At 39.5% G+C, this 288,358-nt stretch overlaps 14 protein-coding genes across 20 annotated transcripts in view; 8 read left to right on the top strand and 6 right to left on the bottom strand.

Annotated features, from left to right (window-relative positions):
* Window positions 1–7,180: 7,180 nt before the first annotated feature.
* Window positions 7,181–20,253, top strand: wnt3a (wingless-type MMTV integration site family, member 3A; the record flags this gene model as incomplete). Its single annotated transcript, XM_083927732.1, is given in 5 exon segments — window positions 7,181–7,213; window positions 7,215–7,303; window positions 12,154–12,395; window positions 19,229–19,494; window positions 19,589–20,253. Coding segments are annotated over 5 exon segments (1,110 nt in total). The 3' UTR covers window positions 20,069–20,253.
* A 15,857-nt stretch (window positions 20,254–36,110) lies between these two features.
* arf1 (ADP-ribosylation factor 1) lies at window positions 36,111–39,804 on the top strand. Its single transcript, XM_083928228.1, has 5 exons — window positions 36,111–36,188; window positions 37,442–37,629; window positions 37,739–37,849; window positions 38,003–38,127; window positions 38,247–39,804. The coding sequence occupies exons 2-5, from the start codon at window positions 37,485–37,487 to the stop codon at window positions 38,403–38,405; spliced, it is 540 nt and encodes a 179-aa protein (XP_083784354.1). The 5' UTR covers window positions 36,111–36,188; window positions 37,442–37,484; the 3' UTR covers window positions 38,406–39,804.
* A 1,315-nt stretch (window positions 39,805–41,119) lies between these two features.
* cUnh1orf35 (chromosome Un C1orf35 homolog) lies at window positions 41,120–46,480 on the bottom strand. Of its 2 annotated transcripts, none has more exons than XM_083928097.1 (8): window positions 46,012–46,480; window positions 44,441–44,591; window positions 44,302–44,347; window positions 44,097–44,179; window positions 43,557–43,629; window positions 43,278–43,357; window positions 43,029–43,151; window positions 41,120–41,952 (listed from the first exon to the last, which is right to left on the bottom strand). In XM_083928097.1, the coding sequence occupies exons 1-8, from the start codon at window positions 46,106–46,108 to the stop codon at window positions 41,670–41,672; spliced, it is 936 nt and encodes a 311-aa protein (XP_083784223.1). In that variant the 5' UTR covers window positions 46,109–46,480; the 3' UTR covers window positions 41,120–41,669. The 2 variants fall into 2 exon arrangements, with proteins under 2 accessions (XP_083784223.1, XP_083784224.1); XM_083928098.1 differs by having other exon boundaries at window positions 41,120–41,956; window positions 46,012–46,475.
* guk1a (guanylate kinase 1a) lies at window positions 45,779–53,990 on the top strand. 3 transcript variants are annotated; one of them, XM_083928100.1, is made up of 8 exons: window positions 45,879–45,918; window positions 46,514–46,622; window positions 50,247–50,360; window positions 50,695–50,736; window positions 51,177–51,412; window positions 51,521–51,605; window positions 51,688–51,773; window positions 52,568–53,990. In XM_083928100.1, the coding sequence occupies exons 2-8, from the start codon at window positions 46,589–46,591 to the stop codon at window positions 52,604–52,606; spliced, it is 636 nt and encodes a 211-aa protein (XP_083784226.1). In that variant the 5' UTR covers window positions 45,879–45,918; window positions 46,514–46,588; the 3' UTR covers window positions 52,607–53,990. The 3 variants fall into 3 exon arrangements, with proteins under 3 accessions (XP_083784227.1, XP_083784226.1, XP_083784228.1); XM_083928101.1 differs by lacking the exon at window positions 46,514–46,622 and having other exon boundaries at window positions 45,779–45,918; XM_083928102.1 differs by lacking the exons at window positions 45,879–45,918; window positions 46,514–46,622 and adding an exon at window positions 49,308–49,345.
* Window positions 53,991–54,057: 67 nt separating this feature from the next.
* On the bottom strand, window positions 54,058–112,100 carry obscnb (obscurin, cytoskeletal calmodulin and titin-interacting RhoGEF b). 2 transcript variants are annotated; one of them, XM_083928095.1, is made up of 83 exons: window positions 111,897–112,100; window positions 109,734–110,811; window positions 107,270–107,539; window positions 106,826–107,086; window positions 105,504–105,809; window positions 105,130–105,396; window positions 104,841–104,947; window positions 104,185–104,353; window positions 103,437–103,712; window positions 103,076–103,357; window positions 102,581–102,856; window positions 102,016–102,297; window positions 101,649–101,924; window positions 101,242–101,523; window positions 100,128–100,421; window positions 99,431–99,712; window positions 98,987–99,262; window positions 98,625–98,897; window positions 98,254–98,520; window positions 97,900–98,169; window positions 97,540–97,806; window positions 97,109–97,375; window positions 96,855–96,967; window positions 96,599–96,752; window positions 96,326–96,487; window positions 96,130–96,234; window positions 94,868–95,134; window positions 93,089–93,358; window positions 92,695–92,961; window positions 92,277–92,543; window positions 91,804–92,070; window positions 91,424–91,693; window positions 91,070–91,339; window positions 90,553–90,819; window positions 89,233–89,499; window positions 88,824–89,090; window positions 88,351–88,617; window positions 87,896–88,162; window positions 87,423–87,689; window positions 86,019–86,090; window positions 85,419–85,514; window positions 84,375–84,470; window positions 83,850–83,921; window positions 82,969–83,037; window positions 82,245–82,322; window positions 78,469–78,735; window positions 77,384–77,662; window positions 76,713–76,970; window positions 76,202–76,468; window positions 75,709–75,981; window positions 72,096–72,362; window positions 71,600–71,875; window positions 71,219–71,491; window positions 70,606–70,896; window positions 70,272–70,301; window positions 68,680–70,020; window positions 68,295–68,576; window positions 67,470–67,551; window positions 67,246–67,367; window positions 66,958–67,155; window positions 66,794–66,826; window positions 66,605–66,703; window positions 66,279–66,497; window positions 66,076–66,109; window positions 65,844–65,896; window positions 65,609–65,707; window positions 63,641–63,697; window positions 62,392–62,531; window positions 61,832–62,032; window positions 61,643–61,719; window positions 61,389–61,559; window positions 61,082–61,241; window positions 59,655–59,771; window positions 59,356–59,520; window positions 59,111–59,269; window positions 58,819–58,996; window positions 58,610–58,723; window positions 58,295–58,462; window positions 57,999–58,101; window positions 57,761–57,890; window positions 57,476–57,569; window positions 57,237–57,279; window positions 54,058–56,560 (listed from the first exon to the last, which is right to left on the bottom strand). In XM_083928095.1, exons 2-83 carry the CDS (start codon window positions 110,800–110,802, stop codon window positions 55,450–55,452), a joined length of 19,047 nt encoding a protein of 6,348 aa, XP_083784221.1. In that variant the 5' UTR covers window positions 110,803–110,811; window positions 111,897–112,100; the 3' UTR covers window positions 54,058–55,449. The 2 variants fall into 2 exon arrangements, with proteins under 2 accessions (XP_083784221.1, XP_083784222.1); XM_083928096.1 differs by lacking the exon at window positions 63,641–63,697 and having other exon boundaries at window positions 54,059–56,560.
* On the bottom strand, window positions 79,402–80,838 carry LOC310957513 (obscurin-like protein 1). Its single transcript, XM_083928099.1, has 2 exons — window positions 80,303–80,838; window positions 79,402–79,827 (listed from the first exon to the last, which is right to left on the bottom strand). Exons 1-2 carry the CDS (start codon window positions 80,649–80,651, stop codon window positions 79,514–79,516), a joined length of 663 nt encoding a protein of 220 aa, XP_083784225.1. The 5' UTR covers window positions 80,652–80,838; the 3' UTR covers window positions 79,402–79,513.
* Window positions 112,101–116,561: 4,461 nt separating the features above from the next.
* On the bottom strand, window positions 116,562–127,950 carry atg9b (autophagy related 9B). The gene is made up of 13 exons (XM_083928813.1): window positions 127,273–127,950; window positions 127,103–127,148; window positions 126,724–126,786; window positions 125,672–125,836; window positions 123,707–123,848; window positions 122,810–123,558; window positions 122,365–122,518; window positions 121,962–122,141; window positions 121,567–121,812; window positions 120,988–121,226; window positions 120,771–120,864; window positions 120,407–120,491; window positions 116,562–119,884 (listed from the first exon to the last, which is right to left on the bottom strand). The coding sequence occupies exons 1-13, from the start codon at window positions 127,379–127,381 to the stop codon at window positions 119,733–119,735; spliced, it is 2,424 nt and encodes an 807-aa protein (XP_083784939.1). The 5' UTR covers window positions 127,382–127,950; the 3' UTR covers window positions 116,562–119,732.
* A 533-nt stretch (window positions 127,951–128,483) lies between these two features.
* abcb8 (ATP-binding cassette, sub-family B (MDR/TAP), member 8) lies at window positions 128,484–134,729 on the top strand. The gene is made up of 16 exons (XM_083928463.1): window positions 128,484–128,636; window positions 129,203–129,533; window positions 129,744–129,899; window positions 130,419–130,513; window positions 130,683–130,788; window positions 130,901–131,062; window positions 131,508–131,593; window positions 131,687–131,784; window positions 131,889–131,994; window positions 132,126–132,159; window positions 132,403–132,539; window positions 132,649–132,743; window positions 132,830–132,963; window positions 133,082–133,229; window positions 133,313–133,563; window positions 134,383–134,729. The coding sequence occupies exons 1-16, from the start codon at window positions 128,530–128,532 to the stop codon at window positions 134,464–134,466; spliced, it is 2,130 nt and encodes a 709-aa protein (XP_083784589.1). The 5' UTR covers window positions 128,484–128,529; the 3' UTR covers window positions 134,467–134,729.
* Window positions 134,730–136,145: 1,416 nt separating this feature from the next.
* cdk5 (cyclin dependent kinase 5) lies at window positions 136,146–144,168 on the top strand. The gene is made up of 12 exons (XM_083927789.1): window positions 136,146–136,309; window positions 136,637–136,725; window positions 136,814–136,881; window positions 137,021–137,081; window positions 137,167–137,223; window positions 137,686–137,781; window positions 137,959–138,033; window positions 140,540–140,636; window positions 141,191–141,260; window positions 141,458–141,518; window positions 141,616–141,696; window positions 141,924–144,168. The coding sequence occupies exons 1-12, from the start codon at window positions 136,273–136,275 to the stop codon at window positions 142,008–142,010; spliced, it is 879 nt and encodes a 292-aa protein (XP_083783915.1). The 5' UTR covers window positions 136,146–136,272; the 3' UTR covers window positions 142,011–144,168.
* Window positions 144,169–148,016: 3,848 nt separating this feature from the next.
* On the bottom strand, window positions 148,017–164,289 carry asic1c (acid-sensing (proton-gated) ion channel 1c; the record flags this gene model as incomplete). The annotated part of the gene is made up of 11 exons (XM_083928756.1): window positions 148,017–148,095; window positions 149,177–149,229; window positions 151,974–152,045; window positions 153,027–153,106; window positions 153,472–153,563; window positions 153,801–153,954; window positions 154,395–154,451; window positions 154,540–154,690; window positions 159,008–159,135; window positions 159,683–159,833; window positions 163,648–164,289. 11 exons carry the CDS (start codon window positions 164,287–164,289, stop codon window positions 148,017–148,019), a joined length of 1,659 nt encoding a protein of 552 aa, XP_083784882.1.
* Window positions 164,290–252,073: 87,784 nt separating this feature from the next.
* Window positions 252,074–252,505, top strand: h2bk1 (H2B.K variant histone 1; the record flags this gene model as incomplete). The annotated part of the gene is made up of 2 exons (XM_083928370.1): window positions 252,074–252,187; window positions 252,269–252,505. 2 exons carry the CDS (start codon window positions 252,074–252,076, stop codon window positions 252,503–252,505), a joined length of 351 nt encoding a protein of 116 aa, XP_083784496.1.
* Window positions 252,506–258,744: 6,239 nt separating this feature from the next.
* Window positions 258,745–264,252, top strand: asb10 (ankyrin repeat and SOCS box containing 10). 2 transcript variants are annotated; one of them, XM_083928801.1, is made up of 5 exons: window positions 258,745–259,184; window positions 260,389–260,656; window positions 261,830–262,334; window positions 262,871–262,984; window positions 263,513–264,252. In XM_083928801.1, exons 1-5 carry the CDS (start codon window positions 258,860–258,862, stop codon window positions 263,696–263,698), a joined length of 1,398 nt encoding a protein of 465 aa, XP_083784927.1. In that variant the 5' UTR covers window positions 258,745–258,859; the 3' UTR covers window positions 263,699–264,252. The 2 variants fall into 2 exon arrangements, with proteins under 2 accessions (XP_083784927.1, XP_083784928.1); XM_083928802.1 differs by lacking the exon at window positions 258,745–259,184 and adding an exon at window positions 259,897–260,182.
* A 2,059-nt stretch (window positions 264,253–266,311) lies between these two features.
* gbx1 (gastrulation brain homeobox 1) lies at window positions 266,312–268,246 on the top strand (the record flags this gene model as incomplete). The annotated part of the gene is made up of 2 exons (XM_083928062.1): window positions 266,312–266,762; window positions 267,477–268,246. 2 exons carry the CDS (start codon window positions 266,312–266,314, stop codon window positions 267,989–267,991), a joined length of 966 nt encoding a protein of 321 aa, XP_083784188.1. The 3' UTR covers window positions 267,992–268,246.
* A 4,702-nt stretch (window positions 268,247–272,948) lies between these two features.
* The window catches only part of agap3 (ArfGAP with GTPase domain, ankyrin repeat and PH domain 3), a gene marked incomplete at its 3' end in the record, with an annotated part of 126,518 nt that continues 111,108 nt past the window's right edge, over window positions 272,949–288,358 (bottom strand). For both annotated transcript variants that reach the window (XM_083928302.1, XM_083928301.1), the window contains exons 17-18: window positions 276,786–277,041; window positions 272,949–276,170 (exon numbers count right to left, since the gene is read on the bottom strand). In XM_083928302.1, the coding sequence (XP_083784428.1) occupies window positions 275,940–276,170; window positions 276,786–277,041 (487 nt within the window). The remainder of the gene's footprint in view (window positions 276,171–276,785; window positions 277,042–288,358) is intronic.

Genomic DNA, 288,358 nt, shown 5'->3' on the forward strand with positions numbered 1-288,358 from the left:
ACTTTACCCTCCTCTACTTCTCTCTCAGAAGCTAACATGCATATATAAATAACTAAAATGCATTTCAGATATGATATTATGGATCCTTCTGAAAATAGTCGTATTAGATATCCATGAGAAAGTCACCCTTACGCCTAGAAGAAGTCAACTTTGTTTCAGCTCCAAGTGTGACTAGAATACTCAGTTCAGATTAGAGTGTTAGCTTGCAGTGTTACATTTCTTTTGCAATTACAATGAGGTTCCTCTGGGCATTGAGGTTAGTCTGTGCACCAGCTATTCAAATGAGATGGAATGTGCTGTGGGACGTTGATGGAGTTTGAGGTATTTCCTCGAAAGAAACTCCCTCAAAAAATGCATTAAACAAGTATAAGTATACATTAAGTATACATGTTTGAAAACACTGTGTTCAAGGCAGCTGCCGCATGTCCATATAAATTAGGCAAATAAGAGATCTAGAAAGATGCAGGTAATTAATATAATGCAGGACAGATATGACAGTAGAAAGGTATGCAATATGCACAGTTAACATATAAATATGGTATTGTATCCTACATTAAAAGAAAACTGAGTATAGAGCAAAGATTAAATTCCCTCTCTCTCTCATTAGAGTCTTATGTATTAGCCTTGGTCTGACCTTGTCTTGATATCACATCCCTGGAGAGGAATGTAAATCGTATCCGTCCAATCCCAACCTAGTTACCACCAAACTCCTCGTTCTCACCACCCCTACTCCACTGCAGGGCCACATGATCTTTTCCATGTACCAGACATAATTTGTGGCTTAGGTTTGGAGGCTGACGGTGCGTCTGCGCCACTCTGCTGTTTCAGGCGTCGGGTGCACCATGTGTGCAGTAGTTCTCAGAATTCAGGAAAAGTCCGTCCTCAGGGGCTGGAGAGGTAGCTGTTGTTTTTTGAAACCTCAATGAAAGCGCTGTCAACCCCCCTGTGTCGGTTTGACTGCATCCCTTAGAGAAACCAAATCAGATATTGCTAATGAATTCAAAATTGGCCGTGAATTCCAAACAGAATAAGTAACTTAAAGACAAGATACCACTGAAAGGTGTTCTAGGGGATTTACCATCTGTTGAGGAACCCAAACAGTAGCTGCAGTTTAAAGAAGGAGCACATTGCTATCAAAAAACAGCATAGTGGAACTTAATCCAAGTGCTTCATTTGCGACATGTAACCTATGGTCCATGCACATTTTCTAGTGATGTGTTATGACACACTTGAGCCAAATTGTATATGTGCATGTGGCGGCTTGTCCATTCTTGAAAGTGTTTAAGCGGGCACATCTAAGCTGCTGCTGTTGCTGTGTAACTGTAGGACGAAACGTGAAATACCTTTAATGCAAAGTGAAATGTTTGGTTGTATTAAACATGATCTTAAGATAAAGTATCTTTCCAAAGATATCTTTTGAATTATTTTGTTACCGTTTTCATGATGTTGACACCCAAAAGCTTTGCCCATTCAAGCGTCAATTACATTTTCTGTCTTGCAAACAATGACATTAATATATGACGTTAATATCAAACCGCAGTCTAATAGCTTTTTCATTGCAAAAGCCGCATGATACAATCCACTCTTTGGTTTCCCAGCAACCTGTGAAACACCCTGCTTGAATGGTGTTTACAGAATCGCACTTTTCTATTTGCCTTTGAACAAACCAAGCCATTCATCCAGGTTCACTTCGTCTCACTGGAGAAAGCATCTACAATGACACAACAGAGTCTCAAGAGTAAAGGTAGTGGCATGTGGAGAGCTCAAGCCAGGAAAGTACAGGTTGCTGTATGAAGACAGACGACATGGTAGACGTATAGTGAATGGGTCATGCTCTTGACCAGCAGGTGGTGTTGATGGAATGGTAGGATCTGCTTTATTTAGCGTTAATGAAACAAGACTGAGTCCAGCTGAGCAGCTGCAGTCTGTGCAGCCTCCCCTCTCGGCTGATTGAGACCTCAGATGACCTAGAGGAAAGTTTCATTGGGTGGAAAAGACCAGAGAAGAAGAATAGACAAGAAAGAAGGTGGAGTTGATATCAGCAGTTGATAGAAAACACTGCACCCTGATGTGACACACAGGGCTGTTCCAGTAATTGAAGCTACACTGTCTCTTCTCGTTCTCTGGTCTCTGGAGCTTCAGCCCACTTGCTTAATATGTGACTTCAGCGCTAACACAACTATCTGAGTCCCTCTGAGGAAAAACCTTGTGAACAAAGGCTCCCACAACAGTTTAAGACTTCAGTTCTAGACTAAATACGACTTAACAGGTTCAACATGCTGATGACCAGCATGATTTTAGGCCTTCATGTACACCTATTTGCTTCTCAAGTATTATTTATGACTCCATCTTTAAATTAAAGGATTAAAACTGAACTAGAAATCAGTTTTATTGCTTTTAGATCTCACGTTAATGTCAACTGAAGGTCCTAAGTACTGGGTAGGTACAGTATATTGGATACTGTTTTATGTTGGTTTTATTCCTATCTCTGTGAGAAAAAAACATGTGTGTAGCTATAAAGGGGACTACTAATCATCAATTACATTCATGGAGTACCACAGGGATCCGTCCTTGGCCCTGTATTGTTCTCTTTCTACCTTATACCTCTATTTTGATATTAATTATTTTAGAACTTATATCAGTTCAACTCTGATAAATCCAGTTATTATCAAAATTTGCAGAAATTGCAGGGTCATGTTTCATAACAGGTGTAATTTTGATCATCCTTCCCGTTTTTCCTAAATTAAATATTTTTTTACCTGCAAAGCACTTTAATTTATACTTTTCATATAACCCAACATAAATGACTGCAATTCTCTATGGCAGCCAAACCTATCAAAGCTTTACTCTTAAGATTAAGATTGTGAGCATGAGTGTTGTCTCAACCACTCATTTAATTTAATTTGCCAACCATCTGTAGTTGAATTGAATATCTATCTATCTTTATGCTCTGCTAACATGCAGTACAATGAAGGACATGTGTAGGTGTGTTCTCAGCTCAAAAGCAACTAATATGACCTCAAAGGTTATGAAGACTGTTTACATTAAGATTTGAAAGTTGTCCCCCTGATTTGTCTTATCAGAAGCCTTTTTACACCCTGTAATACCAAGAGGCAAGCAGTCGAGATAGGGATGTCAACGCCTGGGGTAATGCCCATCCTGAAGATAAAGTCAAAGCAGGGACAGACCCTTTGCTTTGTTTCCCATGTCTGGAGACCAACGGACGAGCACAAGGGGAAAGTGATGAGTTGTTTCCAGGTGTGAGCTCGTGGGGTGTGTCACAATTTATTGAGGCCCAGCTCTTCTAACTTTCCTTTTGGAAGGGTGGTAGCTCAAACAGAATTGAGAGTTGTTGTTTACATGTCCTATTGGTCTGCTATAATTAATCTTTTATGTCTCTTACTGAACATCTGAGTTTGTTTTTGATGATCATCTACAGAAAAAAAAGAGCATTTAGAAACATATTAGATCAGATTAGATTTGTAAGTTTTGAGACTTTAGTTGTCACAATGCTTAGCCTTTATGTTTATTTCATGTTGGCTTGAAAAAAACAGCATTAAAAACTAAAACATTAACTCAACACAGCCCTTTTTTGGATAATCTAACACAGAACCAGTCTGTCAGAGTCAGTGAGACTTAATACTCTAACAGATACTGTATTCATTTTAAAATATTGGATCGATATCAAACACAAACACATTTCCCCAGGGAATATAAAACTAAATTGTGTCTATTACTTTTTGCATTTGGTATGTTATTTTGAGATTGTGCTTTTTTTTTTTTTTTTTATTCTTCTGTAGTGACAATGCTGACATCTAGTGGAGGTGTCACATTTGTACACAACAAAGATCATAAATTGTTATGTGCATAAGCTGTGGTTAAATCCAATTATTCTTCGTATGTTGTATCTTATAGACACTTGAATGCACAAATGAGACTACTTCATGGCACTTAAATTAAAATATTCATGGAAAAGTCAGTGAAGTAATGAAAATGCCATTAGTTCAATATTTGTTTATTGCATGATGTCGGTGTAGCTGTGTTCTGTCAAGCTGAGGGAGTCTGACTGAGGCCGGTGATGCAGAGCTATGACAAGACTCACTTGTCGGACATGACCCGCTGCTAATGGCACTTTGCTAAATGACATCATCACTGCAGTGAGGTCACCATGGCCACACAGAGGTACCATGATGTCCTTCAGTTTGCTCTGGGGGAAAACCTGAACGGATGGACTCAGAGACAGCGTGGTGAGAAATGTGTTGATGGAGATGAAATAAACGTAAACCAGGCTACAGTTTGATGAATAGTGTATTCGCTGTGTGACTTCTTTATATAAAACTATAACTTGATTAATTTTTATGGTAGAAGTTAAACATGTTTTATACACATTTTAGCACTTGTTAAATATCTTGTTGACCTAACTGATCCACAGTCAGTAGCCATACGCTGAACAAGCATTACATTTTTCACATGCATTTAACACCCCTACCTTGCCTCTGTGCCAGCGCTGACAGCTTCTGGGGAGAGAAAAAAGGCCCAGTACATAGCTGCACTATAACTTCCAGATTTCCTACTTTGCAGCTGCTCCAAACCCTCCAGCTCCTCTGTGCAGCTCTCCAGTTATTCTCTATGTTTGGACGTTTGGTGGCAATGTCTGAATTAGTCAACATAATAACACAAATGTTTGCTTGATCATGATAATTAATTGCTATAGCTGTTCAAGGATTTTGGTGAAATAAATCATTATCAAAGTAATATTAATCAAAACGTCCTGCACGACGACATCCTAGTGGATGTAAGCAGTGGTGAAGTGTTTAGGCCTTATGCCTGAATAAAAGGAGGCACATCACAGTGTAAAAAAAGAACTCCATTACAAAAGTACCAGTCCATTACAAAATTACTCATTATTTCCTGGGAGAGTTATGTCATTATATATTGGATTTGTGTTGTTATTATTATTGCATAAACCTGTAAGCATTTTAATATTGTAGCTGATGTGAAAGGCCTAATTTGAGGTGCTTTATATAATCTGCATCATATTTTATAAGCGGTAATAGGTTTTCAATGTAAAATCTGCAAAGTGGCATGAGCTGTCAAATGAATGTAGACAAGCACAAAATGTCCCAATGAAAGGAAGTTGAAGTATTACCTATACAATAGAATTACTCGAGCAACTCAAGTAAATGTACCCAGTAAGGTCCACCACTGGATGTGAAAAGCAGACATATGATATGCCTCGGTCCCATGAATCACTGCAATGAGTCTTTTAATTCAAAGTCTTTTTCACGTCTAAGAAAGTTGCAGTGCACAATAAGCTCCACAAGATGACGCTGACATCTTTAAGCTGCAGGACGTGCGTATCATGTGTTGCCTGCTGCATGCGACTCATTAAAGTTTAGAATGTGAACACTCTTTTGGAAATAAGAGAACAAGGGCAGGGTTTTTTTCAATGCATGTTGTATAAACATCTAGATGACGGTATAGTATTAGCTTTAACAGGTAACCCAAAACCTCACCGAAAAGTTGAAACCGATCAAATAAAACAAACTATTAGATTTGTTTTTCTTTTTCTTTTAAGGGCGTCCAATTCGTTTCGTTTTTGATATTACAGAAAATTGGTTACAGTTGCCACAGCTATAAATACACAGTCCACCACTGGGCTGATTGAGACAGCTGTTATGAACTACTAAACGAATCCGTGTCTTGCTGCAAAATGCTTCTGCTGAATGCCTTTAACAGCTTCATTAATATGCACATTTAATTTCACTGCACATTAACTGTTTATGCATCTGTGTGTAAAATGCATCCCTTGGGATAACATGTTTTATTTTTTGAATCCCTCCAAGCCACACACTTGCACTCAAGTCTTACCGAACATATGTTTGATATAATTTTATAAAGTAAAATAAACTATATTAGTAATAGTGTTATTATTATTCGATATTCAATTAAACAACAACACTTGTGAAAATGTTCCGCTCCCAAAAAAGGGAGAGAACTGGTTAAATTCCTTGCGTTAAATTTAGAAAGTATCTTTTTGTTCCCTATATACAGCCCATTAGTCACTGATGTTGCACAACTTTTCTTTTTTTTTTATCGCATCAGTGCCTGTTATTGGAGACACCTCCTATTAAATCAGCTATCAACAGCCACTTGACATTGAGAAAGGGAAACAGACAGTCTATTTAAACTCAGTGATGCGGCCAATTTTATCGATTTTTTTTCCTTTTCGTTGGAATAAACAGCCTAGCAGCTCATCATGCGAGCAGCTTTAAAGTTAGGCTCTTCAAGCGGCGCACAGCACAGTTATAACAATGTAGGAAATGCTATTGTGCTTAATTAATGCTCAAAGTACGCACCTCAGCGCGCGTCTATGATGACATGAACGTTAACGTCACTTTTATTTGTGCCATTTTGCAAAATCAGAGCCTAACTTAAAGGAACATCCCGAGTAATGACAGCAAGACAAATGTTTTATTTCACATATTAAAGAATACATACATGTAATAGATAGCCAAGTCGTTCGTGTTATCTTTGGAAAAACAATCACGTAGCAATTTATCCAATTTAGTTTTATTCAGTTCACTGTGAATCTGTCAGTCCGGAGGGGAAAACAACTTCCCAACTTCTAATTTTACATTCAGGCACAGATAAAGGACTGGAGACCTTAATAATGGTCTCAAGCAATTCACACATATTTATTTCTGCATTTTAGAAGCTTCAAGCCAGGGAGTGAAATCCGGACAGGTTGTTATAGCTACGCAATCCACAGGGGTTCCGATGTCTATTTAAAACCCCTCAGACCCTCCCTCTCTCCTTTAAACAACATTATATATCACACACACACTGCATGCTAATGCGACCAATTCTCAATGAGCACTAAAACACATCTTAAAATTAGCTCATTCTGTTGTCTGAGTTCAAACTGCCTGACTAGGCAACAGAGGGAACATATCATCAGAATTCCCCCTTTGGCAATACCTGCTGATTGGGTCCTAAAAAAAAAAGCAAGCAGCTTTTAACTTTTAATATTTTGCTCCCGAGTTCTGCCACGAGTAGTCGCGAAAGATAGATTCTCCCTCAGTGTTTTTTTTTTTTTTTTTTTTTGGAGGATAGAAATCAAAGTCAATCAGTGCAGGTTGGTTTTTATTTAACCGTCAGTTTAAATCTCAGTGCGCGTATGAGCGCGCATGTAGGCTTTCTGCTGGAGAAGTTTTAGCGAAACTTTGAGGATGATATACCTAGGATGTTTCCTGTTGCTCTGTGGGCTTACGCATGTCATGGCAAGTTATCCCATCTGGTGGTAAGTTTTATTTTCATTATATCCCCTAACGAATGGCGACATTTCTTTTTTCTTCTTCTGATGTATCTGATGATCCGCCTGTGTGTCAGTTTGAGTTGGTTATAGTCGTGATTTCGTTTGTGACAGCAGCGGAACATTGAGGTGCACTGATGGTCATGTTGTTCTGAGACGTTTGAGCGTTAACTCTAAACTAATCTGTGGTGCAAAGCATGTCAAAAAAAGGCGCTTTTAATTTGAAATCTCTAGCAGAGAAAAGTGCGATAGAAATTAAAAACAAAACATGAAAAAGCCTTTTTCTATCTAAATGGTGTGTTTATTTTTTTTTATCCTATAGACATCGATATTTGACTGAAAGCAATCTTGATTTCCAGAGTGCAGCAGGTGCAAAGTTTGTGTGCTTGCAAGTGTGTGTGTATATGCGTGTGTGTGTCTGTGTGCGCGTGCGTGCGCGCATGCATGCGTGTGCGCGCGCTCGCGTGTATGGGGTCAAAGTGGATCTCGCCCCGCTTTAACCTTAATGATTGGGACAATCTGAGGCTAAAACATATTGTATAGCCATATTCTTTTTGTAATTAATAATTTTCATAGTAATGTTATGAAGACCATCTTTAGGCCTACAACTTTTGCATTGGAATCATCATCATCAACTTGGGACAATTTTTCCACTTTTAATTGAAGTTAACTGAAGGCTTAATAAATGAATTCACCACAGTGTGATATTTGCTGTGATGGATTTCATGGGTGTGGATGTCTATGTCTGTGATGATGAATCCAAAACCGATGTATTTTTTGCATTTTCTTTCTTTTCCCAATCACACAAGAGGCACAGAGTCATTGTAGATCATGCACTAATACGATTGTAAAGGAATGGTGCAGCAGTCTAATTATTCCTCATTTTTAAGAAACAGAAAAATGTAACTGTCACCATCTTTTGAACATATATATATATATTTATAAATGTGTTGTCTAATTTTCTGTAGAAGCTCTTCTGTGGTTCCACAGTATTCATACTGAATGCATTACCTACATCAATCGCAAATGTCTTGTTAGCACTAAACTAACAAACAAAATAGATTTTTTTGGGGGGTACCCTATACTCATTCCCTTAATGGGGCTCCTGGTGGCACTTCTGATGAGAAACTAATTACAACACACAGCTGGAAGGAAATCCTGATATAACAGTGGGTGAGGAAAAAAAATGACCCAAATCAGTAAAGTCCTGGTTCTAAAAGTGAGTGAGCTAGATAGAACTTATTTCATGTTGAGTATATTTGTCTGTTTTATCACCTGATATATTTTACACTCTTTTGTCGATGCCAGTGTGTGCTGTGCCATGTTTTAGCTCTGCTGATTGACACTTGTGCACACAGGCAAACAGAAAGAAAGCCCTTGAATATCAATCTTCATTAGAGCTTTTTCTTCTTTCATTTCTTTTCCAGTTATGAAGGGCACAATGGAAAGGCGGTTTTCAACTTTGTCATAACAAAACTGCAGCAAGTCGAGAACTAACTTCTGTTTTGATGATTTGATTTTGGCGGGGGGGATCAGAGCTTTGATTGAATAGTGTAACTACACAGAAGCAAAAGAGTGGCAGGTAAACATAACAGGAGCAGGTTTGCTGTCTTGCTCCTACCAGTGCAAATAATCTGCAGAGATAGCACATGGAGTCACCTTGAGTTGAACATTCTTGACGTAACACTTAAGTCCTGAAAGACTACTGATGTGTTTTTTTGTTTCGTAGCAACTCATCCCAAATTAAATAACGTGGTTCCTTTTGGATTGTGCTTACTATACAGCTGCATTGTCAGCGATTGAAGAGCTTTTGCTTCTGTGAAAAGCAACCTGTGAGGTTTTTGCTGACAGACTGCTGAACTTTTCCTTCGAGTGGGCCATCACAGTCTGTGCCACAGTAGTCTCTGGGGATAGAGATATGCACTAAGACAGGTTCATGTCTGTCTCTACTCGACCTGCCATGACATAGCCTGGCTGCACCCGCCGCCCCGCCACCTCCTTCTCTAGTCCACCCCACCTTAGAAGATAAATACCTGGAGGTGAAAGCTTGCCGCACATTCCTTTTCCCAAACATATTCTCTTGATGTCAAAGTCGGCTCCAAGGCCCCAGGGCCCACGAGTAAAGTGGTGATTCTAAGGTACCCTGCTTGGGCTTGCTGAAATATGCATTAAACCTGCGCTGGATACACTTAAATAAGAGGGGGAAAGTCTGTACTGAGACAAAAATTGAATATGATACTGTATATGCTTTACTTAAGTATCTATTTGTCAACAGTTTCCACTAAAGTATTAATTTTGACAACATAAACCATAACAGCATAAGTGATTCTTTTTTTTTTCTTTTGACCACTTACACTGTTTTTGTGGAGGGCAGCTGGGGCAAGAAGGATGAATGAATTTGTCAGTAATTAGACAAAAGAATAAATCAAAGGCACTCAATATATGCCCACAATCAACACAAAACTACCATTCCATTCTTTGTGAAATGGCTAGAACATGACTTGCCTCCTCTCTTAGGCCATTTCCTAACACAGGAAGAGGTGGCATGGATTAGTCAGCCCCACTGAGACAGACACAGAGACGTGGAGCAACCGAAGCACATTGACTCATGATGGTTTCGTGTGGCACGGTTCAGGAAGATGACCTGCATGAAATGCATGCAAAAAGACCCTTGCAGGAGTAATCCTGATGAGTAATAAAGCTAATCACAGACTCTGGTCAAGAGGAAAATCCTATTTGACCTTTATTCTGCACTTCTTTCTGCAGTTGAGATACATTTAGTACTCATTCACTAATGCAAAAATCTTTGTCAGTGATGGAGTTGATGGAAACACCAGGGAAACCTAAGAGACACCACATTTCTTCCCTGAATAGGAAAAGGAAGCAGAGGAGGTTCAAGACCAGACTGACTTCTTGTAATAAAAAAATGCAAGCCTGCAGCGCTTGTTTTCACCTCCCTTCAGACCCTTTAATAAACCTCTCACAATGATGAACCTAATGAATTGTTGTACACGGTTTTCTCAGAGTTTCAGCTCTGTTTGTTGTGCATGTAAGAGGCAAACCAAAAAGCCTGCACCAGTCTGGGATGTGGACTCGGAGGATGTGGAGGTTTCTGCCGGGAAAGATGTGCCTCAGGGTGCATGGACTGACAAGGGCCAAAGAGAGGTCAGCGTGTAATAGGAGGGTCCTTGTTTACTGATGGATGTTGCAGACAAACTGCGGATAAATGCGATTTCTTCTGCAGTCATTTTCAACTTGCCATTGCTCACTCACTGGATGTCTCATTTAGGATTAAGTAAAGCGGTCTAGTCTGGAGAAATTAGGCAAGAAATTCTGTTAAAACAAGTTTGACACACAACTCTGACATTTGCTCGGGAGGGGAAATAGCAGTGGCTTACACACACACCTTGACACCTGACAGATAACATTAGGGTAATGTTGAAAATTTAATTAAATCAGCCTTTAAATGTCTACTTATGACTGAGCTATTCAAGGTCAGCATGTTTTGCTGCAATCAGAAGTGGTCAGCCAGAGGTCACTTGGCTGAAGCGGTCTTTTCTCGGGCTGTGAGCTTTTAAACAAAGCAGCCTGAGGCCAGTTCCAGGAGTTTGGGTTATCTTGTTGTGATCAGCAATTAGTCCTTGAACAACAGTGAACGGGTCAACAGATAGTGAGATAACTGAGCAGCAAAAGACTGCACACCTGCTCCGGCTCTGCCTTTGTGCAACAGCTACAGTAACTGTTATCAAGCCGATCTCACTCAGGAATATCAGCAGATTACTGCTGCCAGTGTTCGGTCTTTAATAGACAGTTGAGGTGAAATGTAGACTTGTCTGGGTTGCCAACGAGCTACTTTGTTGCTACTCTGCAGTGCACTTGCCAAAGATAATAGGAACTCTGCTATTAAATAATCAAGTAGTCAAAATGTTGATTTTAATGACATTTCAATAAAAACTTAACAGCTTAATAGTGGGTCATTCATTTATAGAAAAAAAGTGTATTATTACAATAATAATTACACAACATTTATTTATCCTTTAATAAAGATCTAAACATAAAAATTAAACCAATTATCCACCTTTAGTATGAGTCAATAAGGCTTTCTGTGGTGTGGAACACATGGTCATGTAAAAGCACAACTTTTTTTTTTCTTAAAATTGGTTAAATTACATACTGTGCAATGATACAATGGCTATCCCAGCATAAACCATATCTATGATTACTAGTTTCTAAAAGTCCTAATTGAGAAGACACAGAAAATAAGACAGAAAGACGGAGAGAAAGCAATAAAGTGAACAAGACGGAGAGATGTAATCAGTGAACCAAGTTTGCACTTGTTGTATCCCAGAATACCTTCCTCAAAGGAAAGGGGGGGGGGGGGGGGGTCTGTGTTACACTTAATACACTCTCTGAAGTTTCAATGTAGGGTTAGACTCTCATTACCCTAAGCCGAAGGCCTGTTAAGTGTGCGGACAGTTAATAACAAGGTGTAGTTTTCCAAGTTGTCAGCTTAAGGTCTATGAAGACCTCTAGATGCATCATGGACTTTCATCTTAGACAGAAACACTGCCTGCTTCTGTGGCAGCAGGGCTGCAATTTCAATACAAACAAAGGCCAGGTGTCTGCAGAGAGGGTAGTTGAAGGGATAAAGGATGGACGCCTAATGGTAGCATCTGATACAACAAATAAACACACACAAACCTACTCAGACAAGAAAATTACACTGCACCTGGGGAGGGAAATTAGTCTTCCACTTGATTTCCACTTTAACCAATACATAAAGATGAACAGATAATCATGAAAACACACTGACGATGTGACCTCCCCTCTCCTTGCAGGTCACTAGCAGTGGGCCACCAGTACTCATCACTGGGCACTCAACCCATTCTCTGTGGCAGCATCCCGGGTCTGGTGCCCAAGCAGCTGCGTTTCTGCCGAAACTACGTGGAAATCATGCCCAGTGTGGCCGAGGGGGTGAAGATCGGCATCCAGGAGTGCCAGCACCAGTTCAGAGGCCGACGCTGGAACTGCACCACGGTCAATGACAATCTGGCCATTTTCGGGCCAGTGTTAGATAAAGGTAACATATGGATTTTAATAAGATGTGCAGTGTGCTCTCTTTAACATCATCATAGTTGCACATATGCTGCTATTTTGTTTCATGGAAACAACCAAGTCAGTGTACCTCAAGCACAGGTCGCCAGCATTCTTGTTTCTACTCCCCTGAAAGATTCCTGCCGTTTTGATTTGGCGCCATCCTTGTGGCTTATTGCTCACTTGTAATTGATACACATTAAAGCTCTCAACCTAATTCACCTTTCCCAAATCAGCTTATTCAAGGCCAGACAAGACCTTCAAGTCTTGGTAGCATTTGTGATGGTTCTATGGGCCAGAGTTCACTCATCAAAGACAGAGGCGGTCAAGGATCTACATAACCAGGAAAATATGACAAACATAACAGCAACATATATTCTAAAAAAAACAAAAAACTAATAGGCCTTGTCTCAGACCTTAGTGTATGTTAAGATTGTCTTGGGAGGAAAGTATAATGCCTTTAGTGACTGTATGTAACATAACACCTACAATATGGGATGCTGTCTGACACTATGCCCCCGAATTATGTTTCTATGTTTCTGGTAAGTTCTTAGAAGTTCTTAATTATTTAAACTACCAGCAAAAAGACTAAAACTGAAAAAAAGAAAGTGACCTATTTTATCTCTGTGCTGATTAACTCTTCTATTAACAATTCCATATTCTCTCCTCCTTATATTTGCATTAGAAAAGCTGCACTCCCTACATGCATCATTCATTACGCTCATTCAAATCCTTGTTTAAATAGACTTTAGACTGAATAAGCTCTGAGCAGCCTGTGAGCTTGAAATAATGTACACAATTAAGACGATTGAGTTCTGTCTTGTTCGAGTTTTCTTAAGGAGGGAATCCCCTGTGATTGTTCTGCTACACAGTCCTCTGAAGTGTCTTACACAAGATTGTAAAGTGAGTTATGGAGTTTTTCAAATGCATTTTTCTCATTAGGTTCTGTGACGATGTATTATGACTTTTGGGTGTATGTCAATTCTGGTCTACTTATGGGCTCAGGCTGCAGAAATCCCCAGTGTGCAGGCAGAGTTTGTTACTTTCAGAAGGAGCCAGCCTAGCAGTTTCCTCTTTTTTTTCCAGTCTGTGTGCTTAGCTACATTAACCAACTGCTGGAAGCATTCACAACCTTTTTTTCTTCTGAATATTTACTATTCCTCTGTACACTTTTCGTCATTTAACGGCTCCCAATCTTCAATTCAAGCATCAGAACATTCAACTCAATTAGAACATTATTGCTTTTACTTTTATCATTCATAACTTTCAAACGTTCTGAAATATTCAACATTTTCCGGGAATGTTTGGTCATTCAAATGAGCGGATGATTTTTCATACATGTTCGACCATATAGTCATTCATACATTCATGTAGGAACTCCATTCGAACTTAAAAATGTTCCACACTGTTCATACATACAAATGTAGCTAAAAATGCCCTAATCAGATATATACATGAGTCTAAACAATGTTTGGCAGTGGGTCGCAAGGTTAGGTTAGGTTTAAGCACCAAATGACTTGGGTAGGGTTTTCTTTGAGTTTGGCTCAGTACTTCTGGGACACGAACATCGCCAGGACACAAACTCCAGTCCCTCAAGTGAAAGTGCTGTGTTTTGGGCACCATCCACCACTCCAACCTGCTTCCCTAAATGGGGATTAGCAGTTTTATACTAAACTATACTATACTATATTATCTTCTATACGTGAAATACACAAAATGAATACGTGGAATATACACAAATTACTTTGAACAGCCTGCTGGGCAAAAGTGGGGTACTCAAAACTTAGAATGGAGAGGAGCTTTCAAATCTTCTGAAAAAAATATCTTAAACCTGCTCTCATTCCCACACTTTACACTCTTCATAGATCATTTTAGGTCAAAATTAAGGAAAATGTTTTGCTTTTTCATTCAGAGTCACTGTGGAAGTAAACAGACTTATTTTTAACCCGCTCCCACTCCCATATTTTTGACACTACATGCACAGATTTCACACATTGTGTTCATCCGGGTGTCCTTTCTCTCACAATATAGAATAAAACTGATAGGAGTTGTGGTTTATGACTGGGATGCAGTAGGTGCAGGAGTTTGAAACATGTGCCCCAGCTAAAACTCTATGAAATTAGCTGTCTGACCCAGGAGTCACTCAGCAGTTACCATCCCCATGGTAACCTCTAATTGCAGCTGGGGAGACACAGCTGATTGAGATGAACTCATTAGTGTAATTTCACACACACACATACACACACACAAACACACACACACACACACAGACACACACACACACACACACACACACACACACACACACACACACACACACACTTATTTCAGGCTTTTCTGAAGTATTTTTCAAGTCTTACTTATTCATACTTTCAGCTAGAAACTCTGTTCAAGCCTTACTATATTCCACATTTTACATACATTATTGGCACATTACTCAACTTTTCAATGGCATTCCCACTTTTTCACCTACTCCTGCTTCTTCACCTTCCTCTTACGACAGCAATTCAGTGTAGTGTCAGCTTTTCAACGCTCATCATTCCCTCTCAATTTGGGTTTTCCAGGACACCTTTTTGTGCGTGTTTTTTTCAGTTGGTGTTCCTTCTAACTAACGCTTAAATGAGTTACAGGCTCCAAAATTGAGAATGAGCACTAAACATAGGGGTGTGGGTCAGGGATCTGAACCTGTCATGTAGTTTACGGAAGATTGATGCAAACACAGAGGGTTGGAGGTTACTTAGGGTAATTTCTTTTAATAAACTCCTGAGCCAGTTGCTAGAAGAGGCTTGAGCTCTAGTAGGTGGCTAACGATAGGGGTTCTCAATCCGAACCCTATTGTGGTGCAAAATGCCACCACATCTCTCCCATTGCCTCCACTCCCAGGCCTAAATTGCAGGGTTACTGGGTGGAAAGAGAGGCAGCTACTGGGCTTTAGTAAATCATTTTGATTGGATTAAGGTCACTGAGGCCCTTAATAATGTGAGAGGTCAAAGTGGCTGGATTAAGTGCCTTTGTCAGAGGCCAATGAGAGTGACTCAGGGGCTCACATGCCTTTGATAGGGCTTAGTAGGAGAGGGCTTCCATTTCATTGGATTTGATTGATGCTGGTGTTTGTCTGTGCAACAGGGTCATTGTACTCACTGGTGTCTGTTTGTCTGCGATTCAGACTGTTGTGTGTCGGTTTCCTCCTTCCTTTTTGGGGGGCAAAGCTGAAAGGAAGAGTAGGCGCCTTTATAGGCTTCAGGGGCTTAGTTCCTATCAGTTAGCCCATCACTGCCCATGTCCTCCTCACCTTCACTAAAGGACATTAGAAGTTTGTTTTACAGAGGTGGATTAAGCACTGGATAAGTACTAGAAGAATGAAATACATGGGCCATGAAGTCCTGTAAATTGAGTTGAGACTACAGTTAAAAAAAATGGGAAATATTTTTTGGTTTCTCCCTGTGGAAAATTGCTTGATCATTTATTCGACCTCCTTTCAAAGCCAAATGCATAAACATGGTCATGCCAAATGTGATCATACATGGGCTTGACCACACATAACTCATACATCTAAATGCACACTGTCATGCATGCTCATACTACATACACCAAAACCTAAAAGGGTTAAATTGCTTGTGCCTTTAAAATGGACACATACTTCTTTTGTGTGGATGTTCTCTCTTCCTTCCACATGGCCCGATTCTTGCTGTTTCTCGCTCACTCCACACTCCACATCACAAGCCCTACCTTTAGGCTATGACTGCGTCAGCACTCATTAATTTACATTAACTAAAGTGTCAAAACATGCACTGCTGGAATCTGCCTGTGATGAAAGGTAATAGAAAGCTGTGCAGGTGTTCTTAGTCCATGCAGACGATCCCAGAGCTGTTTCTGCATTCTTTGTATTTTCAGAACACCTACAAACTATATGGGTATAATCAGTCCTCGGTTTATGAGTCATATGATAGAATAAGTGATGGCAACTTTGCTACAAAAAGTGGACAGTGACAATTTTGCAGGTGTTACCACCCACACAGGTATAGACATGCACTGTTACTCTTTTACTTGAAACTATTAAATTCAAATGAGGTTTACCAGAAACTCCTATGACATAATATCTAAAGCATGTGAAATTGATTGCAAAGTTTCAAACTGTTGTAACTTGGACTTATCTACCCTTCATTCCCTGTCAGTACCTCTGCCTTGCCTGCACTCTGTATACCAGGAAATTCACCTAATAAATTAACTTAAATCATTAAGTCCCAAATAAACTAACTGGGAAAGGGTCAGGGGATGTGGGTTACGACCTATGACCTGAGGATGAGAAAGTGTAACTATTTAGGATGAGCTAAGAGGTCTCTGCTTCTCGTGAGACGTATGTCTCTCCATGCTGGGGGAGGGAAACTAGCACACCAGTATATCATTAACTCTGGGCAAGAAAGAAAGAAGGGGTGTGGTAAATGGAGTTGATGGGGGGACCTTAGCTCCACTCCCTGCTGGGCACTGCTCAGAGCACAATATCTTCGCAACCATGAGATTAAGCAGGAGAAAAAGTGCTTTTCCCCATTCACACGCCCTTTAGATTGTTTTATTAAACCATTTGAATAGGGATTTCCCCGTCTGCCGACAAGCGGGGTCCAGCCAATGCATAGTTCTCTGTTGCTATGACTTAACTTGGTCCCCACTAATCACTGGCCAGGGCAAATTTCATATAAAATATCAGGGGCCATTGTGGGACTAACACAGCGTGACAGTGGCAGCACAATAGGGGATTCAACCCCCCAGCAGGTTGCAGGGACCACTTGGCCTGCCAGGGTATGGCAAAGTTTGGTGGAAGAGCATTGTCGGAGTAAAAGTGTCCTGAAGTACCATAAATTGGTCGTAAAATCAAGAAAAGCAGAGTGACGTATGTAAGAGCTGGTGTTTCCAGGTGACATAAATGCAAATACAGGTGTTTAGCTCCTGTATATGTTATGAAACACTAAGCAGGATACAAAAGTGGTACTAAATCATTTCAAAATTTGAACATTTGTATCACTTTTGTTACACAAAAAGTGTAAACCAGGAGTAACACCAGGTTAAGAATATGCTTGCAACCAGCACCAGGTTCACTATGTAGTGTAATGCTGTAAATAAAAACACTCTACTCATTAACCATCTGTGTTCTGTATTTGCATGTGTTAAACATTTTCAGTGAGAGGTTAGAATAAAAACAACATATTTCATAAATATAAAAAATAGGTTTGCAGTTTATAGATGAATGTTTCTGCACAGCCAATAAGAGTTTACAAGCTTTATGGACAGTAGCACCATTGCTTGGCATAAATATTTATAGGTCTTAATGTTATAAATATACACCACCAGTCTTTGTATTATACTGTAATGATTATGTACAGAACTACATCTTGTTGGGGTCAATTCATATTTCCTGCATTTGTTTGTAAGGCAAGGCACTTTAAAGAGTGTATCGCTATCACAGAAAATAACCATAACGTAGGTCTCTCAGGTCGCCCTTAGAGATGTTTTTCTCCAGATTAATTCATCCACTCACAATGAGAGAGATTGGGACATCTTTAATTAGCACCCATATTTCTCCTTTGCTCATTTTATCCAAAGATAATCCTCTTTTCCTCTCCTATTTGATGTCCTCCACCCACTATGCTCCAGAAGAAAACAATACAATATCCAGGTGAAATGATTTGCGGCGGATGCAGTGTGCAGTACTCGACAAGAGAGCAGAGGTTCCAATGTATTGTGAACATTAGTAAAACCTTGTGCGTATACAATAGCAGTATGAAGTGGGTGGTGGAGGATGCCAGTAGACCTTTTCTCTTGCATCATTGTTCCTAATGCCCTTTAGTCCTCAAACTGGTTGGAACCTGCTGTAAAGGAGGAGCTCCTACTCCCTTTAGCTTTATACTCCTTCCTTCTTTCTTTTCTTTCTTTCCCTCTGTCATTCTTTAGACAGAAGCATGCACTGCCTCTTTATCTATCTATCACGCACACACATGTAAACATACAAACCCAAATGTCACTACTGATCTTTAAACCTCTCTGTCCATTCCTTTACGCTCTGTTTGTTCATTTTATATTTACATCTGGTGTTTCCACTTTCTTTATGCTGTTCTCTGTCTCTTTTCTTGTAACTGTGCAAGACCATACAAGTTCATATATTCAAGGCAAAATCCCTGTCAATGCTGAAGGAAAAGAAAAAGTCTCCCCTTCTATAACTGTGAAATGTTTTTTGGGGATTGCATATCTGGACACTACAGTCCCATCTCCATGTTGTGTCTATATGATTTGTCTCCACAGAGTGAGGCAGTTTCCTAAACTTTCAAAAGCTTAATTGAGTCTCTTAATTATAGGCCTGTCAGGCTCGTCTCTTCCTCTCATCTCTCTGGAAGATCCTGATCCCTCTGAGTCATCAGTTAGCTATGTCAAACAGAGGCATAGAGGCCTTGCTGGCCTTATTCAGAGACAGGACGAATGATATCTGCGCTGAATGAACACGCACTCTGGTACACCTTGGTAGATACAACCTTAACAACAATGGATTGTACAGTACGTATAGTTTGTATGATGTTGGCTGGTTGGCTTGGGTTGAGAAATATTTTATTATGCAATCATACAAGACTGAACACAAACGGATATCCATATAAACAGGTGATGACCTACATTTTCTAGAAATTATAGGAAAGCTTTTCTATAAATTGAATCCTGAAAATAATCACCAGCATTAGGAACTCATTACTCATGTGACGTCACTCTGCAGGATTATTCCTCCGAGTATTTTTCCACTGCTCTGTGTCTTACAGATATCTGAACTTTTCTTTCCAGCTACTCGAGAGTCAGCGTTTGTGCATGCTATTGCCTCTGCGGGAGTGGCATTTGCAGTGACCCGTGCTTGTGCTGAGGGTTCAGCCACCATCTGCGGATGTGACACACGCCACAAGGGCCCCCCTGGTGAGGGATGGAAGTGGGGTGGCTGCAGCGAGGATGTGGAGTTTGGGAGCATGGTGTCCCGGGAGTTTGCTGATGCGAGGGAAAATCGTCCTGATGCACGCTCAGCCATGAACCGCCATAACAATGAGGCAGGAAGAATTGTAAGTTTTCTAAAAGCTTTTTTTGCTGATTGTGTTGTTTCAGTTTTTCTACTTTCAGATATTTTATCAACACCACTTTTTTTTTTATCCTTAGTCCCTCAATGACAGCATGTTTCTGAAGTGTAAGTGCCATGGGCTGTCGGGCAGCTGCGAGGTCAAGACGTGCTGGTGGTCTCAGCCCGATTTCCGGGTTATAGGCGACTACATGAAGGATAAGTATGACAGCGCATCAGAGATGGTGGTGGAGAAACACAAGGAGTCCCGAGGATGGGTGGAGACCCTGAGACCCAAGTACAACTACTTCAAACCCCCCACAGAGTACGACCTGGTTTACTATGAAATCTCACCCAATTTCTGCGACCCCAACCCCGAGACTGGCTCCTTTGGCACCCGCGATCGCATCTGCAACCTGACGTCCCACGGTATAGATGGGTGTGACCTCCTCTGCTGCGGCAGAGGTCACAACACCAGGACTGAGAAGAGAAAGGAGAAGTGTCATTGTATTTTCCACTGGTGCTGCTACGTCAGTTGTCAGGAGTGTGTGAGAGTCTATGATGTGCACACCTGCAAATAAGGACATCTGGTTCTTGCCTTTTCTCACCAAAACTTAAAGACTTTAGTAGGCAAAGAACAAATAAAGCTACTTATCTACAAGACATGAGAGACTGTGAGGCTGTCTAACCTGTCCGTGGACTCAAGCGGCAGACAAAACAGCCTTGTGTTTTGTGCTAAAATGAGCCAGTCTTGCCTTTTTTTAACTGAAAGGGTTAAGTAGATGTTGACATCACAAAGCATCATCCATACGATGACGGTGATGATGACAACAATGTTGATATCTCTAGCAATGGCGAAAAGTTTTCATGTACTGACGTAGGAAAGAAGAACTGTTGGCTAAATGACAAACACCATATTGGTGATTTTTTTTTTTTTTTTTTTCTGTTTTCCAAGTAGTAACTTTTGTTGAGAATAGTACAGCACTGTCAATGCTTTCAAGTCTACTGGGAAACAATGAAAGTGTCACATGTTCTTCAATGTTTAATCATAACTATTTTTTTCCACAAAAAGGTGACATTTACGAGCAATTTACACTCAACAGCATGCATTCTCCTCAACATTATGCCGTAAGTATGTATGTGTATATCTGAAAATTAACATTATCATTGTGTGAATGACTTTTTTTTTATAGTGTTAATATGTTACTGATGTTTGGGTAAGAATGCACTTGCACCTGAGTGAATGTAGTTAATATGCTGCAATGTGTTTACATATTCTCACATTCTTAAGCTAACGACTTAATATTCGCTTTAAATTACTAATTTTATCTCGAGAGTAGACATGAGCCACATAAACATAAACAGCAAAACAAGAACATACACAACCTGCACATTTCCGGAAACACCTGAAAACACTGGAAGCTTTTTTCTTAAGAGTAACAATGCTTTGAACAACATCGATAGTTATGACCAAAGACAAGAAAAGAATCCCCCACTGTAAGTCTGAGGTGGTTAGATAGCTGTAAATGAATCTGAAAGGTCAGCACTTGTGTCCTGTTGAGAAACATGAAGCATTTTCTCCTTGTTTTTATCAGTATTAGCAATGTCTCATGTGAGTGGGTATGGGGAAACTGTTATTTATAAAAAGGGATATACCCACTATATTTTTGTTTCATATACACACATATAATATTCTTTTATTTTGATATTTGAGAAGTAAATTCTTTTCTCCCTGATGAAATAGAAATAGAACATAAATGGAAAACAAGCCGCAAACTAAGCTGTGTCATACAAGTTCTGTATAATGCAGCATAATTTGCAGTTGTGGTAAAATGATGACCAAAACCTGTGCATGAGACGATTCTCATCTGTGGCTCCTTGTTCCCCCAAACTAAACAACAAGCAGCATCACTGAAACTATCAATACTTATCTTATTTTAATGCTGCTAAGTAAGGATAATATTTTTTGTGTGTGTTTGTATACGTATGTGTTTAGGTCACTACATACAGCATGTCTATGTCTATTTGTGTTATATGTATATTCTTGAGTGTGTTAATTCTTTCTGTGAAAGAAATCTATTATATTTAGAAATATGTCGTTTGGAAAAAAAATGTGAAGTTTTGACTAATTCTTGCATACAGTAATTCCCTTTTTTAATAGACCAAAATAGAGTTTAGATTTAGTTGCCTATGGTTTTGTAGTCATGCTAAACATCAGGGCAAAATACTCATGTTGCTCTCCCTTAATTTGAGAAGAAATACAACAAAGTATTTATTTATTTGGAAAGTGAAAAACTACTGAAAGCTGAGACAAGTAACATAATGTTTATGTGCGATGGCCGCAAATATAAAAACATGTGTAAAGTCACTGATGAATTATTGTTTACAGCTAATGTAACGCTACGTCTCAGGCATGTATAGTTCTCAGATTTTAAAGGGGAAATATCATGAAAACTAACATTTTTAGTGTTTGTACACATACATTTGGGTATTTGAAGTTCCTACAAACCCACAAATCGTGATATAAGAAAACACCGTCAGTTTTTTGTGGGCTGCCTATCAGAAAACATGGAACTTCACAAGCTATTCAGATTTGGCTCCACTTTCTATGTCTCATGAAGGCTCATTAAAATGTATCGCTCCCCATCTGAGTATCTCCACCCAGAGCTTTGAGAACTACCTTTGCAAAGGAGCGCCATTTCTTCCTCAAAAATCGGAGCAGGCTTGGCTTTTTCCGGACGGGGGCATAAAGAGATAGATCCTGAAACAGAGCGTTTCAGACAGAGGGTGAATACAAGTATATTTAAACAGACAGTATGAGAATAATAATGCTTTTTCAACATTAAAGCATGTTAACATATTCTAGTAGAAACCCAAAATACAAGTATGAACCTAAAAAAGAGCATGACGTCTTTTTTAATCAAAATGGTCCACCCATGAATACTTTTCATCCTGACTGAAAATATTAATGAGCTGCCATAACCAGTCTCACATCACAAGTTATCTTTAATAGACTACACAGCATCCATTATCAACACAAGGTCTGTTATCTTGCATTTATTACTGTACACTTTATATGTGATTGATTGCTTATGTGGACAATTTGCTTATGATCTAATTTTTTGTCAAGTCTTTAAATCCAAAGTTTTGTACAAACTAGTGTTTGCGTTTTTATGGATTTCTAAAATTGGATGTGTTTTTTATAATTATTTATTTCATGCTATGTACATATTAGTAAGTAAAAGTATATATTTGCAGAAATATGTTTTTTGAAACAGTGTTGTGACTTGTAATGCTGTAGCCTTTTTTACCTCATCTCTGTTTTTTCACTGACTGCACACAGGTACCGTTTGTCTTACTGCCTGTAGTAGATTTCTAAAGTTAACTCTGTAACACCAAAATAAAGCAACATAAACAACCAAACGTGTTGTATTTTCTATTGCTGAACTTTACATATAAGCCCAATAATAATAATAATAATAACAATAATAAGCCCAACATTGACCTCTGACTTCCGGGGGCTGAGGGAAGGCTCCTGGACACAGGCACCTACATCATATATATATGTGTATAAATGTAGAAAATGAATCTGAAGACAGTAGCTCAATGTGAAATAAGTAGTATAAAAAGGAAATGAAAACACGTCAAATCATGAGTTTTGTACAATACCTTAGGTGATAGGTTGTGGGACATGATGCCTGTGTTCAATCATGTGTTTTCGAAGCATTGGCTGGGCGTTGCTGAGCACGTATGGAGGTACATTTAGTGCAAAACATATTTGTAATTGAGTCACACGTTCATCAGTAAATTTGTAGTTGTAGAGAAAAATGCTTTAGGAGTTGCAAACTTGTAGAATATTTCTCCTCTCCCACAAACACAAAACTACAGTTACACCTTCTCAAATACTTCTCGTGTGTCTTTTGGTTTAATTAAAGGGATGGATGATAGAAAAAAATATATACATGGGTTTTTTTTAACTGGAAAGAGACACTAATCTATGTTTTTCAGAGGAAGATACAACTATTCATTCATTCATTCATTCATCTTCAACCGCTTATCCCGGGGTCGGGGTCGCGGGGGTGCTGGAGCCGATCCCAGCTGACATCGGGCGTGAGGCGGGGTACACCCTGGAGAGGACGCCAGTCTATCACAGGGCACATATCATAATAATTTATTTTTCTTTCTAATTTCTTTCTTTCTGTACATTTTATTGAGTCAAATGATTTAGCTTATTTAGCTGACTCAAACAGGTGGCAATCCTCAACAAAAATACATCTAATTGAAATCAATTATCTGTGCCACAACAAACAGAAGCATAAAGACGAACTCTAAACCCTTTTCAGTGACAATCCCGCAGGTATAGCTGGCACAGAAGACACAACTGTGTAGTTATGTTGAATACCAAAGAGCCACAATAGCTGCAAGACTGTCTGTCTCCAGAAGGTGCCTCATTATAAAGATGCTATTGCAACCTACCACGGATAATACAGATGCCTGAATGAATGAAAAAATCTAATCACAGTCACACACTCAGAATATGGACGAGCTGTCATGAAGACTAATAGATTTGGGCCTTAATGCCAAAATATCGGCCACGGATGCATCGTAGGACGAAAGTAGAAGAAACTAAGGCTGGACTAATAATTTGATTCCTTTCAGAGACTGCAGAGGCAAGCTGTGCTTTTTGAAGAAACAATAATACCAGAGAAAAAAATCGCAGTGATGAGAGTTTGGAAATAGATGGAGCTTTGTTGAAGAGAAAGACCTGATCTCAAGATAGATTAGGGGCTGGATATGAATAGAGCCCACCGGTGCTCTGGCTCAGCCGCTGGACCCCTGATAGTCTTTGAGCCCTGCAACAATGTCACCACCAGAGGCCAGGTCTCACTGCTATCTAACCCCATTATCTCACAGAAAGATTGATACACACCCCCTCCAGAGTGGAAGCACCACAAAAAGTGATACCCCTTCCGTTCTCATTCATGTGGATTCATTAGTCCGCCCACATCCACATCAAACTATATTTTAAGCTGTCTTTCACAGTTTGTCATACGACTGGAACTCATTATTTGGGTATACTTACTTTCCCGGACATTCATAAAAATTCTATGGCAGTTAAATCCTGCCTCATGATGGGAAATAAATAAAAACTTGTTGAAGACTCTGTTGTGTATAAACTCCTGGGAGCCAGCCAGGTTCAGGTTTGGTTTAGTGACTGGGAGGCTGTCAGCAGCTCATTCCACACCCCGACCTTTGACACTTTTCACACCATCTGAATGGGAGAAAACAAGTACAAAACATGAAACAGATCACAGGATGGACAGAAACTCCGGCCCTGCAGCAATGCTGTCTTTTTGCTGAAGGAAATGGGCCCTTCCCTTCAGACCAGACCCACCTAGCAGCTTTGTCACCCAAGTGAGATCAACATAGTTAGCAGATAGTTGCCAGAGGAGGCTATGGGGGCTCCAGTGAGAGAGACGGCATCCTGACTGTGAGAACTTTGACGCGACAAGACTGCTAGAGACACCACCCAATAACCATATAAATGGGAGACAATGGACCTAATTGAAATCAGTGTCCTCTTTTTTATTTTATGTCCTGAGTTTCACCCTGATATTCACAAAAGACCACTGCATGCATTTCAATAAAGCCATGTTGTCGTGGGGCACACCGTAGCGGCATATATACATACAAATATACAGTGGAGCAGTGCAAAGGCCCACACTCAAATGACACGATGCAAATACTCCCACAGAAGTCACACTTTGGTGACAGCCAGTTTTCTGTTTATATCTTCCTTTTGATGATATGAACATAAATATCCCTGATAACAAACATGCAATCTGAGATGATTACTGATACCTACTTATGTTTAATGTTGTGTTTTATCTGCCTGCAAAAGTTTTAAAAGCAGAGTTTTAAAATGTTAAAAGACAATAAGTCAGATAAACTCTGCTCTCATGCTCAACACTACAGCACAGACTGTAGCTTTGAAAAATGTGATTCTCAAAGCTCTTCTTGTTTATAGGTCATACACACCAAAGGTGATGGGCCAACACTGAACTACAGAGGAGAGGTTCAGTGTGTGGGCATTTCATTATGTAACTGACTTTGAAGCCACGTCTTTTGATGTCTGTGTGTTCTGTCTGAAATTAGATCACCCCCTTGGATTCAACACATTTAACACAACAGACCAACCAGAACACAGATTATTAAACGTGAAATTATTTTTGTCACGTGAATATTCCACAAAAAGAGTCTTGGTACACGGCCAAAGTCTAATTTGAGAGTGTGATTACTATATTTGACTCCTATTTGAAAGTATTGCACACTAATCCCCCTAATAAAATACTTTATTTCGCCTTGGAGTCCTGTGTTATATAGCTTGTAAGTGATGATATTTCTCACTTCTATTTTCTAAATATATAGATCCTGACAGCACTCACACCTTTATCCAACACTTAAGCCATTCAATTCTAACTTAAGATCCACCAATGTGTTGTTTATCACACAATACTAATCACATTTTTGCCACTTTTGAATATACACTGGACACAGTAGAGAGACAAAATAATCTTCTACAGATAACTCCGTGGACTGATACAAAACAAACCTTTCTCTAATGGCTGTGTTGAAACATCTGCGTTGATCGTGGCATTACATTTTCTCTTTTACAGCCAGGGAGGGGAACGTGTGAAGTATGTCACCTGCCTTGAATGAGGATGATGGGTTATCTGAAAGATTTCTAAAGAGGACAGCCATCTTCAGAAGAGATGTGGCACCTGTAAAGCGGCCTGATCCCCTTTTGAAGTGCCTGTTTGTATTGTTAAAGCCAACAAAGGAATTTTGCCACCTCTGTACTTACAAGAGAACATTAGTCAAACTGGGGGAGATAACAAGTGTGTGTGTGTGTGTGTGTGTGTGTGTGTGTGTGGGGGGGGGGGGGGTATGGGAGACATACTAATGCACACAGTCTACAGGTGTGTGTTTGCACATGTACTGTATGTGTGGGCATTTGATTGCCACACTGGCTGCTCTATCTCTTTAGTTTGAGGGAGAATTTTTCAGGGGAGCCCTCTGTGCTGCTGAAAGATGTGGTCTGGAAGTGGTGGTGGTGGTGAAGGGGGGGGGGGCTGTTGGAGGTTGACAAGGGGTCATCCTCCAGATTAATGTGGGCTGGGGTTGTAGTGGGGAGGAGGAGGCATACATGATCACTCATTAGTCACCTTTTTACCTCTCTATAGCTCAAAGCGGTTCAGCAGGTAGGATGAGCATATATGCATTTCCAGAAGCAGCTTCAGTAATATTAATTTGTCTCCCATCCCCCTGGCGGGGATTTCATTTTTCTATATAATATCCATGTAAAGACGAGGAGTATTTATTCCTGTGTGGAAAAGTGAATCCCAATGTTGTTTGTGGTTTTTGGGGATCATATGGCTACACAACTACAAAAGAACACAGTGGCAATGTAGGAGGAAACACCAGAACAGTATTTTTCTGTATTATATTTGTGAATTAATGTTTTACAACTTTAATAACAAATACTGCTGATATAAAATGCATTTTGTAAATTCATGGATCTCCGTCATAACTATAAAAATATAAAAAATAATCAAGCATCTGTAGCTGTATTTTCACTTACTGGAAATACTGCTTTCGGTTTGGGTGAAGGGTGGCGCTAGATAGAACATGCAGGAGGGAGAACATGACACTGATTTAACCGCATTGACAGAACCAGTTCATAATTTTGGTCAAAGACAACCGAGTCTCTTGCTGTTAACAACAGCAGATCCCCAATCTCATCGTCCGGTCAGACTTTTTCGTTGCGGTTATTGTGTAAATCACCCTTCCTCTTCACCCTCGGAGATTTGTTTTCTTCTTGTATCGGCAAGCCTCATGATAGAAACGGCGTCAATTTGCTTTCCGTGAATTGTCCTCACAATGTGCTGCTACAGCAATCGTGTTACAACCAACACGGCAAGGAACAGAATCTGTATGGAAATGTATTAACACAAAAACAAAACAAACGGCTCTATTCTATTCCTTTTTGGTTTCTAATCATCTTTGCAAACATTAGCTCGACTAGCAAACAACTTTTGTGAAATTTGGTAGAATTTGATGTAATCCAAATCATATTTGTCTATATTAATTTAAAATATTACCATAAACTATGCATTCACTGACTTGATTTTATTCTCAAGTGCATCCAACTTTTTTTTTGCATTCTTGGTGATCGAAAAACATCAGCTTTGTGTGGATGGAAAGCCAAAATGAACGGGGGGGGGGGGTCGATATCCAAATTCATCTGCATTATTGTGGACATGTCCTGAGTGAGTGAGATTGGGTGTATCAATTACAAGGTGACTAGCAGGGGAGAGGAGCGGGGTTATCATTAGCAGGGACTGGCGCTGGTCTCTGGTAGTTCCAGTAATTACCTCACAAAGGGTGGTGCTTGCCTTCCCACTGCTTTTCCCACACTGCACTCCAGGCTCAGAATTCCAATCGGCCCCAGACCTGCAATCTCCTCGGTTTTAGACAGCAAATTACTGACAAGTCCCATTCTTCACAGCACTGTAATTGCTTTTTAGTGCTGTTTTTATTGAGGCAACCCCAACCCCCTTGCCCTTCCCTCAATAAAGCTAAGTCAGGGAAGGGGCGAAGGGTTAATATAGATAACATTAGTACCTAATTGGAAGGTCTCAGACTGCAAGAAAGTTTCAAACAAGTCCTGTCATTTAAATCTTTTTTAGTCCCAGAGTGGATATAACTTTCTGTATTGGATCTATTTTGTAGTGATCAAGTGATTTCTTTTAAATTTATAGTTCATTTGTTCCACATTGGTTATGAAGGTACATGCAATGCTCTGCTTCTGCGTGTGTCTGCTCCAGAGAAGTGATGTCATTAAGGCTCTTCACATCCTATACAAAGAGAGGCACTGAGCATCTTGGCTACCTACGACTTAAATCACTTCGTGTTGTCTTTCCCACCCCTGCGCATTACTCTTTCAATCTATTACTTTGTGGAAATCATTAGTCTCCATGTCAATACAAGCTCCGAGAAGAGAAAACATCTCATTATGGGACTTAAAGAGATCCGTAGCATTCTTGGCTCTGTCAAGCTGTTCATCCTTTCTTCAATATAGTTACTTTCCTTTCACTCAAAGGACGAATTCTCAACGTTCCAATGCTGGACAACCAAACAGTTGCCATTTGAAATGAGAAAAAGAGAAAGAATGGAAAATGGCTGAGGGATTAGAGGATCTAAACAGGATAAAGGGATAGGAGATTCTTGGTGTGATCCAGTTTAGTTTGAAAGATGGAGGGTCTTAACAAGGATTTGAGACTTTAGAATTCATTGTGCCATTATTTCCATCCTGTGCAGTTTCAGCTAAACTGTTTGCCGTTCTGTGGCCCTTACAAGCCAATAGTTCTAAACATCTTTACAAGCAAGTGTACATTCAATATTTAAAATGATTGTGACATAACATGCTAATTGTCCCTTATGCAGATTTATAACCATTTACAGCTTGTTTCCCACATATATGTTTCCATATATGATGTGGACATGCACACAAGGCATTTTAGAGGTGTGTGTATGCTCTACAGAGGGTTTTTTTCTGCTGTCAGTATTAGCCAAACACAAATGAGGAAAAGGAAAATGCCATAACAAGAAAACATACAGAATACAAAGAAGAGTAAATAGTTTAAATGCTGAAAAGTGATCTACATTATCTCCAGTTTTCTGTTCAGTTTTCTGTTTTCTGTTTCTGCATCAAACGTGACTACATCCAGGGTTTATTGGTGGAGCAGCAAGGTGCCCTTGGGCTACACCCTGCAATTGACTTGGGTAGCAACCTAATTCGCTTGAGCCCTTATGTGTCCATCTCCCTGTCAGTCTGAGCAGGTTGACACCTCTGACCTCGTCAGGGGTGTCAAATAGCTTGTCAGAGGCCTTCAATAAAGTACAATGACAAGCCCTCTAATGCATTAACACACGAGTTCCAGCCAGAAATGAAAGGCTGTAGCTTCTCCAGCCTCAAGGCAGACAGGTGCGCCGTTGAGCAACCAACTCACACACACACACACACACACACACACACACACACACACACACACACACACACACACACACACACACACACACACACACACACACACACCCCTTCCTATTGAAAAAATGACCAATAAAAGATTGCTTATGTGTATATGTGTACGTAATATCTATATCAACATCTTTGGAGTAAAACAAATATTAAGTATGAATTATCAATGGTTGGAATCATCATTAGGGTTTTTTTAGCCTGTGGCACACACACACACATGTAAGCAATGTTCAAAATGCCTCCAAATTTATTATTCAATCACTTACGGATTATCTTTGAGTGGCTCACATAACCGAAAGAGATCAGCTGTCAGTAGCAATAAAAAACACCGTACCTGGACCACCTTGGGAGCATGTTAAGCCTGTCACTATGAGGCCTCTCTAAAGGGCCCAAAGGGCCACTTACAGTCAACCTGTCAATGTCACGGATGCCTGAATGTTGGAGAAACAACATAAGACTGCATTACAAATCATTTGGCATCAACATGACATGTGAAAAATCCCATATGCTAAATCTGGACACCAACTTGATTTTGATGCCACAGTTGGTACTGGTTGGTCCTCAAGGCCCTGCTTCGACATGCTGTGCATTCCAACCAATTACCTACCCTAAGGTGCAACAGGTTCACACTTTATTCTTTGATGCCTCTTCCAATGGGATATAGCTGGATTAAAACAGAGAACAGGGGTGGGACAACCCTTAAAAACCTGTATACATAGCAAACATGAATCAACTTCAAACCAACACACTGAGGAAAACAAAAAAGAAAGAAAGAACTACCTTTATCCTCACTGTTGTTTCATCTTGCAATGGCTCGCCATAGCCCATGTGGATGATTGAAGCAAGTTTCAAAGAGGAGACGTAGACTCACCAGTCAAAATGTCCTCTGAGTTCATAGAAGGTGGTGAGATGTCCTGTTAGTGTAGGTCATTTAAAGGGTGCTGAGAATTTGAAGAAATAGACCATGGTAACCTCACGTCTAACCAAGTCATCCTTTACCAGGAAATCCAGTTCCCTGGCATGAATGTTGCGTTCTACGTGTACCCTTACACCTTGCCAGTATACCCACTCCCTGCAAGCCAGCAATTCCCATTCTTAATATACCCCCCCAACCCTCTTCCCACGCCGGAGGCCCCATGTCCTTTCTGAGGAAGTGCGTCCTTGAAGAGCTTGTCTCAACCATCTGTCACGGATGTCCCAGGACATCTCCCATCGACACCAGTGGCTCCCACATGTAGACCAGTTGTCATTGGAGGATTGAAAGGGTCACAAGGGGGAACTGAAAACCAATATTACCAACGAACCAACACAGTTAAAGATCGTTTGTGGTCTCAATGATGAAGAAATGTCTAATGCACAAGTAGGTTTTTAGGAAAAAAAATATTAATTGATTTATGAATGTGTGGCTTTACCATCTTAACTTGTTGCCCAAACATGTGGTTTGATGTGATTATTATACTCTGTATATATTTTACTCTGTATAGCCATTCAGTTAGATCACCTCATTGCCTTTGTTTCCATTAACTGCACTGTCAAAATACATGAGAATAATCTTCATGCGGTAATGACTCAATATGGAATCGAATATTTCCGCATGTACCCGGGGCGGAGTGCAAAATGTTATGTAAATCCCCTTAACGACCTTTTCAGACTGCCGACAATCACCATACAATGGTGATTGGCAGCCAACACTGGTGCACATTTATCCTTTTGCCCCAGTCTGTCTCTCTGTAGCGCCCCCTACTGTGAGAGGCGTGGGGTAGGGTGCCCAGTGGCCCTTGTTGCCAATGGATGAAGCCAGAATGGATCCTCTCATGGCAACGATGCTGGTCGTTTTAATAATGTTTGGTTTGTTTCCTGCTTCACACCTCATTTGGGATTTTGTCCGACCTATAATCCAGTACTACATGAGACGCAGAGGGAGGCATCCCATGCCTGTCCATCCGAGTTCCAGCAGTGCTTAGCCCAAACCAGCTCCTTTGTACAATTCACACAGCAGTCTATTGGGCGCCAGTAGGCCATTTCATAAAATGCTTCTATTATCATGATTATTATGATTACTGCAACCCCAAACCATATGCACAAACTCCAAATCCAGAATAACTTATTTGGATAATTTTAGATTTAGGAATGTGACGGCACAGAAAACTGTAGATAACACTTCTCTCTTATTAATACACTCTTATGCATACACACACATTCTATCCTTGTCATTGTCACAATTGTCACATTGGCACAGACACTCACACTCACACACACACACACGCACGCACGCACACACACACACACACACACACACACACACTCACACACACACACACACACACACACACACACACACACACACACACACACACACACACACACACACACACACACACACACACACACACACACACAAACCAGATCAGCGTTCCCAAGCCCCTTACTGAGCGTTTTTATCCTTGCAAGGCCTCGTCTCAAAGGGGAGTAAGGCCCCTACTGAGATCCTTCCTACTGGGAAGCCTGTTTGGCGACTTGGCAGCCCTTTTCCATTCACAAACTGCAGACAAGCATCACTCTCTGCCCCAACAGCCATAAATGTACTTTGATTTCGGCATGACTGACTCAACAACTTGGCTATCACCTCTCAGGTGACGATGTAGTCTACGTTGTCCAGAAATTAACCAAAAGCATATTTTTCCTGTGGAAAAAAAGGCTACTTTAAGATCTCCAGAGTCCTACTGTAGCTGTCCCTTCTGCAGCCGTGGCCCCCAGGTGGGGATAGGTGTTCTGGGCACACATTTGACACAAATAAAGAAGGGATTTAAAAAAGAGAGAGGGGGCGCACACATGCATGTGTGGAAGAAAGTTGTCAAAGCGTTTACACAAGCAGGCACATCAGAATTTGTTTGTGTGTTTGTGTGTGTGCTTTGAGGGGGGTGATATATATACCCCCTACTGTCCTATTTCTAGTCCTCTGTCCACACATCACAACTGTCAGTGACTAGTGAGATATGAAGCCGAAAAGGAGAAACGAGGAAGTAGGAGATATCTTCAAATGGATATTACTGCTGTGTTTGCCTGTGGAGTACCGAAAGCTGGATTTAGCACTACCCCCTAGGATCTTGACTGTACCTTCGGCTCACTACATGGTACGTTATAAATGCATATTATGGTAATGTCAACCCAACAAAGTCTTTTTTTTTTTAATCTTTGTTTAAATAATCCTCAAATAAAGAGAGAGGTCGGCTAGGCAATGGAGATATGCTAAAATCGTCAGAGTATCCTGTTGATCGTTGGGTATTATTTCTGCCTGATATATCTCTTTGACCTCAAAATGTAGTGTTTTAGATGTTAGAAGACAATAATGGCAATTCATCGCAAGTATAATGTTTTAGCAACAGGATTATCTGAGAGTTCAGACATGGTAATTGGCCACAGCAGAAGACACAAGAGTTATGAAATAATATTTTAAAAGCTTTCCTTGCAAGTTTATGCCATGATTTCATTGTTTTTTTTACCAAACTCCTGGTTTTCTAATGACCTATCTGACTGGTAAATGTAAAAAACAAAGCTTGGTCCTTTGCTGGACACTGGAAAACATTCCCATTGGACTACTTTCAGACAACTCAGAAGCATTATTTCTGATTCTGAAGCAGATGCACATGTAAATCTGAGATGCTGTAAAATCAACCATTTTTTCTTGTGGCTCTTGGCCCAAATTATCTCAGAGCAAATAAACTCATATTTTTAATCTCACTATTTTTTCAGAGTTTGTCAAATGGCTTATATAATACCCCGAGGAAGGGGTCAAACTTCTTCAATCGGCAAAGGTCCTGGAATTTCTAGTAAAATATCAGTTAATGGTATTTCTGTCCAGAGCTTCCATTTTGTGCCAATTTCAGTCTGATTTTAGAGCGGTGCACAGTACTGCTGCTGTGACTTCTGTTGTAAATGACATTGTATTGTATTGTTTTTAAAGTTGCATTGTGGAATGCTACCATTTTCCAATTCTATGTATGTAGTTAAGATTGAGTCTCAGAATATAAATAATTCAGCATCTGGATTCATGAAAAACTCACATTCAGATTTCACATAAATAATCTTGGCTCAGGCAAAAGGTTGGTTATGAAACAACCTTTCTCACGTTTGGTAGGAAAGCAGTTGTTGAGGCAATTTTCACGTCAGTCTTGGTATGTTGATGTGATTTATAGGCCTGCATCCTCTTCGACGCTTAAAACTCTTGACTCAAGAGTTTTCTCTCCAAGAGAGACGTGGTACTCAATGGTGTTTGTTTTTTTAATCCATAAAGCCCTTACTGGAATATCACAATATTACTTTTCAGAACTGCTTCATGTTCCACAAGCTAGGTCTGAAAAATACAGTACCAACCTAAAATCGATTCACGTACAGCCTACCTTTCACACATTTTAGAAGTTTGATCTTAAACCTTCTCAAAACATTGTTTAGAATGATATTGGCTCTTCCCTTTTTTCTCTTTGCTTTTGTAGTTGACTCATTGTGATTTTAAATGAGCGTCGCCCCTCAGTCTCTTGAGTATAAATAAAGGTTGAATGATTGAATGAACCTCTGTTGTCACACCTCAACACCTGCACCTGTGCTCTGACTCTGAGAAGAATGGGGGGGTTGACTTATGCTTAAAACTTAACAGTTTATAACTATAGTTTACTTCTTGACCTGTTAAACTATATATTTTAAACCCAATTGTTGTAGTTTTTGTTGTATTTGCATTGAGGAATGGCAGACAATGCAGTGCTGAAGCCTGGGTCTTCTGGTGTTTATGTTTTTGCTGTAATTTTAACAGTATTGTGGGTCCAATTGAAACTGCTACTACCCAAAGGGAAAGTCGCTCATCCGGAAGTAAATATGCAAAACCATTCCAATGTTATGCAACATGGGAACGACAGGTTTGGCTCTCAAAACCATGTTTTTAAGCTGATAAATTGGAGCAGTTTGACATGGCCTGTGATATATTTGCATTTGACAATCTGAATTATAGTACAATGGGCAGTAAAATGCTTTGTTATGCAAGAATAGCTTTCCAAACTTGTCGATACTGCACAACGTTTGGCAAAGTCAGATTAACTAAATAGGATGTTATACAAAAAAATAGCATATTTGCATGTTTTCTAAAAGCAATATGCTTTAAGAACCACCTCCTGTATTGTTTGAAAAACAATGTTTTTTGGGGTACAAACAATATCTGCAAAAGAAAATGGAGATGAAGAGAGAAAGGAAGTCTTATACTTGCTGAGGGTTGTGTTATAATGAATAAGTTTTGAAACATTTTTGTATTTCGATTTTGCTGAAAACTGAAATAAATGTGAGAATCTACAAGAATATAAACAATTGCTACTCAAAAAACACCTTACACACACACACACACACACACACACACACACACACACACACACACACACACACACACATTTAAAAAAAGACAGAAAATATGCTAAGTGCGATCTCTCAGGCATTTGGCAGAGCAAAACCACAAATTATGGTTGCAGAGTGAGACAGCATTATGAGCCTTCACTGTGTGGTCTATCACAAGCTATAGACCCTTCTCTCCTCCTTTGTTGAGCTCTCTTGCCCTTCTACCCTCCTGCTGCCCCCTCTGCTGGGGGTAGCAGGCATAGTTGACCCTGGTTAAAATTCAACTGGCCCAACAATGGCATGGGTAGACTTTTCCTTAATGACCTGGTCGTGGATCAAAAGGAAGTGGAAGTAGCATAGTTTAAAACAAATACCTCTATAGATTTAAAGTGATTCAAACCGTGAACAACCAAAGGTCATCACCAGGATGCCCCTTTGGCAATAAAATATTTCCTCTCTAAGCATCAGTCTAGACAATTAATCCACAGCACAATATTCATTATTTCATTGTAGGAGCCGTTTCCTTGCAGTTTAATATCAGGAACCTCTTAAATTACAGACCTCAGATGCATGCAAACAGATTGTATTGTGCATAAACTCCATTTTTGAAGTTTCTCTGTTTAATTTGTATTGAAATTTGAATTCATTGGCTTGAATGCTGTGTAAAAATAAACATAAAATGTTCCTGAATTACAAAACGATGTTGTAAGGCAGGAGATGTTGTGATCAAGATGGCAGGAGCATTATAATAACTATGCATTTATTTTTTACGACATATATATATATATATATATATTAATTATGATTATTCATTAAGTGTTCATCAGCTTGTTTTTTTTTTATGAATGGCCTACTTCTTCACTCTGTATGACGAGTCATGAGAGCCATAACATGCAGCTGAAAGCTCTGGGATAAATGGCTACTTATTGGAACTGGAGTTAAAGGACATTTTCTTAGAAGAAAGTATAGCTTATTTAATTATTACATAAAAAATAGCATCATAATAACCGAAAACAATTAATTAAACAATATCAGCGAAACTTGAAATTACCCCCCGGCCACAGGGGACGACATTTTTATATTGTCCTTGTCTTTTTTTAATTTCTTTTTTGTGATGATCGCGGAAGTGTTGCTGAACGGAACCTCTGACGTGTCAAACTGTCGCCATTTTCCCGAGGAAGGAAACGCCTTGAAGGCAACCAAGTAGGAAACATATCAACCGCGTAAGTGTCTAAGAGAGACTTTATACTTATTTATTTTTGCCAAATTATTATGTTGCTTATTAAAATGTAATTGTACATAAATGCCCTGCGTTTTCATGCAAAATCGGGGTTTTTTTTGGACGCGGGGACGATATGACGTTGCACCGAGAGAAAAACAATGTTTGGCTGCTTAGAGCTAACGTGAACTTTGCCGAGTATTCTTACGTTATTTCTAACTAACCTACCCGAATACACTAATCAGACTGTCTCGTCTTATTTCACATTCGTGTCCGCATATATAAAGGCGTGCTTGAATGTAATGCTGATTTTTCAGTGAGTTGTCAAAAATCCGAACTGGTCGGACGACTATTAGCCTCGCACCGTACCAAGCTAACGTTGTTGTTTTTGTTTACGTAGGTTTGAGGGACAACTTTAAGTACTACACCGTGGCAAGCTCAATGCCAAACTACTCTACGGCGATTCCTTGGTTCATCATTTATTAAAATTCCGGGGTCCTAACATATAAATTCCGTCATACTTTCAAAGAAAACACATTTACTGGCGCAGGTTGACGGCTAGCTAGTTGCTACTTGCGTCACCGGCTACATGTGTGGCTTTGGCTGCGTAACGCTGCGTTATATCCTGATTCGGTCACAATCAAATGTATTTACGTTAATCATTTGCGACTACGTTTCTTATTTCATGTGGCCAGGACGCTTTTTTTTTTTTTAAGTTGTATTAAAATTAGATGTCAACAAACACCAAATTGAGCAAGAAGACGTTTCATTTCCGGTGTCTCGGATTGTCTGGTGGTGAACAAGTAAATGTGTTGGTGGTTCCTCAATGAAACGGCGGATGTTACATTTATTATACAGCCCCTAATGTACATAAGTGAAATGGTGTCGCCAACATGATTCATTAACTATGAGTTCACACTCTCATAGTTATTACTCATAGATCACACAAGACAAATATAAGCAGTGACCCTGCCCTCACATTTGTGAAGCTGGAGCTCCTTTTTAACAATTGGTCAAACAATTAATCAGTTATCATAATTGTTGTAGATTTATTTTCGACCCATCTGCTTATTAATCCATGAATTGACAAACTGTTTCAGTTCTACTCCAAGTCATGTTTGGTTACTAGTCGTAAATGCTGCTCTATATGTTGTCTGTATATAATATTTGTTGTTTGTATATCTGGAGTTTTGTTACAAAAGCATTTTAACCCTGGGATTATTAAAGTATTTCTGATTCTGGTGTCGTTTCCCCCAGCTTTTTTTAATTTTGTCAAAGCAGCTTCCCGTCACCAGCCACTATGGGAAATATCTTTGCCAGCCTCTTCAGTTTTCTCGGGAGGAAGGAGATGAGGATCCTCATGGTGGGTCTTGATGCTGCTGGAAAGACAACTATTTTGTACAAGCTGAAACTTGGTGAGATTGTGACTACCATTCCCACAATAGGTAAGTGAGGCATTGTAAAATAGTGTTAGCATGTTGTGTGCCCTTATTTTTGTTAAATGACAACTTCAAGTGTGTTTTTAATGTGATGATGTGTTTTTTTCCCCTTCAGGTTTTAATGTAGAGACAGTAGAATACAAGAACATCAGTTTCACAGTATGGGATGTCGGTGGTCAAGACAAAATTCGACCGCTGTGGCGTCATTACTTCCAGAACACGCAGGGTAAGTTTAGTATGTCAAACCCTAAGTGTCTGACATTTGTCAGTCACTTTGTAATGAGCTTATTTAAAAAATAATTCACTAAATTTTTTGTTGATTTGTATTGGAAACATCATACAGAATCACACACTAATTTGTCATTTGCTCTTGTTCCAGGTCTCATCTTTGTTGTGGACAGTAATGACAGAGAGCGATGTCAGGAGGCTCGTGAAGAGCTCTCAAGAATGTTGGTGGAGGATGAGTTGCGTGATGCAGTATTACTAGTGTTTGCCAACAAACAAGTAAGTACTTATGAATATTCTTTATAAAAGCAGGTGTATTTCATAACCATTTTCCTGCAAGTCTGCTGTTGAATTCACAGGGCCGGCTTCTAACATTTATCACCGTTTGTTATTTTTAGGACCTTCCAAATGCTATGAATGCAGCAGAACTCACAGACAAGTTGAATCTGCACCACCTACATAACAGAAACTGGTACATGCAGGCGACCTGTGCCACCAACGGAGAGGGCCTCTACGAAGGACTGGATTGGTTGTCTAGTCAGCTCAAGAACCACTAATAATCACCTGCTATCCACAACTAATCTACTGCACACAATCTCTGACCTTGCTCTTTACTTCTAGGGTGTAAAAGTGCTGGAAGCTGCCCTCACCCCAGCTGTTATTGTCACAAACATACAGGCTAGTGGTGGGGGATCACTATTCTGTCAGGTTTTATTATTTTATTTTATGTAATTGTAAATATATTTGGTAATGGGTCAGCTTATTGCACTTTTACAAATCCTACCGTGGTTCTTTCTCTTTCTGGCTGTTGGGCAGCCACGTGTGTGCGTTAAATAAATAAATAAATAAATAAGAGATGTGGGGAATAGGAATATACCAGCACGTTTGCCCTGGACCTCAATGCAATCTTATGACTTATTATCTGGTCACATGTACTGTAAGAAGTGATCCATTAGGGGCTTTTACTTTATCAAAAACTGAATTAAACACTGATGCACTACTTGCTGCGACTGTGTTCACTTTAACCTGTGACTACATGTACCAGTCGCACAAGTTAACATTTAATGAACACTGGCATCGACTAATTTTAAACTGTACTGACATTGCTTTGTCCAAGTTGAGAATTCCCGTCTGTAAACACTTACCAGCCTTTGTTATAAAGTATGTTGGTTTGAATGGATTAATGCTGCAACAATCTCACTCTACCTGCTTCGTGGTTGTTTGAAAGGCAGGCGGTTGAGTCAGCGTTGATTTTTTTGTATTTCTGAGTCTCAGGTTTATCATGTGCTGCCTTTGCAATATACTTGTTAGAAAAACTGCATAATGTGGTTTGTTGGTTTTTAGGAACATGCATATTTACTGGGTGTTTACATCATTAGGCTGCACAGGAACTATTATCCCACTGAGTACTTTTTTCAACAGCCCTATACTGAACTTGTGTACTGTGCAAGGTAATTGTAACTAAAGGAGGTACACATTACAATGACCTTTGTGTCTTCACTAAAGGCTGTAGCAAGTCATGCCTTTTTGTATTCAGAGTGATCAATTCTGAGAAAGGTCGTTTTTTTTTATGGCAATACAAAATCAGTTTTGGCTACATATTTAATGTACCAGTATTTCCTCCTTTGCAGCACGTTGTGCTTGGGCTAATCTGGAAGCCATACATATGCCTTCTTACCAAGATGCATGTTGCCTTTATTTTCAGACTTCTTTTCTAAAAGGTTTGGGTGTTAACTTTACTACTCTGAATATGTTTTGAGGGTGCATCAAACATTGATTTATAACTGCCTAAATATTTGTAAGTGTGTTAAAAATGTTAATCACTTAAGTTTGTAGGTTTTTTTTAATGTAACGCTTGTTTTGTGAGGAAAAAGCACTGTAAAGTGACAGGATAAAAAAATGTTTCTGCAACCGATTTTTTCATTCTCACTATGCAATAAAACTGCTGAATGTTAAGGTGTGTAACGTAGCTTTTCTCCATATTGTCATTTTACATTGCAAATTTGAATCTTTACTACTAAAAGATATGCACACTGTAACTTACTACCTTTTATAAATACAGTAGGGTTAAAATGAGTCAAATCAACTGAATATAACAACACATTTGTCAAATATTCTGTTTCCAGCTTCTTCAGTAGGCTTTTCTCACAGCAGACATTTTGACTCATAGCAGGAAAAGCACCGGTGTTACAAATCACACTAATGACAGGTGTTATTTCATTTAAGTGATCCAGTAAACAGCCTGCACGATAACGTGACCTGAAATTGAAGCCGCTAAATGGAATTCAGCCATCATTAATTTAACAATTTACACATGCTTTTCCTACTGCGATGAGTCAAAATGTCTATAGAGTATTTGCTACTTTTCTTTTAAATTAATTCAATATTCTATTTTGGTCTGTTGGTTGAACAAAACAAAGTTTTCACAATCATCTAACATTCTATTGACAAGTGATAAATTAAAAAAAAAAACGCATTAGTCGCAGCCCTAATATACAGAATTGTAATACATTTTGGGAAACTATACTAAAATTTAACAACCCAGCTACCTGGAGTCATAGCAACCTGTAAGGGCCATCACCCTTTGACCCTAAAGAAAAAAATGTGATGCCCCAAGGTGATGTAAACCACCCAATGTTTGGTTTAAAGCAGTAATGCGGAGAGCACTCCCTGTTTCTGTGTAGGGGTGGCAATCCAGAACAGCATTCTTGCAGGTTGATTAGGCTGCTATGGTTAATGCAGCCAAGCCTATAAAACATGCCAGGAAAGTATGGTGGTGGTGGTGTAAGGGGAGGGGAGTTGGAGTCTTGGGTCCCTCGTAGGGCTGCTTTGTGTGGCCTCCTCTCCTGCTGCTCCGTCAGCTTGGTTTGTGTGTGGCAGTCTAACGGTACTCGGCCATATAAAAGGACCAGCCTGGTTTTTTGCACTCTTCTTTATGAATGCCTTGCTCTTTTTTAGTGAACCCCCCAGGTGCCAGCCAGCAGAATACCCTCTTTCAGACCAATTCAAGGCAAATGCAAACACTACACTCTATTATGACCAGTGGAGAGCATTCCAATGGTATCGCACCAGTCAGGGAGCTGAACCTAGAACGGTGAGGGATTAAGGAGCGCTGGCATGATTAAGTAAAAGAAAAGGACCGGAGCTGCCGAGTAGTGCAAGAGGCACAGTAGGACAGAGGACATGGTAAAGAACGAAAATGATGCATCTTATAAATTTTAATGAAAAACAAAAGACAATTGCTTGTCTCTTTTCAAACGTAGGCTTAATTTAGCAAGAGACATCTGCAATGTTATATATTTTCTCTGCAATGCTGATGTTAATGATACAAACATTACTGTGCTGATGACACAGAATGATAACTCATCTGTATGCGTTTTTTGAGATCTTTCACTTAAGTTGTCGTAAACATAGGTTCAGGAAGTTTCCAGGAAAAACCTTATGGCGCACAGGAAGAGATGAGATACACAATTCTCTAAAATTTCTCAAACAGAAACAGCAACCAGGGCCAGACATAGAAATAAAAGCTCATTTGTGTGCATAGCAAAATATTTTTTCTTGCATTGCATTTCATAGTAATGAGATAAATACAAGAAAATGCAATAGTACGACAATATAGAAAATGTGACATCTGGTGGTTTAATCACAAAAAAAAACCAAAATACACCATTGTCCCATGACCATCGTATTGGGAAAAGAAGTTAAATCATAAAGCCTGTGAGTCAGAATTCGACCTGTCCCCATCCACAGTCGGTTTGGCTGTTCGGGGTAAATGAGGTCTTCAGGGCCAGTCAAGCTGCTTTTAGAGCGTTCTGTCCATGTTATAGGGGGGATGGTGGGGGGTGGGGGGCATTAGTTGTCAGAGTCTGTGTCGTGGCGTCGCTTGTGGCTTTGTCTGGCACCAGCAGGGGCCGTCTTGTGGCTGACAGCGTTACGGGGGACAGGAGACCGCCCATCAGAGGAGTCTGTGTCATGCCGCTGCTGTCGATGATGGGGGTAGGAGGGCTGTCGCTCGGCCTTTGCTCCCCCCCTTGAATGGCTGTCATGGGGTCTGGCTCCACTCTGACTGTGGTATGATGGATTATGATGATGGTGGTCCTTTCTCTGCCTGAAGAGTAAAAAGGAAACAAACAATCGATGATTGGGTAAGATTTTTTTTGGGGGGGGGGGGGGGTCTGCCAGTTTAGCTTAGCTTTGTGACATCCACAGAAAATGTCCAATGAATGCTCTAAGCATATTATGGGTCCTCTGTCACCAGCAAATCAATTACATTATTCAATATGCCCCCGCCCCTCTTCTTACACACTCGATTTACAGGATAGAATATCCACGGCCTTATGATACATTCACCCCAAATTTAAAAGGTCATGCCTCAAGGTGCTGTGTGTAGGACAGTGCCTTAGTGCCCTCTAGTGCTGGCAGGCGTTTCATAGCCTGTAAGTTTGCAGCTTTGGTCACTATACAGGAAGTGGAGACAGTAACTTGAACACGTGCAATATAATCTAACAAAATAAAATACACCACTCATTGCTGTCACAACTCCATTTGGTTTGGAAACAGAGGTGATCTCCAAATTCATGATATGGGAACATGGGTGCTTTAATGGTGTTCCCGTTATTTTGTACAGCCCCAGGCAACAGTTGACAGCTAATAACTAAAAGATCTGTATGGAGAAATGAACCAACCAGGGGCATGCTAGGTTTCTGTAAGATCCAAACCTTGGAACAGATGAAAATGGAAAATGCAATTTTTTCATGCTTTACCTAAATAAACAAAATTTGCAGTTTATTATAGCTGTAAATAACTACCTGACAGATGTGCTGCTTATCCCCAGACATCTAAAGTTCCATTCAAGTTATTTCAGAGTAAAGTGAATACAAATGAGATAGACCTTACATTACCTATATGGATATGACTGGGGATAGGCTCATTCTCTTGGTGGTAAACAGACTGGTTATGTTTTTAAACTGTTTATTGTCTATCTAAGGAAGGGCTATCTAGAAGGACTAGGCGACTTTATTCTGAGATGCCCCTGGAATCCCCATGTTTCTTTCTAGCGTAAAGCACACAGGACATCCAACAAATAAGCATACTGACTGCAGACACCGTTCATGATATACATTTACATTCAATTATATACATTTACATTAAAACAGTCCATTGACGCCACCGGAACCAACCTCTTTCTGTTGTCATCCGACCCCGAGGAGGATGAGTCTCTTCTGTGCCTTTTCTTCTTTTTGTCCTTCTTCTTTTTCTCCTTTTTGCTCTTTTTCTCTTTCTTTTTCTTTTTGCTCTCATGCCTACACAGTTAAAAGAAAGAAATAAAGTTTGACTATTAAAGTAAACATTATTTATTTTGTGCCTGAAATATCATTCCGGTGTTCAGTAAGTTATCTTAGGTGGTGACTAATACAATGCATACTCACCGTTGTTCCATATCCCCTTTTTCTACACTCGGAGATATCTTTGTGGTTGAAGTTTCTGGACAACTGTCTGTTTTGTGGTGCTATAAAGAAAGCATTTATTTAATCTTGGCATCAGAAACTCTCCTTAAACTTTAATAAAATCTCTCTAAACACTCTTAAAATGTATTTACTACCCGCAAGATATTCAAAAGGCCTGTTTTTCCACCCATCAAACTGGCTTGCACTTACATTATAAACATTGGCCAGACAAAATGTTCAGAGAGGGAAAAAAATACTTACTGTAAAAACAGGCAAGCCTATTTTAGCTGCCTCCTTTTCCTTTTGCGAGAGCACCATTTTCCTTGAGCCTGCACTGTAGATGGAAACAAACACTTTACAATCACAGTGGATTAAGATAAAGAGCTCTCTTGCCGGCACTTGAATGTCAAGAGGAACATTTTCATTTTAAAGTGTTAACAGAACAAAAGAGAACAGAGTGAAAGTCAGAGACAGCTGATGTTTGCCAAAATGTTTGCTCTAAAAAACAAAACAACAACAGATGGGTACAAAGTAATAATAATGAACCGAAACCATCAAGTGGTGGATGTTTGTTGGATTGAAATGCAGTGTTTACTTCAAAATATGAAGATGCTCAGAAAATCTTTCTTATAACATTAAATTGGTGAAAACAAAACACTTTCCATGTTGATGCGTAAACTATGTGTACATACACCAGTACAGGGTTATATCATTGCACTTTTTCTTTACACATAATGTCCTTTCAATTGACAGGTTGTTATATCCCATATTTTAAGATGTTTTTAACAAAAGAAAAATCACCTGGAGCTTCCTAAGCCTGAGACACGGTCCACATTTCTCTCCTCCCCATCAGCATCTTCCCTCCTGCAAACATCTGCAAGATCCTAGTATCAAAATTGGGAAAATTCAAATCATTCCACCAGTTTTTATTTTAAAAAAAAAAGCTTGTCATTTCAAAATGTTCACAACCTTTTGAGTGAAAGCAGTAACAAATAAAGTGAAATACCTCTTTGGTCAGGCCAGTTGGTTGCCTCTTCATATTCTTGTGCCCTCTAGATAAGAGAACAGAAAAGATTAATCTCTGTTTATTTGCTGACAGACTATGGCGTTTGTCAACCATTTATTATATAGGAAGTTCTACGTACAAGGCAGCCATCAGTGCCTCGTGCTCTGCGGCTTTGACAGCGGCAAGTTCATCCTCTTTGGACAAAGGTTTGCCGTCTTTTTTGTCTCTTGCGTACCATGATAGATCTTTGCCTTTTTGCCATCTTCCTACCGGTGCCATCAAAGAGTTCCCTGGAAACAAAGATGGAAGAATTGAGGGGAAATTCTGTTTTTGAAACATGAGTTATTAAATTTTAACAAGCCCTCTTTATGCTGAACACCAGGCATATTTTTTAATTGTTTAAAAAAACATATTAAACGATTATCAAAACAGTCACCAATCCCTTTTTTGCAGGATAACTGATCATCAACTCTGTAATGATGTTGGGGTTTGTAGGTGCTGGCTTGAATATCAAAGCATGCTGCCACAGCACAAATTTGTTTTGGGGTTGAATTTTTTTCCGTAGCATGTAAAAAAAAAAACTTTGGCGAAGATATTTCCCTTTAGAATACACACATTTTGGGTTGCATCCTCTTCCCAGCAGCACAATCTCACCATACTTGAAAAAAGACCACACTTTCATTATACCTGTTTTTTATAAATGTACTTATCCTTGTTATCCTATTGATTTTGTTTTGTATGCAGACTACTATGCTTTTATGGGTATTAGTCTCCTTGACGTGTGGGCATACTTGTATCCCTCCTCCTGTGTGTGTGTGTGTGTGTGTGTGTGTGTGTGTGTGTGTGTGTGTGTATGTGTGTGTGTGTGTGTGTGTGTGTGTATGCATGCATGTTTGGTTACTGGTATTCATATTTTGTTCATATGCTATGAAAAAATGTCAATAAAATAATTATTACTTAATTAAAAAGCTCTGTCCTTGATGACACAGTTTCATCTGTGGTCACAGTAAGCAGTTTTATCAGAATCATAATAAACTCTATTGCCAAGTATCTAAACAGATTGCATAACAAGAATTTGAATAAAAAAATATAAAAGATATACACATAGAAAACACGGAAAGAACACATGAAATAAAACAAATACACAGAGAATTTAGGAATTACAACTATACAGGAAGAAGAACGCAAAACCAAATCTGCATATGTGCAGCTGACTGCGTTAATGTAACGCAGCACGATCAGGATTTCCAGAGCAGTATGTGTGTATGGCGTTATGTTAATATACCGTGTAATGTCCGTGGGGTGACTGAGCCACTGTCTTATTGATATGCGTTTACGCGAATTCATGTCCCAAAAATAATGTAATTTGATAAAAGAGTAGTGCATTCTGTGTCATCCTTTATGTCACAGCTGTGGCTGGTGCTACGTAGCTCTTCTTTGGCATGCTGACATGTTGCCAGCGGTGTGAGCTCAGGCAGCGGCAGCGGCGTGGCTACGTGAGTGTGTTGTTCGCTCAGAGGAGTGGAAGCTAATGAAAACCTGGACCTGCTGGTTGTAGAGTGGAAAACAGGACTAATATACCGAGCAGCTGTGTAATGAGGGAATCCACAACAAAAGGTATGAACATAGCAACCTGTTTGAGTACGGAGAAAGACTTGCAAACAGCTATTAGCAAAAGCGTGGTTAGCGCCGTTAGCGGACTTGACTTACCGAGGTAGTTTTCTCGGTGTTTATCCACTTTCACATCGTCCCAGTTGAACTGGTCCTGGCCTCCTCGGACCCCGCCGGATCTCGAAGCACCAAACATTTTAAGTGGGTTTCTCTGGAGACTTTAGCGAAGAAGACGCGGTGTTCCCCGTTAGCTCAAACAACTGACTTTAGCGTCATTAGCTCGCAAGTAGCGCTACTAAAAAGGCCCTCAGCGTTGTTCACTCATCCGGGTACTTTTGCGGTAACTTTTCACTTCCCTCCCCGTCAAAACAAAACTACAGTACTTACGAGTGCGCACGCGTGTCTCCCCCGGTAAAACTGTATCAACTAGTGAGTTACACGCATGTATTTAATGTAGGACCGTCTGTTCTCTAATGATTAAAACAAACTCCGCGTCTCTGTGTGTTTTGTCGCGCGCATCTCGACGCTCACGTTGTTGATGTTTGGCCCGCAGTGATGACGTATTAGGCAGCACATTTCTTCCCCTTAATGGCTCTCACAGCAAAGACGCAGAGCAGAGGAGGGAGAAAACCACCCGGAGACGGACCCACACTCTCGGACTAACCGTTACTCCCCGATGTACATGAGATATTTTTCCAGGCTATTGTCAGGTAGGAAGGAGGATACCTGTCTCTTATTCTATCACTACTGCCATTCATCCCCTTCCGTGTGAGATGAGTGAGAATGTTTCTGTTGCAGGGGGAGAAGAAGATGGTTGTTGTGTGTTCACTGAGCAGGGTTATCTGTTGTTTAACCTTCGTTTCGTTGGTCCTTGTAGATGGGAGCCATCAGTAATACCTGGTATAATGGTAAAAACAAGTCCATAGACAGGTGTTGTATCAATGCATCAAAGCCCAATGATGAGCTGTCACCCCTCCCCCCCTTGTTTACTTTTACGTTTACTTAGTTTTAATTGTGCTTCCTTAAAAACATTAAATCAGCATTTCCTTCCTAATCATAACATTTTATTGCTTCTGTGACAGTAAGTCAAAGTGCACTTTGCATTGCCTGAGTGGGTTATTTTATCTGTTAGATAATTCAAGCACAAGATGGTAACCAGTACATGCTATAATAGAACATGGCAAGTGCTTCTTTACACTTTATGCTATAGTTAGATTGACACAATTTATACATTAGGTGGAATTGAGAGATCAGGGCATTAGACTGCTTGAAAATGTGCCAACATAATCTCCTCACAACCCAAAAACCACTGTTAACAGTGTTTGGACATTACATACCGTATGTTGTACTTTCTAGGGCTGCAACAAATCATTATTGTGTTGAGTTCATCAACTGTTTTTTTATGAATAGATTTTTTATGTTTTTGTCAGAAAATTGCAAAAAAAAATCTGTTCCCAATTTCCCAGGACCCAGCGTGACTTATTCCAATTGCTTATTTTGTCCAACCAAACGTCCACACCAAATATATTCAATTTATTATCATATAAATCAAATTCTATAACGTTTGAGAAGCTAGACCCATGATGCCGAAACATTTGTTGATCATCTTATCGTTTCAGGTGTCATACTGAACACCTAGCAGACTACTGAGCCCTGATAGATTTCACATGGTTTCAATTTTGCTTTAGGGCAAATTTCAATCACATGGGGTTTAGTGCACATGGTTAAATTCAAGCACAGTGCAGCTTCCAATAAATGTCCGCTCATGCTAATTGTAAACTTGTATGTCTCTCATTTCCTGTCACAACGCTCTCTATCAGGTACAAATGGTTAATTCTTGTGTCATGTGGGTGTTGGCTTATATGTAGTCGCAAGTTTAAGAAGCTTTGTTCAAATGCTGATTTTTTTTTGTCTGTAAAATGTCAAATTATGATATATGGTCATCTGTTTCTCAAAGTGATTAATTAAAACAGTATATTTGGTCAGACTGGCATCAATAAAACGAAAATTAATAATTCATTATTAATATTATAACTCTTTACATTTGCAAAGTTGTAACCAATAATTTATCAAAATTGATTGATTAGTTACTGAATCAATTGGCCATCTTCTAATCATGGAAACAAATCTATTCACAAGCAAACCTCCAAATAATTGTTTTGTTTGCTAATGATTACAGTAGTTCTAGTAAAGAATTAGGACTCTATAAGATGGTCATAGACATTAAAATGTTCTATATTGTTTGTAAAGCTAAAACGATTAGTTAATGACCTAAACAATGCATGGCTTATCTGTTGTTTAAGTCATTTCTCAAGCAAAAATACTCAACTTTCTCTAGTTGCAGCTTCTCAAACGCAAATATTAGCTGCTGTTTGTCACATTATATATGCATAAATTGAATACCTTTTGAATTTTGGATCAGGTTTTATTTGGACAAAAAAAAACATTAAATGAAAGCCTTTGCTCAGTTGGCTAAACCATTAATCGAACAGATAATCAATAATAACAGTAATAATTAGTTGCAGGCCTAATTATTTCCATCTGGTGAGAGGGAGCCGATGCAGAGGATCCAAATAGATTAACGGATAACTTTTGAAAACCTTGTGATGAGGGTTAGGAGCTTCTTCCCTGGCTCCTGGTAAAATGAACTCCTGCACCTTTAATTAGCCATGTTCTGTTTTACGGGAAGCATTCAAGAGGTGATGGAGAATGACTCTTGTCATCTGCACCTGCACAGGAAAGCTCGCCTCGTCTGGTTTGCCTGGAAACAAGAAGGCGAACGCTGCGATTTTATTCTTGGCGAGAAAAAAGATCTTGGTGGCTTGCCAAAGGCCAGCATAATTTGCTTTTGTTTTTTGAAGATTGACATATTTAATGTGTAGTTTAATGCATTTCATCATGTCAAATGGAATACTTCATCTTTGGACTAATTGCCAATCTGTCTGATTCCTGACATCAATGTAAGTCACAGACCTATAACCAATAATAATGACTGTCGCTTTTCAGTGTACTTCTTTTAGTTACACAATAGAACGGCGATAGCTGGTTTCCTGTTGCATATATCTTATTGGATGTTCACAGTTGGTACTGAGAACAAGCTGGGATCCTGTTATACTGCATTGTTTTCTGCACATTAAAAAAAAAAAAAAAAACTAAAATTAAAACTACAATTGCTTAGAAAAATTGCCGGTTTTCTCAGCTTTTGGACCAGAAAATAAACATCTTTACTATAATATCACGTCATTCTGGATAAATCTACTCAACATTTTACATTTATCTCAATACATAACACTATCTGCTCGTGTGTAAACATGGCCCTGCCCTCTCTTTTTCTCTCCACCCTCTGCCCCCCCTAATCTTCTTGCACACAATTACACTCTCCCTGTTCACTTGAGTTTGCCGTGTGCTAGAGCTTTGTGTGTATTGACAAAAGGTAAGGAGGAACACTACAGGCTTTGCTATTTTCTTATACTTTAGATGCTTACCCAAGAAATGTTGGTAATGAAAGATACCTTGTGTAGATTAAATCACTGTATAGAGAAGGTAATATGTTGACAGTGCTATTTTGCAAAGATGTATAGCAGTTCTACGTAGGGCTGCAACTTACGTTTTTCTATTGTCGATTGATCTGTTGATTATTTTCTCAATTAGTCATTTGGTCTATAAAATTTCAGATAATGGTGAAAATTGATCATCAGTGGTTCCCAACGCCTAACATGCCAAATGTCATGTCTAATACTTAAAGATATTGAATTATCTGTCATAGAGAAAGCTGAAATCATAGAATTTTATCCCTTTTTTTCTTCTTACAAAACTACTCAAACGATTGATCGATTATTAAAACAGTTGGTGGTTCATTTGATTGTTGACAGCGACTGGATTATTTGGTCCATCTTTGCAGCTCTAGTACTATACTTAGAGGTTTAACAGTGATTGGATTGCTGCATAATTCAAAGAGAGTCTTAAGTCGTCCTTCACTTGATTATGAACCCATGTCTTTTAAAAAGCAGTATTTCCCAATAGCCTCTTGTATGTGTTAGATCAAGCGGTGTAGTGCTCTCTCTAATTAGTGATTAATTGTCCCTGCACCATGGTAACCACATGGCTTCCAACCTGTTGACTGTCTTTGCTCTTGTGGCTGGCCTATCATTTTATCATGTTCATCCCAGCGGGCATGTCTAAGCATGTTCACCCACTCTAGTGTTGTCAAATCTTCTTTTTTTTTGTTCCAAATTTGGTCCTATAATGACTCATGCCATAAGATTCCAGTGGTTATGTGTAATCCCTCAAGCCTTACCCACTTGTTTCCTATTCTGTCTCCACCTCCCTTTTAGCTATGGCTGGACCCAGGCCTGTGGTGTTGAGCGGCCCGTCCGGGGCAGGGAAGAGCACTCTGCTGAAGAAGCTCATGAAGGAATATGACAGTGTCTTTGGCTTCAGCGTCTCGCGTAAGTATGTCACTTAGCATTAATGTTGGTGGTGTTCTCACCCATTGTGAGGCTTGTGGTTGATCTGTATAGTCAATTTACAGGTGTACTTAATATTACGCACACAAGCAACTACAGTTGTTTAATTTAAATAGCTGCAATTAATGATTTTCATTATCAATTCATCTCCCTATTACCTTTCACATTTTATGGACCAAATGACCAATTAATTAAATTAATCCCCTCCAAAAAAGGCATTTAAATCATTAGTTGCAGCCTAGACTGATTCATTGCTGAATTGTTTCGACTCAAAATTCAAATAAAGTACAGACATAAATGTCTTCTCAACCCTCAGATACAACAAGAAATCCTCGACCTGGAGAGGAGAATGGCAAAGGTACAACATGTTCCTCCTCTTTTTATATCCACTGTAACTGTCAGGGTTCTTATGGGTGCTGGAAATCCTTAAAAATGCTTGAATGTAAATGATATGGTACTGAAATTTAGATTGTATAGGATACCAAGTCTACTTACAAACACCCTTCTGTAAAATGCTGTCATCCTTCTATTGCACAATAACATCTGATCTAATGTGATGAAGCGCAATGATCTGTATACTTTATATACCTCATGTACTGTATATACATATGTCATTTACCACAGCTGTAAGGTGCTGGAAAAGCTTGAAAATGCAGTTTGAAATCCTTATAAAGTGCTTGAATTTGACTTTGGGAAAGGTGTAGAAACCCCTGATCAGCACATCACATTTTTATGAGTCAGCAGTATTATAGCCTTCTGTATCTGTGTATTAAGGATGTCTCCTTTTTGGATTTTCAGATTACCATTACGTCACACGGGAGGTGATGCAAGCGGGGATCGACAACGGCGATTTCATCGAGAATGCTGTGTTTTCGGGGAACATGTATGGCACGAGTAAAGCTGCCGTGCAAGACGTCCAGGCCAAGAACCTCATCTGTATACTTGACATTGACATGCAGGGTGTGAGGAACATCAAAATAACAGACCTCAACCCCATCTACATCTCTATCCAGCCGCCATCGATGGCAGTCCTGGTAAGCACAGATGGAAATGAACTGCATCGAATCGATAGAGGTTCCTATTTTTTAGGTCAGAGAGGAGTTCCTGGGCGTGACCTCCGAATGTCTTCTGTGCTGTTGTAGGAAAAACGTTTAAGGGACAGAAAAACGGAGTCAGAAGAGAGCCTCCAGAAGCGTTTACATGCAGCCCATGTGGACATGGAGTTTAGTAAGTATTGATTGTTTGTTTGCAAAAATGTAACCACATAAACATTAAAAACATGACTGGATATAATTATATCTCCTTCTAGGTAAAGAACCTGGTATGTTTGATGTCCTTATCCTCAATGATAATTTGGAGGACGCCTACGGGCAGTTAAAACAAGCACTTCTTGAGGTGAGATACAATGATAATGTTTTTACGCGAACAAGATTCAATTGAAGCGAGACTATGTGACTTTTTACAGAAGAAAAACACCAATTTAAAAGTAGAAATTGATCCCACCGCTGGTCAGCGATTGTCCAATTCATAGCTTAGCAACTGTAACCAGGCACAGCAGGCCTGGCAACGCTACTTAGGCTACATTCACGCTAATATACTTTAATTTAAAAAACGCAGAACTTTTTGCTACATTTACACCCGGTGTCCATGTTACTTCGACCACGTTTTAGTCTGGACAGTCAGAAACGGAGACCTTTTGGAAATTATTATTTGCCACGCCCCTATCACGTAATCCCTTTAAATTCTGCATTTTCTAATGCTTCTACTGCCTACAGGCTCAGGAGGCAAACTATTATTTGTGTGATTTGCGACAATTCCTGTGTCCAGCGTTGACACCCGTACACGCATTCCCAGCGCACGTGAATAGTCTGTGATATGCGTTTTCAGGAGTGCTAATACGGATGAAGATTTGGTCTGAAACTGTGCTAAAAACACTCGTGTGGACAGAGATTGTTTTCGTTATAAAACTGTTATCAAAATGGAAGCGTAGTAGCGTGGATGTAGCCGCGGAGGCATACTTGGCTCCTAAAGAGTTTGGAGGGTTGTGTCTTTTAAAATTCTTTTATTTAGCCTTTCCAAAAAATAAAAGGGCAAAAGTGTAAGAAAGGGAATGTACATTTTGTTAGCCAGCTCTTTGCAGTCTCACGTTCACCACGGGGCACGTTCTAAAAATGTTTTTTCTCCTCTAGGAAATCAATATGGTCAAGAAAGTCAACATGTCTTCGTAGGATACAGCCAGCATCCCGACACCTTTTTAGTCCTGTCCAGCCACTCCTCACCAAACCACAGAACTCGATTCCAGTTTTGAACATTCCCTCAGATGGTGGTTTGTGAAGCTCATACTAACATCCCTTAGTGGATACACAAATATGTTTGTTTCAGATGGCGTTTAGAGGTAGTTATCACCAAATAATATCATACTGTAAAGTGGAACTTTTGTTTTTTTCTACTGATAGGAAGCGCTTTCCATTTTTTATTTTCACGTGTATGAAGAAAATATACTCCAATAATGCTTACTTGAAATGGGACAGGCACAGAATGCCGGATGCTCTGTTGGACAGGGTTTACTGATCACAGATATACTCCTCGCAGCTTCGTCCTCTCACCTACCTGGACTAACACAAATAGGGAGTAACATAACTCATTCCATCATGCGGATAAACCGGTCTTTCAAGGGTGTGGAATAGTTTCTAGGTATAATGATTAGTAGCTGGATAAGTTTTGGTACTCTTTTTTTTTTTTGTCTTTTTAGTTCAGGAGGGGAACTCATCTGAAATGTTACGCATAATTTGCCACAGAACTCTTTTTATAGTTTGGTTTGCTGGATAGCCATAGATACTGTCGTTTTCTGGTAGTTTTAAATTCTATGACGGAGAGCGTCTATGGAGAGTGTCACTTGGAGCAACTCGTTTTCGCTCCCAACTCTTCATTGGCATCTGATAACGCTTAGAAGAAAGCAACAATTGTATCTAATGTAATTTAGACAGATGTTCTATAACGGAGCAATTGAATGTTTGTTTTCCAAAATTTGTAAAACTTTTATATTGTGTAACTATCATTTCGGAGCTTCTACTGTACAGTAAAATCACTTCCATTGGACTGTTTTGATTTCTAACTAAATTAGAGGTTTTCAAATTTGAAGGAAAATTAAATGGCATGTTTCTCCTTTTTTACTTGTTTACTGAGAGAATATTTATGACCAAGGTATATGCAGGCATCCTGAAGTTCAATGTAATACCTTCAAGACCCCTTAAGAAACATTTTAAGAACTTATTGCCACTTCCAGTTCTAACAGGTTACATCAGCGACAATGATTGTAAGATAGCATAACCAAACATAGGTCGTAGGTTGTGAACACTCCATCACTGCAACATCTTTCAGATTAACAGGGTGGGAACAAAGCACGAGAATGAACTGAGTGACTAACCATTGCAAAGTTTATTATAGAGAACTAGTAACACAAAGAACTAGTAACATAATCTTGTTCCCTATAACACACCCACACTCTTGAACTCTTTATTAGGCTACTATATATCAATTATTTGTTATTGTTTTTTGTATCTATGTATGTTATGGTGCAATTAAAGTTTTTTGAGGTTCGTTAAACACCCATGATGTTATCCGTTGTGTGTGCTTTAAATTAGAATTGTGGAGAAAAAAACTGGCCATAATTGTTATTTGCAGTACATCCGTTTATTAACACTGAGTACTCAAACGTGTTTCAAAAAACTACACATGTACAATACAAGCAAGTACGGTTAGTGCTTTGATATTCATACATGACATGATCCTTGTAACTGACTAAAATACCTTTGAAAACCAAAACACCACAAATCTTCAAGGGGACAGTTACTGTATTCTAGTCACTTTTTAAACTGAAAAGGTAGTAAATTCTGTGAGCTCAAGTACTTTGCACAAACTTGCTCACAATCAAATTCAACATCATAGTTCTGGTTACTCTGAATACACACCATCTGCTTTGAAAAAAGCAAATACATGCAGCCACTCGTCTAAATATCTATCAATTACATACGACTGTCCTTGTGACATTCTGTGAATTCACAGGTGATTGCACTGCATCAACAGACACAAAAATGGTTAAAAAGCTCCATCTAACATTCACTTGACGGCAGAAACATCTGTTTCACAGTAATAAATGATATAAATGCAGTCAAACACAGAGATCAACAGAAACAGGTTCACCTTCCAAATGATTTGCCTGTAGAAATCCTATATTTGTATAAGCTGCTCACCAACAACTCATTCACAAACAAAGTAGTATAGACCTTATGTGTGATTTTACCAAATTGACTACAATTTGATCGCACGTCTTTGATTAAACTTAAAACAACAAGCCCATGGACTACAACGGTCACCAAAGTCCTGTTGTTAATTATACACCATCAGTGTTGCATATTGAAATAAACGTATGGCAATACTGAATAGGAAACATGTAGACATGACCTCACAAATAGTCATTAACTCCAATATTTGCTGCTCCAGGAATCTAAAGCACTGCAAAAGTGCAAAAGGCAACATTTCTGCAAAGGTACAAAAGGAAAACCCCCCAAAAATAAAATGTATTTACCTAAATATACTGTTTAACTATTTGTTTGTGTATATAGGAGTACACAGGTGTCATCTCTAAGGATAAAGCCTGGATCAGCTGATATTAGTGGGTCAAGGTTCATGATGTCGTGAAGTGTGTTTAAGTGAAATTGTTCATCAGTAATATGTCAAACAATCATTTCCTTTTTTTTGTCTGTCCACCGTGTATGTTGTACAAAACATACTGCATATGTCACAAAGCGTGCTGTAACATGCTTACAGTGACAGTAATAGCTACGTTTTCCAACTCACCTAGTCTAAATAGACCATCTGACTCTAACCATCTGTCAAGAAAAAAGACTCAGGATGAGCCTATTTTCTGATGGGCAGCTTCAAAATGGAATGGTTTGTCAAATGCAGTAAATAAACTTCTGGTTAGGATATGTCTTATTCATCATGTAAGTAGAAATGTCCTCATTTAAGACTAAGAGGGTTTGTGGTACCAAATTAAAATGGTTCACTATTACTGGTTCTGATAAAGTTTATCGCTAATTTGAAGAGTGACTGGGTTGCCCACTGATGTGTAGCCGTAGGTTTGAGTTGACACTTTGGTTTTAAAGCTCTGCTGCCCACCTTCGACTCTCTGCACCTCTGAGCAGTACGAAGGCTTCACTTCCAGCTTGGCGTGGCTCACTTGGATTGGGACGTGCCTTTCCGTTCTGGACTGGGCTCTGCTGGGCTGGGGGGCCGTGGATGAGAAAAGGCTGCCGGAGAGATGTTCCCTGAAGCGGCCGAAGAAGCCGCTCCTTTGTCTTGGGACCATTACGGGCCGCCCTACGTTGAAGAGCACCGGCTGTCCCACCGTGGACCCGCCAATCTCCCTCTGGAGCACGGAGATCTCACAGGGCTTTTCTGCCGCAGGGTTATGGGTGCTGGAGCAGCCGTAGGTCTCTCCTTCTTCTGGGACGTAATCCTCCAAGTCTTCGAGGGTCAGAACGCGGCCTTCTTGTGTCAGGATCTGAGACTCCTGCTCTCTCAGTGAGTTCTGATCATCGTCTTCATCATCGGGTTCAAAGATGACGGTTTGTTCATCGTCCAGGTCCTCGCTGTCCTCTCCAGCTAGAGTGAGGACAGATGAGAGCTCATGTGGCTCTCCGCTGACTCCAGAAACAGAGGCAACGTTACCCTCCTCCTCTTCCCAGGACAGCGGCTGGCTGCTGACGTCTCCCTGCAGCTGGGCCTGCTCCACCAGCTTGTTGTTGGAATTGTTAGCGTTTGGGTTTTCTGGTGGAGACCTTTTAGGTCTGGAGGGAGTAGCTGCGCGATCCGACCCCGCCGGAGAAATGCCTCTCCTCCTGGCCAGCCTGGGAGATTTATTCACCTTATACTCGATGACCTCCTCGACCTCAACCCACCTGGGCTTGGTCTCCATGGCCCTTGCTTCAGCACGCTCGGGTTCGGTCACATAGAGGGTCGGGATGGTGGTCTTTCTCGGAGTCGGCATCCTTCTCAGCCTGGCGGTGGGCGGCTCTGGGGTGGATGTCTCTGAGCGGTGGGCTCCAGCAACAGTCAAGCCGGGCGACTTGTGCCTCCTCATACGTGGGTTCTTCACCACAGTGGTTATAGTCTCCTCGCTGGGGTAAAAAGAAATAGACACAGACATTATTTGAGCTATAGTGAAAGAGGCTGCATGCATTTTTCACACAGATGATTGAAGCTGGTGGGCTTACACTGCCACTCATGAGTCATCAGTACAAGTGACACTGAGCTATGTAAGTGATTAGAAAAAGATAACTCCCCAAAAACTAGAAAAAAAATATCTGATGTGAAATAAGCTCTTGCCACCTTAGGCTTTGCTGCACTGCAAACTGTGTCTCTACAAATATAAATGCTGTGTGGGGAGCTGCAATAATAAAGTTGCTGGTTAAAGAAGACAGCACTCTGGTGTTGACAGCCCATCCCTTCCCACTCAGGCTTTAAATACAACACAGTAATGCATACACAGGGCCATGGAGAGAAGAACACACATCCGAAAGAACTCCACATTGTCCATTTTATACTTTTGGCAAACAATATCTTACACAGCCAAGCCCAAAAATAAAAACATTCAGTGCGTCTGTATCATAAAGTAAGGTAACTACAGAGGAAATATATCCTGAAATAAATATCTTTAAATATTTTTGATGTTGATATATGATCTCACAGTCAGATATTAAGTTAAGTAACATTTCTCACTCAATTAACCAGGAAATGTAATGCACAGACAAACCAGTGTCCAACAAGGTAGCAGACATGCTTGTTCATACTTACATGATGATGGTTTTCCTTGGTATTCTAGTCTCCTGCTCAGTAACTATGGAGAGGAGGCAGACAGAGAGATTAGCCTTATAGCTATGGTTGAAACAAAATCACATCTAGAGTGCATCAACTGCTTGTGCACCTTAACATCTACATTCAAATATTATTATTCAGAACCTAAAAAATGTTCATTGTTATACAAAGAGTCTAGAGAGTGTCTCATTTTGTGAGGATTAAGTCAGTGTTCGTACCTTCAATAGTGATGGCCTGATCACCAGTGCGAGCCACTGCAGAGGGTGGAACTAAATCAGCAGCACACTTGTTACTGCCCAGACGGTTGGACAACTGGCAAAAGCAGGGAATAGATGTTTAGAGTCTAAAAGGCCTGTTGCTTGTTGCTGCTATCAACTGACTGAGTCAACACCTGGGTTCTACACAAAATTTCTGCCCACAGGTATTGTTCCTTCGTCATCACTACATATAATTATCACAAAGTTTGTGATTCAAGTACGATTTTTTTTTATATGTTGACTAACCTCACACTCATAGTGTCCCAGGTCTCTCTCTGTCAGGTTTTTTATTATCAAGACCAGAACCCCACTGCGGAGCTCGCTGTATGTCTGATACTTTTGCTGATCAGTCAGCAGCCGGCCGTCCTTGAACCACCTTGACCATAAACACAGCGAGGGGAGAGAAAACGAGGTTAACACGCCGGGCAACAGAAGTTTCATAGGACCACCTTAATGTACTTAAAATGTTCTGCAAATTTCATACCTGATCTTGGGGTTGGGGGCGCTCTGTATGACGCAGGTGAACTGAGCGTCCTCGCCAGCAACAAATGTAGCGTTCCTCATTTTATTCACAAAACGAGGAGGCACTACGAGAAACATGTCAGCATACAGTACATCTTTGAAGACTAATATCTCATTAAAATAAATTGGCTTCACAAAAATCAAACTTAATTCCAAAAGGTCTATAATATTGGCAGAAGTATAGTGTGACTAATTACTGATCTTTTCTGTGTTGCATTATAACTATGAATTAAAGCATGCACGCTGAATGTCACATACCCTGAACAGTTATCTTGCCAAGAGTGCTGGCATTGCCGGCCGTGCTTGTTGCAAAGCACATGTACTGGCCAGAATCATCTGCCGTCATGTTATCCAAGATCAGTGTGCAGGCACCATCCGGGTCCTCAATGATGATGTGATGAGGATCTGCCTCCACAGTACGTCCATCTACATCCCACAAGTGAACCATGCATTGATGAAACACATTTGGTCTTGGGTATTGTTTGCTTATGGAAGTTAGTCTGTCACTCCCATTTGTGTATATATTGTCCAATAGAGCAAATGAATAAAATAAGAATGGTGAAAATGACGTACCTTTGTACCAATTGATTGCAGGTTTGGGTACTCCAGTGACTTTGCAGGCCAGCTTAACAGTCTGTCCCAGCTCTGCTGTGCAGTTTGCCAGAATTTCATCAAAGTCAGGACGACCTGTAAACGCAGATTAATAACCAAAGGCAGTGTCTTAAAGTGAGATAATATCAAAATACATTCTGAGTGATAAAAGAGAGAAATAATAAACTCACTCCACGCAGGCATGCTATATCGCTGCTGCAGTTCTCTGAAGTCTCGCAGCCATGAGTTCTTGATGGTAACGGTTCGAGCCTGCAAGGTGTATTTCCTTACAGAGTCCTCACGTTCATGCCAGATTTCAAAGGCACGGTCATCACCCTCCACTGTCTCATTCACGTCAATGTTATTCAACTGCAACGGGATGAAGAATACAGAAATCCTAATTTAGGCTGCTGATCAGGAAAGATGACAACAAAGAAAAATAATCTTAAACAGAAAACACTCTGGTTATGTTAAAAGTCTTACCTTCATCATGTTCTTAAAGACATATGCTTGTGTGTCAGTGTTGCTGTCTCTCTTGGGCTTGCAGATTATACAGTAGTTCTTAAACAGGAAGACGTGGCGGTGGTGACCTCTAGAGGACGACCTAATTCCTGGAGCCCCTTCCCACACTTGGAAGGGTCCCTGGTTTCAAAAGGAAGAAAAATCAACATAAACGGTCAAACGAACGCAATCACACCTATAATCAGTGTATTAATGACTCCACCTACCTGTCTCATTGGCTCTCCCAACACTTCCAGTGTGGCAGGATAGTTCTCGATCATGGAGACATGGTGGGTATTCTCGGAGCGCTGAGGGAGGGCAGACACCATGGCGTAGGCTTCCTCTAGTAAGCAGCAGTTCTGGCCATTTTTTGCCTTGTTTCGAATGAGCTCCTGAAGATATTGGAGAAGAGAATTCAATAAAACTGAGGTGACAGTGATACAGGTCTACAACCAAAGGCCTCTCTGTTATTGCAGAGACGTCAACATCGTAAGAGTTCATGCATATTGTGTGTCAGAGCCTTTACCTTGAGGATGGCTTTGTACTTCTGAATCCTGTCCAGTGGTTGTTGGAGGCTGGCGTTGATGCTGCGCACAGGGGGATCAGCAGGGTCTGCACTGGCTTGCACTTTCTCAATGTACTCCTACAATGAGATGGAAGGAATAATTATACTAATCCAGAGTCCTTTCACAGTCACCCTAATGACGAGGTATTATTCAAGGATGCAAATACAAGTATATAGTAGCAAGTTACTATAGAAATTACAACTTGAATTAGGCTAGGAAAACAAAAATATGCTCATAGTGTGGTAACATGTTATTAAAGGGACACTGTGTAGCATTCTAAGTAATTTGTTACCTTAAATCAATGTCTTCATTCATAAATAAGACCTCTGCCAACAGTCTGATTTACCCTCCTAAGTGAATAATTTCTTTTCTGTATTTACATAGGAAGGATAACCTCTATGGAGGCTTCCATGTCCTTCCGGTCTATAAAAAAATATGAACAGCCGAGAGGGACATAAAGCGCAACGTGGTACCGGTAAGGCTAAACGTGTATTCGCTCAGAGCCAGCGTGACTGTGGAAAACTGGAGAAGGAGCTCAGCGAGACACCCTTATTTATTTTATTTTATCTAACCTTTATTTAACCAGGAAAAAGACTCATTGAGATTAGAAATCTCTTTTACATGAGTGTCCTGACCAAGACAGGCAGCAGCATAGTCTTACATACACACAAACACAAGGTGGACACAAACAGTAAAACAGCAACATTTCAAGGTCAGCTACAATAATACAAGCATCGGGCAAAACATCTACAGCCAGATGTTTCTGCATCCAGGTCATTCAATTTCCCCTTAAAAGTGTTCAATGAGACCCACTCATTTTGTTTCAAAGTTTTCTGTAAACTGTTCCAGGCTGAGGGAGCAGCAAGCCTAAATGCTTTCTTTTCCAGTTCAGTTCTGACTTTTGGGACAGACAGCAAGAACAGATCCTGAGACCGAAGATTGTGAGTCCAAGCATTGGTTTCAGTTAATGTAGAACAAAAGGTAAGAAGGAAGTAAACCTAACATAGCCTTGTAAACGAGAATATGCAGGTGTCTCAGTCTACGTGTTGATAAGCAGGACCATCCAACCAAAACCACCCTCGTCACTGCCTCAGCAAATTTTAAAGTCTGCACTGTGCTTTTGTTCAAAATGCAAGATCATACTTATGCCACGCCACAGGAAAGGGAATCCTCGTCGCTTTAAAAGCAAAAAGAGGCAACATGACCATACCTAAAGGCCACCATAGCTTCTACTACATGCTTGGAAAGTGAAGGGTGACGGGAGGGGCATTTAGTTGGTTGTAATTTGTAACTCACCACTAGGTAAAGCTATTTACTACACACTGCTCCTTTAAGGGTTAGAAAGTGTGAAGGCTTTGGTTCTAATGCACTGCAGTTGTGGTGTTACCTTGAAGAAGCGGTGGACAGCCTTGTCACTGACAGCAGATTCAGCCTGACTCTGACCGACAAGATACTGAAGGTACTTCTCAAAGCCCTCCTTGTTCTTCAGGAAGCACATGGCTACATCATCATCTGTGTCGCAGTCGTTCAACTTTGGTAGGAATGCCCTAAAAACAAAATTGTGGGTAAATGAGTGCACTGAAAATCTACTTTTACTACACAGGAGATCTTCTCCGGGTACAAATGTTATTTTACTTTCTTTTTTAAAAACTATCATCAGACTAAAATGACAAGTCATCAAGAGGTGAACTCACTTGCTATGGAAGGACTTGATGTCATCAATGTTCCTGAATATGACTTCCTTCTGGCTGCTGACATCAGGCGGTGCATCAGGACTCTCTGCGTGCTTCAGGTGATGGGAGGAAAAGAACTCGACCTCTTTTACAAACTCTGATTCACCATTTATCAGGTCTTGGATGAGTTGGCTAGGGACATGAAATAACAGCTGGTTATGACACTTCCTTGAGTTCCAGTATTTGGTAAGTAAGTGTGGACGTGCTTTACTTACAATAATTTCCTCTTGTATTCGCCCTCAGACACCTCCTCTCCACTCGTCTCCGGAAGGTCACTAGTTTCAGCAGAGAGCTGGAAGAATACACATTGTTACTATTAATGGCAATGACAATAAATTAATAATGGTGAAAAAAAAGTTTAGATGTTATGTTTGTCGATCAATGGCTGTAGTTTTAACACGTACTTTGAGTTTCTTGTCCAGGTAGGCAGGTGAGACCCAGCCCTGGCGGGATGGTGTAGTTTTGGTGGGTTTGGTCCGAACTAACCATTTGAGTGGATGAGCTGAGTCCAAAACCTCAACATACTGCCCCTCCTTTAGAGAGATGGATTCTTTGCTTGCTATAGTGGGGTTGTAGTCAGCCGTTGCCACATAGATGTCAAACATCTGTATAAAAAAAATAAAAAAAATCTTATTGGCCAGCATGAACAGGAGGAATACACCAAGTAAAAACTGTTTCAATGAATATAATGAATAATGAATTTTATATATATATATATATATATATATATATATATATATATATATATATATATATATATATATATATATATATATTGAACCTGCTTATTCATTACTTGGATCCCAAGTAGCTGCCACTAAGGTAGTAGCTACTCTTCCTGAGGTCAAAGGGTGATTGGTCATAGATAATTTCCCCATATCTATGACCAGTACAAACATTGAGGTTTATAGTAACACAATTCTGGACAAACAAACAAAACACACTGAGAATTTCTATATCTCACCTCTCCCCTGGCATCACCCTCATCGGACTCAGAGGAGGAGTCTGCAATGAGGGAGGGAGGACGAGACCGTCCGTGATGAGGTGATGGAGACGGGGTCTTGGTCTCATCGTCACTGTCAACACCTGGTACACGCAATGAAGCTGGGGCAGCAAAGACGGAAGGAGCCAGTCAGAGTCAAAGTCAATTGTGCAAACAAGTAGAGAATCTAAAAAAATCTTTTAAACTTAATTTGTCACTGTTAGGGAACACGTTAATGTACTTTGCTTTAGATGAATATCAATCCTTTATATATGTGTGTACATATATAATTTCAGAATAAGTCAAGTATTAATCATTTGTTCTCTACGTTTAATCTCCAGTGTGTTAGACACACACACACACACACACACACACACACACACACACACACACACACACACACACACACACACACACACACACACACACACACACACACACACACACACACACACACACACACACACACACACACACACACACACACACACACACACACATTTATTTTGGCTTTTTATGCCTTTATTTGACAGGACAGCTGAAGGTTGATAGGAAATGGGGGAGAGAGCGAGTGGGCAACATGCAGCAAAGGACAGCAGGCCGCTCCATATGGGGCACCTACTCTACCAGGTGCGCTCCTAAATGATCTTTTTTTTTGGTCTTAAATTTGGTAGCAGTTATTAGTGCCCAATTTGTCAGAGCTAGGCTGAGGCAGGACCAGTCATCTCAAAGTCACATCTGAAGCAATAACTGGCTCTCTGCTGGCATCTACTGGTGTTTATATTTTGATATACTTGTTCATCCAAATATTTAAATCATTACCCCTATATATCATTTTAGATTTTTGTTCAAAACAACTACATTTTTGGGGGAATGTAAACAAATAAAACAACAATCATTTCATTCTAAATGCTTTGCTATGTGTTAGTATTGTAACAACATGCAAGAAAAAGCTACAGTACAGATAACAGTTATTATCTGAGCTCTCCACATACATGTCGGTGATCATATATTCCAGCTTTAAGTTGTTGAGACTTCACAGTCATTTTAAAATCATTTTGAAATCCATTTCGATTAGAAGTTTTAACAGTTATAATGCTGATCTTCCTGAATGTAAAAGGAAATGTAACTCAGAATTGTTTCCACAAGTCATCTGTATATCCATAACGCAATGGGAAAAATGTATTAATTAATTAATTAATTGTGAAGCTGATGCACTTAGGATACATACTGGTAGTTTTGGGCCAAGATTTCATCCACTGGAGCACTTCATGATTCTGTAAGCTGTCTGAATAACAAATTAATGAATGGATGAGCATTGAATTGGTTGGATTGCTAAACCGATGGATGTATGTATGCATGAAGCAATGAAAAGTCATATACTCATGGATAAAACAAAACAAGCATCAGAAGAGCCGTAAAGGAACACTCATTTGTCATGTTTGGTTTCAACCATAACTCTATTGGAAAGTGAATTCTAATTCAAGAAACAGAGTGCGATTCACGATTCTTGAATGATCTGAATGAATTCACTGAACCAAACCTGACTGGCACGGAACAAAAGACTAAACAGAAGCACTGTATCCAACATAATGTGTGGATTACTTGTATATTTTCAGCATCTTTAGCATTAGCACCTAGTAAAGCCATTCATTGCAGCCTGTTTCATGTGCAGAATCACAAAAATGACTACTTAGTCTGATTAAGCAAAGGGATAGGCAACCTGCAGATTTCTATTCCCACCACAGATAGCACCAGGTGATTTAAGAGATAGTGTCTCTGTCTGGGTTAAGGCGTCCTCAGCTTGTTGTAGTGTGGAATGAAAACCTACTGTAGTTAGTTCTGGGAGCCTATGGCCTTGGTTGCCTTTCTCTGACCTAGAGTATGTTATCTGGTCACAGTTAGCTTGCTGTATTTACGATGATGACAGAATGATCATTGCACACGGAAAAAAACAAGCTGGGATTCCATTGCAACCCACCTCAACAGCAAGGACAACAGTCAGTGCTGGATATTAGTTGAACATGCAGGTTAAGTGTTTACCTTTACAGAAACATCAGCTTAAACATCGATGGGCTATCTACTATTCCACTGGACACTAAATTTGATGCTATCCCATTACTTAAAGTCACTGACATGCTGTCAAAGCTTCATGAGGGCTGCGGTCAAACTCAAACAAAATCATGGCTTTATGTGTGTTTAACCTAGACCTGAATAAACCTGGTTATGTTATGACAGATTTGGTTTGTAGAAACACTTATATAAACCATTTAGGTTAAAGCTGCCATTGGTAATATATATTGTTTTTGTCATATTTGCTGAAACTGTCACTATATTTTGACAGTATTACATGTGTTCGGAGTTAGAGGTTAGAGTTCCTCTGTTAAGTTCTTTCTTTACTTTCCTTTCTGGGCTGGTAATCATTTGAGAGATGGTTGAGGGAGTGATTACGCTGTGGGATAAAACATGTGAGAGTGCAGCAGCTGCGGAGAGCAGTACTGAGTGCACGCTGCACAGAGACGCTAGCTTTTAAAGGCTGCTCAAACCAGCCACACAGCTCATGAAGACCTGCACTGTCATTTTTTCGGGGATCCATCCACCAACAATAACCTAAACTGAACTGAAGTAACATAACCGAGCTCACTGCTCACAAGAGAAGAGACCAATGCTGACGGGGTGTTTTCAGCTCACTCCAGGAAAACAACTAATATTTTAGTGTTTTGTTTAGCTTAAAATTAGAAACTTGACCGGGCCGCCATGTTGAAAACAGTCAAACCAAAACCAATTACTGGCTACTGACCGGCCAGGAATCATTATTTTCTAAAACTAAAAGTGCCTTTAAGACACAATCCTGTTTGAGCTGTGTGTAACATGGTTGAAAAAACGCTGTGGTGCGGCGCAAGCTATTAGAAATAAGAGTGCAGTGGAGCTGTTGCCACATTTGGTCTGAAAGGCCATTTAAAGCAGAAACATGGCGTCGGCCCACCACCTACAGGTAACGTTTTCTGCATGAAAAAATACAATAAAGAACTTTTTTTGACAGTACCAAGTACAGCTTTAACGCAAGACAGGCTTTTACTGTCACTTTCTGGAATTGCTCAGTATTTCTAATAGAAAGTACTTTAAAGTGTCACACACCAAATTAAAATCAAATAATTGAATGTTGAATTGCATAAACAGAATGGTCCATGACACTTACCTTGGGTTATCTTCGCTGATACCATTTCAGTGATCTGTGAGGTGAGTTTCATGAGGAATTCCTCTGTACCTACTTCACCTAGGTAGGGTATTTTACCCTCTTATGCCACACACAAAGAGGAAAGAACAACATAAATATTGCAGTATTAATTACTACAAATAATTTATGTTCCTTTAAATAACAGATGATATTGTTATGAATAATATATGCCCATGTATAAGGTAATGTGCCTCACCTTTTCCTCTGCCAGCCTCTTCTTCTGGAGGACTAACTGTTATTCCAAGAACCCTGAGGAGAAATAAATTTTACATTTATGCATTTATTTATGCATACACATATGCATTGGAATGAAAGGTATATATATATATATATATATATATATATATATATATATATTTATTATTATTATTATTTTTTTTTATGTGTAATGCCATTCTGAATCTGAAATCTCAAAGAAAAAAACTTACTCTGAGGTTTTGGTCTCTTTCTTTGGTTGTGGTGCTAGAGAAAAGAGGTAGAAACACATACAGTATATACGTACAAATACAATTACGCCCACAAGACAAACTAAGGCAGTAAGAGATGTGTACTGTGGAAGTGTCTTGTAGTTTATATACTCAAAGGTCAATATCATTTCTCTATAGAGTGCCTAGATGTCTGCTTTCCTTACTGTCATCAACCTCGAGGTGGGCAGTGCAGATGGACTGTCCTGCTCTATTTGTGGCAATGCAAGTGTAGGCGCCAGTGTATTCTGTGCCCACGTCCATCAAGATGAGGCTGTGCTGGCGCCCTGAGCTGGCTATTTTGTATCCCTTGGTGTCAGGCTTGATCCACAGGACATCTTCAATTGATTCCTCCTTTAGCCAGGAGACCATAGGAGTGGGAGAACCTGAAAAAATAATGGGTGGTATTGACTCTTTTTTTTAAACACAAGATTCATTTTAGGATCTTCCCAGATAACTGTAGGTGTTATAGGATAGGAGAAATCAAACAAACCTTCTACTTTGACAGACAGAGTGATGCTGGCTCCTTGTTTCACCTTCCTGTTGCTGAACCTTTCAAGGAAGCGAGGTGGCACCAGTGGCTCCTTCGGGTCTGTGAAAATAAGGTGTAAAACAAAAGCACAGTCACTTATAACATGTTATAATATCTACTAAAGTACCTTTGCCAAGTTTGTCAAGTTACCTCTTTTATCTTGTGGCATAATCTCCCCTGGCCCTGTTGCAAAAATGCAGTTATTATTTTATCTGTAAACATCTTAACTTTAATCTTTAAGCTCAAAGTAATTTAAAATACAGTATCTCATTTTCTTTTTGCATAGGCAACAATTCAGGTGTTTGCATACATACTCAGAACTATCAGGCGGGCAGAGGAGTAAGCAGACCCAGCTGCATTGCTGATGTAAGCAGAGTATTCCCCCATATCTTCCTTCTTCACCTCCAGGATCTCCACTCCATGAACATCTCTCTCTGCTAGTAACAGAATCCTTTGTGAAGGTCGCAGAGGGTGGCCATCTTTGAACCAGTATACTCTGGGTTTGGGGAAGCCTGGAAGGCAAAATGTATTTCAGAAACAGACAGTTACTGCTATTTGGATGCCTCAGATGAGCTGACTTTTAATATTGGTTAAAAACATACCCTTTACTTTGAGCTGCATCTTAGCAATAGGTGAACCTGGACTGACGTGAACATCACGAAGCTCGTCCACAACTTGTGGCAGCTGATCATCTTCAGTGACAGACTCAAATGTCTCAGTTTCCCTGGACGTGGAGAGGAGAACAGTACACCAGAATTCAGAATTCATTCATATTGTAAAATGTATTTATCATTATCTTTTTAAACACCATATGTAGTAAATTCACCTGGACATGTAGCCCTTGGCACTGACATAGGAAGATGTCTCAGTGGCATCAGCAGCAGTGTCATAATCTGAGCTGCAAGACACTGGTGGAAAGATTGATGTACAGCATCACAAAGTGATTAGTGAAATCTGGGACAATGTGTGTATCAATATATGTGATATGTATTTTACTAGACTTGTGAGAACCAGTTTGAGCTTCAGACTATGTCTACACTAAGCCGCTAATTTGAACATGGGTCGCTTTTGTAACATCGTCTCATGTGAGGATACTTTTCAGTAACATTTTCAAGTAGGGTTATTTTGACCACTCTGCTTTTTTAAGATGTTAGTTTAGGACCAGGACTTTTGTTTCAAGTTAAGAGGTTGACAGGTATAAGGTTTAATGCAGGAAATAAAGATGTCAGATACTTTTTAAACTGTTATATGAACTATTGAGACTACTGCTGCAGTTTATGGAAAAAAAATCTGAATTTTCTTTAATAATTTTTTTTTGTTATTAGGATTTTTCTGGTATCAAGCTAAAGGACTGGGTATCATGATATTTCTACCGTATATACTATATATCTGCTTGAAAAATCGCAATTTTAACTCAAGATGTCATATTGTATACTTTGGGCCTGTTTTCCACAACAAAAGAAAACTGCACCACCTAACACATCCCTATAACAAATACAGACAGATGAGACATTAGCAACAGCTGTTTTAAACAATGATATTAGCTTTTGCCTTCAGTCAAATGAAATGTAGTTGATTAATTATTACTCAAGCCAAGGTACTCAGAAGTATTTGTGAATCAGGCATGTGTGTGTGCATGTAATGTACTCACTGTCAACTCTGAGTTCAGCCTTTGTGGCTGCGATGCCACTGCTGTTTTCAGCTGTGCAACGATAGACACCCATGTCAGTGGGCAGCACAGTGGTAATGATGAGCTGGTGGCAGCCCTCCTGGTCTTCATTGATCATGTAATGGTCATTCTCCTCCAGCAATTTGCCATCCTTATACCAGCGAACTGTGGGAGGGGGCTTTCCAATCACAACACAGTCAAAGCTGACTGGATAACCGTCTGGAACATCCTGACTTTGTAGCTCTGTCAAAAAGACCGGTGCAGCTGGGTGACAAGAGAAAATAGTCAGAGAATTGAAAAAGATCAGAACAAGCACAATAGCAAACACAACACAGGACAGAAAACTGAATATGCACATGTTTCTTACCTGGGGCTCCAGTCATAAATGCAGGAGGCTGTCTTTCTTGTGTGGGGGTCTGTGTACCATCTTGCATGTAGCCCATCTTTCTAATTCGCAGCTCGACTTTTAGAGGCCCTGCCTCCTGGATGGTGGTCTCCACAGGAACCCCATGGATTGTAAACATCTCCTGGAACCTCTTTGAGGCAACTTCAGCCTCTGTCCGTGAGTCAAAGCGAATGTAGATGTAACTGTCGTCCTCCCGGTAAGAATGGGGATCTGGAGGACACAGATCTCCTTCATCTGCGCTGATAAATGGTTCTTCTTCAACATCTGGTGGGAGACGTGTACGCAACAGGCGCCGGAGACGTCTGCTTGCCTGTCTCAGTGACTCGTCCATCTCACTTCCTGAGGAGCTCTCAGGCTCGCTGTCGGCGCTGTAGCCCACGGTCAGAGGCCGTCGTCCGGATGATTCTCTCGCCGTTCCTACTGTGACCTTACCACTGTGAGAAGTGACTCCAAACTTGTTGGTGACCTCACAAGTGTAAACTCCAGTATCCTTCGTGGTGATGGCAGTAATGACCAATGAGCAAGTACCGTCATTGTAGATATCAATATGGTGGTGCTTGCCATCCATCAGTGGTTCTCCATCCTTCAGCCACCGCACCTTATCAGGTTTACCTTCTGAAACACATTCTAGATGTATGGTGCCATTAGGTTCTTTGGTCTGGTCTTTGAAGCCTTCTTTAAAGACAGGGCGCATGTCTCTGCGGGCTTTGTAGCCCTTGAAGGCAGCTTGAATCTTAATGGCAGCATCTCTGAGCTCCGGCTCATCTTCTTTACTGATCTCCATGATGTTAGTGTCTGTAGACACCTGCTTTTCATCTGTCTGCTGAATTGAGGTTGTTTCCACTTTAGTCTGCTGCACTGTTCTCTCCTCTGCCATCTGGAAATGTGCAAAGAATCTGTCAGTAGTCATAGTCTCTGGCTCTTTGGTCACTGTGACAGTAGACTTGCTGCTTTTCTTGAGGTAGGAGACGAGTGTTGGACCCCCAGAAACAGACTCATCCTCAGAGCTGGTGAACAATTTGGACTCTGTCTGCTTCACAGACACAATGGCCTGTTCCTTCTCTCCTGATTTTATTTCCACTTTCTCTGAGGCCTTCAGCTCTTTCTGTTCTGATTTGTTTTGACCGCCTTTACCGTCCTCCTCAGGTTGTTCAGTGATGGAGTCCAGTGTGGGTTCTCGACTCATGCGCCTTTTCTTGGCCGATTCCTCCCATAGCTCATGGACATCACCTTCTTCAGCAGCTTCTGGAGGCAGACTGGGTTGCCCAATCATCTCAGCCTCTACCCGTTTTTCCTCTATACCTATAACCACAGTGATGTTTTAAATGTTACTACATTATTATCAAAGTTACTGTCAGTACCCACACAGCACAAAACCTACTTGTGATTTAAACCCTGTCCATTAAAACTCTACTTATTCTATCTTAGCATGACTGACATTCCTGAAGGATTCAAATTTAGATTGAGAACAATAAACATGCAGATGTTTATAATTACAGTGGTACTCACAGGATAAATACATAAAACTTCACACCAAAGACACACTGTCTTACCTGGGCAAACTAGTGGCTGCATGGGTGCCTCTGTGGAACAATGAGAAAACAAACACACACATCATATAGCAGTTTATGCAAGTACAAAATATCTCTGCAATGCTATTATCAAATAATTTGGTAGAACACTGCTAACTTGTAGAGGTGTTTATATATGACAATGAGAGGTAAATAAAAGCTCAATAATGAACTACAAAGCCAAATAGTAGAAAGTCATTTATGACAAGGGTTTTGATCTTATATCTCCATATAGAGAAAAAGACTGTAGTGAAATAAGCAATAATAAACTAAATGTAGACTATTTAATAAACTTAATTAACAAATCCACACTCACCAAGCTGCACAGTCTGAGGCAACTCAACCGGCTCTCCAACGCCAGCTCTGTTGATGGCTGCCACTCTAAACCTATAGCCACTCCCCGGGATAAGATTTTCAACCACAAACTCTGTGTTGCACACAGGTTCAGAATGACATGGAAGCCAGAGAGCACTATCTACCAGGCGCATCTCCACCCTGTAGCCCAGAATGGGACTTCCTCCATTGTGGAGAGGAGTAAACCAAGAGAGGGTGACAGACTTTTGAGTCTTACTGAGGACTTCAGGGTCCTCTGGAGGATCAGGTACACCTGTTGGAAAGGAAAGAAGCAGGCGTTAGATGCCTTGATGAACAATAGTCAAAAACTACAGATTGCAGTGTTTATCTTTCATACTCCATCCAATTACATGTGGAGTTGCCACGCAGAGTACATAACTGGAATACGCAAGTAGGTGAAATGATAGTCTATTAATCAAATAAATCATGGTTATGTTTGCATCCTTTTGATTTTCTCTAAACATAACTTAAAATTTGAAACCTAAAACCAAAATTCTTTAAAATACAGAAACAAAAAAGTGAAAGATTAAAAACCCATAATTAGAAAAGGCTACGAAACTGCTTCAAACACTTACTGATGATGGTGAGTTTGGCCAAAGAGAGAGCATCTCTAGCAGCAAATGTAATTTCCTGCTGAGGCAAAAGAGGTGCCTGTCTCAGGACAAGGCGATAAGAACAGCCGTCAGCTCTCGTAGCCCAGAGGTCACTGGACTTGAGCTCAACTCCATTAGCATACCAGGCTACTTCTGCTGCAGGGACAGGCTCAGTGAGTTCAACACAAAACTCAACCTTCTCTCCCACTGCAGCCACCTTGTCCTCCAGACCCTTCACAACGTCCAGCTGCCAGCCTTATGAGAAAAAAATACACAGAATGAAATGCAAAACTTTGTCAGTTAAAGTTGGTTATATTTGAATGCATAATTCAGGAAAGATAATGCTATTAATACACGACTCACGCTTGACAGAGAGTTGTGAAGATGTGGATGCTGTGCCGGCTTTGAAGGTCACTGTGCAACTGTCTTTTACTCGCAATTCCTTGAGCAGGAGCAGATGACGACGACCACTTTCAAATGTCACAATCTCAGCATTGGGAGATTCTTTCACCGGTTTCCCATCAAGGAGCCAGTGGCAATCTTTGTTCTCAGGACGAGAGAGGGCACATTCAAACAGCGCTTCACCTCCATCAAAGGTTTCTACATTCTCCAGGCCCTGGACAATGTCAATGGGTTTGCCTGTAGGAAATACATAAAAAAAAAATGAAGAAAGAAAGAAATCAGGATTAAATAAAAAAGATTTTAAGAAGACTGCAGAGCTCAGGGCACCAAATCATTTGGGATTTGCCAACAAAGGGCATATGATGACCAGTAACTGAGCAGTTTATTTGGCCACATATGAGGGAACAGAGGAGACTCCCTAGAGGTTGTTGTTCTTTCCATTTGGAGGGAAGCTCACCTTCCACATAAAGTGAAGCGACCGCGCAGGTCCCCTCTGCCTCACAGGAGTATGTGCCCCTGTCTTCAGCGGACACATGGCTAATGTACAAGCGAGCCACATTCCAGTCCTGCTCCACTACCACCCTTCGGCCGTCAGCCTGCAATGGCTGCCCGTCTTTCGTCCACTGTGCCTTGACTGGCCTTGAATACTGGCAGATGAACTCAGCCGGTTGGTTTTCGAGCACCCTCAGGTCCTCCATGTCGCTCACCACTTCAACCGTGGGATCTGAGGTTGGGGTCAGGGGTCATATGGTCATGGCTTGGCCATTAGATATTGAGATAAGTGAAGGACATGATGAATGACGCGTGGGCTTTATAACCCCCAAGAGCATGTTGAATTGATGTTAATATGCGAGGGATATAAATATGTTTTGGTGGATTGTCCAGTACAAATTGCATGTCCTATGGTATCTCAAAGTTGATTTTAATGTCAACTGTGACCACTGTATTGTGTGCTCTGAAGATAAATAGGAGGTCAAAAAGCCCAACCGTCAAGATTCAGAGTAATGGTCGCAATCAAGGGCCAAGAAGTGCTGGCAGCCGATGACAGAGGATGGGGTGATAAGTGGATATAAATGCCAAACTATGTAAGTACAGGGAGGTTAGAGGTTTTAGTGCTTGAAGGTTAGGGCCAAGGCTAGGTGGGATGGAATAGTAGAGGTAAATAAAACATTGAGTATTCAACAGCAGGCGACCTGCATGGATGGGTGGAGCAGCACTTTCCTAACACAACATTTCAGTTGACACTTTTCTGTGGTTCACTAACTCTGTACAATAAAACTTGGATCAAACGTTGACGTCACCTAAACCAAACCTATTATATGTAATCCACTGAATCCAATCACTAAATTTGTACTATTCATCATTTATATGCCAAGGGACATGTACACTTAGGGCTGCACATTTAACCGTATAATAATCACGATCATGCTTTTTTACTCCTATTGTTAATTAAAAGACAGATGTATGGACTCGAGGGATCTAATATTACTGTTGTATTTTTCCAGCATGCTGTGATTAACTAAAATCTTCCCCAAACAGTCGAGGATACTTTTATTCCGTAGTTAAAGGGGATTCATAACACTTAGCAGTGTTCAGTGCATCTCGGACATCTCAAAATGCAGCTGACAATGTGCAAATGAGCACAGTCATTCACTGACACGGATATTCACAACCCATGAATGTACATCCAATAGGCACTGTTCATTCTTTAAAATGACTGTACCTTGATTATGTGAGACTTGTAAGCAAAGACTTGCTTCAAATGGAGCCGATGATGCTAACGAATGGAATCAATTCAGTTTTGGTGCAGTGAGTCAATTTTTGGTTAAGGATTTTGGATTCTGCTTTGGATGGAAAGGCAGAGAGGAGACTGGGCTTGGATCTGGGATTGAAATGTAAGGGGTCACATGTATATGAACCAAAGGACAATGGTTCATATACACTGACAAGGAAATTGTGAAACAGCAGGGATAAGAGACGAGAGTGAACAAGCAGCAGCTCCCAGTTAGCCACCAGCAATGATAGTGTCATCAATAAACATTGACACAGTGAGTCATCAGGAAAACCTCTGATGGGGATGACTGAGACTTGATGAACGATGTCAACTTAAAACCAGTGGAGCCAAGGGTGTATGAGCTCAAAGTTTGAATGTGGACCCATCATTTTTGTCACATTAGTTCTGTCTGGTTGCAATAACAGCCTTGAACGTGTTTACAGAAACAAATGCGCTATAGAGGAAACAAAAAAGCCAAAAGACACGAGACAACACTTGACAACTGAGTGAGTGTTTACGTAGCTAAAAGTTTTTTATGCTGGAATGTAATGTTTCATGTCAAGTCAAGGGTGTTTGGTAGGTAGCAAATGCAGTGACTGAATTGCCCATAGCAATAATTTTAATTAAAAATGCATGTGTTTCAGCCAAATATCTGCTTAACAGAGACTTTTATTACTCCCTAATGTTCCCACTGGACGAGGAATAGTTTTGATTGATGTTATTAATTTAGTTCCTGCCTTTTTTACTTGAAACAATTGCTGAAACCCAGACTGTCACAACACTGGTGCTTTGCTTTCTGTGAACTCTGTATGGACACTAAGACACACAGTGGCTCATCAGAAGTGTTTTCACTTAGTTTTTCAGTTTTCCACATCAGAGCAGCATACAGATGTCTTTCTAAACTTTTTCTCACCCAAAGCGTCCCGAATGGGGGCTGTGTGTCTGTCAGACAGTTTGAAAAACAGAATGCACAGCCGACTAGAGGGCATGTAGATTTTTTTCTTGAAATATTGACTTTATTCTCGGTCAATTACAACTTTATTCTTGTAATATTACAACTTTAGTCTCAAAATCTCAGAAAACTGATATGTGGGATGTGTTTTAAATGAGCAGAAATCTTGCTGAAACACATATGAGCTATTAAAGTCCGAGGGTTTAGAAAATAATTAAAATGAATTTGATTTTCATTAACATGAACAGGTGCCACATACAATTTAAAGAGGGAAGAGTAAATCATGTGTTGACTCAGCAGGAATAACATTACAAAGTTGATCTACAGGAGAACAAATATTTCAAAGCAATACAGAATGCCTTACCTCGTTATATTCCAACATGTTTTTATATTTTGAATTGTCACCTGAATTTTGTCTTTTACATAACATAAATAAAGACATTTCCACAATAAATTGGTCCATAAAAATGCATTGTTTAATGCCCAAAATCACAGGGCCGGGACACATACACGCAATTTATAGTTGTCATTTGACTTAATAAGACGTCTTTGGGCTGTGACACCTGCATGTATGTCACACCTTGTTCTGAAGATCAGATCGGTCCTTCACTATGCAACAGTAGAAGCAGCTTTAAAAAACGTTAGAGCTATACAACTACTTTGTTTCCAAAGCTGGATGAATAGTTGTGATGAATGATAGTGAACATAATCGTGATTATCATGGATTTATCATTTCCGCAGCCCAGCACGTAGTAAGAAATCAAAGAGTCCAAAAGAGGAGCGGGAGTGTAAATAATATAGTTTCTATTAAAATTAACGGCTGACATTTGTTTCACTGACACATCTGACTAGTTTTAGGTCTGCCCTATAAAACTTTGCTAAGGTGCTGCACCCAGTTGTATATTTCTGTTGTATCAAAGCATACAGCAGGAGCTCTCTACTGCCATTATTATTATTATTATTATTATTAATGAAATGACAAACAATGCTGCTCATGCATGATGAAGCACTGGAATGTCAAAATATCCATTAATCTATTCATGAACTTCAAACTTTTTATGGAACCCTGCAGAAAACATAATAATCTTTTATATATTAATATTTACTCATATTCTTCCAGAAGAATTGCACTAAATTGTATTTGGTTAATGCCAGTCATTAAGTATGAAACAGACAAATATACCTATGGCAAATGTTGCCATTAGATAGTTATACATTGTTGTGACAAAAAACACAACTTTTGCTGTGCTGTTAAGCTACAGATACCGTTTATGTCAGTTTTGAAACTCAGAATTAACATTCTGCAGGGTCTAAAAAGATTCTCTACTGATTATAATGTGATACCTTTGACTAAGAGCTTGGCTGTTGATGTTAAACTGCCAGCTACGAATGTGACAGTGCCAGAGTCATCCGTGGCCAGGTTCTTTAAGGTGAGTGTGTGGATGTGACCCTGGCTCAGCCGTATCTCACTAAAAGGGCTGTTCTCTAGCAAGGTGCCATCCAGCCACCACTGCACCTTGCTAGGTGCCCTACCAGACAGCTGGCAGGAGAAGGATGCCCATTCCCCAACAAAGACGTCAGTGGTCTTAAGACCACACACAATGAAGACTTCTTTCACTGTTGAGTGAAAAAATATGCATACACTGAGGTTCTAACTTACTCGACAGAAAAACATATCATAAAAGATAGACGGAAAATGACACCATACAACATTTTACAAAGACATGGGCCAGTCCTAAAAACTGACCTATGAATAAACCTAAGTATGAATTGTAGAAGGCAGTCAGAATTAAACTTGTCAGCATTAAGTAAACTAAATAGTATTGAAACAGGCTACCTTGCACTGCCAAAGAAGCTGTGGTGAGCTGGTCTCCTGCATCACAGGTGTAGTAGCCACTGTCCTCAGGCTCCAGGTTCCGTATACAGAGCTCTTGAATGCACCCTTCCTGCCTCATCTCACACTTGTTATCGGGCTGGAGGACAATGCCTCCCTTCCTCCACTCAACACGAACACCTGGCTTAGACAGCTCGCACCGCAGGGTAACATCGTCACCCTCTATGGCATCCTCGTTCTTGAGCTCTTTGTGGAAGAACACTGGGGAACCTGAGCAGAATTTAAAATTGGAAAGTTTTGCATCAGATTGTTGAGATGGAAAGTTTGGTATCATAGTTGAGATGACAAACATCTCTTTAGACAAAAGTTTAGCTGATGGACAGTGATGCCAAACTAGTTGTGTTGGAAGCGGAAGTTCAAGAGCATTTCAGCTGTTCATTTCAATCCTATCTTGGTCCACATTCTTGAATCAACAGGAATATTTTAAGGATACTTTATTTTCATCATTCTTTACCTTCCACAGTCAACGTGACATCACACTGTGCATCTCCAGTGTCACAGGTGTATGCTCCTGAGTCCTCAGGCACCAGGTTGTGGATACGAAGCTGGTGGAAAGCTCCGTTGCTCCTCAGGTCATACTTAAGACCTGCTTGAATGGCGACATTGTTTCTGATCCAGGTGACAGTGGCCTTGGCGTCAGAGATGGTGCAGGCCAAAGTGACAGTTTCACCCTCTACTGCCACAGTGTTGTGTGGCTTCTCTAGTATTAGCACTGCAAATATGGGAAAACCCGAAACTAGATTCAATAATGTTAGCATTTATATGCTGTCACAAATTTTACAGCATATGTAATAAAGATGTGACAGTTTCATTGGAAATATATCTATTGCCTTTTGAAGTTTGAAAAAAAAAGTATCTAACCTATAAAACTGTAACATTTGATAGATGACATATTGAAAACAATGCATCCTCGAGAAATACTTACAATTTTTAAGGATAAGGAGTTTATCTCCTTGATTTATAATATTTATGTTAGCATTTCTTTTTTAAAGCATGTCTAAAAGTTAGGATTTTGAAGATGATGGTGCCAGCATTTTTTCCATTTGCCATGACAAAGCTGTCTGGTGGTTGATGGAGGCGGATGTGAGGAGTAAAACTCTCTAGTGAGCGTGTTATCTCCTTTACCTTTGGGTTTCTCCTCCACCAGAAGACAGGCCACACTCTTTTCTTCTCCCACCACGAAGGCAACGTCCCCTGATTCATCTGTAGTCACCATCTTCAGGGTCAAACGGTGCACTCTGCCATGGCTGCTCATTTGATTCAGATCATTATTTTGGAGGAGGTTGTCACCAAGCCACCATTCCCCGTTTGTCACCCCTGAGTGTGACAACTCAACCTCAAAGACAGCATCCTGCCCAGTGATCACCGTGATATCGCAGAGTTCTCGGGTGAGGCGCACATGCTCTGAGGGTAAATGTGATGATGGGAGGTCAGTGATCAGATCTCTTGAGCTTCCAGAGGGCATCAGTAAGAAGGTGTATCCATGACCAATGATCTCATATTAATACTTCCTTCTACCTCATGCCACAAGTTTGGGAACATGGACGTAGTGCTATGACATGAACCTTTCTAATAACGACTAATAACCAAACAAATTGTTGAAATCCATGGTAACACTACATAATACAGCCTGTGACTTAGAGCGTACCTATCGCTCACTTTCCGCGTAGGTTGCCCCTTATTTCACACAAGTACTGACTAACTGCCGCTCACTTCCCCTGTGCATTTACAGTGTAAATAGGCTGTGTCTTGTTACATAACTCTGGTTAACTTACACCCTGCTTTAAATCAACTTCCACAGAAGTACAGAGTAACTCTCACTCACTTCCCCCACTGATTTCCCTGCGTTTAACAGTATAACTAGGCTGTGTCTTAGAGCATAACTCCTGTACAATTATGTGCTACTTTGCCCGGACTTACAGTGTATGTGTTACACTCTAAGACACAGGCTCTAAGTCTTGGGCCCTATTATGTAATGTTACCAAATCCATTAAACATATCTGTAATTTGATGACTCACAAATAGTAGTAATATAGTTTAAAAAAGTAGTAAAACTAAGACATCACACTTATAACTCAAGGACTATGAAATCCAAGTTAAAAAAGAAGAAGAATTGAAGATTTGATCCACTTGTTAATGGGATGGATGGATGTAAAAGATGAAGACAAGAGGTGACAAGAGACATAGATGAGACGAAGCTGTGCTGTTACCTTTCACAGTCAGTGTAGCTGTAGTTTTCTTGTCTCCTGTATCACAGGTATATTCTCCACTGTCCTTCACATTCAGCTTGTGTATGACCAGGCTGTGAGTGGTAGCTCTCTGCTCCATGCTGTATTTCTCCCCGTTGGAGATCACAGTCGAGCCCTTCAGCCAGGTCACCTTGCAGTCAGGGATGGATGTCTCACAGGACAGGGTGGCTTTGTCTCCTTCAGTGACCTCTTGACTTTCCAACTCCTTCTTGAATAGTACAGGTGCAGCTGCCAGAAAGACAATTAATTAGAAAGAATCATTTCAAAGTTTCTCGGGTTAACAGTAGCCCCCACAAAACACACTGTGCTGATAAGCAGCATTAATTATACTCACAATTCTACCAATCCATACCTACAAGAATCTTAAAACAGAGCATGAAAAGAAGTTAATTTAATGTTGCTAAGATAAAATGCATATGCACTATTGACACTATTGATCAGAATAATAATCGGGTGGGGAGGGTGACATGCAACAAAGGTTTCCCAACAGGGCTTGAATCTTGAGACGTGACTACATCTGTCAGCATCTTAAACACCAAGACTTCAAAACTACAGAATGTCCGTTATTGAATAATATAACACAGAATCAATCAGTGAATCTTTATGTTGTGCGTCAAGGTATTTAAATAAAGTGTACTGTAAACAAAAGGAAGTGCAGAAAACATGACATACTGTAAACAAGAATTACAAGGAAACCGATCAGTGTGACCAATATGGACCTCAATACTACATTAAAAAAAGTAAATGGGTAGTGTTAGTTCAATTTCAATGGAAAGAGGAGTGAACATGCATACTGTAGAAATATGATGGAATATGCAGTAAAGTGCAGATTTAATGCAATTATCATAGTGGGATAGATGAATGGATAATAAGTGAAAAGAAAGAGATTCAGGAAATCACAAGCATCCATGTTTTGGAATGCTTTTTGAAAAGAAAGAGGGAAGGTGTCCCACAAGGAAGATGATATAGACAAATGAACGGTCCAAATGATACTTGAGAAGAAAAATCATTCTTGTCCCATGACGTAAAATGTCCTTATATTCCCCTTACCTCTCACTGTCAGTGAAGCAGAGGAAGTGTGGTTACCCACAGTGAAAGTGACTGTTCCTGAATCAGCTGTGGTGACGCCTCTGAGCATGAGGCTGTGTACCCGGCCCTCAGACTTGATCAGGTTCATTTCATTATTCTGTAGTGGGACGTCCTGAAGTTTCCACAGGGCCAAAGGTGCCTCCTCTTGAGAAACCCGACATTCAAAGTGGACATCTTCACCCTCGTATACAACGCAGCTCTCCAAGAATTTCAGTATGTTAACCTCGACCTCTGGTTGACAAATACATTTCAGCAGAATAATTACGTATTTGTTTTCTGAAGTTCTAGGCAATGATATAGTTCAAGCTGTGCAGATTGTGATCAGAGTGTGATTTAATATATAAAGATTTATTCTGAGCTGTTATTGTGAGTAGCAAGTGAAGAAAAAATCAGTAATGGTGTTTTAATGTTTGTAAAGAGAGACCAAAGGCAGGCACAAATGATGAGAAGAGATGAGTGATCAGGCTCAACAGAAAAGTGTTTTTGTGAATAACTACAAGTGCTTTGAAAAAGGTAAAGAACACGAACACACGTGGGGTGAGAAGTAATAATAATCACTTAAATGCAGTCCAGAAAAAGGCAAACATTATCTCCTGGTAAGAGGTTGATGCACTTCATGCTCAAGTGTTGGAATGAGTAGAACACGTGGAAAGAAGTGACTCCAGAGGGTACGTGAAAAGGACAGTCTTAAATAGGCAACTCCTACCCTGCACTGTGAGGACAGCTGTAGTCCTCTGGTTTCCTGTATCGCAGGAGTATTCTCCCGAGTCGGCTCCTTGCAGTTTATAGATGAAGAGCTCGACTGTGCTTCCTTCCTGTTTCAGGTGATACTTGCTGCTGGATGTCAGCACCCTGTCACCACACCTCCAGACAACACTGGCTCCCGGCTTTGTGGTCTCACAGCAAAGGCTAGCGCTCTCCCCTTCTTGTTTTTCAAGGTTCTGCAGCTGAGTTTTAAAAAGGACAGGCTGGGCTGCAGGGAAGGAGTCGGAGGAAATGAGGAAAATAATTTTTAGGACAACCGAGAGGACGCTAGCACAACTTGCCACACACATAAAATGACTGTGTTACATCAAAAAGTACGTAGCAGAGGTTGAAGTGTCTCATGTATTAATCCTTAAATCGTGTAAAACCCCAAATTTGTTCTTCATACCAAAATGCCAGAAAATAGAAGACTCTCCTGTATTTATAGTTTTCATCACATACTACATAATAGTGTATGATCAACCAACATTTGGTTAAATAAAAGGTGAATTTTATATAACTCATGTTCAATATTTACAGTAGTATGTCTTACACAAGGAAGTCTTTAGTCAATTAATTAGCAATTCAAGTATCTCCAATACAAATAACAGGTTTTATCAAGCATACCCTTTACAGCTAGTTGTGCAGTGCTTTGATGGACACCAGTGTCACATGTGTAACTCCCAGCATCCTCTGCGTCTAAGTCATGGATTACTAGCGAAGCCAGGTTTCCTGTTTGTCTAATGTCATACTTGGCACAAGGACAAAGACCAAGTTCTCCTTTCCTCCACTCCAAAGTAACACCAGGTTTAGAAAGCTCACAGTGCAGGGTAACACTGTCTGTCTCGTCAGCCATTTGGCTTTCCAGCTCTTTTGTGAAAATAACTGTGGCAGCTGATGAACAAAAGGAAATAACCAGATTTTTTATCAACAGTACAATGTCAAGAGTGAGTGAGATAAAGAAGGATGGATTTAAAACAAAAATTAAATAAAAGATTTGATGGCAGAGGAAGACAGCATGAGACAATGATGTGGTCTCCATCCTACCATTTACTACAAGAGAGGCTGAGCTTATCGTGTCTTCTGAAAAGCATGAGTAGCTTCCGGTGTCTCCAGGTCTCAAATCGAAGATCTGTAGCTCATAACTGAATCCCCCTTGTTTCATTTGGTACTTTTCGCCACAACACAGGACTTTAGTTTCCTTCCTCCACTGGACGGGGAGTGCAGCTTTAGAAAGCTCACAGCGCAGAGTGACATTGGCTCCCTCCTCAGCCTCTTGGCTCTCCAGGTCTCGAATGACTATAACTGGAATAACTGGGGATTGAATCAATTAGATAAGATGCCGATGCGTATTGTTGTAACTCAGGATCTCAAATTCCAAGATGAAGATTAAAGTATTTTTAACTTACCTGAATGAGCATTTTATTTGAAACAAAAAATTACACACACACACACACACACACACACACACACACACACACACACACACACACACACACACACACACACACACACACACACACACACACACACACACACACACACACACACACACACACACACACACACACACACACACACACACACACACACACACACACACACACACACACACACACACACACACACACACACACACACACACACAGCACAGCCAATGATCTCTACTCTCGTTCAAAACAGGAGGCTAACTCAGCATTCAACAGTTCTGTCAACCATAAGTTCTTAATTATTCCTATTTAGAGACAACAACAATCCGGAGACATCAGCAAATCTGGCACTCACAAGTGAATACCAAGTGAGCAACAAGAAGCCAGACTGATTACACAGAATACAAAACCTACATGGAAAACATAACATAACTGAGGGGAATATACAATGTGTGGGTGCCATAGAACTTCTACCTTGTTCTTTCACTTTGGTATCCTGCTTTGTAGGCTCTGGCTTGGGGATAACTTCAGAAACAGCAGGCTTTTTCATCTCTGCAGGTGTGATTCATTTAATTAGATCTTAAATAACTATTGTAGTCAACACAGAGCAGCAAAAATGCAACGATCGTGACATCTCATGAATCAACAAACACTGTTGCGGAACTGATAAATGACAAAAAACAACAATGACCAACAACAACTAAAGCAACTGTGAGGACTGATTGACTCCAACTAAATGCAATTTCTAACTTGTTAGCCAACAAATACAAATGTGCAAGACTATTGACAAAACCCTCAAGACCTGGATGTGCAGTTATTCTATCACAGATTTTGCTTATGCAACAAGCACAGCATGCAAACACCTTGTGAATACAAAAAAAGCCCATTTACACTCAAACTGTAAACATTAACCGGAAATCTTCACCAACAGACTGAACAGGACAAACTTATCCAAAGCAATGTGCCACAATGAGCCACAATGTCCAATACAACACAATACCATCTTCACTTGCTTCTTGTTTATCTGAACTGACAGAGGTGAAAGCTCGTCATTTTTTATATAATCGTATATTCATGCAATGTGCAACAAGAAAAGCAGAATCTTCGAAACGTACACACAAAGCCATGACCAAGAACTTGTTCAACAAAGACAATAGTGTTATAAATGATTAAATGATGTAAGGCTATGAAATCATACCTTCCACCACTTTTTGGGAATCCTTAGAGTGCAATGTCACAGCTGCGGGAGAATCTGGTGGCCTCACTGCTGTGTCAAAACATTTAAGCCTTTACAAATTATACCTGAAACATGGCGCCTACAGAGCCAGCAGCCGCAAATCCTATTTCTGTTCATCTATATTCATGAATCGTCTATAAATCCAGTGAGCATTTGTTGAGTACACATGCAATATTTCTGCAACATCTTATGCATCATCTCTTGCATTGTTGAAGTTCACATCGCATGATAAATAACTCCAATCACTGATCTATAAATGGAGCTTTGAAAAAAATTACACAGTACACCAATATACTGTACAGTAAAGCCTAAGCACATCAAAAGACACAATAAACAGTACATTCCCAAACCAAAACGTTTTGAGTATCATTGACAATAATCTATTTTATAATGATAATAGCTGCTTATTTGCCACTGTCTGTCACTTATTTCACTTTCACCAAAAACACAAAAAGCACAAACACTTAACATAAGGAAACACAAGGAACTGCTGTGTGAGGAAAGTTGAAAAAAACTTCACAAAAGTAATTGCCAGCTATTTATACAACATCCAATATAATCCCATATCATACCATCTCTCCCTATATTCATATGTGAGATTCTGTTAACCTAACCTTAAAAACTAATTTTACTTGAAACATTTTTTTGTCCAATGCTGACCTCTTACAACAGCTCCAACAAGCAGCAGTCAAACATAAAACATTCTTGATACGACAACACCATAGAAAGCAGTAAAAAGTTGAGATAGAACACTTGCATTTGGCAACGCAAAGACAAAGTCGCATGTGTTAGGACACAATAAAGAAGTACAAGGCCGAGAAAGAGCTGAAATCTTTTCATACCTTCTATTGGTTCAGTGGTCCCCTGCCTCTGTGTATCTTGTTTTGCAGCTATTCCAGCAGCAGTCTTTTCAACTGGGATGAAACACAACATTGACCTCACAATCTTACAGTAATGAGTACTATAACCTGAAGACAATAGCCAACCAGGGCCAGTAAAGGACACATAAGCACAAATGACCCAGTGCACTTTAAAACAAAGCACTAAAACAACTGGACAAAGGTATTTGCCACAAAATGGACTTGACAGAAAAGCACCACACACAAGGGCTAACAAGAAAACAAAAGCCAGCTTCTTTTTTTTTAACACATTCACCAGGGTAGGGATTTCCAGCACTTCATCTACTTCCAAAGTGCATGGAGAAGGGTAAAAGTCTGAAAAGGTAACTCCAAAGAACAACTTTATTGTTAAGCCACCACATTTTGGCTGGGCTGTGGTCCTTTTCAACAATAAAGTTCTTCTGTATACTTACTACAAGTGTTACTACAAGTGGTTCGGACAAAAGCCATGCAAACGTGTCTCTTTACCTTCACCTCCTACTTTGAGCTCTTGAAAACCTCTCTGAATCTCCTGCTTGAGGAGCTGCTGTTTAGGAGTCTGTCCAGTAGTTGGCACTGTCACAGCTATGAAATTGAACACAATATTGATGGGAACAAAGACATGTCTCCATACCAATAAGTCAGCCTGAGCCTCCATGCAACAAAGTAACCTGGAGACCACAGACATCCACAGATGTTGAGATAGAAACCATATTTCTTTTCACAATAAAATTACCCAGACCATGACATCTAGCAGATAAAGATACCACATTTACCAGCAAGCAGATTAAATTGCGCAGATTCCGTCAAAAATATCACAAGTGTAAAACTACATACAGCCTGAAAGCAGTTCCCTCTTGAAGCAATAAGACACAAGTCAGCAGCCAAGAACTATAAACTAAAGACATCAGCCAACCAGAAACAGCAAAGCACACATAAACGCATGATCCAGTACACCCAGTCTACTGCCACATGTTTACAACTTGGCATTCTATCAAATGTCTTTATGTTAAGATTAAACAAGTTGTTGTCTGAACAGTAAGTGTCAAAACGAGGGTAAGCGATAACCATGAGAATCGTGAGCAATCAAAATCAATAAAGCTGCAAGCAAAAGCAATTAAGGCCTCTCTCTCCTTAATCTCTCAATAATCCCATACACAGCAGCTATCTAACAGATTACTGCCAACATGCCATAAACATATAGCATCAAAAAGTTCAACATTCAATGCATAACTGTGGTAAACAAAGCATTAAAACTGGACAAATACTGTATATGCCACAAAATGGGATTGACAGAACAGCAACACACACGAGGGAAAACATCTTCTTTATATATTTAACACCGACTGCAAAGACACTAAATCCAAGATGAGCTGCCTAATCCCTCTATATTTTCAGTTCTTCTTTCTTGTTCAGTGTGCTTTTTCTACAAGCCTGAAATTACATCTGGAACACAACAAGTGAGGACCATGCTTAACAGTACTGACAGATGTCACAGTATTGGACAAAAGCCATGCAAACATGTCTCTTTACCTTCACCTTCCACTTTGAGCTCTTGAGAATCTCTCTGAGTCTCCTGTTTGAGGAGCTGCTGTTCAGAAGTCTGTCCAGTAGTTGGCAGTTTCACAGCTATGAAATTGAACACATTGGACGCGCAATCTGAAGTTACCTTAGGATCGCACTAGATGCAATAACAGCTAAAAGAAACAAAGACATACCCGTTCTCCATAACAATAAGTCAGCCTCCATGCAACTAATGAAGCATGAGCCCCAAATATGACACAGATCCTGACATTTAACGAGTGAATACTAAAAGCCACATTTAACCAGCAGGCAGATGAAATAGCACACATTAGGTAAAAAATATAAACGTTGAGTAAAACCATTATTCAGCCTTGAAGCACTTCCTTCAAGCAACCAGACACAATGTGAGACAATTCATGACCCAACAAGTTTCTGTCTGATAACACAAGTCAGCAGCAGCCAAGACACGGTGTGACAGTTTTAAGTACCGAATAGCTTAATGCATGTTTCTCTTTTCACTTCTGGCTTAACAAAGCAATGCATTACACTGAATTACAAATGCACATGGGTCAAATAACCAAGCAAAGACAAGAATTATCAAAGAATTACCTTCTACAGTCTCATATATCTCTTGCCTCTGGTACTTGTCTTTAGCTATGGGCAGAGCGTCATGGATCTTGGCTGAAATGCAAACATGACACGGACATTGAAATGCTGCATAAGGTACATGGCAGCTACCAGTGGCAATGCCAGACCTACAGTATTTAGCCTGTATAACTGCCACAAATTCAATGACGTTCAGTCTTCCCAAAGCACGCAAATGAAATGGAAAGGACAATGAATCCCCACACACAACTAAGTTATGCACGTATAAAAACAGGTATCATTCTCAAATCATCAACGCTCTACCAGCATAGCTGAAAGAAATACTGAAAGAGCCCTCGTAATGAGTGGGTTATGCCACATGTACTGCAATACAGTACTGAGGAAAAAGACATTAACAATGCAAAACAAAATACAACTATAAGACAGAAGGAACATATGACACAGCAGACAGGCACAAAACCGCAACCTAAAAAATGTGGTAAACTAGAAAGAAAATAGTAAGGCAAACATACATTTATCATAACCTATGTAGGCCAAACAGTAAAGGTCCAATTTAAGGGCAGGCTGCACATGACAACACAAAGGCCATTATCAAGATGGACAGAGCACATAAAGCTGAAAGTCAGGACTGCACATGGCCATCTTCCTTCTAAAACTTCCATTCTTTCTTTGGTCTCTTGCCTGTTAGACTCGAGTTAAGCGGCTGAAGGATGAGCTGACAGTTGCTCAGCGGAGAGGAAACTATTTGAATTCAGAATGCTGCAACATACTTGATCATCTACATTCATTTACCATCATAATTAAAAAAGTGAATATCACCTGACAAAATGGCTCAAAACTTGTAAATTAAAAACAATGCCAGGAATCAGCAGGCACGGTAAAATACAGTTCATAACTATACAACATAAACAAATATCAGTCGGTTAATAAGACAAGGACAGTTTATGTACCGGCATACATACATTATGAACAGCCAACACTACTACCAATAAAAACAAAAACATAAGACACACAGCAGCAACATCAAACAAAGTCTTGTGCTTTGGTATTGTAGTCTGTTTTGGCTATATCATTCTTATGTTTGTTTTGTGTGTGATGAAGTGATGAAAAAGCTTCTAAAGATGAGGTCAAAATTCATGCTCTATATTTAACAATGCAGAACACACAAAGTAATCAAGGCGAAGACATCTAAGCTATTGATCCACCACATACAACCTGAAAGAAACATTTGATGAATCCCACAAATAATAATGTTGACATTTTGTGAGCCAGCAAACAGAAAGAGACACAAGATAGTACAGCAATACATCTCTTGCAGTGACATGTTATATCACAAAATATATTTTTCTAAATTATAAAGATATCTTAATACACTGTAGAGGTTTAAATCACAAATCCTCATCCTACCCTTGATCTTGAGGCTTGCTGTGGTCTTCTGGTCTCCACACACACAGCTGTAGTCTCCACTGTCTTCTGGCACTACTTGGCTGATCAGGAGTTCGTTTACAGAGGCCTTCTGCTTCATCTGGTACTTTTCTCCAGACTTCAGAACCTGTGTTCCCTTCTTCCACTCCACTGGGACTCCAGGTTTAGAGAGCTCACAATGCAGAGTAACACTTGCTCCTTCCTCAGCCTCCCGGCTCTCCAGATTCTTTTGGAAGGTCACTGGTTGAGCTGAGCAATTATTAGTTGGTCAGCAGTCAGACGCATGCCGTGACATAAAATATAAATATATATTTATATATATATTAATAAAAATGGCAAATAAACAAACACAGAACACAAACGTCAAAAACAGAGAATTTGCAATACAAAAAAGCTTTTCTATACATTAAACATGTTTTTTACTTGAACAGACTCTTCAAAAATCCTCGTCCTACCCTTGATCTTGAGGCTCGCTGTGGTCTTCTGGTCTCCACACACACAGCTGTAGTCTCCACTGTCTTCTGGCACAACTTTGCTGATCAGGAGTTCGTTTACAGAGGCCTTCTGCTTCATCTGGTACTTTTCCCCAGACTTTAGGACCTGTGTTCCCTTCTTCCACTCCACTGGGACTCCAAGTTTAGAGAGCTCACAATGAAGAGTAACACTTGCTCCCTCCTCAGCCTCCTGGCTCTCCAGCTTCTGTTCGAAGGTCACTGGTTGGGCTGAGCATTGATTAGTTAGTTAGCTATCAGACACATGCCTTAAAAAAAAACACTTACAAGTGGCAATACCTGATGACATACAGACTCCAAAATAAACAAGACTAAATCCGTACATATAAGAAGCAATTCTATACATGTTTTTTTTTTTAACTTTCCACGGATCGAATCTTTAAAAATCCTCGTCCTACCCTTGATCTTGAGGCTTGCTGTGGTCTTCTGGTCTCCACACACACAGCTGTAGTCTCCACTGTCTTCTGGCACTAATTTGTTGATCAGGAGTTCATTCACAGAGGCCTTCTGCTTCATCTGGTACTTTTCTCCAGACTTCAGGACCTGTGTTCCCTTCTTCCACTCCACTGGGACTCCAGGTTTAGAGAGCTCACAATGCAGAGTAACACTTGCTCCTTCCTCAGCCTCCCGGCTCTCCAGATTCTTTTGGAAGGTCACTGGTTGGGCTGAGCATTTATTAGTTGGTTAGCAGTCAGACGCATGCCGTGACATAAAATATAAATATATATTTATATATATATTAATAAAAATGGCAAATAAACAAACACAGAACACAAACGTCAAAAACAGAGAATTTGCAATACAAAAGAGCTTTTCTATACATTAAACATGTTTTTTACTTGAACAGACTCTTCAAAAATCCTCGTCCTACCCTTGATCTTGAGGCTCGCTGTGGTCTTCTGGTCTCCACACACACAGCTGTAGTCTCCACTGTCTTCTGGCACAACTTTGCTGATCAGGAGTTCGTTTACAGAGGCCTTCTGCTTCATCTGGTACTTTTCTCCAGATTTCAGAACCTGTGTTCCCTTCTTCCACTCCACTGGGACTCCAGGTTTAGAGAGCTCACAATGCAGAGTAACACTTGCTCCCTCTTCAGCCTCCTGGCTCTCCAGCTTCTGTTCGAAGGTCGGCGGCAATGCTGTACAACCAAGTTTTCATTACTTGACACAATCAGTTGAACTAATCTAACAACGGTTTGTACAAAACATGAAAATACAACATAAACAATTATTCTATGTAAAAAATAAAACTTTCCTGAAAAGGACTTCATGTATTCATACCATTGACTTTCACATTCGCAGATGTCTTCTGGTCCCCACATATGCAAGAATACTCTCCACTATCTTCAACCTCCAAATTCTTTATCCGAAGCTCACAAGAGGTTTCCTCCAGTTTCATCTCATACTTCTCTCCAGCTCTGAGAATCTCCGAGCCTTTCTTCCACTGAACACCGTGCGCAGGTTTCGATAACTTGCAGCGGAGTGTCATGCTCTCCCCTTCCTTTCCCTCCTGGTTCTTGAACTTCTCTTCAAAACTGGCAGGCAGGGCTAAAATAAAATGAACAATGACTTGATATAAAACAGGGTGTTGCATTTTGTTGGGTGGTGATGGATTATGGAAAATAATTAGAGGCGAAGATGATGTATGAGTTGTTGTGCTCCAGTCCTCCAACGTTAGTCTTTGGAACCCACACATTATTCCGACAGTCGGGCTGATGCTCCTTTTAATGAAGGGTTATCTACAAAAGAGCACTTCTAAAAATATCTACAAACAGAAACAAACTCTCTCATTAAAATAAAACAATGAAATCCTTTTTAAAATGCATTACTAACAGTGTGCAGTCCTTGCATAACAAGACAATGCATTTGGGAACAGATCACTTTGAAACACTTGCACATGCTGGTGGATGTTGTTCCTAAATGGTGGATGTGCAAACAGCTTCTCAATCATACAATCATCCCCAAGACAAACAGGATAGAACAAGAGATCCAAGAAGATCTTTCAGCAAATACACTCAAAATGAAAAATGCAGACTTTTTAAAAAAAGGAAACACAGACAAATCAACTTAAATCTACAATGGAGGTAGATCTGTATGTGACTGTGCACGGTGTCAGTTACCTTTGACAACCAGGGATGCACATACTTCCTGATCCCCAGCAACTACAGAAATGGTGCCTGAGTCCCTGGGAGTTAGCTCTCTTACAGTTAGAGAGTGGTAACCCCCCTCTAGACTGCAAATATCATTGGGGGGGCTGTGTTGCAGTGGGGTATGGTCTAAGCACCACTGCACATGAGGTAGATCAATAGGACTGACATGGCAAAGAAATGTAGCAGATTCCCCTTCAAAACAATTAACATCCTGTGGTTTTTCCATTTTAACCACCAACTGGCCTTTAAAGCAAAAACAAACCAAACCAAACCAAGCTATGAGCAAGTTCAACATGGCATTCATCTCATTGACCTCAGAAACCTTGCAAGATACATAACAGTAAAATCCTCAAGGCAAATCGTTCTTAAAAAAGGAATTCATAAAAATAATCAGCTCTGCGAGACGGAGAACTTACCCCAAACTTGTATACGTACATACTTAGGTACTTACCGTTGATTGTCACCTTTGCCATGCTCTTGGCAGTGCCCACGTCACAAGTGTAGATATCAGTGTCGTTCTCCTCCAGGTGTTTGATGGTGAGAGTAAAGACCCCTTCCTTCTGGGACATCTCATATCGACCTCCAGCCTTGAGCTCTGTGTGACCTTTAAGCCAAATCACAGTGGATGGGGTTTGTGCGGTCTCACATTGCAAGGTCACGGAGCTCTTCTCTTCAGCTTGGCTGTCCCTAAGCTCTTTAGTGAATTTATGGATTGGCTCTGTGAAAACAAAAAAAGAGAAAAGAAAGTAGGTAACATTTTAGGCACAGTATGAAATTGGAGGATTCATCTATTGTTTCAGAAAATAAGATTATCTCTGATTATATATTTAGTAAATATATTGATTATCTTTTTACCACAATTTCTCAATAAGTGTTGTCATAGCCAAGTCTCTTAAATGCTGTTACCCTGTCAAAGATAAAATGTTCAATAAGATGGAAGTAGATAAATACTGAATTTTTAGTATTACCCTTGATTTCCAGTTTGGCTTTCGTGGTCGCACCTCCAACAACTTCACAGCTGTACTCTCCGGAGTCTTGAGCACAGACCTTATGGATGGTCAGCTTCATGATCTTATCCTCTTGGCTGATGTCATACTTCTGACTCTTTTTGATGGCTTTGCCTTCCTTGGCCCACTTAACTGTGGAACTAACCTGTGTTACCTCACAGGTGAATGCAGCATCTTCCCCTTGAACAGCACTGACATTCTGTAGTCCTTTAGACACAGTTGAAGCTTTGGCTGCAACAAGGCATGATGACATTTTTATTATAGTACCTTTATATTCTTGGAACTTTGTCTAGGCCTCTTAAACATGTAGCTTACCTTCAACTGTTAATGTTGTTTTGGAGCTCAGGGCTTTAATGTTGAAGACTACCTCTCCAGCATCAGCAGGAGTGACATCCTTAATGGTCAGCATGTACTTGCGTCCTTTATTTGTGACTTTGAAGCGGCCTCCATGTGTGACGATGTGGCCATTAAGAGTCCAGGAACACTCCTCTGTGCTCTCACGAGATAAGATGCACTCAAAGCTACATGTCTCTCCCTCATTCACCTCAGCTGACTTCAGCCATTTGGTAATTCCAATGCCAATCTCTAAATTTGAAATGTGTAACGGAGAGCATACGTTGGTGATGATGCCAAATAATACCATATGTATAAAGGATAACACTGTAAAACTATTTATCTCAAACAACAGTACCAACCTCTTACAGTGACCTTTGATTTAGAAACCTCAGTTCCAAGATCACAACTATACTCTCCAGCATCTTCTGTGGTGACGTCCTTGATGATCAGTCCCAAAGACTTGCCTGTGTGAAGGAGCTCATACTTTGATCCAGCTTTCAAGACTTTACCTTCTTTTCGCCAGGTGGGAGAAACCCTGGGCTTGGATGCCTCGCACGCTAGAGTTATCATGCCTTTCTCCTCTCCAATGACATCATCTAGAGACTTAAGGAACACAGCACGCTTCTCTGGAGGGGAATTGAGAAAATAAAGTATGACCTTGGGATGTATTATGTTCTCACCTTTTGGGTGGACTGGCGTAAGCCACACTGAGCGCAGTTATACTTTAATCGGAGAATAATGTAGCCATGATTTCCTGCCTTAACCTGGTACAGGTCATACAGGAATTTTAATTTTTGATGTGCTTTTAAACGTAGTGCATGACAGTTCTTACCTTTAACCTTAAGGGTCACAGACTCTTTCACCTTGCGGACTTGAAAGGTGATAGTCCCCCCATCCTGAGGTGCTAAGCTCTTCAGTGTGAGCTTGTGAACCTTTCCTTCATGAGTAAGGGTGTTGACTTCATTAGTGAAGAGCACCTTGTCATTCAGAAGCCACTGTACCTCTTCATCTGCATAGTTAATCTCACATGTGAACACTGCATCGCTGTCTTCATCGATCTCTGTGTCAGCTAAATGCTTGGTGATCTTAATTTCACGCACTAGAAGGAAGAAACACAACAGTTTTAGTTCGAAGACCATTTTAGTTCATTTAGCATTAAAGCCATTTTTAAACAGCTGCTTTATGTGATGGTTTTAATAAAAAAATGCACAATAGCTCTATTCTGTGGCATTGAAAGGGATATACTGTACCTTCGACAGTAAGTGTCCCTTTGGTCTCAGCAGGTCCGGACTTACAGCAGTACTCTCCGCTGTCTTCCTCAGTCAAATTTTGAAGGGTAAGTTGGGCCCTTGTAGCATCTTGCTTTATGTTATACTTGTCTGACGCTACCAGAGGTACCTGACCTTTGAACCAATTAACCTCTTTGGGTTTGGCAGAGAATTTGCAGGTAAGTATAGCAGAACTTTTCTCCTTCCCCTTCACATCTTTGATGGGCTCTGCAATCTCAAGCGGGCGCTCTAAATGTGAGGAACAGCATGTGATTAGACATAACTGAATTATGCAGGATATATTTACCTATAACAGTATTCAAGTACAACAGTTATTGCAGCCGACTGCTGTATAAATGTAATCCAATCAATTTACCTTTGACTGTTAGCTGGGCTAAAGATTTGCTCTTCCCAGCTGTAAACTGCACAGGTCCTGTCATCGATGCTTTGGTCTTTTTGAAAGTGAGACGGTGCATAGTGCCCTCTTTTTCCATTTCAACATCAGTGCTCTCCTGCACGGCAGCTCCATTCAGAGTCCATATAGGAGGCTTCACCAGTTCCATACTGATTTCAACTTCAAAAACTGCTGCAAAGGGTTCTGTCACTTCTACTGAACTAAGCTCCCGCACAATGCTGATGGATTGCTCTGGAGGGTCCAAGAAAAGAGAATGGTTTAATTAGAAGTCAATGATATGATTTCATGAAATGAAAGTACTGCTGAGTTACGGTAAAGTATTTTAAGGACCTAAATCAAATTGCAAGTCCCATACAGTTTACATCTCATCTCATCTTCAACCGCTTATCCGGGGTCGGGGGGGCAGCAGCTCTAGCAGGGTACCCCAAACTTCCCTTTCCCGGGCCACATTAACCAGCTCTAACTGGGGGATCCCGAGGCGTTCCCAGGCCAGTGAGGAAATATAATCTCTCCACCTGGTCCTGGGACTTCCCCGAGGCCTCCTTCCAGCTGGACGTGCCTAGAACACCTCCCTAGGGATGCGCCCAGGGGGCATCCTTACTAGATGCCCGAACCACCTCAACTGGGTCCTTTCAACGCAAAGGAGCAGCGGCTCTACTCCGAGTTCCTCACTGATGGCTGAACTTCTCACCCTATCTCTAAGGGAGACTCCAGCCACACTCCCGAGAAAACCCATTTCGGCCGCTTGTACCCGCGACGGCCAAATGCTATGAAGTGGTCAGAAATAAAGAAATGGCATCTAATATTTTGTGTAAGCTATATAAATCAATGTGCAGGAGCTTAAGCCTTGTTTGGGATAAGTAATACGAGAATAGTCACAGCTGTTTTTTGTCATTCCAGATGGTAAGGGAAAAAAGTCATAGTATCCTGTAAAAAATGTTCCGTAGTATAAAGTATAAAGTACAGTAAAGACTATGCAAGTTGAGGGCTTAAATATGCACAACCATCTTTATGCTCCATTAATAATACACATATGATTACTTTTAAAGAGGCACTACAAACAACTGTTAGCATATCCTCATATTTCTTAAAAATAAAGCCAATCTCATAAACCTATTTTAAAGCATATATACACTTGGTACTCTCACCCAGGTGTTTTCACCTATATTGTCTCACTGGACAATAGACCCTTTCTTTTCAAGTATCCTTGTCAGCTATAACAATGTGAGCCAGCGTGCATAATGCCAGGACCCCCCGCCAGCAGCTACATGGAATTCAGCCACCACTAAATCTTTCATTTACACATGTGATTTTTATTCACGTGTTCTGTAAAAAAAAGAAAAAAAGATGACCCCATGTATTTCCCACCAAACTTCAACCCGAGCAGATCTACTCTATCAAAATGACTGAAAACACCTGCGTGAGTTATTAATATTATTTTGTTAATTTCTTGCACACATAATTTGTAAATACCGACTATGTTGATTCATGTAGTGAATCAGGCTCGATTCAACTGGCCAAGAAATAAATCAACATAAAGATTGATAGATAAACGGACAGACAGACAGACAGACATACATACATCTCATTGAGTAGGTGTCTGATGGCTTGTTTTGTGTAATACTTTGAGTATGTATACATGTACTGTATATACACAGTAATTATATACATAAATGCCCTAAAATTGATAAACCTGACACTAAGCTTACAATCAACCTTCATCATCTTCGATCATGTTACCTTCCACAAGTAGTTTACAGGATGTCTTGTCATCAGTTGCGTCACAGGTATAGGTGTCTTCGTCCCCATCGTCCACATCGTTGATGGTGAGTTTTCGGTACACATCTTCACTTTTGATCTCGTACTTCTTGCCGTGTATGATTTCTGTCTTGTTCTTGTACCACTTCACCTTTGCGCTGGCACGAGACACTTGGCATTCAAGATGACCACGATGCTTATACATCGCTATCTTATCCCTGAGTCTCTTCACAAACTTGACAGGCAGTTCTACAGTAACAATAACACTAAATCAATGAAAACTATCATGTATGCCACAAAGAAGGATTTAAGTCGATAAGTTATGCCAAAGCCCTTTCCTAGTCGATTATAGGACAGGCAATGTTCATAACTGAATTGTGTTATATCCAAAGCAATTGAAGCTAATACGTATTGGGACATTAATGCTTTTGTTGCACAACCAGTTTCAACATTATTTTTGCAAAAGCTACAGCAAACAGCAAGAATCTTGTACTGTGTATCAGTCGCTGTTGTTTATATCAGTTGCTGTTTAATTGCAAATAGCAAGACACACGGAAATATGTGCATGTTAATGTAACAGAGAAAAAGTATGCTATCTTATCTGTCACAGATTGTGCCACAACATATATATTTTTTATGGTTTTCTTATCGTTTTGACAGTCTTTTTCTCATACTCCTTGAGATTTCCAATCATCAGATGACCCCAGAATGTCCAGAAGCTGTGGCAAAACCCTTTGAAAATAAGCCTACACCTCAGCTAGTAAAACACCTCAAGAGTTGCTTCCTTTTGCCATCAGGCCTCAATGAGGCAGAACAATGTAAATGCAAGTTGCAACTGGATTTTTCTATCCCACAAACATTTGTCAGAATGGAAATTGTCAGAATGATGCATTATGTTTGCTTTACCCCCCAAAAAACCCATTTTATCTAACTTTAGTGTGACCTTTTACACTTGGTTCACTAAACCAGTTTACATTTTGATGTCGAATTACAGATGATCCAGGAATATTTCGTTTTCATGTAGACTTGTATAGCATAATAATATGTTTGCAGTAGCCTAATTGGTGTACGGTTTCAAACAAATGTGCAGAGGTATTAGATTATTTGCAACTTTCCAACCTCCTTTGTAATAACGAATAGAAACAATCCATTTGCAACCACATTTGTACATCGTAACATAAGGGTTACCCAACCCATGCAGCGATATACAGTATATACTGTCAGCACATAACCGTCTTGTTTACCTTTTACTTTAAGTTTTGCAGTTGAAGAGGCCTTGTCAGCTGTGAATTTAATCTCACCCATATCTTCTGGGGTGACAGACTTAAACAGCAGTACATATGTTCTGCCTGGAATAAGAAATAGAAAGGTTATAAATAAAAATGAATCAGGTACAATAAAATCAGATAAAATTGGGGTACTATTTTCTTGAGACCTTACCCTCTTGTCTCATCTTGATGTTGTCACCAACTTTGAGTTTAATACTTCCTTTGTACCACTGGCAGTCTACTTCATCATGTGAGATTTCACAGACAAATGCAGCACTCTCCTTCTCCATCACTTCCACATCCTCCAGCTTCTTAACAATCTTAATAACTCTGGCTGCAGGGGAAACATTTTCAAGATGTTTCTAATCACTGGAAGTCATTACACTATACCCTAAATAATGCTACCTGACTAATTTGTGTGCTTCGTAACATGACTAATAATTACCATCAACGGTGAGCTTGGCTGCGGTGTTATCATCAGTAGTGCGACATATGTAAGTGCCTGCATCTTCAGGGGTGCATTTGTTGATGACCAAAGTGCGTTTTCGACCCAAGGAATGGATGCCAAAGTTTTTCCCTGGTTTCAGTTCCACATCATCCTGCAGGGTTATATTTTTTTCACAATGTTACATATTTACAGTACACTTTTCAAATCATATTATTTCACTCTGCAGGCGGTCATTTAAATAATAATTTCTCACCTTGAACCATTTAACATCTGCATTGGTTTTGGACACTTCACATTCAAAAGTAACCTTCTCCTTCTCAGGAACACTGATATCCATAAGGGGCTTGGATATCATAGCAGGAGGTTCTGTAGAATCAACACAGGTTGGTCAAAAAGTGACTAAAAGACGACTCTTGTAGCAGAATGGGTACAAAAATAGAGGTTTGGTCAGCCAGGACCCTAGTGACCAATTAGGTGATTAATTAACTGACAGAAGACAGCCCTTACCTGTGACAATCAGTTTGCCAGAATTATGTACTCCTTCTGCTTGGAAGGCAATCGTTCCTGCATCCTCCCTCTTGAGATTGGACAATGTTAAGGCATGCTTCTTTCCGAGGGCTGTGATACGACAGTTCGCCCCTGACCTTAACTTGGCCCCATCCCTGGTCCAGGAGCCTTCAACATCAGCCTGGCTGAGTTCTACCTCAAGAGTGACTGTCTCTTTCTCATGTGCCTTGGTTTCTGTTAAGCCCTTTATTACCTGGATCTTCTTCACTAAAGGGAAAAAAACAAAATGTTTGAGTGCTAACATGCAAGCAGGGCTTCCTGGCCTGTAACTCAAAATGTAAAATTTAAACACACGTTACTTGAGACATTCTATTTCTAGATATGTACTAATACTGTATGTATCCTAATAATGTGATTGTGGATCATCTTACTCTCCACATTGAGCTTGGCCTGGGTTTTGTCATCCAAAGTTTCACAGGAGTAGATGCCCCGGTCAGCATTAGTCACACTCTTAAAGACCAGAGCCTGCTTAGCCCCGTCTACCCGAATCTCCATGTTTCCTGCAGGCTGCAGCACTACGCTGTTCTTCATCCACTTCACTTCATCTGATGACTTACTGAGCTCCACCTCAAGCTTCACTTCACTCTGCTCCTCCACTGTCAGGTTTTCTAGCTTCTTCTTAAATGTCACAGGTTCATCTAATTTGGGCGCAAATGTCACAGTTAATGGGGAAATCACAATACTTATCATACTTAAAAAATCACATTTTAATGAGAAATCTGTGTTCTTACGCTGCACTTGTAGGGTCGCTTTGCAGCTTTTGCCTTCTGCATCCACGCTAATCTCTCCAGCATCTTTTTGGGTGACAGAGATAATGGTGAGAGAGTGACTGCTGCCACCATGCTCCATCTTATACTTGGGCCCAGCCATGACGGGTATATTTCTGTGGAACCATTTAACACTGGCGTCCGCTGGGTTGACGGCACACTTGAAAATGGCATCTTTTCCCTCCATTGCAGCCACATTGTTCAGTTTGGTGGTCAGCCTCACCAGTCTGGGTGCTGAAAGGAACGTGCGACATCAAATAAAGCAGACTGATATTTCTATCCTGAAACTCTGATTTGTTAGTTAAATGAAATTATTACCTTTTGAGGAGACTTTAGCAGAGGTCTTGTCACTTCTACATTCACAACTGTATTCTCCATCATCTTCTTTAGTCATGCCAGTCACAGTAAGAAGCCGCTTGGCACCATCTGTCCTGAGACAGTGCCTGCCTCCAGGTTTAATCTCACGACCATCATGCTGCCAAACAACATCCCCTGAGGCTTGATTTAGTTCACAAATCAGGCTAAGTGTACCTCCCAACTCCACTGTAGCAGTTTTCAAAGGGACAACAAACTTCAAAGCTGAATCTGAAATGAAAAAAAATGGATGTTGGACATCAAAACCAAATCTGGCCTCTAACAAGGTCTATATAGCAATCATCCGAATGTCATAAAACATTTCTATGACTTGCCTTTAACTTGAACTTTGAACTCCAGTTTGTCTTCAGCAGTTTGACAGGAGAATGTTCCACTGTCTTTGGATTCTGAGGATTTTACTATCAGAGTACGAGAGAGGCCATCTTTTTTCATTTCATACTTACTGCCCTCCTTGAGCTCCACACCTTCTCTAAACCACTTAACACTACCACTCTCAGTGGTCAGCTCAGTGGTCAAAACAACTTTTTCACTTGCTTGAACAATACATGTGTCCTTGACAAGCTTCTTCTGAAACTTGACAGCGGCATCTTAAGAGAAGTAAGAGTGTATTTTTAGTGATCTGTGCAAAGAATTGTCAATCTTTTGGCAAAATGAGTTATATTTGAAATATATTTACCTGTCATCTGCAGCTTAAATACCAGTTTCTCTGTTCCAGCCTCACACGTGTATTCTCCAGCATCTTTTTTTTCCATTTTTTCTATCACCAGCTCACGACTCTTGCCCTTTGAGTCCATGTGGACCGCTTTGCTGGAAGTCAGCAGTTTGCCATCTTTGTACCATTTCACGTCTGTCTTGGAATCAGAAACCTCACAGCTCAAAGTGGCTTTCTGTGAGAGAGTGGCTTTCACCTCCTTTTGGACAGAGTCCTTGTTAGAGAAGCCAGCTGGGGCTTCTTCAGAGTAAATGAAAAATTTGAAGAAAACAAATGACAACATATCAGTCAACCCAAAATGCATGGCCACAGTCAAAAACAATCAGCCACAATGATCCACTTAACGACTGAACACAAATAGATGAACACAACAGAAAAAATTATAAGCAATCATCTTATTCCTCATACCTGCCACTTGCATCTTAAAAGGCAGCTTGTCAGTCCCAGCCTCACAGATGTACTCTCCAGCATCCTTCTTCTCCACGCTGTCAATCACCAGCTGGCGAATCTTGCCTTTCGACTCAGTGTGGATTGTTTTGCTGGAAGTCAGCAGTTTGCCATCCTTGTACCATTTCACCTCTGTCTTGGTATCAGCTACCTCACAGCTCAGAGTGGCTTTCTGGGAGAGAGTGGCTTTCACCTCCTTTTGGACGGATTCTTTGTTGGAGAAGGCTGACTTGGGTTGGATCTCTGCAAAAGTAATAATGGAGAATGTCACGGCATTAGGGCCCTCCATTTTAATACAACAGTTAAAACATTGCAAAACTACTATGTCGGTATGATACCAGCCATAGTATAACCAAATTGCACATATCATCAACACATATAGATTAAATAATTGTGCAGCAAAGGTTATTGTATAGCTACATGAATAAAACAACGAAAGAATCACAAAGAATAATACAAATATTTGTGATACCAACATACTACAACATTTCCAGTTCAACCAAGAGCAGTAGTTGAGCAAAACTAAAAATTCAAAGCATCCACTGCAGCTATTTTTGGTCTACTTTAACCAAAAATCTGAGATAAGCAAACAGATGTTTACAGACTTCAACAAAAATATGCACAAATCCCATATACTATTCCCTTTGATTCCTCATACCTGTCACCTGTACTTTAAATGGCAGTTTTTCAGTTCCGACTTCACAGATGTATTCTCCTGCATCTTTCTTCTCTATGCTGTCAATCACCAGTTGACGAATCTTTCCCTTTGATTCCATGTGAACTGCTCTGCTGGAACTCAGCAGTTTGCCGTCTTTGTACCATTTCACCTCTGTGTTGTTATCAACTACCTCACAGCTCAGTGTGGCTTTCTGGGAGAGAGCAGCTTTCACATCCCTCTGGACAGACTCTTTGTTGAGGAAAGCGGCTTTAGCCTGGACTTCTGTAGAATTACCTGTAAAGGAGTGTGGTGTCAACTACCCATACAAAAAAGGACTTTACACTATAAAACCCAGCACAAACACCACTTTGACTTTACTGGATAAAGACAACTTACAGATGCAGTGCACAGATCAAATAAGCTCTACTAAAGCACATCAAATAGAGGGAGACATTACATTGCGCTTTGCAAACATAAAGCGAAAGCAAATTGGTTATCTGCAAGTTGCCATAGAAAGGCACAATGTATCAAAAACAATTAATTGTGAAAGAAAAAGACCAGACAAAACACAGGGCCAAAAAAAAGCAGAGCTGCCTCAGCAGACAAATGTTACATGAAGTCAAAGAATGAAGCTCAGAAGTTCATACAAGCAACAAAACCGAAGATATCCACATAATTTCAATTGCACTCTAATAACACAAGCCTCCAAGACTCCAATGTTGTTTGTGCAGCTGTTTTGCACCAATATGACTCTGCAAAGGTACTCAGAAGGCTGCTTTCCTAAACTTTATTAAAGAGTATTTAACATTATTAAACATTATAAATACAGTGTATTACATTGTCAACCAATTCTTGAAATGATTACTGAGAAAATAAAGTATAATACTCAAATATATAGCTAAATTAACGTCAATGTTCAGTATTAGTCAACTGCCGACATTGCAACTAAGAACTACACAATGACACCATTTCTAAATCACCCCATGTATCGTTTCCTTCTTTATACATTCTGTAATCAAGTATTTCACATTGTAATGTTCTACATGCTATATCCTCAAAATAAACAACAAAATAAACATTTGTTATTTATTATAACACACTACATTCTCCTTACCTTCAACGTTTATTTTGAAGACCAGCTTCTCAGTATCAGCCTCACACACATACTCTCCAGCATCCTTCTTTTCCACGCTGTCAATCACCAACAGGCGACTCTTGCCCTTCGACTCTGCATGGATTGACTTACTGGTGGCCAGCAGTTTGCCATCCTTGTACCATTTCACGTCGGTTTTATTATCAGATACCTCCCAGCTCAGAGTGGCTTTCTGGGAGAGAGTGGCTTTCACCTCCTTCTGGACGCCTTCCTTGTTAGAGAAAGCAGCCTGGACCTGTGTTTCTGTCGAGGAGACCATGAATGCGGATGACAAAAACTTTTAACTTGTCCACTAATATGTGAGCAAATGCGATACTAGCAGATCAATCAACATAAACTCTATCAGCCAGTTCAGTCATGGGCCTTACCTGCCACCTGGAGTTTGAAGACCAGCTTCTCAGTCCCAGCCTCACAGATGTACTCTCCAACATCCTTCCTCTCCACGCTGTCTATCACCAGCTGGCGACTTTTACCCCTTGACTCTGTGTGTATTGTCTTGCTGGAAGTCAGCAGCTTGCCGTCCTTGTACCATTTCACCTCTGTCTTGGAGTCAGAGACGTCACAGTTCAGAGTGGCTTTCTGGGAGAGAGTAGCTTTCACCTCCTTCTGGACGGATTCCTTGTTGAAAAAGGCTGACTGGGCCTCTGATGGAGGAGGTATGACAAATGCAAATATCAGATCCAAAAAAACATCCAATTAGTAACATTATTATTTTGAAAATCTACCTTCCCTTACCTGCCACTTGCATCTTAAAAGGCAGCTTCTCAGTCCCAGCCTCACAGATGTACTCTCCAGCATCCTTCTTGTCTACGCTGTCGATCACCAGCTGGCGACTCTTGCCTTTCGACTCCGTATGGATTGTTTTGCTGGAAGTCAGCAGTTTGCCATCCTTGTACCATTTCACCTCTGTCTTGGTATCAGCTACCTCACAGCTCAGAGTGGCTTTCTGGGAGAGAGTGGCTTTCACCTCCTTTTGGACGGATTCTTTGTTGGAGAAGGCTGACTTGGGTTGGATCTCTGCAAAAGTAATAATGGAGAATGTCACCACATTAGGGCCCTGCAGTTTAACACAACGTGTTAAAAAATTGCGAAACTACTATGTCAGTATGATACCAGTATGATACCAGCCTGCGCTGGCAGGAAAACTGTATAACATCAATAAAGATTAAATAAATGTGCAGCGAAGATCAGCAAACTGTATTGAATAGCTGCATAAATTAAACAACAAACAAAGCACAAATATTTATCTGAAAATATTTGTTAGATTCTATATATCAATTAATCAATCGAGCAGTCCTACCTGACACAACTATCTTGAAGGCCAGCTTTTCCCCTCCGGCTTCACATGTGTACTCTCCAGCATCACTCTTCTCAACCTTTTCAATCACCAGCTGACGAGTATTGCCTTTTACTTCTGAGTATATCGTCCTACTGGATGTCAATATCTTGCCACCCTTGTACCATTTCACCTCTGTCTTGGTATCAGCCACCTCGCAGCTCAGAGTGGCTTTCTGGGAGAGAGCAGCTTTCACCTCCTTCTGAACAGACTCCTTGTTGAAGAAAGCTGACTGGGCCTCTGAGGGTAACGTCAATGAGAAATACAAGGTTCTTATGAGCACTGATTTTTGTTTTGTTTGATTTTATCATTTCAAAATACGTAACAACTAACCTTCTCCAAACCCTAAACTTAAATCATATTCATATAGTAGCTCCTGACATACATACATAAAAAACATTAAAAGCTGAAAATATTTGTTAGATTCTATAAATGAATTAATCTATCGAGCAGTCCTACCTGACACAATTATCTTGAAGACCAGCTTATCCCCTCCGGCTTCACATGTATACTCTCCAGCATCGCTCTTCTCCACTTTTTCAATCACCAGCTGGCGAGTATTGCCTTTTACTTCTGAGTATATTGTTCTACTGGATATCAATAACTTGCTGTCTTTATACCATTTCACCTCTGTCTTGCTGTCAGAAACATTGCAACTAAGAGATGCTTTCTGGGAGAGAGCAGCTTTCACCTCCTTCTGGACTGACTCCTTGTTGGAGAAGGCAGCTACCGCTTGAGTTTCTAAGAAAGAAATAAGATTTTTTTTATATCTGTGATGTGCAGTCAAGTCTTGAAGTACCGCAGCATCATAAAGTCTTACCTTTTATCTTGACTTGGAATGTGACTTTGTCTGCTGCTGTCTCACAGGTGTAATGCCCTTCGTCACTTTTTTTGGCGCCCTTGATGATGAGTTTCCTTTGAGTCCCTTTGGAGACGAAGGTGGTTCTTTGGTCCTCAGTGAGCTCCACTTGATCTTTTCTCCACACGACGACGGCACTGGCAGGAGATACTTCGCAGCTCAACTCAAGATCTCCTTTAAGAGACGATGACATTCCCATGGTACCTCTGGCTTTGTTCAGGAACTTGGCGGGTTCGTCTTAGAGAAAAAGAGATGAAAACTGAGTCATGACTTTCTGAATTAATTATTTGTCTTTTTTTCAATTTCATACAAATAAAATGTATGTTATTTAAATTTGAGAGGAGTACATATAAAATGTTTGTGACAATAATTAAAATCCCTTTGGAAATGTTTATCTTTATGTTTGTTGTTTGAGCATTTCATGTGTGGAAAGAGCATGACCATGTGAGCTGACTAACATGATGACAGATAGCTCTTTTCCCTATTGGATGGCTCGTACGCTTAGAGCAGGTCACATTTTAGTATATCACATGGTCTGGGACAAACCCTGCATGTGGGATTGAAGCAATTCTTGTTGCACACACTGAGCCCAGTTCTCTTTATGCAAATAATCCTTTAACCGAGCGAGCAGAGCATAGCTGTGATACTTGCTTCCCATGCCAACACACAATCCATAGCAAGACGGATTAATTAAAAAGATCAAGTTTACCTCTAAGACTGAGTTGCAGGGACATCCTGTCATCCGCTAAAACACACTCGTAGATGCCCACGTCTTCCTCTGTAACATTGTGTACCATAAGAATCCTCTTGCGGTCGATGATCATATATTCATACTTCTTTCCCATTTTCACCTCTCGCCCATTTCTCATCCAAACCACCTGAAGAAACAAACACATCAAAAACAGTCATGCAAAAGAAGGTAAAAGCTATGGTTAAAGGAATACTTGAATATTATACTTAAGTAGAATTACTGTTAATTTAGTATTACCACGTAGGAGTACTTTAAAAATAAACAAAGTGTCTGCTTTGAAGACTCTTCTGAGTAAGATTAACATGAAATAGAAAATGTGGCATACTGTACTGACTTAATTTATCCCCAAATAAATACCCCTTACCAACTTCAACCACAATACATCAATTCAGTCAAAAAAGAAAAAGAGTCCAAATTAACATTTCTAAAGGTACCTGAATACTATGCTTCATCAAAAAAGCAGATTTGACATTAGACTCAAAATAGAGCAAAAGAAAAATATACTCATCCACAGAAAGTATAATATCTACATGTTTTCTTGTGTATACTTGTAAAATTGAGGTTATATTAAAATAATCTGTGCAAGCTAAAAGTATAGCTGGAAAACCACAAACCTGTGCATTGTAATCCGACACCTCAGCAGTCAGTTGAGCAGTGGCTTGGGCACTGCAGATCACTACCTCCAAAAGATCTGACTTGTTGGTGAACCTAACGGGGGGAGCTAAAAAATATAGTTTTCATGTAATAAGGCAGTATTGATTTGCTTCTCACCAAAACTTACAATAAATATCAATGGCCTTCAATTAAAAACAGATTAAATACAGAAAAGCAAATGTACTACAATTTATTTATATGCTTTGAGCAGTTTTCTCTGTTGATAATAGCTGACGTATGAGCGCATACCCTTCACAGAGAGAATGCAACTGCTTTGCGAGCCACCACCCACAAACTTGACCTCTGTTCCGTTCATTTCCATGGTCACGATGCGGATGAGCAGAGTGTGTAGGTTCTTGGACCTGGTGATGAGGTAGTCGGCTCCACTGCGCAGGAGGCGGCCATTTAGAGACCAGAAGCCAGAACAAATGGCGGACAGCTCCACAGAGATGGAGAACTCCTCACCAGCGAATGCAGTGCTGTTCTTTAGGCCTTCCCTGATTTCAGCACTGGGTTCTGGAGACAACAGGCAAATGAAGCATGGGCAAAGAACACTTGAATGCATACAACAATAGGACAAAAGCATGAATGACAAAAGAATGTCACAGAGACATCAGTCTTACCTAGGTAGAAGCTTCCAGGCACCTCCAGGTAGGGACTCTGGCCAAAGTCATTCATTGCCGAGATACGGAACTGGTAGGTAGCTTCTTCTATGAAGCTGCAGATGGTGACCTCTGTTGAAACAATGGTTTCTCCAGCATTGCACCTCTGCCATGTCTTTGTGCCAATCTTCCTTCTCTCCACAATGTAGCTCTTGATAGGCACGGGGCGGTCGCTGTCAGGAGGAGACCACTGAATGGTGATGGATGAGTCAGTCTTGTTGTGCACCACTGCATCGACAGGGGGATCGGGAGGATGCTTCCTCGCAGCTAGAACAGAAAGAGCCATGATCATGCTATTTACAGTATATGATCAGATGAGTATTGAGTGGTTGTAGTAAATCAAAAGAAAGATCACAGGAAGATTCTGTTTCTTTTTTTAAAAAAACATCAATATTTGGCAATTATTCTTGTTAGTTAGGATAACACTTTGTTTACCAGTTCAATAATTGTGATGCTGTAGGAAGTCAAGGGGACTCGGCTAAATGTAGCCACACAACGGAGCACAATGACTATCACACACATAAACAATCACATCAGGTTTCAAAAAAGTCAACTTTACGAGCATAAACTATAAATTCCCTGAGGAGCACCCATCCCGGCACTCTTTCATCACTTATTTGGAGGTGAAAGCACCATAGGTTGCACAAGATATTTTGATAGACAGGGTCGTAAAAATTCCCTCATAATATTTTAACAGCAGTCATTTTAAAGTTTCAACGATAGAAAGACGCATTTTCTAGAATTTAATTTTCATTCATTCAATAAATGTTTTTATAATTAATATACAAAACAAGAATATAGATTATAAGGAAATAGAGATAAAAGATGAGCAGACACTGGCCGTGCAGTTAATTTTTCATGTCAACACCACAAGTAGCAGATTAAGTATTTTTAGTGGAGGCCACTAAAAACCCTGTGGCCATTGTGCCACCACAATTATTGGGCTTTTAAAAAGAAGTTTCAGACACTCAGCTGCCGTGATATCAGCAATATCTGTTGATCTCTTGCCTTTACAGTTTACAGATTGCCTCATTGACCCTGTCAGGCTCCCTATTAGCATTAGCATCTGTAGTAATCTTGTAATAGCAATAAATATTAAAAAAGAGAACTACTATAATAATAATAATGCAAGACAATAAGGATAATAAGCAAGAAGTACTGTAATGTACTGTACTGTCTGTTTACTTTAGTTGCATCTGTGTTATTTAAACATGAATTAACACTCTCTAAGCAGGTCAGAACAAACACAATTCATTTGAATTTGACCCAGGTATCATGCTCACCAGTGACAGAAAATCGAGTGGAAGTCTTGCAGTCTCCAGCGACGAAGGCCACTTCTCCTGAGTCATCTGCCTGGCAATCTCTGATTGTGAGTGTGTACTGTCTGAGCACACAGGCGATGGAAATACGGGAGTCTTCCTTAAGCTTCTCTCCATTGCGGGTCCAGTAGACATCCGGGAAAGGATGCTCCAACTCCACACAGAAGATGACAGTGTCACTGACAGGGACTACTGTCCTCCGGGGAAGCTTCTTAGTAATGTTGCCTGGGATATAAGAGGAAATAAAGATTACACAAAGAAAGACATTCAGTGGCATTGTAGACACATTGATTAGCTGTTCTTAAATTCCCAGCTTTCAGATCATATTATTTACTCTTGATAACAGCATTGTAATGCCTTTACATTATACTTAACCAGAAATAAAGACTAAAAAATCCTCAAGCGTACCCAGGACAGTGAGCTCAGCCACAGTGCGACTGCCCTCCTTCATCTCGCAGATATAAACACCATCATCGTTGGTGGTGACATTGTGAATGGTGAGACGACGCAGGGTTCCTTCCTGCTCCATGTAATATTTGGTGTTTTGCTCCAACCGTGTTTCCTCCATGAACCAGTTGGCCAGGGTGGCACTAACAGGCACCTCACACATCAGTGTGGCTGATGTTTTCTCTTGAACTTCCACATCCTGAAGCTTCCTCCTGAATGGCACCTTAGGCTCTGACACGATGAAAAATAACAGAATCTTCAGGTTACACAGCCATAGTGATGGTATTATCAGTCTGTCAAGCATATACTTTCAGACCAAGCATTTTCCAGGCTGGTGTAACGTTTAAATCAAGTTAGGGGAAACTAGAAACATTCAATGTCTGTATTTTTTGAGCCCCAAGATTTGAGACTTGGCTTTTTTAAACAATGTTTAAAAAAAAAAAATTTCATTAGCCAAAAGCTCTTATAGAGGAAGATTTTGGCAAACATTTCTGACAATATAGCAAGTAAAATAAAACTTTTTGGTAGTGAACTGTGGAACCAGTTAAGCAATGGTCGTCTGGAAGGTAGGAAATCAACTATCAGCATGCTCGAGGAAATGCTTTTAAGTAAAGTATGACCATTTAAAAAAAACTTTTTTAGAAACACATGACTTTGTTTCATGTGCTTACTATGCCCGCTATTTCAATGGAAGTTCCAGTGATCTTGAAAGTTGAACAGTTTAAAACTGTATCCATTTCCAAACTTTGGATCTAAGCCAACAGTTTAAACTTGGGAATCAAGTGTTGAAACATGTGGAACTCCACTTTGAGTTATGGGTCCAGTGATCCACTAAAATAAATGTAATATTTATATTAAAATATTTACTATATGTCCTATCATGTGCATTTCCAATGACAAGTGAGCTGTTGTTATTTTTAATAACACTTTAGGGACTCAAAGTCATAGTCTGGCTCTTACAGTGAACAGTAACTTATAATTTAGTCACCGGCTTTGACAACACACATTATTACAAAAAAGAAAAAGTTCTTTAAAGAATGTGACTGACTTTCCCATTTCCCCATTGGCTGAATATCTAACTTTTTCCTCCTCTGTCAATTTTTTTATAGTTATTGTGCTTTGTCTTAATAAGCCATGCTGTTTTTGTATTCATAGTAAAAATTCAAAATACCTGCAGGGCAAAACATCAGAACCGTCCATTTTCCTGCACCAGTAATACACAGTTACAGCAGTGGCACAGCCCTCATTATCGGACACACAGACATAAATCTATGATCCTACAATTTCATCCCTTGGGTCAATTTCTTCCCATGAGAAGGTTCACTAACATTGGTGCCAATGTGCTCAAGTGAGTGAGTGACCATCTTAGCATCTGTGAACTACTCATCACCAGCAGAAATAGATGCAACACAACACCCTGCTTCAGAGGAAGAGCCAGAATTCAACCTTGTTGTGAAAAGCCATACACATTTTGAGAGGTTTAAATTAGGCTTTGGTAGAGTGGTTTGGCCAGCACTTACAGTACCAGCCACTCACCAGCAACTCAATAGTAAATCATTATGTCGTGACTGACATCTTCCAGCCACTTTCATAGTTTATCAGCATTTAGCTGGTGGCTGGTGCTAATGTCCCATCCTAATAGGCGCTGTGGTTTATTTGAGTAAATCCCACATACACCATCCTGGAGCACAGGAAGTCACAACGTTATTTTAGATTGGTATTTAGTATAAGACTAGTCTCACAGTAAATTTGCTACTGGAATAGTCTGGACCTTTTAGACTATTTAAGCCTAAAAAGTAAGCCACCCTGCCCCCAGGCTAAATGTGGACTAATAAGGGCCATGTTATTCAGATGAATTTGGACATCTATCTGAAGTCTGACAGTTAGATCTAAACCAAAGTCAAAATATATATTTGTGAAACCAGCCCTAGTGTTATAAATATTCAGTAGAGAACCACATCAATAATGTTCAGCTCAACATAGCCCTATTTAATGTTTGCCAAAAACGACAGTGCCCACTTAGCCTGTATAGTTTATATCGATGAGACATTTTGATATATTTACGTCTTCAGTATGAACCATTTAGCCTGAAATCTTGGGGAAAGATACAGTCTTGTTAGACAGACTAATATATTGTTGGCTTTCATTTAATTGTTAACATTAATACATATAATAGTAATCATGATTTAACTCTTGCTTGAACATTGTTCTTGCATGTATGTATATATGTATGTATGTTTGTATGTATGTATGCAGATAGTCTCTAGGGTGAAAGCCTCTATGATGTCATACGTGCTGACAGATGGTGCATATAATTCAGGAACATGTCTCCAATGAGAGCTTACTTGTAGAGGATTATTTTACATGCATATCAAAGGTATCGCTGTAGTGTATGTAGTATGTTTTTAAGACAAGAATAGCTTACCTTTGACTGTTACCAACACAGCACTGTAGGTCTGCCCAGCCATATTGGTTGCATTGCAGGTGTAGAGACCATTATCGCTCTGCTTGCAGTACAGGATCTTGAGGATGAAGTTCTCAGCTTGGTCCTCATAAATGACATGCCTGCGGCCCTCGCTGATGTTTGACCCATCTTTCCTCCAGATAATGTGGGGTTTAGGGTGACCCGTCACAAAGCAGCTGAGCTTGGCATGTTTGCCTTCTGTCACTGTGCAAGTACGAGTGAACACACCTTTGGGCAGCTTTGCCAGTGATGCCCTCATCTCGTATTCCAGACTCAAACCATCTTTGATTTTGGCTGTGGAGGAGGAAGAAACAGAGGATCTGTTTTCTTCATAGATAGAGATGTCCTTCTTCATTTCCTCCTTGCGCTTTTGTAGGTGAGACAGGAGGGAGGTGTTCTTGTCTGCAGTCAGGTGGCGGGAATCCTGGGCGTCTACAACAAGAGCTGCTGCAGCGTGTGAACGACCTACAGTGTTCTGGGCCCTGCAGGTGTAGGTGCCGCTGTCTAGGTTACGCACACTTTGGATCTTTAAGGTGCTGTTGTCACTTTCGGAAACGATCTTGATTCGGTTAGTCTCCCCCAAGTAGCGCCCATCTTTCTCCCAATCAAAGTTGGCCTCAGGGTAAGCTGCAACCCGGCAGTGGAAAACAACATCGCCTCCCAAACCTACACGTGTAGATGTTGGCTTAACCATGAAAACCGGGGCTCTCTGAGTCATCTCTGTTGGTAGGGCCACTTTGAAAGTTACAGCAGCATAAGCTTCCCCAACGCTGTTTTTGGCCCGGCACATGAACTGGCCAGTGTCTTCCAGTGTTAAGTCATAGATGGTCAGGCGGTACACGTTTCCATCCTCCACGGTCTTAAAGCGTCCACCGGATGTCAGCTTCAGCTTGTCCTTTTCCCAGGTGACCAGTGGGGTCGGGCTACCCACGATGGTGCAGCTCAGTGTGGCATCCTTGCCTGCACACACTGAAAATGCCTTTGGGCGCGTGAGAAACCTGGGGACCCCTCCAAACAAGTTTTGATCCATTGTTTGTTCCTGAAATCCAAGAAAAGCTGATTATTAAAATACAGTGCCGGGGAAGGGGCTTGCAAGAAATAATATGGAACATTGAACCGGACGTGTCACATTCATTCATGTCCCTCGAATGATTTTCATAGCTTGAAAAACAGCAGTTTGATATAGTTTGCTATTAGCTACCAAATACCAGACACCAAAATCCTTTTTTTAATTACTAAATTGTGAACAATTATGAATAATGGATAAATCACAGTATACTATTACTTTCTGGCCACCTATTTAAATAAACTCTGGTCCCAAACCATTCTGAGATGTGACTGTGTGTTTTAGTGTACTCTATAAATATAGCATGCTATGAAAATAGACATAAATCCACAGTCCAGATAGGCATATTTATGGTAGGCAGTTACAGTAAGTGTCAGTAAACATAATAGCCCTGTCCTCCTGGCCCTGCAGACATTCATCAATACAAATGACGTCATGCCCCGCAGCCTATTCAATAGGAAGGAAGTTTAACAACACAACAAACGAATTCCCTTGTAACAAGGTCAAATAGAGCAGATATGTGCCTTTACAAGAGTGACATTTGCCAGCTTTGTCACCTCTGTCGCTGGAACTGCCCGTCCCAAAAATAACCTCAGCTGTCAGAGCCCGTCTCTGTCCATTGCCATTTGTAGAAGCGAAAGAGATATCAGCTGTTTGATAAAGCTCCCACCACAGAAACATAACGTTACTTCACTCCCCACAGTGTCTTTACGACAAATATGAAACTATTTTGTTGGAATTCAATAACTTTAATTTTGCAGTTTGTAAAACTGCGAAAACTGGAGCACACACAATTGTAATTAGGCTACAATTAAAAAACATAAAGTTAGCATAACTGAAACTGGGAGTTGTAGCTAGGTCAGCTAACCTTACGTTAATTTAAAACTGCAAGTGTAACCGTCGCCAGTGACAGGTGTTAAAGTATAGAAGTAAGATACCAATTAATTTAAGTTGAAATAAATAGAAAAACTGCTATAACGTAGGTCAAGTTTTTCGTATAATTATTAATGAAACATTTGGTGTAACTGCTATCCTACTGTTTGTTAGCATTACTTTACTTTTTCACCTGGAGTCTTCAGCCACTCAGGTAAAATAGGCGCTGAATCATGTGGGCTAAAACGTCACTTTGGCCGTAAAGGTTTTCCGGATGCCTACTCCACTCAGTGTTTAGAAGTCCGACCAAAAAATGTCTTCTTTGTGCTCAAATATCCTTGAAATGGTTGTAAATCCAGGTTGGTGTAACATCCCCCGAGTCTCCTGCAGTGGGCGGTTGACTAGACTTTTCTTCTTCGGTACCTCAGGATGCCAGATAGCTGACGTGCCTATTTTGGCGCAGCCTCCTTTTCCAAAATAGACTTGTCATTTAGTGTGTGGAGATAGGAGATAGGCTGCTGGTGAGCTCGGCGGCCTGGCCTCTGCAGGCTGCATGCTGCACACTACAGGTCGGGCAACTCCTGACACTGAATAGTACACCAACTTGGTTTACACCTGCAGAGTGGAATCTGGTGATAAGTACATTTACTCATTGTACTTAAGAAGGCCAACATTTTGAGGTACTTTACCTCAGTATTTTCCATTTTATGTCCAAGCATGACCCAGTTTTCAAAAGCAACACAACAACATAGTTTTCACAAGGTACAGGGTGGACAAAGGAGTATTTTGACCAGATGTTCTCACGGATTATTTATTTATTTGTTTTTTTACATTATGTATTTTCTATGGTTTTTGTGGTGTGTGTGTGTGTGTGTGTGTGTGTGTGTGGGTGTGGGTGTGTGGGTGTGTGTGTGTGTGTGTGTGTGTGTGGGTGTGGGGGGGGGGTGTGGGTGTGTGTGTGTGTGTGTGTGTGCGTGCGTGTGTGTGTGGTTATACAGTGGAGATCAAAACTAGCGAACAGTAAGTATTAATTCTTGATTTATTCTGAAATATCGTCATTTTTATTGTTCAGAATTTGATAGAATATCTGATGTGGCTATACCACTGCTGTACTAGCATGTTTTTTTTAAATAAATAAGGCACTTCAACAAAAACCTTTATTTTTTGGAAAAAAAACATTAACAGTAACTTAAGTAGTTTGAGTATATCTTAGTACCTCCACCAGCTGTAACATTAAGATGCTGCTTACCAGTTAAAACATCAGTCATAATATTCCAATAATGTGATGATCATACATTTTACTTTTATTTGCATACTTTGAGAACTTTGCTGTTAATACTTGTGTGCTTTTACTTAAGTGATATCTTGAATGTAGGACATTTATGAGAGTATTATTGACAGGACATTAACAGGTCATAAATAAGGGTAATTTAACAGGAATATTAAATATTAAATTCCATTCTGGTTGCTTTGCTTCTGCTTTAGTTAAAGTTGTATATTGAGATCATGAGTCCCAATCAGACTGTCCACAGGCAGCCAGAAATGCCAGAAAAGTGTCTAGCACAGGACTATTGATGACCTCAACTCGAAAAAGCAAAACAAAATAGAATTGCAACTTCACTTCTACTTTCTTGTATGTGCAAATTTGTGACCAGCAAATTAATCTCTTAACACCCCTATCTGTATCCAATGATCTTTTGGCTCATTTTACCACAGTGCGTAGTGTGAGCATTGAGGATGAGCCAAATCCAATCTGAAGCGGCTGAATGTGAAGTCAACTCGAACATTGGAGTTCTTCTAAGATGACTCTTGTGGCAAGTGGCGAACAGGCTTATTTTCACAGTATTTCTTTAAAGCCTTGTCTAATTTTCTCTTGTCTCTCGCCCTTTTTGTCTTCTGCTCACGGCTCAGTTTTTTCAGTGTCCATTTTCTGAATAATCTTCCCATGCTTGTGGACAGTATCTTCTGCGTAAGACTAGAAACTTCCTTTTATCCATATGCATACTGTGTATGTGTGTTATGCCTACATTTCTATTGAATGTAATTGTGATTGAACTTGCCGTGGAGCTTGTGACACATTGTATCCAACCACCATCATATTGACAGCTGCTTTACCCAGCTGGTCAGGTCCATAATTAACTTATGACTTCATATTGCACAAAAGCCTAATATACAGTAATGCATTAAATGTATCTCTCTGTATGACAATCATACAGCATGACATAGCAATCACTAAATAGCAGGGCATTACCTCTTTCTTTCCTATTCTTTGGCCTCCATGGTATTTTCTTGGTTGTTCCAGAGTGGGCTTTCCCCCACTGCCAATGACTGACAGCAGCAGGTCGGCTGGACCCTGATTTAAACTCCCCGAAACTCTAGCAGACAGTAATCCACTGTTGCTGCTTGTCTCTGCTTCATCCTGTTCTGGCTACTGTGCTTGGTTTCAATGCTCCTGAGAGTATACTAGAAAAAAAAAGAAAAATTACAACAAATTGATAGATAACTCTTTCATGTGTGTCTTTCCTGATCAATGCAAACATTGTTAGATCACCAATGTACCGTGGAGATCAAAATAAGAGAACAAAGTATTAATCCTTGATTTATTCTGAAATTCTGTTATTTTTATATTGTTCAGAAATTGATAGAATATCAGCTGTGGCTATACCACTGCTGTACTAGCGTGTGTGTGTGTTTTTTAAATAACCAAGGCACTTCAACAAAAACCTTTATTTTGTGAAAACATGAGCAAAAATAGAACAGTAACCATTGTGTAAGAAGATAATATTTAAACAATGTTTCCATAGGACTATAGGATTCAAAAATGAATGAATGTATGCTCTGGTTTGATCTTGGTCCATTCTTCTTCAGTCTCTTCCACAGTTCTGTAACTGTAGTGGGTTTCTTAGCCATTACTTTGTTGCCAAGGATTTTCCAGAGATTCTCCATGGGGTTTATATCTGTACTCTGGGCTGGCCATTTCATCGTTTCAATATTCTTAGCTTCAAGGAACCGCTTAACCTGTTTTGCAGTGTGACAGGGAGCATTGTCTTACATGGAAATTGTGGGCTGATAGGGAGACAACTGCAGTGATGGTATTGCAGCAGAGCTGCCAGATAAATAGGATGTGTCCAACGATTAAGTTAATTGTCACCAGGTGCCAGATTAACACCAATAACTGGGAGGTATCTGAAAGTGTTCTCTAATTTGTTCAGCGTTTTCTTTTCACAAAATAAAGGTTTTTGTTGAAGTGCCTTGGTTATTTAAAAAAAAAAAACATACTAGTACAGCAGTGGTATAGCAACAACGGATGTTGATGATATTTCAGAAGGAATCAATAATTAATACTTTGTTCTCCAATTTTTTTCCAACTGGAATGTTTTGCATCACTGAAATTTGAACTTACCTCCAAATATTTTTCTTCTCCATTTTTGCTCTTCCTGTGGTCATTCCTTGATGCCCAGTCAGTTAATAGCATTACATTATATCATTCTTGGTCTAATAGACACCCACTCATGTCACCTCGATCACTATACAACAGAGGGCAGCAGAGCGGCATACAACACATGGCTATGCTGTTTAGCAACGATAGAGTTAAATAAAATCCCAAGTAAAACATTTCTTTCTGATGAGACAATTTTCACAAAATGCTTGCAATGTATACTCTCCAATATCTGATCTGACCTAACATGGCCCCCCACCTCCCACCCAACCTCTCAGCCATTTCAAGAATAAGGTCACGGTTGTATCATGTTCACAGCCGAAACACATTGGTGTTCCCTCAAAGGAACATTTGCATAGCAGACGACAAGAGACTGTCGCACCAAGGACAAATAAGCCAAAACAGAACAGCAGATGGCGTTTATGACCCTAAAATGTTCTATTGGGACTGGAACAATCATAACAAGACACTGGATTATAAAAAAAAACAGATGAGCCCAAATAGTGTGTCTCAAAATAGAGGCATGATATGTTTATTTACATTGTGGATATAATTTACAGTCTTGACAGAGTAAAGGACAAAAGGTATACACAGGGCAATGAGATGCCACCACAGGAAACCATGAAACATTGATCACCTTTTCTAACGTGCAAAATAAAACCAAACAAAAATTTGTAACTAATCTAGGAAAATTAGAAGGATTAGACTACAGGATTTCAACTAAGCCAAGAATGGTATTTGCAGGTGTGGTGAGGTGGATATAAATTGTGAGAGTAAGCAGCTGATTATTGTATCTGTAAAGACGGTGAGTGAGCAGGAGGGAGGGGACGAGAGCATGGGAGACACAGCACAAAAACAAACATGGCATGTAACAATGTGAGTGTCCTGAATAGATCAGCATAAAGTCTGTAAATAATAAGTCCTCCTTTTTGAAGATTTTCACGAGTGAGCTCTTATTGCCGCTTGAGGAAGTCAAGGTGGACTAAGATTTCAAAAGACAAACACTTGCTGATGATTTATCAGACTATATCAGACACAAAGATGTGTCTTTTTAGATGTCCGTCATCAGGTACATAATTATTTTGTTGGTTTATTATTTTCATCAGTGGTTGAGTGTTGTATCGTCCATGTTACACCTTCATCGCACCTTGCATTGTCGTCTACCAGTGGCTTTTTTTGATGCTACCACTAGTAGTCGTCAAAGTCACAGTTTCGTATCCCACACAAAGCTTTCAGTTTGTTTAGTCACTGCACAGAGGTTGGCGTCCTTCTCTATGGCTGTACAGTGACCATATTAGAACATCACAGACTTTGCTTATCAAGCTCTTCTTCATGATTGAGCCATGCTAATAAACACTATCATAAATACAAGTTGTAATATAAAAAAGGATCATCCGTTCCAATATAGCTTGAAGACAAAATGTTTCACATCGTCATCTCACGACTCAAACTGGCAACGGCAATATAAAACAAATAAAATGAAAATTTAAATATATTTTTATTTCAAATAAACATTGCATAATCAACCAAACATGAAAAGATTAAATACACTCAAAATAAGATTTATTCGCCTCTCTACTCACACACAGAAAAAACACCACATGTATTGTAAAGCTGTGCCGAAAACAAGTTCTTTTGGCATGTTTCATTTTTCAACTAGTGTTTCTTAATTTACAGAAAACAAACAGAGATACCTAACAAAAAAAAACAACCCCAAACAACTAAAACATGTCTTAAAATATATTCAACATTTCAGGATGAAAACTTAGCACCTTGTTCCAGTCACTGATTGTTAGACTGGTGTATAGTGGATAAGAAACCATAGCAAGATGAGAAGGTTGGCTGAAATGATGACACCAGCTATTACAAGGCACACTTCTGCTTCTTTAGGATATTGAGGACAGTGCAAATTTAGACACCATGATAAGAAGTGTGCTGTCGAATGCAACTGACACGAGATCTCAATATCAGTTTGCAACTCATCTTACAAGCCACATCCAAAACCTCACTACATACTTGATGCTATACACAATAACGTGCCAAAAGAAATACTATACATAGCATGTGCTGCTAAATCGAAAGGGATTCTAATGTGTTACATGAAATGGCTTCTTTAAAGAGCAATTACGAATCCTTAATACTAAGGCACTGCTTAAAATAAAAATGACAAACATAACAGTGAGGTGTAAATGTAGAGACTGTCAAAAGAAATCAACTCTGTACACAAAGCTGAGCTCCTGTGTCTCTACAACATAAACTCACTGCACAAGTGGACAATGAACACAATACCCATGTAAGCATATTTTACAGGGTGGACTTTTACTGACCAGAGGTAAGAACGACCATATGAAATTAGCCACAGTGTTTCTAGGCAGGTCTGCTGTGGACGACGACGATACAATACGTGCTGATGCTTTACTTTTATATACAACGAGAAGAGGTCATTCTGGATGGAGACCGACACGGTGTCCCTTTTGAGACCTGCCCTTTCTATAATGTAACTAATGCAAGTACTGTATATATACAAACACGTTTATAAAATGGTTTATTTTCTGTCAGTGCAAAATTCAGAGTTCATGTTAGCATAATTACACAGGTGTCAAAACGCATTCCTTCCACAGACACACTCACAAAGAAAGTATAATAGTTTCTAAACACCCGAGAGGGCAAAGATACACGTGTATCCTCTGAAGTCTTGCAGTTGTGGCGCATGACATCTATATTACTGTGATCTATGACAAATGCAATAAACAATTGGGTATTTTTGTGCATCAACAGATTTAGTCCCAGTTTATTTTAAGTGTAAATCACATTCAAAATCATGCGGCTGACCAAACTTTTTCTTTTTAAACTACTTTTAGTGTTGGGGGGGGGGGGGGGGGGTCATGCCATTTCTTTCATTAACAATATTTTGTGAAGGTAAATTATTTCACAAAACAGCAAAGTATTTTTTTTAAATAAATAATAAACATATATGAATTAAATATCTGGGGAAAACAGGTAATAAATAAACCTACAGCCAGCAAATGATGCAAACTGTGGAAAAGCTTTTTTTTTTCTTCCCATGCTCTTACTTTGAAAGTATAAAACCAACACTGAGAGGAAATGCCTTCCTAAAATCTTTAAAGCTAAAGCTGCAGAAGCGACAGCGCAAACTCTGAAACCAGCCCTTATGATGAAGTTTCTTTTTTTATGTCAGAATTTTGGGCAAAGGATGTAAACAAAATGCTAATGTGCTCAACAATGATTTGTAAAAGCAATACCATCCTGTTTTGTTCTAAAAAATAAGGATAAAAATAATTCCTCACCACGACTTCTGGGATATCAATGCTCGACTTAAAAACATCTGCTGGGCAAACAGTAAATCAAACAGATTCCATTTACGCCTGCCATTAAAATCCAAATGCAATTAAAAGATGCATTTGCACCCGGCAAATAACCCCATATGTACTGTATATATACTGTATATATTTACACAAGAGAAATTACACTGCAGAGGTATTGATTGGTGTATTAGTTTTTCTTCACCACCGCTGAGGTAATACAGAAAACTGGGATTAAAATGCATGTTTTAATATAGGTGTTAAGGCATAAAGCTGACTTTGTGTCCAGCTTAAATAGACTTAAAAGACATCTCATATCTGCAGTGGGAGTTTGATGCCAAGTGTATTTAGACCCCGTGATTTCAGTCCTCTTTCTGAAGAATAGTGTCCTGATACGTCTATGGAAATATTAATACTGAACAAAATCTGTATTTAGGACCACTAAACCCAGACAGTAGCATCAAAGCATTTGTATGCCTGGTTCAAAAAGATATTCAGTCAGCTCTTTATATCAATACTTGGTATCTTTTTCAAGGATTAGCTCTGGTAGTAAGAATGTGGGCTTTTGAAAGGATACGCAAGAAGTGTATTTACAAATCCGGGTCAAACAGCACATCTTGAAATATTGAATTATCATTTTCAGTTGATCAAAATTGTTCAGGCAGCTATTATACAGTATGCTGTTTTGTCTTTATAGCAAAGATCAAGACGCTACTGTGAGAAACTTCCGATTAGACCCACGCAGTAAATCTTTGTGATGCACAGATACTTGCACTCCTTTTCACAAAGTGATCCTATTAACACACTTATTTATCTCTATGTCACTTTACACAGTTTGTCTGTACAAGTGTATGACAAAATCATGATGGATCGGACGGAAGACATATGGTTTCCCTGATGCCATAGTCTGCCTGATGTGACAGGATGAGGTGTGGAGGTGCAGAGACAGTGGTTATTCAATGAGCCCCTCCTACAACAAACACTGAAAGATGTTTTAAAGGTCCATGCTAAATTCTCCATGAAAATCATCTAAGGCCACAATGTTCATAGAAGAAAGTAAAATGTAAACACTTGTTTTTTTTCAAACAAAAGAGAGAGAGAGGAGAAAGTGTCATGGCGATGTATCTCTTGTAGGATAAAAGGCCATTGTTGTTAGGTTTGAGAAACACACAGGATACAGAACCACAAAGCATAGATCGTAGACATGTGTCATATTACAGAGTTTAAAACAGAGCATATACCTTATGACAAAAGGCACTTTAACAACTACTCCCTGTGCCCTGTTTTGGAGTAGATCCACTGTTAATCTCCTGATCATCTTCATTCTCCTCTTCTTCCTCTTGCCAGCGACCAAGGTGGACAGGGGTGGGCATGGGAATGCTGGAACCAAGGCCACTATGTGCCTGGAAACCTAATAAGAGTGTTGATACAAATACTTTCTTAGGCATAGTCTAACTATTTGTGTTTTCAACACCTGATATAATGATCAGTGTTTCACTGGGATTCTTTTTTGCAATCTGTTTATATGTTAAAGCTTTCAAAGGCCGGTTTACACATTTATATACTGCTCCATGCTCGTGTATAAACCATTAATGTATTATTGTGATGCATCATTAAGCATTAAAAAATGATCATACCTGTGTTTTGGCATGTAATACAAATCATGTCCATAAACTTTACTTTTTTATATTGTCTTTCTTCGCCTCTCTAGCAGCCAATGGCCACCATTCATTCAACTATAGTTGGAAGCATGACTATGATTTCAGCACTACTGTAAAAGTAATATTTTTCTCATTACACAGAGAATCATTAGATCCCAGGTTCAAATATATTTAACAAACAGAACTACACAATGCCAGTAATTATTTCTTGCTTCTCACCTATGCTGTTATATATTTTTGTAAGGTTCTTCAAAAACAAGATTTTCATTTACCAGTGTTTGTGTGCAGTTCTCTCATTGGTACTTGGTTCTGCCACTGCCCTGAAGTTTTCTGAGGCTGGGAGCTCTGCTGGTGGAGCTGGAGATACAAGTAGTTGTCAGTGTACAGCAGGACAGAGCACTACACTAGTGGTCTAACAGATACTAAAAAGTGTTACTCCACCCAAAATCTTATGAGATCTTATGAGTGTCAAAAAATATCAGACTTGTAGAGGATTCTTTTTCACCATAAAAATTCATCATTGGAATCATCTTTGTAAATGACATGAATGTAAGATTATTTAAGATACATCAGTATCACTTTGAACTTCAGGCACACAGAAAAGATCAATCGTACGGCAGGGAGGCAGGAAATTACCTCATGCATGTAGATGGCATGGAGACTCATCTCTGCTGAGGCAAACTCTGAGGTCAGTGCATTGCTCCGGATGTGAGATTCACTGTTAGACATACTGAAAAAGGACATGTGTTAAGCAAAGCTGATAACAAGCATTTGTATTTATCAATTTCATCAAACACTATTCTAGCTACAGTATGTAAATAATGCAGTAGAAACTGTAACGCGCGATGAGTACCTGTCAATGATGGTGCGATCACTGCGGTACATGGTGCTCTCGGGGTGGACAGATGAGTGCAGGAGGCTTTGTGAGCGGCCACGGCTGGTATGCGCAAGTTCGGAGGTGGACAAAGACGCCAGGACACTGGCAGCAGCAGAAGCAGCGGTGCTCGATGGGATGAAGCGATGGTCTCGTCCCTGTAGTCCAGACGCAGTTAGAATGGGGTGAGCCAGGACACTGGCCAATAGATTATCAGGCTGAAACAACAACATATGTCAATACAGAACCAAAATAATAACATTAAATTGCAATAGATAGAAGAAAAAAATACATTTTTGGTAAAAAATAAAAAATATCTAGTGATTTATGGATTTATTATTTATGCAGAAAAATGTATTCTAAAATGATTTAAATATTCTGTGTTAATGAATATTTATTGTTAAGATTCATGCTCTTGTTAAAATGTATTCATGTTTCGTACATCAGCTGACTGTCTAAATGTATCTTCCAATATGTATGGACAATGCAATTTGGTCAGCATGTCTAATATGTATATTTTATTAATATGTTATTTGGGTGATCCTCTGGGTGTCTTACCCCAGGGCCTGAATTGTTGGACTGCAGTGAGGTGCAGAGAGGAGCCTCAGAGAGCAGCAGCCGAGTAGAGGGGCCACCCTGTGCATCATGCTGCACCTTTTCCTTAAGATGACTGATAAAAACGGAACTCTCCTGAGGTGGCTGCCAGCGCGGGTTCTTAATGGTGAAATGCATAAGAGACAACTCTGTCTTGCCATTTTCTGCTTGTTGGTATATGGAGGCCTCCGTCTGACCCTCTGACAACCACTGCAAAAACATTTAAAGACATATCAAGCAACTGCATAACAACCTCAAATTTAATATTCATTTGGCTTGAGAGTCATACGTCTCCAGTTTGAGAAAACTTAATGAACTGACTGGCTTGAGTCCTATCTAAGAGAAGGAACAAATCTCACTGTTGGGTTTCCATGGCGTCTGATGTCCATCTGCGCAAAGGAACAGATGTCTCCGACCCCGACCACCTCCACAGTGAAGTTCCTGAAGAAGTCAATGATCTCTAAAGACTTGTTCCTCAGGTGGAAGATGAGAATGAAAGGTGTGACAATAGGACTGAGTAGCTCCTCCAGGATGAACACCTGATTTGGACAAAGATAACACTGATTATACAACGTCAAATGTAGCTCAATGTTCCCAAAAATGCATCAATAAATCTAGTGATTATACTACTAGACTGTATCAGTCTGACAAAGTTGTATCATTGATCAGGTGCTACATTAAAAACATCATCAATCACATAAAAATCTTGAGTTTAGACTGTGACTAATATGTTACTATCTACAGAGTTTCTCCATTCCTCACCGCTTTGTACTGGAACAGCTGCGCCACCTCATCACGAGTCTCGCTCTTGTTAGCATGGCCCCTCCAATGGTCTGGCATGTAGTGAATGTGTGCCAGCATGCACTGCAGCAGCTGTTCTGGGCACCACACCATATGCTCATCTGGGATGAAGGACCTGGTGTAGGAAAGGTACAAAATATGTACACTTTAAAACAATACAGCGATACCTGTACATGTAAATTAGGAAAAACAGGATCGTTTTGTAAGGTGCAGTTTGCATTTTCACTAAAAAACCCAAGGATGCCCTTAAAATCATATTCATGAGTGTCATGCATGTCCACAGTTTTATTTAGCCTACAGTTAACGCTGTCTGTTTATCATGAAACAGAATTACACATACAGAGAACATATACTGATAGAGATCCTGGAATGGCTCCAAGAAAAACAAATGGCTCTGAAAACTCACCTGGCAACAGTAATTACCACTCCCAGCACAGTGATAGCGGTCAGAATGTGCTGCACTGTCAGAACATCCTCATCATACACTGTCAGCGCAATGAGCACAGCCAGAACTGAGCCTGAGAAGAAGGCAAAGTTCTTAGCTAGCACAGTCAGCACTGGTGATGTAAAGGAGTTCATGTATTTGGAAGTGGGTTTGTAGCCACGGCCTAAACGTCCATGCAGCTCATGGTCCAGCTCATTGAAGTGTCGCAGGTATAAACGACCAAACAGGGACCAGCGTCGTGCACCCAGGCTTCCGGGTTCTCTGCGGATCACTTCGGTGTAACTGAAGAAAGCGTAGAGGACCTGCCACACCAGGATGAAGGGACAAAGCAGCAAATTGGCCAAACCCATCAGCAGGATGACTCTACTAAGCTGCTGTGCAAGCTCTAGGCGGTTTCCACTGCGCTTGTACTTGGGGTGCAGGTTCCATTTATTCTGAAACAGAGAGCCAGGACCCCAGAAGAGGATGAGCTCAAAGTTGTACTTGAGACCCTGGGTGAGGAACACCACATTTCCCAGCAGGGGGAGCTGCAGGTGCACTGGCAGCAGCGATTTGTTTATCATGGCCACCATATAATTCTTGAATCGCAGGATGCGATGATATATGTCAAGTTCAGTCAGCTCTTTCTTGTGTATGCACATTTGCTGTTCTCGTTGCAGGCTGATGAGTCGGTCCTGGACTTCCTGCCATGTGAAGTTGCATAGTTCATCCTAGGACAAAGAGGCAAGGAGGACAAAGTAAGCTGACTCACACTACAGAAACAATGCATGGCAGCATGACTCATTTTTAGGTATGGTCATCTTGGGTGTTATAATCATAAGCCACTAGTCACAAGATTGTAGCCTGTGGAGCACTTACCATTCTGATCTTCAGTGCTTTGATGTAGAACTGCCTGATCTCCCAGTAGCTCAGCACATTGCAAAAGACTTTAACAAGTCGATAGATCCAGAAGATGGCTGCCATGATGAGCAGGAATATAATCCAACTGTCCTTTTGAATACTGAGTAGAAACGAAAGCCTTTTTAAGACATGGCTGGCTTTATACATCTGATACAGCTGTGTTCAAACATGTCAGGACATTTACAGAAAGAGCCGTACTGTTTGTGCGATATTTGGAAAGGGATGGAAAGACAGCAAAGTCTGTAAATATTCTACAACTGGTTAAGGAGGTTCATTCAAAATCTGGCATTCAGAATAACAGCTACAGTGGTTACTCAGAGGCACATATGAGACAGCCCTCTCTCCTTATGACTTTGTTAGTCGACCTTTTACTCAGCATTTAACGTAAAACGTGATAAACAGACTGTTGCTGTCAGTGTATGTTGTAATGTATGTGTAACTGACACCAAACTCCTAAAAGGAAGGAATATTACCGGAGTATTACATGTCAAAACACAGCGCACATAACCCTCCTTCACATAATTTCTATATCATTTCCCATCAGTTACCTTTCAGTCAATAATAAACAAAATATGAGAATGTTTTCTGGGACAAGCATCTGGCTTTAAAGGGGAAATTGGAGAAGTTATGAGGATATGAGGAGGACAGAGAGGTTCTAAACTGTGGAACAAGCTGTTCCCAAATTAGAACTCCAAGTTGTTTTACATCACTGACTTTGATATAAATTATTATTGAGTCAGACTCAGGAACACATTAATGAGAGGCCCATTAGACAAGCTGGAAAAAACAAGCAGATGCAACTACACATTTTGGAAAAAACATGACAACATGGGGTTGGAGGGGGTATGTCCCTTTTAGCCAGATAGTAAGGTATCATGTGGTCGTCAGCTTGCTGGCACGGCCAAGTCGTCAGTATCTCGGCAGGACAGTTTTACCTCACCAAAGCTATCAATTACATTGTCCTGTTCCTTAAAGCCAGTCCAAACACAGTACACAAATACCTTCCCTCCAAGTAACCATCAGTTGCAGGAATGTGGCAACTCGAAGCTACCAATCTCAGGTTCAACTCCAAATAAACAAAGAAAGACTAACTAAGAAAGAAATACATTTCATAGAAAGACAGTCACTTGTATTTCAAATTAAACCTAAAAATAACATATCAATCTGGTTAAATGGACCTCAAGCTTTTTGCTAAGCAGTTTAAAAAACAAATCAAAGATTTAATACTAGCTTGGCATCTGCTGTTACTACTGGCATTAAGACCTTTTTGCAACATCAATAACTTTAATTTGGCAGATTAGACACAATAAAATGTATCATTTGGGTAATAGTGGCATATTTTGGGTGTCTGTTTTAGTTGCTTATCTTTCTCACAGTTTAAGAATAAAAACAAGCAATAGACACCCAGGTCGGCTGATAACTAAGTAGTGGTAGTGACATATAAAGATCATGCTTGGGGTGCTGACAGTTAATTAAAGATCTTAAAAAAACATTGCAATTAAGAATACAAAAGAGTTCTCATGATTTTCTGGGGTAAAGAAGATAAAGAAACCCATAGGGTACAGCTAAATAGGCTACTGTTCCATATTCCTTCCTCCTTGTAAATGTGAATATATCGTGCAGTATAAAGTCACATCTGAAACACTCGGAAAAAAATTAATTCTGAAACTCTGATTACAACTGTATTAAGCTGTAAAAATGAAATCCCTCTAAAGGCCTGTCTCTAAAACGGCTCTAATAATATCCGAGACCATGTCTGCTTGAGAACAAAGCATCTAATCAGACTGGCTGGACTGAAAGGACAGGCACATCCCTTTATTTGACTGTTAAGCCTTTTCGATTAATTCACCCTGACTTTTCCACTCATTGTGCCCCTCAAGGAGGAAATACACTCGAACTTTCCATAATATTAAACATGATTACCTCTCAGTGCACTGCTCACTAGGGAGGATGGCATCGGGAAGAGTGACCTTATTCCTGTCCAAGGGGTTCTGGCCAGTGTGGTTGACTGCTCGATTGGCAAACAGAACATCATACTCCACACAGTTGACGAGGAACGTTGTGAACGTGACAACAAACAAAAACTGACTGTTAGGATGAGATGAAAAAAGAAAAAAAGAGATTAAGCATCATACTTACTGACAGTAAAAAACTTGAAAACTGAGATAAACAGTGATTAATTGAAAAAAAACATCAATACAGTTAGATAAGTGACTAAACTATATTTTCTTTTTAGCCACATAAAGTGAAAAGTGATAAATACATAAATGCAGATAAGACAGGCCAATTGCAGGCTTAGGTTTGTTTAAGGCTGTCGTTACTTGAACAGATTTGACCTGAGGCCACCCCACTGACGAGTTACTTGTAGTAAACACTGCATGAAAAGAATACAGTCTCGTAATGTCTGACAGACAACACTTGTGTAACTCGACACTGCCATGGTAACATGAAAATACTGGGTGGCAGTTAAGTTTTTCTTTGGCCAGAATCAGACAAACGCCAGACCTCCAGATCAGTCCTCCTTGATGTTAACTGACTTTTCGATTGATCACAATAAGTTATACCAGGAGAAATGCTGCATAAATGGTGATATACTGCTTCTAATACTAATAATAATAATAAAAATAATGATAAAGTTAAGTAAATAAAGTGACATTCAAAATGTTAGTGTTTACTGTGGAGAAATGATTTCACAAGAGGTTCTAAACACAGCTGCTTTTGAAATCATCTGACTGAGCTGTGCCCGAGGCACAGTAAACTGTCATAGCAACATGACATACCAGTGTCTTACTGACAACAAGCATCTGGTTGGAAAATAAATATTTTTTATGCTGACATGACATGTATATATCCTTGCATATGTATGAATATTATGTACTATGTATGTATGCTGATTCTTGTGGCTGAGTCAGTTATTTACACACATTTCACTTCTGTCGCATGCTGCATTGTAAGAATCTAACTTTAATACTTACACAAGTTCAAAGAACTCTGACAACAGCATACAAGCGAAGCCATTCTTTTGATGAAAATGATAGATGTGGAGAGACTGGTTAAGGAAAATCTGGAAAAACATTATCTGTAAACCATGTCTTATTAATTGGTCAGTAACTGAGAATACAGTGATTGAGCTCAAACCATCTTCAGGACAACACAAACTATCACAGATATATTAATCATCAGTCAGGGCTGCCTAGAAATGTCACTTTTCCATTGATCCCTGTACTAACACTGCAAAGTGTATGTGGCAGTCACACGGTTCAACAGATTCGAAATATGACAAACATCTTAATAAGCCTGCCTGTCAGCATGGCATGATGCCAGTGAGATTTGCACACTGTAGTCTCAAAGGATATCCTTTTGAAGAAGTTATCCAGGTTCTTGATATGGTGCCATGAGTCTGTAACATACATGAAAGCATTAGCACTTTGACCTGGTTTTTGTTGATTAAACTACGTACGTATTCATTAGGTACAAGACTAACAAGCAGTAAGTCAAATACATTAAAGAAATGACATGTTTACCTTTCAGGCCTTCAGGCACATGGACGAGTAAATCCTCCTCCCCTGGTGGTGAGTCCTCCTCAAAGTCCTCAATTCTCTGATACTCCTGGTAAGCTTCAAAGTTGGCCATTGTGCTTCACATTCTTAAAGTCACCCCCCAAACTGACGAAGCTACTTGTCTTAAATGAAGTACAAAATGAATTCGGTCTCTTAACCTCAGCTACATTCTGTAGCTATAGCGACTCAGCAACTCAAGCAGCTCAAATGGTAACGTTAGCTACAGCTAACACTAGCTTGCTAACTTGCCAATCTGACGGACAAACGCTCGTGTAACTCTACATTACCATGGTAACGTGAAAAACACGGGGTGGTAGTTTAGAATTAAGTACACGAAACTTCCGTAGATGAATTGATGAATATTGGTCACCGCCGTTGAAGATTACAAGGCAACTCAACTGTCTGGTGGCTGGTTAGCTTGTGAATGATTCAGCCACTCATGCAGTCCGGGGGAAACGGTTTGTTTTGTTCCCGACTTGGTCCGTCCTTCTGCTGATGTTGGATCTCCTTTCGCCTTTAACGTTACTTTAAAGTCCAATCTTGACCAGAGCCCGTTTTATACACGCGGTTGTGGTTTAATGACGACACGGTGGTCTTCAGTCTTGGTTACTTGCTTTCCAAAAATACACCATCCAGTGTGTGCTAACTGTTTTTGTCTTTGACAAACAAATGTCAACAAAACGTCATTTGCGTAAGTTCCGTTTTAACCCGCCGTCATTTCCGGAAGTGAATTGTAGTTTTCTTGCATTTTCCCAGACCTTTGTTGTCATTGTTTATTTATGTTTAAATATATTCATTTATATATATGCTTAATTTATTATTTGATATATATATATTGGATTTATTTTTTACATATTATTTTCACGCTGGTCTTATTTGTATGAATGTCTATTTTTGCTGTCTGCTTGTTCATGTGAAATAAAGATTTCTAAATTGAAAAAAAAAAATCTTGCATTTTCTTAAATAAACTCCGATCTTTTTTCACATGTGTCTTTTTCGACAACTAATACAAATGCATCCGTTTGCTGCCGTTTGTGAAATAAAGCAGAACACTGGTATCGCAAACGAATATTCACAATAAAAACGAAGTCATCTGTAGGGCGCAGAAATGCACTCTGGGTCAGTGTCAACATGGCAGCCTGCATGGTGCCTGTGGATTACTGTAGAGCTTAATGACTGTTTTAACCTAATGTGCTTGTTCTCACTGAAATAACTAAAAACATGTTTAAGTTCGTCTGCTGTAGAGCAAGCAACACTGCTCCGGTGCGCTCACTGCCGTTGCACCCGCGATGCAATAAAACAGCAGCAGATACATGGAAACTTTCACGGTAGGGCAATGTAACCGGTAACTAGTGTAGCTTATGAAAGCTGACCTATAGCTGCTATACAAGCCATATGTTAGTTAATCACCACTTACAAGCTTGACCTACTTAAATTTTCTAGACAGTACATGTTGACATAGCTGATTGCCTCTAGTGTTCAGATAGCCTAGGTATAGATACATAGGTACAGTGGGATGCATGTATGTATTTGAGTTGGTAATCAGGAACAGATTATCTACAATTTCCATTCCTATGTGTCTTTTCGACAGTAAAAAAAAACTTCAAAATGAAATAATGTTACTTCAGGTCTAGCGTGTAAAACTGCCATAACATGAGACATTTTGTGAATTCAGATAATCAATTAAGTCGTTTCCAAGCAAAAATATGAAAAACATTTGTCAGTTTTGTTATTATGTTATTGCTCTTCTTTATTTTATTTGTAGTGTTTTGTAAGCCCACAAAGGCAGGACGTGACACTAAATTACTTACTTCCTTACTTACATTAGCTTTACAATACTTTCATGATAGCTTATTAAACATATAATTGTATTCATATTCTACCTCATATGCAGATGGTACACATCGCCACGATTTCCAGCCCACCGCTCTTCACAGCAGTCTGGAAATGCTGTCAGTCGTATTTGGAGCTTTACTCTGAGAGCTGTCCGCCAGTCCACCACCCGAACATCCAAACCCCCAGGGGTGGCCCTGAAGTTCATCCTGGGACCAGCGGTACTCACTGTCTCTGCACGACTGTTCTGTCATGTAGCTCACTGCGAAGCAGATGTGAACAACAACACCCCGTTGGAAATAGTAACCAAAATCCCTGTGCCTGAGTTCAAATGGCATATCCTGTGGGAATTTGTCAAACCACAGCTGTTTGCTCTCATCGGTGCTGTTATGGTAAGCTTGAATCACTTCTCTTAAATGTAATGTCCGTGATATAAAATAAACTATAATATAGACCATGGGGTGCCCAATCCTGCTCCAGGAGAGCTACTGGAGAGCATGTTTTAGGGCAGTAGCTCTCCAGGAGCAGGATTGGACACCCCTGTTATAGACAGATGCTAAACATGTCATTTACGCTGATCAATGGATTATATTTCTTTTCAGCTTGCTTTTGGTGCAGCTATCTTGAATATTCAAATCCCCTTGATGCTCGGGGATCTGGTGAATGTTGTGGCACGTTATCTGAGAGAACAGACTGGAAATTATTTCCACGAGATTAGAGGTCCTGCGCTGAAATTACTGGGACTATATGGTATTCAGGTAAGTACACAGGAAATCTGTATTCTCTAAGCACAACTTCACATGCCAGTATCTCAACAAGAGTGACGTACAGTTGGTCTGTGACATGGCAGTGTCCACTGCACTCCTGAGTTATTAAACTTCATTGTGTCTAGCACCCAACTGTGTTAACAAAGCACATTCAGGCTTTAAATAACACTGCACTTTCCACAAAGAGTCTAAATTGTACATTTTTAAATATTTAATGGTAGTATATGGGATAATAACTGAGCACTCCTCTGTTAACTAATTTAGAAGAAATCCTGAAGGTAAAAGCAATAAAAGCAACACCAATATGCAATCCAATACAACAACAAAGTTAATTTTTCTATTAACTTTTTCAATTCAATGTTTCTATGATGTTTATTGCTCTGGGCTAGCACGTTCTATTCCTCTCCGTTTCATAATGAAAAAAATCTGCATGAAAACCTTTAAATGTCACCGCTGTTTTCTGTAAAAATGGTCCATTGCTCTGGTCATTAATCACCTTCTTTTGTTAAGGGCCTGCTGACAAGTGGCTACATCATCCTGCTTTCAAGGGTGGGGGAGAGAGTGGCAGCGGACATGAGGAAGACTCTTTTCGCATCCTTACTGAGGTACATATTCCTCAGTGGAATAGCAAAAGAAAGCATGGATACCATTGCATTGGTCACCAGACGGGATGCTTTCATGTTTATGCTAATGGACTATTAAGTTTATGTGTGGACAGCATCTGCAGTCCAACAAGTGCAGTTAACATTGTCTGTGTTATTTCCTTTGTCTCAGGCAAGATGTGGCTTTCTTTGATGCCAATAAAACTGGCCAGCTGGTGAACCGTTTAACTGCTGACATTCAGGAATTCAAGTCATCCTTTAAATTAGTCATCTCTCAGGTATAAAGTGCTATATTTGTGTTTTGAAATATTAAGCAATATGACAAGCAATATAGTTGTATCCTTGTATTTTTTTTATTTGTATTTTTATGCTATTTTTGCACATTTGCAGGGTCTGCGGAGTATTACACAGACAGTTGGATGTTTTGTCTCTCTCTACATCATCTCCCCCAAACTCACAGGTTTGACAGTAGTTGTCCTCCCCTGTCTGGTGGGAGCAGGGGCTCTCTTTGGCTCATTCCTCCGCAAACTATCCCGTTTGGCTCAAGAACAGGTGATAGCAAATGCAGTATTGTCATTTTGCTTAGAATTTTTCTTAGGTCTGGACAATGTCTTGTACGCAGTTTGAGTTTCATTGCTATGTCACAAGGGACTGCGATATCAGAACAGACAAAAGGAATAAAGCCGTAGATATGAGCAAGCAGAACAGACCTTCATTACAAAAGTGGCAGACATACTATACCTTTTCCTCTCTTAATGCAATATAGATATGATCTCACAAATGTTGTAAAGCCAAGTTGCTGTACAACTTCTTCTTGACTCCTACTCTGACTCTCATAAATCTGTGGGCTGTGAAAAAAATCATACTAACTTTGTATACATGTTTATTGTTTGTGCCTACAATTTGGGACACCATTAAATTGAAATTGTTTTGCAATTTACAAAAAAATGTTTAGATGGCTGTTGGTGCCTCGACTTAACTTTGTGTTTGATTTAAGGTGGCAAAAGCAACAGGAGTGGCAGATGAGGCACTTGGCAATGTGCGGACAGTGAAAGCTTTTGCAATGGAAGAGCGAGAGCTCCAGTAAGTGAGAGTATATTTTGATATACTCATAGGCATAGTACTTGCAGAGACAGTGTTTACTTCAGAGTTAGTAAGTTTGTCTTTTTTCACCAGGTTATATGCATATGAAGTTGACAAATCATGTGACATGAATGAAAACCTCGGTGCTGGAATTGCAGTTTTCCAAGGAATTTCAAACGTTGCCCTGAACTGTGAGTGTATTTGAACTATGTTAACTGATAAACACAATGTTGAGCAGATGTGTGCTGTATGTCACTATATAGTAATGTTTTTGTGTTGTGTGCTGTTAATACAGGCATTGTCCTAGGAACTATTTTTGCTGGAGGGACTTTAATTTCTAGCAATGAAATGTCTCCTGGAGACCTCATGTCTTTCCTGGTTGCTTCTCAGACTGTTCAGAGGTAAAAAAAACAAAACAAAAAAAACATACAAAAAAAAGCAAAAACTTGCCCCACAATGATTGCTTTTTATCACCATTTTTTGATTAAATAAATCACATGAAATTTAGCTCCTGTGTTCTCTTTATGCTCAGGTCATTGGCCAGTATCTCTATCCTTTTTGGACAGGTGAGTACAAAGATATACATAGAGCATGGGTTATCTGAAAATGTAGCATAATACTTAGAGCTGATTTGTCAACTAATTGATAGAAAAATCACTAACTATTTTGATAATCAATTAATTGTTCAGGTTTTCATGCAAAATAGCAGATTTAGTTGTAGTTCTTATTATATTATGTGTGCATTATGTAAACACCTGAAATATTATCTTGTGAGAAATTAAGCTGTGAATCTCTCACATTTGCAACAGATGGTGAGAGGATTGAGCTCTGGGGCTCGGGTCTTTGAGTACCTAGCTCTGGTGCCTACCATTCGTCTATCTGGAGGAGGACGCATCCCATACAAGAGTCTGACAGGAAGAGTGGATTTTATGAACATTTCATTCAGGTTGGAACCTCATCTTAATTCAAATAGATTTCAAGACAATTCTAGACATAAACTGAACATAAATATCACAGGATGCTCTCGATTGATCGTTTTTTTTGTATATTTATAGCTACCCCACAAGACCTGGCCATCAGGTCTTGACAAAGTTCAACTTAACGCTGCCACCTTGTAAAACTGTTGCCATTGTTGGAGAATCTGGAGGAGGTAATTTCCTAGAGAATGATTCTGATTGTAGGTGTGTGACACGTAAACAATATGAACCTATAAAAGATTAATCCAATTCATTGTAGGAAAGTCCACTGTGGCATCCCTGATAGAGCGTTTCTATGACCCGACCACTGGCGTAGTCATGCTGGACGGACTAGACATTCGAACGCTTGATCTGTCCTGGCTCAGGGGACAAGTCATTGGATTTATCAATCAGGTAAAGATTGTTTATCATTGTTTGATATGATTGATAAGCGGGTTTAGCAAAACAATTAAGCATGCACGTTCGTAGTAGTCAAGTTTTTTGCTGTATCTTCCACCCTGTGGGACTGCAGGAGCCAGTGTTGTTCGGATCATCTGTCATGGACAACATCCGCTTCGGGAAGCCTGAGGCCACAGATGCTGAGGTCATTAACGCAGCCAAGCAAGCCAATGCTCATGGCTTCATTACAGCTTTCCCAGATGGCTATAACACCGTGGTTGGTATGTGATCTAGCTTAGGCATTTACAAATATTAACATTCATGTCCCATTTTTAAATACTAAGCTCTAGATTTCTGAACCCAGGTGAGCGAGGTGCGACATTATCAGGTGGCCAGAAACAGCGCATAGCTATTGCCCGCGCCTTGATCAAGAACCCCTGCATCCTGGTACTGGATGAAGCCACTAGCGCCCTGGATGCAGAATCGGAGCGAGTAGTGCAGGAGGCTCTGGACAGGGCCACAAGTGGTCGCACTGTGCTTATCATCGCCCACCGGCTGAGCACCATTCAAGGGGCTGACCTCATCTGTGTCATGAGCAATGGCCGCATTGTGGAGGTGAGGTAGCAGAGTGTTAAAAAAAATGGAGGTGCTCTTATCTCCCTTTAAGGGCGTGATCACACTGTCCTCCCGGACCACGACCCGGACTTTAGGGTACTTGTCCCCCCTCCCTCTCCCCCCCGCGCCCCAGCCCCGTTTGTACTCACACTACCAGGGCCTCGGCCAGTTCTTCTTGCTGTCCATACGCCATCACGCCGTAACACGTCACACGCATTGATCGCGTGTGTGTGGCTTTGTTTACAAATCTTTCCACAGACCTCGGAGTTTTTGTGCGTCTTGTCGACTGTTTTTGAATATTTTCATCCGACCAAATCTGCAGTAAACACAACGTGAACCTTTCACCACCATTGTTGTTGTTGTTAAATGTCCGCGCATGGTCTGTCCTTCTATTTACATGTCCGAACAGGCGGACATAACGCTACTGCCGTAGGGCTCGGGCTCGTGCGCGTGCACGTGCGCACGCTCGTGCTCGTACATGTGCAAACGGCTCCGCTAAAGCCCACCTATTTCAAGCGGGCCGTGGCGGCCCAGCTGGCCCCAGTTGAGCGCGGAGCGGGTGCGCTCACACTACTTAAAGGTACTAGACTTTAGCTGAAAAACCGGTTTTGGCCGAGGCCAAAAGGACAGTGTGAGCACGCTGTAAAAGTCTCTGCTAATTTATTGGACTGCCTAGTAAGTTCAAAGAGGCACTAAAGAGAATTTGCTCAATTCCATGTTCTGTAATTCATACGTTTATACTGATTGCCGCCATCTTAATGTGCTGAGTGTGTAATATAAGTTTTGATTATATCTAACTGCTTCTTCTTGTCTTTTAAGGCTGGGACTCACTTGGAACTGCTGAGCAAAGGAGGACTTTACTCTGATCTGATCCGCAGGCAGAGAACTGAGAAGCAGAAATAAACACATAAACAAAACTTGTTTACTGTAGATCTACAGTGACTCAGTGTCACTGAGTAATAGAATCTATTTTTAAATGAAATTCAGGGAAGGCTTGCCTGAACAGATAAATTCTGTATGGCTCTTAATATAAATCTACCATCTCGCTGTCTAGTTTTGCGTTAAACTGTCAAATTTATGTATGTACTGTAAATGTATAAGCGGACCAACTGGATCAGCCTGTGATGATTAACTACACAACTGTACAGTATCTAAATTAAATAGGATTTTCATAACACTGTTCTCTCTTATCCTGTATAGAAAGATCAATTATATTGTGGTTAAAAAACAAAAGAAATAAACTTTGTTTTAATTAGCATATACTGTATTTTCCCTTTTTAATACACAGACTTTTAATTTTTGTCACAAATACAGGGTTGAAGAAGCTGAACACTGAACCTAAATACTGGGCTGTATATGCTTTGTGGATGGTTTTAGTTTTCTTGTAGTGATGAGTAAATCTATTGTGTCAGTTGCTGAAAACAAACAAAAACTTTTTACAGCCACCTTTCAACAGGCTAAGTGTTTGATGCCCAGAATATTTTGAGTGAATTATGTCTTGAAAGTCTGTTGTTTTTTTGTTTTTTTTAATATGTGGCAATATTTCTTTTTATCCACCCCTTGTGTGATTCTATCCGCACATTACGTTCGCTCAATACAAAGTTTTGCACGCTGGTGAATATTAGCCATCAGTATTCATTAATTGGATTATAGAAAGTGAAATTGTTTGTTGTTTACATCATTAAACAGATACATTAGATAAATGAATAGTTCAAAGGACACAGTCTGACAGCTTTTAAGTAGAATCAATTTGCAGTTTGAGGTTAGATTAGTAATGATCAATTTCAGTACAGTAACACACATTTAACATACTTGTCCTCAAATATCACATAGTAATCAGTATGAAACCACATCCATCACAGCTGTTATCTTTGACCACAGTGTGTGGTTAGATTTCAAGAATAAGTGTTTCTGGTTCCTGGGGATGATGAAGTGTCGTAAGAGTGTTGTACGGTAAGGTTTGTACAATGTTTTCCTGTTACTACTTTTCAGTTTGATTTACAGAACTAGCTTACAATAAGCTTTGTAAAAGGGTGTAATACTATAAAGATAGATGTATTACTATTTCTTAGCAATCCTAAATATTCGGCAGAAGAAGTTTACACAATTAATTTGATCATTAATTTTGCAAAATGCTATACCCATAAAAGGATTTGGCTTGACAAACTACCCTCTTTTTATATTTTTGACCACTATGGAAAACTGAAACTGAAAAATAGTAAATTGGCAAAAACTTATATTATTCAGGCATTTCAGATTTACTCCCTTAGTGTAGCAGACCCCGTTTTTGTTTTTCTTGATTTCTTTTTTCAAGTTGTATTGTCTTTGTACATTTTCATTTATGTTATTACCATTTATACATTTAGAAATACACGTTTTGTATTGTGTATAACTGGAATATAGATTAGACTTTTCAAATATAAAAAAAGCAACTAGAAAGAAGAATGGACAGTTTCTTCTGAACTAAATATGTTTCTAGCAATGTTTTGGGATTTTTGGTCTGGTTTTGGGGGTGTGTTGTAATTCATCCTTCGGCCTCTAGATGCCCAACCAGACAAGCTCGACTGCAGCTGCAGAGCGACCAGAAGCAGCCAGTGCAGATAGCTTGAAGCTAACGCTAGCTATCACAACATTATTAACCCCAGTTCGGGGCCTTAAATCAGTCATTGGTTTGCTAGCTTGTTCAAGGGCTGGCTTCATTGGCCGACCATGCAGAAATATGAAAAGCTTGAAAAAATCGGAGAGGGTAAGTTTCATTCGATTTTTATAAAGTTAATATCAGCTAGCTTGGTTTGCTAAGCTAGCATTCAGGTAGATGCAGTGCTAGTTAACGGTAGCTAAGCGCTGTGCCTACGTTAACTAATACTATTGTTAACCATATACAAAACGGTGTGTACAGTTTTTACTTACACTGGCATGTGTTAATGGCACTATCTGTCAAAACAGGTCTGCCCGCCAGCTTTAACGATATTAACGCTAGCAATGTAGGTAGCTAAGCTAGCTTACGTTAGGATCTCTTGGCGTTGCTATGCGATACATGACTACCATAACTGAACCGTCATCTTCTCCGCAGGTACGTATGGTACAGTGTTCAAGGCTAAAAACAGAGAAACCCACGAAATTGTGGCTTTGAAAAGGGTCAGGTTGGACGACGACGACGAGGTATATTTTCAGAATAACATACTATTCATTCAATTGTTTTCTGGGTAGTTGTTAGCATGCTAATCAAACTGGCTGTCATTTATTTTAGGGGGTGCCAAGTTCAGCTTTGAGAGAAATCTGTCTTCTGAAGGAACTAAAGCATAAGAACATTGTCAGGTCAGTCTGCTGCTGGATTCAATTTATGTGGGAGTGATGTTTGTCTTGTTTTCACTGTTTGTCAGATGGATTAAAATGGTAAGCAGTCTGTACTTAACCCCTGATTACTATCAACTTAAAGGTGTTCTGTCTTCTCCAGACTACATGATGTTTTGCACAGTGACAAGAAATTAACCTTGGTTTTTGAATATTGTGATCAGGTGAGATAGTTATCCCAAATATTATATTATGTCATGTTTTAATGTGTATACCTTCCAAGGCTAATGTGTCTCTTATCAACTGTAGGATTTGAAGAAGTATTTTGACAGCTGCAATGGGGATCTAGATCCTGAAACTGTGAAGGTGAGAGATACACATCCTAGATAGTCAACAAATAGAGTTTAACCAGCACTAGTTAAGAAGCGGCAACTCATGGCAAATTTACTGTACCTGGGTCAGGTTTGTTTTGCCACTGCCCCGCCTCTTTAGGGAACCGGAGGCAAGTTCTTAATGTATTGATTACAATGGGTGAAGAGAATGTGAACACTGATTATTACAGATAATCACAAACCACATATCTTCTGAACATTCTGACACTAAAATGGCAATTTTGAGATTGAGAAAATGAATCCATCCACAAAGCGTTCACTACACTTCCAAACGAGGCTGCGCCAATTTAGGAGGCCGGCATTGTATACCATTTAATGCGTAATCTTTAGTTAATAAAGTGTCTGTGATTATCATTAGTATGCAAGTTAAATCTTGTGTAACTTGGAATAAGCTGCTTTAATATCGTTTTGTCTCCAAACTATCTCTCTGATGCAGTCATTCATGTACCAGCTGTTGAAAGGCCTCGCTTTCTGCCACAGTCGAAACGTTCTTCATAGAGATCTGAAGCCGCAGAACCTCCTCATAAACAGAGTAAGTGTTTAGGTGCATTTGGACTTTGACTTAAAGGCTGAACAAACTATGCAAACTGGAAATCAGTAACAGCATGTGTGAAATGTAAAGTTAAATCTGATGCACAATTGAAGATGCAGTTTATCAATCTGTTAATATTATCTGGGAAGATTTGGTAACTTGCATCTCTGTATATAGAATGGAGAGTTAAAGCTGGCTGACTTTGGGCTGGCTCGAGCCTTTGGCATTCCTGTGAGGTGTTACTCAGCAGAGGTAGGTTGTACTTCATTTCCATTTTATAGAATTGTATTATCTGTAGCTGTGTAGCCAAGGTAAACAGTGCAAATGTCATAATAAAAATATTTTCTGATGCAATGTCAATTCAGTTGTCTTCACAGTATTATAAAACACCACACACTTGTAGAGTCCTTAATTGCGTCTCCAGATAAATATAATTCCTTTTTTGCTGAAGTACAATGAGTTATAGTACATACCATACTATAACCAGAAAGTAGAAGCCAGTCTCAATATCTATTGTGATATTTGGAGTTGTAATTAAAAAGAAATTAGTACTGAGACAAAAAAAAAGACAAATGTATGATCTCTCAGTTCTTAATTTAGGTGGTGACGTTAACATGACTCTTCAGATGGTTTGTTAAACAGAACCATCTGAGAAGGCGTCGTTAAAAACGGATTGGGGAAGAGCAGGCACTTTCAAAGTATACCTGGCAGGTGATTGGATGAACCATCTGTCTGTCAAACTCTTGCTTAAGTCATTCAGTAGGAGAGAGAAAACAACATTTCCATCCTTCTCTTCTATCAATAAAGAAAAACTGGATTTTCATGTGACACGTGAATGCAATTCTCACGTGGTCTCATACTATCGCAAGGTTTCAGCGTTAGTTTTAAAACCGGACAATATCTCATCTATAAATAGAAGCTTTCATCCTTTGTTGTCACGTTGGACAGCGCGACCTCACACATATCTCATTATAACATAAAATATCAAAATATGGCACATCAAACTAGCAAACTGCAGCAAAAACAGATATATTGTTTCTAATTCAATGTTCCCTTTTACGCTTTTAAAATGCTCTTATTTATGTTCAAAGCCATTAGCTTCAAGTTCTATGAGGTCCTGAAGTTAAAGGGGACATATTATTCAGATTTTGCTCCCCCCTCCTATGTCAACATGCAGGCTCATTAGAATATACCGCCCCCTGAGTCCCAGTATATTAACCCACAGCTTGAACACTACTTTTGCAAAGGTGCACCATATTTTTCTCGCAAGCCCATCATAGCAGACTGGGCTTTTTTAGGACAGGGCCTTAAAGAGACAGGCACTAAAACAGAGCGTTTCAGTCAGAGCATGACTACAGGTTATAGACCTTATCAAGCGAATTCCATTGCTAGGCAACAGCTGTGTTCCTTGTTAACTTCCTGTCAGCTGATGTCACATACAATGCAACATGAAATAAACTAGGACTGTTTTAAAATGTTTATGTTTACATCTTTGAGAAGGTCCATATGCAGACAGTATGAGGATAAAGAATTTGTTTCTTGAACATCAAAGCATACAAACATGTTCTAGTAGAAACCTCAAATAAAAATATGGACCTGAAAATAAGCATAATATGTCCCTTTTTAAGCCATCAATAAATGATGGGAGAGAGTCAAATACACAGCAGCACATGGCTTAAGTGGTGTTCTGATTTATCGATGCTATCAGATAAATGACAGGCAAGTTTAAATAGGTTTAGTGGATTTGGTTGTTGGCTGACATAAGGGCTGCGCTCCAAACTCATGAGAGGGCACTTGACCTTGAGTGTCTACTACTCATCTGAAAATGTAATAAAAAAGGAAACCTAGAGGGGAGCAGAGTTTGAAGCATTGAGGGTTTGAAGCAAGGACTTTTAAAGGTCATTTCATTTCAGAGGACGTATTACCCTGAGACCCTTTCTTGGTTGAGCAAGAAGAAATGAATGACCCTACAGATATTTCAACTACATGAATATTCTTGTAGTTGAAATATCTGTAGGGTCATTCATTTCTGTATGTAATACATACAGCATAAGTTACACTGACTTGCTTTTACGATGACAGTATGGGTATTTTGTTTACTATATCAGCATTAATGCCTGTCAAGTCAAATTGTTCAGAGTCAAGTTCTTCAAACTCCTCCTTTGGTAAGTGAAGCTGTCATAGAGGTATTATTCAGGTGCATAAGGGTTTTTTATGTTATGGAAATGTGTATGCCGATGAGTTCCCCACACTTATTTTGATGAATGAAAAATATCCCACAACCTCACAGCTTTCAAACACATTGCTCTAAGATTTTTTTGTATAAGTAAAGAAATTAGAACATGCTGCATTTATCATCCTCTTTGTGCATCACTTCTTTAAACTTAAAAAAAAAGGCTTCCAAATATGTGACGGTTTTCAAAATACGAAGCACGTCTAGGCTTGACTTTTTTTCCCCTGCAAAAATGACGCATGGAAGGTTAGTAATGGTTCTGTAGCAGATGGTCGCATCAGTAGCATCTGTACCGAATGGAACTTAAAAACTTTTCTAGCTGAAATATAGGCACTTCAGCAAAGACATTTTGTTGTGGCAAAACTATTTTCTGACATTGATATCAAATCCATCTCTGTCTAATCTGTACAGTATATGTAGCACCCACCAGTCAATATGCTGAACGATTATGTTAACACCAGTTTGGCTGTGATAATTGGTGCGATTAGGTCTAATTCTCACACTTTACTCTGTGATTTGACTTAGGTGGTGACGTTGTGGTACCGGCCTCCAGATGTGCTATTTGGTGCTAAACTTTATTCTACCTCTATTGACATGTGGTCAGCTGGATGCATATTTGCAGGTTTGTTTGTGATTGTTGACATAAATGAGGATTTAAGTTTGTCTATTCTTGTTTCTAATTGTTTTGTCACCTCTTGTGACTAGGATACTGTTAATACTAATAATACAAAAATAATAATTCATTAAGTGTATAAGGCACTTTGGTTAAACATTGTTTTCAGAGTTCAGTACCTTCTGTATGAATGCCTAACCTAATTTACAGGTGTTTTAGCTTACTAGAGAACAGCATACAATAGGAATAATACTAGGCATACCCAAAATGGTATATATGTGCAGCTAAATGTAAAATTGTATTAAAAAATGTACAATTTTTTAATACATTGTATTGTATTATATTAATTGTATTAAAAAAAATTACAATTTTTTATCATGGGACAGGCCAGGACCACTATGGGAATAAGTCATTTTAACTTTTAGTGTTAATATCCTGTCATGCTTCAGTGTTATAAATATATAAGTGTTTTACGTGTAGGTTGTTTTATGAAAGAATAAAGCTTAAGCAAACAATTGATGAAATGCCAATCATGTGTCCTTTTGATTCCATGTCCTATTTAGAGCTGGCTAATGCTGGAAGGCCTTTATTCCCGGGGAACGATGTGGATGACCAGTTGAAAAGAATCTTCAGATATCTTTTTCATAGCATTTGTAGGTATTGACAAGGTGTCTTCTTTACAGTTTGGTATTCAGAACTCTGAGACCACAGGGGTTGAGTTCAGACAGAACTATTGATCTACTTTGTGATGAATGATTTACAAAGAGTAAGTCTTAACAGGCTGGATACACTTCTCTCTTCCAAAAAGTTTTTCTTTAACCACTTGGTACGTTGTTGGGTACACCAACTGAAGAACAGTGGCAGACAATGACAAAACTCCCCGATTACAAGGTAACTTATTAATGCTTTTTATTGAAGACCCACAGTAGATTGAGTATACACTAAATGTTACAGAACTATTCATTACTGCTTCTCGTTCTACCTGCAGCCATATCCCATGTATCCAGCCACCACCTCACTGGTGAATGTGGTGCCCAAACTAAGTAGCACAGGACGGGATCTACTCCAGGTACTTAACTTTTACAATGTCTAGCTTTATTTAAATATCAAAACACATTTTTAAGTCTGTGGTCATTGAGAATGTTTTTGTTTTTTTCTTAGTTTTCGTTTTGTACAAAATAGTTCAGTAACTTCAGCTAAAATGAACTACCAGTTTAGGCTAATATACAGTGTGGCTTGCAAGAAATGTGATATTGCTGTTTTACTTATTCAAATGTTTCCTGTGATCTCATCCAGAACCTGTTAAAATGTAACCCTGTCCAGAGGATCTCTGCAGAAGAAGCCTTGCAGCACCCTTACTTTGCTGATTTCTGCCCGCCCTAAATGCTAAATGGCCACTCACTGAAGCTCAGCCGCCAGAATCAATTATCCTTCAACCTCGTTGGCTCATTAGGACCAGTCCCGACAAGGCAAATCCCTCAAACGGTTTTCAAATACTCCCATGCTTTTCTTTCTGTCGTGCCTCTGTGTGGATCAAAGTCCTGGTGGCTCTGCATGGTTTTAGGTTCTTTAAAGTTGCAAGCCCGTTTAATTTGGTGCATAACACCTCCCAGTTAATTAGCACTAATGTGGGAGGCCGCAATATGTGTTACATTGAATACATTTATACCTGTGGAAACAGTTGTCAACAATACACCCCATTAATTGCTTCCATTAAAAAAAAGAAAAAAAATCAACATTAGTTTGAGATTGTGGACCGATGATACAGGAATGTTGATGCCAATATTTGAGCTTAGAAAGTGTAATGATTGCCATCAACAAACATTACTTTGATGAGGATAACTTAAATTTTGTTATTAAAAAAGACAATTATGACACTATATGTTCTAAAACTTTTCTTTGGCATTCCATTGCAGTTTGTTGTTCCTTATTAACCAGTATACACTGGTGCTGGTACTGGTACATGTGTGATAACAGGTTAATATCCACTGATATATTGGCTCTGTGGAGGCAACAGATTTATGGGGCAGCTAATGCTACAATTCTATTTCAAAGCTAAATTGAATCACACAAGAGCAATTCATTTAAGAATTGTATTGTCTTAGGTCAATTTTTCTTTCTTTTTAGGATTATGTGTTATTATTGTTAACAGTTTATTTTACAAGTCTGTAATTTAGAAATTTCCTAGAAATTTTCCTGGATAGAACTACTGTATGTGATTTGGTGCTAATTTCTTCCTTTGAAAGAATGAGTCCAATTAAACCTAAATATTTATAAATTATTCACGTTTGTTTGGAAACTTTATTCTCCATATATACTAAATTGTATGGTTGCCTGTACACATGTACTTTTTTGCATGTTCAATCGGTCTGCTTTGCACTTATTATAAGACTAAAACTATTAAATATTAGTAATTAGAAGTGAACCAGTTTAACACTGTCTCTATTTTTCCTGTAATTGGTACCAAATGAAATACTTATGTCCAGGAGATTATTAGGCAATTACAGACATGTAAATGCACTGTATTATATATTTTTTTCTAAACAGACTACAGACTTGTAACTGATGTTTCACATACCACCAGTACAACTCTTCGTCCCACTACCTATTACAAGATTGTATAATAGCATGGGAAGCTAATTTATGATTTGATTTTTTCTCAGGCTTTTTATTTCCCCTTTTGTATTTGTCTTTTGTGCACTTTGTAACTTTTCTTTTAAATCATTGAGTATATCAATATTAAATATGTTGAACACTGACAGCCAGGATTATAGCCGGTTATCAATAAATGGGCCGATATACAAATATACATGTTAATGACTAGTGGACAATTAGTGACACATTACTTTTTTATACATCATCTTTATCATAATTGTACTAATGTCTTAGCTTTTCTGAGATGCTTTTTTAATTGTCACGTTAGAGATGAAAATCCACTGATAATCTGTATTTTCATATGATTGTTTTGCACCATTAGCTGTTTCTATTCTGGTAACTTATTATATTAACATGGTTAACAGCTTGCAGTGTTATTTACTCCAGATTGTTACAACTACTTATCCCATAAAAGCCTACATAATGAGTTGTTTGAGGTAGCTGTGTTGATAGAAAAATGATTTCTTTTCATTTTGCTGATGTAAAACAAGATAATGGATGCATGTATTTATTAATAATGGAATGTCTGCTCATTTGTTTTGCATTCATTTAAATATAGCACAACTTCGTTTGGTACAGAAACTCCTGTTGAATGATTCAGTGTTACTTAGAACTAGAGAATTTAGTCGGCTCTTTTTAGGATTGAAAATGTTAGAAGGTTGTGTGTGCGTGTGTGGGGTAAGTTATAATGAAAAAGAAAACAAAAGCATTTTCTCAGTATTTCATTATCTCGTGATAACAGGAAATTTCCGGCAAACTGCTGTAATTATTTTAAGCAGCTTACATTTCAACTTTGAATGAAGAGCGAATTTTGCACTTTGCTCGTATCCTTGCTTTTGTTGGTCAAAACCTGGGACAGATGTTGACAGTGATTCTTTTTGTGTATATTTCAGTCAATAACACTCAGTTTTCAGTAAAGTGGACATTTTTTTGCTTTTGAGATTGGAACTTAATTCTTGACTTTGGAAACCGTAGTGGACAAAACTGTCTCACCAGAAGGTGCATTCAGTGACCTACCTGTGATATGATTGAATTGTATTATCATTGAGGCTTTGATAATATTGTTTCGCCTGACATTCCTGTCAATAAACCATTCTGAATTCAAATTAAAAGCTCAGAACATCTACAAAAAAAGACCTTAAGGTGAGTTTTATTTAGGTCTTGTTAGAAATGTTTCCTTTTACTTTGAACATTATTTAGACAGCTTGCTCATCCACAGGTCACCTTGACTACTGTAGCATTTAGGGAACATCTTTGTTGTAAATGGTTAAAGGAAAAAAAAAAAAAAAGAATCCAGTCGACTAAATCTCAACAACTTTTGGACTTAATTATGTCAGCTTCAGTGTACGTGATGAGGCTGCTGTTTTTGATTACGGTGTTTTTGTTTAAAGCTCTTGAAATGTTTTTCTTAATATAAAAAAAACATGTCTTAATAAGCAAAAAATGAAGTTGAGCTTATGTTAAAAACAAACTCCGATCTTCTGGGTAGATGCTATCGTACCCACTGAACTAGTTACTCAACAAATTTGGCATACTACGCAAGCCTCAACTCTAGCAGACATTAGCTATGAAGGGTGAATGTTAGGTCAAAAGACAGCGTTGCTTACACTACGAGGTTAAAAAACCATCTGTGTGTGGACGCCTGTGTTGGCGTGCGGTTTGGTTTGTCATTAAAGTGACAGTTTGACTTAAGACTGACTACGTTACACATAGTTAAGTGTGTATTAACTATTTAATATACAGTTCAGAGTTAAAATCACATATCTACAATAAAATGCACATAAAGCACGTAGAGCCAGATGAAGCAAGTTCAGTTCCCCAGACGTATGTGCACCTGAAAATCTTGATGTCACCTGTAAGTACCAGTCTTGAAGGCACATTTTAGTTTCACTTCGAACCACATTATGTTTATGTAATCCATAAAAATTGAATGGAAAGATATATCGCAGTATCCGCTTCTGCAGAATATCTTTCTTTTTGAGCATTGCACATTCCCTGGCCCAGTTTTGGGGAGGACATGGAGAACATCATTTTGATTCATCTGGCTCCAAAAATACATTTTGGACCATACAAATTGAAAAGCATGGCTAAGATTACATTAAGAGACCAGAGATAATAGGAATACATAATGATCATGCAAGGGAGAGAGTGGTTGTGACAAATTATTAAGAATCAAATAGTTCAAATCTAGATGTTGGGTAACAGAAATATATAGGATACGGTTTTCTACTCATCCATAACTATGCAGTAAATATCAGGACTACTTAATGAGCACAAACAGTTCAGTAACAGTTTCTGCCAGTTCAGATACACTCTGCTGTTCTGTGACTGGTAGTAAGGCAGGGGGTGTGGGGGGAGAGAGGTAAAGACCCGGGACATTTTTTTTTACAAATCCTTCATCCACAGTTTGCGGTAAATGCTGGGTAATTTTTATGCTTTTTAACCCGACAATATGACACACACACTCAGAATCATCACGGCAACGCAGCATCATCACAATAGCATCATTGTGTAACATGAATTGGCATTTCCGTCTCTTTATTTGGCTGATGATGGTTAATATACAGTTGTCATATCATACATCTGTGTTGCAGTTGGCAGCTGTTCAGTCTACATCCATTCCAGCTGTTGAAAACAACATGAATTGAAAATAGGAATCCCAAATCTTTTTTTTTTTCTTATGTCAATTTGTATCTGAATCAGTGCATTTATTGCTCAAGACAAAACACCACTGACTTTTTTTTCCCTCTTAGTTTCCTGAAAAGTAAAATTCCATTTGGATAAAGTCTCTTCATAAGGTGGTCTCTGGCTCCTCTCAGGAGTACGCTCTTATTACTATTAAGCTGGAGCAGTGAACACACCATGTGTAACAGCGTGTAAACAGTAGTTTAAACTAGAGCCATAAAAGGTAGTCACAACCATAGACGTCCCGTCATTGGCTTTCAAGTGATGGCTGATCTCCAAAGGTTTGTGCTTCACATCAACAGTCATCTAATACACAGACAACAGAGTAATAAAGCTACAGTGTTATGAACACCACTTAACTTGATTGGCATTATACTTGAAAATTTCACATTAAAAAAAAAATGGACTCTGAATTTCCAGTAATGTATTTATAGTGAGGATATGGAAGTGTACCTTCAAGTCCATGAATGTATTGTCAAGGATTTAAATAACAGAGTGAACATTAAAAAAAAAAGAGGAAGCAGACTCACACGAAGATAAGAAGAAAAGTTGTGTACGTGAGTAAGATGGGTAAATACAGAGTTTATTATACTTGATCATTTATACATCACAAAATGTTATTTGTGACTTATTACATTGTCTGGAATAATAACAATAAAAAAAGAATACAATGGTAAATTTGTACAATGCATTTCTGTTATAAATCAATTTAACTGAATGAGGCTGAGGTGCATGGTGGCTTTGATGTTCGAGGGGATTCTCTTGTATTTAATAAATTCTACTTAGTTATACCCAGCTAAATAGTCCAAATTCCTTCTGGTGTACAAACAGAAGAAAAAACACTTTTATCGTTCTCTCTCTCTTTCTATATACTGTATTTGAAAAATGTCTCACAGGAGTAGTACAGAATTTCTTCATGGCATTTGATTGCAGGTATTTACAAATTTCTGTCAAGTTTAGGAATGTCACCAACAAGCCTTTTAAAGTCTGCTTATGTTCAATAGAGAATAGATTACTATCAAAGGGGATTGTGCTGATGAACACTTTTAAGACAGGGTAATGAAAAAAACAAACAAAGCCGTGAATGATTTAATAGGCAAAAAGGAAAACCTGATTGTTTCTCTTCTAATGAATGCAGGCTAGCATTTTAAGGTGACAGCCAGAACAGCAACACCCCCCCCAATTGAAATATCAGCTATCTAAAGATACATTCAACAGTTATTTTGGGGCCTCCTGCCTCCACTTTTTTTTTTACCCTTACTATGTAATAAAAAAGTGAATTAAATTAACAAACACATCCAATTCAGTAGTTTCTGCCACGTGGAACAAAAGTAGATACTTGCATATGTACAAATAATCGAGTTCCTTTTTTTTTCTTATCTTTTTTTTTTTAATGATTAAGCACAGTCATCTAATTCATGAGACAATCCAAAGCCTCACAGTAGCAAAAGGCAACATTAAACACCAGTCTAGTGTTTTCATTCTGGTATGAGCAGCTCTTTTATCTAACAATCAGCTCACTGAAGTTGAGCTGATCTGGTGACAGTATAAGGTCACTCTATACAGCATTGGTTAGATGCTGGAGACGTAACACTGTTGAGAAATGGCAATGCTACACACACCAATCCATATGTAATCCTTTTTTTCCCCCCGGGGGATTGATGTACAGCAAAACTAGCACAACAGTACTACATCTCATCACAGGTCACATGTGGACACATTTCTATGATTGTATAACTCTAAAGTGACTGCAAAAGTAAAACAAATCCACAAAATGGAGAAATTAACACTGATGCCTTGAGATGGCAGTTAAACCTGAGTTCTGTTTTGGGGGTGGTCTCTTTTTTTTTCTTTTTTTTTTTACGGATGATAGTACTCTATTTCTATTCAGGCATTGATAAACTCTACTATACGTTTTTGAGTTATACACTCAACCGTTTTCTGTTAAATACATAAATTATTTCACAGTTTGCTGTCACGTCCCCGGATGTGCCGCCCTACCCCCAAGCCCTACTTTATGTTGTCAGCAAGCAAACTCCTCAAAGTTGCCTAGAGTCGGGTGACGAGGTAACATGTTCGGCGTGAATCCGAGACTGTCCGAGTGACTCCGGAGGGTGTCACAGGTGCTCTGCAAAACAGAGGGAGGGGAGGGAGGGCAGACGAATTCAAACGGGTTAAGGGAGGAGCGATGAAGGGAGTGGTGATGATTATGATGATGATGATGATGATGATGTAGGAAATAAATGAGCCACAGGTAAAATGAGAGCGACCAGGACGATGTAGGGACCCAGAGAAACATGTAAAAAAAAAAAAAAAAACATACGTGACGAAGAGAAATTGTGCAGAAACAGAATTATTAAAGAATCAGAAACATGGATAGGATATAAAATGGACAACGACGAGGTAATGAATACAACATATTTGGAAGTTCCAAGATCAGCCACATCGCATGTTTCACAGGTAGTGAAAAGAGAGTTAAAGAAAATCAGGGGAAGGTGGGGAAAGATGAATGAAAGGAGGGAGAAGAGAAAAAAAACAAAATATTTTTAGTCCTGTTTTTTTTTTTCTTTTACACTAGCATTTTCAATTCTTATAGTTACAGAAGTTGAAACATCCACATGTCTGCATTTCCCTGTATGTGTGAGTATAAAACTCCTGATACTATAACTGGCTATTCCAGCAGACAAAGAACCATTTATACTTTGTGCAAACTCACTGCATGCAGACCTGTGATAACATCACAAAGTATGCATCTAGTGATGTTATCCGGCACGAGCTTCAAATGCATTGCCTCTAAATAGACCTCTGTGCGGCAAGGGTACAGATAGATCTTGTGTGGGTTCATCGTTTTGCACAACAATTCAATATATATGTAATATGTTTTCACAGGATCACTGCGCTTTATCCTATTGGGAAAGAAAGCATCATTATTCAGTGGAAGGAGCATGTGTTGCATAGTGCAGAGAGTAAAATTTGTATGCACTTGGAGAATCCAGCCAACTTCCGTAGAGCCGATGCATTCAGAAACACCTGACCTGTCCTGACACGACGGCAGATATTAAAATGCTCACTGCGGTTCACCCCGATTTTTTTTTGTTGACCAAATTATTTGTAGCAAGTGAGGAAATGATGTATGAAATGGTCTCAAGAATGTATGAAAGAGAAGGACAGCGTGGGAGGGAGCATCTATTATCAATGGGGTGTGCTACCTTGGGGCATGATTAGGCGTGACACCAGGGCTGGTTGGGTTCTCTGGAAACTCCTGGAATAGACATGATGAAAAGAAAGATGGGTGAGGGTGACTGAAATGAAAATAAAACACAATGTAAATGCTAATAGTTCAACTTGTGCAGGAATACTGCAAGAGAGTTTCTCCCTCAGTGGTATCATTAAAGTACTGAAGGAAGATGGGCTGTTGCAAGTAAGATTTGTGTTGTGTTTTTAATAAGCGGGGAAAACAAAAGAGGATTACTGTCATCCAGAAGTGTTGACGATCACTAAAGAGAATGACAGTCACACTCAAAATAGAGTCTAATACCTGAATTCATTACTTTACTGTTGGGTTGTTTGGGTGGAGATGTGACAATGGACTAGTTGAAAAAACAGTTATTGAATATGAGAGAAAGGAAGTAAAGAATGGTTTATTGTAAGCATGTGAACATATGGCATGAATGGGGTAGAGTGCAGTAAATATCACACAGGACTCCAGCAAAAGCATGACATTCTGTAAATATCAGCCCACAAAATAAATGCTTCTTCTACTGCCACTTCAAAACCAGAGTGACTTAAATGACCTCCTTTATCAGTGTAATGTTGGCTTAAATGAACATCTCTTCGCTTCTCCAAAAGAGAACAAACGACTTGTTTCAATCTTTTTCTGCCACATGAGCTATCAAACTCAAGTCTGAACCCGAGACAACTGATGCATGCAAGATCACAAACTCACATGCAGAGACAACCTTGTGGCTTTTTCACTGATTTGAAGACAAATAAGGGGGTTCAACTGCTGGAAGTGCAAACGTCTTGGGCTTGCATGTCACAACAAAGAATTAGAGCGTGCATTTCCCAAAATGTTGCCAATAACGGATGCAAACAGGGGATACGATATACTCAGGGACAAAAGAAACTGTCTGCACTTTTTGCTTAAATGCTTTTGCTTAAAACAGCAACAAAAAAGGAAATGTTTAGCATTTGTTGGTGCTCCCACCCCTACAGTGAGCTGCAGAGAGGGATTGGTGGCTTTTAGCCGTTATATGGACTTGAAACACGATAAGTGGTCCCCTTGTGTTAGAAAGAACTGGATTGCAGTAAGTGGTTATTACAGTTTAGACTTTAAAATTAAATTAATTTGCACTGAAGTTATTATTAGAGAAATTTGAAAGTGGTGAATGTGTGAATGTGTTGGCTTATAGTCATAAAATAATAATGAAATTAGAAATAAACTGGCATTAAATCTAACAGTATAAAATGAACAGGACAAGACACAAATGTAAAAACATTTTAAAAATACATAAGAAAAAACAAATATATACTGTTAAAAACACAAACAACCAACAACAAATAAAACAAACATGTATGTGAGATTATCCAGATCCAGATTCAGATTCCCAAACATCTTGGTGAATTTAGATCTGTTTTACCGTTGTATCTGCAGAATATTCCAGACAGAAGACGCTCTATAGAGACCATTTCTCATCTTGTAATTTGTCAGCTAACATGGCACTACCCGGGAACACATGTGACTGTTGCATTCCATACACATAAACAGAGAAATATTTTAGAGATGTTGTTGTGTGTAATCTGAACTATAATATAAAGATATGAAAGAACAAGTGCCGGAACGTCATTGAGCTTGGTAGTAAGAATAACACAAATAACATAACATCAATTTAAATTTGGACTGAATATAATAATCTCGCCTATCTTTTCCTCAGCACAGTGACGATACGACCTGTTTAAGGATTTGATTCAGCAGTATGTGCTGAGAATTTGCTGATTACTGATTACAAAGTTATAAATAATTTCTTAACTTGCTCTCTATAAAGCTTACATAGCAGTCTGCAGGGGAAGTGGAGGTGCCTCTGGACAGCAGTGTGTTAAACCGCTGGGCTCTACAAAATACTGTGATTTAGGGCGGCGCAGATATGCCCCACATTATTCTCGCTTTCACATTGAAGTTATAATGAGTTTCATTGCCTTGAAGTCTTTGAAAATGAGTTGGTCATAAAATGTTAATAAAATCTCCAGCTCTCTTAATCTTGTTCTGTTTTCAGCTCAGTCTTCTACATGTATCCGGTGAGAATTTCCTCTGATTATACTGGCAGACATGAAGCAGTAAAACCAGAGTACAATAATAGCATCTCCCGCTCTAAGTGAACTGTTATTACATGATTGAGGCTGACACTGAGAAGTTACCGTAGTTTGCGTAAATACTGACATCAGCGCGTAAATGTGTGGGAACAACTACGGTAAAAGGCCTATAACGTTAATTATTGTAAGAGCAGTTTACGAGTCTGTCAATCCAGAGCAGGCCAGACAATTCACTTCGACTTGTAGTTTAAGGGAACTCAAGTAGCAAAACACTTGACAAGAAAACCTTGGAATAAGAGGCTTACAAAGTATGTTTGCTCCTTGTAAATACGCATCTGTATTCCATCTGCAAAAATACATAATTTTGACTGCTTCTCTGTAACATTCACCATGTAAATAAACTACCACGCGAGCATAATACAATGATTATGCATTCATACTGTGCAATAAAAACAATGTTCATATATTATTAATGATTATGTTTTCAAGAGCAATACATCTTTTCTGTGTGGGAAATTGAAACTAATGATGACACACTGTTGTGTGGCTTAGTTTTCTCTCTGCGGCTGTTCATTAAAAGCATTTCCAGGGTTAGCAGACATTTTTTTGTTGCCACTATTGTTCCTGAGGCTCATTCAATACATCACATTTTCATCGTTTCATCCAACCAAATGCATTCTGAGAGACTAAAATTACCAGATTGTCGCTCTGACAACGTTGTGGTCTTTTCTTGCGTATGAAGTAGCCCAAAACCTTATCCTTAAACACCTAAATGCAAAAACAAAATCAGATGAAAATTATTCACAGATGGAATACAATCATAGCCAGTGACATTTAGTGTTAGCGACAGCTGTAAAAATATATATTCAGTTTGCATTTTTTTGAGAAATTTCACATATTTGCTGTCTTGAGATGACTGATATCACTTTAATGTCTGTACAGTAAACATGAAGCAGCAGCCAGTTAGCTCATTTAAGCTCAAGAATGAACACGTTTTAGCTTTTTCATTTAATGTGTATAAAAGATGAAGTGCAAGAACTGCAACTTGTGGTTTTTGGACTATCTCTTGGTGGGAACAATCTGGTCCATAAGTCTGATGTAACACCCTTTCAAAATACTATTTCCTGCTCCAAACGCTCTAACAAACAAACAACAATGGCTGAACCTGTAAACCTTTTATGATCACTTCTTTCTTCAGAGAGACATCTTTTCATCAATAGGAAAGCGGTAAAATGACCATTACATTGTTTTTTAAAAACTCAGATCTGTTTAAACAACAGGGAACACAACACTGCGGCATTGTAGAAATATGAGGTTTGGACCAGGAAATAGTACTTTGAAAGCCAAAATTTGACATGACTGTTTTTGTATGCATTAAATTAACAAAACAAAGTGTTAATTATTGAGCTTTAGAGATGCTCGTAGGTAGTTGTGTTACCTTTGGATAGAACCAGGATAGCTAGTTTCCCATTTCCAATCGTTATGCTAAACCTTGCTAACTGGTTGTTGGCTGCAGATTCATATTCACAGACTAAAACCTCTGAATAAGCTTATTTCACAAAATGCCAAACTATTCCACTAACATTAAACACAGTACAAATATATTACATTACTTATTTTACATGCGTTCAAAATAAAAATCAATTAGCTGTAAAGTGTAACACTTAACTATTTGCCTTTGTAGACAGCAGGACAAGAATAAATTGAATTTCATGTTTACATTTACATTAGTGTAAACCATCGTTTTACCTCATATAGGTAGTCAAATATTTCCAGTATTGTTAAGACACTGGCTCCGATAAACAGCCCCATCTGACCTCCAATGTCACCTAGAAGAAGATAGATTGACAGATATGGGGAAGTACAGTAATTGAACAATGGTGTATGAAAGCATTACCCATACTGGCACTTCTAATTCAGTATCTCTCAGTGAATTCTGAGGAAAAAAATTATCAAAAGTGTCCATCCAGCCCAGAGTCCTCATCAGAACCAACTCGGTCGTCCTTGCAAGAGCATCAGATAATGAAAACGTGCTCAGCCTAATTCACAAGTTCAAAGAGGAAGTCTCAAAGCACCAGGCGCGAACACACGGTGTGGAATCTGGGCAGGGACCCGCTGAGAGTGCCGATATGGAGGTCAACCACATTTTTTCTGTCACAGTGAACCTATATTAAACTGAGAAGAAGAATCTTACCAAGCAGCCCTGCAATTTCATAGGCCTTCTTCTGCTCAATCTTCTCATAATTCAGGGCTTCAAAGAAGATGTCCATGACCAATATATTTTCTCTGGAGAGAGGACAGAAAGAGCACGCCCTATAGAGTTTATCTCTGGTGATATTACATTGCACCAATTGGTAGCTCTCACATTTCCTGCATAACTATCTGACTCACTCATTATTGTTACATTGAAGGTGAACGATGGAGACCCAGGTCATGCTACGCCACAGTACATACATCCATCAACAGAAAAAACGAAAAGAGTCTGAGATCTGAATAAACGGACTGCTACCACATAATACTTACCCGATATATTGCTCAGTTTTGTTGAATTTCTTAGCCAGATATTTAGCAGATGCCTTACTGGGGATCTTAACCATGGACAGCTCCTTGCCATAGCGAGTCATGTTGCAGGGTGTCTGACAGACACAGTAATCGTTGTCTTTCTCTACCAAAAAGTCTGTGGATGATCAAAGTCATTTAAAAATATTGTGATCACTGCGAGGACTCAAACAAACCTGCATACAGAGGCTCTCTAAAAATATCTCTGCACACAAATGAAGAAACTAAATACGCTGCCATCGTTCACTTTCCATGAAAGCAAATAATGACTAAAGCTATAATACAGAGGGAGACAAAAAAAAAAGAAGCTCTGTGAGATTTATTTGACATCAGCCAAGCTTAGACACATCACAAATCTCCCTAATGGAATTTTTAAACAATAATTTTACTTTATTATTTTTTGGTTCAGCACTGTCTGAGATTAAAGTAATTTCGAGTTTAAGCTACAGAGGTTTTATATAAAGGCTTGGATAGCCTCTTGGCACAGCTGCTGAACACTCGGTTGAATGCAGACATTAATGCAAATCTATAACACTTATATTTTGTGTGTGGGCTCACCTAAAGCTGGGTCAGCACAGTCTTTGTACTGCTCGGGTGTGCAAACTGTGGAGGTCCCTGTTTGAAATAACATTAAAGGTGAGAATAATTACACGTATAATACTTGCAACATGTTTTAATTGGTCACATCTTTCTGAAATCCTACCAGGCATGTGAACCATCCTGCAGTTGCAGTTCTCCAGCAGGTACCGGGTTTCACAGTCAATGCGGCAGGCGGTGATGCTGTACGTGGAGAAGTATTCAGAGTCTATGGGAGTAGACTTGCAATCTCCCCAAGGCGGAGGAAGGTACTGAAGCTGAAAGAGCAAATGGCACATGTTTTCCCTCAGTACATCAGCACACAGGATTACAATGAATAACATAAAAGCCCAGTACGGCAGAAGTAAAAAGGTGGAACGACAGGCTGACAAAAACCCAACACAAATGTCTCAAACAGAAAATAAATAAATAATAATAATACAGAAGCATTAAATGAAAATATGCACCGAGACAATATTGGCACAAAATGTCCGCTCAGGACAACAGTATTTGCTCATGTATAGCAGCAAGCAGACATCATGCAGAACATTACTGATGCAGGTCTAGTCCCCGGTAGGAAGCAGAATACCATGGGAATAGAGACAGGCTTAATAGAAATCTGTAAAATATGTAGATTTAGACAGGACACCACAATCAATGGACAAATTTTACAACCCCGAGACACAATTCAGAACAATAAACAGTTTTCGAATGAACAAAAAAATGAATTGTACTGAATTAAACATATATTATACAGTGTTACATCCTATTTTATAGTGGATATTTGATGAATTCCCAATAAATAAACTACTCTCCAGAAGCTTATAAAAGTGGTTTTCATTGTTGAAGTTAACTATTAACTATTACTACTATTGTTAACTATTTAGATTTTCTAATCGAAGCCTATTAGAGTTTATTATGGAACTTGGACCGCAAAACCTTGCAAATTAAACAATGAAATTAGGTCTGCAGTCTCATAAGAGGTAAAAACTCTCAGCTAATTGAAAGGTGAAGAGCAGGTCATTACATTTATAAGTAACTCTGGGAATTTTAAATTAATCCACTAATGAGGAATACGTAATGCCTGAATTTTAAGGTTTTGGTTCAGAAACATTAAACCCATGGTGCTCGTCTTATAACTGCAGTGATGCGCCCTGTGTGTGTGTGTGTGTGTGTGTGTGTGTGTGTGTCATCTGTTTAGAGCTCACTTCAACATTTTAAAGGGACTTCTCTTTTGGTGTGCCAACATGTAACCTCCAGAAAGATTTTCCGTGCGCTTTAAAAGTCTTGTTTACAGCAATTAATGGGAATGAATGCCTAGTACTCATTTTCACGACAAAAAACAACCAATCATTTATGAAGGCTACCGATCCTTGCTTGGGCATTGGCGCATATCGCTACTAATTGCAGTGGGAGCTAGCCAGCAATCAATTCTAAAGGCCTTTTTCCTGACAAATTTCACAGAGAATTGATGCTGCTATTGTCACATTATGGTTCACTGTAACTCCCAATCATCTCCATCAGCTCTAAGCAGGTTAAGTCTGACAATCTAACGGTCATTTTAGTCAATAGAAATGACAGAGATAGAGTGCAATTCGCTGAAGGAGTGGACTTAAACTGGCAAACATTATTTAACCTTTATTGAACTCCATTTGTAACCCACAGACTCTCATAGCTAGAGTTAAAAAGAAAAAGAGTATTCATGGGTAATAAAACCTAATGAATCACATCGTCTGGTTCCTCCAGATGACATTGAGTAGAGCTCCAGTGGAAGGCAAAAAAAAAAAATGTTAACAGAACTGTACATGATGATGATGATGATGATGATGATGAAAGGGTAAAGCCAAACAACAGCTTTGATGAAGATACAGACTTGCATGAATGGATTAAAGCTGGAGTGTAACCTGTTAGCTACTCTTTACTGACATCTATTAAAACAGAGAAGACGATGACGACAAGGGCAGACTGCAGATGTTGTTGGATGTCGTTGCTTCGGCCACACAGAGGGGGGAAAGATGGATCCATTCCTCGGGTGGTGGGGTGGGGAGGGGGTGGTCTATTTGTGACATGCAGCAAGCCCAAACAGTCAGATACGCTACCCTCTGCTCTTGGCTGGAAACGAACGTTTGGAAGCCGGGGGCGACCCCGAAGCCCAGCTCATGGAGGAAAGGAGGCTCTGACTGAGTGTGAAGCTGTACCTTTATGCCGGCCTCATAGGACGTCTCATCTAGGGCGAGGGGGTGAGGGAACACAGCCCATATCATTATCAGAATCATAAAGGAGCAACAGCAAGGCGAGGGAAAAGAAAGCGGTCCACCCATCAGACAGAAAGACAACCTGGTGTCAGTATAACAACAAAAGAGCCACAACTCCCGGCGGTGCCTGAAAACTGGGCCGCACTGGTGTGGCAGTGGGTTGTCATTCAGCCATTCCCATCTCATATCCACTCGAGATTGAGTGACGACCCAGGTCCGCTTCAACCATTACATAATTCCACACAAATTTCATGGTATTCATGTCTCTCCAAGCTCACAACTCATAGCTTCCTTTTAAAAATCCAATTCCTCTGAGAAAAATTTCACAAATGAATTTTTTAAGTCTTAAGTGCTTCACCCAGCTGTCTATTATTACACTGTGAGCGGTGTCACTGTACCCGCCGGAGACTGACTGAAATGAACGCTGGCCAGACTTTAATGACAGTCAAATTAATTCAGCCCATCTTTTAGGTCGTAAACACGTCTTTGGGCTGTCACCAGTGTGGGCGCTAAATGATTATAAATGACAAGCCATACACTGTTGCTTTCAGGGGGAATCTTTTGTGACGGCGATTAATAGATCAGATTCACTTGGAGAGGGCTGAATGATGATATAGTCGGAGCTTTTTATGAAAGAGCGAGAAAGAAGGATTACATGTTTCAAAACTGCTTCCCCAAAAATAGAGTTTATTCATGTTTGTGGTGTCCAAGTGTCTGTTCTTAGAAGCCCAAACTCTGCCTCAATCATCCCATGTTATTCTGCTATAACAGTAGTGGAAGGTTTTATTTGATCATTTATCACATGCTCATGAACTGACCAAGACCATTAACTTTAGGAGCAAAATCATTTAAATTAGGCTCGATTAATCTCTGAAGTAATGAATAAGATCTACCGCTGGAGTATCCTTTACTTCGAGACTTCACAAGGAGTGATTGTGTTGTGGAAATTTTAATGAGCCTGTGGCACAATACAAAAACACACTTGGTCTCGAAGGTAATCATTGCAGAAAATGCTTTGTGGCACTGGCGCCATTTTCTTGTGACTAACAATGAGGGTGTTTTGTTTGTCGGAGGATATCTCCCTATTCTGTCACCGTTTCTCTCTGAAAATCAAAAGACTGTTGTTTGGCTTGTGTGCTATTCAGTCGTAGACAAAAGAGGCAAAATTTGATTGTGTTGTCTTGGCAACATCATCAACTGTTGTACAGTTTCATAACTGGACATCCATGTGGGCTCAGTGTTATGACCTTGCACACAGGCAATCAGTCAATCAATTTGGACTTCACTATTGTCATTACATTTTGTCCCTCAATGACGGTAGTGAAAGGATAGTGAACCAATTTTCTACCAAACCTGCCACAGCCCTTTTTGTTTCCCTTGATACTGTGTACTAATACCCTTATTTTACTGTGTCCTGAAATCATATTACATTTTAAAATATGTCTTCAAAATAGCTACGGGTAATCTTTCTCATCCAGTGACGCATACTTTGAGTGTTTGTGGAATTAAGAAATAAACTAATACGATGGTACTAATACGATACCAAGCTTCTTTTTTATGGTTCTATTTAACATAAAAACACAATAATTTGATTATTTTCCCCTCAAGATACAGCATGTCTTTTAGAGGTCAGTTATTTATAGTGAGTCTTTAAAGCAGCCTGCATTTAGCTAAATGCTGTTTTAGCAATACTTTTAGTGAGAAAAATCATCCATAATAATTAAAGAATTCCTTTCAGGGAGTTAAATATAAGAAATTGTTAATTATCTCTTCAAACACTTTACATTTAGGTGTATTATTTATTACTCTGAGTTAATGTTTTAATCATTAAAGCCTGCTGATCATGTCTGTGTGAATTTTGAGTGTTTTTTCTCTGCCTTCTCTTTGATTGTGTCACTAGTGACCATTTTCACAGCATTCAAATAAGCTGTATTCATATTTTCTTGCCATGATAAAAGTAGTTAAGACTCAATACGAAAAGTAAAGCAAACACCATGAGCCGCCAGATATCTTTGTATAGTCTGAGGTTCTTTTGGCTCAGATAAGCACAGTATGCTTATATGCTTACATCCAGTCATTACTTGGCCCTGCTATATCAATATTCCTTGGCTGCTGTACTGTAATCCCTTAGTTTCATGTACCCAGAAACGTTGGGTGTTTGGATAACACCTTTACTGCACATTTGCCATTCAGCGTGAATCAAAGATCTGATTTTGCTCCAGGCTCTGTGACACAGAGGTAATGGGCACTGGCTGGTGAGGATTTTGGGAACAAACACAGAATGAAGCGGAGCAAAAAAAAAGGTTGACGTTGGAGGGGAGGAGGCTGAACATTAGGTACCAGTTGCTGTTGACATGACACAAAAGTTTGAAAACCAGGGGCCACACCAAATCCCAGTTGGTCAATGAAGGGCGGCTCGTCCTGGCTGTGGATCTGAACCTTGATGCCTGCTTCGTAGGAGGTCTCATCTGTGGATACAGCACGCCAGAAAATGTAACAAGTGTGGTCGCCCATGGAAACCCGCTTTTTTGGCTCTGGCACTGATGCTAAGTGCTTCTAAAGCCCATGCTGAAAGCTGATAGCAGAGAGAAACTAATATTCTAGTGTGGTGGATCAGTATTTAACAGATTTACAACCAAAGATTTATTACATGCTGTATAGTTTATGAATGTTTGATACCGCGGGTGTTGTTGTCTGCCATAAATTGAGGACAATATGTCAATGAAAACAATTTATTAGACCTGATGTCAGTTTGTAGACCTGGAAACACATTAAGATGATGTGCTATTAAATATGCTATTTGTGTAGTGCAAATTCCGCAGACATTTAGCAGTAAGGTAAATGACAAAAACCGGGAGCATCTTGGAATTTTGTTATCCATAAGAAGCGAAACATCCACATGTTAAAGAAATGACAAGGAACAAGAAGAGTAGGTGAAGGGGTTTCCAGGGTACCCCAACAAAATCGAGGGATTTTCATAAATAATGTTCCAATGAAAGAAGAAGCTGCACTGACCTGTCTCGCCCCAAACAGGCAGGTATTCATCCTGCTGAATATCCAACATAATCTCCAAGCCGTTCCCCGTGCCACCTTTTAATGTGGTCAACAAAGGATTGCCGTCCAATCCAGAGTTGAATGTGTAGCATTTTCCGTAGCGTGTGTAAATCTGAAAAGAAAGGAGCACAGAAAAGGCAGGAGCGTAAATTAAAAAGTCAAACCCCTTCCACTGTGCACCTGTGCGAGATGTATTACATGTCAACCTGTAATTGTGCGGAACAGCTAATCATTGCAAAGGCTTTGTGATTATCAGAAAAAGCAGTAGCCACTTTAAACAGGCACCTGGCTCTGATTTGAGGAATTAATTGACTTTCCTTAGCAGCAGCCAGCTATCAATCTTTACCCAATTTCACTCCAAATTTCCCTCGAGTAACTTAGAGCGAATGTACTTTTTTGCCGTCATTAAATGAGAAACATCTGCGTTGGAGGGTCTCTGGACGCACAAACACACTTCAGCTCTGGTTTCTGAACGATTCCCTCAAACTTCTTGCGAGACCCAACCTGTGCCAGTATGTTTGCTTACACCAAATATCTTTCTGATTTAATTCATTCAGTTTGCTTGAGTTATTTATTTTCAGCTTTTGCTTCAGCACTGCCGTTCCCCCCCCCCCCAGTTTATGGATTTTCCCTGTGATTGGAAAATTCTCCATCTTTTGCCAAGAATACATTTGTATCATGATTAGAAATATTTCTATTTTTTAACTAAACTCTATAGTTAAGCTTAACATTTTGAATACAGCTTGAGGCATTCATTCAATTCAAAATAATCAGACTGTATACTTGATTGGTTATGCAACACTATTAAACACATTATATTAAGGTCCATAAGCATCAGTTAATAGGTAATAAGGGCCTTATAAGTGCACACACCCTACCAGGTGAGCTACCAGGGCACCCCATGCATTAAGTTAACTATAGTGACAGCTCCCCCACCTAGAATGAGCACTAGTCTTGGTCTGGGTTGATACAATGGCAATAAAAAGTTACACAGAAAACAATTACATATTTAAATGGGGTGAGTGTTGATAAGGAGACGGAAAACCATACATTTATAAAAAAAATATGGAAAGCTAATAAAGATTCTCAGAAAATATTTAAATTTTAAAAACAAAATATCTAGTAGTCACTATTAAATATTTACTGTTACAGAACGGTTGTAGATTAATACCACTGAATTTATAGCACTGAAATGTTTTACTTTGACAAACATGTATGAATTTTAATGAAAATTAATTTACATTTCTATTACATCATTTAAATTTTTGCAATTTCAAAAACTTGATTTTTGAATAATTTTCTAGGTTTTACGAAGAAAATTCAAGGGCTCAATTAGGAGACAAAGACACAAAGAGAAAAAGCACTGAAGTTGTTTAAATTCATGCTTAGAAGAGCTGTACTTAAAATACTGAAAAGTGGACTGGGATTGCCTCTGTATGTCTCTCACCCCAATACGTCAAATACCCCCGTTTCATGCCCTAACATGCACATGGGGCTGGACTGTTTATCATGACAAACAACAGAGAAACACACACAGAGGAGCGTGACGTCATTCTCTTCTCAGGGCACCTTTAAATAGAACATATTTGTTTGCTGCTATATTAATGTTAATGAGTACAGTGCCTTTAATTAAGCCAACAAAAAACAGGTTGCTCAAATTGCATTGGCAGATTTCAGACACCAAATTTTAAAATCAACTTCTGGAAATTTTAATTCAAACGGTTTTCAAAGTAAATTATTTCAGTGCAGTTTTATTTCAACATTATTTTTTAATAGTTCATTTTCAGAATCAGTATTCAGTTACAATGATTACAACCTTTTTTCTACATCCAGACATACTTCCTACATTAATGATCATGGTTGTCCATACATCCTTACCTGACCTATAAAAATGCACCATGCATGTAGCACCTTGACAAGAAACTGTGACTGCTGGCATAATTTTTTTTCTTGACTTTTCAGTCTGTAATGTGACTACCGGTTGAGTAACCTGATCACAGCTGTTCAAATATGGTAATAAAAAGATTCTGAAAAGTGAAAAAGTGTTGGATTACTGTGCACATTCGGAGAGGGTTCAATTTGCAAGTTTAGATGGGATGAATTTGACAAGATAAATTGGATTTGGGCTCGTTTAAATATAACAGAAAAGAGGGGGTGCCAGCGTATCTGTCTCACTGACTGGAGTGATGCAGAAATGTCAAGTTCTGCCAGTTCTGAATCCATTACTTGATTAAGTTTTAATATCCCCGTCTCATCTTCAAATCAAGTGTGAAAGAGGATTTTTTACTTTACAGGAATAGTTCCACATTTTGGAAATTCAATAAATGGTATTAATAATTGGCCATATATGTAGCACCCTGACATGAAATTGGGAAGGAAAGATATGTCTTCTAATGATTATTTTTCACTACCGAGTGTTGTAAGGTGGGCTACTGCAAAAACTCAACCAGCAAAGCTGATCTCAAGAGATCAAAGTCAGTGTTGCATGTCCAGACACAGACAGATAAGACAGCTCTTTGGTCCTTTGCCCCTGCTGGCTGTATAATGAGGTCTGCAAAGTGACTAGAGGCCTGATTTTTAAAGATTCAGATTCAAGTTGAGATGAAAAGCTAATGTCATTCGGTCACACCACAGGCGCACGACATAGCTAAAATAATTAGGGCCCCGATCTAAAGTAGTTCAACTGGTTTGTGTAAAACAGGGAAGCCCCAATGAAAAGCTGACCTACTGCAGTGTACAAGACTAAAAGTTGAAGTAGTCACAGTTACATGTTTGATTTTTATAAATCAGTATTAGGGAACTGAACGATTTAAAATAAAGATATAATTGTGATTATTGTGACTGATATTGCAATTGGGATATGAGACAGAATTCTAGTTGTCATCATTATTCTCATTTTCATTGAAAGGCATCCGTGATATGTACCAAATATGTTCTCTTAAGTCTATAGAATATAATGTGTAGGCCAGAACATCTCTACAGCATGGCAATATTTAATTTAAAATGGTATTTTGACACACATTTAGCCTTTAATAAACATTGCACCTCCTGCTATTTGAAAATTGCAGTAGGCCATATTGAGGTTTGAATGACATTCCAATTATGTTCGGCCCCACTCTGTTTTTATAGATGTTCATACCTACAAAGGCCAGTGGTTAAATGTGACGCCGACGACAGGTTAGTGTCTTAAGTCTACGAATGTGTTCTCAGATTTAAATTATTCTTAGTACTGCAGAAATAAATGAGTCAAACTGCATGCATACTTACTACACTTTTCAATTGCTGCGTTAAAAGCTTTTGGTTGAAATATTATATCATTCTGAATAGAGCGTCTATGATTTAAAAACATCATCCACTCCCTCAATGCAGCATTCAGTGCTTACTCCAAAATGAATGGGTGTAATAGACATACATCTGGTGTTTTAAATCGGAAACTCAGCTGCATTTTTAAAAACAAAACCATATACTTCTCACGCTCTGCAGATGTTCAATTAGGGAAGCTAAAATATGTATTCCAAGTGATTTACGATGTCTGAATTATATATGCTCTAATATTTCTTCCTTAATATCGTTGTCACAGGTTATAAAGCAAAATGGATAGTGGATATTCAAGAACTCGCAAAGGTGAATATAACCAAATGACAAGCTGCAAACACTGTAGACACTGAAGTCTGTGATGATGACATTTTCCACCACAACATAAAAATAACATTGTATCTGTTTCCTTGAGTGACTTTTTGAAGACAGGAAGTTTAATAAGAGAAAAGCTTTTATGTCTAAGAGGCAAAAACAGGTTTGTTTGCAGCTTTGAAACTTCAACACCTTTAAAACACCCCGAGAGAATGCTTCACATGAATTATTAATAAACCTTGTAAACGAGATTCATACCCACACCTGACAAACACCATCTTTCTTTCCATACATACAGTGCTGAAGTTTTTGTAGGTGCAGGTTTCCCCTCGGAACCTGCACTCCAGCAGCATGTCCTCCAACTGGTGGCCGAGGCGCCCCATCATCTCGGTGGTGTTGATGCTGTAATCAGGGGGCGGGTTGTAGCTGTCGAAGTCCAGCAGGCTCAGGAGACCCTGCTTGTGGCTGTCTTTAAGGATAGACATGCTCCTCTCCATCACTGTGTGATTAGGGTACATGAGGTCCATCCAGTAGCCGCTGTGATACAGGTCATGCTTGGTCAGAGAGGACACGCGGAACACATTTTTATTGCAAAAAGTAACAGCTGGGAAGGACATGTTGTGAGCCCACACCATGTAAATCTTTGTGATAGCGGGGTAAGACATTAGATAGACGATTCGATTCGAGGACCAGGTGCACAGGAGACTGAAACAAACAAAGAAGGCCATGATCCAGATAACTCGCTGCGGTTTCGACTTGTCTGGAGAGAAGACAAACTTCAAACCGTGGATCTTGGTCCTCATTACGAAATCTAACGTGATCTCCTTCCACGTTGGTTTAAGCGAGCTGGACTCAGTGTTTTGGAGACGGGTCTCTTGGGAATCATGGTCTTTGCGTGGTCCCAGGGCGACTGCTTCGGATGTGGGTGCTTTAACCATAATTGCTTGTGTCAAGGCAGGTGCTTCATTACCAGATGACGTTTCTTAGTAGCCTGTCCTAGACATCTCCAATTTACACACAGTGGCTTTCTCCACAAACATCTCCAGATTTATGTATCGCAAATTCCAGGTAGCGGCGACTGGAGTCCTTATGTGCAGCTGTCCCACTGTTCAGGCTGGAAAATTCTTTGCCGTGAAGCTATAAACAAAAGCACTGAGCTCCTTGGGGGAGGTAAAATTGATTTACATAATGATTTCCTTTATGAGAAAAACAGCTGAATCTCTCGATTAACAAAAACCATCAAGCGTAACCATCACCAGTCCTTCATCAATAGATAAATGGACGTGATAATTGCAGATGTAAGCGACGGCTTCACTCCCAGAGGTAATCACTTTGAAAATCCGGAGAGGCTTACCCCTGTTGCTCTGATCTTTCACTCCTCCATCTCCCTCTCCAGTGCCAGACAATACTTGCAGATTTCGGTGGTTTCTCTCTTTTGTGCAGTAGCTGCCCAAAACCCAACTCCTCCTTTTTTTTTTCTCCACAGATTGAAGAGATGCTTTTTAGACTGTTGACTTGCAGCCTGCAGGAATGAGTATAAAGCTTGTTGCCCCCCTACACACTCTCTCTACAGTCGAATGGAGAATGAGGTGGAGCCAGTGGATGAAATTGTTTTCCTCCAGTGATGAAGTAGACCTCCAATGGTATAGAGAGGCGGGGGGAGGTATCAATCAAAGCATAAATAATTGCGATAAAGAAACTCTGCAATGGGAAAAATTGATGAAGTCTGAAATTTTTCAATATTGGAGAATCTGCAGCTTGCTTCGTGGATCGATATATCTATATAATTGATGACTGAGAGATGCCAGCTTGGAGAAAAATAAGGCAAAATCCCCTTTAAAATGTGTTGGAAATGTCCAACATGGCACAATTCTTTGTCCGCCTTTTTGCCCGTTTCAAATGTAATTTCACAAATGCAGTGTAATGAGGGCTGATGTCCTGCTGCATGCAGTTGTGGCTCTGGCTGTGCTCTGTTGATGTGAGACTATCAGAGGATTCTGTTGGGACAAGGCTCAGCTTCTCACAGAGACTTCTTTTTTTATTATGTTAGCTGGGATCTTTTCAGTCTGGGATGTGAATACCGGTTGAGTAACCTGATCACAGCTGTTCAAATAGAGTAATAAAAAGATTCTGAAATGTGAAAAAGAGTTGGATTACTGTGCACATTCGGAGAGGGTTCAATTTGCAAGTTTAGATGGGGTGAATTTGACTAGATAAATTGGATTTGGGCTCGTTTAAATATAACAGAAAAGAGGGGGTCCCAGGGTATCTGTCTCACTGACTGGAGTGATGCAGAAATGTAAAGATGTGCCAGAACTCATCTGCCAGTTCTGAATCCATTACTTGATTATTTTTTAATATCCCCGTCTCATCTTCAAATCAAGCAAGTGCGAATAGATATTTTTTACTTACAGGAATAGTTCGACATTTTGGAAATTCAATAAATGGTATTAATAATTGGCCATATATGTGGCACCTTGACAAGAAATTGGGAAGGAAAGATATTTCTTCTAATGATTATTTTTCACTACCCAGTGTGGTAAGGTGGGCTACTGCAAAAAACTCAACCAGCAAAGCTGATCTCAAGAGATCAAAGTCAGTGTTGCATGTCCAGACACAGACAGCTAAGACAGCTCTTTGGTCCTTTGCCCCTGCTGGCTGTATAATGAGGGCTGCAAAGTGACTAGAGGCCTGATTTTTAAAGATTCAGATTTAAGTTAAGATAAAAAGGGAGCGACGTTTGGTCACACCACAGGCACACAACATAAATTAAATCATAATTAGGGCCCCGGTCTGATTTTAAAGATTGCGTTGGACCGGCACTAGTTTGTATAAAACTGGGGAAGAAAAATTATGAAAAATGATTCTGAAAAGTTATGAATCACTCTGTTGACTTGGAGGAGGGGGTGCCAGTTGCAAGTTTAGTTGGGATGAATTTTACTTAATAAACTGGGTTCGACCTAGTTTAAATATAATATTTAAATATACAAAATAATGTAAATGACTCATGAGCATCTCATTGACTGAAATGATGCAGAAATGTCAAGACATGCCAGAATTAGTGATAGACCGATAACCCGGTCAGCCTAGTTTTTAGATAATCAATATAGGCTAATGCCTGCACTCACAAGGTTTCACAAAAAAGCTGCAGACACATCCCAAGAAACTACTATCATCCCCAGCACTCACTTCTACTCCCAACAAGTAAAGCATTTGGTTGTGGGACGGTAAGAAAGTGTAACTGTAAGGCCTTTTAGGGATCTACCTGACAATGGAATGTTCTGAGAATGCAGTTTTTCATCTGCGTTTTTAAAACTATGCTGCAAGTTGTAGCCTAAAACTAAATGGGGACGAGGCAAACAATAACAGTGTTGTGTTGTGTTGAAATAGCCCCGTCTCATCATCAAACACTTAGTTATGTGAAACGATATGTTTAACTTTACAGTAGGGTTGTCAAAAAAAATACAAGAAATGAATATCAGATTAGATACTAACTTGCAAAAGTATCAATACAATATCTATAGCTGAATACATTAGCATGGACCAGATCCATGTTTACACTGTGGAGGAACACTTTCAACAACTTATTCACCAACTCAATCCAAGGTTTAACCTCCTTCATGGAATCATTTAATGTTCACAGAAATCCCTGAGCTTTACAACACAATAAAACAAACAATAGAGAAAATATTTGTCATATTTATATACACCCTACAGTTGTGTTTTCTTTCTTACTTTCACAATGACAGACAACACTTTTAAAAAGTGTTGTTACTGATGTTGTTTGTATTGTTCTAATCTTTATTATAAAAATTTAGCCTTCATTTTTTGTAATTTTCTCACTGTGGTATTGGAAATGGTATCGGTATCGGTATCAACTTTGAAATTCCAGTATCGTGACAACCCTACTTTACAGGAGTAGTTCCATGATTTTGGAGACATCATGCCCATATCTTTACAATACATTTAAAAGTAGAGTTAGCAGGCTGTAAGCTTAGCATAAACAGGAAGCAGGGATAAAAAGCTAGCCTGCTAGCTAGCCCTAGTTTCCAGCTCTAGGAAGTCGCTGCCCAATACTTGCTTTTGCACTTCCGTTTATGAACAGATTCAATAAATGATATACTGTAGTATTTTAATTAGCGAACTCTAAAGACATTGCTATGTTAAGCTAGTTTCCTGTTTTTCTAGTTTCATACTTAAAGGGGTAGTCTGCCAATTTCAATACAGCTCTATGTTATCGCAGTGTGTGCAGATTAATGGTGTTTGGCTTCCGTCAGTGAGAGAAATCTGCAGTGGAGCATCAGGGGTTCAAAAAATCCACCAAATGACATATTTTGGACTCTCGGTGGACTTCCAATGCTCCAGGTTCGTTGCGGTGTGGTCACAATTATTTCTGTTAGTGAAAGTGTACTGAAATGTATAAATTACTTGAGGCTTCAATTATGTCATCAGTTTCAATACATTTTTTCCTCTGCACAGCAAAGAAGAAGTTGTTTTCCGCTGTCTGATTTCTTGGTAGTGCATTTTTCATCTATAGAAACTGTCTTACTAAATGCGTGTTATTGCCCAGTTTTTCTTGACACTGACATTAAAGGCGTTCCTTTAATCAAAACCCATGACTTGTGTTAAGAAAACACAAGTGAAAGTTTGAAAAGAAGAATAGAAGCTTATGATTACAGAGCTGAAATTAATTATTACAAACTGATGACAAGAGTCAGGCAATCACAAGTTAGTGTAACTTTGTCAAGACCACGCTCATTCAGTACAGAGCATGAATAATTTAAAAATGTAATTCAATTTAAATATCCAAAGGTCAACCTGTAGACTTATTAAGATTATGCACTGGGAGTGCAGCACATTTGGTATTCAAGTAAAATGCAAAACTTAACTTAATAAAAGATTATTTCAAAATAATTCAGTTTATCTCCAGACAATTTAATTATAGCCAGAATTATTAAATCATAACAAAGAGAGTGTGTACTGGATGTAATGTCTGAACCAGGCCTATTTTGTTCTTCTGTCATCCAGGCAAGACTTCTGTTTGGCATCGTTTTCTGTTTGGCCTAATGTATAAACCCTTTTTATTCTTACCAGCAACACAATAGGCTGTAGATGTAGAATCAAGATTTGTCTTTTTGCTTGGTAAAGATGCAAACTAAGTGAACAATAGGCTCATGCAAATAACTCCAACAATAATAACTTATCAAACTTATAGCTGACTGCTTGGTTTCTCCACTTATTGACCAGCTGCATTGATTTCCTGTATTCTTGGTTTCTTTGGAAAAAACGCCAATAGATATGAGGCACATTTAGCTGGTGAGTTAATTACTTTCATTTGTCCTATACAAGCCCAGCGCAGGCTTGAGGCGAACCGCTTTCCTGGTCTCTGAATCTTCCCTCGTCAGCAGTTTGAGCCAAAGAGCAATTTCATTACTCCCAGCTGCAGAGGTTACACACAAGCAATGCATGAAAAATCCTCATTACTGCTTTTTAACATGTGCTTTCTTTCTGTGACAGTGGCTCTCCAACAATGGACTTTAATTTCATCCTTTGACTGTGTTGTACATTTAAGCAAAATTATGTTTTCAAGCACCTAATATGCAATATTGTTTAGACCCAGGTTACTTATTTTCTTTGATGTTCCATTTTAAATGTTTAACTTTGGACCTTTGAAGCAACATCGAGGATTGCTTGTGGTACTTCTTCCTATTTCTGTGTTAACTCTGTACTTATGCGGAACTACAGTTTTTCTTTGCCAAAAAGATCTTCATCTCTCCGATCTAAGGTTTCTATTAAAGCTGAAACAATCAGTCAATTAATCGATTAGTCGTTTGACGTACATTTTCAATTTTGATAATCAATTAAGTGTTACTTGCTTGTAATTCGTCTTTCTAGCAAAAATACCAAACATTCTTGAGTTTCAGCCTCCTGCTTTACTTTGTCTTAAACCTGCTTTGACCTTTTTTGGCCACTTGGCGGAAGCAGAAACGAGCTGCAAAAACAACACTAATATACTATGAATTATTTAGTAATCATCATTCAGAGTAATTGATGTGAACTGCTTTGCATCTTAAAAGTGGGAACCTTAATCTCACAGGATTCATTTAAAAACGGCCACTTGGGGCAAGGCAACAAGCTTTCAACATAGATATTTTTGTTTATAAAGTTAATGTAGAAACATGTCAAACAGCCAACAGCTGTATTTATACATACAGCAAACATGGAGCTGTTTTCACATCATAAACATTTTAAATATATTATATATCAATATCAAAAAAATATTGATTAGTGCAGCCTTATGTAAGAACATAGGACTCATTTTATAAAGTCTTACCACCTGTGTATTGTTTTCAGCAGAATCAATTATGCACAGGAGTTATGTATTTCCCCCTCACTTGTGCTATTGGAAATACATCATGGCCATGCATGAAGGTCTACTCAATGAAAGAACAAAGCTTTCAAATCTGATGTAACGCTCTGCAATCATGTTTCTGCTCCAAATTACTGTGTTTCAGAACTTTGTATAATAAGGCTGAGACTTTAGTGTGACTCACTCAAAACTCTGTTTATTGTTAAATCATTTCACAAAATCATTAATTTCATCAAAATGTCCCCTCCAAGACAGTGCTGCAATCATTCAACAATATAAAGCACTCCAGGCCTAAAAACTATTAACAACTAAAAACTGCTATCCTCCTTATTGAAAACACATTTCTGCTGCTCACACATTTCTATTGTTATCTTCCTGAGGATGCAAACTACATTTCATCTGTGTCTCAGTATTCAAGCATGTAATTAGAGGATCATGGCATAATAAAATTGGCCAAATTAAAAATGGGCAGCTGATTGCTGTTTGATGGAAAAAGAAAAGCAGAACTACTGTACATTTATTTCCCAGTTTTAAGACCAGCTCAGTGATTCCTGAGGAATGACACAAACTGTCCTCTCTTATGTGAAAGCCTAGTTAAACCCCAGAGGTCTCATTAGAAGATGAGCAGAGTTCTGACTGAGGAAGAGGAAGAGCTCCTTCAAGCTCCAGAGAGAATGTTTAACACTGTATGAAATACCGCTAGCAATTAGATGCACATCAGAAACCCACGCCACGGACAGTGCCGAGACAAAGATAAAGTAACAATGAAGATAATTAGTTAGTTGAAGCCTTAAGTGGCTGCTCAATAGAAACAGACCTGCGAGTTATGATTATTTTCATGATTATCCATTATCCCAAAAGAAATATGAGTCAAAAGCAACTGGACTTGGTTATTGATCTAGGACAACGTTTTACCTCTCATCCAAGAGGCTTCATCAGTTCATTTACACCTCTGACCAGGCTGGGACTGGTCCAAAGGTTTGGTGTGGAGATCCAGGTATTTAACCTCTAGTGAGGGCGTTCACAAAGCCGATGATGTCACTGGAACCCTTTTACTCCAAAGTGCCAACGACAGTCGTTGGACTGAAAGTCGTTGGTGGGAACTTGGTTTCGACTTTGTTAGTGGTCTACTGGGTTATAACGACACACCGGATATTTAATAACCCTAATCCCTTTTTTCTGCAGTTTTCAAGCGTTTTATTAGATAGGACAGACAGGAAATGGGATGGAAGAGAGAGGGGGAGACACACAGCAAAGGACCGCACACAATGATAGCCTCTTTACGTGGGGCGACTGCTCTAACCACTCAGCCACCGGCCGCCCCTGTCCAGTTGCTTTTGACTTATATTTCTTTGGGGATAACGATGACCTGGACAAATGAGAATATTCAAAGGGATGATTATCGATTAATCTGCCAGTTAGTGTCTTGATGAATCAGTTTGTTTTTTTTATATAAAATACAGAAGGTTGAAAAATGTCAATCAGTCCAAAACTATTCTGTTTAATATCATATCTGATGTAGAAAAGCAACTAATTATTATTATCTTTCAATCTACAAATCAACTCCTTGACTTCATCATTATTTCAGCTCCACTTTTTTTTTGTTGTTGGATTTTACAGTAATGTGGCTGCAATACATGTGATTGATCTAATTAATATCATCAATATATGTACAGTATCAGCCTCTAATGTGTTTTGATAGTTAAAAAATAACTGTAACATTTAAAGTTAAATAAGCAAAGGGGAAAGTTTGTTGAACGTTCACGAAATATTCCACATGTATTGCACCAGAGTTTCTCAATCGTAAGTTCAGGATTCCTCATGGATTCACATGTAGTCTTCCCAACTTGCTCCTGGAGAATTGGTCTCGTCTGATCTGGACCTAAAATCAAGACCAGAGAAGGGCAGAGAAGTCCTGTGCTGCACTGGGACAGAAAAAATGCAAATCTAGAAGACTGACAGAGCCACAACGTTTGCAATCAGGGATGTTACTCTGGTGGACGGGCGGCTTCTTTAGCAGAGGGAGACATCTTGTGGCCTACCTCTAAATGAAACTAACCTCCTTGAATAAGCAACACAGCCACTTAGTATGCTGTACGTGTAATGCAACGGAAGCAAGAATGGATTTTTAGCTTAGAGGGGCTTATACTGTGAATTACCTCATATAAAATTAATCAAAAGGGAGAAATTTTGGCATGTACTTTGTAAGAAAAATTAAATAAATAAACCCCAAAGCTGTTTTGGAGGTGAGTGCATTCACAGTAAATCGTATTGCTCATAAAACTATTTTAGTTTTTCCAGGTTCAGTTAAGGAATCTGCAGGACTGCAGTAATCTACAAAAGTGAACATCTCTGACAGAGCACATGTACGGTCTATCCCCCCTCCCGAAGACCAGGCGGAAAGCAGATGCAGTCTGTATCAATAAAAAACAGATGCTGCTGGCTACACCTGCCATCTTGTTCCCTTGTTCCATTCCAGGCAGAATCCAACTAAAAAAAACACAAGTGCGCTGTCACTCAAGCTTTCATCCCGCAGCCCCGCAGTCGCACTTTGATAAACTCACTCCTCATATTTCCTCACCGGTACTTTCATTTGCAAGGATAATCTTTTTTTTTCATGTGCATGTTCTCATCTTGTTTGCTCAGCTGGAGGCTTTTGGTATCCATTCCTGAATCCCTTTTGCCCGCTTGCCCAGAAATTAAGCATTGTACTGTAAGCACTTGCCAGCTGCCTAAAAAGGCCGTAGAGTAACAGCATTCCATCAACTGTTTCTCCTGTGTCAGGTGAATGGATTATTAATTCAAATCACAGCCCTGGACACCTGCGAGGCTGCACAGATTCTCTCTCTTTTCCAGCATTCAAAGAAATGGAACGAAATGTAAAGGACTTTTTTAACACTTCAAAAGGGGATTACATCATTGTCTCCAAAAAAATGATTAGCCAATTTCCAACAATATATATGGCTTCCTCTGTACAGTGATTTGCGGTGTTGAGGGGAATCTCAGTTTACATGAAAGAAGATAGCGATACAATACTTTCGAAGGTGCAAGGCATTGCTTATATTGGCTCAGCCAGCAAAGTATAGATCCCAGAGGCCATTAGTGGAAACAAAGCTAAATATGGGCATGGTAGGTAATCTAAGATCAAAAAGACATGTGATATGGAACCATGAGTAATTTTTGCCATATCATTGTCTTGTTAAATATAAAAATCTGGATATTATAGGCCCAACACATGCTTTTGTTTGGATGTAAAACAATGCCAGACGGCTGGTAATCTACAACACAACAAAATGGCACTATTGGTTTTGGACAGAGCCACGCTTGTGTCCGATGTCTCCACCTAACAAGCTAATTAACTTAAGAGGTTCTGTCAACTGGCACCTCGGATGTCTGCCTCTAGTAGTATCTGCTCCCTGACGTGCAAGTCAGCAAAAAAGCGTTCCTTTGCAGCGTTCCCACTATGAATTTTACTATTCCTCTTCAGCGCCATTGATCGGACTGCCAATACTGCACTTACAGTCCCACACTGGCCTATACTGACACTGAGTAATGGAACAAACACATTAGGTATTTGCTATCTGGCCTGTCATCTTCGCTCGCTGCCTCAGATTTGTTTATTTCATTGTTTGTACTGCGGAGCTTTTATTTGATCTCTCCCCTCCTTTTTCATGTGCCAGGCAGCACTGTCATTTTTTATTTGCTCCTTCACACACCTCTTCCCCTTCCTCCCCTGTGCTTCCAGTTGTGCATCACAGCGCTGGCTCAAGCCCCAAAGCAGGCTGTGGACAATGACGGTGTCGGTCCTCAGCTGAGTCCCAGTCCCACCTCAATCTAAGCACAGCCCAGCTTCCTTTTTCCTTCCAACTCTCATCCTTTCTCTTTTGTTTCGACTTTGCCTTAGCTCTCTCCTTCAACTCCATTTCTCGCTCTTCCTCCATTATCCATCTGTCTTGTATAAGCTGCTGCTCTCCTGTCTCTTATCCTATCTCCCACACTGCCTATTTTCCGCCTCTTTCTTAACAGGTCCAACACTCAATCATGACTTCTGCCTCTTTACTCCCCCTTCTCTTTTCTTTGACCTCGAAAGTCAACTTCAGCCTCCAGACGTTACTGCAGTGGATGAAGTAAAACACCACAACCTGCTTCTGATTTGGCCGACCCCAACAAATGCCCAACCACCACAGACACACTATAATATAATATTAAAAAGGCTCCGGCTTTGGTGTCAACATAATCTGATACCTCAACAGCAAGTTCAACCACACCACAAGAGATCTACAGTATCAGGATAAAGGTGTTAGAATCAACTCAGCAGGCTACAGCTCCAAGCTGGTGATCGATTGAAATGATATTACGGTAACTTCGGCGTGCATCCTGCATAGAAACACTGACAGATGATTTATTCGGTCGGTGCCAGTCTTGCAGGGTTAATCCACAGCAGTGAGCCGGGCTGTGTTGGGGGGTGCTTACGCTTTTGAGTATTAATGATGCAATCAATCACACCCCGGTTCATAGTGTGTACGGCAACAAGATGGAGGCATAAGATTCATTTTGCTAATGAAATAAAGCCTCCTTGAGGAAAGCTGTTTGGTCGATCAGTTGTGTTGAAATCTGATGATGTTTTCTTTGATATAAGGTTAAGCTATATACACTATCTGAGATACAAAAATTGTTATCTGAACAACAGAGTTTATTACCAGCGTTCACTCACAGACTGATCAGGGGACATTCAATGCTATGTTCCTGTATATATCCATAGCACTGGTTGGAAAATCTCCAGCATCTACCATCTGCCAGCCTTTTAATATCTGAGTTGCATTCCCCTCCTGTGAATTATAGCATCTTTCTGCAAAAAAATATTTCATTACTTCATGCAGAGGGAATTATTGCACTTGGGGGCCCTGAGTTTTCAATGCAACTGCACCAATATCCAATTCATTAGCAAAAACATCTGGTCTTTCCTGTCACTGTAGGTATGCTGTAGTGTTTCTTTGTCTGATTTTAACACAAAAATGCACATTTAGGCACATATCTATAAATTCAAACACATACAGAAATACTAAAGAAAGATTGAAGCATCATAAAGGTAATATGTATGCAAAAGTGACAGTAGTCCAAGAGTTTTAAATAGAAAAAATCAAAATGCATAGCATTCAAAAGTAAAATATATCAGTGGAGGCATTTGATTGCTTTTAATCATATACACTGGAGATCAAAATTAGAGTAAAGAATAATACAAAGTATTAATTCTTGATTTATTCTGAAATATCGTTCAGAATTTGATAGAATATCCACTGTGGCTATACAACTGCTGTACTAGCATGTTTTTTTTTTTAATAACTAAGGCACTTCAACAAAAACCTTTATTTTGTGAAAAAAACAAAAAAAGAGCAAAATTAGAGCTAGCTATTCGATTAAAAATTTAGGAAGTGTAGAGGCCCTTGCTTTAAATGACTTTAAATGACCCACAGGTGCTCTGGTTTGATGTTGTTCCATTCTTCTTGCAGTCTCTTCCACAGTTAGTCATTACTTTGTTGCCAAGGATTTTCCAGAGATTCTCTGAGTGCGTTTCCACTACGGTCGACTACCCGAGTCTATCTCGCCAAAAACGCCCCTAAATTTGCATGTGAGTCGCTCAGAGGGCCGTTTGACTGTTCAGGAAATGGCCCTGTAGGGGAGCAGAGCCTCTTTTGTCCCCTGAGATATACCCGATTGCTGATTGGATAACACTAAACGGGGTGTGACGTGTGGTAATACAGATGCCACAACAACACGGTGAAGTAGACACTTTTATCCAGCGGTTCAGTAGAACGCAGCACAGAAAATGATCTGTACATGAACTGGCATGGCACTTTGCTGCGTGCTCCCTCTCCCTCTCCCATTTACACGTAACACACACACACACATACAAACACACAGCAGGCGGGCCTGTCTGTCAATGCACACTTTCACAGCGCCTTAAATCTGTGTTGAGTGAGTGTTTTCTTTCATGTTACTTGTACATAAGTTGACATTATGAATCACTCGGGCCACCTTAAATCAAACTAACCTGTATTTCTCACTTTGAGGAAGTGGGGCATAGTGCTGTATCACTAATCAGCTGACCAACGGTGATCTAAACCCATTCAGAGTGATACGTCACCTTCAAAGTCTCGGAAATCCCTGACGACATGGCGAGTAAACCGCCATTTGAGAGGGCGCACCCTGAAACTTTCTTAGCGGCCACTCTATAGGGCTAGTGGAAACACGCCTTATGGGGTTTAGATCTGGAAATGACACTTCCTCCCCCAAATTTAACTGACTTCTTTAGACACTTTTGGTTCAGTTGTTCTAGTCTGACACTGAACATGTTTCACATCGGACCCAAATAAAGTGAACTTAAGCAATGTCATGTCATGGTTTGGGGGATGTTTTCTGGAGTAGGACATAGGCCATTTGTATAGCTACATGGTAGGGTGAATGCAAATGTTCATGTGAACCTCCTTTGGCAACATGCAATACCTTACCTGCAATTGTCTCCCAGTGAGCCTGCAGTTTTCATACAAGACAATTCCCCCTGTCACACTGCAAAACAGGGTAAGCAGTTCCTTGAAGCTAAGAATATTGAAACAATGAAATGGCCAGCCCAGAGTCCAGATCTGAACCCCATAGAGAATCTCTGGACAACTCTTGGTGACAAAGTAATGTCTAAGAAACCCACTACAGTTACTGAACTGTGGAAGAGACTGCAAGAAGAATAGAACAAGATCAAACCAGAGCAGTGTGAGAAACTAGTAATGTCCTGTGGGCGCAGATGTGCTAAAGTCTTTCAAAGCAAGGGCCTCTACACTTCCTATTATTTTTGAATCCTATATCCCTGAGAAAACATTGTTTAAATATTATCTTCTGACACAATGGTTACTGTTCTCTAATTTTGCTCACTGTTTTTTTCAAGTGCCTTGGTTATTTAAAGAAAAACATTCTAGTACAGCAGTGGTATAGCCACAGCGAATATTCCATCAAATTCTGAACAAAAAAAATAACAGTATTTTAGAATTAATCAAGTATTAATAATTTGTTCTCTAATTGGTCTAAATAGTCTCTAGTGTATTTCATCAGATTTTTCCACATGCAGAAAGCTTATATCAGACGTTGTCTAACCTTAGGTGAGTCATCTCACAGTGATGTTCCTGAAGTATATAATGGGTAATCTCAATTCCATCACATCTCATCTCCTGTGAGAGGACTTGCCCCTGAGCCTCCCACAGTAAGATCAGCAGGCCGAGGAGGGGGAATTCAGGCAGCTCCATGAATATTTAATTATTCCCCTCTATACTTAGGCCCTCAAAGCATCTCCAGTTTCTGACATTTAGCTGAAATTTGCCCTTTGTGTGTTGGGATGTGAAAGATCCAAGGTCACCTGACTGACCACATTGATATCAATATCTGACGTTATTAGCTTACGTGTGCTGCTTTGTTTTTGGTGAGTTATTTTCATGTAAAAGTCTGAAGCTCTTCTTATAGGCTAGTAGATGTCAGGTTTGGACAGGGTTTCCGTTATCCGGTAATCATCATTTGGCGACAGGACACACATCCAACTTCTTAGCCAGGTGACCACCCGCTTTCACTTTTACCTGAAGCAGCCTCATGCGGTGTGCAGCACAAATCATTTCACAGTTGCTCACAGATTGATGGAAAAAAGGTAAACTATTGCTTGACATCTTTATTAAAACCACAGTAGTTTTAATCTTTTCGCCCCCAGTATTCTGGACCTATTGCCACTTGAATAGCAGCTGCACACTTCACTGCTGTGAAAAAGTGTAAATTGTGTAATTATACATGAGCCAGCAATAGGTAGTGGTTATTTTTTTAAATTTGTTTTCAAAGAAAGCAGCTCACGTGTGAGTCTGTATCGTATTGAATATAACGCATATGAAAAATAAAATAAATTAAAATATAAAAAAAAATAAAAACTGACGTCCTGTCCAGGGTGTACCCCGCCTCATGCCCGATGTCAGCTGGGATCGGCTCCAGCCCCCCCCCGCGACCCGGACAGGGACAAGCGGTTGAAGATGAATGAATGAATATATAACTATCATAAATCTACATGCCTTGATGATGTCATTCATTATATAGCCTGCTTAACTAACTTTTTTTAAAAAGGTGATATTTCCCCCTGAATTTCTCTAATTTGTCCAGGTTTTTTAAATCTGCCAGTACACATGGAATGCACCAAACCCTGGGTTTATTGTGGATTCAATTTAAACTATTGTCTATCACACACAATTAAAGTAGCCTATTTCCATTGACCTAATAAGTAATCAGTATAAATCATTTGCCTCCCTTTCACTGTTGCTGGTTCTCAAAGAAATTGTGCAGCATGACAAGCCTATCTTGGTGCTAGGCTTTCATCACTCAAATCAATGGCCCATTTCATCGAAATACAATCCTTCCCGTGTCTCTGCAGCAGGACGATTAAGTTCCATTCAAATTCTGCTGACATGATTTAATCTGTTTGGTTGAGGCATGAAAATGAAAGGGGGGGATTTAACAAAAATTAAGGCACAAAAGTCAAGGAAAATAACTTCTTATTGCAAAAGTGACACTGTCCTGTTTTGGTGACTGTTCTTGATTTTGTGAGATGAGGCAAAATACTACACCATTTGTTGCAATTGCTATATGAAGATCAATCTTCTGAGGTATTTACAAAGAAAAACAATAACGTATTAAAAAGCCTTTCGGTCTTGAAAATGCCATATGTTCACTTCATAATGCATGATGCATGATGTCAGCAGAGATTTGTTAAACCATATGGCACCTCAGTAGTTTACATCTTTCTGAGGACAATTTTTAGGAAATAACTCTGATTTCTCTTTCAAGGAAAATGACTATTAATAGTAGTAACAAAATGAAAAATTGGACACAGTACAAACATTGCCATCACCATAAAATCCCAAGAAATATCTTTCTGCTTTTGGCGCCAGCTCTTGTACACAGAGATAAAGCATTGCTTTATTAGTATTCCTTAGAATCTTCTCCCTGCCTTACACCCCCATACCTGTTGTTCCCCCTAGAGCTACTTCATCTTTCCACAAACATGCCATTAATTATTTAAAAAAGGAAGGATTATGGGACCATTACTGAAGAAACAATTAACAAGTGACAACTCCATTTGAATGAAAGTGACTTCCATTTCCCTAATGAGATCTGATGTGGATGTTTCATCATGACAGTGCTCATTTTATAAAAATAAAAAAGCATTCTTTTACAGCAGAGCTCTGCAGCAATGTCTTCTGGTTTTCATAAACATAAACTGACTCATATTACATTTTACCCTGGGCAGATCGAAGCATTTAAATTGTGGCATTACAGTATAATGACTATTAAACAGCTCACGGTTGTTGGCTTCTGCATATGTTTAAATCTTGCTTTCACCTGAGTAATATGTATATTTATCATTTCATTGAATACACGATTTAAGAATTTTTGAATATATACTTAGTCAAAATAATTATCCTGCTAAGAAATTCTAAAATATTTAAGACAATACTTCTCCACTCTCTCACAGCTCACCATAATGACTCTGACGCAGTTTACACTGATTTCACCCACAGCTACACCCACATAAGGAGCCATACTTACCGTAGTAAAGTTTTCTGGGCCGCAGTCCTTGCCTCTATATTTGCAGTCAAGCAACATTTCATCCATGCTGTGGCTAGTCCTCTGTACAAACTCCAGCATGTTGAAGGTCTTATTGGGGATAAACTTCTTGTCCACAGGCTGCCCCAAAGCCTCAATGAAGTCATCAAAGTCCCCTTGCTCCACACCCAAGAGCCCAGCCATCCAGAAGATGTCATTCTTACGGATCTGGGACTTTCGAAAGCTGTTGTAGTTGCAGATGGTGATGGCTGGGAAGAACATGACGGGGCTGTCCATCTCATCGAGGATGGTGACATGGGGGTACTGGTAGTATTCGATCACGCGGTCGGCCACTTGGTAAAGGAAGAAGGAAAGGGAAGAGCTGAATGCGGCGGCCCAAAGCAGTCGTCGAATAGTCACTCCACCGGGCAGGAAGATGTGGCTGAGGCCGTGGAGGGTACAGTTGGCCCCGAACACTGTAATATCTGATGCTGGACGTGGTGCTTCCTCTTCGGGGGCTCCCATTATCACCAAGAGCTTTAAAGTTAGTGATTGCTGGATGTGGTCTTACTGCTCTGATGACCCGCTTAATACTGGTGCTAACAGGGAGGTTCACCTAAACTAAATGTACAAGGGAGGCTGGACGAGACAGAGTCTAGTTTCATCTCCACCCGAGGGAGGGTAAGGGGTTGGATAAGTAGCGATGGACTGTTATATCAACCAATCCTCATTGAGATCTTAGAGGGCACATTGAATTTAATAGATCTGGTTTCATTCGGGAGGTAAGACCTGATCCAACAGCGGGTCTTGGTGAATGGATCAGACAGGGATGCAGCAGAGAGAGGCAAAGATGAATACCGAAACATATTAAATTTAGAGACCTCTAACACACCCAAATTATTTTGTAACATTCATTTATTCAGGGAAGGTTTCTGGACAAACATCATTTATTGTGTTTCTCCAACTTGATTGTTTTAACTTTAGAAAAACTTTAATGGGTGAAATAACACCAGTCAAATCCCACGTGTGGTTAGCAAGCTGAAGACTGGGCTGTTCTGCTTAGTTCCTGAAAATTCCCAATTACATCCCATTTAGTTACAGAAACACAAACCAAGCTTGAGCTGCCACGTACAACCACAATAACCAACTGTTAGCCACCGAGAAGCACACAGGGGAAATGGTTTAGTGCTTTTCTTAATGAAATCTTAACAGACGTTGTGAAAGGCCAGAGTATTACTTATTCATGGTTCCTATGAAGCTTGTGTAGCTGCTGATAGTCTTGTAATGATTACACATAATACAATGACATAAGACTCTCTGGAGAGTCAAGGTAGTTATTCATCTACTGTACATATTCTCAATAACCTCTTTAAAAGCATTAAAGGATCAAAAGATATGTTAAGTTCTGGACAATACAACCATAGCTCATCCCTTAAGTTTGCAGCACACATCATCTTCTGTCTTGCTGCAGCCCCCCTATCATGTGATTTGTAACCGCATCAATTATTAATGCTCTCTCCTGCATAGATTTCAACTCATGCACAGAGGTACACTGCAGATCAAAATTAGAGAACAAAGTATTCTTGTTTCATTCTGAAATATTGTTATTTTTTATTGTTCAGAATTTCATAGACTATCCGCTGTGGCTATACCACTGCTGTACAAGCATGTTTTTTTTAAATAACAAAAGGCACTTCAACAAAAACCTTAATTTTGTCAAAAAAGCAGTGAGCAAAATTAGAGAACCTTAACCACGGTGTCAGAAGAAAAGATTTAAATAATTTTCTTAGGGCTATAGGATTTAAAAATGAATAGGAAGTGTTCTCACAACAACCTCTTCTCTAATTTTGATCACCAATGTATATTCTCAGATTACAGGCCTGTGGTTTCAGCCTATCCTGATAAGCATATGTCCTGAAATTGATTTGCAGCATTCATTTAAAATATAAATTAATAAGTTAAATGATGTTGGGAGCAAAGAAAAGATCTCAGCTACACATTTAAATGTCTGTCAGGACTATTTAAAATATACCTGGTTGACCTATCCAATCCTCTTTGTCTCAGTTTTCTTTATGAACCCACCAATCTCTCTTCATCATCCACACCTCTTCCCTCTTACATACATCATCTTATTTAACCTTCTGCACATCTATTCCTCCTCTCACTCCCATCTTTCCTCCGCCTCCTTAAATCAATTCTGTTGGTAGAGAGTGAATATTGCACTTACATTTATCAGGTGGACACAAACCTGACTCTAAATTATTAATATGTCGCTCTGTACCTGGACATAAAACTATTGGCTTATAAGTTTGCCATATTAACTTCAAAGGTTAAGTCAGTATTGTGTGCACAAGTTTCTGCTGCTCCCAAGGGAACAGAACAATCAGTTATTGCAGGTATAAGCTACCTTGGAAATCCAGACCCTCTGCCATCAAATTTCAATTTGCTCTGCCGTTGGCTCTGGACACTCTCCATTGGAGCTTATTAAACATGCCAGAAAATCCAGAATCACCAATCAAATCGTACTATTTGTTATGGGCAGGCCTAACCTATGATGGCAGTGATGCGCTGTTGTAATCTTTATAGCAGACAACAAAGATGGCTGTGGATGATGAACAATGGCCTCGACTGTAAACGACTTGGCCTTTTCTTTAAAACATGAACAGAAGACGACACTCTAATCTTTCGTTAATTGTGTGCCGTGGTAATTTGAACCTCCCCTTGAGTTGGGGAAGTCTATTGATCGTTCCAAGACCCTACGTCTGGATAGATGTGGGTCTGGATTTCAAGGCTAGGTTTAAGCTAACCTGACTCCAGCCAAATAAATTTTGTTCTGCCTAGCTCCACTCATGCATCTGGGATCACTCCTTGAGAGGTGTTTTAGAAGGCTAGGCCTTATCAAAAATCCTGGCATATGATTGGATAAAACACTTGTCCGTCATCTTTATTGACGTGCTATTTCAACCACTGACATTGAAACCACCCCGTGATGGATGAAATAGCGGCATCAATGTTGACACCTGATTCCTCGAGGCAAGCCGTCATTGTTTGAATCAAAACAGTCGCTTCTCCGCTACGTCACATCTTTAAAAAACCTGATTGGCTCTACCATTTTTCAGTGGTCCCCAAATCCCTCTGCTATGGAGTGATTCATGCCGGCTAAAACCGGTCACGTAATGGCAGATTTGGTGCCTAAACCTAACTGACACCAACAGTCCAACGGTTGACTTCCATTCACTTCGTAAGATATCATAAGGATTTTTGTGCAGAGCTTTCCACGATATCGAACGAACCTGTTCATGAGAATACGTTGATCTGCATTAAGTAACGTTTTGGCACACAGTTAAACAACCTGTTGACACAACATTAATCTATCAACACCTTATAAATGATATGTATGTATGTAGAGTACATTTTTTTAATCGTGTCCCACCTTTAATATAGACACCTGGTAAAACACTCAAAACTGCTTCTGTCATAGTTCTCACTACAGTAGGTGTCTCCAGGACCACATTTTGCACTCAGCTAGTAAAGTTTGAATTTAAGCAACTAGAAAAGCTCTAACATTACCAATGGAGTTATCATTGTGTGTCTGCAGCCCTCACTCCATCACTTCATTAATGCCAGCCAGAAAAGGACTGTACATGAGGGGCAATCTATACCTTATAATTAGTACATATTTTTACATTTGTCACTTGTTATTTGACAGGCTTTGAAAGCATTTATTTAATTGAAAATAAGCAAAATGCACTGGTCCACCAAGGCTTCACAATGTTCTGACTTGCACCAACATTAACTACTATTGAAAACAGGTTAAAAATGGTTGTGTTCATGACTGTCTTTAAACTGAAACTGTTCTCTGTTGATTTGCACTGAAATTGAACTTTTATTCTGTTTTTTATCTGTTGTCTTTATTTATTACCGCCATTCTTATTCACTCCCTGGTTTCATCCTTTATTGAGTATTGCAAAATTATCCTCTCTGGTCGTCCCCTAAAATGTCTTTATAAACTTCAATTCGTCCCTAATTCCCTTGCCCATATTATTACCAGGACTCCCTTTGTAAATCACATCACTCCTGCTCTTCAGCGATTTCATTGGCTCCCTGTTAAGGCCTTTCACAACCTAGCCCTGTGTTTCTTGTAGGGCTCCAGACTAACTTTTCCCCTGTAGCACCCAACTGAAAATTTTTAGAGGCACACAGCATAAATCAATAATAGATGTAGAAATTACAATGTGTTGTTTTTAAATACAGTGTTTCATTTTTACTGTGCTCTTTTTAAGATGCAACATAGAAGGTAAACCGACAGCACCATCACTGTCATGACAGTACAATATTAAAAAAAATTACATACATTCAGGATAAGGGGTGTGACGAGACAATACATGATACTGAGTCCACGAGATGTAACGATATTTTAACTGTTTCAAAATTTCAGAATTTTCTTTACAGGGGGTTGATTTAAGCAGAGAGCTGTAGTGGTGCTGCAAGCGTTTTTGCATAGTACTTGTTTTAGCCGCCGTGTAGCCTACAGTGCTCACGGCGGTAAAGTAACCCCCCCCCCCCCCCCCCCCCCCCACCTGGGCAACTGCGTTTAAAAGGGCCCCGCCTCACGCCTATCAACATACGGCACTACTCCACGAGTGAGCAAGGTAAGACGCAGTGTGCAGCCGTCATTCGCTCATCTCACAGAACAGATGAGTTTCCATTAAATGGATCGACTCAGTCCCGAGTTTTCTCCTAAACATATGAACCGTATCTACACTGACTGATCAGATCAGTCTGTGTGTGTGACCCGGTGCCTCGCTCGCTGCGCTGGGCAGAGAAATAAAGTCAATAAATCAGTAAAACACTGTCGATTTCTTTCCATAGAGCCAACATGAAAACTATTTTGGTTTAGTAAATTTTTGCCGTCACTCAGCTCGGGAACTGCTGACAGACGGCAGAGACACTCTGTCCCAGCTCGTCACATATGGAGACTTCGGGTCCGTCAGGTCCTAACCCTGTGACTATAGCTGCGGGAGCTCACGTGTTACGTGTTTGTGTTACGGTGCTGACAGCAATATATCTTCCTACACTGCTTATATATTGTTCCTGTCTTATCTGTCACTCTGTTGCAGTTTAGCCTCCTACATATTGATATGGCAGAGACATCTGGTTGCACATGTGCGACTAGATGTAAAATTTGCACACTCTCAAATTTTGGTCGCATATTGGTCGCAGTCTGGAGCCCTGATCTTGCTTAACTTCTTCACATCTACACATCTTCCCCTACTCTCAGATCCTCTTCGGCTAACTAACTCACCACACCATCTGCCCACTTGGCTACCATGAGGTCAAGATCCTTACAACTGTTCTGTCCCCCGCCTTTGGGACTCTCTCCCACAAGACATTCACAATATCAACTCTCTCCACCTTCAGCTTTGTCTTAAAATGCCTTTTTACCACTTTGAGTTTTTGTCATGATGAAATCTTTATATCTAGTTAATGTGTTAACTTACTGTTGTATATTACTGTTTAGTTTGATTTATTCTGTCTTGATACATTGCTTCTTGATTTAACTGTGCCTGTAATGCCAAGTTCCCACTACAAGACTTTCAAATTTGTCAGTTTCCTCTGCCCGGGAGCTGTTCTTCGCTTCGCTGCTTCAACATTCCACAGGGAAGCAGGCCTGTCTGCAGCTACACATACAGTAAAGTTCCTATTGTTACAGGCTCCCTATCTCCCAGCTCTGACCTCAGCCCATATCTTTGGGCTCTTATTGGCTCTTGGAGTCCCCAACATGTCTAAATATTTAGCCTGCTCGATATCTAGGATGTGATGGCGAGGCAGCAGCGAGCGGCTTGCCTCTTTGAAAAGTTCACACATCACGCTCGAACTCCAAACGGCACGCCAACCCCAACTTGCCTCCGATCTGCGGCATTTGTTGGGAGCACTAAAAGCTGTTGGTGAGTGGAAAATCATGGTATATACTTGGCATAATGTGTCGTAGAGTGCTTTGAAAGGGCACTGTTATAAAATGCATTATTATTATTATTATTATCATTATCATTACAAACTTTATTGTTATTTTCATTATTATTAGTATTATTATTAATAAGAAAAAAATATGTAAATATATATAAAAATATATATAAAAATATATATTTATCTTATAATCTTTTATTTAGTTTTTTTTTAAAACGTATGTATGTAAAAATATTTTTTACGCACTTATATCTCATACCTGTGACTTTTAAAGCTTTAAAAACATTATGTAAATCCCACTGAGCTGCCTCCATGAAATATGCTATAAACATAAACTGGCCTTGTCTTACTTTTGTATACATTGCGACAATCAAGGGATGCATGCAACATATTTTTTTTACTAAAAAAGTAAGGCCAGTGGTTTGATGAGGAAATAATGTGAATGTTAAAAAAAATATGGTATGTGGCATTTTAATCAATCTTTTCCTGGATCTGTAACTAATAATTTGTTCCTCATCTGATGTCCTGTAATTTTCCACCAAATGTCATTTAAATCTGTTTACTATTTGAAATAACTTTATAAACAAGCACACAGGACAGAAAACGTACACTAACCTCTGCTTGGCTGTAGCAGTAACTTCAAGTTCAGAAAACCTTGGGCCGATGCTGCAGTATGCTTCAGCTGAGCATTCATGCACTGCGAGGCAAAACACAAAACGATCCAAACCTGATGTTTGCTGATGTTTGTGTTGACTTAGATATTGTTTTAAAGAAATCAAAACCATAACGACATCTCCCTCAGCATATATGTCAAAGAGAGAAAAGTCAATTAGAGAGAGTCAATTAAGGTCAGGTTTAGTAAAGACACTACAGAAGTGCAGACACAGAGCAGCTTAAAGAATTAGTAGCTTCAAACTTCTATCATGCACAGTTCGGGAACTGAGTAGTTCTCTTTGTTTTTAAGTGTAAGTTAATTAAAAAGCACTGAGCATATATTTGCTGTTCTCTATTATAAAAATCGACCAATCTTTCTTCAACTTTAGTAAAGGGTCAAAGCACATTTCTGTAGTTAATAGGTGCACTCTGAAGTGCAAGCCACTACTCAATCAATACACTATGGAGGTTTTCCAAATGCTCGAAAGTGTACTGGTTAATGCGCTGCCGAGAGACATCAGCAATTCAGTACATCATGGCTACTATGTAGCTGAAAACACTCACTTTCTTTTTTGCTCTACAGTGAGAAGAAGTCTAGGCTGCATTCACACGTGTCAAGATTACTGATATCTTCAGAGACTAAGTGCCCTTTCTCATCAGCCCCTTTGTATCCTGACTGTGTGGAGAATGTCAGAGTTAGACTGCTGGGTCCGACTGCGGACATGTTCCGGTTGGCGACAAGAATGTCATTTTTATAATGCTGAAAGGTCATTTAAATACTGAGTCCAGATGAAAAAGGTTTCAACCTGTCCCTCTGCTCCTCATATTCTAATTAACTCCCTTCTTGTTTAGTCGACCCGAGTGCAACCCAGCAACCACCCGGCCATCTGCATGTTGAGTTTACAAGGCGGTCAAAGTGTTTTGGACTATTTTCTATCTCATTTTTTTGGGATATAGAAATTGCTTGGCATCCTCCACGTACAGACTTTATCCAAGTGTGTCCAAACTCACAGTCTTTCTAAGTTTGTTTCACCACATGCAGAGAGGGCCTTTCATGTGCTTCCAAAATCAAAACAGCGAGAGTGATTGGATCCAAGTTTGAAAGTGCTGAGCTGACATATTTAATGTAAAGACACATTTCACATCAATAAGCCTGACTGAGATAATGATGAACAAGTACGCAAATAAACTCATTAAAATGCAGGGGCAGAGCAGGATGCTAGGATTCGTTTCAAAGTGTTTCAAACCCTAGACCTCAGACACCTCCATGTTAAGCTGCACCCAGATATTCATCTTCAACCGCAAAATGTTTGACAAATGCTAATTATAAAATAAGTTTGGACAAGTTCATTCTTGACCTTGGATCTATTTTGAAAAAAAATCTGTAGCTTTAAATCGCATCAAACTGAGCAAAGACATCAAAGACAGGAATGTTTTTGATTGCCAGACAAGTGTAGATTTTTAAAAAATAATTAAGTGACATCCAATTAAAATCACTGATCAGTCTTTGCCAACTCAGCCAAAAGGACAACCATAAACACATTTTAATACCAGCACAGTATCTGTAGCTACACTCCACTTTGACTTCATAAAAGCAGATTTTTAAATGCCATTAATCAGAATCTGGGACTTCACTGTGAATGTAGACTGCAGCTGGTTTCTCTTATGGCAAGCAGGAAATGGGCAAAAAATAATGAGGAAATTCAATATTTCTGTATTGACCCGGACATATGAGTATGCTTGATACATTGGGTATCATACAGCAAAAGGCAGATGCTATAGCTATTGTTTACCCAGCAGTTGTGTACTCGTGTAATGTGGATTTGCTTTACAAAGAGTATGGCCTATGCCAGAATCCCTCCCCTGTTTGATTTAATGCCTAATTCCATGCTGACAGTTATTCATCAGGCACAAGCAAAGGACTTCATACAGCTGCCAAAGTAATCACACAGAGTATAAAAGGCAGAAAAGCTTCACTGTGTGTACTTCAAAGGACCTTTCAAAAATTAATTTCTGTCCATTTAAGACAGCAATTAGCTGTAAGTACAGTTAAGAGAAATGAAAGATGAGTGGTTTGGAAACAAAACTGAGATGAAACAGCAAAGACTGAACATTTGAGAAATATGTAAAACAGATTTCACAGGTTTGTCTTGGTGTCTGGGAAAATTGCTGAAGCACCTTGTCCACAGAGGAACCAATATTATCTGATTTTGGGGAACTCGGTCCAGATTTGTCAATGTCAAACATTCTCTGTGCCAAAAATAGAGACAAGTTGGCTGAGGCTCTAATCTGTGATGTCATTAGGACAAACCTTTAAGTCTGAGGAATGACCGACTGCTCCATCTTGAAGATGGTGTAAAAATAACCTTGGTCATTTTCTAGGGAAGAACTTTAATGTTCTAATCACTGAGGGGGAAACTTAAACAAAACGTACTCCTTAAAATTGAAATAAAAGGTGGAGTCTGTGAATCTGGAGAAAAAGTGTTGATATTTGAGCTCAAAACCAAAGCAAATAGACCCCTCCGGTCAGTTCTCCTTCAGAACTATAGCACATGCCAGATTTATTGTCCCTCTCACTCTCACTGTCATTCTTTTTTTACATCCATGACCTTTCCCCTGTCATGAGCACAAACAGAATAAATGTTGTGTGGCTTGGTCTAGAGCTGCAACTATTAAGTGAATTAATCAAACTATTACTGAGAATGAGCAGAACACCGCCATTTTAGTGTCTCAAGATCGTGGTCGCAACAACAAAAAATAATTCCAGCACTCGGGTTGCCAGGTTCGCTGCTGAGTGTGTCAAGCTATGCACCACGCCTGCACCATGTCAAATGATGAATCATATAGTGTAACAACTAATTACCACTTATAATAATTAATTTTACAACAGTATTTAACGTTAGCCAGTCTTTAACTGGAAGTCTTTCTTTGAGTGGTGTGTAATCGATTAGCTAGCTAGCTAACTCTCAACTCAAAATGATTCCTTGTTTCTGAAGCCGAAAAACAGACAACCCTGGCAACCCGCAATGCCGGCCGCTATTGGCTGGTACAATATAAACAGAATGTAACAGAAAGTCAAGAAATATTAATTCAGATTAAATATATTTTTTATGGAAAAGCAATGCTTTCATTCTGTACCCCTCAAAACGCCTGTGGGTGTATTTTTTTTGAAAAAATATAGCTTTCAATAAAGATTCAACAAATTCAGCCCTTAAGTCTGAAAATGTATTGATCCTTTTGAGTTATTTTCTTAAGAAAAACTAGAATTACCAAGCTGCACTGTACATCCATGTCTGTCCAGACTTACCTAATATGCGTATGTAAGACTTTCAAAGAATTTGATCAAATGTATTTGGTGTATTTTTCGTCGAAACTTGGATGCTTCACACACATCTCCAACCCATCAGCACAGAACTATCTATACAACACAGTTTCACGATTAGTGTCAATTTAGTATTCGACAGAATGTCTCCCCTTTTTCCTGTGTTATGATGTCAAAGTAAAGATGACCTTTGACCTTTCGGATATAAAATGTAATTTCTTCAGAATTTTTAATCCTTTTAGACATTTGTTTGAAATCTTGTCATAATTCACAAGAATGGAATGTATGTGTGTGCAACCTACCTGAAAACAACGTCTCGCCAGCACAGAGGCAAAAAAAAAGATGTGAAAATGTTTCTTTACTTCTCCAAGACATTTGAGGACATCATCTTGGGCTTCGAGAAACACAACATCTTTCCCCATTTTCTGACATTTTATAGACCAAACAAATAATTGATTAATCGAGAAAATAATCGACAGATTAATCGACAATAACAAAAATCGTTAGCTGCAGACCTACTTCGTTCTGAGCCGCTTTGTTTTGTTACAGTAGATTCGATTTTTCTCAGCGCGCACAGAAAGTAAAGCTAGCGGATCTTGAGGACATATTTGCTGAATTCAACAGAAAGAAAGAAGGGTTCCTGTTGTTAGTACCTTAGATGGTCTTTCACTTGTGACTGCAAACACTTTTCTCCTAGGCTATCCAGATAATAAAGGCCCTAGTCTGAATTTGCTGACTTAGTGGAATCTCTATTAAATGGTGTTGTTGGAGGTTTTATTCCAAAATCAATGCCGTTTCCATTTAGTATTGGCCTCCAGGAAATTAAAATGTCAGTGACCAGTGTCACAGTACAGCTACAGTGTCCACAAGTTCTTCTTACTTAACAGAAGAATTTTAAGAGGGCTCACTTTTTTAAATCAAAAGAAACTTTCTGTCCATCTCAAAATGTGGAGTAAACTGAAAATCCAGGCGGCAGGCAAGGTGTTTGCAGATACAGACCCCATTACACACTTCCAGTGTGTCATAAGTGATGACTGAGAGGTGTTACTTTTGTATACGTTTTTTTAGGACAATAGTACCTATTATACCTTGAATATCTAGCATACTGGAGAATAAAGCTGCCTAGTCTTTTGAACATCCTATCTTTGCCTGTTCTTTTAGTTACATTGCACTGTCCTCGAGTGCCCTAGTGATCTCTCATGACATGACATTATCAGCACAATTTGGAAACTGCAATGATTAGCCAGAAAATTGGACAAAACCCCTGCCATGACACCTGAGCCATCTCCATGACAACTGAGCAAGTGAGATGCTGTGGAACGCTGCAAAAAAATCTAGAAACCTTGATTCAAAAGACAGGATAATGTCACATAAAATTCTTCTATTCTCCTTCAGTAAAAGCTCCTCCTGCCTGGAATAAAAACCATTATAAATCCACAAAGTGTTTGTTGTGATGCTGATTGATGGAATCCATTAGATATTTCATAATTTATCATCACTGCTAAGTCATCTGATCCTTATAGTCAATATGGGATGTTTTAAGGCAATGCTGAGATTAAATAAATACACCAGAGTATTTAGGCGGCTCTACAGCATAATGTCTTCCCTGCTTGCCCTGACTTTGCACTGCTCTACAAAGTCAGCTAACTGGATTAGCAATGACAGTCGAATGGAGGCACTGGACTGTTCTTGTCAATAAAGACCTACTCCCTCTTCTCATTTACGTCTGGGTGTAAAGTTTGCATTGAGAACACAAGCTTGCTTCCGAATCACTCCCACAGCCATTATTTATAGCTCCCATAAGTTGCTTCGGACCAATTAATCTACTACTAGAGGGAGCTTGATTGTTTTGATCGCTGTCTGAAAGACGTCTGGAAAATGAAACAGAGGAGGACCAGGAAGGCATAACAGCTGCAAGGGGTGTGACAGCCCTGTAGCGCTGCATGGTCCTGTCTGCTGTCTTGTTCCCCGGGGAGGTTGGTGGAAGGTCCATAAGAGGGATGGCTGACACCTATGCTGGTTGGATCCTCAGCTTAGTGGCAGAGGCAGTCAATCACTCAACCTACCCTGGTATTGGTTTGATGTTTTGTGGGGGTTTAAAATTGTGTTTACGTCTGTTGTAGCTTTCCCACTGTTTCAGTGTTTATAGAACTTAAATACCTGGATGTGACTACATTTCTTTCTTTTAAATAGAGCCAAGACGGAGACATTTCTTTTTGGCAACAAGGAGGAAGTCTTAAAGTTAATGCTCTCCTTGATTTCAGGCTATAAAGACTAAAGGCCATGTTAGAAATATTGATGTTTTAATGGATCTCAACTTCCAAGCCACACTGAGACAAAAAGTAAATCATTCTTTTAATATCTAAAATATAAAGTGAGAATTACAGATTTAAGTCTATGTAAGATTTGATGCCATCATCCAGCAAGATGGACTATTTTAACAGACTCTTGTCTTCATTCATTCACCTTCAACCGCTTGTCCCTATCGGAGTCGCGGGGGGGGGGGGGGGGCTGGAGCCGATCCCAGCTGACATTGGGCGTGGGGGGGTACACCCTGGACAGGACGCCCGTCTATCACAGGGCACATAGAGACAAACAGAGACAGACAATCATTCACACCTACGGGCAATTTAGAGTCATCAATGAACCAAACACGTGCATGTCTTTGGACTGTGGGAGGAAGCCGGAGAACCCGGAGAAAACCCACGCAGACACAGGGAGAACATGCAAACTCCTGCAAACTCTTGTCTGGTCTTTCTTAAACAACCACAGAACTGCAATACAATCAGAATACTGTATCTACATAATCACGTATATATTCTGTATACTACATGGTTTTGCCTAATGTGCTTTTGAAGAATTGTTTTTGATGCATTGATTATGTTGACTGACAAAGTGTTTTCCAATCCATGCATCACATAGGCTTCTCCTTCAAGGGTGGTGGTTGGGGTGGATGGTGAGCGTCTTCCATTAGCATGTAGCTATATGTAGTAAAGAGCAGCCCGTTCTACCGAAGCTGTGCGTTGCTGTACTTTGTGGGTGTGAACAGCGTGCTTTTGAAAATCTGTGACGGCTTGATGTCAGACCGCCGAGAAAGTGAAAACACTGTCTGAAAGGAGATGATGACACCAGGCTATATCCTGAGCAGATCTGATCATGGGGGGTTAGACTGGTCACCCAAACACACGTTTACCTCATTATTTGAAACTTTGGTCATGTTAAGCATGAACATCCAACATTATAACAATATATATGACAGAAAACAAGCAAACGCATAATAGGTTCACTTTAAGTGTGCTTAAGTGCTTTGAGGACCTAAACATAACCCCAAAAACGACGAGCAGAGAGAGTATTACAGGGAAAATAAATGAAATATGTCAACAGGGATCTTTTTGCAGATATATTCAGAATGAATGTGTCATTGCTTCTCTCAAATGATATTTACTGCTACAAGTTAGTACATTAGTAAATCATTTTCTACAGCTTCTGATAGATTTTAGAATGTGATTGCCATTTATAAATCACCTAATAAAACTAGTAGGCCGTACACAGAAGTTCAACTTTAGTGACTTTAAAATGAAAAGAACAGTTTTTTGTGCCTTCCATTTAAATGCTTATTTCCTTTATTCAATTTGTGGCTTATTTATTATAGCATTAACTGCACTGAAACGGTTGTATAACTTTTATTGTTTTTCATTATGTCCTGTCTTTTGTTGTTCCATATAATCTCGTTTTATTATATTCTCATACATTTTATTTCCCTTTTCAAGTTATTTCTTCTATACTTTTTAAACTACGACACAAACTTGCCTTGACGACCCATTCATAACTTGTACACACTCCACCTGATGTTAATTATTTACATAGCTAACATTATCTTTCTGTTTGGTTTAATATACCTTACCATATGTGTGGCCTCCTCTGAGCTGTGCTGTGGCAGATATGTGTGTGAACAACACACTGAAACCAATTACCTTCTTTCTGTATTTTTGACAGCCAATGTCATAGCAGAGATAAAATAAATGGGCACCTAAATGGGCTTGGGGATCAATGGCATTAAAGGCTGTATTTTTACTGATTGCATGAATCTTTCCCTATTACAGCTGATCGTTTGGTGTGGCTAAGAGCTGTCATCGGTCTGCAGGCTTGAGTTACGTTGAGATCAGGCTATCGTAGACCTGTAATGGCTGTGTACGAAGCATGTGGAATTCAATTAAATAGGCCAAGTAAACATTCACTCAGCTACAACCTGTGACATTAATCCACGGAACACCCGGTTTCCCTTATTCCCCTGGGATTAACTCAATCAGCCTTCCTGATGAGTAACCAAGCATAACAGAAGCAAGGACACCAAGGCTTATACATATGAATCATGTCATAAACTACAGCCATTTTAAAGAAATTAATTCTGTAACATGATGACAAATGACACACCACAGAAACAATTGCACATTGTTCTGCAGAAATGAACAACAGTCCTCTGCTGTATTGTTGCTCGGTTATTACCTCCACTTCTTTGCACATTTTTGTTGCTTTCATCTCTCTGGGCGATGTGTACAGAACCTATATAAAGGTATAGAACTGTAAACTGTGAGGACCAACTTTTCATTTCAGCGATGCAGGAAAAAAAACACGTTGGCAGTTTCTACAAGGCGGTATCGTTTTCTTTTGAGGAGTTGAGGCTTAGATACAAGACCAGGGCCCACTGTGTTGTCTGCATGTCTATTCTCAAAACAGATTTTTATTTATTTTTGTCTGGGCCCTTTAGCAGACAGCGAAGTGAGAAGCTTCCATTATCCTTTTCAGCTGCTTCCTTAACAAGCTCTCCTGTGTGCCTCAGAGCTATCTGTTACACATTTCCACTGTTCATCCACCAAGCGTTTGCTAGCGACACAGTCCCCGGAAACTGTGTTCACCCCCGGGTAATACGGTCTCAAGCTCTCACCAGTGCTTCTCCAACAGAGAAAGAAATTCAAACAGCTGCATTGCCATTGTATATCTGTGAAAAACATACTGACAGATCCTTAAACTTACGATGCTCAATGAATTTTGATGTATCTGTAGACACAAAGTAAGAGGATTTGTGCTCCCAAGGTTCTACGTTTGACATTTAATTAATTGGTTTGGTTATGAAAGCAAAATGAAATGTCAGTCAGTGCACAGACACAGTGAACAAAAGCATTTCAAAGAATCTTTGTGGGCCCCAATTCAATTATAAGAGGCTGGCAGCAGGTGGCAATGTTTATTTAGCCAGAGAAACAGTGTTATGGAATAGTGCTTTTGTGTCTGAAACAATGATAGTGGATGGCAAAGATTCTGTAACAACTACACCTGTGAAATCTAATGCAATATAATGCAACAGCTCAGCCACAAATTCAAGCTTTACAAAGATAAAAATGTGCAGTTTGTTTATGCCTTTGTATGCCCTTTATTGTATTCTCTCTTTGTATATGTATGTATATGTGACTATGTTTTTATTGATTAAAAAGTGCTCTTTGAATAAAACTAGAATTACTATCCTTATTATTGACACTGTTAAAGAGGTATTTATTTAAATGTTTGTTATTGAAGCTTTAGTTTGCAGTGGTGCTGAACTGGACTGCTTTATATTGATTATTTATATATACAGTTATATATATATATATTACAAACATGTGTGAGGGAGAGGATTAGAAACACATTTTAACATATTGCAGTCCGCTACACCACCACCACTAAATATGACCTCGGTAAACATGTAGTTGAATGAACACCTCTAATCCTCACCCACTAACAAAAACTAGCATCTATAAGCAACGTAGAAGACAAATATATGGCCGAGCTGTTGTACAGGATTGCATTAGAATGTAAAGGTGTACCTAATAAAGTGGTGTGTACTTTTTCATTTGCATTTAAAAACAGCATTTCAGTGCGTTGTAGCATGGATATTAACTTTTTTGTTTCATTTTTGTTTCATAAGAAACTAAACTCTCCATACATCTTAGATGCATGCAGCTGGCAGATCAAATTTAAGTATTGGAAACTGATTAGGACACACCTGACTTAGCTTATGACTCAATAGAAATAAGAGACTAATGAAGTGATCAATATAGTGCTGTTAAAACCTGATGACGATGTGTGAACACAGAGGCACACACAGAAACAGGGTATACTTCATCATAGAGCTACCACTGAGCCACAAATCATTCTGTTAGCGCAGACAAACAAGCTATTTACTATCTATCCTAGCCTAGATCTGCTTCTGTCAGCAGAGGCGAGCCTCCAGATTAGGTCTTGACGGAGACTTGTGAAGTCTGTCTTCTGTGAAATTTGATTTTTCTTTTTCATTCTTGCAGATGTCACATTCAGTTGCTTTCATTTTTAAATGACTCACCATCAAATTCAAACAATATACTGTATTAATCGCATTGCACAGCAGATTAAACATTAATAAATGATGGTTGCCATTCATCTCCGTCTGGAGCATCTGAGAAAGCTGCTTTATCTAATGTGAAGCACACTTTATACCTGTGTTATAATATTCGTGCCTAAGGGCAAAGAACACAAGTGCCTATGAGTAGTTAGACTTTTGGTTGCAGAAGAAGAGTTCTTACATTTCTGACACCTGAGAATTTCAATTTAATTTAAGTTCACTCGTGTGAGAGATTACAGTGGTGCCTGTGAGAGGTGCTGGTAAATGGCAGTGGAAGAGGACTTGGCTTTCCACCTATTACTCCCAAGCCTCCATGACCGATAGCATACAGGAAGGCAAACAAGTCTGTCCACCCATAATAAATGCTCTTAGGCCAAATCTGTGGGTGACAGAAAAGCCGTAGCCATGTGCTGCCATTTGTCCTTATGAATGCAGTCTATAATTTAAGGACGATAATTTTCTCTTTTCTTTCCTAGCACTGCAATCACATCTAGAGGACTGTGAGAGAAGGAAAAGAGAGGAGAGAAGTCATAATGAGGTATGTTAGCTTCACATCTGCATCGATTTACTGGTGCAACCAGTTAAGAGATAATTATGCACATAACCATTGGTATCTACACAGTATATAGACTTTTTTATACGCAAACCAGTTGCTAAATCAGTGAGAACTCATAGAAACGGAGTTATTTTTAGTGATCAATTGGTCTTTAGATCTCTTTGTCCCCTCACAATGATGCTGTTAGTGTCATCAGGGTGTAAGAAGAGTAACACGAGATTAGGTCTATTTCAATACGGACTAGTTCAATGATGGGCATGTTTTGATGGATGGGAGGGGGTGACTTTGGTTTTCAGGGCTGCAGCTTTTTAATTTGGTAAGGATCATTAGCTGAGGAAGGCTCCTGCTTGTAGCTCTGGGGGGTGGGGAATGAAATAGATGCAGCGCAAAGAGGTGCCTCTTCATCCATCTAGTTGCTGCTGTAGCTATCACAGCTGGGAAGAAGAGGATATTAGTCATGCATTACAATGCAACGTGAAACGCCACTGTTCACTGTAAGCTGCACATGGTGAATGTTGAGGACTACCTGTGAATCATGTGGCTTTTGAAAAAACACAGGAATACCAACTGAGCTTGAGTCAAGCACCATATATCCCGGACTTGTCATCCAATCCCCCTCCTACACACATAGCCATGTGTGTGGGCATGGAGTGTCAGGCTAGGGTCTTAGTTATTCCTGCAGATTCATATATGCAAATGGTGTACAGTACACGACTGATTCAGATTTGCAGACAGGGTAAAAATAGATGTTCACAAAACCACTAACACAACTTTAATACAGATTTTGGCTTCATCATCCAGGAAATTTCACACTGAAATGTTATTTCGCAATGAAAATTTACCTAAAATATAGAATAGAACTGACATGTTAACTTAAGTGCTAATGATTATGTTCAGTATGCTTTCTGTGAGTGATCCACTGCTCAGCCTGTCTCATAGGAAACCCACACTTTGGCACAAATACTATAATTTTCATACAGCTCTCACACCCCAAGGTGCTGTTTTCTATGGTTAAGTAGGGGTTAAATAAGCATTTTCCATACGACTCCTGTGCTGTGAAGAATAAATACTCTGTGGCAGTGGATGTGTTTTTTTAACCGCAACCCCACTTATAGGGTGCCTTTTGATTTCCCCCCATATCAATTGAAAGGAAACTATACAAGTCCCTGAGGCAAACCACTCTCTATTGAACAAATGTCTACATCATGATTGCTCCAGGAGATTGAGTATAATCTTAACATACCCAACATCTTCCTGTTTTGTTTCTAAATGGACACTGAATAGAAATTTATCAAAAGGATTAAACTCCAATTATTTAATTTAAACATGTCCTGTGACCCTGACAGGGACAAGCGGTTGAAGATGAATGAATGAATGAATGAATGTTAATCATGCTAAGTAAAATCTTAGAAACAACTGCATCATTTACAGTTTTGAAAACAAATCTCTTCAGTTGTCTTCATTACTTATGTAACACCTTTAGTAGCAATCAATTCTTTTACATTGAAGAAAAAAATAATTTATCTAGAGAAGGTGTCAGATTTTCAAAGTGGTGGATATGTCATCAAACCACACTAATAAAACTATATGTTTCAAAAAAATGATACCACTAAAGACCATCTTTTACTGGGATCACACCAGCTGTGACGCCAAATCGGGCCAGGGGCCTAAAATTCGGACCACGCCCATCTTTGACCTCAACCTTCATTATGATCTACACTACACACCTGTAAAATTGTGTCCCGTTTCAAGCAAATTTGCATCTAACAATAGATTTGTGGGAACTGTAAAATGTATTTAGGAGCATGTGTGTAAATAACTTTGCATAGGGTGTGTTCACACAGTAGCTACCATGAATTCAATACATTTTTGTTTTAATAGGTAGTCTTTTTGACTTTGTGACAAAGCAATACAGAATCCGCTTTGTACAAAAATATATTTGACCAATTTTCATTGTGCTACCAAAGTTCAAATGTGCTCCTAAATGTTTCAACTTTGGAGCACATGTGCTCCTTTGGTAAAAAGTTAGCGTCAAGCCCTGGTAAGTTTTCGCAGTCAGCCTTCATTTCGATCTCAACTGCATACCTGTAACATTTCGTGACTGTATCTTTCATTGCTGATAGACACAGATAGACATATAAACATCAAGCTATATACTCAAAACTGCCTCTGTGGTAGTTCCCGCTACAGTGTCTCTAGGACAACATTTTGCCATGATGACACAGACACAGACTCACAAGGTGAAAACATTACCAGCAATGCTGTAGAGGTTGGTGAATATAGTACGAATATTTGTGCATACCTCCTTTCCAAAGGGAAGGGTGATGAGGCAGTAAGCTAATTAGCCAGAGGCATTTCTTGTTATGAATTGTAAAGGAGGTATACGCCTGTGTCGTGTAGCTTGCCATTCTGCCATCAGGCTTGTTGTTAAAAACCCAGCGGGCTATTTATAGAAACATGTCGATGGGCAGGTTGGTGATTTAAAGCAGCATAGTGCAGGAACCCTTAGAGAGGATTTACTACTGTTGTTTCAATAGGATTTTCTCTGGAAAAGGTGAAGTGGCAAGATTTGTTGTGTGAGTCAAATTATATGTGAATTGAAGATATGATAGCGAGGTACTTCAGTGCAAAGATGTACGGATGAGTGTAGTTATCTTTAATGGTTTTGGCACCCACGACTCCTTTTTTACAGTAGGCAGAGTCTACATATAATGACATATAATTAAGCTTTAAAGATAAGATGCCTAAGCAGTTGCGGAATGCAGATATTAAATGAGACTGAATTTACCCCTGAGTACATTATATAGCTTTTCTCCGCACACAATGATCTAAGGTTATCAATAATAGCCCAACACATGACACATCTGTTGCTGGTGGTACAATCAATCTCAGAGTGTTGAGGTTCTGTCTCATGATATGTTAAATATGTTTGCACTTTCAACACTGCAACAAACGGCAAAGCTTAAAATTTAAAGTATTTCCAGGAATCTTTCAGTCCATGACCTATTATTTCTTACATCAAGGTAGATTAGATATTCATGAGCAGGAATGTTCCCCCTTGTCAATGACACGTCCATCACTAAGTGATTATGCAAAATTCATGATTTGTTAAATTGACAACACGATTTCCATTGCTCTCTGACTTTGACATAAACTGCCAGTTCTCTTCTTTTCATCTCCTTAACTTATCGTTATCTCTCATTTCTCCAGGCATCCATATAATGAGCATCTAATCTTGTCATCATTAGCTTAATTACGGTTAACAGTTGATCATTCCCACCTGGAAATGGATGGATTTTATCATGTTGAAAGATAACTAGTCATAATTGTGTAATTGCATGGCTGTTAACAATACAAAGTCTCACAAGACCAACAATTAGCATCTGGCTGATGATTAAATATCCTACACAAGGTATCCATCTCAGTGAACTTCTGTTCTGTCTCATATGTTTAATATTTCACTGAATGGTGGCTGCTGCCGATGTTTGAGAAATGGTGTTACCCCAGGCAGACACAAAGAAAACAAACACCATGTCAGAACATCACTACACAGTTAAACGTCCTCTTAAATAACTGTACAAAAAACATGAAAAATGCATTCAATTGCTGTTGCATACAGATCTCACTTCATTGGCTTGGCTGAACTTTGACTTGTGAGATGCATGACTCACCAATCTTGAATGGATTCCAGGCACAACTGAACTTTAACTCTCATCAAACTTAAAATGGAAAAACCACTGACTTGTTTGACATGCCACACGTCAGTGCCAGAGTGTGACGAATGAAAACAATGTATTTAATATGAAAGGAAATTAACTCTTCTTAATATATAAGAAAAGCAAATTCATAGCACTCCCAAGCCCAACTGCATCCAGGTATCGACTGCATGCTCTCAATCTCTTTTCAAATTAAAACCCCCAACAAAAGTTAACTACGGTTAACAGCCACAGACATTATGTAATACTTGGATGTTCCTTTTCCGTAGTATTCAGGAACAGACAGTCCTGCGACAACGTACTAGGGCCAAGTATGAAAACACAAATACGGACCTGGGGCATGGAGGTAATATTACAATTTAAAAAAATACAGACTTATGAGATTCAAAGTAGCAAATTTATGAGAAAAAAGTCGCAGATTTATGAGATTCAAAGTCGGAAAAAGAAGTGTTTTGTTTTTCTACTCCAATGTTTTGTTATACACTCCCTGTTGAACTACATCGCTTCAGGATCAACACAGACGCTGCTGCATGCTGTGCAGCCTACTATGTCTGCAGCAAACGCTAGAAAGAATGAACAACGCTACAAGGTCTGATGACACCATGTATAGTATGGCAATGGATGAGAGACTGCATAGTGTTATAAGTTATAAGTTATAACGTTATAAGTACAATAACGTTATAAAGTACAATAAAACGTTATAAGTACAATAACGTTATAAGTACAATAAAACTTTAACGGCACTATTATTTTTGATACGCGATTAATGCTGATAGTGAAGTAAGCCGCAGCCCACACTGCATGTAGAACAAGCTAAAACAAAACACTATTTTTCCGAATTTGGATCTCATAAATCTGGAACTTTTTTCCCCTCATAGATTTGCTACTTTTTAATCTCATAAATCTTCAACTTTTTTCTCGTAGATTTTCTACTTTTTAATCTCATAAATCTGCGACTTTATTTTCTAGTATATTTGCCACTTTAATCTTATAAATCTGCAACTTTTTTCTTGAAATATTACCGCCCCTCCCCCGGGTCCATATTCAACTATTTTTAATACTTGGCCCTAATGTGCCCTCGTAAAGTCCTCTCCACACAACTGAAGGTTAGTTTCACTTTTTATATGAACGTGTACTGAACGGGATTTTCTCTGATCTAGATACTGTTGGAGCAACTAACTACTAACTACAGACTTGGACAAGAATCGATTGATGGTATAATAAATATCCTATAAGAGAATTATGTCTACGATCCTAATATTTCATTATGCTATCACATATGATTTATCTTTTTTTTTTAAAACGCACACAAACATATAATCACAGAGGGAGAGTGACTTTGTTCTCTGCTCCGGACACCATTACACAATTTTATATTTACATGGCAAATATTTATTCGCTGCTATATTAATGTTCTGAATGTTGAGTACAGCACCTTCCAGAAAGCCTATTTGAATAGCTGTCCAGTTAAGCTCGGATATTCAACCGACTGTGTTCTGTGCAGTACAATATGTCAATTTGTGTCTGTGTACCTAGATAATGGCCGTCTCTCTAACTGCTTCATCAGAGAACTCTGTCTCTCTGGCACCCGATGAAAGGACATTTGGCTGCTTCCTCTTTCCCTCCTCTGATCATTATATCTCTTCATGTTCTTTTAGGGGGTGTTCATGTATTTTAGAAGGGTTGTGATATTGCCACCATATCATTTAGACTTTTGAAACATATCACATTTTGCTTCAAAATGGTTTAAAGTATCTCCAGATGATGCTTTACTTTCTTTCCACTATTTCTTTGCCTCGCTTTATCTATCTGAGTGATAATTCTTATTACATTCAGTGCTGCCAAGAGCAAAAAGGTCATCATAAAAGCCAACAATAACAGATTAGTTTAGTGAAGACTCAAGAACTCTGGCTCATTTCACACAGTGGGATGTAAAGATCTGATGCAAAACCACTATGCAGATTAAATTTTATGTAAATCAACAAGAATCAGATGATAATCTGTTTTAAATCCTCTGTAGAGCAGAGTAGCTGCCAACTGTAATGTTGCTTTATTTTTCATTGCATATAAGCAATAAGAGACTCATCATATCACAAAAAAAACAAAAAGAAAGGAATATTTAAATTAGGCAATATCAGGGTATTTTCTGTCATCAGGTAAACCATGCTTGAGCTTTCGCTTACAGTAATAATGAGGCCCAGAGCAGCTTCTGTATTCTGAGGTTACATCTCAGTACAACTGCAATAATGTGGCCTTTGCATTAAAGGAGCTGTGCTTATCATTCAGACCATTAATACAGCACCAAACAAATATTTGCTAAAGGCGCAAAGATAAGGTAAAAATATAGTGGAATAATGGCATCCTGAACAGAGAATGAAGTCTCTCTCTCTGTTGAAATCCATGTTTCTCTGATAGTGAGTTTCTTCTTGAAAGCCGGTCCGGACACATGTGCATATTAATGCATGTAGGAGTATTTCACAATAATGAGATGAAAAAAATTGGTTTTATATTAAATAATAATAATAATATATTCATAAACACATACATACTGATATGTGTTCAATTTGTGTCTCTGTTAATATTATTCAGAAAAAAAACCCATGAAAGGCGTTGCTGTTATTTAAACCTCATTACATTCATTATTTCAGCAGCACCAGTGAAATTGTTTTTTGAGCCCTTCCTAATTATGAGGCTGGTCTCGTCGTGTCTTGCCGACTCTGTCAGCAATTCATGATTGAAGGTTCAGCAAAGAATGGAAGCACATTTTCTGATACAACCTAATATGGTGCATCCATTTGTTCCCTTGTATTGAGGGAGAGCTGTGGTTTAATCAGGTCTGGTGTAATTAAATGTGGAAATTTAACATTTAGAAAGAGACGAGGTTTGAGGTGTGTCTATAAAAGAAAAGCCTCGCTTCAGTGGTGCAGGAATCTTAAGCCAGGAAGCTGCCTTCAATTTTTACTGCAGACATACATTTCTGGAATCTTCCATTGTGCCACACTCTCTGATTTAAATGCAAATCTCGAAACAAGTCATTTAATTTAAAATGACAACTTATTACTCACACATTTGGCATTATAAATAAATGATCAGTAGTGGCTTGTCGATATTGGAGATCTACTAATGTGGAGCTAATGTCTGTGTTGCTGAAAGGTCATGTTGTTTAATCAAACTTCTTGTTTTACAAAAAAAGGTTCAAGTGATCCGACAAATTAAAATGTAAAGGCGCGATTTGAATTTTAATGATTTCTTTTTAAAATACAAAGCTACATTGGTGCAGAACTAACAGCGGAAAATGCAAGCGCTGGAAATCTAACATTCAGAATCAGAATCAGAATGCTTTTATTGTCACTGTAACAAAGGCTACAGACTGAAACATTCAATGTTTTAGCCGAGTTTTGTTCTTCAACACTTTGAATACCGGGCACTTAAGCAACCAAATGCTCCATTGTGTTCACCAGCTAGTCTTTAAATGCTTTGGTCTGAAACAAACAGACATTTTTAGACCTTAGACTGTGAGAAATTGTAATGTTTTTCCATTGTTTTTGACATTTCAAAAACTAGATAGTAATAATTGTTACAGGGCTTGACAATAACAGTTGCTAGGTTGCCATTTGAAAACCATTCTGAGAAATTGGCAACCAATTCTTGGCCTTTAGAGACAGCGAACAGCAAAACATGCACCTCAAAATATATATGAAAAGAATCAGTTACATTATTTACACAGTCAGAACCAGAACCATAGAACTGCATTTGACAACGCTGCACAAAAGTTCGAACAACATTGCAAATGAATGCTAAAATTGATTCAAATGAGAAAGAACCAGATGAACCTGAACAAGAAACAAAACATGCATTTGTAAATGATTGAGTCTTTTCTGTCACAGTTTCCTTATTAGGCTGACCTACAGTATAGCTGCATAATATCATAATTACTTATAATATAAGGTAATGTTTTTGGTAAGTTTTGGCAACCAAAAGCCACCACTATTAAAAGTTAGTGTTGAGTCCTGTGTTAGTTGCAGAACAGGTTGGACTAAGCCAGCTATAACAGCGATTGCTGAGGACCACAGGTTTCATAATATTTCAGGGGCATAGTACAATGTTTTATTTTTTATAAAAAAACATTTGATAGATTCCAGAACAGTTAGTACTTGAGGTCAGACCTAGCACAGTAAGACATTTTTTTTCTGAACAGCAGACTACCAAGTGCAAAGCTACTGTAACTACCATGTGAAATCGAGACTGAAGAGAGATTAACAGTAAAGCAACCATTCAAAAGGAATTCTCAATTGCCAGCTGTTCTGAATAGTCATGAGTTGCAGGGCTTATCAGAATTGTATACAGTACTGTAGGAGTCTTGGTAACCTATGCATCGGACAATTTTAAAATATCACACTTTAGAACGCAGAAGGTGAAACAATTCACAATCACTGAAGACAGCAATCACATAATGCAGCCTCGATTTACCCTACAGAAGACGAACATCACAACATGTATAAAACAAGCTCTTTAATGAGTGTCCACAGCGAGAAGATTCTGGGCTGATGTTTGCTGAATCATATGTTGTGTACAAGCTGTTGATCAGGTGTTTGAGTTCAACAATGCTGACGGGAAATTATCAGTGAGGAGGAGGATGACTCAGTGTACCTTCCACGGTAATGAAGCTAATGCACAAATCTTGACATGCAAATGAAGATGATTATGCACGCTCTGTATCATTATAAATTGGTATTTTTCACAGTACCATCATGGATTCTCCACCTTTTTTTATTTTATTTCTTTTTAGAAGCAAACAAAGTTTCCTCCTCACTCTCCATCAGATATCATTGCTTGAAGCTCCATCCGTCACATATAATTAAATTAGATTGACAGATTGTAGTTAACCAATTCCCTTTACCATTTATTCAGTTAACTTAATATCTTTCAGTTTTGGTTGAGTAGACCATGCCTCATAATGTCTACATCTACAGGGCTACTGACTAACTTTTTCCATTAGAAGCACCGGCGCTCCTTACTAAAGCTAAATACAACTGTTGTGGGCTGGGGAAAAAAACTCTGATAATAATAACAAACTGGCCCATTAATTTACTCTACTGAATTATTGATACTTAATGTAACTGATCTCACTTAGACTACTGATATATTTATTAATAGTATATAATCACAATCAATCAAGTTATTGCATCATTCTTGAAACTTGATTCTTACAGGGTTCAATTTCAATTTCAGAGGCAGCGCAAATGAAGTGTCTGACGCGACAAGACGCGGCGCGAATGAAGCATCTAACCACGATAGCGAATCAGTGTTGTGATTGCAGTAAGCGCCATCAAAGTTCTCCATGAGACATCCAGGGGCTAACCTAAGCCGCTGTTGTTGCAGTCCTTGGGGGAAACCAGTCTTTTCCTATGGATATAATATAATGGATATAACTATGAACTGTGGATGGCAGCAACATGCCTTTAGGCATCTATTCTGCCAGAAATCCAGAAGAAGAAGAAGAAGAAAGCTGTAACTTCAGAGTGAAGCTGATCTGATGCATTGGAGACCGGGCAGCAGCCTGTACAGTTTCAGAGATAAATCACTACCGGCCTGATCTCACTACAGTACAAAATAACGGTTCTTTTAAGAGCCACACTCTTCATCTGAGAGCTAATTTCTGCCCTTTTAGAAGCATTCAGATCCCTGGTTAACACCAGCATCACTTTCCATTTAGCACAACAGCAGAGTAGGCTGAGCCAGGGGTTCCTTCAGTTAGCTAGCCGCCTCGGCTGCTACATACGATAAACCTGATGAAGCGATGATCAAAAATATGACCAATGTGAGCAAGTGGCACGGTACAAGCGTCTGAAGCGATTGTATTTGCATCATTTGCGTTTGGTGTAAACGCAACATTAGCATTCCAGAGCCCTGGTGTACTTCAGCCCTGACAAGACGTATTAAAATCTATTTAAACTGATACGGTTGTGGGCTGAACACCCTGTTGTGTATGCAAGTGCATTGCTTTTTTAATGCTACTGCTGGGTACCTCTAACACATCCTCCAAAAGGGAGAAAACGAACCACAAATCCTGTAACATCATTTCAAAGCAGCATGTTACTCACAACGGAAACTCTGGCAAAATGGTGCACACTGTTTTCAGATTGAATGTGCCGCTGATCTTCCATCTTAAACTGGAAGAAGTCTCAGCTGTATGGTTTCTTTACCCTGAGGATGGATGAGACTTTAAATGTGTGGTAAATGTGCAGTAAAGGGTACTTTACAATAACAATTTCTCACTTTACGAGCGGAATCTGAATGCACCATGAAGTCCTGTCGGAGCCCCACACCTTACCGTCCGAGACTTTCAAATGTGTAGTTCTATCAAATCGTATGCTAACCTTGCTAAACACATCTTTCTGTTGTCCATTTTTGCCACAGTGTTGGATGGCCACCGCCTAATTTCATACCCTGGCTAAATGCTATGGCAAGCAACAAGAAGATTTTGCAATGTCACATTGATGTGCAGCTCCATACATAATGAAGTGTAAAAAGACAGAAGGTGGCCTAACAGTACTTGGATGATTTTCTAGTGGCCTGGATATATTTTCTGGTCAGTTTATCCCTTTTTGAATGCTCTTTTGGTCACCTTGTTTTTCCTCCTGGACTGAGCGACTTTGTTTTGTGCTTTTGATAATTATTTTTCCTCCTGTTCGGAGCGACCTTTTTGTTTTGTGGTTTTTTTGGCTCTGTGCCTCACGCTTTGGATTTTTTTAAGAATAAATACCAGTTTGATCTGCGAACCTCCACATCTGAGTCCTCATTCCTGCCCGGGTCTGACACATTGAGGTTCAACTGAAACTTTTTTCATTGGTAAATGAGACTCTGAAATCGTTTCCCTACTGTGAATTTGAAGTTAGTTACTTTTGACTGAAATTGCTTTGAGGATAACAATGACCTGGACAAATGAGAATATTCACAGGCTTAAGTTAGAATGTTTTTTCAGTATCCAGTATTAATTACAGCAAAATATATTTTATGAGCCAACAACCACACTTTGACCTTAAAAACATGAACTCTTCAGCAAGGAGAAAACATTTTTATGCTTTTGAGCTACATTCCTGTAAAGGGATGAGGGTCCAGAAAAGGGCACACCATGCATGCATTGATACAGTACAAATGCTCAGGCTAAAGTCATGTAGCAGGTACAGGGGGACTGTTTCTGCTTAAAATAAGTAGGCTCCATGCATCTAGTGTAGGCAGATGTCAGGCATGAAATGAGCTATCCCTACGGAGGCGTCTTTACAGCAGTGTACAGCAGGTACCTCCATTTCTCATTGCACAACACAAGCCTGTTTATAGTACAGTAGATCCATAGTGCAGCTGGTCTGCACTAACAAACACGTATCAACAAACAATGATCACACTCCTAGGGTTGGTGTTCAATAGTATTGTCCCTGATTCCACTATCGAATGGACTTTAACTTGGTTTAGCTTTCAACACTTGCAACTAACTCAAAAATGTGTAATCACCTTTTGTTAGTGTATGCCACTTTAACACCATGACCAGGGTTAGACCAGGGTTATTAATAAAAAGGTTGATGATTAGTCACCTAATCATGTGTATGTTTTTTATTTATGTTAAAGTTCACTGTGAATGATTTTAACTCATGATAATCTAGAAAAAGAAAGATTTTAAATTCAAGGCGGTCCACATAATTTATGACGGCTTAGATTGTATTTCGGGATGGTGTTACAGAGTAATGTCTGTTTTCTTCCCAAGAAAATCCTTGGCTGAGCATAGACACAGATTTGCAGAGGGCACTTTACATTAGACGACAGCCAAAAGTTTCATTTTAGCCGTTAATTAACGTTAATGAGCTCAAGTTGATATAATCCGCCATCTGTGATGTTTATCATTTTAATTCATCGGTCAGTGCTGGCTGAAAAATGAGAAGCCTTCTGCTGCCTAAAAGTTTTCGTCATTGCTCGTTTAAAATCACAGGAGCGAGGAGAGGCAAAGGGTTTGATAGGAGATTGGGCAGTGCAAGAGTAAAGCAAATCTGGGTATTTTGCTGACCACAAACTGGATCCTGAACGGAACCTGCTATCCAAACCCAAACCTACACACTAATTTTGCAGCCATCATTTAATCAAACCTCTGTGTGCTTCAGAGAGGACTGACAATTTAATTCCTTGCACATCTTAATTCCTTGCACTCTCACGTCAACTTTCTCCAACATGAATTTAAATTCTGCTGTGGTATCATCAAAAAGACTAACCTGGGGTGGAAAACGGCTCAGTAAATCCCACCATTTCCCTAAAGCAAAGCCACCAAAACAATCCCCTTAAGCCATAATGAGGAGGAAAAATGTGATGGGAAACAACTGTGAAGCCACTGTGTGAGCGGGGGAACACAGGACAGCTGCTCACTAGATCAGCTTCAGCAGGGGTATCTCACTCCATCTCCACCGCATCAGTGAACACATCACAGCGATAGAGTGAGGCTGCATCAATCAAGCACCACACCATTGGGAGCCCTTGGGGAAAAACAGTGTCGAAATCCAACAAAATATCAACAAATGAGCCTTGGGTTAGAGAACATTTTGAGTGTAGAAATAAAAAATAAATCTACGGACTCCCTGCTGACACCCATGGGTGCACTTCCTTCCCATGCTTAATCCAATCTCAATCAAACTAGGTACACCCTGAAAGAAAAAAAAAACAAAATATCCAGAGAGAGAAGAAGCTGTAGAACAAACAAGTCATTGTTTATTTCCAAGAGATGTCAATGTACTGAATCAAGATTATATGTGTGGATTAATCGCAGCAACAAATGGTCAATGAGGAAAAATAACAGATACAGCTGCCTGGTCTGTCAGCAGTACCAAGGCTGTTGCAACAGTATGTGGAAATATTTAACATTAAATGTACCTGTAGCATCGTAAAATTTGGTCAGAAATATGATTATATAGGCTACAAGGATCAGTTGTGAAAGAACTCAAATTCGGCACACTAAGAAAATGTGGCTCAAATGCAGTTTGAGAAGGAAGCAGCTCGCAGCAGCGTCTGTGCATGCTCTGATTTGGGGGGAAAAGACAGGCTAAATGCCAAATGAGGACGGAACGGTTAAGCAGACGTGAGCTGCATTTGTTTGTTCTGCAGAGAGCTGAAGGTAAATTATAAAAGCCAAAATAATTAAGTCTAATCAAAGCAGCAGTCTTCACCGTGCCTTTTGTGATGTTTGTACCTCTGCAGAGAAAGAAGTCATTCCCAATTGATCGCAACCGTTCTCCTTTTTAGTATTGGCTCACAGTGCAAATGTTTTGTACTGGCAAAATCAAACATGATTGAAAATCTTACAATGTCTGAGGGGGCTCAAAAAGTAGATGAGACTGCCTCTCTGCTCTGAACCTAACGAACAGTTCCACTGCCATTTCAGATGTTATTTTGACAGGTTATTCTTTTTATTCTTTGCCTGCCTTTAGTATTAAAGTAAAAGAAATATTTAAATGTGCCTCGCAATCAGCCCAGAACTTCACTTTGGTGCATCCCTAAAGGAGAAACACTGTCAACATTCACGGTGCGCACCTGACTGCAGACCTGTATAGACGACAAAAGTTAATGCGAGTTAGATATTTATTTATATATCCATCGTGCCATTAGGTTTGTTTTATGCTCAGAAAGTAGAAAGTAGTTAGTCTAGTTTACCAACTGTGGCACTGATTTCCTGCACACAGTATTTCCAAGGTACTACAAAGGACAGGGATCTATCAAGCTTTTTTGTCATGGGTCCAGCTGTGGTGATGGCTTTTTGTTTCCAAACTGCATATAAAACATCCTCCTCACCCTTTGAAATAAGCCAGTAAAAGATGTTCACCACTGCGAACAAGAAACAGAAAAACTGTAATCTCTATGATTAATCAAGACACACCAATACATAAGACAAGCAGAATAATACTAAATGGAGGCCAATCAGAATAAGACGCCAGTTGCTTCACATTCAGTACAAAGGTAGTCAGCTGGGACCCATTACCGCATGAGTACCATTTACCAAATCAAGACATATTGTTTTTGTCAGTTATGTATCTTAATAAGCTACATAAAAACATTAAATATAGTGCAATGCTATTCAAACAGACCGTGGGAATATGTAGAAGTATGATGTCTCTGAGCATAAAGATTTTGTCAAAGCCAATTTTATTAATAAGATTAATTCCCCCAGATAGATATCTGCTATTATGCTACTTTTCAGAAGAAAATCCAAATCCTTTTTTACAGTACAATACACACAATATGCTGGGCTCCAATTTAACCAACTTCAAACATCATAGGATTTATGACATGGATCCCCTATCCTCTGTCATTCATGCATGAAAACAGACACAAACACAAACACACGCACACACACACACACACACACGAACACCAACATGGCGTCATTAAATAATCAAAGGAGATAGTGACAGTACAGGCCTGAATACTAAATGACTTCCCTCTTTCATTTTGCTCAGACCAGCAGAGCTTCCTTTTAACTCCCAGATAAAAAAAAGTGAAGGCTCAAAACGCTCTGTGATACAGACGTAAAAGACAGGTTAGATTTTAATATTCAAGCCCAGGACCTGATGTGTTTTATTGTGTGTGTCTGTGTGTGTGAGTGTGTGATATGATTTCTATGCTGGGTGCATATTTGTGTGGGAGGATACGTCGTGTATCTGTGTTTGTGTCTCTGTGTACAAACGAGTGGGTGGATAATGCATGGGAATGTGTTTTTCTGTGCATCAGTGTGAGTCTGCGTGTATACACAAACATTTATTTGTTCTTACAGGTCTTGTCTTGAATGTACACTGGCTGAAGCTGACCTTTCGACGTCGTCCAAAGCTCCAAACAGGCAAAAGATCACGAAAACTGTGACAGAGATCAATTCTCTCATTTCCCCTCTTATGCTCCCCTGGGTTTCCTACTTGGCCCTTTTCTCTTTGGCCTTAAACTGAATGAATTGACCTCCTGCCCTGTGAAACTTCTCCGCTGCAAACTTAAACCTATTATTAAAAAGTATAATGAAGTTGACTGTTAATTAATTAAAGCAGTCTGTCCTGTTTTAACACTGCCAGCCTCAGCCCAGTAGATCATTCTCATATCTGTATCTGTATTAGGGATTCATGCATCAGTGCTTGTGACTGTGTCCAGAGAGAACAGTAGGTGACAAACACAGCATGCCTTACGTAAATAAAACACACAAAGAGTTCTGCAACCCTCCTCCTCTCTGCATTCCTGCACTCCCACACCAGAATAACAACGAGTCATCGGGTTGTTCATAGGGAATGTAAAGAGAACTAAATAGAACATTCTTAACAGATTGGTCAGGTCCTTTATTTCAAAAAGAGCTTTATTGTCATTGTCTCTGACATAGACTGTATATAAAGATGGACAGCTTGAAGCCAAAACATCTCGATCGCTCCCTGGTGGTTGGCTGCAGTATATCACATAAAACCTGCCCCTTCAATGATGGGACATGGGCCACTTATAAATTGTATTTTGTCACTGTCTACTTACACCTTTGCAAATTGTTGTTAGGTTTTATTTATTAAGTAACTGCTTGCTGATTGATTGCTATGATTGTTTATGTATGTGTGGAGAGGTTTAAGAGAAACAGCAACAGAAAAATGGCGAGAAGCGCGTGCAAGTTGTTTAAAGTCGACTACTTTTTCAATCTGCACATTTCTTGGACCAACAAGACAAATGTTAAGTTAAAGAATTTCTTTACTCATTTTGATCCTGTTCTGTGTCATTGCAATATGGGCATTGTGTTCAGATGAACAGTGTTTGTTCCGTCTCTATGGTGGAGGACCCAGTGGAACAGAGCTTCGGAGATCTTCTGAAATCGTGTCATTTTGCGCCACCATGCTCTGCTTTGTTGTTAAATCAATAATTAAAATGACCGAAAATGAATCAGCAACTTTTTTTTTTCAATAATAAATCATTCTTGAAGCAAACATGCCAAAAATGTACTACCTCTATTTTATCAGTCTCTGCTAGTTTTCTTCCATGAGAGTGTTTTAAATATCTTTGAGTTTTGGACTGTGTGAAATCATGATGTTTCGGCTGATATAGCAATGGACTGGACCATTACAGATATCAGTGTACAGCACTTTGACAGTACTAATTTGCAGAAAAAAACATTAACTGTTAGGAGCATTCATACTTATTCGTCATTCAAAGCATAAATGCTATCTTAATGTAAAATGTGCTGAAATACCGCCATCAAAACATCTGCGCTAAAACATTATCCATTAAGCAGAATAAAACCAACCTTTATGCGATTTTTTTCCTTGCTACTTCACAGTAGCATCACTGTGTGGGGAACTGTTAATAATGCCCCCGTGAAACCTATATGCAATCATAATTAGCTCAATCCAGCCTTCCTCCAATTTATCAGCTGTTTATTTAGTTAGAGAGGAGAAACAAACAGTCAAGATTACGCACCTGGGTTTCTAAATTTTTGCTTGGTGTCAGCTGAGCAACTGTCATTCTCTCTTTGAACCCTGGTGATATCTTCAGGCACCAGGAAACCTTTAGCAAATATTCAACACAAGCGTTTTAATACCTATGTTGTTTTTCCGAGGCTCAATCAATATTCCACTTGGCTTTATCTAAACTTGCTGAATGCCTCGGGCTGATTGATAGTCCTATTTTATCTACTAAAAGCAATTCAAGCCACCCCAAGTTGCATAAAATCTGGACCAGAGGACTGTGAGGCAACGAGCCCTGGAAACGAAATTACAACCGATTTAGAGTTACCTCTCTAAATTCTTTGCACAAGTAACAGCTGTCAGTAAGTGAAATAATCCCCCACAGCCTAATAGTTCCACATGCACATGCAGATAAATCTCTCAGCTGTCCATCCGGTGCTACGGGGAGAGAGGTAATAAAAAGTATTACTTATTAAGTTAAATTGCCTTACAGCAGGGCACCAAAATAACAACAACACTTATGTGCACTGTATGTCCACGGTCTGCTAGACGGCAGCTGACAACTTTACAGTAACATTTTAAATGGAAATGGAAAGCTGCATTCTCAGCAGGTTTGTCGCGATAGCAGGAGACAGCCGTGTCCTGAAGAAAGAGGAATAGTAACAGGGTACAAGTGGCAGCAAATTGGCTGCCACGAGAGCCACCATTTTCCTGATGTGTTTCAAACCACAAGCAGAGAATAAATACAGTGTTACCAAGGTGGGACTGGAGAGAATAATCTAAAGAAAGACTTCTTGTAAAGACTGGCATTCTGGCTGGCACGCCTGCCCATTGTACTCCTTTCATCTTTTAAAAAAACATGTTTTTTCTTTTTGAGTCACATGATTGCACAAGTATGGATCTCACTCCCTTCTGGCTTAGAAGGACAATCTATTTTGGTTATATTGAAAAATGTCACTGAATAAAAGGCAGATAAAGCTTTTAAGTTTGAGACATTTGTAGTGACGAGAAAGCTCCCTTTAATTCAGGGAATTTAACAGATGATGGAAAGATGTGACAAGCACTGGAGAGAACATGAGAACAATTTTATTTAGTATTATGTAAAACTCAGAGATTACCTGGCTGTATAAATCTTCCAACTGTAATGCTACCTGAACTAATAACATGGTCCTCGTAATTTCACAATTTGCATACTACTGTAGTCAAAGTACTCTCACAAATTAACTGTCAATCTAACAATCTACTGTGTATCTAACCCAGTTTAGCATTTATGGGCAGATATAAGGGCACTTGAAACTGTTAATTAATGTACAGTATCTGTCAAGAATTATAGCTTCTCCTATAAAGGCATATTTCATATAATTACTACTGTGTTTTACAACATTGTCAACCATCATCTGTCTATAAACCACCCACCACTTATGGGTGCCTGCATAGTTATTGACACCATTACAGTGTAATATAAATGATTAGTTATAAATAGATTATTTTGACTGATGTTGCATTTGTGATATGATTCACGATGCTGGAGGGAATGATCATTTTTGCATCATTATTCTCATTTTCATTGAAAAATATATTAAAATGATCACAGTGGGATTTTTTTTGCAAGGATCAGTAGCAAACAAAGATTGTAATACACAATACTTAATTCAGAATGGTATCTTAGCACATCCTTTTGCCTTTAATAAATATCGCGCCCCCTGTGATTTGTATATTGCACTACTTCAGATTGCAATTTCGATAAAATTGCAATTAATTGTGCAGCCCTTGATATAAACCAGTGTTTATACACTGCTTTTAAATGCTTAATGGGGGTGGAGGTTAAAGTCAAAGAGTTACATTTTTATATCAATTCTGTAATATATGTATCGTCTACACTCACTCACCCCATATCCCATGTATCCTGTCCCATAGTTTTCTTAACAAAATGTTCCAGTGAACTATTTTTGGTTGAACTGTTTTGAAAAATTGTGTGTGTGTGTGTGTGTGTGTGTGTGTGCATGCATTCTTACTTCCTTTTGGAGGACAGACAGTATCTGTACATGTGTCTGCCTCTGTCTGTTTGTCTCTCTCTCTGTTTACTGTGCATTTCTTCCTCCATCCATCTACTTCAAAGCTTTGACAGCAGTAGTGAGCCACTATCCCACTACTGTGTGATCATGCGTTACACCTTGATCTAGAACATCAGCAAAAGTGAAACAACTTTGAGTTTGAACACCATGTTCTCTCGCAGCAATTATCTGAGTATGCTGCCGGGCTAACTGCTTGGTAAGTCTTAACTCCACACTTAAAGACTGCTGACAAAATATTTTGCCAAGTGAAAACCATTAACTTAAACAATGGCTGTGGTCTATAATATGTCTGCTTTACAGCTAAGGAACTCTCAAAGGGGGGGAATTATTTTTACGATAGTAACACAAATATAAATCCTTTTAAACACGTAGCTTAAAAGGATAATATTGATTCATACTCGATCTGCAAACAAAGTATTTCAACAAGTATACAACAAACAGCTCATAATCAACCTACAAAAGGTGAAGAGATCAGTACAGTTTCCTGCCAAATAAATCCAGCAGAGAGGGAAGCCCAAATAAAAGCTGCAGTGTATCTTAGTAATATACTCAGAAAAACAACTGTCTGTCCGTCTATTAGATTCGATTGCTATGCGATATTATGATATGATTGTACACCTGAGTGGTTTGAAAATCTTTTCCCATTCTTAAAAGGCATCGCTCGCAGACTAACAGTGAGGGCTGTCAATCAAGGATAGACAGACAGACCTGGTATTAGAAACAGCCTTACACCCTCATCAGGTGCACTCACACACAGGACAAAAAGTGAAAAGCTTTTAGAGGAATAAATCTCGCAGGTCAACTGTATTTACAGTACCTATCATATTAGTTATAGTGTACTCAAAACGATTGAGATACCCTGAAACTTTCAACTCAGAAAGGAGTGAGCGAAAAATGTACTGATGGCCCCAAAGAGAAGCCAGCTGCTCCACTTTTATGTACTGTACTAGAGTCGGTATTTGACTGTGAAAAAGCAATTCGGGGAGTTATTATGCGATTGACTTTACTCTTTAACCCAGTGTAAATCTGTGACGGACACTGTGGAAATATTTGGTTACACAGATACAAGTTATATTGATAGCATTTTTCATGGGGAGTTAAAATCCTTTGCTCAGCCTGTAACAACCAAAGCAGCTAGCCGCTGCCCTTTTGAATCACATGCAGCTCTCACCTTGGAGTGTGGTGCTTGGATTGACAGCATTCATATCATTATTGATTGCATGAAAATAAAGCAGACTAAAGGCTTGGTATAATGACACTTTGCTCTACAGTGAAAAGGTTCCTGCTTTTACCTGGTGTTGCCATATTGACGTTATTCAAGCCGTCTGTCCATGGTATAATCAACAAAGGCTCAGCTCGTACACTTGACATTGAAAGCGCATCACTCGCAAAGCGCAGTGTGAACTCTGCAGGACCGGGGGAACCTTCCGGAAACCAAAACAAAAAGCTTCATGGCACAGTCGGGGTCACCGACTTAAAGTGTGTCTTGGTTCTCTGTTAACAGAGCAAAGCCTCAGGTCAGGCAGACAGAACAGATTCTACCATTACTGCGCCTGGGTGCATCACAACTTCACATAAATATTTCTACTGCACCACACCCAGATGGGAGTTGTACACAGAATGCAGTAACACTCAGATATGACTGTCTTTGATTTATCCTAACTCTTGCAACCACTCGCTTCCATTCCCAAAGTAATCACTACAGCTTGATTTGGTCTCGGCTCTTGTATTCCCCCTTTGCCATCCGCACTATTTTAATTATTTTTCCTAATCCCACCTACGGAGGCCCAGGTAATTACATATGTTCAACCCCAGTCCCCACTGCAATATAGCAGGAGACTTGGAGAAAAAAAAGGCTCCAGCATCTGTTTGTGCTTCACTACAAAGGGACAATGAAGCTGCCTCATCATTTGCTCACTGATGTTGTTTTTCAGTCTGACAATGTCCATGGACAATGACAGCACGCAGATCCAATGAGGTGGTCTGGGATTCTCACACCAATATGGGATTATGTGCCCTGTGCCCTGTGGCTGATCTTTAATTTCTGAATACATGAGACAGACTTGGGGCACAGTGTTTTTAGCTTGATATTGATTTTGTGACAATACAGTTTTTGTTTGGCAATTTAAGTCCATTGGGAGTAAAAATAGAACCATTATTAACAGATTAGTAGGCTTGACAAAGGTAAAAGAAGATGACTCGCCTACAAATGGGATAAACCAGTCGAAATAAAGTATACCCCTAAAGCCTATGATTTGTTTGGAATGTGAGGTACATAAAGACCTTTATTAGGCACCCAGCTACTCAATTTATCAAAGAAGTGTGCTTTAGGGTTTTAGATCCAGCTGAGGCTGGCTGAATAACTGATTGTGGTGGCTCTGTGATGGATTGTGTGTATACTGTGTTCCCCGAGCAAGAAGCGTTGCTCCGTGGGCCGGGCGAGCCCCAGTGGCACTCAGCCATGAGAAATTAGCTGAGTGTGCCCAACATTTTTCTGCCTTGACATGAATCTGCAGATCCAATCCAGTCAACATAACACACAGTCTGGGCAGGGAGGTGAAACTTGTGACTCATAATTCCTTCAGGTCAAGACGCTTGGCATAGTGAAACTATGTAAGTAGCATGTATGCCCTCATTGCGCTGCTTCTTAAAATCTGCCTGGGAGAAAAAACAGTGTAACTTACAACAAATCTGTTTACAGATAAGAAAAAAGTAAAATGACTCTCTGAAATAAGGGTGGGGAAAAAACGTAGTCACCTTTATAATGAGACAAGATGACAATTTGAAAGGGGTTGCTTGTAGAGATGAACGTACTTGCAGCTCCTCTTGGTTTTTACAGATCTTAACAGCAAGTTTCAACCCATTGTGTAGCTGTTTTGGTTGACATTTAAAAATCCTGGATCGCACCAAGCCCCACCTGAGATGGACCTTCTCCTAAGAAGGCCCTAATAGTGCCTCCGATCCACCTCCAAGCAGGCCGTGGTGATGTCTCAACGACCGCAGCCAACCCGTGAAAAGCCCCGTCCTCCCCCTCAAAGAAAGCTGTGTTGCTATGTGCTAGAATCAGCTCATGTCTGTGCAGCAGGACAGCAGAGAGAAAGATGTTTGTAAAAGTGTGTCAGTAAGAAAAAAAGGCTCTCAGTACTTTTGTAGTTTCTAATTGAATATCCTAGGTTTGAAGTTTAGTTTCTCTCCTGCGTCCCTGTTTGAACATTGACATGTTTTAATTTTCCTTTCATGTTCACTTTCAGTTGTAAAGGAATCGTATTAAGTTACTGCTGACAGAAACGCTAAAACATTTCCTGATTTTGCCGCTTCATACTAAAAGCTTTTAAATGACAAAATAACAGGGCTTTTATCATGAAGATGTTATAGGTAATGCAATTTGTTTATCCACCATTTTACGGCAGCTTGTTGACCACTCACTCACCGGCTTCTAAAAAGCTTCAGTAGACGTTGCGACTTAAGAACACTAAAGCCTAATACCAGTTATGAATTCGGTTTAAAGTTTCATATTATGAAACTAAAAATATAAATACTTTATTACAAAGACGGCCAAATTATATAGAGAGCAACTATAGAGCCCCTACCCCCCAAAACCCCGCCCCTGAAGACACACCTTAGATCCATGTAGTAATGAATATGCAAATCCCCGCCGTGCTGGGCGTGTTGAGTCAAACTAAGCTGAGCCAAGCCAGCCTGAGACAGAGCTAAAGTACTATATTATATATATATATATATATATATATATATATATACCGTATATTATGAGGGCACTGAGCTGCTCCCAGGGGGTGAACATTAGCAAAGTAGAGCCCCAATCAGCCAACTCTGATCAGGCGAAGAAAATAAGGGTTAGGTTAGGTTCAACTTGCACCAGTATTGTAGATAATGAAGGGTTTTATGTGTTAATAACGGTGCTACAGACAGGATGTGCAGACAAATAAGTAGAGTAGAGCTATCTTACTCATCCTCATCATCTCATGCTTCATCAACATCAGTTAATTAACTGCCAGTTATGTTTCATATTGCAAGTCAGTGAACTAAAAGCACAAGTGAATGGTGTGGCACAGGAGTAAGGGTCTGGAACTAGTCCCTTTTGGTTATTAAATTGATAACTGAATCTGAAATGTGGTGTTTACTGTGACATGACTTAATGACTCTGGATGGCCCATTTCATTATAATAAAGAATAACAACTCTGATTAATAAGTCATTAGACACTCTCTAACTTCAGTCACAACAGGTTCAGTTGCTGAATTTAAAGTTAAATTTGATTCTCTGTGAATATTGATAATAGTGAATCATCTGCAACAGTTGGTAGGAGAGGAGTTTGTGCTGGAGTCTCTGACTGTGATTGTGTTGTATTCTCACTAAAGACAGCAGGGCAAATTATACTAATCAAGAGCAGATTTTTAACATGCTGCCGATGAAGGCAACCTGCTTTGGGCAATGACTGTTTGATTTAGGCAAATGTTATGGCTGTTTAAATATCACATACAATTTGTATTCACCATTCGCAAAACTCTAAAAAGGGTGGAGAGAGAGAGCAGGGAATTTGCTTGCAACACTTTGGTGCTTGACGTTTGCTGAATCAATGAGATAAACATAAGGGCTCAGAATGTCAGAGTTTACATCTACAAGATTGAAGACTTAAATTTGGTCACTGGCGACTGCTCTTAAGGAAAATTCCATTTAAAAAGGTCAGCCCTAACCCCACTCATACTGAATAACTGAATGTCTGCATCCCTGTGGGGCTCTGGCCTCCTGTATCAAAAGCATGCAATGCCTTTGCATGTGTTTAATAAAAACCACCCATTTTTTAAACCGCAGAAGGTTGTTATTAGGGATGCACCGAAATTAAAATTCTTGGCCGAAACTGAAAACCGAAAATGAGGAAACCAAGGCCGAAAACCGAAACACCGAAAGAAATTCTTATGCCAATTAAGTATCATTGCATTTATGGCTATGGCTGTGTACTAACCACTAACATTGCAATTTGAAGAATAAATCAATTACAAAAGTATGAAAATATTTATTTGGCACTGACATTACAACAATGCACAATATAAAATAAAATGCAAAATAAAATGTTTAACTTGACCCCACTCGTACATTAAATAAATAATAATGTACAGGCCTAAAATGAGTGACTGGCCTGCTGAAAGATTGTAAAATTAAATATGTTCTCTCATAAAAAGTGCATTTAAGTCAAGTGCATTTCAAACTTTTTCATTTCAAGTGCATTCAGAACAAGAAAAAACTGCAACCGTAGGCCTACAACAAAACAGTGTATCAAAACAAAGATTGTTAACCGTGGGTCTTTAACAACAACAAATGCAACAAGAATTGCAGATGTGCAAAGTGGAAAACAAATATTTAAACACTAGACACAAGCCTATTTTACTTCTTCAGGTAAAGTGGCAGGTTTTTCTTGATGAAGAGTAGCGTCTCTGCTTCATCACAGTGAAGTCTGTTCCTCTTCTCATCGAGAATATGAGCTGCAGTACAGAACAGTCTCTTGCTATCAGTGCTTGTGCATGGAGCAGACAAGTACTTGCGTGCCATCTTTGCCAGATCAGGAAAGTGGCTTTTGTTATTTCTCCAGTAGGCAAGAAGGTTATCACTTCTGGAGTTGGGGACTTCAGATAGATAACCATCTAACTGTTGAGCGGTTGAGCTTGTCCTCTGCCTGACATTTGAGAAAGATAAATAGGGCCAGTTTTTGTCAAATAAAATAAAAAATGTGTCACATACATAGTAAGTCAGAACAGAATAGCCTACCTATTATTATTAGGTGCACTCTCTTACAGGATCTCACTGAACATATCAGCCAACGAGGGTGCATGCCCCTCATATGGTGCAGAGAGGTGAGTCCTTTTTTATGCGCTCTGCTCTCCTTCTCCTGCACTTCTCCGTCTCCAAGCGGGTTCTCCGCATCCATTGCGGCCTGGATCATTTCTCGTGCACGTTGCTTTAATCCCACATCCAAGTAATGATCTTTATAACATGGATCAAGTACAGTACCGAAGTGCAGAGGATCCAAATAGATCTTAGTGAAACGTGTGCTGACAGACTCTAAGAGTGTACTTGTCATTGTTTTCACCCCGTGGTCCGTCTCAACCTCTTTGCTTAGAAGACGATTTAGTGCTGCAATTAAAGGAATAACGTCTGCTACAGATGCATCAGAGGAGCTGATCTCTTTAGTTGGCTGCTCAAAGGGGGCAAGAAGAGAGAGAATTTTCTCTATTAAGACTGCGTTTTTTGTTTGCGTCATCACAACTTTCTGCTTCGGCTGTGTTGTTTTGGTGATAGAAGTATTTCAATTTTTTATTTAAAATTTTCGATTGCCGAATATCCGGTGCATCCCTAGTTGTTATAGCAACACAAATGTCCCTTCTTAAACTGCTATTCCTTAATTTTTACCTCCTGAATATAGTATATATAATTATTACATAATTTTTGACCTATAAAACAGAGCTTTTGGTTTAAAAAGTGTGATGATCTCCATTAATGAATAGCTTAAGTGGCCAACCCATTTGTGGGGATGGAATTAAAGTCAACAATTAATTTTCCGCTTATTCCATCCTGTAAATCAATCACACCTCAACAAAGAAGATTAGTAAAACATTTGGCACTAGCACTCTCTTATTGATACAAGTCGTTGCCAGTGTCCTTGATGGTGGGACTACCGCTTCATAAGGAAATCTGGCAGCCTTTTGGATCGGTCCCTGACTGGAATAAGATTTACAATTGTAGACCAGGTGGCAGTGCAATAGGAGGCTCTTGGCAGGAGATGGTTTTGTGAGACTGGAGGGGAGGAGAATGTTATCGTGCTGGCTGAGGGAGCCGTTTCTCACCCCCTGGTACAAGCTGAGCACCCTTCTGCCAGAACATGCCTGTGGCGTGTAGGACTGTCCCCAAGTCTGGAAGGGAGAAGCTGAACTTCAGAATTCTGAAGTTCCAGCCACAGACTTTAAATAAAGATGGACGACTCTGCTCTACTTCCTACCACTGTACAAAAGTCAAGCCTAAATTCTTGTAATTTTGGAGTCAGAGCAGTAATGATTGGACGGTGGTGCCATTGTATCAAAGTCCTGCCCACCCACCCAACAATCATGAGTCAATCAAAACGTTTTACCCCATTTTTAGAATACCAAATAACTTATTAAAACCAAACTAATCTGAAAAATTAACACTGCTGACAAAATGACACTAACTTAAAGAAAAAAGATGATTTGTACATGTACTTTTTTGGTTAAGTCCCATCCACTAACATGGAGGGGGTAGTGTTTGTGATCTATACTGCAGCCAACCGCCATGGCAGCAATGTTACTGATTACACCAGACTTTTCACAAGAAAAGATATTTGTTGATGACGTTCAGTATCTGTAGATCACTTACTTTCATCTCTGGCCTTTCAACCACTCTTTTGGTGTGCTTGCAGGTGTGTGTGTGTGTGTGTGTGGATTAGAGGTATTGCCTCCAGACGCTGCCACCTTCATCAAACAAAGTTTACAGAATGCCTCATCAACATTATCAGGTTCCCTGATTAGCATTGAATTTAAATTTCTCTTCAGCTCGCCTACAGCCATTAGTGATGGCTAAATGGAGTATGCTAACATCACTGAATTAACTGGCCACAAATTCTGCAGAAGCAGCAGGGAGATGAACCTAAGGATGGCGCCTGTCCTGTGTAAGGGCAGCAAACAGGGAGGTAGACTCTGGGCTATTGTGCTATTGTGCTACTGCAGTTGAATTGCTAGCTAGCTGACGTAGTAAAATACTGCCTTGAGTGGATAACGTCAGCCAATTCAATTTCAGACAAAGAAAAACACCAAAAGGAAAAACATGTCACACTATTGGTGGTACTAAGTAATTGACAAGGAAATGCAGTACAGAAACACCACAGCAGTGAAAGCAGAGTATCAAAGCATATTACAGACTACTGTTAAACATACGGTACTTAAATGTACAGTTTATTTCTAGAATGAAGCCAGAATTCCTGCTTGTACCATTATCGCATTGCAGTGTTCACAGTGGTATTTTGGTGTCAGGCCAGGCACTGCTTTCATGTGCCAAATATGTCAGAGAATGGGCCCTCACATTCACACTAGACAAGAACATGGCATTTTTCACATTGGTTTAAAGACGAGAAGGGGAAATTGGGCTGGTAAATGAGATTGGATGTGGGCTGTGGGTGAAGGAGGTTGGAGGCATGAGTGAAATCCTCTTTAAAAGGACTGAAGGAAAGATAGTCTGCGACAAGCCTGAATGAGGACGGACCTAACCTGGCAAATTAGGAGGAACAGCAGTCTAACTGGATCAAGCAGGAATGCCTCTGATAATAGGCAAAAAAACAACAACATAGGTCTCAAATTAGGTGCATACCAATGAGTAATACTGCATATCAGTCAGCATCCATGCTATATCTACCTTGTTCCCCACTTTTCCCGTCAGAAGAGGACCACAGACATGTATTTTCTCTCCAATTTCAAAGCTACTGAAGATTTTTTATTTCCTTTGAGAATTTATTCAGCAGTCAGAAGTCCTTTCAAATCAATGTGAAAAACTCTTAACCCTTCCATGTGTGGTGTGTCCTAAAAAATCCCCAGTTTGAATCACTAGCACAACTGTTGTTCCCAAACTTCATGTGGGCAGATTCCCATGGATCTAGCTAATCTTGCCACATGTTCCATTTCTCTGTGTTGTTTGTGTTTTTTATAGCGGTTTTTAATAATGCATGTGTAAGAGAAGGGAAGATGATCTAAAAGAAGAAATCGGCTCCTACCAAACTGTAATTACAGCAGCATCTACAATGACAACATGGCAATTAGATTGCTTGGGAATAGGAATTACTGTGCCAATAACTATGCCTGTGTAGTTACAGAATGTGGTTACAAAGTTTCTTATATTAACACAAACTGAGATAAAGAAATAAACTTGTGGTGAAATATCACTTGCTGACAGCTTCCGATCAGTTGTGCGAACTGATGACAATTATCAGACCCATAATGAGTTCATTTGGATAATGAAAGAGCCAAGGCTGAGTTTCTATTCTGCATCTTAAACCCTTGTATTAAGTTCTCCACTAGCAATTTAGATTAGCGAACCCAAACACAGACTCAAGAAATGCAATGAGCAGATAAGACGTTGCTGTTGAAGAACACACAGAGGTTACAAAACACTTCATCCAAAATAACTGCCGTTGAGAATGTAGACTAGAGGAATGTAAAAGAATGATCAAGATGAACACAGCAAACTGTATTTGGAAAAGGACCATTTTATTGTGCTGGCTCTATACTCCATGGACTACAGCCTGACTGATATTGGATTTTTGAGGCCAGTGCGGATATCGATATTTGGGAGTTTAAAAACCCCTGACGCCCAATAGTTTTTTGTTGGTTTTTTTTAACATAAAAACTTAATCTTGATACAAAACTCTCAGATTTTTTCTTTCAAATAATTGTGACCAAGAGTTTTCACAAACCGCAGAAACACGGTGGAAATATACTGTAAAGCAGTGAGGAAACTATCAATTGTTTTTGTTTGTGTAAGTAAAGTATCCTGAGCCTAAACAGAAGTACGGAGTTCTAAGCCACATTAATTAGACACAGCATCTCAGCTCTACTAAGGTCTGCACTGCATATGGATTTTATGCTACTGGAAGTTTTATTGTTACACTCTTTTTCCCAGGTGTGTCCTTCTTCCAGAAAGAAAACATTTTCTCTTTGAGTGAAGTGAAGTAAGCTGAGTGGTTTGGTGCAGTTGCTCTGACAGCCAGGTTTTTTAGTTTGAAAGAAGACTGTTAACACAAAATTAAGAGCAAATTACTTCTACCTAACTTTGTGAAACAGATGAATTTAGACATCTATTTAATCTAATCTAAAGTGTATTAGCTGGACCATAGCCATAGTTTAAGTTTTTGTGAAACTGGCCTCATTTTATTGTGACAAAAGTAAGTAATCAAAAGAGAATAGATACAAAGAGATATATATATTTTTAAACATATTTCTTTTGGTTAATAAAAAAACAAAAGTAATGACCCAACAAAATAGATAAATAAAACAAGAAAATATTTGACCAATTGAACATTATTGCAACAGTAGTAAGAAGTACTTCTTTAATACTATCCCTTCTTCCGTTATTGACTTCCAAACAATGACTCTGATGTTTATGTAATGACTTTTGGCTTTAAATAACCTACACACTACATACACAGGTGTTTTTAATTACTCCAGCGGATTAGACTCTGCTTAGGTTAAAGCTGAGTGGGGCTGTGCTTTGAATTATGTGATGTCACGAGACTCTACAGGCCAATAGGGAGTATAACTAGGTACGTTGTCCTGCACTAGCAGGTGCTGCAAAATTAACAGTATATAATAAGGGAGATGTCAATAAAGCCTAATTTGTACCCACATAGTCATGAGAAGAGGTTTAATCAGGCAACATAAGTGAAAAAAACCTGTGTGGATGGGTGTTTAGGGTCTTTAATATGAGGGTGTTTGTACCCAAGTATTTTGGTTGTTTTTGTACACAGATCTCAAGTGTTTGGGCAACCAAAGGTAGCTAGACAGACAAAAACTTAAAGAAAGTCATCATATTTTACATTTGGTTGTAAAAACATGACAATGAATGACTTGACAATCAATTAGTATCTCCATTGGTAATGCTCTACTCCAGCCATTTTCCCTTCTTACTTTTTTGGGGGGATTTGCCTTCCATTTGCTCTTCAACCAATGAAATAAAATATATGTTGGACTCTGTTGCTTTGGCTGCACGTTTGTGTTCACTGACTGGCTAGATCGTCCTAAAACTAAGGGACTATGTATAAAAACACTTTCCAACCAATATGAATGTGACGACCTTTAAATACCCCTTTAGTCATAATAGCTGAAAGTTAGCACTTTTACGTCAGATTTGTTGTTTTATTTCAAATTCCAATATGCCATCGGAGAGAAAAACAACTGACACAGGATGCTGGCATGTAAATGTCAATTACAATATGACTAAGCCAGTGAACATGGCCACGAAGAAAGAAAAAAAAAGACCTACTAATAAAACAGATTCTTCAATAAGATCCATGAATTTGTGTGAGTCACATTTTGTTCAGTCTTTTGAAAATGTGTGCCTTATGGAGCGATTGTAAACAAAGGTTTTGCTTTGGAACTGTAATAAAAGCCTGGCAAATGCAGAATGGCAATGAATCACTGATCATTCATTTGCAGCGCTCTCCATAAATTCACGACGGTGGTCGTTACTCATCCTCAGCTTGTGGCATACGAATGAGGTCGACGCTCCTGTCATAAGCCTCAGTGAAATAAGCCCCACCTCTCAGTGAGAAGTTTGAAACAGCACTCAGCAGCCCACAGCGGATAATAAAGCATGGACAAGGCTATCTGCTTTAATTTTTATGCAGGCAGAGAGTGATCTGCCTCGGGCGTGTTAGGCCTGACTAAGCAGAGCAAGTGAGACACTGACTTGTCTGCAGAGAGCCTTCCCACGACCCACTGATGAGAAAAGCATCTCCTTCAGCTCTGGGCAGCAGCGTTACATTGACGTGTGGAGTGTTCAACGTCTATGCAAGAACATCTCAACATGATGTGACTGGACCTCACAGTTACCGTATAGCATTGGCTCGTAGAGTAGCAAAACCGGGATTTCAAATAATGTTGATAATCGCAGCATCATCAAGAGACTACATTTTGGAAACATGTAGCCTAAAAACAACCATTAGGGATAGCTAGTTCAGTTTCCAAAGCAGCAGTTTCTTAATAATTACTGTTTTAAGTGCTCAGTGTGAATTGTCTTCAAAAAGGAATGTTCCCCTGTGGCTGCCATACATAGAGACTCCTAATAGACTTTATTGGCAGATATTAGAGACAGGCAGAGACAGAGAGGAAAATGGAGATGAAAAAAAGAGGGGATGAGGACAGAGTAAGAGAAAAAAAGAGATTCCCTTGTTTTTCTGGGGTATATCAATAATCTAACCCCTGCGCTTCTTAGATGCAAAGAGGATATTGTAAATGCACTACTACATTATTTTAGTAATTTCTGTCTTCTGAGGCACCCAATAATCACTAATATAACAGTTCTTTTATGTGATGGATTTTCAAAATAAACCTATTTAAAGCATAGGCAGTTACAGCCAGCGGAGCCGAGAGGGTTATATTTGAGCCAAAACTGACATAACAGCTAAAAACAAACATACTGTAAAACGTACACTTATTTTTGAGGTCTGTATAAAACAGACATTAAGTATACACTTGTGTTTGTTTAATTGACATCACACCAGGAAATTAACATTTTGCGATCAAAATAGAGTTGTGGATTGTGTTGTATTGGGAAAAGTGTGAATCAGCAGTAGCAAAGGTGTACCAGTCCGCAGATACAGAGGCGGAGACAGGAGACAGGAAGGTACGAACTGTGCTGCAGAATAGAGACACTTTGAGATAAGCACAGTTACAGAAAATGCAAACTAGATGACTCACCACTCCTCCTCGCATGTATCAGAACAACACATTTCAGGTAAGGTCATTACAATTACAGATAACAATACAGTGCCAGAATTCGGTACTGTGCTAACTGTGAGATTGTGTTTCACCATCTCTTACAGGTTTGCAGTTCTGTCAAAGTCCTCCCAATAACCCCTCCAGCTCACATAGTGGGAGCTTTGGCCCTCATTTATTGTGCTATTGTTGAAACCTCTGCAAATCTAAAGACTGGCATGGTGGCACTGTCTGATTACACTGAGTGCAAGCTGAGAGAGCACATTCACAACACCTACAGTTTTTTTGTGGCTGTGCTCTGCAATAACAATGCCCATTTTCGACTGCCCTCCATTAAAATCCACAGGTGGCACGTAGGCTCCAAATCAAACCCATTAATAAATGAGAGCCATTGTAATTTACAACTGAACTAGGCTCGAGTTACATTTAGATATCCATGACAACAGTCAATTTAGCACTTTTGAAAGGTTGTGACTGTGATTACACAATTGCCATTTCACTGTCCACGCTGCAACAGCCTGAACAAAACAAGCAAATACACATAGGAGTGGGGGCTTTATATCCCCAAAATGTGCTTCTAGTGAGAATCATGTCCCCAGTGAAACCATTATTTTATCTTTCAGTTCCACCGCAATAATGAGTCTCAGGGGAGTGTATAGTTATAACAAACATCATTCTGAAAACACAAGAGAAGACAGGAAATACTAATAAACTGGAGCGTGTTACAGTTGTCAACTTGTGTATCAATCACCAAACAAGTGTACACAGGAAACATTATACGGCAACCGTCTGTGTAGTTATACTACTGGTTGTAATACATTTAAACATACAGTCTCTACAGAAGGCCATCACTATTTAAAAGAAAACAAATTGACAAGTAAGCGCTATTGTGTAATTAATTTGTATTGAACGCAACCCACAAGACACGCAAGACTTTTCACTCAAGACATGCAAGAGAAAATAGTTTGTTCATGGTAGTGTAGAAAGTGAGGAGCACTGAATTCTGCAGAGCAGCTAACTGGATGTTACAAACTACAAGGAAATGTATAGAATTCAAAATTTTCTAACGAAGTACCATCATACTCTGAAATTTCCTCATTCTGTCCTACAGTCCCAGTGATCAGAGACAAAGTGAAAGTCTAAAAAATGTACTTATACAAACAGAAGGGCTTACTGTGGTCAATTTATCCACAAAGTTAAATGAGAGAATAAAACAACAGCTAGGGAAGTGCTAGAAATATCTACATGGCAATATACGGTGATGTACTCTTGGTGCTCTACGGTGCTGTATTAATTGCAGTATTAATGCATATACTACTGTATCGAGAGGAGGAACAAACTAGGTGTAATTTTGTGTTTAAGTTGCCAAACAGAAATCAATTCAGTGATTATGGAGCCAAATTTAGTTTTAGAAAGTTTAGGAGAAATATTGGAATGAATTAGATCCTGAGGAAGAACAATGTTTTGCTTTCATTTACAGTCATTTTAATAACGGAGACATGCGGATCTAACAGGTGAGGTGGGGCTACATCATTGCAGGTCAGACCTTACCACTGAAAGCACTTTCTTACAGTTAATTGACACCATGCTTGTAACTGAGGGGAGAATAGTGGCCCCAAATATTTTAGGTTCTGAACCACTAGGATATTAAAAGAGGTTGCCAAATGACTGTTAGAGGAATTCCGGGGCAATAGAGTAGATTAATTTTGGATCCAGAGATCTGGTTAAATTTGTTAAAAAATATGCAAGAGGTAGGGAAAAGACTGAGGGACATTCTGAATGAAGAGCAGTGTATCATCTGTATACAGAGGTACATGGTTTGAGAGTTCTGAACAATTAGAGAATCATGATAAACTGATTGCCGAACAGCCCCCCAACGGAAAATTTTAGGGGCGTAACCAGAAACTTTAGGGGCACACACCGTAAATCAATAATAGATGCAGAAATGACAATGTGCTGTTTAAAATTCTGTGTTACATTTTTATTGTGCTCTTTTGAAGACATAGAAAACATAGAAGGTAAACCGACAGCACCAACGACTGAATATTGCATCTAGTCGCACACTCTCAAAATTTGCTCGCAGTCTGGAGCCCTGCCACAGATATGAGGGATAAAACAAACACCAATGGATAGAGCAAATGTTAATTTTGCTCTCAAGGTGCAGCAGATTGATGCATTAAGGGTTTGAAAGATTTCTGTAGAATATTTTTTTCTTAACGCAATATATATATCACAGTGTAAAACAAATATTGAAATGTCATTGTTTTCCTATATCGTGCAGCCCTACAACATACTATATATATAATACATGAATGACACAATTAATAACTGTGACATTTGAAAATTGAGTAAACATTACATAATCTTCAAAGCACATTCCTTGAGTGGAAATCACATTTAAGATGACCATTGTATGTTATGATGTTTAAATGCCATTGCCAGAATAAATACCTCTACATGAATTAGAAAGAAGAAAATAAAGGTTTTTTTAACTGTCCTCATGCTCACATATTGATTCTCTTTAGTGAGGAGTGCCTCCTGTGGTGTGTCCAAATGTTCACTGATCCAATATATTGATCATCATGGTAATGAGATGTCATCTGGATATCAATTCGGTCCAATGTTGGTGATTGACTGATCGACTGATCCACAGTGCAGCTGAAGATGGATAGGAAAGGGTAGAAAGAGACAAAATGCAGCTGCCAAGTACTCAGCCTACATGGATTGCATGACCACCACTTGAGCTGCCTGGGCAACCCTACATAGATGTGCTTTAAAACAAATACAAAGGGAAAGGAAAAGGAAAGTATAGCATAAAAGTGTGAAGTTTGAATTGAACCCCATGTTAACTGCCGGAAGAGTGGTGTTGCACTTTAAGGGTTGGTTAGATGAGTCGGGTTGAGTAATACAATTTGTGATAACAGCATCGGAGCATGCCTCACAGATGACTGCCATGGCAACAGACTGCCTCAAGGTAGGGAGGGTTAGTTTTTATTTCAGTTCACACTAAATGAGAGAACAAGTTAATCATGAACTAAGAAATCAAGCTTTGATCTACGCATTTAACCTGCAACACTTAAGGTTTAACAAAAGCAAGTAACTGTGTGTTTTGACATTGATCTGATGAAAATCAGGCTTTAATTATCTAGTTTTCATCCATGTGAATGATTTGTACAGGATTGCTAATGGCACTTTAATCATTGAAGGGTATGGGAAATATGTATTTAATTGGGCTTGTTCTTTATCAATTTGTAACTAGCATTGTTTGCTGATCAGCAATCCTATGTAATTCTATTAACTATTTAAATTTTAGCCACTCAATAGTTTCAAGTATTGCAGTTTATAATGGTCTATGTGATGATCTGGAAAATCAGTTAATTGGTGGACCAAGTATAGGGTGACAAAAACAATTATGATCCAGTGAGTTTTCAAAGGGCAGACACTGTATTCCCTTGTCAACGCAGTAACATTCCCTTTGGCTGCATCCTTTGAAATCTTGGAGTTACCAGGATGGAGCAAGATTTAAAAAAAAAAAAAACCTTGAGATGATATATTTCATAAAGACCCTGCTGAAAGCTGGAATAAAAATTCCGTTAACATGCTTTTGTGATTATTAGAGATCTTTTAAAACTTGAAGTGATTAGTTAGTCAATTATTCTCCAAAATCATTTAAAGAAATAAATAAAAATACCAAATGCGAATATTTGATGGTTTTCTTTGACATTCAAATTAATAACTTTAGATTCTGAATTGCTGATGAAAAAGCATTACGGTTATGTTAACTTGTGAACTGTTTCTCAATTTTCTTACATTTCAGAAAAGTATATGTATTTCATAAAAATAATTATACAACAAATGAAGAAAACACTTAAATAAATGTTATTTTTCTCTTCAGATCTTTTTAGGTTTTAGAGAGCTGGTGCAATCCAATCATGAAATGCCAAATATCACACACATAAAGCTGTGAAACAGCATGCCACTTAAGAATAAATACAGGTCACCTAAAACCACTTCTCACTTTAATGTACCAAACAAACATTCAAATGACAGCTCAGATGGATACACACAAATGCTGGAGTGGTATGTTACCCTCATGTCGGTGTGACCTTCTGTCTGACCAGACACTTTTAAGAGCGTTTAGACATAAACTTTTTGCAAAGCCTATTTGGGATTGTATCTCTATTTCTAGCCATGGCACTGTAAGATTGAAGTATAGTGTGTGTGTGTGTGTGTGTGTGTGTTTGTTGTGACCGACTATGTATTACTCAACATATTTCAGCTGACATTGAAAGTCAGAACCTATGATACTATACAATATGTAACACACAAGCTGTGAGAAGAATAAGAATAAACACACATATTACCGCTACCCATGTAAACCCTTGTGTGAAGTAAAGGGATATTCTGGATTTAGCATCAACCACAAATTAAAGGATTTTGAAACATAATTGTATTGGCCATGGTTGTAAAAAGACAAAGGAAAGGGACAAATGACAGAGCATATTATGTACCATGAGCAAACTAAGTAGGTTTAATGAAGAAAAAAAGTGAGCCAGTGTTAAGCTCAAAGCTGTACACACCAACATTAATTTAATTTAGAACAGTAATTCAAGACTGCAAGCTATCTCATAGAAAAGCTGTTTTACCCTGATTTTTAGCATCAGGGTAAAATAGTCTCAAAATCCTTTGGGTAAGTGAAGAAATGCTGTTATTATACAGGATGTGTATGAGTCGAAGCATTTTGTTTCCCATAAACAATCTGGAGCAGTGTTGCCCTCTGTCATAAACTGAGCTTGTACTGTACAGAAAGACATATTGAGAATTTGGCCTTCACGTAAGTAATCCGGTCATGGTGAAGATAAATGAACCACCACGACCCATGAATGTAAATTAGTTCAGCACTGCAGCCCTATTTATGATGGTGCAACGCAAGTCACAATCAAGGTAATGACAGGTGAAATGATTTCTAGCACAATTCTGTCTGTGTGATTAGTGGTTCGATGAACTAAGATGTAAGGAACTAAAGGAGCCGCCTGTTTCTAAGCTCTGGGCCAAATTTGGTGGGAATTAAACATTCTGAACATGTAGGAGACAGAATCGATTTACTCAGAGATGTATTAATTTGTGCTTCTGCGTTGTGTTGTTGTACTTAAATGGAAAAAGCACTCATGCAAATAGAAGGTGCAAGATGCTCATTGTGCTCTAGCAACACCAGAATATACAGAAGCACTTCTTTTGCAAAAGCAACATCAGCATCTTCAGTTTATCTGTGATGGATGTACTTTAAACTAGATTCACCTTTGCTTAAAGTGTAAATGACTGTTTTCCACAATAACAATGCGTAGTTCTACAAATATTGCTTAACCTGTGGTCACACTGATCAAAAATGTATGACAATACATACAGTCACAAGAAAATTGAGGGAGTCGTGTTGTTTTCCCATTTGCAAATATAAGGGAGGCAATGGTCCAACTAACTAGTATTTAACCGCAGCTCTGACGATGTGATCTTGCTGATGTGAAGCCCTGATATTTAAAGGAGCTGTACTCCAAATACGGAAAAATTGGGCTGGGGTTGCCTTCATGAGGCTCTCAATTACCGTTCCCCAATACCAACTGGCTATTAAAGCAAACAATAGAATGTAGACTATAACACAGAAAGAGGGAGCGTGACATTCTCTGTTCGGGATGCCATAACTCTACTATATTTTGACAAAGAAAATATTTGTTAGGGGTTATATTAATGTAATACATTTTAAACTTTCTCTTGATGTTTAAGAGTCAAAGAATAATTTTCCTTTTCAAAGGGAATTTGAGTCGAACAGTAACTGTAGCAATCGCGCTACCTCTAAAATTTGCTTTGTGTTTGCCAGAACAGACAGTTAGGCAGAGTGAAAAATAGTTTTAAAAGCCTTTATTTAACCAGCATTATTAGTTTAAACACTGACCAGTTTCGAGCTCGCATGGTCTTCTTTGGGGCAGAAATAATAAAAACCTTGTTAGCGTGACATGTCAATTTTTCACCTTAAAGGGCTTTATGATCAGGGCGCCCGGTGGCTTAGAGGTAGAGCAGGTGCCCCAGATACAGGAGCTAAAAGTCCTCCCTGCAGTGGCCCAGGTTCCACTCTGACCTGCGGCCCTCTACTGCCTGTCATCCCCTCTCTCTCTCTCCACTGTTTCCTGTCAATCATCAGCTGTACCACAAAATAAATCCATAAAAAAGCCCAAACAATGCTTTAAGGACTTTATGATCTGTACAACATCCAACACCCTCTACCCTTACGCCAAAGTTTAAGATAACAAAAAGTCCTGCTACTCCTTTTATATTCATGATGTTTTCCTGTTGTCCATCCATTCCATTCTTGTGAAGGCAATATCTTAGAAACAGCGGGAGGGATTTTCTTTAAATGTGGTACAAATGTCCACTTGGGACTGATTAGATTTTTGAGGTCAAGGTCACTGTGACCTCAAGTCTGTCCCATTCTCTGGAATGCGATATGTAAGAAAGCTGTGATTACCATGAATAAGTTTAGTATTTAAACAATTCAAAGTGGTGCATAAATTCTATGTGACACACGTGTTTACTCAAACAGTTTTAAAAGAAATAGATTTATTCAGAAAATATTAGAGATGTACTGTATACTATCAGGAAGAGCAACTTGCTCTCTTCCAGTTCACCGTAACAATAAGCAACGTAGGCCTTTGAATGTTCTCATTTGTCCAGGTCGTTATCGTTATCCCCAAAGAAGTTTAAGTCAAAAGCAACTGGACTTGGTTGTTTGTCTTGAAAGACGTTTCACCTCTCATCCAATAAGCAACGAACAAAACACGACTGACAAATTTCCTCAAACAAGACTATAAAGACTGATCAGGTAGGTAGCGGTATGTTTAACATTGTTATGAAAAATAAAATAGAGGCATTCACGGGACAGCTACGCATTCTCTTCCTGTTTTAAACATCTGCCGTCACTACAGCAACCGCAGATGCACTTGCCAGTTAACAGGGTTACTCACTAAACCAAAACCGCGGCGGTCGGTGAAGTGGCGTTAACAACGGGATGCTGTTGTAGTATGCCATTTCTAGTTTGCAGTGGACACATTGCACCTTATTGGTTTTTTTATAGTGTGTGTGAACCCAAACTTTGGACATTCTCTGCCTTTTCTGCTGTTTCTTCACCCTCTGCCATCACGCCAACTGAAATCCGGATGCAGTGGTTTGCATCCGCAAAAACGGTCCGTGTGGAACAATGATCCCTGCACTGAGCAGTCCGCATAATTCAATTCAATGCAATTCAATTTTATTTATAATGCCAAATCATAACAAAAGTTATCTCGGGACACTTTACAAACTAGGTATAGACCGCACTCACAAGATATGAATTAAACGAATTCTCGAGGAAGACATTTTGCCTCAAGGATTTTTAATAATCGAGTTACTCGAGTAATTGTTTCAGCCCAAGAAGTGAAGACATTTTTTTATCCATAAAGGTCAAAGCCTACTTTGACATCATGATGTATCCGTCCATTATTCAACGCCATAACTCAGGAATAGAAAGGGAGACAGTTGCTGAATTGGTGCCACTACTCTATACTTGAAACTGTGCTGATTGTATAGATCTTCTTTGCTGCTGTAAAGATGTGTGTGACATTTCAACCAAAAATACACTTAATACCTTTTGCTAAATTCCTATCAAGTTCTTGCTTCATATATATAAAGCAAATCTGAACACACATGGATGTAAACTGCAACTTGACTGGTTGGCGGAGGCATACAACCAGAAAGCAATAATTCTAGTTATGTATTTTATGAGCAGCTTAGTTAATATCTTCACATAGACTGTTAGATTGCTGCTATTGCACTCATCATCACAGCAGTGGTAATTAGTGCAATACTCACATTGCCTATACCGCACAGTGCTTCTATTTCTGACCAGGGTCTGAAACAACAACACCTGTGAAGTAACACCTGTCACAACAACAACAGAGTACAGTGGAACACAGAAGGCCATGGCTGAAATTATTTGTATTAATTTAGAAGGTGATGGTCAACAAATAGCACGCTTGTTTTCTTGTGGTTATACTTATGTCTACAAAAAATCCATAATTTCACAATCACTAGGTTAAAATGACAAATGCCAAAAAGGCTGCCATATAGAGCTCATCACCATTCGCCACACATACTGTATGATAAATCTTGTCAAGGATTGCTTTTAATGTAATCTAAAGTCACTATAAACTAACTTTTGATTATACAGTATCAGACCATTTAGGAATATTTTTGGGATATTACAGCAGACTTGTCGTTTCGCTGCAGGGGCAGTAGGCTGTAAGAACTAATGTTATCTGCTGATGTCAAATATGAGCGGTGACATAAGGCAATCTTGGGCAGAGATTAGGCTCATTCGAAACACCCCGACTGGAATACAGACGAGAGTCGCCCGTTTAGGCTGGAAGAAATGACAAAAACTGCAGTCAAGTTGGACAGTTCCAGCCTTCCTGAGATGACACAAATATTTGTCATATTGCAAAAATGTTACTACGGATGTTGGGTAGGTTATAACATAAGAAATGTCTTGCTCATGAATTTACCCAGCAAACTATTTTACATTTTACACTCTTCGATTAAGCTTCTGGGTTTGGGAACACTATATTACTAACATCCTATCTGGATGGAGGAAACATTACCTTGTAGCCTAAAGTCCGGAAACAAAAGTCTCCCATGTGAGCAGTTAACGCCATACGTGAAAGATTGTAACATGCATGGCTGCAGCTTTGCTCTGAGACGGACAATGACACAATTGAAAATAAAATTTAGCATTGAAAAAGGAAACATTGGAACTAAAACAAAAGATCTACTGAAAAACAGTCATCAAAGTATTTTAGTACTCCTTTTTCAGGTTTTGTTTTTTTTTTAACCCTTTTTTCAACAGCACTTTTCTGGACACACATCCCACTACACACAGCTACCCTTTTAGGTATCTATTATGAGGAAATTCTCTAAATGTCCTTTGATTTTATGATCAGACTTTCCATTACCACACAGTTCAGTAAGATTAACATACTGGATTACAACCCATGATTTCACATATGTGAGCAAAAATCTATTAGCGAGATAAAGTCATTTTTCCATATTGCTGTTATTGCAATGTTTGTATCATTTGGAAGCTGATTTTGATAACACACACATACACAAAAAAATGCCTCCAAGAGGTAAACATGTGTGCACACAAACCAAGATGCTCATCTTCCACCTGCAGCTTCTGAACAGAGCACCGTGTTGGTTTGCTGCAGTGTCCCATCTCGCTTCCAATTTTGAGCAGCAGTGAACAGTGTCCCGTCATAAATCCATTGCGGTCTACATAAGGTAAATAACACTGTAGAAATTATATGAAGTTTTCTACAAGTTGTGATGCTAACCGTGTTAGCACATTATCATGTTACTGATATCTCTCAAAATGGTTGCACACCAGGGGATGCTCCAGCCTTTAGAGGTAGCTTCTTCAACTCATCACTCAGTGGGGAAATGCCTCATAAACTGCATATTAATGCATGATAGTATTTTGAAGTTAGCCAAGAAAGTTAAAGTTAGGCTACATTATATACAGTATGATGTACATGTGATAAAACAGTAGATAAGAAACTTTACTCTTTAGACCGAGGAGCATTAAAATGATTCATCGTCTAATCATGTGTGGGTTTTTTTTTCATGTTAAAAGGTCACACTTGGATTATAATTATTTTTTTATTCATTATTATAATTTATTTATTCATTTATTATTATTTATTATTAATTGTTAGAGAGATATGAAATGACCTAAGCTATATATCTGGATTGCAGATTTTGGCTGATATGTCAAGATATTTCATATAATAAGTGTGTAATATGAAGTACTTAGTGCTGACATTTGCCCGTAAAAAAAGAAAGAAAATAAAGTTATCTTACTTTCCAAAGATGCTCACCTGTTTTCCCACCTCCCTCTGTGGCTGAGTTTACAGACTACATCTGCTACAATACGTTAAGTTTTCAAAACTCTTCACCTCTTAAAAAACTCATCAAACATTTTCCGTAGAGTATCTTGTTTTCTGACGCTCTCCAGTGTTGCTTCCCTTCACTGCGTGCACATAGAGTATCAACTGCTGTTGCAGAGCAGCTGGTCGTAAAGCGTGGATACATTTGTTTATTTTTTTACTAACTGATCAGCTTAATGATGCCGATTTAAAGACTACTTGTTCCCAGCAGCTGAATTCTGAGGATAGCTTTGTTCCATAAAGTCAGCCCACATACCCACTCGACTACAGTGGATAGCAGATTTGGTGTATTACTGCTGCAAATTCCATTTCATTGGAAGTAGCTTTTCGAAGTGCCATTACATGCTCTCACTGTGCGTCTCTATCTGTGTACATAAGGCTCCACGTTGCAGTCAGTTGCCATGTTCCTGACTGCAGGCATGCCTCTGTGTATTGTGTCTATGCTTGTCTGTGTACACTTGGTAAGAAGATATGTAAACAAGGGTTTGAGCATGTGCATCGATTAGACCCTGACTGATGCTGGATTTTGGAACACAAAATGTCCAAACAACAATACATGGCATACCATACCTTTCCAATCGCAGACATGGCAGAAAAAGCAGATTGCGCAACACAAACCTTTTAAACTGTTAGAAAAACTAAAATAACTGTGTGATAATAATAATAAAATATGTTTTTACAGAACATACAATGCAGAAATTATGCTTGAGATGATTTAGAAATGGTGTCATGTAGCTATTTATTTTAGTTGTATTTGTCCTTTATTTAAAACGGTCAGCAATTGACTGATACTAAACATACCATACTATTAAGCTATTTATTTTATATATATTTATTTATTATTTTCAGTGTTCCCTAGAACTGGTGGACAATGTAATACATAATGTTGAATATTCTTTAATAAAGTTATTGTTTTAGAAAGAAGGTCACTTTCACAGTCCACATAGAAAAGCTTCATTTCTTTTAATTTCCCTATATTGGCTGCCATAATGATAGTCGGGGAGCTTTTCCCCTATAAAATCGATATCAGCCTCAAAAATCTTATCAGTTGTGCTCTGAAAAATACACTTAAATCCAAATTATACACATACATTCAAATATAGAATTAAGGGGCCGAACATTGACTCTGCAATTTTAGGCAAAAAAAGCTGTGATAAACAGACTGTACCCTACCAGCCAAGTTTTGAACAGCAGACAGACAAAGTTAGCAACTAGCTGGTGAACATTGTGAAGCATGCAGCTTAAGAGCCAGATATCTTTCTCCACCAGGGACCAAAACAGAGCTAACAGAAGAGTGAATGCCAGACTTAGTTGCATCAGATGGCCAGAAACAAGACTACTACTAATGTTGCTCTGTGTCTATTGGATGTGAAAATAAGCAACTGTATCCATGAACATATTCACCATCGTGAATTTATCAGGCGATTTGTCAGTATTGTGCTTTCAGTTTGATCCACTGCCGGCAGCTAAAAAAATGCATATGCTTAAATGCTTGCTCAATTTTTTGTAGGTTCTAGGGTCCTGGCACAGCTAAATACTCAAACACAAAGCAGCCGTTATTAATGCTATTAATTACACCTGGGTTTGACAAATCAATATGTCAGCTGTGAGAAACATCTATAGGCTCATATTCATCAGTTGACTCATTTCTTTAAAGGAACTCTAAATGTGGTTATCAAAGAGTTGGAACAAATATGATATACAGTATAAACAAACAAAATATATTTTACAGGGTTTCTTACAGTTACTCATCATAGTTATTATTAACAGCATCTGCATCAGCATCTGCTGAACTGTGATATTTTACTCTGCCAACTCAGCTGCCGAGGTGTTGTCAACAAAAGAACCTGTAACTTGCAAACAATATAATTATGTTAAATTACTTAACAATGTGATGGATTTTCTGAAAAAAACAATGAATAGAATACAAGAATAATCCCGCTCAATCTATGCTTATGAATCGCACTAGAAGTGTCTGTTTCTACAGAGACCCTGCCCTCTGCCTATATTTTCTTATTTTCCTGTGTTTGGGACGTTTCTGTGCGTCTACCTCTATAAATATGTAGCCACCAGGTACCAGATCGTAAGCACGCATCCAAGACGAAGCAACAGCGGCCAAAAAAAAAAAAAGAAAAAGAAAATATAATGAGGCAAAACGCCAAGCTGACAAAGCTTGTTCCAAGACCAACTGCTCGAGAGCACCTTAACCCTCATTGAGCTGGGAAGGAGAGGCCAATTTTGAATGTTGTGTTTACAAACAGCAACTGACAAACCCTGCTCATTCTGCCTTAAACTGCATTTTACTGCACAATGTACTCTATCTGTGTATATCAGCCAACTCCTGTGACACACAGTAATTGAAACAAGACAACAATATCAGGGCTATAGAAATATATCGTGCTGCATCAATCGGTTTGGAGGGGAACACAAGCCTTCAAATGTTGAGGACCTTTGCCTAAAAACATTGATATCCAATGTGTAGATCCACAAGTCACACTGTGTCAGTCAGCCTCGTCTCGACTGTTTCGTCCCCTTGGCCCCTGCTGTTATCTGGACGATAAGATGAAAGACAACTCACATCTGAAGACTGAGCTTCAGCAAAATGTGATGATGAATACTGATTTTACATACTCCGAAATGTAGCCCAGCGGGACTTGTCATGACCCGTCAAGATTTAAGGATGGAGCGCTACATCCACACGATCAGATTATGATAATCAACCTCTTGTTCACTAGCAGCAGTCTTTTATCGACTGAGGTGCCATTTACATACAGTGTTAGTCATAGGCTACTCATGCGGTCCTGCAGAGCCACAGCAAGTCAATAAATACATACTGATGAAGGTCGTTTTGTTGACAGGAACACAGTCATTTAAGATCAAATACTCTCTTAGAAATAAAAATCTTTATGATCCCCACTAAATTAAACTTTTAATGTGAACTGCTGTTGATATGGTGACAAAATGTCAGAAATAAAATCTGGTTAATCCCACTATGATCTTTAACAAGAAAAAATCTTAAATCAGAGCTTCAGGAGTATTAATATAGTAAGGATGGAAAGTAGCCTTTGTGGGATTTCAGGAGAATATTTTAAATCCGGTTCACTTCAGACTACACCTCACCAAAGAGATTGTTCTAAATGTCTTTTCGTCTTTATAAAGAGTGAGCTCTGCACTGCGGAAGAAATTCAAGCAAATTCATCAGGGGGTTAAAGAATAGACTAATCTAAAGACCACAGTATTCTAAAAAGATGCTGTGGAAAACTCTGATCCTAAATACTGAAACAGCTTGCCTGACCAAATAACTGGCAGGATGATAGTGAGCTAACACTCTGAAACAGTTACATTTTACATAATTGGCATTAGTAGTATTTTAAAAGTATCTATTTCCATATATTTCTTGACTGTTGCAGACTTTGCTTTATTTTTTGATTTCCTCTTGATATGTCTATTCTATGCACCAAACACCAAGGCAAATTCCTGGTATCTGAAAACCTACTTGGCAATAAACCTCATTCTGATCTTGATTCTTTTTGATAGCTTTCAAGTTCAAGTGGCTATTTCAGTTTCAAGCTGGTGGTACAGAATGTTCTTAAAATGTGGCCACGGTCTACAAGGAAAATGTCAATATTTCATGACATTGCTAACACACACCCAATAAAATCATTAAGAGGGATCAAGGTCATAATTGAATTTGAAACACAAATTGCCATTCTCCCCTTGCCCACCAACCCATTACAATGCGAAACTTGTCGAATGCTTTGTTTCCCAACTGCATCATAACCCAGACTTAATGACATTCTTCCTTCTTTTATTCAAGGTCAAAGCTCATCACTCCCACAGTCCTTTGCATTGTAAATCTTCCTCTCAACATGTCTGTGGGGGGATTTTACATAATTGAAAATTTCCTGTAGTAGTCCCCCTAAATATCAGTATACTGCCAGTGAATAGTGATTCTGTGTTTGGGGAAGAAAATAACATGGGCACATATTAGCAGATAAAGTCAACAAAACACAACCTGGTATATTAGATATTATATGGCTTCATTTCGTGTTTTCTGCTGAAGATTTCTAATAAACTGTAGCAGAGATGTTTTTTTTCCCCACTGAAGCAGGTTATGAACTCAGTTACTCTATTAGTGAGCAAGCCTCAGTGTCCACAGTTAGTTGTGCTAGATTATCATCAGGTACAGCACCAAACACACGGGTATGGCATATTCGCACGTATCCAACCCCTGACAAACACATTTCTGCTCGTTGAGAACTTAATGCAGCGTGGTGTGGCACTGCTTTACCCCACACCATCCAAACAACACACCACTATGATGGATGGGCATCAGAAAGGCTGTTCAAATCCGATGCCAGTGAAAGGTTCAGTTTGCTGGACCACTAAATCCACCCAACAAAAAAACAAGTAAACACAGCAGAGAATCCAAATTCACTAACAGTTTCTACCAGTTCGTTTGACGCAGAGGGCATTTTTAATCAACTGGCTTCCCATTGATGATTTGTTTGTCAATACAGTACTTTTTTTTTAAGATAATTTGTTACGCTTTTTATGCCTTTATTTGACAGGACATCTCAAGGTAGATGGGAAATGGGCAGGGTGACATGCAGCAAATAGCCGCAGGTTTGCAGTTGAACTGGGGCTGCTGCGGCGAGGACTTTTAGCTTCTGTATATCTACCAAGTGAGCTAGTGGGCGCCCCTTTGCTATACATTCTTGAGCGCTGGAATGGAGGCATTCCCAGTATTTGTGATACAAATTTAAAAAAAAGTAGGATTAAAGTAAGAAAATATAAGATTTAAAGTCAATATTGAATTAGTGCATTATCTCCTCACACAGCAGAGAACGCTGAAGATTATAGTCAGTCACTTAAAAATTGGCCATCTGTGGGGATTTCTTTCAGTGTTGATTGAAGATACAACCAAGATAAGAAATTGTATTTTTGAGAGTGGAAAGACTCAATTGAGAGATAAGTAAGTTAGGTGTTACTCCATCAAACCTCCACTTTAAGAGATGGGATATAGGACACAGACGCAGTGAGAATAATAAAACGTCTTAAAATAAGAGTGGGAAGTCAAACAAGTGACACTGCAGTGCTGCATATCCCTAGGCTGCATCTTTATATGTTTTTTCTTCTTTTTGGCCAATGTACTCTTGTTTAAATAAAATAATGGGAAATCCAGACTATGCCAAGGAGAGCTTTGCCTCCTGCTTTTGGGTCTGTATTACACTCCAATAAAATGGGCTTTTAATAATGAAACAGTTTGATTAAACTCACACAGAAGCAGAAAGACTAGAGATCACAGGTTGCATGAAAGGAAAGATGTTTGGAGCGGTACCACAATATGAATTTCACTACTGTGAAATACAGTAAAATAATCACAGTTTTAACTTGACATTTTTCCCAATGCTGATTTAATAGTAGCACTAAGTGAGCCCTTAACCTTAAGTTAAGTAAGTGCATATTTCTCTTTAAGATATGTTTATTTTCTGAAAAAATACAAAAACTGACTTTTATGCCAACCCCTTTACATTAAGGCCTACTTATAATCACTGTGTAAGGGAACAGCCACACCTCACAGCGTACATTATAATGCAGTCGCAGTACTTGTGGACATGTTAAGATTTTATGAAGATATATTATCTGATGTCATCTAGGTTTAAGTCTCTGCTCTATCTAATATAGTCAGTTATTTCTCATCAACACATGAACTACTGTGGGGTAAATGTATGGTACTGTGTCTAACTACTTCTCAAATTAATACTTCATCATTAAATGGTACAGTATCTTATCAGCTACATATTATCAGCCAAAATGACAAACCAAAAGGCAAACCATTTACGATAAAGTGATCTTCATTGATACTGAATGGTGAATGAAGAGTTATTGTTGATTTGGTACATAGCCAAATGAATCAAAGCACTCACTATGACTGCTTGGTGACAAATCAGCACCAAAGCCCCTTTTCTGAATGATCTCTTAAATAATCTTTGTAGAAGTATCAATATTGTTTAGATACTTGAAACAAACATTAAATTGTTTCCACTGACTACAACTTGTTTAAAACAGACCATTTGGAGCAGCACTGATGAATATTTAAATGAGCTAAACAACCAAGGTGGGAAAATAATGACAACAGACAGCACCGTGAATCCAACCTCATAACAAAGTAATATTCAGTTAGGGACTTCCATTTGAACAATGTAATTAAAGCATCTGTCAGATTTGCAAGACCAAGTGCCTGTGGGCATGCTTAACCCATAAATTTGACCTAAGTATAACAGCTTGTGGGGGGGTATTTCCTCTAAATATAAGGATACAAAACACATAACAACAATGATTTCCCTCTTCTTGAATACCAAGCAATCTTAAGAGATTACAAAAGTGAACCAGTAAGGAGAAAAAAGGAAAATCTTTTCAGCTCACCTTAGGATCAAGTTTTATGCACAGCAGAAAACATCAACAGTACACAATGCAACACCAAGAACAACAGCACTTAAGAAATAACAACCACAACATTAACACTGGACTATATTAGAGCATCAGATGCATTAAAGCCAGGCATCTGGAAACATTAAAACTTAGTTTAAGCTCTTGTGAACATAAAAGAAAGGGACAGGCTGTCAGGTATGGCAGGAAATACAGCATACCGGGCACGCTAAGATAAAAAAAAAGCATGTACACATGAGCACTTACTGTGGTGAAGTTCACTGGGTAGCAGTCCTCTCCTCGAAAGGTGCACTGCAGTAGCATCTCGCCGATGTCATGACCTGTGCGGTTATAGAAGTCAGTCATGTTGAACAGTTTGGGCTTGAAGTTCTGGAAGTTCGCCTTATCCTTTAGGGCAGCCAGAACCTCAGGCTCGGCCAAGTGCGGGTTGGCTATTTGGTAGTTATTATTAAGGAGGGCCAGAAGCTCTCCCACATGATACAGGTCATTTCTGGTGATTTTGGAGAAGCGGAACTCATTGAGGTTACAGAAAGTAACAGCTGGAAAGGTGAGGTTCGTCGCCGCCACCTCGTCCAGCTTGGTGACGTGAGGATACTCCAGGTAATATGAGACTCGATCCATGCAGACCAGCATCAATAGGCTTAGTGAACCGAGGAAGGAAAGACTCCAAAGAAACCGACGGAATGTCATGTGCCCATAGGCAAATATGTGACTCATGCCATGTAGGGTGGATATGTTAGCAAAAGCTTGCAGGTTGGAGGGCCTGGTGCTTTCAATGCTTTCCTCTGAGCTTCCTTTCATGGCTGAAGAGTGATGCTCAATATTGTCTGCCCAAGAACTTCAGGTTAAAGACTTTGCTTAGCAACAGCAATAGCAGCATCCAACTGGTAGTGTTGGTTTGGCACGCTGCTTCTTTATTCCCCCAAGAAGTGGTAATGGTCTCAATAAATAGCTACCTTAAAATGGTTGTCAGTCTCTGTAACAGTTTTCTTTTCATCACAATACAGCTTCCAGTGGTTGTCAGCTGTTCCTGTAGTCCCAGGTCCCCCCTTTTCTTTCAGGCTGCTATTTTATTATCTCCAAAGCTGTCTCTCACTCCCTGCTCAGCTGTCCTTTGTAGCAGCACCAAACACAATGACAGCCCCAGAAACACCCACTTCTACCAAAACGCAATGCCTTCTGATTCCTGAGGGGTGTGAAAAGGGACAAGAATAAAAGGGACAAGAAAAGCGAGAAGAACAGAGAAAATAGCGGACGTAAAGGATAGAGCTGAGAGATGGGTGGGTGGGGGTGGTAGAGGGGTAGAGGGGGGGACTGCAATGAAAAGGGCTAGCGTTTGGAGAGAGGTGCTAAGCCTCAGCAGTCAATGGGACCCTTCCTCCTCTAACCGGAGAGAATGCCTCTACATCGCTGTGATAATGGGATGCAATGGTTTTGTGAATGGAAGTAATAAAGAGAGAAATGGCTCACTGGTCCCTCGTTGCCACCTTCCTCTTTTTCTCGTGTTCTTTTTTGCTCTTCTTTTTTCTTCCAGAAATAAAAATAAGGGGGGTCAGAGACCTCCGACCAGCCCACCGCTGTGCTTGACAAACCGGCGTTCACAGCTCCCGCGGGTTCCAGTTCCTTATTTGCACAGATCCTCAGTTAATAGGGAAGACCATCTCTTGATGCTTTATGGCCACCCCCACCAGCAGAACCATTAAAGCAGATTCGAGACCTCAAGCTTTAGTCCTGTTAACATACAGATTTATATTCTGCCGTGTGGCGCCTAACACTCTCTTTTTCGTTTCCTCTCTCTCTCCCACCACTCCCCCATTTCTTGCTCTCTCTATTGCTCTCTCTTGCTCTCTCTCTCTCTCTCTTTCAGTCTCCCTCTCTCTCCCTCTTTAGTAGTCAGGATCCATCCCACTGCTGAATGGCTGCTTTGCCTGTGTCTCTGTGCTCACAAGGGGAGCCTCTCAATCTGGACGCCACCTTCTCTGTGTTAAGATTCTCTAATCTGCGCCAACAGCTTCTGCTGCCAACATATTTGCTCACATACAACAATGCTACAGGTTGCACGTGTATTGCATTTATATACGTAACAGAGTTCCAGAAACATCCACATTTCATTATAACATTGAAAACAAGTAAAGCAGGCAAATATATAACTGAAACCAGCTAGTTAAATGTTTTCTTCAATTCTAAATACAAAACATAATCATCTGATTTAAGATCTTCATGTATTGTCATCTCTTGTAACAGCATGGCTTAAATATTTCCATTTCCTTGTAGTTCCAAGCGATGGACTAATCCCAATTTGCATTTCACAGTCTGGCTAAAGAAGTCCAGGGATATGGTTTACCGTGTGTCACTACATGACAGTTTCAGACTTGAACAGAAATGGAGTTGATGGTTTTCACTGGGGTTAATATTTCACCACACCATTCTGAGAAACCTTTTCATTTCTCCAATGAAGATTATCACTCTTTCGCCACTCCGGGATGTCTTATTAGCATAACAATAGGTGAACTGCCAAGGATATGACCACAGCCCTTGAGGATTCAATCAATATTCTGCCCTAGTAACCACGCACAGAGACCATAGCAACCAATACCCACAACACTATAGAGGTATCTAATTCAGATAAAACTATGTAAACCATTTGATCTGTAGGTGTTTGAGAAAGGCACTGTTAAACAGACACTGTCACAGTCAAGATGCAATTTTAAAAAATGTTCACAGAGGGAAAAGCAACATGATGCCTGAAGTGACAGATTATTGTGGTTCTGACTTCACCTATCACAGTCTTTTCACCTGACAGCGAACGCTAAGACTTAGAATAGGGCTACCAAAACAATGTCTGAAATATTGCTTATCAAAACTACAAGACACCAACCTGTTTTTTCTTCTTATTCCATCAACAAGCAGTAAAAGCTAAAATCAGGATAGAAACAATTCTATAAACTCATAACATCATGACACCTTAAATATATCCAACACCATGCCTTGTCAAAATGTCAATGACTTGATGAAGGTGTTTGAATTTATAAGCGGTTGATATTTGACTCAAGGCTATATAATCCCCTCTTGTAATTTAAAATGTTTAAAATTCAAGTGCACTCTCTTCTTATTCATAGTCATGACTGGTAGTGATTAATGTGCTAAAAAAAACTGTCTCTTAACAGTGATGGATGATGCTTTGCCCATTTAACTTATGAGACCCTCACTGAGTTTTAATATATCTTCATTCACAAACAGAGTCAGGTAAGTCAATGCTGCTGACAAACTAAAAAGATTATTTGAGTCACTGCCTGAAATGGAATTCAAGGATTTGGCTAAATTGTTATGGTATTTCTAGATAATACTGTATGATGAGAGTTAGAACACACACCTATATACTGTAGTGGTGTCAGTGGTGCGGTGCTGAAAAGACCTTAACTGGAAAAACACAGAGTCAGCAAACTAACATCAGCAACCGTGTCTGAGGTACCATCTCCGAGTACTGGACCAATTTGTGGAACGAGGTGGATGTGCAGAGGACTGACTATAACCTGACCTTTTGTGATGATGTTAAGTGTCCTGTCGGAAATAACCTCACCTTTTTTATGAGAAAAATAGGTTACCATTCTGAGGTAAAATCCTGCGACTGCAGTGATGGTACTACATACATGGTGTTACAGTGACTGAACAATGATCAAAAGCCTCTTCAGAGAAATAAACAAACATTTCTTCACATATTGATAAATATTCAACATCAGAGTATAGCGAGTTTTGTCATCATTGTTACGTAAATCTGCATTTGACATTAAATTTCCATATTCAGTAATAGAATGCAAATACTCTTCATGCTGTATCTATTTCCATTCTCATAACATGTGGGAAATATTGTCCTGTGTAAAGATTAGCAAACTTAAATCCCAAATTCATACCAGCAGGCATGTCTGTTGTTGCAGATTGCAGGATGAAAGTGGTGGACTTTTCAACGGTAATTGGCTTTCAAGTGGATGGTAGAATGCACAGCATAATGCAGTGAATATTAATAAGGATGGGTAATATTTGAGGCGCTGCTCTGCACTGCACTGTCTTTTTTTTTTTTTGGGGGGGGGGGGCTAAATATTGTGAAGATTTTATTGCAGAGATGCAATAACACAAGCTAGTTGACCCTAAGGTGGCCTGCATAGTATTCTCATCAGGTTCGTATAATATCTTAAGAAAAGTTATGCACAACAATTTGCATCATATCTTACGAAATATGACATTCTATTTCACTCTTTCTCTTTTTAAGGGGAAGGTCCTGGTTTGCTCCGGATGTAATTTCTACTGTAATAGATGTGGATTACACACAAGTTACAGTGCGTGACTTTCCGTAGTTATATGTACAAACAGTGAACAGAGTGAGGTGTAATTCACAGTCTGATATGTGTGCCTACCCAATACAGCACTTAATTTGGCTCTTAAACTATTTTCTTCCTATGTGAGTGATCTGATTTTGTGTAAATGCTACCCCCTTTTATAGTTCAGCATTTAGCTTTGGTCAGATTTATCTTTTGCACATCCAAGACGTGTTGTCTATTAAACAACAACATCTGTGTCTGGGATAATGCACATTAAAGTGGTTAGCACAGCCAGAAATTATAAAACTTAGGGCTGCAGCTAACAATCATGTTTATTGTCGATTAAGCTATTAGTTGCATGGTCCATAAAATGGTGTAAAGTGTCAGTCAGTGTTTCCCAAAGCCCAAGATGACGTCCTCAAATGTTTTGTTTTGTCCACAACTCAAAGCAATTCAGTTTGCTGTCGTAGAGGAGGAAAGAAACCAGAAAATATTCACATTTAAGAAACTGAAATCACTTTTTTCTAAGAAAAGGACAAATGATGAATCGATTCGTAAAAAGTTGACAACTAATCGATTAATCGTTGCAGTCCTAATGAAATGTGATCGAAAGCTACTGATGTAATGCTAGCCAGGGCTTCCCCTGATATATTACAAGCTTTGTAGCTAAAATGAAATCAACTAAGCAGATGTGTTTAAGAAGTGGAGGGGGAAAAATATGCTGAGATACATTTTTCTGTCATTTCTGCCTTTTGCTGCTGAACTGTCCTCTTTGTCACAAACAATGTGATTCTAACTGCTCACTCTCATCAAAGATGTGCTGCAAGGCTCTGGCAAAAAAAAGTTATACCTGATTTGACAAGTAAATCTTAATAAAAACCGCACGGCAGCAATGTTGCCACTCTCACTATGTTTGATAAGTAATGTGCAATAGTTACTATAGTTCAGCAAAAAAATCAAATCAAATCCTGAAATGATGCAAAACTAAAAGAGGCAATTACAGTAAGTCGCTCTTTGTGATGCCCAAGTTATGCAGATTAGGCAAGCACCTCAGAGGACAGATTACCCTTTTAGGAACTGAACCCTACAGTCAAGCAGTCAACGTTTAAGAGCATATACAGTACATCATGAAGTTAAAAAAGGAGCAGCAGTAGAGATGACATAGAGTGGTGCCAGTGTGAAGGATTATAACTATAAAAGCTTCTAACTATCCCAGCCTAAGTAAGAACCTTGTTTAACTATATACAAAGTTCAGCTGTTCAACTAAACAAAAAGTCAATGATTGGAACTGTTTAAGTTGTAGTCCATAAGACTTTCATCTATTTAATTGTCTGTTAAGTTACTATCTATAAAAGAGTGAGTTAAAACAATGGTGATTGAGTATATGACACACTAATGAAAGCGCTTGGATTTTCTGCTTTGCCCAGAAATACGATCTCAGTATCTGTGGCGACTTTCCCTCTAAAATCAAATGTGGCGCACAGTTAGAGACGCTTTTTACGTTGTTCCCCTTCTCTCTGGGAGATGGGGTCCCTCGGTTGCGCCTACAGTTACATCTTACTGCCAAAGTGGCCGCTAGAAACAACGTACTTACTTACTGATTACAACTTTAGATGCAAAAAAAACTTCAACATAAATCTCCAGCCAGCCTACCGTAATTTAGATATGTGTAGCCATAATCTTCCTTACCAACTCAAAAACAGTGTCGTTGTAATAAAGTAGACTCTTCCGTTGCGCTCCGGCATGTTAAAAGGTCAAAGGTTATCTCATCCCGGCAACTCGTGTATCAAAATATTCGGAGTTTCCTAGTGGAAATTACCACATGAGGGGGTATTCACCAATGGCATTTACCAATTTTCCATAGGACGTGAAGGCTCCATAAATCCTGTTTTGCTCATCCAGTTAGGAGCAGAATTTTAATGCTCCAACATTTGCTTCAGTGTGGATATGTTCACAGAAACACAAAGTGGTATATTTGTATAAAAGACTATGAAACAATGTTTGCATCTGTCAACTCCAGAGTTATCATTGCAGGTATCAAGCTTAACTGTGTTTCTCTTAAGCTATAAACCCTGCAGAAAAGAATAACAACAAACGCTCTCCGTAGCCTTTAGCAATATGTTGATATGAATACTGTGATAAACACAACAGCCAACATTTTTCTTTTTCTGTGACTGTCAGACAGGCTAAGCAAGGTAGCAGATGTGTACACACTCACTCACCTTTTTTCCATCTTCTCTTCACAGATGAAACAAGCAAGCCGCAGATTTCTGTCACACAACAGAAAAAAACATGGCCTTTACAATACAGTCAATCAATGGCTGCTTCAATGTGTGTGGCAGTTGCTGCAAATGACCTTGCATAAATGCTCTCTGAGATAAGGGCCGTATTCATATGTAATCTACTGTTCAATGTCTGCTATGTGCTTGTAGAGAACAAAACTGAAAAGGAGAACAAAAAGTCCAAGACCCTGGACACAAGATGGCAATGTACTGTGAAGAGATTCAGCACCAATTACATACTCAAATTAGAACACTTATGTGTCATTCATAGTCAGAAATGTACCATTTTTTATTGAAAAGAAAGAAAGAAAATAATGTATTTTATTGAAGAGAACATCAGAGGGTCGGTGAAGGTTTTTACTCAGCTGCTCACTAAAAGATGTTGTAATGCTCTAGCTATGTGTTAACCACGACTGACTAGATTTTTGTGAGCAAAGTTGTTTTGTGTTCACTGTGTGACAGAAAGAAATGGCTCTCTTTACATCTTGTTTTGTTAAAGGTTATCAGTAGTAAGCCCAGAGCTATTTAAAACCCAAATCCAAGGTGCAAAATTTACCTTTTGGTCTATTAGTCAATGGCTGATGGTAACCTGAAAACATATTATTCCAAACGGCCATGAAAATAGATATTATACTAGAATGATGACTAACAATTACACATGGGCCAATTTAGATGTTAGAATTTTCACTTTTTGAAAAGCGCAACAGGGAATATCTGATAAAGAATATAGATCTGTAGCAGAAACATTTTTATCCCAATTATCAGCATGAAAACCTAAATTTGTTGAAATGTTCAACGCATAAAAAACATCCAGGATCAAACACAGGCTTCAGGATGTAAACACGCTATTACTAAACTAACAAATACCCCCATTGCAATCAGACACCACAGTAACAATACAGATAAACCTGCTAGGGGGCACAGAGGAAACCCCTCCACCAGTGACCACCACTGTGCACTTATTGATGCAAGCATATTGTACATTTAAGTAGCTACATTTTTCTGGTATCTGAATGTGATGAAAGGATATGGAGAGGATATGCCTAAATTAGCCTACAATTTGCCAATGAAAACAAGAATCAATCATTGGCACAGAGGTGAAATGCTAGTCCTTCGCAATTATTCCCAATTTGGAGTTTGTTTGGACACAATGTAGTTAATGCACCGAGGAAATATGTCTGAATTAAAATGATAGGGACTAAACACAGTACTCCACTATGTTAGAAAACTTCAAGACTACACATTAATAGTGCAAATTCTCTATATGCCTCACACTTAATAAGACAAAAATTAACCTTGGGGCTTCTGGGGCTGGGCTTCTGGGGGTAAGTGCCTGCTTTAATCCAGCCGTGATTAAAATACCATACATTTTTAATAACCGTAGCCCCAGTGTGCATGAATCTATCTGGAAACAGTGAAAGACTACATGTGGATCAAGAGTGAGCTTATTGAATGAATGAATGAATGAATGTGACTACAAATGCAGCTCAAACGTGGTTTCCTGTAACCGTCATGTCGTCTAAATTTACCCCAGGTCTAAAACATTTTGTTTGCTACTAGCTACACGGAAGATTACAATGGATTACAGTGGACTCTGACTACAGGTTAGAAAATTCAAATTGAAAGATTTAATGCAGACTTTAAACTGGTGCAAGTGTGCCACCCAGTGGACACTGTTCAAATGTGCAATGGTAGAACTCAACCTCCATGTATCACAGTTCTGCCCGTACAAGACTGCAGTGCAGAAACTTCACCTGTCTGAACAACAGCGAACACGTTTGACAGGCCTCTTAGCTGCAGTTGTATTCCTTCCCATGGTCATTCATTATGTCTTAATGTGAAACGCGAAAACAAACACCCTCCCAAAACAAAGCAGGTGCGCTAAATCAGCAGTCACTAATTAACGCGCGCTACATAAACAGCTGTCCATGAGCCAGAAAAAGTGGGATAATTATTCCTAAAGTACTCAATTTAGCGTTTGAAAAAAAAAATGCCTACTGATGTGTCTAAAAAGAAGGGGAAGAGTTCAGGTGAGAAACGGGGCAAAAGAAAGGCCAAAAGAAGAGAGACTTACGCGATGTACATCTATAAAGTGTTGAAACAGGTAAAACCGATAAACGCGCGCTTCGACTTTTTTCCTCTCCTAAAATGAACTAACGAGCATTTCCCCCTCTGCCTTCAAAAGGTTCATCCGGACACGGGGATTTCTAGCAGAGCAATGAGCATCATGAACTCCTTCGTGAATGACCTGTTTGAGCGGATCGCCACAGAGGCGTCCCGGCTGGCTCAGTACAATAAACGCTCCACCATCACCAGCAGAGAGGTGCAGACTGCAGTGAGACTGCTGCTGCCCGGGGAGCTGGCGAAACACGCCGTGTCTGAGGGAACCAAGGCTGTCACCAAGTACACCAGCTCCAAATAAGGACTTCAACACACTCTGGAAGTTGTTTATGAAAAGGGTTACAAACTGTACATCCTTTAGTAACCTGGTTGATTTCAATAAACATAAGCACAAAAGCACATCTTTCCTCATTTGTTGAATCCCCCTTTTTACTTCTTTCATTTAGACTGAGGGTAAACAGTAAAGAATGAACCACTAGATGGGGTAATTGCACATTTGTCCTATTTCAGGCATAATCTTTTCAAAGATGTAAACATAAATGTGTCCCAATTTACTTCCTGTTGCAGTGATGTGTATTACATCAGCTGGCAGGAAGTTAACAAGGACCAAGGCCTCTACTGACTCTTTGATAAACAGACCTAATTATGTACATTACAGCTATAAATGGTCCTATGGCAAACAACTTTATGTGTCGAAATCAACTGTTATAATAAACCACGTGCATGCGGTCAGGATGATGCTGCATTTATATTTGCTCAGTGCTGTTATTAGATTATATCCAGCTGTCAGATTATACTTTATGTTCACACAACAACGAAAAACACTTGCATTTTGGAAGACACAAAAGGAAAATACAATGTTTGTAATCAAGCCCCTAAGTCGTCATCCCATTCTGACAAAGCCTGGAGTATTTTACAATATAAATATAAGAAATATTTGCCAGCATAACAGAAAACAGTGTAATAGAGGATATTGATCACAATATTTACCAAGGATGGAAATATTCCAAACACTTTGTAAATTGTGGTACTCAGTTGACGCAGGGGGGCTGAATGACATCAAACTTATTTCTGAATGATGAAAAGTTGTTTTAATGTCATCCCGTTTGTTTTAAACCAATCATACACGCACCACATGTGTACATACTCATGCACTATTATTATCATTCTAAAAAAGCACAATGGCGTCTTTCCATGGTGAGACACAGATACACAGGGACGCACACTGAGCCCGACAGGTGTGAAAGTAAACAGGTGGCTGTGAAGTCGAGAGGGTAACATTTACTGGAGCTTTAGATCAAGGTTATCTACTGTCGGTCAGCTAAAACTTTATTCTAACGTTAGCTCCTGAAATGAACCTCAACTACAAGAGTCAACTACAACCACAACTACCTAGTAAATACAACAATGACATGTTTAACCATCGGCAAGTGTTTCCAAACAACACCTCGGGCGTTCTTTGGAAACAGACTAGACTTTCTCCAAGTGTCTTTCCATCTGCAACAAATATCCCACAAGTGGTAAGTTTAATAAAAACATTTTAACTTTCTACTTTGACATTCTGAAGATGCGGATGACCCAAAAAAAATGGCAACCGGAAAGGATAGGCTCTTGCTAAGCTATGAAAGAAAATCGAGAAATATATGAAAAAGGTGAGTGACCATTGACATATTTTGATAAATTGTTTTCTTTGGCCCCTGTTTGACTTACTGTGACTATTGTTGTCATTGTTTATTTATGTTTAAATTTGTATATATATATATATAAATTGTTTAGCTGTATTTTTGTATTTTTGATATGTAGTATTTACACACTGGTCTTATTTGTATAAATATTTTTTCTGATTGTCTGCTCGTTCCTAATCTGAAATAAAAAATTTAGGAATTGAAAAAACAAACAAGAAAAATATGAACCGTATAGGCCATATTATGTTGTTATATAGATAGAATAAATGATTTTTAAAAGAACATTTTATATACATTAACTGATGATAAACATACTAATTATTTTTGTTTTTGTGTTCTTTGAGATGAGAAAGGAGAGTATCTATCTGAGAAACAACATGAGAAACTGGTCATTTTGGTGCCAGCTCCATCATATTTGAGGGATCCTAAAAGTCGTCAAAACAGGTAGGTGTTAAAAAAAAGCAGTTTTTCAAAGTTTGCTTTTTATGGTTCAGTATGAAAAGGTGCCTAGCTCAGACTCAGTTGTAATAATCATTTATCTCACATGAATACATGAGCGGTAGCTACAAACTGTTTAATATAGGCCCACTTATTGTATTTAAAAGTACCGCAGTGGTCTGTTTTGAACATAGGACTGAGCCATATGGCCAAAATCTTCTGTCCTCATAGGTCATTTCAAATGTTGAGAACGATATATCCTCATATTGTCAGCCCATCTTTGGCCCTATTTAAAACTAATCTCTTTCCCTGGTGCCTTCATCCAAACCCTGACAAGTTTCATTATTCAGTTAGCTTTAAAAAATGGACATATTTATAAACTGACAGAGGAAAAAATGCACAACTGTTTCCTTGTTATGCGTTCTAATCAGGGTTTTAAAAGACGACACTGTCAACTGAATAGTATTTGATTACAGGATAATGACACTAGTGTTTGTATCCGTCCAATCTGCATAAAATGGAGGAACGGATAAAGGTCTCTCTAATTAGGATGGTGTTTACATTAGGCTTTACGTACACCTATTAGGCTACTGTTGTCAAGATCCTACAAAGCGGGGTTCACTGTGATAATGCACTTGAATATGACTCCTACCGCTAACTGTTATTGTTGAAATGCCCATTTCAAATTCAGATTTAGTTTCCCAGTATCCTTGGTAATGATGTGAAATCTACAGATGTTATTATGAGGGTGATACAGTCTCTGATGGCAGTAACTTTGTTCACGATTATCATACCCATTTAGGTTTTGTATCTTGCACCCTTCCCCATATCCCCTCCCATGCACATGCCTAGTGGTAGTCATTGCTGTCTCCTTTAGGCAGACTGCTATGAACACATTATGGATGGATACATTAGTGAGTGATGCAGAGCCCGGGCTGGCTTGCCTTGTTTTCGTGTAAGAGTGCATCATTAGAAAATGTTCCACTTGGCAGGGAAGCGCGTATTAACTGCAACCGCAATGAAATGAGGTTGTGATAGATGGTTAAAGTTATACAGGACTATTAGGTTGAAATATGAACCTCTCAATTGTCATGATGAAACAAAGGGCTATTTGCGTGGTGATCAGTGCATTGAGAGACAATTGGAATCTGCAAAGACCGATACAATACATTAAAGGTAGAGGGCTCAGAGCTGAAAGAGTACAGAAAAAGTAATCATGCTTCCACAGAATAGTTTGGAGCTACTGTTCAATTCAAGGCTCTATAAATTCATTTAGGAGCTCCACCAACATCTCAAGCATTGTGATGAGACCTGGGGGGAGATTTGCAAATAGGGCACCTTGTCTAAGCCATGTTGTGGACTCTGATGAGCCAAATATATGGATGGAAACCGACTATCAAAGGTGCTTTAATGGCATTAAAGCCTTAAAGCAGACTGTGTGTGTGTCTATGTGTCCGCATTGACAGCTTGAGTCAATATGATCTCAAGAAAATTAGAACAAACCAAGACGTAAATCAGAATCAGCAGATAAAGACATAAATGCAGCAACCAGCTTCCTTTTAGCTAATGTTGCCAATTAAGCAGGCCCATTATCTCTTATCATGTTTCCATGGTGACCTTCAGTTATTCTACCACCACAATATAAACTTCAGACTGTACTTCTGATTAAATCCCCAGATGTGAACTAAAATGTGTACATTACATATTAATTGCTCTCTTGCCCACCTGCCAGACATGATCCTCCTTCCTCCGATAGGAATAACAATAGGTAACACATAAATCATTAATAATAGAAACACCTGATGGATGACTGAGTGCTCTGATGTCATGGTGGAACTCTCTAAACTTAGACTTTCTTTGGGTGCACTCTGTCTTAAGCTAACAACAGCTCCAATTGCAAATCCATTAGCATTTAATATTACTGTAATTACTGTTTACATTTCATTATGTTCTCAGTATATTAAATGACTGCTCAGTGTGGAGAGAGGGCTATGGTTTAATCTCTTTCTGTATCACTGTGTGCCACAGTACTCAAAACAGCATTAAGAGGCACATAATCAGAGGGAACTAATTGCCTATGATTGCTTAAATGAAGTGCCTCGCTCTTATCAGGCCTATTGCTGATGTCCAGCCTCTCACCACCTTGGGAGAGGAAGGTGCTTGACCACAACGCAGAAAGCATTGGAGAGACTTCTGGTGGGTAATGTGAAGAAACCAAAGATTTAATATGTCCATGGGGGGGCTGTGAGGCCAAGGGGTGTTACTACTGCTGATGTTTTTTTTTTTGTTGTCATCAGAGTTGCCTCCGCTTCACAGAGGAAGAAAAAAAAGAAAAAAAAGCAACATGAATGCCCACCATTTGAGAAATGAATTTATCGAAGTCGCTGTCTTTTTCCCCATTAGTAAGTGTTTAGTTCAGCGTTTTAAATAATTGCGTTACCAGGAATGATATTTAAAATACATTTGGGAGTCAATGAGGCGGGAAAGTGCCTACATGTTTTGCTGATGACACCCGGGCCATTTGGAAGACATCAAAGTAGAGAGGAGGTAGCCCAGATGCATATTATAAACTCATTATGTATATCATTTAAAAGGATGTACTCCAGCCGCAAAAAAACAATATTCCTAGTCTCTCTCTGGTAATGTGTGTTTTCAAAGTTGAAACTCTTATTCGCCTTCAGTTTAATGTGGCATCTATTACCAAACTGTAACATAAAATAAATGACCTTGATTTCCATACCAGAACAGTCATTAAGGTATAGATGAGATGCAGCGATGCTTCCGTGTTTTCGAATGGGAAAGAAGGTATAACCTCTCCACAAATATCATGTACTTCTTCACTTGTGGCGTTTTTTCCACAGAGCTTACAGGCATCTCGATGGACTCCAACACAGAGGTGGATAAACATACATTCAAATATGTGTTTTAAAACACTGTGCAGCCAATACAGAACATTTTAATAGATGGTGATATTAGAGCAAGTTCGCCAAAAACATTTTAATTCTGAGTCATCCTTGTAAGCCACAAAAATCTACCCTTGGTGTTTAGAGTTAAAATATGGGATCAGTTTTGCTACTGGATAAAATTTCTACCAGCATTGGGAAAAAATGGTCCATCAGTCAAAAGAGATGTTTGTCAGATGCCTTGCAAGTCGGCTTAAGAGGCTTAATTATGTGCCGTCCCTCCGCCATCAGAACGCTGCACGTGGGGCAGAGTGACACAGCGGTTGCCAGTCATTCAGCCTAATGTTCTAATGCAGGGAACCATGTGGATACATAAAATCCATTAAGGCCCTTGAAAGAAAACGAAAAAAAAAACACTGAGCAGAAAAAGACATTTTGCAAACACATACTCAGAGGGCATTCTTATTTTCTCTTCCTCAAAGAAAGAACTTAACCTTGACCTTAAAAGCAGCCTAAATGTTTTTACATCATGTTACTTTTCAAACGTGTCTTGTTAAAGATTATTGAAAAAATTCAACACAACATCAACATAAAAAAGAAAGAACAAAATCAAAGCTTAAACCTCAGGGGTTAGTCCCTTGAGAGATTTGGCTGGCACATTTTCCAATTCTATATAGTGATGAATTTGGAGACATTTGAAAAAGATTTGGGGGGCGGGGGGGGGGGGGGGGGGTGTTAAAATCTCTCATAATTTTTACAAGCAACTTTAAAGAGCCAGAGATCAACAGGCCTGCAGGACCTGATGGGTCCACAACAGAACAATACTCAGGGGGGACCAAGCAGAAATAACAGGGGATATATTTTAGGATTTATATCTGTATTTTTATATTAGAATTTATCTGATCTATATTGTTGATAAAGAGGAGGTATTTAAGCCTTCTAGGATAACATGCTAAAGATTCAAGACCAATCCATAAAGAATCTTGCCTATTTATTAACCAATTTGTCATCATTTTAAGTTGTACTGACCAATAGTAGAGTTATATGAGCAGGGATAAACCTCCAAGTTCATTTGGCTAATTAAGTTAAGAGAACCTGACTCCCTGATGTTTGTTATTCCAGATAGAGATGGAACTAAAATAAGCAGTGTGTGAAAATCTGTGAATGTAATGTTACCTATATTTTTTGAGGAAGCAAACCTCCCATTAACTGCTGATTAAAGTTTTGTCTAATAAGATACTGTGTTATTTAAGAAAATATATATCTGCACCCACCAAAAACAGCATGTATTGTAGTTACAAAACACAAGTTTATTTAACTTATGTGATACTTGCAGCCTGACAGAGACATTTCATTGCTGTAACTTTGCTGGAGGCAAATATGAGAGGCTCGAGTGGCTGCATGTGAGACATAAAAATAGCATTACTTGTCACACTCCAGGGAGGGTCTCATACCGAATATCAAAACAACTCTGTGAACCAATGCTGTGAACAGCCGGCAGGCACATAGTGGACATTAGCCAGAGAGAAGGAAACAACAACAGAGAGACAGGCCCTTGTAGACTGTCTCCCTCACTTAATCATACACATCTTACACACCAATTTTCTCCGTAGAGGCAAGCCATTCAGCATGTCGCGAGGCAGCTTTGTCTTCACACCCATGGCCTTGCGCTCTCTTGAACTTGATGGGGACATGCTGGAGAGACACAAGTACAAGAGGCAGCTGGCCTCCCATCACTTCAATAGCTATATGCTGAAGAGAGAATTAAGGGACAGGGCACCGCTGAGGTCCAGCACTGCAATGCCACCAGCTGTCTGCCAAGATGTGGTCATCCAAAACGCTTTGTATACAGGAGACCTGGAGGCTTTACAGCGACTCTTTCCTAGAGGATCCCAAGCAAACCTCATTGTCGAGCCACAGGGAGGGGACATGCGCTGGGTTGCCACAGGGGAAGGTAGGAGACAACATCTGTCTTCATTTTCATGAATTCAGGAATTCATGATTTGGCACACTTAGTAAAAGTAGTAGTAAGTAGGGTTATTTTATTTTGTATTTCTTGGAGATGAGCATCTAAAATGAACAGAAGTGACCGACATTACCTTTGATGTTGTGGAAAAGAGAGAAAGTAAATCACTGCTTTAAAATTATTTCAATATGCAACACTGAGCAATATGTAACTGGTGCTTCTCACCCTGACCCCATATTTAAAGACACAGTAATGCAATATTTATAGAAACAACACGAGGCAATATTTATGGTAACACCACATGTCACATGTTATCACTGAAGACAGGCGATACAAATAAAATAAGCCTTTTTTTAAAAAAAAGTTTGTGACACTAACATTTCAGTCAGTTTGGGTTGGTAGAGTGAATTAATGTTTAAGTTCCAAGTTAAAAATGCATTTGTTTGAATATATAGCACTAAAAATGGGACTTTGCAGTGCTGGATGTTACTAAAATCATCAATATTTTTCTCCTAAAGTTACTGAGTAAAAGAGAGAATTGTCCTGATTTGCTGAATCAGTGGGCAGGTGACATGTGACACACAAGTCACTGGTTCAGCTGGTGAGTTTGACCCTGCCAAGAAAAATATCACATAACACCACCCTGAAATACTCCTGTCTGCACAAACAACCTGCACAAGTGCTTATTTCCTACAGGAGAAACTACCCTACTAACACTTGAGGAAGCAATCTAGTTAGCTCCAGTATGGCTTATGTAGCACCTGCAATAAAGTGGCACAAACCAAAGGCATACCGCAATGATGTGATTGCCACAGCCAAGGCCTCAGGTTGTATCCTGCAATTCTGGAACTCTCTGCTTGTGGGTGATGAGCAGATGATTCTCAGCATTGTGATCGACAGCGAGTACGACTACCTTATTGATGCCATTTATGACACCAGCGACATAGAGGAATGGAAGAACTTCAGATTTAACTACAGAGGCCTGAGTAGGTTAATCAGAGCTTAATAAGCAAAAAAAAAAAAAAAGTACGGTTTTACTTCTTTATTAAGTGTTGGGAATGCAACCAATAATTCTTTGAAAATGCTAAATGTATGTTCCCTTTGACAGCAAAACCAATCTTGTATATCTGACATGTCTGCTTCTTTACAGTTGAGCTCAAAGTTGATGTTGTTTTGTGCTCTCTGCTGGCAGGACTATGGTCACTGAGTTATGAGCAGCAGCTGACCACGCCACTTCATATCACAGCTGGCCGAGGCTTCGCGGACTGCCTGAGACTCCTGCTGCAGCGAGGAGCCAATGTAGACCTGGCACCCGGAGGCGCCACTGCCCTGCACGAATCCTGTGAAAACTCCCAGCCAGAGTGCACCAAACTGCTGCTAATTCATGGCGCCAACGCCAATGCCGTCACTGAAGATGGCCTCATGCCTTTGCACTTTTGTACAAGCCCAGAATCCCTTGAGTAAGTATAGCAGACCAAAAAAAGAAAGTGTAACAAGAACAAGAGGAGAGTCAGTGAATTAATTTAGTAATGTCAGTTATGCCAAAATGTTTGATTTTATGTCCCATATTATAAAAAGTGAGATTTCTATGTCTTTTTTATTATAAAGCAGGTCGGGGTGCTATATAAATACTGTGAAAGCATCAAAACACTCAATCCACAGAGAAATGCACACAGATATGTATATGTAGAGAATGACGCTAGCGTGCCATTACAGTCATTCTCTGGTGGCAATGACAGTGCAGAGTTGGTGAGAGAGCAGGTGTGGAAGACCTGCACTTAAACGCTTAAAGAAACAGGCGCTAAAACAGAGCGAACAGCCAGAGGGTGATACAGGTACTGTATATTAAGACAGACCGTATGAGAAGAATAATGTGTTTTTTGACCATTAAAATATGTAAACCTATTCCAGTACAAACCCAGAATACAAATATAAATCAAAAATTGACTATAATATGGGACCTTTAACGTTGTATAGAACTAGCTAACATTAGCCACCATAAGCTAGTAGTCATACCAGACTAGCTGCAAAACCCATTAATGATCTGAATAGAGAAAGGGCACTTTTGTTGATAATCAACTTTTGTAAGATGAAGTTACTTAAGATTTGTGAACCTCAATTTCTAACTTGAATTAGCTGAGATTACTACATGTCTGCTACATGACAGACTAAGAAAGGCTATTGCAGATCATTGCAGATTAATTAAACTTTCGTTATGAAGTCTCACTGTAACACCACCAGCTCCTGCTGAGAGTGCCTGAAAACTAGCAGGCAAGCAGAGAAGATGAAATACATAGATATAGCTAAATAGCCCAGCCTAAGTATCAACATATTCAGGACAATGCCTAACAATTTTTTTTTAAATATATCCATATCCGTGTTAAATGGCATCCAGTATAAAATAAATTTAAATGAATAAATCTGAAATTTGGCATGTGGCGTTGATAAAGTGGCATTTCATCAGATAGGTGAGGACCACTGATCTAATGTTTACACATGGGTGTGTGTGTTTGTATATACACCTGACCCCATATTTTATACATATATATATACCACTGGGTGTGTGTATGTATAAATATACGAACACACACACACACACACATACAAATAAGGTTCTGTAATTCTGTCTGCAGATGTGCAAAGTATCTCCTTCAGTACGGTGCAGCAATCAATGGTCGCACTCTAGACGAAGATGACACTCCATTACATGTGGCAGCCAGCAACGGCCTACCAGACCACACTGAGCTTTACCTGCGCTATGGAGCTGCTGTGGACAAACAGAACAATGAGGGCATCACGCCACTGAACGCTGCTTGTTCACAACCCCAGGAGGTGCAGGAGCTTGAACGTTACTTCAAGGTGTGCCAGATGCTGCTGGGGGCGGGAGCCAACATCCACACGATGGACCAGGACAACCACACTCCTTTGCACATGGCCTGTAAACATGTTAATCCAGACATAGTGGATCTACTGCTGGCTAACGGTGCCTGCGTTAATGACATGGACTACGGTGGTGAAGCTCCCTTGCACAACATCCTGAAGGTGGTATGCTTCAAGATTTCCCATCACCCTGAGAGGATCGTCCGGGCTCTGCTCAACCATGGCTCTATTCGGGTGTGGCCTGGAGCTCTGCCCATGGTAGGAAATCAAAAGATACATGTTATTTATAAATCCTGAAGGATAAAATGTGTGGAATGCATTTCATATCAGCTAAAGCATTCCAGGTGAGTAAATACAAGTATATTGTATTTACAGCAAGAGCCAATTATTCATCCGTTGCATAATTAGCAAAGAAACTGCACATGTAACACCTTGAGAAAGAGTCTTGAAACTCTAAATTCTTCCTCGTAGACTTCACAACTTCACATTCAAATCATTCCCATTTCATGACACAACATGAAGTGTTGCACTCTGCGGGAAACAGACTACAACCATCAGTGAACCCACGTGCACTAGACAAAATGCCTGGTTCCTAATTAGGCAAGTGTTAATAGGAGATTAATTAGCACTAATTGCATAATTTCCAGTTAAACCCCTGGAGGGAAGACCAATCTGTTCATTTCACAAGTGTTTAATTACTTTGTTTCTTCAGTTCTATGCAGTCACAAGCTCACTCATGAACTTAAATGATGATTGTATGACTCTTTGCTCTATGATGTGGTGTTTCTTTTAAGGTGTTGAAGCACTGCTGTGAGTCGCCACACACCATCGAGGTCCTCCTGAACGCCTACCGTCACCTCAAAGTCACAGACAACTGGGTTGAGGCTGTGTCATCGGAGGCAGTTAAGGCAAGCTTCATTCATTTAAGTTGGGTTTAACTAGTGTGGGTCTTTCATGACAATTTTTTAGAATTACGTTTTTGTTTTTGTTTTTTGCATTTTATACATTTAAATGTCTTCTTCTGTAATTTCTTATTTACATGCCCAAAGGTTTCATGTTTTGGGCACAGTATCTGAACAGTAACAAGACCATGAAAAGCCCATTAAAATCAATGCTTACTGAATTAGTGTAAATAGTTTAACAACTCTTAGACTTGACATAAGTTCAGTGGTAACTTTAAATATATAATAAATTTACAAAATATATATGATTATATGAATAAATGGAACCATGCAAAAAAACATGTCTTTTGCAGAATGCTTGTAGCTGTAGTAAGTGATATCTAATGTTCATAAGAGAGCTGATATCTACAGTAGGACAAAGTTAATCGTAGATGAATTGCTTACTGAATGTATATTAAAATATTACCACAATTTATTGCAAAGTGGGACAAATAATCACCGATCTCATGTCCATCTGTATTTTTTTCCAAACAGGAGCACAAAGAGTTCTACGAGTCCATCTTCTCTTTGGAACGGACTCCTCGCTCCCTGCAGCACTTGGCACGCTTCAGGCTCAGGAGCTTTCTGGAGGGCCGGGTACACAAGGTGGTCCCTAAACTAGATCTGCCCACCTTCATCAAGAACTACCTGCTCCTGGAGTACAGGGGCTTTGTCCACTGAAAGCACTTGGTGGGTAGTCGGTATCAGTGTGAGTCCTGATGAAGATTGAGTGTGCTGCTACATGTGAGGAAGGAGCAGCTGTTCACAAGATAATAAGTGAGGAACATAATTAGAATAGGGACATCAAGTGTAGCACTATACACCAGTACACTTATATATATATTTTTAAGATACATTTTTGTGCCACAAATTTCAGGACGAGGACGCATCTGCTTTTTCTCCTCACTTTTATTCCAGTTACATGTTTTATTTTGCACCACAAGAGGGAGCTATAGACTAGAGGTGATCACATTGCAGGTATGCAGTTGTATTATATACATTTTTTTTTATCACTTATCTTTTTTTTTACTCCTTCAGTTGATAGTTAGTTCAGATGCTAATATTTTATACATAATGGTAATCTTGGTAGCTTGATGTTAATGTGTAGTTGTGATGTGTTGTACATTGAGGATTGCCTTAAAATATTTGCATAAATAATTTATCCCACTGGTATTATTGTAATTGGGTTTTTATATCAAAAATAGACCTGATGCAAAATGAAATATTCCACCATGGCCATGTCATCTAGTCCGTATTCTTTCATTTTCTCTTGTCTTACTTTTTCCATTGTTCTTCTCTCATTCTTCTGTAGCCTGTTAGTGTAGTTTTTTTTTATACTGATGACAGAAAATGCGTTTTAAAAAATTCAATTACGCCTTTGTTTTCAACCACACTTAAAGTTTAAAGGGGCTAAATTGAACCTACAACAATAAGTGCTGAATACCGATTGTAATTTGTGCTTTGATCAAGAGCTTCTGATAAGGTTATTCTTCTCTAGCCTGGTCACGTGATTCAGAAATGAATAACAAAAAAGACAGCAAGAGTTGCACCTGTCAGTATCTCATTTGCGAGAAGTTGGAGGGATCCTTATGGTAAAATTATCTGCAGACTTAATTAAATCAAATGTATTTTGTGTTGAAAAACAGCAGTGAGAATGTTTTTTTTTTTTTAAATATGTAGTTGTTTCGTTATAACAGATTGTAGTGAATCTTCAGACTTTATGGGCTATTTTAAAAGCCAGAAAAATAGAGCAAAAGAAATGATGAATTTTCTATATAAATGTAAATTTGATTTGACAAAACCATGATGAATAAAAAAAGTGTGGAGAGGACCTGTGTAACATCAGAGTTCCTCTCAAAAGAGAAAAGGGAGAGGAGTTCAGCAAATGGTTTCAATAGATCACAGAGAGGTGCTGCTGAAGTCACTTGCAATTATAAGAATTAGCCTGTCCTGGCCCTCCACTGCTAATCAGAGTCGGTGGTGATATGTTTATGTCCTCGTGCAATCAGACGACCAGTTGGAGAGCTCGGGCACCCGGGACTCAATAGGGCTAATCATCATCAGTTCCCATTGCCATTTAAAAGGTGAAATGATATGCGATTAAACCAGTGCTTAAAGAAAAGATTTTTTTTTCCTCCACATGCATTTGTAACCATGGAGAACTCCCTCCAGTTGTGCGTTATTTATTTATTTATTTATTAAAAAAACAAAAAACTTTAGGGATGCTTTAGTTGACAGGTTATCGGTACTAGACGTTAACGTTTATAACTCAATTTAAAATAAATTTCCCCCGAGTTAAAACAAATGACTGCAGATTTGATTGTGTCCACTTTGTGTCCCGTGTCCCACGCTGCAGTTGACCTCGGACCAACGTCTTTTATCTGAATCTAATTTCGCGCAGAGTATCTCTCTCCAGGGAACAATTGTTGCAGCACTTTCTTCTCCTTTTTTCCCCCTCTGAAGCCAAACGCATTGTTTTTAAGCCGCGGAGAATGAGGCAGAGAGCGGAGAAACATCTGCCTCTCCTCCCTTCTGACTCTGAAGCCCACCGGCCCCCCAATATTCCAACAAAAGCCACCGTTGTTTTTACGCTGTCCCCTTGAATCCAGAGTAATTACTTATCATCAATCAAAATTAATAATAGCTGATTGGGTTGGTGTGGTCAACGATCATAGAAGGGGAAGGGCTGGAAGAGTCTCTCACACCGTTTTGCAGTCAATGGTGAACCTGGCAAAAAAAAGGGGGAGGGGGGGGGGCGCCCCGTCTATTTGGTCTCTACTGGGAAACTACCGCCTCTCAAGACGGCCAAAAAGTCAGAGGCTGAATAAGGAAATGAAGCGTAATTTGAGGAAGATGGATGAGCCCCCAGGGAAACACCCCCTTTTCATTCCTCTTGTATTGCAGATGATAACCAATGCGCTCTCGCCCTCTCTCTCCTGGCGCGCGCACACACACACACAAACGGTGTAGCGGAGAGGGGCGGAGGGAGGAGTTGCCAGAAAGGGGAGCGGTAGATAGATAGAGAGAGCGTGTGTTTATGTCTCAGTGTGTGACAAATAAGAAGGGAAAGGTAGCGGTGGGGCACACAACAAAGCGCCCGACTGACTGACTGACGCACACTATAGAGTGCAGAGATCCGGAGAAGCAGTCCACTCCCAGGGATGACAATACAGCAGAGGATCTACTTTCAATCCGCTCTGTCTTTGCACTGAAAGTTTTGCGCGTCGCCGCGGAAAGGACACCTGCTTTCAAGTTTCCACTAAATAATTTAAAAAAAAGTGTTCGCCTGCAAAAATGCAGAGACCAGGCGGCCAAGGGACGGCGTTTTCAATCGATTCCCTGATAGGGACTCCTCAGCCCAGACCGGGACACCTGCTCTACACGGGCTATCCTATGTTCATGCCGTACAGACCTTTGGTTATTCCACAAGCTTTATCCCACTCGCCTTTAACGTCTGGTATACCTCCACTCGCGCCTTTGGCCTCTTTTGCGGGACGGCTCACCAACACGTTCTGTGCCAGTTTGGGACAGGGGGTGCCATCCATGGTGGCGCTCACCACGACGATGCCAAGTTTCTCGGATCCTCCGGACAGTTTCTACCCCCCTCAAGAACTCCCCGGTCCCCGTTTAAGCGCCGCAGATCCCGGAGCGAGAAGGCAGGAAAGTCCACGCTCCGATGAGCTGCACAGCCGAGACAAGGGCTCCGAGCTATTGAACTTCTCAGAAACTTTTCAAACAATATCAGGTAAGATCGGCTTCATTATGTATTCATTGTATTTCGATCCAATCTAAACCTTAAGGCTGTTGCGTAAAACAGTCTCCACTGTGCGTAAAAATGGCGTTAAAGTAAAAGATAGTTGGCCCACGGCGAAAGTGTCTGAGCTCAGATATGAAGTCAAAATAAATGAGAAGTAAAACTGTTTTGTCACCAAAATGTCAAAGTATTAAGAATGCAGCATTTATTAAAGTCCAGATTTGTGAGGATGCAACTTGATGACAGTCAATATAAAATCTGTCCCACATGCATTTATTTCTTTCTTTCAATGAAATGATTTCTGAATAGTTCTTCATATTATTATAATAATATCGAATTTGAGGGCTTGCTTAATCACATTTAAAGAAAACTTCAGTAGAATGTTTTTGTAGGGAGAAGACATTAGACATGTGCTAAGTTACCAGTGAAAACTTACAGAGGAACTCAGTGTTGACACACAGGACAGCTGTAATGGCCCAACGTGAGTTCACTTAATGTTGCTACTCGTGCGACACCATTTGCAGTGTTTTCACACGTTTGGTTCTTGGCTATTATCTTTAAGTCTAAGTCTACTAAAACACAATGAGTGGTGTCTAACGTCGACGAAACGACGCGTAACGGTCGCCCTTGATCCGCAGATAAACAACTAACTGAATTTGAATTGTGTTTGATCATTTTTTTCATCTTTTTTCTTTTTTTTTGTAGGTGAAACCAAACTTTACAGCTCAGACGACGAGAAGCTGGACCTAAAATCAGCGGACACCGTGTGCAGCGACCGAGAGGACAGCTCCGTAGACAGCGAGAACGAAAGTTTCTCGGACGGGAACAACTGTGGCTCCCTGTCCCAGAAAAGCAAACTAAAAACGGGCTCGCAGGAGGCGCTACCGCCCGGCAGCTCAGCGGGGAAGAGCCGGAGGAGACGAACAGCTTTTACCAGCGAGCAGCTGCTCGAACTTGAAAAGGAGTTTCACTGTAAAAAGTACCTTTCTCTGACTGAACGCTCGCAGATTGCACATGCACTTAAACTGAGCGAGGTGCAGGTGAAGATTTGGTTTCAGAACCGCAGGGCCAAGTGGAAACGGATCAAAGCCGGCAACGTTAACAACCGATCAGGAGAACCAGTGAGAAATCCCAAAATTGTGGTCCCAATCCCCGTGCACGTCAACAGGTTTGCTGTGAGGAGTCAGCATCAACAAATAGAACAAGGGACCAGGCCATGAACTCAGATGAAAATATCAAAATAAAAGAAAATTAATAATAATAATAAAAACACTTACATTGACTCTATGTTCCACTGATTCGTTGAACGCATGAAGCACAAAAAGGAGGATTCGATTATTATGTCTGAGAGGTGAGACTGAGCAGACGGATCAGTTATTTGGCAATATGCTGTCATTTTTATTTATTGCTCTGTGAATATGTAAATATAAATGGGTAAAAAATGGTACAAATGGGCACTATGAGATGAGACTGTAAAGATTTTTTAAGTATTTATATGTTGGGCCAAAATGTTCTGTTGGTTATGTGCATGTCCTCATTTGGTGAAGCCGATTTTTTTTGTGTTTCGTACAATTTATTGACCACATTTGCATGTAAGACGTTTTACATTTTGTTTGGCATCTGTAGGAAACACCTTTGACAGCCATTTGTGGAAAAAAGAAAACATGTGAAGGAAATAATGACCAAACAAGGGTCAACTGTAAAGTATATTGACCTAATAAATCGCTTTATACGAAAGCTGGGATCCAGATTGAATTATTATTGTTTGGAGGGTAGAGTAAACATGTTTTTATGGTTGCGAATAATTTCTAGGAATAATTTCACTCTGGTAAAATGAATAAATGTGGCCTAACGTAATTTCAGTATGAACGGCACTTTTGATATTATTTAACACGCATAAGATCAAATAAAAAAATCCTAGAAAATGTTTTAAAGTTTATAATGAGAATTGTTCCATTTGTTTTTGAGAATGCTCTCCCTGGAAAACTCTTTATCTCTCAGCGTTGCAACTGAAAGTTCACAACATTTGGAGGTTTTCAGCGATGCAACACCGTAGCTTCTTTAATACACGTGTTAGTTTTACTCTCTGGATGTTCTAATTATTTTTCCATACACACCAGTACCTGAAAAGTAGATGGGGCTTTAAAAAAACAACCAAACAAAACAGCAGCAGTGATTGATTTGTCTTTAGGAGGCCATGTTGTCTCAAGTGAACTGATGGATCCTGAGAACATTCAACTCACTGTAATGAACTTATCTATCAGTCACTGCAGAGAGAAGGAAACAGACAGCAGCAATTACGAATCTGAGAATTGTACATTTTATTTTGGTAAAAAATAAAATAAAATGAAAACATATATGTATACATATCTAAAAATCATGATGAGTAATTAAATAAGACTTATTTAGATGCTTAAAAATGAATTCAAACCTACTAAATAAGATACTGTTGTTCCTGTTGCATATTACACAATAGACACAACTGTTTTCTGAAATAATGTGTCATTTCAGAGAGATTTAATTTGATATTTATTTCAAATACTGACACCTGCAGATAATGCTAAAAAAATAATAGTGTATTAGATTGAAGTTTGAATGGTCAAGTGGGAGAATATATCATGAAGTTTGTTTAAAAAAAGGCAACCTCTGATTTTTAAAAATGACAGTTTTCGTTAAAATATAAAAGCCTAATAGCTAATAAATAAAATAACTATTTACACTCAGACCTCATCTGCAAGGATGGCTACAGTGACAGAAGCAAACAAATGCTTGCTTACTCAGACCAAATATGTAAATTCATACAGCAGCAATATTAAAATAATCTGTAACTAAAATAATGTCTGGCCACATAGTTATCCAGTTACAGGGAAGGGAAAACAAAGCTTGATGTTTTATGCAAACTTTCATAAGGTTTTGGGTTTCTCATGGTTCCTCTGAACTGCTTCCAGAAAAGTCTTATGTTTGAATAACTGCTCTTCACCTCAGATGAGAGAAAGCGATTGGTTTCCATGTTTCCAAAATAGATTCAGGCCACATTTAAGATGCTGCGGCAGCACCTGTTGCAGTATGATGATAGATTCTTCAAGATTCTTCAAAAATGTATTAGTAAATACAAAAAGAAACAAATCATTATCTTACTTTTCATTGCCTTCAAGCATCTCATATACACACACACACACACACAAAAAACATATTTTTATCTTAGATTGACCTCAGTGCATAATCAGACATTTCATGACCTGGGCACCCATGAGTAGTAAAGTTTATTTCACTGTCCACCTCATACATCAAGACTGTGACACTTGGATGGGGATTCAAGGAGTGATGGTCATGTGAAGGAGCGGTGGAAGTTTTATTATGGTCCAAGAGCTGACTAATATAGACGGTCAATTCCACGACATTGTGCCAGAGTGCAACGGCTATTTTGGTGCCCATGAGCTACGCGGTGGAGGTGACGGCGAGGAGCCATGACACAGCTCAGAGGTTCATGGTGGTTGTTATAAAGATCCTGTCAGTGAGAAAAATGAACTATTCAAAACACTAATTTGTTATCATGTCACTTTATCTGCCTATAACACATTTGTGTAGGTGTGAATTTGTCAATCCTTTAAGATTTTTAATAATCTCTCTTCCATTAAAGCTACACTTTAAGTGAACACCTCGGTCTCAAGACAGTCTCTGTGTCATTCTGCCACTCTGCTACTGGAATCACAAATTGAAATATCAGAAGTTCTCTCCAGTGAAGACATTAAACCATTTCCACATTCCCACCTGAAGAGAGAGAGGGAGAGAGAGAGGAAAAGAGAGGAAAGAGAGAGACCTCATTACTTGCTGCTCGTGTGAGTGCAGGCTGCTCAGCGCCGACTGCAGGCCTGACTTCTTGGGAGGGTCCGGACGGTCGTGGCTACAGTGATGTATGGGCAGATGCATCAAATCGCACAAGATAAACAAGCGATGAGTTTCATCAGGGCCATCATAGCTTTAATTTGGCTGCCTAATGAGTCAGATCTAGTGGCGGAGATAAGAGTTGTCAGAGGCCCAGCTCTAATGAATTTCTTGCCACTTGTAATCAAGGTTGCCTGTCTGAGGGGGGATGATTAATGGAACCCTGGAGGATTCCCTCGGCCCTCAGCCTTCATTACAGCTAATGCATTCTCAGGCAAATTAACAGAGAAATGCAGGCAAAAGCCAACGGGGAAGGGGAGAGAAGGAGAGAAAAAAGGGGAGAACGGGAGAGAGTGATGGGAACAGAGCGTTTATGTAAGACAAAGGAGAGAGAGGGGAGGATGAAGAGGAAGGTAGCACGGTGGGGATGAAACAGCCCAGGTTGGCAGCAGTGGAAGGGAAAGAGAGGCAGGTATGCGGTGATTAGCGAGACGTTCAAGAATATGGAAATGATGTCATGAGTTTGGGGCAGTCAGAAAAAGGGCAGTGTGCAACGTGGATGTACTGGTCAGACATGATGGAGGTGAAATTGATTAATGGATGTTCAAGTCTGGTGGGGATTCAGGTTGAGGAGAGATGGTCAGATGGAAGGAGCAGAGTGGATATAATTATTGGTTAAAGAGGTTAAAAGGGTGAAGGGAGGAGCAGACAGAAGTCCCCTGTCCAAATCAAGACAGGCTGACACAAACACACACCCACACACACACAAGCGCGTAACACAAACGCCACCTTAGAGCAACATTTATTTTACGACCGGGCACATCACTGACTGCTTGCTAAACAGGCTGTTAAAGCGGCCCGTGGCCAAGCAGCCCCTACATGTTATGGAAATATGGATTTAATGTTTGCAAATATGGTCTCGTCAGGTCTTTGTGTAGCCATCCATCAGCCTCACACCCACCTCTGCAATCTTGGAGGCAATTTGTCTGAGAAGAGGTGGGCGGCAGAGAGCCCTCCTCACTGTTTAGCAGGCCCTGATGAAATATCAAAACACACAGCAGTGCAAGCAAGCGCTTGAGTCTCACCACAACAAACACAAGTGGCCGGGGTCTGCCAAGGCTAAGGCACTGTAATAAATTACAGGACACATTCTTTTGGTGATATTTCTCAAGAGATGTGGAGTGAATACGATTCAGTTTAGGTTCATTTAAGCCCCTGAAGACTTTGAAACTTATGCTGTTATAATAAATATTTTTTTTATAGTATCAATGGATCTCTATCTCTATCTCATTAATAAGTTTATGTGAAAGGGACTTCTTTTAGTGACAAACTGAGAGAACTAAACATATGTCAGTTTTAGAATCTTTGATCTCATTGTTTGGGTTCACTCTTTCTCATCAGAGCTGTTTCAAGCAGAAACGAAAGCTCTAAAAACTCATTGTACACTACCTGCCCAGCACCAAACTGCAGACTGACACATTTAGCGGCTAGCTGGTGGACCTACTGGAGCATTTAGAAGCTAAAGAGCCAGATGTTTCCCTCAGGAGTTGATTCAAATACTGCTTAATTCTGATTAGTGCATACAACATCACATTTTTTCTAAATAGAGTGTAGAATAAAAAAAATGCAAATGCAAATCTTTCATGTGAAATAATGAACCCCCCCGCCCCCCACACTTAATAAGTTTCCAGGGCCTTTAAGCGTGACCCAGGGCATTGTGGCTCCATGTCCAGCCAGCGCGGAGGGAGGAAGAGGAAACATTTAAGCGAAACCAGGTGATAAAGCTCAAACAAAGCCAGCCAACAGAGAGAGGAAGGGGATGAAGATATGCTGAGACAAGATTAGCAGGAAATAAGAAGTGGATTAGTGAGGGCTTGACTCCTATGAACACACTGAGACCTTTCACTTTTCCCCACAGTGTTGTGCTGCCTGACACTAAACCCGGCTCTTTATCTTAATCCTCTTTCAGCAAACTGTTGGGGGTCCCGCGAGCAGGAAGTGGAGAGAGGTTTCTTTACTTACCTCAAGTCAGGCTTGAATGAGTCGTCTTGGACACATTAAATGGACTGATCCAGTGACGTTGAATTTCTCCAGGAAGTTTCATGAAGGAACATGCAAAAGGGAAGGACATGAAATGGCTACATGTTGAAGTGATAGTGAGACTTTTTGATTTGAAAGTAAGTCTCACCTCGTCAGTGGGTCATGCACAGAAACGGCAGGAGAGTGATAGGTGATGGATGAACACATACACTAGACAAATGAGTTGATTTCCCTAAATGCAGGGAAGGCTACATTGTTTTATTTGAGTGTTTATTAATAGGTCAACAGTCAGCTGAGCATCCAAGCATACAACAAGTTACTCTTTAGCTTTTGCTTTGTTTCACGTTCTGAACGGAAAGGAATTAAAATAGGAAAAATAACTTGAACAAAACAAAAAACAAACAAAAAAAAGATATTTACAAACTGCATTATAAATATGTCAAATATACATCATTATACACAAGTACCAAAGATGGTCGCTTAATGTCAAGACCAAACAGAAGTACCGTAAAAATATGCCTAAAGAGAAACAAAAAACAACATATCAAAATATGGTTCATGGGTCAAAAGGACCGTTGACCTCAAACCAGTTTAGGTTGTTTCTCTAGGAGGAGTTTGTCTTCAGATAAAAGCATCAAGCTAATATATACACTTTCATGTCGTGTGTGGGGAAAACAGGCAAGTTTCTGGTTTTTCTTTTTCAGCATCTACAGTATGTAAATAAAGGTTCATGTAACCATGATACACATTAAACTCCTCTCAGTAGGCTAGTCCCCTCAGACACTGAAATGTACTCATTGAAATAAATTGGTCAAGTAGAAGTCAGAAATAAGGCCAGTACCACTGTACATTCCAAATAAATTTGAAGGTATCTGGTTGAATTTGTGGTCGGTTTTGGGATGTCTTGAAGAAATAGTTGGACATTTTGTGCTTATTCACTTTCTTGTTGAGAATTAGAAGAGGAGGTAATCACCACTCTCATGCCTGTGCGTTAAATATGAAGCTACTGTAGAGCCAGGAGCCGGTTAACTTAGCTAGCATAAAGATTGGAAGCAGGGAGGCAGTTAGCCAGGCTCTTAACCAGCAACTCTAAAGCTCACAAATGAATAACTTGTTTTGTTTCATTTAAACAAACAAAAAAATGCAATAATGACAAATCGTGTTTTTAGGGGGAGTTACATGGTGTAACTTTATGCTAAGCGAGGCTAACTTTTAGCTAGGCTAGGCTGCTCCAAAACATGGTTTCTGTTATTGTAGGTAGTTCTTATTGTATAAGTTCAAGTGTTCAAGTTTGGTTTTAATAACTTATGTGATGCGATAAAAATCGAGTGAAACGTTATAATTGACAACTGTGTAGGCTACAAGATGGCCGTGCCCGTATCGAGGATATTTTGGCATTACTTTGGTACAGTGGGAGGAAGTGGAAACATGTCGTTCATCTATATATACAGTCTTTGCTCCAGCTCTGTATTTAACGCACAGACCCGAGAGTGAGCGTGCTATCAATCTTCTGATAAGGAAAGTATTTTCAAAAAATGTCAAACTATTCCTTTACAATATTGCCATCTCCTCTTTTGACCACATATTCAGTCAAGGTGGGCTCTGAAAACAGGAATACTGTAAAGCAACAAGAGTCCTGAAAATAAGGTACAAAAAGTTAATAACTTGCTCTGTAAACATACAACCTGCTTTGTAAACTCATAAAATCAAGATGCTTTAAAACCTTAAAAATGGCAGTTGAATAAAAGGGAAAACACACTGTGGCAATTGGACCAACTCCACCTGAATTAGTTTCCTTTACTTTAAATGAATTGGCTTATCATGTCAATTGGATACTGTACATTTGTATGAATGTAAAAACAGTCAAACTAATTGTACTTCCCTCTATGAACCTCCTTGCTCATTTTAATCCCTAAATGTCTCACTTCAGTCACTTGAATGCATTTTGTTGACTCCCTGCTTTTAGGCTGACATATAGGTTTAAGGAAAAGGAAAGGTTGTTAAGTTCAAACTGTTCTTAGGAATAAGGAATTAGGTGAATGAACAAGAACTACTTTTTACAGACATCTGTACATTAAAACACAGTTATGTTCCAAAAATCTTCACTGTAGATGTCTTCTCTCCGGTGTCCTTTCCCCCATGTTTATAAACAGAAATGCCCAAATGTCGCTCTCTGCTGCAGACGATCACAGACGAAGACGTAAGCACACACGTGTTGTACAGTTATGTACGGACGCACACACACAGTACCATATATGTTTTTCACAGCAACAAAAGAGGAAATGCTCTCAAGGGTACCGACTCTATACAGATTCCAGTATCTATCTATGTCGACTATCAACACAATCGGGTCAGTCGAAAAATGGCTCCAACAAAGACATCATTAATGGTATGATTTTACTGTTTAAAACCTTTGAATTTGAAGGAATTCTGATTGAAGCGGCATGCTTACAATGGACATAAAAAATGATGCCCCTTAATTCCTTTTTAGTCACAGACACTTTTACTGGAGTATCACGATGACACGATGACAAATTACTCACTGTCACCCGATAGGAATTCTGCAATCAACTCCTTTATGATGATCCGAGTATTAAGTATCTAAACCATTTGGACTCTTAAACTATAATTGCTTTGCCTTTGTATATGAATAGTATGTCAAGAGTTTGATAGCTGTGTTGAGGACATGCATCATTACTAAAGCTGTAACAGCCATTGAGAGCATGGAAGATTTAGTTTCTTTCCCACGTCAGTATTTTGTCTCTTCTAAAACTATTCCTCACAGTTTTATGTTATTATGCGAAGGCTTGGAAATTTGAAGCAAGTTTCTCATTTCAAGCTCATTATAAAACCAGTTCACGTCGCAGAAGGGGAAGACATAAAAGGAAATGTTCAAGCATTAAGGAAATGCTTTTCGTAGGGTAGGTATGAATGCCAAAGTAAGTCATTTGTTTGGTTGGCGCTTAAAAAACAAAAAGCTTAAAGCTGATCGTGATCATTTCAGACCAAGATTGAATGAATTTGACAAATGAAAAATAATAATATAAAACAAACAATGTACAATGTCCGAACCCCAAACACCCTCTTCTTTCGGCATAGTGGAAAATAAACAATGAGTCCATCACTCCTGATATCTCTCCCTTGGTACTGATTCTGGGTTACACAGTGTGAAACAGAGGAGGAAGTACTGGGAAGAGAGGAGTGGGTTTGGGGTTGTGTTTGTCTGCAGCTGCTCTCTGGCTCCTACATGATGCTGATGCTGCGGTTGAGCTCACACTGGGCGTTGTTGTTGTTTATGTTGGGATTGGGGTTGCGGCGGCTCATATTGGGCGTTGCCACGGATGTCAGGCTGCTCGTGTCGTTGGGGCAACCGTGCTGAAGTAAGATGTCCGCGCACTCCTGGCTGCCGGCTCGCCGGGCGTAGGACAGGGTGGTCTGGCCACGGGCGTCACGACTCTTCACGTCCACACCGTACTGTGGGAGAAAATGACAGGTATGAAAGGCAACTCAGATATAAGATTTTATGGTTTTTGGGGTAAATTTCTAAGGAATGGAAAGTTTAATGTAAATAAGATAAGAAAAACAGTGCGAAATTGTGGTTTTAAAAATGCCATATGCAATGCACTCTGTAGCTGAACTACAGTATTTTTTTCTATCTCTACTCAGAAGCTTAAAGATGGACAGAATTTATTTATACTGACACAATAAATAAAGTATGTCTTATTTTGACAACAGCTTAAAAACAGCATCTAAACTGTCATGTTGGGAAATAAAAGGTAATGCTTGATTTTATGGTTCTGTAGATTCTCATCACTTTTCTGGGGGGTTTCTTCCAATTGTTTTAAGTAAAACTTGCAGAAATTATAATTGAACAGCTAACTATGAAAAATAGAATTCTAAAGAATTTAACTTTTTTCTTGCAATAATAAACTGGCACATCTGGCAAGGTTAAACAGCTGTGCTGGTTGTGGGGAAGTCCTTCTTTTCACACTTAAACTCCTAAATCACTTGCCCAAACACTAAATACATCTCATAACAATTTTCATTCACCTCTGACTGCTCCCTTTAAGGAAGGAGGAGCCAACTCACCCAGATGAGCAGCTGTGTGATGACCACATTGGCCATTGCGCAGGAGAGGTGCAGAGCTGTGCGTCCGTCTCCGTCCCCGTAGGTCTCGTTAACCTCCTCCTTGGTGCCGTGGGCCAGAAGCACCACCACCAACCTCAGGTCATCCTCCACCACTGCCCGAAGCAGCTGTTGCCCCAGGGGCACGTCGGACTGGGGCAGTCCCACCACAAACAGCTTCTGCTCATACTTGGCTCGGATCCAGCGCTCCTTCTCCTCCCTGGAGAGAAAAAAAGACAGGGATGCTAGAGGTCGGACTGGGTGAAAGATGGTAAACATATGCACACAACTATGAGTGACTTAGCACCTAAGTTAAAGAACTTTGAAAGGGAACTCTCATAATTCAGAGGCAGTGATTTTTAAGACAAAGCCGGTTAAAAAGTAGAATGTAGACACACAAGGGTTATAGTAATTGGCCTAAGAGACTCACTGAAGTGATGTTTCTAAATTATGACAGCACAGGAAAGCCACCAGCCTCCACTATCACAGTGGGAAATAATACAGAGAGATTGGCTGCAGAGATGAGAGAATGCCAAAGGCTGCGACGCTCTGGGCAATATTCCACTTTCTAGTGATTAAGGTCGACAGCAAGACGGCTAGAGCCTGGCCAGCTTTCTAAAGGTTACACATCTTGAACAGCATGTCTGCGGCTGACAATACAGGAAGGAGGGGGACGTATTTTTTTATCAGCGCTGTCGGCTGTCAGTCTGAACTGGTGGATCCCCTCCACAAAAGAGGCAGTGTGTTTCCAAGACCCGGTCTCCCTTGGGGTGGCTGGGCCCTGAGTCAGATCGATGGGACTGAATGGCAGCCAGAGAGCGACGGTGGGATGTGGGGCTCCTTCACTCCAGTCCTCAGCAGAGAATAGAGTCTAAGGGAAGGCACCATCCTCTATCGCCAGGCAGAATTCTATCTATTGCTCTCCATCTTGACACCCTGTTTCATTCTCTGCCCACATACAAACTGTCCAAATAAGAAAGAAAAAAAATCAATATCAATATGTGAATGACTGAGCATGCCCAGTGTGGCACTAACCCTGTGACCCTGTCAGTGGGTGTGATAAGGGGAGCAGAAAGAGGCTGTTGTTTGGATTTGTGGGTGAGTGACAGAAAGGAGAAGGTTTGTATGGATAAGTTAAAGCGGTGACGCTGGCTAGAGTGACATGGCTCTCATGGGACCCTCTATCAATGGGCCGAGGCTTAGCAGCAAGTACAAACTGACAATCTCATTCACTTCAATTCCATTTCATCATAATCACAATGACAAACAAACTCCAACAGTACAACTTGATTAGCAAAATCAACCGTGTAGATTACGTATTTATCATCATATATCAAGGGGTTGCTTCACCCAATTTACAAAAGAAGTATTCAGCCACAGTGACTGGTTTATTTGAGCTATTCATTGATGCAATGGAGATTTATGGAATTTTGTCTCTGGTGCTAACAGGTTTGTAAAATAACATTTAAAGGATAAAGGTGACGCTATTCTGTATCAAAGACCAGAACCAACAATGTTTTCCGTCTTCCTTACCCTCTCTGTGGCTTTCAGCCCCCAACTCATATTGACTACAAATTAAATCCTCAAAAACAGTCGACGCATCTATAGTTTAGTTTTCAACATGGCTCAGTTCCAGACTCTCAAGATCGTCTTTAGTTATGATCTAGCTGCTATGACACTCAGGGATCACGCCTTACACCAATATGTCTATTTGCACTACATTAATGCACATCTTTGGGACTACATCTCTGTAAATTGTAAAGTATTTTTATACTTATATACTATATATATCTCTATATATATCTCATTAGCCAGTATTTGCCTATGTTTGAATCACATTCAGTTAGGCTCCCATTGATTGTTCAAATCTCTTAACAATGTCCAACACAAGCCAGAGTTGAATTCCAAACCTTAAACCTCTGCAGGCACAACAAGCTAGCAAGCACACCAACTTTAGCAACTTACCTCAACATGGAAATGCAATTTAACATTATTCAGCCATTTAAAACAAGTTGGGAAGAACTTTTATCTATAAATCTATAATATAATAGTATATATAACTATCACTGACTCTTAGCTTCAGGTGATTAAAGACAAGTGAAAACCCCTTATCCTCCACTGGTCCTTTTAAGTTGTAATGTCATCCAATTTGCATGTGTTACCATGTGTTGTGACTGGGGGGGGGGGGGGGGGGGGAGTTCACAGTGTTAGCCTATTCAAAATACCCTCATCCATAAACTAACATTTGAAAGTTAAGGTGATCCTGACCATAACTGGGGAACTCTGATAGATAGCCTAGTAGTTCATTCTCAGCAAAAGAAAAAGAGGAGAATGTTGAAATAACTTCCTTAGATAACACAAGAAAGATTTTTCAGGTCATTATACTTTCTCAAATTTTCCATGCTTTTTTAATGACTGGAAAATTGGCAAACTGCTTTCCAGGTTTTACAGGATGCACAGGAAGCCTGTCAGTTATTTACTAAAACAGCTTAGCATTAAAGTTTTTATCAAATATTAATGTTGGGGACTGACTCAAAATAAACTACAGTGCAAATGTTCATCAAAATGAATAAACATGTCTCACAGTGCAACACTGACCTGTTTCTAATAGTTAATGGACAACAATGAAGGTCTTTGGCACATAATAATTAATCATGGTTTGGCTACACAGAATAATGTCCAGTATTTAAATAAAATAAAAAAGTCAAGAGCAGCAATACTTTCCTGAAACAATGTTGTAGTTACTCTAGATAACCCACAGACCCCATTGGATATACTTTTTTATAAAGATACAGCCCCTACGAAAAGTGGTATATTATCATCATTACGGTAATGTCAGGATGATAACTCAAATTTCCCCTTTGTGGGACTAATAAAGGAATATCTTATCCTATCTTATCATATCTCAAAAACCATCTAGAACCACTAGAGATAAAAAGGAAAACATGTTCTTTTGTCATCTGTGTGAACTGACCCCGAGTATATTGCCAAATAGCTTGTTTTCAATTACAGCAGCAGTTTGAACAATAGGAAACAGGTCAACATTAGTCACTCTCCTTTATTGCAACTTTAGCAGCTAGGTGTCAACGCTGCCAACTTACCACAGACAGCAACCATTTTCAGACTCATATGTCAGCTGCCAGGCTCACTTCACAGAGCAGTCTGTCTTGCACAGAGGAGCCTGGCACCGGCCCTAACTACAGGAGTTAAGGATGTGATGGAAGACGTGCGGGTCTTTATCAGCGCCACAGCACAGATTGATTAGCTGCAAAAATGCCACCAGAAGCTCATAAAGCAGCTTAACCCCAAACATTTATAAGCATATGGGTGCATTTTTGTTACGACTGGAAAATGTGGAGGAGAAAGTCCTTCATCTCACTAAAGCGTAAGAAAATCTTTTCTTAAGGATGAGGGTATTATGTGAGCGACAATACAACCCTAATGGCAGGCAATTGCAGTGGCTCAGAGTTTTATGGTGTAAGACCTCCATCAATCCCCACTCAGTCATTATGTGTGGACAAGCCTGTTAGCAAATCAATTGGCCTTAGAACCAGCGGACTGCTCAGAACAGGAAGGGGCCGTCCTGCCCTCCCCTCTTATTTCCGGTGGACCCTTTGAAAACAAGAGGCCTTTTTTTTTTAACCTGCCAAACTGGAAAAAGTATGTCTGAAAACTCCTCAAGGCAAAAAACTACAACCGAGACAAAAGATCTGAGCATGGTTAAAAACAATCACTTAGAGCTGTTGTCCAAAGTTTGTTTCAGAAAGCTAGACCACGAATGAGATGCTGAAACTGTAGAGCCCAGTGAATTGATATGAGCTAAATGAGGCAGAAAGTTAGCACTAAGATGTGAAACAAAAAGGCTGGGGAGAGCCATTAAGAAGACGTCAACATCTCGGAAAGGAGCCCTGAGGACACTTTGTTAGCCTCCGCAACGAAATCAGCCCCGAAGACCGGGAGGGAAAAGGCCCCACTCACTGCAGATGCTGAGCTCTGAATTCAACCGCAGTTCTTTTTTTTTACACCGTTGACTTTTACAAAAAAAGAAAAGAAAAGAAAAGCAGCCGGGCAGTGTTTTTAAAAAAAAAATTCCCAAACTGCTGCCACTTGAAAGACAGAGTGCGAAAGGAAGTGAAATGGTAATCCCACCTCTGTCTTTTGTTTGAAATAGAAAAACAATCCAAACAGAGGTAGGGTTTAGACAGTCAGGGGGAAAACTGAGACCCTTGAAAAGGACACTTCCTCACCGCGGGAGGAAGAAAAATAAAATCAGCAGATTTAGCATGTCAAAGCGCCAGGACAGAGTAGGAGGAGAGGTGGAGAGGAGAGGGAATTTTCACAGCATGGGGGGATATTTAGGAAATTGAACTGATGGTTACTCTGATATACACGCACACGCGCACACGCACACACACACACACACACACACACACACACACACACACACACACACACACACACACACACACACACACACACACACACACACACACACACACACACACACACACACACACACACACACACACACACACACACACACACACACACACACAACCAGGCATGGGGACCAACAGACACAAATTTCCCTGCCCTGGCTTGAGCACATACTTGTTCTAAATGTCTCTGTTGCTTAGGGGACAGAGGGGAGTTTAAAGTTTGCAATAAAAACGCCTGTGTCTCTTTCAACTAAAAAACAAGCGATGTCTGCTTCAATGCAAACTTCCTCCGTCATTCCGAGATATCTCAAAGCTGATAATCGTTGTTTAACTTTGGATTTTATGCGAAAGAAAAATCGTAGGCAAACAAACATCAAAATGCCTCACTGTGTGCAAAGTGGAAATGGGCTCCTGCCCAGAGCTGGTGTTCCCTTTCATTTGCCAACGCAGAGCAAAGCCACAGCCTTAATAGTAGAGAAAGGCCTCTTTTATAATTCTATTAGAGCTCTGTCCTTTCAGCTCTCCGTTGAGCAATGGATCCTGACCCTGACTTAATTAAGTGGCAAATGGCGGAATGATTCTCCTAAACCCAGCCCACAGAGTCAAGAACACATGACTGAATTCAAATAAAGAGGGACAAACAAGGATAATTAGTCAAGCCTGAAAGACAAAGGCGAACGGGAATTTATAAGAAGGGAAGGGAAAACTGAGACGGCGGGGGCGGAGCCAGCGGTGGAGTAGCCTACAGAATGACCAGTCTGACTGCCTGCAATAAAGGTGCATTGGTCCATAGGAAGAGGAGGATGTCCGTCCCACCACTCGCCCATCTTTCAAACACATACTGAGTCCTCCTAAACAATCAAAGCTTCCAGAGCTCCTCCTACTCTTCCCCGAGGATCTGAATTCACTGCGGACACATCAAATAGACTCAGTGAAGGGGAGAAATGGTGGTGGTGGTGGTGGTGCTGGAGGGTTGGGGGGAATCTTGGGGTTTGACCAGCCTGAACAGACCTCACAGTGGGGGTGGGCAGCTTGTATAGGACCGATTCCCATGCAGACAGCAGCTTCACTTCCACAAACCAAGGGGAGGGAAGAGACAGAGAGTGAGGAAGAGGGACAGCAGCCGAAAGACAGAGAGGGGGCTCGGAGGGAAACAACACAGACGAATACACACACACACACACACACACACACACACACACACACACACACACACACACACACACAGACACACACACACACACACACACACACACACACACACACACACACACACACACACACACAACACACACACACACACACACACACACACACACACACACACACACACACACACACACACACACACACACACACACACACACACACACACACACACACACACACACACACACACACACACACACACACACACACACAAACACACACACACACACACACACACACACACACACACACACACACACACACACACACACACACACACACACACACACACACACACACAGAAAGCTGGGCCCCAAAGCATCAAAGGTTGCTAAGGGCCAGAAATGAAGGAGCTACACAGTAAACGACCCAGGAAAAGTGCTAAATAAGGCCCCCTGCGGTCCAGTGGGTACAGTGTAGACATGGTATGCTCTGCTCTAAGAAGAACAGCTGCAAAAAAAATCAAGACAAATATTTTTACAAGTGTAATAGCTGCCACTTTTCTTGCTTCTAGAGGTCTGAACAGATGACCACAATTCAAAAGGTTTGTCGTGTCAAGCTCTATAGAGAGGCCAACATGAGAGCATCTGGGTGCCGTAGGCAGGCAGAGGGATGAGTTGAATATATTGTGACATTAATGAGGTTGTCAGACTCCTCGTGATGGAGTGGCTGTGTTTTTGTGCCAGCAAGACTAACACCCTTAAATGCTCCTTGCTGTTAACCCCTGCTGAACCCCTCGCCTCACATACAAAGCAGAGGGGACGATAACACATGCCCTGCTTATGTATGCGGCCTGCTGCACGCATATACACATTTCACATTCTCTGTAACATAAAGGAACCGTCTCGGAGCTTTTTTCTTTTTTTCTTTTGCGTCAACAGACAAGAACTTTTTGTTATGATTTTAAAATGCTAATAATATTAAAACGAAATTACGGGGTTAAGTAGACCACGCCGTAATGAGTCCTTCCTCTACATCTACCTGGCTCCGAAACCCGATGGCATGTGGGCAATTAGTGAGTGTGGTACCACTTCTCCCCACACAGGGCTAATTACTGACCTGTGGGTTTCATTTAGAGAGGAAGAAAGAGAAGAGAGGGAGGACATAGGAAGACCCAGTCATTCATTTATCATAATTAATTACTCTTTCTCCACCAGGGCTCTTGGCAAGGCCAGCTATTCTAAAAGCTCTTTTGAGAGTTGGCGTTCCAGCACTCTTAACCTGTGAGTAGCCCTGAAGCTTTGCTCCGTCTCGGGGCATAACTTGGGAGGACAGGGGCCATTCTGGAAAAATCCTAGAACATGAATCTAAACACCAGCACTGTTGTTGTAAACCACAGCTCGGGAGGACGAGCAAAGAGGCCACCGCTGGAGCAGAAGGGGTTAAAAGAGGCAGCGGGGGCCAGGTTTGGAGAGGTTAGCGGTGTGATTCATTTTTATTACCACGCAGCCCCTGCAGGCGGCAGGAGTGGCAAATTATTTCTGAAACAAAGTGGAGGGCTCTCATCAGAGCTATTACCTGCCTGTGGCCGAGGGCGGCGCGGAGCCTACAGAGGGTGACAGTGAGAGGCCCGCGTCAGTGAGGGATAGCCGTCCACATCCGTCCACGCTCCAGGACATCTCCCCCAAATGAGAACTGGTGTCTGTGTATGTGTGTGTTTTACTGTGACTGTGTGTGCCACTAGATGATAAGGGTAAAGTTAGCTGTTGGACCTGCCCCACAGTATCCGTCAAAATAGTCGGTGGTGTTTTCTATCATGAACATGCCAAGCAATTAGAGGTGACGTGCAAAACACGATGACTCTCAGGTGCTAATGAAAAGAACAACTCCCCTCCAATATGCTGACTGCAGAGATCAGCCACAATGCAGGAGTTGCACACATTTAAATGCATTGTCACAATTAACTGTAGCATAGCCAGGTTATGCTGTTTAATAAGGCATCCTTTATAAATGGGTTATACATTGTAACTAATGGCTTTATTAATGCTCAATACATCATTAGTTCTTTACAGATCCGTTATAAGCCATGCATTAGAACAACCTTTGGATTGCCAGGTTGTAAAAAAATATATCACTTTGTAAACAAAATATTAACCCCCACAACTGCAGACTTTATGATTAAAAACATTTATTAATGACGTATCAAACTGCAGGCTTGATGGCTCATTGGAAAGCGATAAACACATGAGCATTTATTGATGGATAAACAATATTTATAACAGCAATATTACAAAATAGAAAGCATTTACCCCGACAAAGGGACTTTTTCACAAACTTGCAACCCAAAATGTAGGTGTTCCTATTAATGGCTAATAACTGGTCTTAAAAAGCCATTAGTTACAACTTAATGAAGGGTGCCTTGTTAGAAAGTGGTATCATGCATCCTACAAGGTCTAGAAACAGGTGACACATATGCATGGATATAACCACGGTTCCCATTATGATGCCTGTAATCAGTCTGATGTTGTTGTGCGGATCTGCGTACGACAAATCTATATATTGTGTTCTTTCAATCCAGAATATCATAAGCTAAACCAATCTTGTGGATGAATGCTTTTAAGTTAAATCTCAAAAATGCAAGGGGGTAAAACTAGTCTTGCAGGAGACATTCAATCAGACACTGAGTTGATATTCAGGTAGTTACTGAATCGTTTAGATTAGGTGTCACTAATGTTTAGTGGGACTCGGGAGCCATACACTCACTGGCTGCCTGGGTGCCATCACAAAGCTGCTACATGTCACCGATGTGACACAATTAAAATCCTCTCATATGTGCTCAGCTCAAGTTAAGAGCAGCAGAAAGAGAGTCAGGTCAGGATTTATGGTGTAAAAATAAATAAATAAAAAACAACTACATCCCATCAAGTTGGTTATAATTCATCATTCTGGGATAAAGCAAAAATAATTTGATACCAATGCTTCACCCACAAGGGTACATTGTTCTATCAGCAACCAAATCATCAGCATCTCAATAACCAGTGGCTATATATGATATTTACAACGGCTGCGTTTTGTCTGGAGATTAGTTATACTGCAAATGAGATTTATTGTTTGACAGTTAAAACTAATGGAGATGCTGCTGCGGGATAAGATCGGATTTTTTAGACAATGAAGAACCTTTGTGCTCTAGGCGACATGGGACTGACAGTGGTAGGGAGAGGAATCAACATCAATAATGTTTCATCAAGTCCACAGTGGAGCACTTTAGCACAGATACTATTCAATAAATAACTGTAGGCCATAATTCAGTCCTGAACTGGCTGAACAGGATGGATTCAGGAGGAAAGGGCCTGAGACTCCACGTGGAATGAAACAAATATTTAGAATATTTTTATATAACATTCTTTCTGTATGACCACCAGCAGTGATTTTGTGCTGAAGCGCATACTGAAACGTCTCCACTGACAAAATCAAACAAAAAGAAAAGTGGATTTTAAGGTACTCATTTATGATGCTTTAACTTTTTCACAACTAAGTGTATTGTAATGCTACACATAAAACCATAGAATTATACTAATATTGGAACTGCTTTCTTTAAAGTTACAGGAAAAAAAGAACATAACACTGATAGATTTAGTAAAATAGGGATATTAGCAGTTAAAGAAACCTTCCCAATCCTGGCCACACATTAGTGTAACAGAGACATCACAGATTTTGGGAAAGGATAAACTCATTTGTTAATTTTCTAGTTATAGGTGATGTGAGTAAAGGTCCACAAAAATATCAGTTTTATTAATATTCGTGTCTTGATTAGGGTCAGGTTTGTCCAGTATAAGCCTTAAATCCGTCAGGTTGATAGCTGATCTTATTTGACCACTTGCCTGCCATTTTATTTTCTTAATTAAGTTCAATCATGTCTTTAATGTGAATCGATTCTTTACCTTTCTTGACACATTGACTTAAGCAACTATCCCTGTCATCAAATAGTTAGGGTGATTAAGTGGCAGAGGCCCTACCTTAAAGAGCTACAAACCCTCACACTTTTCATTTCATTAGAATAAGATTCAAGGGGCAGTTTTCTCCCGTCACATCATGGTCTTAACACTGTCTTAGAGTTGTTTTGTTTGTTGTTTTAAATCCTATAAAACTAACTGTAAACATTATTGCAATTTTTGCCATGAATGATGAAAATCAAAAAGTCTTTATTGGCTTTGAAAAACCTACATTAAATAAAGCTACAGTTTCATTTGAAAGCATTTCATTTAATTATTACTTAATCTATTGTCTATTTTTTTAAACAATGTAGGCTAAATTATAAAATGTAAGAGAAAAAAAAATCTGTATTTTGTAACTGACAAAGTTTAAAACCTAAAAGTATATATAAAGGCTGAATGAATGTCTTTCCCTGACAATATAAATAATAGAAAAACTAAATCCTCACATTTTACAAACTATAACCAGCATTCCATTAACTAAAATGATGATTTAATAATATTTTTTTTTGTCATTGCTCTTGTGACACTGATACTACAAGTTGGGAGCACCCATGGATTATCAGTTATACGTGTATCTTATTTAAATGCTGTACAGTTTACATGTATCCACTATAGTGGATTAAAATACGTGTTCTGTGACCAGTGGCCGAACTTTTGACACATTTCCATGAAATTTGGTTAAAAAGCATTTTGAGTAACCTGCTATAAAACAAACAAACATGACAGGACACAAACAGAGCAACTGTTTATACTGATAAAATGCACGCAAGACGGTTGTGTCTGCTAATACATCAAATACACCTGCTATCAAAGTACATCAACTCAATCTATGCGGTATCAATGAAATCTCAACTAATTAGCCGACAAACAACATGGTCCTTAGTGAAGCCTCAAGATTGTATTTATAGATCATTGATATGATTTTTTTTTAGCCATAATAGCTACAGCAGCAACAACAGCAGTAGCAGCAGTAGTAGTAGTAGTAAAATAAGAAAGCAGCTATGTTTCTCTGTTGGTATGTCACTTTTAAAAACAAAGTTACAAAGCTGTGATGTTAAAACAGTCTAATTCCACCAGGGAGACCCTACAGACAGTCTTTGCTGTGACAAACAGAGTGATGACCCGGCCCGATGTGATGGATATGTGACACATCAGCTTGGGGCCCGAGGGCCTGGCTCTTGGGGTGGGGTTTAACCATAATGGTGTGCTTAATTACCTGCACAGCCACACAGCAGGTCATTAGTCAGACTGGGACGCTAGGTCTCACCTGTCACAAAGAGATAAACAATCCTCCGAGATCCTACCAGATCTGGGTACCTCAGAGGAACGGGGGGCAGATAGTCATTGAGGTAAGTAAAGGCAGGGCAGTAAAGGGTAAGTGGCAAAGTATAACTTAACAGATCCATATTACAAAGAGATGGAACACTACTTGTTTGGTTCTACTCTGGTTAACTTAAGCTGTTCCACATTCCTACTTACTATTAAACTCTCACTGTTGTTGAACAAAGGACTTGGGCTGGTTTCACATATGGTTTGCATTAAAATATCTTTTCTTGTTTAGTGCTGACATGTCAAGTGTCAAACTTGATTGATTTGCAGCTAGTCAGGGCATTTATCAGGTAAGTGGAAAACGACTTCACACACAACACACCTTTATGAATTATGGTTTTCAAGTCAAGTTAGTAGAAAGTATAGACGTACAAAACAACAGATAGTCTGGTGGAAGTAAAATATTATATCCGAAAACGAAGAGACAGAGAGATAGAGATGCCAACAAAGAACAGACTGAAATAAAGGCTTGTGATCAATGTGCACAAGTTGGACTGATGCTCAAACATAAAATACTGCGTTCTTGGCTCAGCAGACTGACATTTATGGACCCCTGGTGCTTCTTATGGAGCATTTTGTGGCATGTGAACTGCCTGTGCTGAAATGTAGGTGGCTAATAAACGGC

The sequence above is a fragment of the Echiichthys vipera genome, assembly GCF_963691815.1.
Source record: "Echiichthys vipera genome assembly, chromosome: 15".
Taxonomy (NCBI): Eukaryota; Metazoa; Chordata; class Actinopteri; order Perciformes; family Trachinidae; genus Echiichthys; species Echiichthys vipera.

Bases quoted from the DNA above. Each gene is read 5' to 3' on its own strand.
- arf1 (XM_083928228.1), top strand. From the start codon at position 37,485: ATGGGAAATATCTTTGCCAGCCTCTTCAGTTTTCTCGGGAGGAAGGAG. The intron at 37,850-38,002 runs GTAAGTTTAGTA...CTCTTGTTCCAG, and splicing joins TTACTTCCAGAACACGCAGG to GTCTCATCTTTGTTGTGGAC. The intron at 38,128-38,246 runs GTAAGTACTTAT...TGTTATTTTTAG, and splicing joins TAGTGTTTGCCAACAAACAA to GACCTTCCAAATGCTATGAA.
- cUnh1orf35 (XM_083928097.1), bottom strand. From the start codon at position 46,108: ATGTTTGGTGCTTCGAGATCCGGCGGGGTCCGAGGAGGCCAGGACCAG. The intron at 44,592-46,011 runs GTAAGTCAAGTC...CTTTGTTTCCAG, and splicing joins ACACCGAGAAAACTACCTCG to GGAACTCTTTGATGGCACCG. The intron at 43,630-44,096 runs GTGATTTTTCTT...TTCCATCTACAG, and splicing joins TCAGGCTTAGGAAGCTCCAG to TGCAGGCTCAAGGAAAATGG.
- guk1a (XM_083928100.1), top strand. From the start codon at position 46,589: ATGTACATGAGATATTTTTCCAGGCTATTGTCAG. The intron at 46,623-50,246 runs GTAGGAAGGAGG...CCTCCCTTTTAG, and splicing joins TTTTTCCAGGCTATTGTCAG to CTATGGCTGGACCCAGGCCT. The intron at 50,361-50,694 runs GTAAGTATGTCA...CTCAACCCTCAG, and splicing joins CTTTGGCTTCAGCGTCTCGC to ATACAACAAGAAATCCTCGA.
- LOC310957513 (XM_083928099.1), bottom strand. From the start codon at position 80,651: ATGTGTGTGGCAAGTTGTGCTAGCGTCCTCTCGGTTGTCCTAAAAATT. The intron at 79,828-80,302 runs GTAGGAGTTGCC...TTTGTCAACCAG, and splicing joins AGCTGTCCTCACAGTGCAGG to AGGTCGAGGTTAACATACTG.
- obscnb (XM_083928095.1), bottom strand. From the start codon at position 110,802: ATGGATCAAAACTTGTTTGGAGGGGTCCCCAGGTTTCTCACGCGCCCA. The intron at 84,471-85,418 runs GTAAAGAGACAT...TCAATTTCATAG, and splicing joins GCTCAAAGTGGAAGGTGAAG to CTGTGACAGTGCCAACTACT. The intron at 61,720-61,831 runs GTACGTGTTAAA...GTATTCTTCCAG, and splicing joins ACCTGGACAAGAAACTCAAA to CTCTCTGCTGAAACTAGTGA.
- atg9b (XM_083928813.1), bottom strand. From the start codon at position 127,381: ATGGCCAACTTTGAAGCTTACCAGGAGTATCAGAGAATTGAGGACTTT. The intron at 126,787-127,102 runs ATCCTTTGAGAC...GTCTCTCCACAT, and splicing joins GATAACTTCTTCAAAAGGAT to CTATCATTTTCATCAAAAGA. The intron at 122,519-122,809 runs GTGAGTTTTCAG...TTCCTACACCAG, and splicing joins GTGGTAATTACTGTTGCCAG to GTCCTTCATCCCAGATGAGC.
- abcb8 (XM_083928463.1), top strand. From the start codon at position 128,530: ATGTTTAAGTTCGTCTGCTGTAGAGCAAGCAACACTGCTCCGGTGCGC. The intron at 129,900-130,418 runs GTAAGTACACAG...TCTTTTGTTAAG, and splicing joins TGGGACTATATGGTATTCAG to GGCCTGCTGACAAGTGGCTA. The intron at 132,540-132,648 runs GTTGGAACCTCA...GTATATTTATAG, and splicing joins TTTATGAACATTTCATTCAG to CTACCCCACAAGACCTGGCC.
- cdk5 (XM_083927789.1), top strand. From the start codon at position 136,273: ATGCAGAAATATGAAAAGCTTGAAAAAATCGGAGAGG. The intron at 136,882-137,020 runs GTCAGTCTGCTG...TGTCTTCTCCAG, and splicing joins AAGCATAAGAACATTGTCAG to ACTACATGATGTTTTGCACA. The intron at 141,697-141,923 runs GTACTTAACTTT...GATCTCATCCAG, and splicing joins CAGGACGGGATCTACTCCAG to AACCTGTTAAAATGTAACCC.
- asb10 (XM_083928801.1), top strand. From the start codon at position 258,860: ATGTCGCGAGGCAGCTTTGTCTTCACACCCATGGCCTTGCGCTCTCTT. The intron at 259,185-260,388 runs GTAGGAGACAAC...CTCTGCTGGCAG, and splicing joins CTGGGTTGCCACAGGGGAAG to GACTATGGTCACTGAGTTAT. The intron at 262,335-262,870 runs GTAGGAAATCAA...GTTTCTTTTAAG, and splicing joins GGCCTGGAGCTCTGCCCATG to GTGTTGAAGCACTGCTGTGA.